Here is a 272,626-nt window from a genome sequence, read left to right on the forward strand (position 1 = left end):
AAATATATAAGATACTTTTAAGTTATCTAAAATACTTGAAAATATATATAAATAGTCAAAAGTAAATATCTAAAATAGCTAAAATATACTCAAAACACCAAAAATACTTGAAATATCTATTGATTCTCTATAAAAATATTCAAACCAAACTAATTTATATGTTAAGTTTAGGTATTCTGACATATGTTATTCAAATTTATATGTAATATAATATTTTATTTATAGATTTTGAAAAATTTAAAGTATATATTAAATTTTAAAAATTTTAAAATCATTTAAATGGATTATCCGAACCAGCAAAGATCCGAACCAAACCCGAACCAAAATTTAGAAATACCCGAATGAAGCTGAAATCTTTAACTCTGAAAACCCGAAACCCGAATAAACCCAAACCAAACCTGAATGGGTACCCGAACGCCCATCCCTAGAAGAAACCATACTAGCGTATATAAAATCAATCAAATCTATAATTTTGTAGTATCTGGTTAATAGAAGTCATTAGACTGCTAAAAACATCACTACAGGAAAACATACAATCTATATGAAAATCAAGCTTATTTGGTGGGAGGTTTTATAAAATCGCAGGAATAATTAATTGTAGTAAATACATTAGAAAAAGGAAAGAGATACAAGTGGAGATTAAAAAGTTTAAAGAAGATGAAATGAGAAGAACAAGTTGTCCGAGCATTGGTTCAACTCTCTTTTTTGCTTTCATCCTTTCTGGTAGGTATAGTTGTGCTTCAGTTCTTTTCTTTCATCTCATTTGCTTCTTTTACCCTTGTCATTTTGCACATATATATCAAGCATTGATAAAAAGAGGATTAAATTCAGCAGAAACGTACGATTTGTTTGGATTTTGTTCAAGATGTTCACCGCATTATTACTATTTGGGTCGACAGTTAACCACATGTTCACTCTTTTTGTTATAATCCATGATTTTTCTCTCATGGTTGAACTGGTATCTTACAATACGTGAAGATAAAAATCAAAGATAACATGAAAAATTATATATTGATTTTTTATACTTTTTTTTGTTAAATGATTTTGGAAAATACTTGCTTCGCTATATATATTGAAACCGTCTCTTTTTACACACCCGTAATAATTATAACATTTTGAATATATAAACATACGAACATTTGATGCACAAAAAACATACGGACATGTAATATATATATAATTGTTTACAAATCTTAATTATGTGAGATTTAGTAAATAATTTATTTTAGAAAAAACTTTGGACCTTCTATGAGATTGTAGGTACACCTGAACAAAGGTTAATAACAGTCCACAGAAAATCGAATATCGATACTACATATGTACTGACTTATAACAGTGGTGTCTCATATAATGATAATGTATAAATGCAAATAACTATATTGTTTGAATCAGTCCGTGACAACGGTCCATAACCCTTTTTAACAGTCGTCAGAAAACACGGTCGCGACATGTACATACACGCACATACCTAAAGCCATACGTAACACACACCATATTACAAATAAGATATTATTATATATTTATTAAAATATAGATTTCTGACACACATTTACGTACGTGTATCTATAATACGCAAATGCACCGCATAGTCTTTCTCCTCCTTTGATGGTCTAAATCTGACGTGACATTTCCCTCTCTTGTTTCATTTCCTCTCTCTCGAAACAGAAACGTCATGTTTATCTCGGAAAAGCAACGGTGGACGGATGAGGTCGCCGCCGCGAGGAGAGAAGCTTCTTCTTGGGACTTCCCTTTCAACGACATTAACGTTCAACATCATCGTCGCTGCAACACAAGTCATGAGTTTGATATCTTGAAGAGTCCTCTTGGAGATAACGTAGAAGGGAGTAATAATCATAACCCTAATTATAGTAACAATGAGAGCGGTAAGAAGGAGACGACAGATAGTGGACAGTCTTGGTCTTCCTCGTCTTCAAAACCGTCGGTCTTGGGGAGAGGACACTGGAGACCAGCTGAGGATGTTAAACTCAAAGAGCTTGTCGCCATTTACGGTCCACAAAATTGGAACCTCATAGCTGAAAAGCTTCAAGGAAGATCAGGTAATTTATCAAATCAAATATTTTATAATGATTTTTTCAAAATTTCTTTAAAATCAATATGTTTGATACATCTGGGTCAATCAAAGATATGAGCTTTATTTAAGATCTGGTAACGAAATCAAATCTTAAAAGAAAAAAATATATTTTAATGGGACTTCTTGGTAAGGAAGTAAGGATGTGATCTTTAGTAACTTGATTTTGATATTTTTGGTTAAAAAGGGAAGAGCTGTAGACTTCGGTGGTTTAATCAATTGGACCCGAGGATAAACAGAAGAGCTTTCACGGAGGATGAAGAAGAGAGACTTATGCAAGCGCATAGGCTTTATGGTAACAAGTGGGCAATGATTGCGAGGCTATTTCCTGGTAGGACTGATAACTCTGTCAAGAACCATTGGCATGTTATCATGGCTCGTAAGTATAGAGAACACTCCTCTGCTTACCGTAGGAGGAAGCTCATGATTAATAATCCACTTAAACCTCAGCTTTCTAATCATCCTAGCCCTAACCCTAATCACCACTCTTTTATCTCCACTCATCATTACTTTACTCAGCCTTTCCACGAGTTTAATTTGACTCATCATTTGGTTAATAATGCGTCTATCACGCCTGACCATAACCAGCTTGTGTTGCCTATCCACTGTTTTCAAGGTTCCCAATTGCTCTCTTTTCTCCCATCAATTTGTTTCATTATCTTTCTCCCTTGCATATTTTGATATTTTAGTGTGGTTTTTGTTTTTGGTGTGTTAACATTCAGGTTATGAGAGCAATGAGACTCCAATGGTTGTGAGTATGTTTGGCAACCAAATAATGGGCGGGGATAATGTTGATGTCATGTCAGAAGGGTTGTATGAATATCCTTACATTGACTCTACGAGCCACGAGAAAGGAGTGCCAAATGAGCCAATGAGTTGGATCGGAATGGAAGGTGAAGATGAGGAGGTGGTGGAGAAGGCGAAGCAGCAACCACATTTTTTCGATTTTCTTGGCTTGGGGACGGCATGAAACTTGAACAAAGTGGTGTAATAATGAGTTAATGACAGTTATTAATTTGGTTAGTGAAAAGCAAGAAGTTATCTTTATCTGTTTAGAAAGCAAAATGCCTTGTGTTTGCGTTTATTGGTAAAATGTAGATTGTTGTTGTGGCCTTGTGGGGCGTCTAATTAATGTATAACATTTGATAAAATCTCGGTATTATAGTAACTCTTTGCTATATTTCTCAACTTAGGAGATTGTGTTAAGAAAAAGTAAAAAGAAAAGGGGATAAGAGACGTAAAATATACTAAAGATGTGATCAGAAAAAACAACTAAAGAGAGAGAGAATCGAAATTAAAAGAGTGTAGTTGTGAAGAGTTGGAGAAAGAGACGAAGATGAGGAACTGTCAAAGATTGAGGCAGAGATTGTGCAACAGAAAGGCCAAACATGAAACATGCTAACCAAATCACACACACACATTGCATTTGTTTCTTCCCTCCAAACCGTTTTCCTACTCTTCAAGCTTCTTATCTATTTGTCTCTCTCTCATATCACGCGGAGCCACATACCTACTATTTTCTTATATTTATATTTTTTTCATGTTTTTGATATAAAAGAATACTTGCATGTTTCTTGTAGTAAACTTATTTTTGGTTTTGAATATTTGTTATTTTAGTATCATATTAGTAAATGTAGGTTTTCATAGTTTTTAAAAGGTGTACTCAAAGTGGTTATTTATTTTTGACTTTTTAAGTAGAAAACTTATATTTGAAGATTATGTTAATTTATCACATCATTATATATTAAAAACTTAACAGAAATTTTGATCTATTTCAACCAAAAACGTCAAAGTTAATAGAGGCGATTAAAAATATTATTTCCATTGACCTATACATTTTTGAAGTTCTACTTCAAAAAACATCGTCTTCGTTTAGAAATCTGTCATCCACCAATGTAATTTCGCCATTCTCACTAATAATCATGCTGTGATCATTTATAAATTGTGCTCACGTACGTGCAACACTGCCTATTTGAACTTTTTATTCCACATAGTATATATTTTTTTATGGTGTGGACGTTCATAACGTACAAATTAAGGTGTTAGGCATTTCATTGTCCACTGTAGTGATGCATTAGTTTAATTGTCAATTTGTCATAACATGAGTAATTCCTAATTCCCTATTGTTGCCATGTTTTAGAATTCCCCTTGATACTTAGCACAGTAAAGATTAGAGTACGTAGGTTGTGAAATGCCAACATATTTCTTTATCTTTTGGAAGTCTGCTCAACAAGACCGGGAGGGAGCGAACACAATATGCTTGCAAAAGACCCTCCCAAAACAAAACGGTTTGCAATTCGTAATTTACGTAAGCCGTTCTGGAGTTCCGACAGGCCCATTGGGCTTAAACCCTTCTGGAGCTATTCCTTTCGGAGACTTCGGGTGAACAATGAACGAATGATGGAAATAATGCATTCTCTAATGTTCATAAAAAAAATCATCATTCACAAAAAATAATTTTCTTTTTCATTTCCTCTTATTTCTTTTCTCGTAGAGAAATAAAGAACAAAACTATTCCTTATTAAACTTGAGAATGAACAACTATCTATTTTCATATTATTTTATTTTTTACGTTTTTTTTTATTAGTTCTTTTTGTTTCCAGAATGGTCACCCGTTCGGATCTTTTTTGTTAGCTTTTTTTTTTTTAGCCAAATCCAACAATATTTCATGCTAAAAAAGAAACATGTATAGTTGACAAAAAAAAAAGAGAGAGACGTGTATATATTTAAAAAAAAAAATGTATGTGTTTAATCTGATTCCGGGACAGAAGTACAAAAACAATATTTCATGCTAACTGAGAAACATGTATATTTATAAAATTGAAATACGGATTGTGTTTAATCTAATAATTTCATGTAAATGTTTCTTGCTAACAATAAAAACATTTTCCTAGCAATGCATCACTCTCTTTATATTCATAAACAAAGGAAAAAGGTATATTTCTCCGTTGATATGAAGAGTGGAATGTTTGCATGGATTGAAAGTTAGAAGTAGTGGAGATACAAAATCATTAGAAAGAAAAATGATTTGAAGTGTATTTACTTTTTTTCCTTTACATACTTTTCTTTTGCAAATAAAGAGACTATATGCTCCCCTCTTAGCTTTTATTCTATGACAACTAGATGGATTATATTAGGCGCCTAGATTATATGACCAAAAGAAAGTTAAGATGCTCTGCTTTTTTTCTCCTTTACATAAACTACATACTCATCTTTTCTGTACTCCTTCTCTCGAATTATTCTATACACTAGGAAAAATAATGAAATAAAGGTTATCTAATCTTAGAACCACATTTACCAAAGAAGAGACCATAACTTCAGCATATCCATCCGTTAGGGTAATGCACAAAAGGATTACTGTGCCATATAAATATATAAGATGGATATTAATAGTTATCTTCAGCTTTTTCACACAAACAAAAAGTATCTACATTTTCTCTTCTTCTACAAGGTAGCAAAACAATACACTACTGAATCTCTCTTCTTCTTAGTGTATGTTTGACGTTACATGCTCTCCCTGTTGTTGCTCTTTGCTGAGTTGCTCTGTCTTCTACGCTCACGTCATCATTAATACTCTCAGAGGGTGAATCCAATCTTGCTCTCACAGAAGTGTCTTTGCTCTCTAACATTTTCGTGTGAAGCTCGTCTCTTGTCCTTTTTCCTAGACATGTGGAAGTCTCTAGAGTAGACGAAACTGGCACCGTGTAGCCCCAGTAGACGGGTATGTGGTAGAAACTAGGGTTTAGAGGGTACTGATGATAAGGCCAAGGAGGCGAAACAGAGGATGTTACTTGCACAGGAAGAAACCCGTGGAACTTCTTGAAATCTTGAGAAACAGAATATTTGGTTATGTTTGAATCGCTTGGTTGATGCTTACCTTTCTCACTAATACAAGAGTCCGAAGATTCAAAGCTGAGAATCTTAGTCGAGGAGCTATTATAATCGTTATTCTCGGAACTGATGTGCTTGTAATTGTCTGTGGAAACCCATCCTTTGTTCTTGCGGCGGCCTGAACCGACCGGGACGCTCCTCATGGATCCACCGGAAGTCCAATACCTCTGGCAGTGTCTGCAGAAGTGACGTGGCTGGCTAACGTTGTAGTTGTTGTAGTAACAGAACTTGGTGTCTCCGCTGTTGCATCTAGGACACGGAAGAATCTTGTCTGGTTTCTTCAGTTCAGTTGTTTTCTCTTCCGACGTAGTTGTTGTTGTGATCTCGCTGTGTTGGTCGTAGCTGTTCTCAGATGTTTCTTTTGACTCTTTGTTAAGATCAGATGATATGTTAAGACTTGTAATGTCTTGTTCACTGTTATCAGTAGCTGATTGGTTGTTCATCTGAAAATTTTGAGGAATTTGGATTAGAACTAACATCATTAAACTATGTTAAATCTGATAAAGATTAGAAAAGATATTCATTTTTCTAGCATTTGCTTAGAATTTAGATGAGCTTTTAAAGAGCCTCAAACAAAGAAGAATTAATACATTTTTTTCTCTACGGTTTCCTCTTCCTTTTAATTTTGTGAATGAATAAATACAAATCTTTATATATATTCGGCTCATTCTACAAGCAAAAGCTTTAACAGTACATATGATATTAAGTCACCTTAAACACATTTCTCAGGTTCTAAAAACAATATAAAACGTGTTAATATTCAACTCGGAAACATACCATGTGTAGTCCAAGTGAGGGAAAAGAAGACGAGGAAGAATACTCCATGCTGTGATCTGAAGAATCTTTAAGAACAGGAGACAGAGAAGATGTAATTGTCCACCCAAACAATTTTATCGGAGTATCTCTAAGTTCAGACATACTAATCTTTGCAAGTGAAGCAGAAATTGATTTGATGGTATGTGTGTTATTCTTTAACAGAAGATGTGAGACAAGAGTATATATATATGTATAAGAAGTATGGGGTTGGTATTAATGGATCGCACAGAGCCACACAGGGAGAAAAAAGTGTGGGGACATGTAGAGATGGGAGAGCCACATGTTGTTGGCATAAAAGTGAGCTTTTTGCAATCTTTTTCAGCTCTTTTTGATATCTCTTTCTGTGCCATTCACAAGATTTCATTCATTTGCCACGTCAAAATTGTTTGGTTATTAAAACTATATACACTTGATTAATAGGAGATAATAAAGTATAGAGTTAGACCTTAGAAGACCTCATAATTTATACTTAGAAGGGACACAAATAAAATCAATTCTCACTAACCTCTCTCTAACTCTCGTTTCTAGCTTCTCCGGCGCCACAGTGTCCTCTTGGGCGGTTACCGGAGCGCCACCGAAGCACCATTATACCATACTCAACGATCCATAATCTATTTCATGTATTGACATTGCGTAAACGCAACTTTATAGATGCAATTTGGTATACACTAATGGGAATGCAAAAAGCAAAATTAAATCATGCTTTTTGCTGTCAAAACAAAAGATTTATATTTATTGAAAAACTACGTAAAACTAAAATAAGAGAATGCATGGGGGATCAATCAAAGTGTGACAACAGCAGAATGTAGAAAGAAGTCATAACCACAATCACATCCATCAACGGTAAACACACTCTTAGACCATTCCACAACTCCCCAAAGCTCATCAAGCTGTAATCCCGGAGGAAGCAAGCAAGGTCGCATCTCAAACGAAATCTCAGCACACCAAATATCAGTTTTGCATTGGTTAGTATAATGCCGACCTTGGCGACCAAACTCCACCTTCTTCCACCAAACCGCCACTCTTCCTCCTCTGCCCAAACTCGCCACCGAAACAAGATTATTTGGAAAACATGAATTTGAAGACAACCCTTCAAGCCCCCTGACCAAACTCCAACCGTCATTGCACCAAACTAGTTTCCCTTTCTCAACCGATATTACACACTTCACGTTATTATCTCCCTCTACTGTACAAATATTCAAGGGGGCACACTTTTTCAATCCATATAGATCCACACTCGGCGATAACGGCTCCTACGTTTGGATCTTTGGATTGTAAATCTCTCCATAGTCCTTAATAGCCCTGCTGCCTCCAACCACATAGATGTTACCGTGGACTACATCCGTGTAGACTTCTGGAGTTCTTCGAGGTACACGCAGTTTAGGGAGTCTACGACACTGATGAGTTAACGTTCCACAGTCGAGGATCGACACGTTTCTGCTTCTCTTTCCCTTTCTCTTGTGGAAGCCTCCGATCATGTAAATCGCTGAACCAACTGAAAAAACCGATATGAACTTTATAGTGAGTCAGAGAGATTGGTATGAGTTTCTGTTGTTCGGGGATCTGTGAAAGTGTGAACCAGCGAGGATTAGGGTTATTATTGTCAAGGTCTAAGCAGACGTAGAGGCAATCCTCTGTTTTCCCGATTAGGGTTCGTGTTGCGTGGAGCTCAGGTGAGGTCATGAGTGTTCTGAAACTCTTGGAGACGAGAGATAAGATTGGACTATAGCTTCTTGAGACGCGAGCCAAACAGTTGAGGACTACATCGTGAGGTAACGATGAAAACGACGTCGGAGGAGGTGGCGGGAGATTGAGAAGGTTTCGTCTTCTCTACTGCCGTCGTCATTGTGTTCTTATGATTCCCTAGTGGTGTGATTAAGGGTTTACGTGTTTCTGTTTTATAGTTTTTAATACTTGCTATTTTTTTATATTGAAGACGTTTTACAATTTTATTGAAACAAACAGCATGAGGCAATTTGGTGAATAACCAAAAAAAAGCCATAAAGTTTTTTTTTAAACCATTGGACAATAAAATATTGAAGACGTTTTACAATTTTATTCCCAATACATGTTGAACCCCCTCCCCCCCCCCTCTAAAAAAAAAGTGAACGTAGAATTATTTTTTTTCTTTAAATGGCCATAGTTATTTACTAAAATAGGTTTTTTGTCATAATGCAATTTCTCTTTAAATATCACATTTTAAAAAGAAAAAAAAAAGGAAGGAAAAGTGGTGTGGTGTAAATATTTTTAGTTGTCGTGAGTCGTGACCTTGATTGAAACCTAAAAAGCTCCTTGGGGATCAAGTTGCTGCGCTTTGCAACCTATGTTAATCTTGTCTGTTCAAGAAAACGAATTCTCAGAATGGAAGGAGCCTTGTTACAACACTCTCCCGACAGCGACCAGCCTTGAGCTCAGAGAAATAAATATGTTGATTAGCCATTCTCGATAGTATCTGTATGCGATTTTTGCTAAAAGGAATTCATGGGCGAACCAACATAGGTCAGCATGGGTGCAGCTGCCCCCACTAAAAGTTAAAAATAAATTTATTTATACTGAAAATCAGTAGATGTCTTGCAGCTAGGTTGGTTAAAAGCCCACTAGTTGCCCCCAATTAATCATGGGTCGATTCTTCCCCTGTCTTTTTTACACTTTATTTATATTATTTTTCTACTTTTTTTTCCATTCTAGATCCGCCTAAGGATAATTAACCAACAAATGGATTTGCATGCACGCTGTGACTCCGTCTGTATATACACTCAATGAGAGTTCCTGAATAGGAATTAAAATTGCATCGAATCTCATGTAGTGGAGGTCGATGATTGAATGCCAGGAACGCATATGTGTTTTAAAGCATCTTTAATGTACATTTCTGTATTTTTTTTCTAAAATAAATAACTCTATTATAGAGCCTTTATAGAAATGATTTTATTTCAATATGTTTATATAATACTCTATATGTTTTATATTAAATATCACTTTAATATTTTTTTCTTGTTACATAAAAAATGTCGTTTTATAATTTCAATACAATTTATTTTTATTTTTAGTTTAATATTAATTATAAAATGTATTGATCTTATAAATAAATTTATTTATTTAAAATGCTATTGGTTAAGTAGATGACATTAATGAAAACATGAATGCATTTATTGAGTTTTTTAATGTATGAAAAATGTATAGGTGACACTCTTTGTAAAACGGAGAGAATAAAGTTTTATGAGAAAATATTTTTACCTCTATGTTTAATAACTCACAGATTTCGCATACTTTCCTATAAATGACAGATTTCTTATTCTCATTAAAAGCTAAAAGAAAACAATGAAAACAAAGTTATTAAAGAAAGTAATAAATGTTTTCATTTATAAATACTACTACCACACAAAAAAAAACTATATTCCAAACCAGTAAAAGGCATCCATGGTATTCTTAACAAACCGTCACCTCATTTTCGTGTTAATAACATATCTAATTATTTTAAGAACTTCTTTATCACTTGAACACTCTGTCAATGGAGATGTGCCATTCTTACCTAAACATGTTATGATCACTAACAAATTGGTCACACGTGAAGGAATGGTCTTGCACTGCAGGAACAAAGGGAAAGATTTAGGCTTTAAAGCGATATTAGCTGATGAAAGTTTCGATTTCAGGTTTCATCTTAATATACGCAGAACAGCCGTGTATACTTGCACTTTCTCGTGGCATGGAAACGTAAAGAGATTTGACATTTTTAGAGCTGATAGAGACGATAATCCAAGAAGTACGTGTGGTATATGCAGAGAATGTATTTGGCATATATCTGAGTCAGGTCCATGTCGTATGAAACGCGATGGAGGCTCTCCTTACTGTTTTCCATGGGCTTCTTAGTCATATCAAAATATTTATTGTATCTTTCTTTCATATCAAGAAAAGAAATATTTCTTTCGTATTGTTGTGTTATAAATGAAATAAATAAATCGGTTTGCAATTTGAAATCATTTCTTTTGTAACTGTTTTGACATTGTTGTTACATATTTATCACTTTTCTCTTTTAATAATTGTTATATTTTCATATAAACATGAAATTTCATTATATTGTTTATGTTCTCTCTAAATCCGAAACGAGATTTGATAATATTTGTGGTGGATCTAAAAAGCTCTCTTCAATAGAAATCAAGAATGGTTCAAAGATAAAAGAACAAAAAAAATTATAGACTTTTGTAGATCCACAACAAATATTGGTACGAATCACACGGCAAAGGAATTTTAACCGAGATGGAGTTATGAGCTTCATCCAAAAATGAATGTTTTGTATACAGATGAATTATTAGCACCCATAATTTCATTTCTAACGCAAAATAACTTGGGGAAATTACATGTTTACCACTTTCATGGTACCACTTTTCATTTTTACCACCACTAATGAGACATTTTCAAAAATACCTTCTTCATTAAGTGGCAAAAGACTCTTATGCCCTTCTTATTTATATATATAATAAATTATTATTTAAATAAAAAAATAAAAAATAATAAAAAAATAAAAAAAAAATAAAAAAATAAAAAAATAAAAAAAAATAAAAAAATATTTTTTTATGTTTTCGAATTATACTTTTTCAAATTCGAACTTTTTTATAAAAATTTTTTTTTGAATTTTTTCGAATTTTTTTTATTTTTTTTTCAAATTTCTTTTTGAAAAACGAAAATTATGTTTGAAACTATTTTTTATATATTTTTTAAGTATTTATATATTTATTAGAATCATAAATTTCACATTCCAAAACCCTACCCCACCCTTCAACTCTAAACCCTAAGTCTAGATTAGTTAACCCTAAGGGTATAATTGTATTTTACCCTTCATTAAAAGGGAATGTAAAAGTGGTTAGTGTAAACATGAAAAGTGGTACTATGAATGTGGTATTTGTGGCAATTTCCCAAATAACTTCGAAAACATTCAACAATAAAGTGCACAAATCACCTAGGAGATCATTTTCAAAGTGGATAAAACTTTAGCAGTGTTTGGGTGCCTCTTTCCATGTCATATGGATCATCGTAGTGGTCATTTATAGACCATGCATATATACTTTAAAATACATTATTTTATAAATGGTTTCCTTTAGCAGTTGTATGGTATATGATCGGTTCACTTTCTTTGCGTGGATGCCTTTAAAGAAAAACAAGGTAGAGGGTGTTTCTTCTTTTAAAAGTTTTTTATGAAGCTTTTTATCGTGTAAAGTTATTTCATCGTTACATTCTTTGATTCTCCTTCCCTTACAAGTACTGCAAAAACTCCTCCAATCATAATTAACGTTATTATTATGTTCTTCTGATCAGTGAGAAACATCGATCATGATTTCAAAATTTGCTTAAATTAACCATTTTAATTATTAAAAGGTATTTTTTGTTTTTGCTTAAAATCACAGAGAACAATGTAGAGTATTTCAAAGATCTAACCATTTTTAAAAATAATTAATTAAAGAACATTAAATCTAGCTTTCAATTCGATTATTACTAGATTAACTAGTTAATAAAGAACATGTCTAGATTTTACACATTTATTGATTAAAAAAACGTACACAGTGACTTGTGATTACGTAGATATATAATCAACAGTTCTTTTACTAAAGCATGTTATTACATCAATAATTACTTTCGAAATAAAGACGAATATGATCATTTCACAAACTATCTCTTTAATCCCATCAATGGCTTCATCTACAAATAACCAATTCATATTAGTGCTATTCTCATTCTTACTTGTCCTCAAAACATCATCATCTTTCGGAAACCACTCGTCCACCGATGGGATTTTACCATTCGCACCTAAACATGTCGTAGTTGTTAACAAACTGACCTCACAAGCAAAGTTGATCGCGCATTGCACGAATAAAGAGAAAGATCTGGGGGTAAAAGAGCTGTTACCTGGATCTAGCTTTGATTTTAGGTTTCGTGTCAATCTCCGTAAAACGACGAGATACACTTGCACTTTCGAGTGGCCCGGAAATAAGGTAACATTTGATATTTTCAGGGTAGATAGAGATGATACTCCAAAAAGTGAATTTGGAGTTTGTAGAGAATGTATTTGGTACATTTATGAACCAGCCCCTTGTCGTCTTGACCGCGATGCAGGCATTCCTTATTGCTTTGATTGGAATTCTTAGGCCATTCATATTAAGGATTCTCAAGAAGAATCTTTTATTAGAAATAATAATATTTTAATAAAAAGGTTTTCAAAGAGTTTGAGAGATTAATGATAAAATCTCTCATAATGTGAGTGCCTTTGTTGTCTGAAAAAATTTACTGTATCTTTTTCTCATTTTCTTGTGATTTATAATGGCAAAAAAAAATAATAGCAACAAAATAAACATAAAGTGGCTGTTATTAGTGATGCATATTATATACTAGCTTATATTCTTATAACCATGAAATTTCGAATCTTTTTATTAAGATATCTCGGAAATCAAGTAATATGATTCCATACAATGAAAAATATTATACATCCACTTCGAAAAAGATCTTAGATCACCTTGAGCAGAATCAGTCTTGAGGAAGAAACAAATTACAGCCAAATCTCAGATCCTGATCTAACACCAGAGGCTGGAGGAGGCTAACCTCACCAGTCAAAGCGACAGTTCACTTTATCAAATAAGCAGTTTGGTGTAATCCTTAGCCCATTCTCAAATAGTATTCATTTAAAATTATTTGGTTGAAATGACCTATAAAGAAGTGTGATACACGTTAATTAAGTGTCCATTACGATAGATGTCGTGTAAAGACCATAACCTAACAAGTGTACAAACTTTATTCTTATCTGACCTCGGGGTATCATAGATTCTGTCCAAACACTTCAAGTCAAAGAAGAAAAAGTTACACAAAATTAGTTACAATTTTTTTTAAAAATAGTATATAAAAAACGGTGTAAAATCCGGAGGTATTCAAGGAAAGGGAAACAAATAGTCAAATACTAAAACGTAAAATGCGAAAAAGGTAAAAAATAAAATAAAACAAAAAAGAAAAAAAGAAAGAAGAAAGGGTCAAGAGAGCATATATTCCCTTCTCCAAGAGAACCCCACTCAGGTTTCCAGATATGGTGTTAGAATCAATACTATTAAAAGAGAATGAGTTTTAATAAATCTACTTAAAAAAGTTGTTTGGACTCTTTTATTAACTAATAATATTCTGGTCTTACTTTGATTTGGACAAATAATATGTTACCTTTAATTTTACTAACAATCATTTAGTCAAACCTTTTATTTATTGGACCCATATCTTTTTGTAAACGAAAAGATTATATCATATATATACTACCACATAAATTTGGTTAACGAAAATATAATATCACATACACTTTATTATACTTTTCTCTAAATATGTCTCATTAACTTCATAATTAAGATAAATTTAAAAATTATATATTATCTTAATTTTATTTTATTGATAAATAACAATTTAATATTTAAGATAAGCTTAAATAATCAAAAACCAAACAAATCTTTTTTTTACTACTCAACAAAAAACCTACAAATCTATACTATTAAATTAGTCAAAAACCTCTCAAATAAATCTTAAGTTTCATCAACTTAACAAATGTAACTTTTATAAAATGCACAAAAATATAGTGAAATGTTAGATTTGGTCATTCGGATCTTCTGGTCAAATATAAATCGGTTTCTTTCAGATCCAAGTTCTTTGGGTCTTGGGCATTTATATCCAACTAGGTATTTGAATGATTTTTGTTCAGATCGGTTCCTTTTAGTTCCAGGTCAGTTTGAGTCAATAATTCAAGTATCTATAAAATTTATTATGTAATTTGGCTACGTAATGAGTCTAGCTCGGTTCGAGTATTTCACACAAAAAGATTTAAAGAATCCGAAAAGTCAAAAAATCAAAACATGAAAATACCCAAAATAAAAAAAAAATACCAGAAATAACTAAATATCTAAAAGACCAAAATCTTACCCACAAACCAAAAATATCCAATATTTTAAATATATTTTGAAATTTTACCCAAAACTTGAAATTATAACAGAAAATGCGAATCCAAATTTTACAATATTATTTTTATACTGAAAACATATATGAATTACTCAAATATACATAATATGAACAAAACATTCAGGGTACTTTAGGTACCCGACAGAGACCCACATATCCAAAAAAATCTAATAGGTAACTTTTTCCCAATCTCGAACTTCAACCTGTATTTCGTATTGGTTTGGTTCGTTTATCAAATTTAGGTAAAATGTTCATACTTAAGAAAGATTTACATAAGAGTGTATATAAAAAATCCCGAATATACTTATACATAAGTTATATAATTTTAAACAAATTTATGTATTCGATATAATACGACTTTATAACATAATAATACACAATATACTCAAAATACTATCACATTTTCAACTTCGTATATAACCTATAAAACCCGCGCTTTCGAAGCGCGGGTCAAAATCTAGTAAGATTATAAAGACCAAGAAGAAGAAAAAAAGAGAAGACTACAACAACTACTTGTAAAGTATAATCTCCATATCTGAGCCAACAAACCCAATCTTCTTGAACCATTCTTGATTGTTATTACAGAAGATGGATAATGATAAGAATCACAAGACAGAGGAACCTAAACCGAGATTGAGATGGAGTTATGAGCTTCATCACAGATTCATCGACGCCGTTAATCAACTTGGGGGACCAAACAGTTCTGTTTCAGTTCCCTTTGTCCTTTTGGAACCTTATCAAGTTTGGGTGGTTAGGTCTTATTTCTTAGTTAGTTTTTCATTTTTGTTTTGTTATGTGGTTGTTTTAGAGGCGACGCCTAAGGGTTTGATGAGGGTTCTCGAGATTCCTGAGCTTACTTTGTACCATCTCAAGAGTCATTTACAGGTTTTTGGACAAACTTCCATTGATTCGAATTTATTTTTTACCTCAGTTTCTTGAGATTTACATACTCTAAATTGGCCGATTCTTGTTCTATTTCTTTTAACTCTTCAGAAATATCGGCTCGGGATAAGCGAGAGATTCATTGGCAACAAGCAAGATGGTTAATATTACTCATTTTGTTTCATATTTTGACTATCATTTTAACTTTTGAAATTTGTTTCATTACGAGTGTCATTTTATATTCTTAAGGTTAATATTAAATATTTTAATTTTTCAGTTTAATTTTTACACTTACTTTTAGTTCATTAATTAACAAAATAAAACAATATAATGCATTAAATAAAAATGACATAAAATTTAATCCTTTTTTTTTTAATTCGTGTGTAAAAACTTTAAATGACAATTATAATAAAACGAGAGAATATTTAATTATGATCAATGATGATGTTATACGTTTGTATTTTCAATGCATTTTTATAAATTAATAATAGTTTATTGTAAATTTTTTAAAATTAATTATATTTATTAAATTCTTACTGGTTTAGAGTTATGAAAATAGATAATTACAAGTGAGTTTAATCTATCTTGATTGGTTGTTGATGATGTTTTCTTCTTCAGCGGGAAGATCCCAAGAATGTCAGAGTCAAGAAGATCTTGGAGATCAACTAGACATTATTGTCCCCGAAGAAAAACATGACGAACCTAACAAGTAATGATTTTCATAAAACAAATAGTATTAATATTTTCATAGCAATAGTTCCAGCCTCTTTGAATTCATTTTCTTCGTTTCCATAAAAGCAGAAACTTGCAAATCAAGGAAGCGGTAGAAATACAAATGGAAGTCCAGAAGAAGCTCCACGAACAAATCGAAGTAATAACATTATGCTTCTGAATGAACCACGGTGTTTACAATGAGAGGTTTCTTGCTTTAGAAGTTTGAACGTTTCTGCTTTTGTTTTAGATGCAGCAGCAGTTACAAGTGAGAATAGAGGCACAAGGGAAATATTTACAGTCAGTGTTACTGAAAGCTCAAGAAACTCTCTCCGGTTACAAATCTTCTAATCTCTATGCAGTAGCATCGATGGCGAATAGAAACTGCCTCAGTTCTTCTATCTCAGCACTGACACAAGCAGATGAAGATAACGAGGTTGAGGAAGAATACGATTTCTTGTGTACCAAGAAACCAGAAAACAGAGGAAATGAGTCGACGAGAAGTTCAGTTGACTGCTCGTTGGCATCATCAGAAAGCTCAGAAGCAAAACTGGATCATCGTTCTCAGACCATTATGAGGAGATCAGACGAGCTTCAGTTTATGGAGATCAAACCAGAGGAAGTGATGGATCGGAAGAAGAGAAGGTGGGACGATGATGTCCTTTGCGTAGAACAATCTATCCGGAAGAAAGCATTTGGAGGCCTAGACGGTGAGGACTTGGGTCTGAATTTAAATAGTTTCAAGGTCATGGAAACAAGTTACAAGTCCAACTACAAGTCCAACAAATAGGACTAGTCTATTAGGTTACAAGAAACCTGAGTCTCTTAATAATATATGTTAAAATTATATAGATTCTTGTGTGTGAGAATGCAGTCCAAAACTAAAAAAAAGTTCTTGAAAATCCCTAACTTAAATACATGAAATTCAAGAAACAAGAACCGTAACTCTTCATGGAAGAAATGAAAAAAAAAAGTCACAAGGCTTTCTACAAAAGTTTATTATTATTATTTTTTTGATCAAAACAAAAGTTTATTCAAAACCTTAATTCTAGGAATCAAGAACACATCATGTGCCACCAGATCCAGCAGTGTTACCATCACTGTTTCCACCATCATGACCAGAAGAACTTCTACCAAACATAACCCAAATCTCTCCCCCGTCACTTCTTTTCCTTTCAACCTCATCTCCCTCAATAGGCATCTCGTACCTACAAACAGGACACGACCCATGTAACCCTAACCATTTCTCTATGCATCCTCCATGAAACCTATGCTTACACGGCATCTCCTTCACCGTCTCGTCCGCCTTCCATTCCTCTAAACATATCACACACTCTCCTCCCCAGCCGTCGGTATCAACGACCCTCATCGCATCGATGGAAGCCTTTGACGCTGGAGGATGACCTTCCTCGCGTGACTCAAGTAAGTCTCGTAGCAGAGGATTTAACCCTGATGACTCCTCGAGTACGATCATTCCTTGTGTAAAAGGGTTGACAAGAATGATTCTCTCGCGCCACGAAGCAACGTTGTGGTCTCCATCTGATGATTCTTGATCAGAGAAGAGGAAAGGCAAGAAGAGATATAAATCTCTGTTCCTTGAAAATCTTCGTGAAGCAGATGAGGTCTCCCTTCCAACTTCAGCTTGTTGTTCTGTCGCCATCAGAAACAAAAGAACAGATCTAAGTCTTTTTTTTCCCTCAAATAATTATGAACTGCACCTAAATGATATAAGTTGTGAGACAATGATTGATCTTATCGTCATGTTTATCCATTAGCACATTAGCAGATACCTATGTCACACTTTCTCTGACTTTTTGCTTTGTCGGAAGAATATCAATGTCTTAATTCTCCTTATACCGGAGAGTATATTTAAAAGACGACGAAGGGTCTTTTTGGTATTTGGAGATCAACATTCGATGTGTTGGACGTATTTGAGTATAATCAATATATGCAAGGTGGATAGCCTTAACAAAAGGTTTCACTAGTTTCGAATCTTTTACTTGATGCGACACGAGTCACTCTGAAATATAGAGTGGAGTATGGTGACCATACTATGGTCCTATGACTCCATACCACATGTCAATAAAAAGACATCAAATGATATTTTAGATATACAACTAAACTACATATATAATCTAACATTATGCTAACAAACCAAATCATAACCATATTATCTTTATGTACCTGTGAACACAGACGCAAACCAAAACGCAAGCTGAACAGAAACATGTGCCTTTACGTTTCTGAGTTTTATCAACCGCGGCAGCAGAGAGAGCGTTTGGTCTTGACAAGTCATCTCGGCAAGGCTTTGGTAATGAGCAACCACATAACCATCTTTGCATCCATCACTAATGATCATTTAATTCTATCATTCTCGTAATGAGGCTCCAGTCCATGATTCCTCATGTCAGCAAACCAAAATCAATATGATAAAGACCCAAGTGTTAGAGAAAACAAACAAAGCTTACGGATAATCCCAATCATAAAAGAGCTTTCTACGGTTCACTAGACCATTTATATAAGTAATGGTTTGTAATAGACATCCCTGCATGCCAATCGCCATCAAACTTCTATATCAACATATAGCTGAAAGTAGATCTGTGCATTTTTCACGTTCATTTGTCACACCTTTTTATATATCAATTCCACAAGTGAGACACAGAAGCAGAATAAGCAATGAGTTACCAATTGGTGGGTTGTTCAACCAAACCATTACTATACTTTGATTTCCAGGCTATTGATGTCTGCTAATAAGACTTCATGTGGCTCACACAGCTGAAATGGTGTGGAACATAAGAAAATAAATGTCGCTGCTTGTTTTCCAGCGTGTCATCTTTGAACAGAACCTCCACCTTCAAAGCTTCAAGTCTCCAATATATTTTAACATCTATCTGTATATGCTTGAATGCTTCTCTTTTAATCTTATTTTTCATTCTGTAATTTTAGACTATCCCTAATTCTATCACCTGATGTTTATCAACGTTGTAATTTTCATATTGTCTTCTCCATTTTAATTGTTTGTAGTTGCTTTGAAATTTATAGATTGGTTTGAATGATTTGTGATCCCTTCTAGTTTTTAGTTGTTTGGTCGGATTCAGGTCTGATCTATACAGACACAAACATATTAATACATCAACATTTGATTTGACACAAAAAACATTTATTTCAAACCTCAGATGTTCCTTTACAATCCACTCAAATAGTCAATTTGTAATTAATAAGAAAATGCTATTCTCCCTGTACACTTAACATTTGATATAATAGGAAAACAAATTAAATGGCTAGAAGAGAGATTTCGTTATGAAAATGATCGATCATTAAATTCTCTAAGATAATTACACTAAACCATCTTTAATATGTTTATATTTTTTTAAAAATAAATTAAAAAGATATGATGTACAAATTAAATGGCTAGAAGAGAGATTTTATTATGAAAATAAACGATCACTAAATTTTGTAAGATAATTACATTAAAACCATCGTTAACATGTTTATACCGTTTTATATTAAATGTTTTTCGACTTTCAATGCAAAATTTAGTAATTTTATTTAACAATTTATTTTTTATTTTTTGAAATATGATTAGTATTTTTAAAGGTAATTATGTTTTTATATAGAAAATATACAAAATGAATTGTTTTTTTAATTTGTATGTACAAATTCAAAACAACACTTAAATTGAAACAAGAGTATTTTCTTAAAAAGTACATGAACTCTATGATAGATATGAAGTTTATTCCTTCATAATATCATTTAAAATTAAAATATCAGTGGGTAAGGTTTGTTTTAACCAAACGTGTCAAAACACAAAACCATACAAAAAATGTCAATTATAGTTATAAACTTATAATAATAATATATACTATATGGTCCGGAAACCCACGAGCAACGGAGAGTCCGCTTCTATTGATTTTGCTTCCGCCCCATCCTTCCTATCAATCTTCAACAAAACCTCCACCTTAAAATCTCTTTCTTCTATATGATCCTTACCAAAAAAAAAAAATATATCTCTTCTTTGTCCTTCAACTTTTCGTTATTCTAATATTTTCCCCCAAATCTCTTCGCGGACGCCAAGAACACATCCCAAACCCTAATCCGATCGTCTCCCCTTCCCCGATTCTCTCAGGTCAGTCTCCGATCTCCTCGATCTATCGCTCGATTTGATTATTGTGATCGCTCGGATTCAGGTCCGTCTTCGTCTCCAGCCGCTATGAGTAACCAGAAGAAGAGGAATTTCCAGATTGAGGCGTTCAAGCACCGCGTCGTCGTGGATCCCAAGTACGCCGACAAAACCTGGCAGATTCTCGAGCGCGCGATCCACCAGATTTACAATCAAGACGCCAGCGGTCTCAGCTTCGAGGAGCTTTACAGGTCTCCTCTCTCTCTTATCTCTCAGCGTTTCGTATCGTAGATTTGGATTGATTTTGAATCTTTGGCTCTCCAGAAACGCGTACAACATGGTTCTCCACAAGTTCGGCGAGAAGCTCTACACGGGGTTCATCGCCACCATGACTGGTCATCTCAAGGAGAAGGCGAGGCTCATCGAGGCGGCTCAGGGAGGAGCATTTCTCGAGGAGCTCAACAAGAAGTGGAACGAGCACAACAAGGCGTTGGAGATGATACGTGATATCCTCATGTATATGGATAGGACTTACATCGAGAGCACTAAGAAGCCTCATGTTCATCCCATGGGGCTTAGTTTGTGGAGGGATAATGTAGTGCATTCGCCTAAGATACACGCGAGGCTTCTAAACACGCTTCTTGATCTTGTTTACAAGGAGAGGACTGGCGAGGTTATTGACAGGGGGTTGGTGAGGAATGTGACTAAGATGTTTATGGACTTGGGTGAGTCTGTGTATCAGGATGATTTCGAGAAGCCTTTCTTGGAGGCTTCTTCTGAGTTTTACAAGGTTGAGTCTCAGGAGTTTATTGAGAGTTGTGATTGTGGGGATTATTTGAAGAAGGCTGAGAAGCGTCTGACTGAGGAGATAGATAGGGTGGGACACTACTTGGATGCTAAGAGTGAAGACAAGATTACTAGTGTGGTTGAGAGAGAGATGATTGCTAACCACATGCAGAGGCTGGTTCACATGGAGAATTCTGGTCTTGTTAATATGCTGTTGAACGATAAGTATGAGGATTTGGGTAGGATGTACAACTTGTTCCGCAGGGTGACCAATGGTCTTGCTACTGTTAGGGATGTTATGACCTCGCATCTAAGGGAGATGGGGAAGCAACTGGTTACTGATCCGGAGAAGTCAAAGGATCCGGTGGAGTTCGTGCAGCGTTTATTGGATGAGAGGGATAAGTATGATAAGATCATCAGCACTGCGTTTGGCAATGATAAGACGTTTCAGAACGCGTCTAACTCTTCGTTCGAGTATTTCATCAACTTGAATACTCGTTCTCCTGAGTTCATCTCCTTGTTCGTTGATGACAAGCTAAGGAAAGGACTCAAGGGTATCGCAGATGTGGATGTGGAGGTCATCCTTGATAAAGTGATGATGCTGTTCCGCTACTTGCAAGAGAAAGACGTGTTTGAGAAGTACTACAAGCAGCATTTGGCTAAAAGGCTTCTCTCTGGCAAAACCGTGTCGGATGACGCAGAGAAAAGTCTGATAGTGAAACTGAAGACCGAGTGTGGATATCAGTTCACTTCAAAGTTAGAAGGCATGTTCACTGACATGAAGACTTCAGAGGACACAATGCGAGGCTTTTACGGCAGCCACCCTGAGCTTTCAGAAGGACCATCACTTACCGTTCAGGTTCTCACAACTGGTTCTTGGCCCACACAGCCTGCAGTACCTTGTAATCTACCAGCTGAAGTCTCGGTTCTCTGTGAGAAGTTCCGTTCTTATTACCTTGGAACCCATACCGGTAGAAGACTGTCCTGGCAGACTAACATGGGCACAGCAGACATCAAAGCCGTATTTGGAAAGGGTCAGAAACATGAACTGAACGTGTCTACTTTCCAGATGTGTGTCCTCATGCTGTTCAACAACTCAGACCGGCTCAGCTACAAGGAGATCGAACAGGCTACTGAAATCCCCGCACCAGAGCTTAAACGTTGCTTGCAGTCGCTCGCGTGTGTGAAAGGCAAAAACGTGATAAAGAAAGAACCCATGAGCAAAGACATAGGAGAGGATGATTTGTTTGTTGTGAACGACAAGTTCACGAGCAAGTTTTACAAAGTGAAGATTGGAACGGTGGTGGCGCAGAAGGAGACAGAACCGGAGAAGCAAGAGACGAGACAGAGAGTAGAGGAAGACAGGAAGCCTCAGATTGAAGCAGCTATAGTGAGGATCATGAAGTCGAGGAAGATACTGGACCACAACAACATAATAGCGGAAGTGACGAAACAGTTGCAGCCACGGTTCCTGGCTAACCCGACGGAGATAAAGAAGAGGATCGAGTCTCTCATTGAACGTGATTTCTTGGAAAGGGATAATACGGACCGGAAACTTTACCGCTATTTAGCTTGATCAGTTGTATACAACAACAACCAAAAAGACTTCGTCTTTGTTTTATTCTGCTTTGTTTTTTTTTCTGTTGATGTAAAAGCGAACAAACACTGTGTTGATGGCGTTAGTCAAATATACATTCGTTTCCTTTGCTGTGTTTTATTTTGGATATTGATTTATTTACGACATGTTTACTAAGCTCTAAAGTCATGTTTCTTATAAAAACAGGATGTTATATTGGCCGAACCAAGGCTTTTTGGAACCCCATTTACAAGAAGCTTGAGGCATTATTCCTCAAAAAATTTAAATCTGAATTTATTCAAAATTATTAGTAACTTTTTCAGCTAGCTATTTGATGATTGATTTTTAGTCCTGTACTTTATAACCAACTATAAAGTATTATTCTGCTAATAATTGAAACATAAACATATAATCCGCATATAAGTTATAAATAAATTAAAAACTAAATACCTATTTTCTTCATTTTTCTACAATTTTTATTCAGATGACTTTAGTTTAGTCACGTTGATCATAATATGGATGTTATATGGGCCAAACCAAGACCTTCTTAAAGCCCATTTAGGAAAGGCTTGAGCGAAGACAAATTTTCAAGCGCGGCTAAATTTTAGTTAGTCCCGCCAAACATTAGCAACCTTTTTTATCTTTATTTTAAGCTGCAGTTCTCAATTCTCATAAGCTTTATTACCATTGACATCTCTTGAAAATATCTCACTCGGATCTTGTCTTTTTTCTTTTTTTTTATCTCAACAATCACCGGCAATAAAGATATGGATATCTCCAACATAGCTAGAAAGCTTGATCTCTCTAACAACAACCTTGTGGTCCGAAAAGCTGCAGAGATTCGCCGTCTCTGCGACGCTCAGTTCGATTCATCCATCATCGGCGTTGTAAGACAGTTCGATGCTGAATCTACAACTTGATCGATCTCTAATTTTGATTCATTAAATTGGTTTACTTTTATTTGCTTGTATCGATCGCAGGGTGAGATCTGTAAAGCTGTGATATGTCTCGAAATCGCAGCGTCTCGGTAATGTTCGCTAATTGATCATTTTCAATTCATTTTGGGTAACTGTGAAGTAGCTTGCTTTTGCTTAACTCGCACGGAATCTATTACAGGTTGCAGGTTATTTTCGACAGACAAGCGGCGGTTAAGTTGAGTGGCATGTCGGAAAAGGCGTACACCAGATCATTCAATAGCCTCCAAAACGTTATTGGGTTCAAGTGGGTTTCCTTTTCCAGTTTTTCTTTCCACTTTAAGTATAAATATTTCATTGGTTGAGTTGTCTTAATTGATGTGTATTTCAGGATTAAGCTCAATATTAAAGAATTGGCAATTCAATTTGGCTGCGTTAGGATTATCAAATCCGTGCAAACTATACTATCTTCGTAAGATCTCTTCATTATCATCCGATGTCATCATACCATAGATGTTTTGCATGCTATGTGTTTGATCAAATGCCTCATAGAAACTCTTTTTCATGTTCGCTTTTGGTTTGCTCTCTCTTTCTAGTTATAAGGAGAGGTTTCTTGCATCACTACCAGCATCAAGACGAGCTAATGCTGACTTCACTAGACCTGTGTTTACCGCTGCTGCTTTCTATCTTTGTGCTAAGAAGCAGAAGGTAATTTAATACCTCGGTTTTTTTCCTTTTTGGTGGATGTTCTGAGTTACCTTTTTGGGTTGTGTAATGTATCTGAATATCAATCTTTTGTTTTTCTATGTTGCAGCTCAAGGTTGATAAGCTTAGGCTGATCGAGGTTTGTGGAACATCAGAATCTGAGTTCTCTTGTGTGAGTGACATTGTTTTTTTTTCATTCAGACACAATAATGCTTGACTTGATTGCACATGTACTGATTTAGAGCTACATGGATTGATCAAACAGGTCTCAACCTCTATGACAGACCTTTGCTTTGACTGTGTTGGGGTCTCCAAGGAAAAGAAAGATGCAAAGGATGTTAAAGGAAACCGAGGTATGGTTTAATCAACTTATCTTGTCTGGAGATATATATCAATCGATTAAAATAATATGATTATGTGCAACATTCTTCTCAGAGTTGCTTGATGTGTTACCTGGAAAGAGGAGACTAGACGATGGTGGATATTCATCTGATGATGAGGTACTTTTATGGCTATTAACTTCTTTCATGTAATCTATTTGTTCCAAACTTCTGACCGTTTGCTGGTACTTACATTTGAATTGGTGCTTCTGCAGTCTTCTTGTTACAAAAGACACAAGAAGATGGAGGAGGCTAAGTACGAAGATTGGAAATCAACAGTTGTTGATTCCATCAAGAAGAATCCAGAGAAAGGTGCTTTATACATTCCCTTACAAGAATTGATTTCATTCTATGTTATTATCTTTGTTCCTTATAGGTCTTTGTGTTCCTTTCAGGAGCTAAGAAAGTTATACAGACCAGTCTCAGTTTCTCAATGAAGGATGAAACCAAAGAGTTGCAAGTTGAGTCATAGCCTTTCATAGACAAGACTCAACATCCAGTTCAATTTCTTGATGTTCACACTTTACACTTTACAAGACTCAATTGCTCAATAACAATTTTGTCTAAGCAAATTATAATACATAAATACAAAAAATGTATTAACAATTTATACATTGTGTTCCTTAAACCAACTGCTAAGCATCGGTCAGGTTCGGTTTATTGGTTTCTAGCTAGCAAGTGAATGACCGCCATGATAGTCCTCTTCCTCTACACATGGCAATACTTCATTCAACGGTATATACATCACAGCAAGTTCTTATGCAAACCCATCCACTTTCAGCACCACAAGCTCGTTGTCCCTGCGCTAATGGAGCTTTATACAATAGGTGGTTGAGTCGAAGCTCGTCCATCTAACTGGAGTTGAGAGCCTTGTGTTTAACATGTCTGTATATAGGGAATGCATTATACATTTTAAAGTTCTTAGAGCATAACTCGGTGATGATAAAGTTGAGAATTCAATGATAATACACCAGTTCCAAGTTTTTGGATTGGGAAACAAATATAAACTATTACATTAATAAATAGAGAATACTTAAGAAAAGTGTAACAAAGACGAGAAGTGTAGCTCGAAAGCTCTATCATAAGATCAAAATGTCAGCTCACACCATGAGTGAAAATACTTCAATGAGACGCAGTGGAGTTGGTGACCCAGTACTGCTTCACAGCAATCAAAACCTTCTCATTAACTAAAGGACCATCCTCATGATCAACCAGCTTCGAGTCCCATCTCATTCCGGAGATGATCCTCTTCACCTTGATCAATGTATCAACATCGTCCCGGATTATAACCGCTCCTTCTGGACGGAGAATCCTATCCATCTCCAGGAGAATGTCATCCGCATTGCACCTAAAAAGATACACGTTTCAGTCATTACCAGTCTCAAAAACCGACAAGTGTTTAAAAAAAAAGACAAACACTTACTTGTTCTTGTAAAGACTAAAGAGGTGGTTCGCATGGATCAAATCATACGTCCTTGGATACGTAGAGAAAGCCTCGCACCTAACAAAACCATCAAGACAAGAAACAATAAGCTTAAGTTGTAAGAAGAAGAGTCTATGTATATCTTCCACCCACCAGTCATGGTAGATTCCAATGAGTCCACGTTCATACACAACACCAAGCCTATTCTTCTCAGCAATGGTCGGGACAACATTCATAACCCAAAGCTTTTGCGATTCGATAGCAGCAGCAAACCCACCAAACCCTGCATTCATATCCATAATATTACGGTACCTTCCCGTATCAAGCAAACCGTTGATTCTCTTATAAGCCTTCACATGTTTCTTCCACTGTCTGTTATCATCCTCATAAGCATCAGCCGTGACGCCAGAGACCGAACCGCTAGAGATCCTAGGAGGCACCGCGTTGAGCCTATCAGGGAAAACCTGAAGCTCACCTCCAGCCACTTCGTCCGAGCTACTTGTCTCAGGGTAAGGCGTAATGCACGCCTCCATTTTCTTGTACCAGACGTCATCGGTATCATCGGTTTTGCAGAAGTTGGCTCTAGGGTCGTCTTGTCTTGAGCGGCACGCCTCGTCGTTGACTCTCTTCTGCCAGATGGCGATCTCGCCGTGTTCGTACTTCTTCTCCCAACAGAGAAGCTTGGCGGCTTCCTCGATCTTTCTTTGCTCCTCTTCGAGATCCTCCCTGGGACGTTGCCAAGCCTTGTAGTTGATTTTCCAGTTGATTGGGGGACCGGATAGGATCCAGTAGCCGCCGGGTCTGAGCACACGGTCAACTTCCATCAAGTACATCCCATCTGTTAAAACACACCAAAACATTATTAAGAAACTGATCATTTTAGGCATGTTAGTTCAGTTCATTATAGGCATGTTAGTTCGGTTTTCGGTTAGTTCAGTTCAAAAAACATTTTACCGAATTAACCCAAAATAAAATTTGGTTCGATATACAGTTAGTTCGGTTTTTGAAAATCTTATCAAATTTTTTTTATTTCGTTTAGAATTTAGTTGAATTTTGTTAAAATTTCGGATAAATTCAAATAAATTCGGAAAAATACGGTTAATTCGGTTTTTGAAAATCTTATCGAAGTTTTTGATTTCGTTTAGACTTTAGTTGAATTTTGTTAAAATTCCAAATAAATTCAGTTAAGTTCAGATAAATACGGTTGGTTCGGTTTATTTGGTTCAAAATTTGGTTAGTTCGGATTATTGGTATGGACTAGGTATAATATTTAGAAAATTTACCGAATCGAACCAAACTAACCAAATGAAATATTGGTTTGGCGGTTCGGTTCGGTTTCAAAATCCCAGGCCTAATCATTTGGTAAAGAAGTAGAAACTTGTCTTACCATTAGCTCCCCATGGAATCAAACACCTTGAGCAGTGAGCCATGTCGAAAGCCCGTGTTGGGTACGGCAACTTTATGGAGCCAAGAACACCAATAACAGCTGGAACACCTCTCTCTAACGCAAACTGAACCTGAGCCTCGTGTGAATCTCTCGGTGCAAAAGACATTGCACGCACATTCCTACTCCACAAGTACGCTCCCCAACTCGCAACCTACCAAAAAAAACATCTCAACTCAGTTCCAAAAACTAACGAAAAAACATCAAAAGCCTCAAACATAAAGACATTATTATTACCCCACAACCAGTGTCCAAAGCAGTCCTAACAGTCCCATTCTCCATCGGTATAACCGAAGCAAGCTGGTCAATATACTTATCAGCGCCCTGAGGGAACTGAGTCCCACCTCCAGGGAACCTAAACACCTCGCCTTCATACTGAATCCAGTTCTGAATCGCCTTCTCAACAGTCAAGGCCTTATACGGCGCGTTAGCATAAGGAACATAATCTCTACTCTTAGGCCAAGAGAAAGGCGTAACATATCCCTTAGGCGCAGGCACAAGGCAGCGAAGCTTCTCGTTCTCGGGTACACAATGCCTCTCGCGGTAGATCATGCTCTCTCTAGGGAACGTCATCGCGCGCTTCTGGTCGTGGCAGGGCGTGTAGTCGGTGTAACGCGCCGCGCAAGGCTCGAAGGCCTTGGCCTTTGATGAGGAGATGCTTGATTCTCCTGCGTGGTGAGTCTCGAAGTTTAGGCTCGGGACGATGTTGCAGTCGGCTGCGCTGGCGGAGTTGGTCATCTCGAGGGCGATGCTGTCTCCTTTGCCGAACCCGCTACGTTGCCATGCTCCGAGGATGTAGAAGAAGCAGCAGAGGCTGAAGACGATGAAGATCTGAACGGAGCTTCTTGTTTTGTTATCAGACTTGATCGCCATTATTTTGATCTGATTAAACATATAAAGTACATAAAGACCAGATCCAAATCAAGACAATGATACTAAAGTGATGTCTTCAGGTGGAAGCAAGATGAATCCTTCCTTAATAACGTAATTAAATAAAGATCTGTAAGAATAACGAAAGCATTTAAGAGATCTAGGAGACCGAACAGTAACTCTTTAACTAGGATATTTATTGTTAGGGGAATATTAACAGATTATTAAGTAACACCCGATCTGGCGAAAACAAAGAAGACAGGGAACTAGAAGTAGATTTTGTCGGAATGAACAAAAGCAAAAACGTACAGATATAGAATGAATCTGGAGAGATCTGCTGGCTACAATTGGTTAATCAGATGCAAGACTTCCTGAGATTGTTGTCGGTGCGAATGAAACGTGTAAGATAGATAGCTTGTGGAGAAGCCTAGTTTATGAGATATTCAGCATCATCTTCTTTGCCGTGGGATGTGTGTTAAAGCTGGCGAGTTTGTGAATGGAGGAGAAATCTATTTACCCTTTTTAAAACAGAGAGAGAGAAGGGGAAAAGAGTGCAGATCAAAATCGACGACTCGTGTTTTTTCTTTATATATAAATCATTTTAACTTAAAATCGGTGGGATGAATTGTAAAAGCCGGATATAAAAAATTAAATAAAACAAGAAAATAAAAGCTGATATTTTCTTTTTTTTTTGTCGGTTAAATTGAAAGAGGTTACTTTGTTTAATGTATACAAAAAAATGTATGAAATTATGAAAAAGAAAAAAAAAGGAATGAAGGTAATTTTATTAGTATTGAGTAGCCGACGATTAGGGAAGAACATACCTCTCTGAACATGGGACCCACCGTCAGGTTATGTTGCAGAAACGCGTCGTAATCCTACCGCCTGGGATGATTAGTGTTCAGATCCTACGGCTAAAGATGAATCTTAAGACTGTTCTTCCCATGTAATTTAATTATGGTATTCGATATTAGTAGAATGACTTAGTGTTAAATTAATTAATGGAAAATGTTGATTAGTAATAATGATTAATCAGATGCCTATCTTCATTTTCGAACCTCCGAATTAAAAGTCCTATGTAGGATGCGGATGTAACGTTTGGGCGATGATAAGAGCCGTTGTTGTGGACCTGTGGTTACTCCGATTTTTCAAACAATGGTGGATGTAACTTTCATAATTAACCTCATCAAATGAACAAACACTTGTTTATACGTCTTCAGCAACTATCACGAGTTTACCTTGCTGCGAGACCGGCTAGTTGACTCTTGACTGTAGACCCAAGGGCATAAACCTCACCAGCACGACTCGTGACGAACTCTAGCAGTTAACATATAAGACGCCTTTGGCAGTCAACATCGATCCACCATGGTGAATAACTACAATCCAAACATTAGTGCAAGTTTTTCCTTAGAATCCAGAAAACAAAAAATGCGATACGTACGTGCATCTAAATGTATTAGATAGGACATTTATTCATGTTGGTTGTTTCTAATCAATAATCAAATCGTGTTTGACTTCTAGTGACAAATAGCACTACTAGTCTTCAAGTTGGATTAGAGACCCACTATTATATCTTCTTTCGAGAGTACCGACATCAAGTTAATGTGTATTGGTGGTTGAATGCTCATTTTCATGAGACCAAAACTTGTGGGATTTTGAGAAAAAAAATAATGAATGGAAAACAATAAAATAGTCGGTGTAGGTCACCCATCATGCCTCACTCCTTTGTCAGAAATTTACTTATCATCAATAGTTCAGCTTTTTAAATATAATTATGCTTGTTAGTATTATTAGCGATTTAAGTAAGATCCAGACCCAATCTAGATTCAGTATGCTCAATCCAAATCTGAAAAGTGAAAACTAATGTACATGATCCAAAGTATACATCGGTGTTGTTACAGCACTCTCAATACGATTGCGTTGATAAGGTTTTGCATTGAAATTAATTAAAAAAATTAGAAGAGAGAATGTGGTTTCAACCAAATTAATAAAATTAGAAAAATTAAAATCAATCAATGCTGTTACTTTTAGAAATATCATCGAACATGGTTGGAACCGATTGAAACAATAAAAGCTGACGAAACTGACAAGTCTGGCTGGACTCATGTTGCTGACTCGTGACTAAACATAGTGAAGGCCCAATACCGGTCTTTAGAAGAACTCATAACTTTTACTTTCTGTTGGGCATGATGAATCACAACTTATAGGCCCAAGAGACTGAACATATGCTCTTATCGTGAAAATGGCACACATCCGAACGTCTTACAAAAGGCGGTTAGATGAAACATAGTGGAAACATATTTTCGAATGAAGAAACATCTTACATATACGATAACTTTTTCCTTTAATTAAGTACCTTAAACTGACACTTTAATCTAAACCAAGATAAGATAGGAGACAATCAATAATGTTCAAGTGGATATTCTAATAAAATTGAGACTATATATGATATGATGACATACTATTTCTCTCATTTGATCATCCGTGCGTGAACCCTAGTTAGACAATTATGATATAAACATTACGTAATGACCGAAATTAACGAATTTGGTCATATATAAAAATTAGAAGGCGAGAGACATGATTAACCTTAGAAAAAATACTTATAATACAAACATTACGTACGATTTTTTTGTCAGATATAAAATTACAAGGCAAGAGACATGATTAATTAACTGTGGTGAAGAGGGTTAATTATGTTCACGAAGACAGATGTATGGATGCTTGGGCTTGAAGACTTTGAAGTTTTGACTAATATTTTTTTTTATATAAATAACTAAACTATACATTTTCTTTAAAAGTTAAGAGAAAATATATCTCTAATAACAAGTGCACACGCTTGGGAAGTAAAAACCAAAAAGAGTCAAACCTAAAAGAGAGACAAAACGGGTATAAACCGAGGAAACTTCGCTTTTTGGAATTTCATTGGAGTTGACGCATATAGCCTACCTATGAATTTTTTTCCTACCTATGAATTTAGACTTGTGCCTATAGTGCGATCTGGTTTTGGAGGTACCAAAAATTAAACCCAGGTGAAGCAGGACCATCGAGATACATTCTATTTTCCAGTTTTTCACAAGTTAATATTTGTATCTTTTGTCTTGTTGATGCCGTAGTTTGTTGAGGTCAAAACGCATTGTTGGAACTCCTAAACGTATTTTTTTATGCGCGTAAGATATGTTTATCAATCTAGTATCCGTTTTCAAACTTTGAATGTAAACACTCCAGTATGAGACACTTCACAAAATGCATCTGACGTTCCAAATTAATTGTGATGAGCTTAGTCAGTAACATGTTTGAATAATCGGATCACTTCTTGAAAAGTATTCATACAAAGTTAAATGATTTAAGAAAAGGTACCTATAAAGTTCGACAAATAAAACTAAAGACTTGAATGTACTAGTTTAATGGAAAAGTCTGTAAGCAGTATGTATAACAATACGAAAATCCAATATTTAACTTCATATATGGATCGACTATGTAGTTATTTCATCTATGGTTGCGAAAAAACCTATATATGTTTCATTAGTGAAAAATACATCTAGTAGGGACTTAAGTTACAAAAAAAAAAATACAACTAGTAGGGACAGAACAGAAAATATCATATCTACGTTATATCTCCATAAATCAAACTCATTCTCATTCGTGAAGTCTTCGTTTAGTATTTTCTCCCTTCTGTTAGTAATCACCACTTTACTGGTAGACTGGTAGTGATATTAATTATAAATATGTGCCATTCTAGGTAATCAACATCAGTTTCATATAAATTCTATTTGCCTTGTCAACTAGCAGCTAATAAATTATATGACCAGACTTCCGGAAACCGATAAATTACTACTCCATTTGACGGTGTAGTAAAAAAAATAATTGACGGTACTTGTACATACACAAGAATGATTAAATAAATTAAGATTTGAATTTTACCAAAAGCAAGAAAAGGTTGAGAAATTCTATACTTTGGTATTCGGTATTTCAAAAACCAACAAGAAATTCGAGTAAATTTGACTTTTGTTATATAAATGCTACACACATCTAGTTAATGTTACCGGTTTAATTAACCGCGTACCCGGTAATATTATAACATATTTTGCATTTACTATAGTACTTCAGAACTAAGATTTATTACTCCTATAGTCCTTTACGATTTTAGTTTCCACTTCGAACTTTGGAGATGCTTATCGTTTCTTGAAGACACGTTTATATGGAGGCAGCACCTCAGCATACGTATAAATATACATAATTAAGGATTGCGCGTGTGTTTACTTTAACCACATAAATTTTAAACCCAAACTGAATTCACTTCTTGAAGCAATTTTAATTTACTAAAAGGATTGCTACGTGCAGAAAACTATAAAAAAAGGAGGTGATTGTGTAGTTTTTAGGTAGTTAATTTGGTCAAATGAGTGGATGTAGAGGATTAGTTACACCTTACTGCCGATATTAGTAGATGTAAGCCTTGGGATTAGTGTAAACTAGCTTAATAAAATCTAGTTCAAGAAAAAAATCGGATGTCGTAAAATTATTCATTCAGTTTTGTGAAACGTCTTCGAGATATATAAAATTAGAAATAATACAAATTTTAATTTCAACTACATTTTTTTATAAACCCTATCATCTATCCGATCGGCACACCGCATGCAATTAGAAATAGAGAGTGGACTAACTTCATATTCTTATACAATGTTATTCTTATTTTGTTTGTGAAATTGTAGTCTCGTATAGATATCAGTAGGGACTTAAAAGTACAATGTTTTTACTCTTTTGGAAAGAATTCATTTTGCCCATCATATCACAACATTTCATTGATTTCAATCAAAAGTGCACAATATCTTATATGGTTAAAGGCTGAGTAAATCATATATATAAATAGATTAAGTGTTATTCTTTGCGCTTCATCAAAGTCTCCGTCAACTAGAAGCTATTGGAGTAAGCCGATAAGTATACACATATGTCGGAGCTACCCATATTACAGGATGGCATAGTTGTTTTTTTTTTTTGCTAAACTCAGGATGACAGGATGACAGGATGACACACGGTTGAAGTTTAGATTCAGTTAAAACTTTACCTCAAAGATAACTTGCTTATGAAAAGGTATGTCAAACATTATAATCAAAAGAATAACACTTAACTTACAGGTCAATGAATAAACCAATGTATTTGATTTATTCTTCTAAATAACTCCAATGTGAGAGCATTCTTAATTTGATAATCCTTTATATATATATATTTAGCTGAATATATGTATAGTTGCAAACGGGATGGTACTCTGCGTCCAGCTAATTACTACTGTGAACATAGAAATATCATATAATATCTTAATATATGCAAGTATTTTTTTTGACTGAATAATATATGCAAATATTGCGATAATGAACTTTGTGAAGTTAGATTCCTGAATAAAAATAGACGTAAAAGTCGAACCCTTCAATTAATTTCATAAAGTCTTTCCACAAGAGGATTTGAGTCAAAACATAAGAGTTGTCGGTTGGACAAAATCCTAAACGCAGAATCTTTCAGACATTTAGTCAAATCGAACGAAAGGGTGAAGCTGTAAATTAAAGTAATGTCATTGATCCCATTGGCCACTTAAGCCCATTAAGCTATCTTTTTAAGTTTAACTAAAAGCTTGTATTTGTAATCTTCTGACACTGGTCAGTGGGAATAGAAACTGTGATCTGGAATGGAATAGAAACTGTGAAGATTTTTTTTTAAAATTCGTAGTTTAGTCTTAATTAGAAACCTGAAGGCAGTTGATTAGTAGTAATATTTTTATGAGTACGATTGAATTTAATTTCGAATCTTTTTGTAGTGGCAGCTGGCCTCGATCGGCCCTTGTTTCCTTTTATTAATTAAAAGACTTCAAACCGAAGCGACAATATTAAAGCGGTTCTTAATTGGTCTTTAATAATTTCTCATCTTCATTCATAACTAGTAGTCCAGTACTGATAAATTACATACATTCAAACACACACAAGTTTAAATACGGGCTGACGAAAATTTCATGAACTTCATGACGTCGTGGTCCATGTGTGTCTACGTTACATGTACGCGTGTGTATATGCGTACATGAGATGCTGATTATTCTTGAAGTAATGACAATGGTTCATTTGTACGTATAGATATATACGTTTGTACGTAATAATATTGTAAGAAATACAGATTGTATACTTTTTTAATTTATTTTTCTTGCGCTTGCTCGTGTTTATAACCTTTTCCCTCAGCTCCTTTTTTAAAATATTGTCTTGAAGTAAAACCAAAGAAGTATTCAAACAAACTTTCTTGGGAGATTAATTCAAAAAGAAAAAATGGAATTAAAAAACTCAGCTGAAATGGCGGCTGATCCTTCGGGTTCAGACCCCTCGCAAGGAAGCATAAATTGATTTCAACTTTAGCTAAACCACTTCACTTCCACTTCTCTACCAGAGTCAATATTTTTCCAGTTAGGGTTTCTTTCTTTAACTCCTTTAGTTTATAGGGTTTTAAGGAAAAATGGAAGAGAGAAACAACGATGGTGATCATAAAATGGAGGAAGTATTGTTGCCCGGGTTTAGGTTTCATCCAACCGACGAAGAGCTTGTAAGCTTCTACCTGAAGCGGAAGATTCAACACAATCCTCTCTCCATTGAACTCATACGACAACTCGATATCTACAAATACGACCCCTGGGATCTTCCAAGTATATAATTTTTATTTTTCATACTATATCTCATATTCTTTGTTTACGTATAATATAATGGAATAATTTCTAAGCAAATCTGTTTGTTATTTTTGTTGTTGTGAATCAATATTGTAGAGTTTGCGACGGGTGAAAAGGAATGGTACTTTTATTGTCCGAGGGACAGGAAGTATAGGAACAGTTCGAGGCCGAACCGAGTGACTGGAGCCGGTTTCTGGAAAGCCACGGGAACGGACAGGCCTATATACTCGTCGGAAGGAAACAAATGCATAGGTTTAAAGAAGTCACTAGTGTTCTACAAAGGAAGAGCTGCAAAAGGAGTTAAGACTGATTGGATGATGCATGAGTTTCGTATGCCTTCGCTCTCGGAGCCATCTCCTTCTTCTAAGAGGTTCTTTGATTCGCCTGTCTCTCCAAACGTAAGCTCACGTTAACTTCATCTATACATGCTGACATTAACACAATGTTTTGTCTAGATTTGATTTATTTGGAAAGAGAAATATGGTTGAAAAGTTATGGGGACGACTAACAGTACTATATTTAATTATTAAGATTGAAAGATTTGGTTAGAAGTCTTTTGAGAATAATTTTTCAATGTGTAAATAATATATTATGTCTTGAATCTGGTGCATTTGTTTCGCAAAGTAACTAGTGAGTTGAACTAAACTATGTATTTAGGTATTACATTGAGAAAGCAAATGAAGTTATAAGTTTGTTTCATAGACAAATAAGAGAGATGTGAATATATGGATTTTATATTTTTCTGGAGTCACTCTTTTTCTAACTTTTCCCTTTGATGTAAAACTCATTTTTTTCATGCCTACTAAAATCCATTTTAATAACAATGAGGTTTTTACCAAACATCTTCTTAAAATTTCAACTCAAACGCAAAACATTAAAAGTGCAATTATTATCTTTTCTTATAAATATGAAAACACATCTGTTGCAAAAGTATATATATGAAAAAAACCATTTAACCTAAGAACATATTACATGCCGCAAATGTTTTTGCCTGAAATGATTTTGACTTTTTTTTTTTAAATGATTTGACTTATTTTGTTATAAGATTAAACAACTTTACTTATATACAAAATAATGTGGATTTCTGCAGGATTCGTGGGCTATATGCAGAATCTTCAAAAAGACAAACACAACGACCCTAAGAGCTATGCCTCACTCATTTGTTTCCTCGTTGCCATCAGAGACAAGCATAGACACAATGTCGTTATCAAACACATCACACTTTTCTTCGGAGAAGATCCTCAAAACTAGCTCTCACTTCCAGGTTCATCATGAGAATATGAGCAGTACTACCAAACCTAGTAGTAGTCCAACTTCTCATGTGGCCACTATAAATCCATTCTCTTACTTGGATTTCACTTCCTACGAGAAAACCACCAACGTTTTCAATCCGGTTTCATCTTTAGACCAGCAATACCTCACTAATCTCTTTCTTGCCACACAAGAAACACAACCTCAGTTTCCAAGGCTCGCCTCATCTAATGAATTCCCCTCATTTCTCCTAAACACGTCATCGTCAGATTCTGCCTTCTTAGGAGAATGCACAAGCCAAATCGACCTAAGCGTTATGTTGGCTCAAGAGCAGTGTCCAGCGCTTGTAAGCCTACCACAAGAGTATCAAGAGAAAGGAAATGGGGAAATAAAGAGCATGGGTGGTTGCAATGAAGATCATCATAATCACTGTGGCACACTAATGTTTGGTGATACTGGTCCAACCGTTGAAGAGAACCATCGTCATCATTATCAAGACATAAAACATAACATGACATTGTTGGAGAGTTATTATTCCTCTTTGTCGTCAAGTAATGGCGATTTGCCAGTTTGTTTCTCCACAACTTGATTGATGTGGGTAAATTTCCTGTTTTTGCCTTGTGGCCTTCTTGCCTTGGCTTTCCCTTTGTAGGTTTTCTCTTTGACTAGCTGATGCAATGAAATTAAACCATTATTAATTATGCTTCGTTGAGTGTTTTATTTCACACAATTTAGTGTAAGATTGACTCGAGTGGAGGATATAAACAAAAAAATTAAATTAAACGAAAGAAAACCTTTAACAGATTTACGAAGCCCAAAAACAAATCTTTTCTAGAGCTGAGAAGTAAGAATGACCACAATAAAATACAGAATTGTTACTGAAATATTGCAACAAAATTGGAATTCAAAATGACACTAAGTGTATACAAAAATGGTTCGGCAATTCAGAAGAAACGTTGGGGCGTAATTTTCATGAACTATTTACTTTTGGTAATATATTCAAATTTTATCAAAAAAAATAATTTTTCATGAACTGCTGAACGAATGGCCGTCCATGAACTTGAGCCTGATCCAATAGAACTTTCACGACCATGTCCAAAGTTGCAGTCAAATATAAAGGCATTGCTGGCCTTACTTCAAAGCTTTTTCCGGTGCTATGGAAAGTAAACATAATCCTGTACCAGTTGCCCAAAACTAAGTGGAAACAGCTAAAGATCACTCCGTTAGGAAGTTGATATCTAGCTGATTCTGGTTATGCCCGGTTTATCATCATACTGTGTGATGTTCGAGTTCAATATAATACTTAAGCGATGGCACTACGTATGTAATAAAACTAAATTGTAAAAGACACTCCGGACAGCCGGACAAGTAAAAATGTGTGTAATTCATAATGTCAGAGAGAAGATAGTGAAAAAGATGTATCCTTTCAAGGCCAAAATAAAAAAAAAACGTAAAACCCTCAAGCCTTGTTAGCTACTTTCTCCTTAGCCTTTTGGAGTTTCAAAACTTTCTTCACGATCTTCTGCTCTTCAACAAGAAATGCTCGCACGATCCTGTAAAAATCCAGAAACACACACACCACTTAGTTTAGCAAACTCTCAAGTTATGTAATACAACAATATGACTTATAGGTTAAACAAACAAACAAACCTTTCCCTGACAGCTAAAGCAGACAAAACTCCACCATAAGCACGGTTAACAGTCCTTCTGTTTCTTGATAACCTAGACCTCTTATATTCCGTGGGCCTCAAGTGAGGAATCTGAAATAAAAATGTAAAACCCATTACAAACATCGTTACACTCACATCGAAATTACAGTAAAATATATTGAAAAGATTAAAAAATTTCTGCCACGGGTGGATAGTAATCCCTTATGTTATTACAAGGGACAACTTGAAAGACAAAGTGGCACGAACACTTTAGCTTATGATTATGTTATGTACTGATGGAGATTTATCTAACCAGCACAAGACCGTCAATAAGCACGACACTATTTCAACAACCAGAAACTCTCAAAAAAAAAACATTCAAATCTAATTGATTAACTACTCAAACTTGCACGAATCAAAATCCAGAGCACTAGAGAACACTTACTCCATGGATACGCTTGCCTGTAACAGGGCATTTGGGACCACTGGCTCTCTTCTTGGTGGTTTGATACACCAATTTACCTCCTGGAGTTTTGACGATACGGTGCTGGTTCGATTTGGTGGCGTAGCTGTGACGCGACCGGTATACAAGACGCTGCACCATTTTCTTGGCCGCTCCCTAGGGCTTTACTCTGAGACGGAGATAATATACGAGGGAGACGACAAAGCCTATAACCTAGACTCATTTGGGCCTTGTGAGTCACATAATGGGCCTATTCATCTTTATCACTACTACGTTACAAATTACAGGCCCAAGTAGTAAACCATCGATTTATTTATATACGGGTTTTCTTATTCAAACTCAAATACACCGCGGTGAATGTTTATTATACTGTTTGATGTTTACTCTTGTACCTTATTATAGAATGTAAATTAATCGGGAAAATTTTATGTTAATGTGAGAAAAAGACAAGCAAATTGTCATGTCTAATCTTATGCAAACTTCCTTGCAAAAACTACATTGCCAACCAAGATTGGTTTACTGAACAAAGGTAAATACAGCATATTTTCTTCTTTTTTTTTTGTTTGCAAATGGATGGTATGATTGTGTTGATACTATTTAGCTTCATTTTGGCTTTGCAAAAGGCTTTTTGTTGATGTTTGAGTTTGTAAAATTTTTAGGGGATTTGCCAAGTTTAACCGTGCTGATTACCCACTAAGCTAAGGCAAGGGAAGAGGATTGTTCCTGATGGCTTGAATGCCAAGTTTATGTGTTGCCATGGTCCGCTGGCTAACCGTCAGCCTGGAAATGCGTTCTTGTTGGTGCACAATGATGACTTGTGTATTTGGCTTCGATAAGTTTTGCATATATGTTTTTTTTTTGTTTTGTTTTGAGCCATCAGTTTCGAAGTTTACTCTTGGAATTTTATTGTTCATATGGAGGAGTGCTATGGTAGACTTTTGATTTCTTTTTCTTCAAAATCGTTGTTCCGATTTTTTTAATGTGTACTTATATTTCTCCAAAAGTACTACTTGGATACTTTTTAATATCACTAGTATTTTTAATGTTAAATTGCAATATTGGTGTAGTGACTAAGAGCATCATTATCCTACATCCTTGAAATTGGTCTCTTAATTATATTCTAAATAACAAAATATTATTATTTTAGTTGATTATGTTTAAGCAATTAAATTTAAATGTAAATAAAATGTCTAAGCTATACATACATTGACATTAGAGACGTTTCCTATCCTAGCAAAATAAAAAAAAAAATCATTTCTCTTTCTAACTTTTTTTATGTTTTTGATTTTTCTTTAATTACAATTATCTTAACAATCCACTTAAGAACCCATCAATAAAGATGCTCTAAGAACATGAGCAGTGGGTGTCTCTCATCCCATTTCTCATCGTCAAAATAATATTAAAAAAAATTAGAAAAGAAAAAAAGAAGCAAGAAAAAGGAGAAAGACGTAACTCCAAGAAGAAACTTCCAACAGTAGTTTGAGATCATTTTTTCAAACATCATCTCAATGGTCCAATTTTAAGAAACTTAAACTTCATTTAAATTACTTAATAATAATAATATAATATGTGTAAAATAGTTAAGGTAGATACTCTACCACTAAAAGATGTTCTAATGGAGAAAAGAGGACATTACATGATCGTTTTCCTTTGGTTGTCATTTTCTGTTTATTCATCATAAACATCCCCACAAAAAATAAAACAAAAAAATCGTAAGCATTTTCATGTTTATAAATTAGGCTCAGCTTTAATCATTCAAACATAATCAGGCTGTCTTAATCATGACTTGTTGTTATCATCCCCTCGTTTGTATATTACCCACTTGATATTCTTTTATTTTAACACAACAATGTCGGGAGGAAAAAAAATCTTGAGTTGGTCGTGTTCATATATATAAGAATGAATAAATACATAAATCATATAACTTTATGCATATACAGCAAAACTCATGACATTATTCAGTTTACCGACTTTGTTTTATTATTTTTGGTTATCATGTCCTATTCGAAAAGGTAAGAAGTCTAATGAGAATGTTAAAGTTATACAAGCTATTTGATAACGTGAATGCCTTTTATCATATATAATTGAATTTCCCGAATAAGTTTGTCGTGAATTGATTTGAAGATGTCATGTGAGTTTCAAAACTGATAAATACCCTTCATTTTTTACGCAAACTAAAATAGTAATTGAAATGTATTTATGTTCATAATAATTACATCTACTTAACTAAAAAAATTTAAGATAAATAAAATTATTTATAAAATAATGTATTTTATAATTAATATTTAATTTAGAATAAGTATAAATTGCATTGGAAATTTCAAAATAATATTTTTGTGTAATAAAAAAAATGTCAAAATATATTTGTGAAAATAATAAATCTAATGAAAAATGATCTCCGATATTGACTATTACTTAACTGCACAACCATTCTGTTAACTAGACAGAATTAATTAGAAACCGATTTCTGTTAACGGTGGAAGTTGGATTGATTCGAAACTTGTCGACTCCACCATAACATTTTACAATACTATTAATTATTCCCTCCGTTCCTAAAAGATGTATGTTTTGGAAAAAAAATTGTTTCAAAATGATACATTTTTTATCTTTTCAATATATGATTTTATGAAAAATTGTAAGTTTCAAAAAAATTAATATTATTTATTGAATTTCTATTGGCTAAAAGTTATGGAAAATTGTTATTCACAAAAAACAATATATATTTAATGAGTTTTCTTAATATATGTGAAAAATCTAGAATATGCATCTTTTAAAAACAGAGGGAGTAGTAAACAGAAGTATTTATTAGATCTTTTCAAGGGATATGACTAACAAATCATGTGTATTATTTTTTTTCAAAAAAAAAACAAATGTGTATAATCAATTTCACGAACAGGTGGAACATCGCATGAGTGGACTGTGGACCGACCACTTCAATAATTTTAGATCGACGGTGGGTACTATAATAATGCATAACAAAAATGCCATATATTAGTTCAAAAAAAAAATTCCATATGATTATGATAATGGCGTATTATGACAATTCCACCACTTTGCACATGCCACCTCCCACCATGGTCGAGCAAAGAAATGGCCCCAACATTGATCTGGTTATTTAGCCATCGAAGTTTTGTAGGACCCAAGTTTTGTTTCCAATTAGCTATAGATGTGTTAAGCAAAAAAGGAAGAAGTTATAGATGCTTTAGACGTTTTAGTATAATTTCATTATAGCATGTAGTATTTTAGTTTTAGTAATATTATAGTATATAGAAAGTGTACGAAAACGAGTTGACAAAAAAAAAAGTGTACGACAAGTCGAAAACGCACTTATGGTTTAGTTTAAAAGCTGGCTATGAAAATGTTAGAGTTTGATGGTAAATGGTAATTAAGTATATCCAAATACATATCTTTACTTAAGAAATTGACATTTTCAGATGCTTTCTTCATATAATATTTTCAGCTGCGAGCCTGCGACACATTAGTTCAAAAAGAACGTAGGCACATTGCATTTGCATATCGTACGTACGCACGGATTGTGTATTCGTACATCTCACTTTTTCAGTTTAGCAGCCGACAATTATTTATTCTTTTATTATTATTATTTTGAGGTAAGTCTGAATATATAATATATAATAGAGGAATTTTAGGAGTAAAATAATATTCTTTTCCAAACTTTTATTATTTTTGTATATTGACTAGTGCTATATTCCAATCACTACTTGGAAAAATTGAATCAGATACCAAAGCAGAAATGAAAAAAAAAAAAATCTATTCGTTTGTTAATTTGATGAATACAGTTTATCAAATTAACGCATCTTTTTTCTGCGTTCCCCACGTTCCCCACGGCACATGCAGTTTATTTCTTTTCATTAATTAACGGATGCAGAATTGCAGATGCAATTTCGATTATATTTAGCGAACACGCAACTCCCGTATGCATGGGTAAAACCGTAAAATGTAATCTATCTTTCTATAAACTATAGGCACTACTAAGATATGTTGGCCAACTCCAAGCACATATTCATTTGTTTCCAATGAGATATGCATCTCAAGGAATGCGAGTTACGTCATGCTCCTTGAATTACAAGTCCCAACACTGGATCGCATATACGTTTTGTTAAAATAAGCATATGTACATGATTTTTTGGTCCAAGTGTATCCTAATCGATTAACTTGTTGGTTAACTCCAATTAAGAGAGGCATGGTAAATCTCTGGTTGTGACTCGGTAACAACTTAATGGAAACCACTTGGGCTAGTTTCTCCTACCAACTAATATGTATATTGGTTTTTAAGTTTTGGTAAACCAAACCAAAATGGTTTATCTTTCAAAATATCTCTCTGTCCCAACCAGATTCGTGAATCAGTACCGCTGGTCCAGTACCGCGCATTCTCCTCTTGAATAATGGTATTTTCAAAACTATATTTTTGGCTATAGTAAACATATGCAACTTTAAAATGCTTAGAAATAAACCTAAAAGCAACCTCTTATTGCATAGAAGCTTAGCAGAGTTCTTAAACAAAAAAAATACTAATATGTTTGTTTAAGAAAATTAAGATTACACCCCCCCCCCCCCCTACAATAATACAAATGTCCTCGGACAGTTTTCAAAAGATTCTTAAAAGTTTAATATACTCATTTTAATTTCTTTCTTCATTTTCGATTACTTTTTTTATATATTCACAAGAACCTCATGTGAGATATTTCTACTGGAAGTTAGGAATCCAGATAATCTAGTCATTAATTCTCATTTATATTTTACCTCAAAAAGAAAATCTTATTTATACCCTTCACGTAGCTCGAAGGAGACTTGGATAGAGAAATGAAAACCCACTATTCAAATTATTTAAAAATTGTAATTTTAGAATCAGTTCAAAAAATATATATTTAATTTAATTCATTAAAGGAAACGTTAAGAAAACAAAAGCATTTGTCGTTTTTCTAAATCATCCATGTTCCACATGTTGGGAACCGTAAATAAATAGTTTTAACTGGGTGGAATTTTTTAAAAAAATTTGGCAAGCAGGCCAACAAAGTAAAGTAAAAGAAAGAAAAAATGAAAAGTAAAGTTTAGCAGAAGTTCTCCGAAAGAAAGAGAAATAAATCCCACTTGCGTAAATAATCATACCTCGAACAATGTATTCATCACCTTACTTCATTTCGAATCTGATTATTCTTTCCGTTTTAATTTAGATGTTGTTATAAGGCAAACTTTTATTAACTTATTTGTTACCTTTATCTAAATTAAAAATAATCAATGTAATAAATTTTAAAATTAAATAAACATTTACCTATTTTTAATTTGTGTAAAAAAATAAATATTATTTTTTAAAAGAGAAAACCTTAAAATAAACAGTTGGATTTTATGAATTTTTTTTCTAAAACATGTTAGTTTTTTTTTCTCCATGTATACTTGAACGTTCAAGTCAAATTCATTTCTCTGTTTTTCTTCTTTTTTCTTAACTTTTTTGTCAGCAAAAATAAAATTGTTTTCCTGGCTCTTAATTTTTTTTCTCTCTCTCTCTCCTTTGCCTTTGTCTTTTTATTAACGTGTGTTCTGTCTTTTTTTTTTGTCAACACGTGTGTTCAGTCTTTTCACTTGTATTATATTTTTATTAATTCATTTAACTTTTTTTTTTTTGAAAAATTTTCATTTAATATTTTCACTTGTATTATATTTTGTAACCGCGTAATTTCAAAATATAACGTCTTCCTGATTACCAACTAGAGGAATGCATAAGACAAATAATTGAAACGGTCATTCTAACTATAAAATACCCAATGTTTCATACCTATTTTTCAGAGAAAGAAAAACCATAGGAAGCATTTTATACTTAGATTTCTTTTTTTTTTCTTTTTGAAGAGGTAGTAATAGAACTTAAAACGTGTCAATAACTAATGGAAATACTGTACCTGGTAAAAACAAAGAAATGGTACTAGTGTTGCTTTACTAATGCTAACACCTAAAATGGTTTGAGTATTTGTACTCCCTACACACAACTTCTCACCTATTTGCATTCTATACCCTATTTCCCTTCAATTTTTTTCCCCCCAATACTACCATTTTCCCCCAATTCAATGGTATCCCACTCTTTTTAGGGTATTGAGCTAATTTGCTCAAATGGTTTATACACACAATAAAAGCGATATAAACACACATACATAAAATTCAACAAGAAAACACTGAAAACTTGTATAACAAAAGGTTATTATGGTAATCAACTTATAATTTGGATGTCCTCAAAAGCCGTGAGTTAAAACTAAAATAGTCTCGCTAAAGTCGGTGAAAATGATAATTTGTTTTCAAGCCTCAGTGACATGTTTAATGTTTTGATTAACTAATGGAAAATCATGACGAGGTTATCTCGATGAATATGTTGGCTGTGACCTGTGAGATGTGTGATCTGTGATTAGTTTAAGCCTTTAAGGTATGGCCAGGTAATAAGAAGCAGTCTCTTTCCATGTGAAATCAAAAGATGTGAAACGACCGCCGGATCTGATTATCTCCCGTAATCTACAAGCTCGTTTTGGAAGGCTAATCCTAAGGTCAATACAACACCAAGATACTGTCAAATCTCTATGACAACAACAACTAGTTTTTTTCCTTTTCTCCCTCTCTCTTGCAATATTTATAAAATAAAGATGAAGGGAGCATCCTTAACCTCATTGATAATCGAGTCCAAGAAGGCAAGAAACGTTACTTTTATTTCAAAGATAAAAATATATGCTTACATATCTTCTTAAGAATCTAGATATATTTTGGACACGCAATTCATATTCCAGAATTTTGTGAATATATATTTTGAAATTATTATAAATTTATTTGTAAAATAAAATCATCGGCATAATTTATTAATTGTTGGCTGTTATTCATGGGTTATATAGCAACTATCAAAGCTTGCATGCATAATTCACTCTGCAAATCAGAATTTCAAAATATTAAGCAAATAAGATTTCTTTCCGGATAATGCGAAAACTTGAAAAAGCATTCACATGTTTCTCCCTTCTGACATGCACAAAGCAAAAGAAATTTTGCTTTTTAAAATAATATTTGATACTAAATCACATAATAATTAAAATACTAAAAAAATAGATATCTTGACCAAATAATCTCTATATATACATTTCAGAGTCTCCATTTCGCTTATCACCCTCACTATCGTCTCTCTCTCTCTAACGATATAACAGCTTCTCTCTCTCTCTTTCTCTTTCTTGAATACAATGGCTGAAACAACTCCATTAAAGCGCCACCGAGAAGAAGAAACCCTAGCCGAAGAAGAAACCAATAAACGACAAAAGCCATCTTCTTCCTCATACAATGACCAGATTCTCTGTCTCCTCGACGATTCAGACGAACTTAACCTACCCAACAACGATCTAGCTTCTTTTATACACACTCTTCAGCAAGATATCTCATCAGATGACCAAAACGGTGTCGTCTCTAGAGTCTCCAACGTGGAAGATTCGTCGACTTCGTGTGTTTCCTCGAAGGAAGACGATGTTGACGAAGAGAGCAAGGAGAAAGTGATGCAGCATCTTTTGGAAGCTTCTGACGACGAACTAGGGCTTCCTAGCAACGAATTTGGCGAGAGCAATTATGAGATGATTAAGAATGATGTTAGTCAGGATTATATTTATGGAGATAGTTTGTTAGATGGGTTTGGTGATGCGTTTTGGGAGCTTGAAGATGAAGCTGCTAATTATTACACGTTGCTCCAGTCTCAGCTGTTCTTGTAGAAATCTTAAGGATAAATCTGGGGGAAAACTTAATATGAAAGAAAAGGCCAATTAAAAATTTTAAATAAGTGGGTCGGTTTTCTATATGAAAAATCAAATCATTTTTAAGGCACACTTTGGTTTCGGCGGAGCTACAAAATAGTTTCATTTTAATTATTTGATTAATATGTAGTGGACAAATGATAATGGTATTATTATTATTTTTTATTAATTGTTTCTTTACTCCTACTACTCGCTAGTGCGTCGAGAGATCGCAAAGACTACAGCATGGGATTTTATTTATATTCTTCAATATATTGTGAATGAAAAAAAAAAACAATATATTGTGAATGAATAAGAAATGTGACATATTTTTTTTTTTTTGCCAACTGATATTATTATATAAGGAAAAAGCCCAACTGGACCAAATCCAACCATAACAACTAAAGCCCAAGCAGTGGCGGAGCCACCTTAGAAGCATGGTGGTCAAATGACCCATGTGAAATTAATAAAAATAAACTTGTAAGGCTATTTTTCATGTTGCTATTGTGGTAATTTGGTCAAGATCTCTCCTATTGACCCACATGTTCCTAGGTTCAAACCACATAGATGTATATTTTTGTCTCTAATAAATGAGTTATGACCCATATAAACGTGAGATCTAGCTCCGCCACTGAGCCCAAGAGAGGCCTAAAACCTAAATTTCAACAAAAAGAAACGAAAATCCTAAAACCGGCCCAACAACAAGCCCAAAAACACGAGACCACCGCCCCAAACGCCAACGCACGGCGCACGTGTTGAGACCTCAACTGCGAGGCACACGTGTCACCAGATCCCTTCTCCAGCCTCCATTGCCGGAGGAAACATGCAACCCAACACCGGAAACCGTACCCGATCTCACCACCACCACCTACGGCCGAGCTCCTTTCACGGAGAGCTTCCGTCGAACCATGTCGAGATCTCTTCCTGAGCCTCCAAGCTGTTAATCACGGGATTAAAGAAATCCCACATTTCATCTTGTTTGTCGTCAACACCATCGAAGATAATTACTCGATTATTCGAGATTTCTTCAGAGGGGACCAAACCAAGAACAGGTGAATCAAGAACAAAGCTAAAGTCACACCCTTAAGAAAAGGGGCGACAATCAAAACCGACGGTGCAAGACACAGAGCCTTCACACCTCGGACTCATAAGCCGGCGAGGAACAAAGCCATAGAAGCCTCTTTCTCCCGGAAACAGAGCCGGCGAAGCCTGCCTAAGAAGCAGCGTTTCCCAGAATCAAAACCAAGAACCAGAAACCGTCGATAGAGCCCCGTGAAAGCTTCATCTCATCTCACAGAGGAGAGAGAGAAGTCTCGGTCTCCAGATGCAACCTAATCAACAATATTCTTTAAGAAATGTGACATATTGATGGAAGTAATGCATAAGTATAATAATTTAACTAAGAAAGTATAATTTAAGTACCGAATAAACTTGATTTAAGAGTCAAAAATCGTTTCTCGTGAAATGAATCCAAGCGAAACAAAAGGAGGTTTCACGTTGCCCAAACTTATAGTGTTATATATGTTTTGGAGCTTTCGATTGATCTTTTATATTTCGTATAGTTTTTAACTTTTTATTTTGCATGCTATGATAACATGTTTGGCTTGTCCCATAGAACACTTATCCTTAGGAATTAGTCTGATCTTTCTATAGGTTCGAGATACTTCTTTTTTTTTTTGAACAATTTCGAGATACTTCTAAATTAGTAAAAAAAAAATGTTTCGGAATTATCTGAGAAAACCAAACTGAGTTGTACTATCATGAGTTGTACTACTTATGAGCTGACGAGGACGAAGAAAAATCTAGTCTTTAAAGTAGGATTTTCCCTAGAGCTGCGGGCTGCCGATAAGGAGTTGGGCCATTGAAAAATATCAGTGTCCGATCCTACAACAAAGATACATGAAGAAAGATAGTGGAAGACAAGCCCAAAACAAAAGCAGAATCAGCTTTGATTAAATCAACCCGAGACTATTATTGTTTACCAACATATTTATCCAGGCAGCAAAAACTGAGAAAACAACAATTTCCAGCAAAATTAGCTTGAGACTTGATCAGTTTATTCTGGTTTATCACGCATCTTAATCTAATGTATAGTTCATACTCAATAAAAATGCTTTTTAAAACCATACTTTTAATCTGTTTTCTGAATTGGTAAGTGCTAATACACATTATTACTATGATGATGTTTCATTAAACTATTTTTCACAACTACAAACTGTTTGACGTACATCAATAAAACTTTTATTTGACACGATACTTTGTGAGAGTATATCTTTTCTGTTATAAACATAATTATTAATCAATAAGATTGTGGTGGACAAACTGTTAAATCAGTTTATGACAATAACAACTAAAAATAAATAGAACGCCGTGGCCAAAAAAATTTGGAAGTTCTCAGTAAAATAATGTGATAAACATACATACTTAAAATTATTTTAAAACACCGAATTTATATATTTTCAAAATTCAGAACCATTAATTAGAAAATATCCTTTCTTCAAACAAAAAATAGAAAATATCCAAAACAGAAGGTGCATCGATAAAGTTGAAAAAGGCAAATACGAAGTGCCGATCAAAAGAATGCGAATTTTGAAGGAGCTAAACAAGTAGAGCCAATTAAATTTGCGAGAATATATATGCATATTGGCCGTACTATTTGAATTATATATCTTATATCAAGTGATACGAGTTAGTGATATCAAGTGATCACGAGTAAGTGCCATCTCTCACGGTCGCCCAAGGGCTGATATGTTCACAAAGACTGATCTGACCAGTTTCATGTCTATGAATGATTGTTTTTTCAAGCACATATAATTTTTTTTTCCGTAGAGCCTATTCTCGTGGAGAACCATCATCATATATTGCAAAACTGCGGCTTCAAAGAGCGGTTATGTAATCACAACAACAATTGACAACATCGCTCTTGTTCTTGTATTCTTTTTTTTTTCTTTGTAGCCGATAAATTCTGAATCTTGAACAATCACTTACGATCTGTAAATTTGTAACTAAGCCCATCATTATATCATATAGTTTTTCTTTTAATAAAGCATATTCCAGTGGATTACCATATTGCAAAACTATGGTTTCGAAGAGCGGTTATATAATCTCAAAACAATACACTACTGCTCTTGTTCCTGTATTTTTTTTATTTTGTTTTTCTAAATCGATGAATTCTGAACTTTAAACTAATAAGCTTTTGAACCAAAGAACAGAACAATGTAAATTAGTATCATTTCCAAAATTAACTAATTATCTTGTATTTGATCAAAGTTATTTTTGTAAACAATTATATTGGAACTCATAATTAGTATTCATTTTAAGTTCCGAATCTGGAAATGGTGTTTTGCTTTAGAGTAGTGGTCAGTGGAGGCAATGGCATTAGCAATAATACTAACTAGATTTTGACCCGCGCAGGCGCGCGGATGTATATTTTGAAAAATATGTTGATATTTGTTTTTCATGTAATTATTAGGATTTGGAAAAATGAATCCGAGGAACATAACCGATACCGATCCAAAGATATAGTACCAAACCCAAACATAAATTGATTAAATATTCTAATTATTCAAAATTTTGTTATTTAGAGAACCGAATCTGATCCGAACCGAAGTATTTGGGTATCCGAATTTATCTAAAAATAGATTTATATACTTATATATATTAATTATTTTTAGATTTAACGTATATAAAACATCAAAAATGATACTTTTAAATTGGTTTAAATACTTGAATATATATATAGATAGTCAAAAGTAAATATCTGAAATAGTTAAAGTATACTCAAATCACCAAAAATACTTAAAATAATTATTGATTTCGTATCCAAAATTTTAAATCAAGCCAATTGATATGTTAAGCTTAAGTATTATGACATATGTTATTCAAATTTATACGTAATATATTATTTTATTTATACATTTTGAAAAATTTAAAATATATAATGATTTAAGACTTTAAAAATAATTTAAATTAGTTATCCAAACTCAAACCAAACCCGCAAAGATCCAAATCGAACTCAAACCAAAATTTAGAAACATTCTAATAAGGCTGAAATCTTTGACCCCGAAAACTCAAAATACAAACCGATCAGAACTAAACCCGTATGGGTATCCAAAAGCCCATCCCTAGTCATTATTATATATTGTATTTTATCATCATATAATTAATCGTATTTTATATGTACCATCATATAAGTAATCATATAATTAATAGTATTTTATACATACCATCATATAAATAATTACATATATTATATTTTTAAAACTTAATATGAAATATGAAAACCATAATTTGAGTTGGTATTTCAAATTGGGCTTTGTATTATATTTTTCTTATATATATTGACAATATTTTTTTATAATGGTTATTGAAAAATAGTTTAGTAAAAATCAATTTTTGAATATATGTATATTTTTGAATCAATTTTTGATATAAATCAAATTTGAATTATTATTTTGATTTGAAATATGTATATAAAGTTTAAATTTTGTTTTATGGTTAGTTTAGAAAAAAAATTTTTAGGGAATTAGATTGACCCATTTTGGTATATTTTAAAAGTGGCCTAGATAACTTTCAATTTTTTAAAAAAACATAAGCCCATTACTTTTTTTTCTTAATACTACTATCCTTGTTTTCAAACAAAAATATTTTTTTTTAAAAGACTGCAATCCATGTTTCCAAACACTCCAAATTTTTAAAAGTCCTATTCAAGTCTCCAAACAATCCAATTTTGTACTTGAGTTTTAATAAGATAGATAGTATAAACAATAAGCAAATCAATATTATTTGCTAATTACCTCACTTTTGAAAGCTGATGTTGCATTAGTGGAGGAAACATTAGGGAATCAGCAAAAGTATCTCATTTTATTAGATTTTACAGTTGTATTAGACGACAAATTAACAGATTTAAGTATGTTATAAAAATGATAATTCCAAAATGGGCTACTATACTAGCATAAGCCTCCACCAACACTAACCTTGCTTTACCTTTTTATGCCTCAATCATGGGCTCATTTTCTACTGCACCAAAAGAAAAACTTGCAGTGGTCATTTAAAAATGTCATTTAAATAAAATTAAAGTTCTACTCGAATATGATACTCCTGTCAAAACATTTCTTCACATAAAAATTGAAAGATAATATATTAATATTAAATAAAAAGGAAAATTCATCTTTATATACATTGGTACTTTAGCATAATCAAATAGTTGAAGATTCGACCCACATAAATATGCTTTTAGAGTTGATGCAGGTGCTACTGAATGTGAATAAATACTTCACAGACTTGGACTTAAAGTACTCGACTGAATCAATAACTTTTAGGTCACAAAACGACAAAAACAACTAGCAATCTTTAGTGATATCTACTCTGTTTTACAGTGAAGTAAGATGTAATCACACTTAAATCAATTTAAAAGCTGTAACTGAGTATAAGGTTCAAGACTTTGGAATCTCTAGAGCATGAGAAAGATCTAAGAGCTAAAACCGTAATAAATGAAAAGATGAACCATACATTGAAGTGTAAGATCAATAGAACTCAGCAAGAAACATGAAACTACACATTAACAATAAGAAACAGAACAACCCTCAAATTTCATATTTTAATCATAACTAATAGGCCTCTCAGCAACGGCTAAACCAACATTCTTTTTTCACTTCTTCAGCAGCTCATCACGGCGCAATTGTAAACGAAATTAACCGACTGTTTCTTGCCAAGTAAATGCCACTGCGGTGCACCATCACTTGGAACCCATGAGTTAAGCTCAATGAACCCTTCACCTGGAGCCTTCGGTCCACCAATCACTATAACCTGATCCCCACAAGCTCTAAACGCTAACCCCCAACCGTTCATCGAACCCGCTTGCTCAGGCAAACTCCCAACTTGAACCCAAACCCGACTCTCCTTATCATATCTCCTAACCGCCATACCGGCATGATCAGCCGCGTAAAGCTGATCATTCACAACCGCTACAAGCGGTGGAGCCATCGCAGCCGCAGACATTCCATTCCCCTGGTTTATCAACCTCGGTGGCGACATATCAGGAATCTCTCTCCACGCCCTCGTCTTCATATCGAACTCTTCACCACAAGTCAGAACCTTAGGCTCGTTCCCTTCCCCAACACCAATCCCACCAATCACATAAAACTTCCCATCCATAAACACACCGGAACACATCTTCCTCCGCTTGTTCATCGCCGGCAACACCGACCAAGTCTGGTCCTCGGAGTTATACATCTCAGCCGTATCAAGAATCCTACCGTTCGAATCGCAACCGCCGGCTAAAACCGCGATCTCGCCGTAACTAGCGGAGCCAAACAAGCATCTAGGCATGTTCATACTCTTCCCGGTAGACCAAGAGTTAGTCAAAAGACTGTATCGATAAATTACATAAGAGCTCACTTCCCAACCGAACACAAGCAAATCAGTTCCGACAGCGAGAGACTCCTTGTCCGCGTACCTGAAACACTCGTTCTGCGGCATACTCGGCAAACGCATCCACCGTTTCGACCTCGGATCAAACGCTTCCCACTCGTTGAGATGGCACGAGAAGTAAACCCAGTGCTCGAGCGTCCCTTGCAGCCTCCGGAGCCTATAAATCTCGCCGCTCCGGATCAAAGCGCGTAGGCTCCGGCTCACCGAAGCAATGGAGCAGTAATCAGCTCGTGAGCAACGGAGCAAACAGCTGATTGAGTCGTCTTTGTTCATCCCCGGGATTAACGAACCCGAATCTGAAGAACCGTTCTCTCCATCTCCTCCTCCGTCGAGATTCAAGAACTTGTGAATCTTCTTGCGGTGGCGACGATCGGTCTCGTGGCTCTCGTCGTCGTTGAGAAAGGGGCGTTTGGTGGAAATCGAGAAGCTCCATTTGGTTTCTTGATGAGTTGGCATGGTGAAGAGAGTTGAAACCAGACAAGAATCTCGTGGTCGACCTTCGAACATCTTGTCGGAAAGAGAAATAATCAAATTCGCAAGAAAAATCAAGTTCTTGCTTCAGATTGGATCCAAGCTTTTAACCAAGAAGAAGCACAAAGTCAACTCCATGTTGCGGAACTATATAAGCTCGGAGTTCTAACTTTACCTGCAACTACAATATAACATTTCTTGTAAGAACAACAACAACAGAAGATGGATAATTGTAATAGAAGATGAATGAGACTTTGCTGATTAAAAAACTTAATATTTAATTAACTAATGTTATCTCTCTCTCTCTCTCTCTCTATGTTTTCATTTGTATATCTTTCTTCGTAAACCTTAAGCTCATCTGCAAATCAGAAGAAGCAAATGGCCTTTGTAGACAAGTGTTGTGCACATTTATTAAATTAAACATTTATCTAATTATTCTGTACTGTTTTACTGTTATCGTCGTTTAGCTACAAATCGAATAAATATTTAGTAATTAAATTTTTCATTACAGAACACATGCGTGTAATCCAACACCTTGAATCTAACCAATGCTATATTGCTTCAATCGTACAATATTGTTCTATAAATTTTTAAGTACAATACTTTATCATCAAAATAACAGTTTATAAATTGTGTAATCGTACTCTTTCCTTTCTTGGGACATGGGTGGTGCCAAGAATGTGGATGATTTTTTATTCAATTAATTACTGTAAAAAAAGTTGGATAAGGACGAATAAAACGTAATCATCGGAAGTTTGTTGTTTTCCCCGGCGGATCTACGACGGGGCCGCCGAGTTTTGCGGTGATAATGAGACCCGGTTCGAACACGTGTCGTCGCCCCCTCCACAACTTGTCAGATTTTAGCTTCTTTTTTTTACTTTTGACTCAATAGTTTAAAAGCCGCCTAGGGACAGACTGGAATAGCCTACGGGTGTGAGTACGATACACCTGATGCTTCTGGGCCCCAAATAAACTCGAGGGGAGTTTGGTATTTGAATACAGCAAGATGTCATGTATGATGGTCCCTATTAATTAACGTTTGGTCATGAGTCATGACGATGATCGTTTTACACCTAACCATTGACTTTTTGTTCGAAACGCAGTACATAGATCAACGACATTGTAATTTAATAAAAGTACAACACTGTTTTCATGTTGAAATCTTCCGATGATTTGACTCATTTGAATAAGTACTCATGCTTATGAAGTTTTATTTCCTAATTAGTGGTAAAACTTCGTCCAGACATATCGTTACATGTTCCATCAACTAAAGTTTCAACAATTTGAACTACATTATTCACGTTCTACTTTTCTAAATTATGTTTTAATATCAAGAGTTCAGATATAATGTCATATTCTCTAATAGAGTGATTTTAGCTATAATTTTGTCGTGACAAAAAAAAACCTATATTTTTGTAAATGTGAAACTTTTTTATTTAGAGTTACAATGACAATCTATCATTGTACGATCGAACCAACTACTTTTTGTAAGAGTTTTTGAGTTAAATGTAGTTGATGATCTTTCTACAATTATAAATTTCAGAGTGTAAGTAGTCAAGTATGAGGTTAAGGATGAGGATCACAGCATTTCATTAAATCAAATTTGGATGTTGGCAAAAGTTCTTTGACATATCGAACAAAATATGTCTTTTTTTAAGTTGTTATATTACATTTTTTATTTTTTAAAAAAAACATAGGAACAGGTGCAAATATTAAAGGCAGAAAAGAAAAATAAAAGAACAAAATATGTTTTAGGTAAGTCATGTCAGGAACTTCTCTACAATATTGCTTTTAAAACCGAATTTTCATTCAATCTCAGTTTAAAAACTCTAATAAAACGGAGTTTAGAAACGATGCTAAATACTCAATGATATTATCATTATTTTTTACTATGGTAAAATTATTTAACCAAATGACAAAGTTGATTGTGTTTTGTTTTCTTTTCAGATTTAACATTATTAGTTTCTAAAAAAAATAGATTTGATTCGTTCGAATTTACCCCTCAATAAATCAGATGTTTAAGAGGTACTTGATATAACCATATAGACTAAATTCTTCTTATGCGATTTTCCCATTTCCTATAAGAGTTGGAATTTGAACTTTCTATTATTTTAGAATCTTTCCTAACCACTAATATGAGAATTATATTTATATATGATGTTGGCTATGCTATATTCAACATGCATGTAAGATGTTTTTATGACTTTTGTGTCTTTGTCTAGTACTTTCGACTTTAACCTTGAAATATATTAATTTTAAATAAGTTACAACTATGATCTAGACAGAAAAAAAAAAAGAATTTATCTTGGACAAGCAAAGACTTGCTTTATAGGCTATTAGAAATAAAAAGTGTGTTCACCACTCTACTTTAAATCGTTGAATAGATAATAATGGATGTCATTTTATACATAAATAGGATTCAACGTTTTCTTACAAAATTAGAATTTGCTTACTCGTTTCAGCACGCATGGGAGTGCGAAGATATAATGATAAATTTGAGAAAAATTAATGGTATTAGCAGCCTATTAGGAAGCAGGAAACAGAGAAAAAGAATACGAAGTTAAAGAAAATTTGTCCAAAAATGAAGAAAAAGTCAAAAATTTAAAAATGAGACTCTAGGTTTTAGTCACATGTCTGACTCAGCATCTGACTAGATTAGACTCGACGCTTAAGTTGGAGATGGCCCCCATCTCATTCTACCCATTTAAGTTTGGGAAAATGCCACGAAAGAAATCCTTAACATTTCTTACAAAAATAGAAAAGGTAGTACAAATAGATAAATGACAAAAAAAATGGTAGATGATAGATAAATGGTCATATTTGTTTCCGTATATATGTTGTGTATAAAAAATGTGGTATGTGATGGACTGTATGTTTAATTAATATTTGATTTCTTATGTATTATATAGATTTGATTGAATATATTATGGTTTGCTCAAAAAAAAAAAAGATTGAATATATTATGGTAGAGTTGTTGAATATGGCTTTTGTATGTTATGTAGATTTTTATAAGGTACAATATGGTAGAGTTTTTTTTCGAAGGGCTATCACATCTAGAGTTTGAGTATCCAGCTATAACTATCTTGACGGAAAAGCATTTTTGCAACTCATAAGTATGATGACTAGCTACTCTGTTTTCTCCAACACTATGATATTTGAAGATGTCAGAGGTATGATGTGTGATAACTATTAGATTCTTTTCTGGGTGTCGTTGCGTAGCCCGTTCATTATCTGCTAATCGTCACTTGAATACATTTTAAAATTATGAAATATGGATTTTGGTTGATAACTATCAACTAATTAGGTTTATATAGTGTGAGTTTGATGCGATCACAAATATAACTACCGAGCCGTATGCGGTATGAATTTGGTGACTAAGATTGTTCATAGTGAACCTCAAACAGCGTCTGATCGAGTGGGTCTTCAAATTCATATATATTTGCTGATTCGAATACCTTATTCTTATATACATGTTACCAATATACACACATCCTAGGCTCACAGCCTACTATATGTATGTATATGTTCTCTCGGATGCTGAACACAGAAAATCACAAACAGCAAATCATTGTTACCACACAGTGACTGTGACACACATAATAAACACACGTACATATATCATATGCATAGAAAATAATAAGAATGATTTTTTATCAAATAAAAAAAAATAAGAAGAAAATGTAAAAAGCATAACGTAATGTTCAACAACAACAAAAAAAAAAGCATCATGTAGATGTAATACCTGCTTTTTAAAAATCAGAATACTTTGAGGATTATGTGGGCAACCCCATTGCGGAGAAGAAAGGGAGTGGGCATCTCTTTATAGACAAATTTAACTGATTTATAACTCTTTGCTCATTAACAAAATTAATTATTTATTTTCATTTATGCTCGGGGAGTTTCAAGATCAAAACAATATAACTTGCAGAAATGTACAGTCACCATGACTATTTGTACGTTAAAACAAGAAAACTAATTAAGTATGATACAAAATGTTTAAACTAAGAAGAGTAATAAAACTATGTCTTTTTTTATCAGATATAATATAAAACTATGTCTCAGTATTGCATTTTAAACTAAGAAGAGTATAAATTATAAAACCATGTCTCGGTATTGATATTTTAAAATTCTTAAGTTGGATCTAGACTCGTTAAGGATTCATAGTCGTAGTAACTATACCACGTACGCACAAGGCCATATATATAAGTAACGAAGGGATATAATATGCACGGATCTTCCTTTTCTTCCATACATCAAATGATTTTTGTGTTGAGGGTCCATATCTAATACTATCAGGGGCGGTCCTGGAAAAAGTGGGGCTCTAAACAAATGAAAAAATGGGGGCCCTTCTAACATAACTGAAATTTTAAAATTCGTGAGCAAGAATTTTTTTTTTAAGCAAAACAGAAAAAAAAAACTAATTCTCAAACAAAAAGCTAAGAAAACTGTAAATGTGGGAAGAGAAAAGATTTATTTTATGTAAGTCCCACTAAATTCTGTTGTTCGATTTTATTATTAATACATATAAATATTTTTTTAATGTTTCAAAAAAAACAAAATATTTTTTTTTTAAAATAGGGGCCTTTTAATAATGGGGGCCCCAGGCCCATGTTTCAAATGGCTCTCCTCAGGGACGCCCCTGAATACTATGTCATCGATATGAGTTTACTATTTTTGAAACAAAGGAAATTTTTTTATTCATTTTAAATTATTTAATATGTGTGCAAGATTATTTGATATTGTATAGTTAGTTTATCTAATGACGCATATCAACTATCAAGGGCATGCAAAGTTACAAAAAAAAAACTATCAAGGGCATGCATGCTGACTAATAAGTAATATGTAAAATATATTAATATTCGAAAAAAACAAATGTAGATAAAAACAGGTCTCAGTATTAATTTAATGTCACTTTCACAAAACCACGTTTGATATCATGATTTACACGTAACTGGAAATACTCAGATGCTAAATAGGATTTCTTTTAAAAATTCTGTTTTAGAAAGACGTGTTGCAGTGGATGGTACTCGTGTGGTTAAAAGCATATCTTCCATAATGGAAGCATCCTTTATTTTAGCATGATTCATTCGTGTGCATGCATGTATGCATCTTAAAACTGAAAGATAAGGTTGCGTCGAGTTAAATAAATAAAGAAAACAACTGGATATTTCTCCTAACTTCCTGAAAACAACTTGCATTCTTTTTTTTGTTAGCTTTTCGAAATCGATATGTTTCCGCTGGACCGTGGATATGTTAGGAATCGTGTTCTTCGAGGGAGCATTAACTCTAGATGTTGATTGATGTAACTGAAACCTAAAATCATAACATGAATCTGGCCAAACCCAAACTCCAAACACTCACACAGAAAAAAGTAGAAGACGAACAAATGCTTTTGTTCAAAATTCAACTCTTCCAACTCCCACACGCCGTTATATTGAAGCTTTGCTCATTGTTTTTAACACCCAAGTACGAATAATTGCCGAGAAAGGGTAAAACAAATAGAAACTTAAAAACATATTACTACTTTTAATAAATTATTATTTTCCAACTACAGTTTTTCAAAAGTTATAATAATGTTGCGTAATTTTTTTTTTAAAATCATTAAAGCACAATAGTGGGGATAAACAGAAACATGTACCCAATTAAATTCAATCATAGTTGTTCATTTTTAATAACTCTGACTTGATCATAGTTGCCTAGTTGGTTGTTTAAAACGGGGTCACATGATTCTTTCGGGATGGCTATGCAGCAGAACATATCATGAGCTAAAGTTTACGAAGCATCAGTTTTAGATGGAAAGTTTATGTAAGATCTTAATGGCATCAAAATTTCGTAGTGTAATGTTTAACAACTAGTAATTTTTATGTTCATGTTTTAGGCATCCAACTAGATAGAACTGGGTCTACTTACTTTGGATCAGTCATGCTTTAGAAAATGAATAGCTAATAATATTTTATTAACGGATTCTTGGATCCAGATGAGGCTAATTAAACCTCATATCGTGGACAAATACAGAGCCACATGGATCATATAGTTTAGCAAATACACTTTCTGCTAATTTGTAAACAACAAAGCTACATTGACAAATGATAATGGGCCGTACCCAAAGCTAACTAAAGGGCCTTTAGCTAAACAAACAATAGGCCCAACTCAATAAAATAATATCTTTCACTACGAACTCCGGTCATCGTCCCCGACGAACATAGTTTCCACTCCCGGTATTGACTTTGATCAGATCGTCGCCGGAAATGGGAAACGCGAGAATCTTGATCTTCACTTTGGCGTGTGTATCATTACACTCCGTAGTCAAATCTCTCTCTCACGAACCAGAACTTGGCTCAGCTCGTGTCGTCTTCCAGGTTCAGTCTTCGTCTCCTCTTCTCTGTATTTTTCTCGCTTTTTCTTATGAATATTAGCATCCTCGGTTCTGGGTTTCTAGATTTTAGGATAAAAATCTCATCTTTGATGTTGCAGACTAGTTATGGAGATATCGAATTTGGATTCTATCCCACGGTGGCGCCAGTAACGGTGGAGCACATCTTCAAGCTAGTTCGTTTAGGTGGATACAACACTAATCATTTCTTCAGGGTACTTTAAAAGGCTCAACCTTTGAATCTGATTTAAACATTCTCTTGACCAAGACTGTGAGGTGATGCTAAGTGTTGAAGTGATTTTTGCAGGTTGATAAAGGTTTCGTTGCTCAAGTTGCGGATGTGCCAAACGGAAGATCAGCCCCGATGAATGAGGAGCAAAAGAAAGTAGCTTACAAGACTATTCCTGGAGAGTTCAGTGATGTTAAACATGTCAGAGGCATTCTTTCCATGGGAAGGTACTAATGAATGTTGTGTGTTAATGAAGACATGTTAATAGCAAGTTGTGATTTGTTTTTTTTTTTGTTTGGTGTAGACATGATGATCCAAACAGTGGTGGATCTTCATTCTCGATGCTTCTTGGTGATGCTCCTCATCTTGATGGCAAGGTCAGCTAGCTTTATTCAACTTTTTAGCTATTTCATTTGTCTAGTAATGAGATTAGTTGTGTTCAAACAGTACGCTGTGTTTGGTAAAGTGACTAGAGGAGATGAAACATTGAGGAAGCTTGAAGAAGTTCCCACTCGCCGTGAAGGGATCTTTGTTATGGTACTACTACTACTAGCCTCTCGAGAAAACGGTTTTGTTATTTGTTGGTCTGCTTAGTAACTAGTTTGGCTTTTTTTTACCTTCCCCTTTTGCAGCCGACGGAGAGGATCACCATTTTGTCGACATACTATTACGGTAAACACAATCAGATCCAATTAGTATCTTAGCTGATAAACGTGACGTTTGATGCTGACATGTGACACTTCAATAATGAGATGTGACTGTAGCCTGCATCGCTTTTGAATGAGGTCGTTCATGTGTCCTAGTAGATAAGACTCGGGCTATCTAGATAGCCTTTCGAGCGATTGGTACTGTTTTGGAACATAATAAAATGATGCTGAACTCTTTTATAATCTTGTTGTTAGACACTAAGATGGAGAGCTGTGAAGAGGAGAGAACTGTCCTGAAAAGAAGGCTTGAAGCATCTTTTCTTGAGGTGGAAAGACAGGTGATTTGAAATGTCCTAGAGATCACATTTTTTATTAGAAAACTCGACATTTTTAATGAAACCGTAACAGTTTATGGTCCCTTGTGTTTTTTTTTTAACAGAGAATGAAGTGCTTCCCGTGAAGACCTTTGTTAAGTTAAAAGAACTGTTCAACAAAGAAACGCCGACATGTATGTTTCTTTTTTTGCTGTTAAAAAACTCAGGATGCTAAGACAGATTCATTGGTCTTAGAGTGTAACAAGTGTAAAAAAACTGGTTGAGAAACATTTGATCATGGTTTGTTTCCTTCTTGGTCTGCAAAATCTGATTTCAACCGGGACAACATCCCAGGTTCTGAGCACCAAATAGCTCCGGAGAAAAATTGCAACAGCACATGTGCTCTGCTTTTGTAGCTCTTCTTCTCTCTCTCTTGAAAAACAAGCCATGTCTCTGAGTTCACACAAAGTCTTTTCACTTTCGTTGACTTTTGTCTCTTCCTTTCTCCTTCTTTGTCACTTTCCTCTTAATTTTAAATCAACTATGTATTTGTTTTTGGTCTAAAAATCCAAACATCACCACTTCTCTTGCATTAAAGGAGATGGCTAGTTGTGTCTGTTGTTTAGGGTTCTTATAAAACAAATTAGACCCCAAAAACTTAGGAGGGTTATATGATATGAACCCATGGCTTAAAACAAGTGTTGCATTAGGGCTTTGTAGTGGTGTGACAACTTCAGGTGACCCACCACAGTACTTGTTTAGCTCATTGGTTGCAATTTGCAATAGTATAATAGTCTATTTACCAAAAATAAAAATAATCTGACACGTGATTTGATTAAGATATCCACTTTATAGATCAGAATCACATCGATTTGATTCCATTGACAATGCATTTGCAGTCCCGAGTTCTATGAGTGAAGTTGTTTTTGTTCACATGATAGGAGAAAGTAAATTAACCACGTCAGTTGATATAGCAAACGTTAAATTTCTTTTCTTTTACAAAAACAAAACATCAAAGATCCTTTCTTTTTTCTGTTCCGAAATACAAACATTCTAAGAGCATGATTAATGGAAAGTTCTTAAGATGAAGTTATTACCGGAATATAAAAAACCGTCTGTTAACTTTTAACTAAAAAAACTATATCCTAAGAACTTCCCATTAATCATGCTCTAATAAATACCATTCTAAAATATATTTTTCCTAAACTACTGGAATTTTGATAAAGGTGATAATATGTCTCATCATTCATTGACATCTTCCTAAGGTTCATCTTCTTTTCCATTTTATTACTCTACATGTTATGGTGCTTTGCTGACAAGAAAGCAAAGAGAAATAGTTGTGCGCAAAACATGCTATTTTCCTATCATGTTATTTCTTTCTGATTTTTAATTATTTTACTCTACACCTTATTGTGTTGTATACTTGTATTTCTTATGTCAAACCCGAAGCAGAATATTTTATCTTTATTTTTTGCAGTATCATTTGTTTGGGGATTGAATGTATTGTCTTGATTTTGTTTTGTGTCTGTTTTGTGGGGCAATGCAAGTCAAAGTTATAAGATGAATATTACTCGCTTACTCGTATCAATGTCTTAAAATTATCTTGTTTCTTTCCAAGTGTTTTGAATAACAAAAATTTTATAATTACTATAATATTTCTGTTTTCAAACGCATTTTGTGATGTACTGCCAAATAGTTATGGTTGAGCCCAAAATGAATACATTAATTGTTATACCTTCAGATATTATCTGGCCAGTTTTCTAAATTTTATTTATTAGTTTTATATTTGATAAATCCCAACAATTCATTTTACATTGCAATGTGTACACATCAACGTATCGAGAAATTTGTCAGAAATTGGATTTTATGAGAAGACAACAGTGGCAGAACATCACATGAGGCCTCACACCCAACCTTTTCTATTTCATTTTTTTCCACAGAAAACTGTAAGTCTTGTGGGTTTTGGACACATGTTTCATGTTTGGATCGGTCAGATAAATTTGTGGACATGTTAATTATTGGACATATCACCGAATGTTAAAATTTGGTATGTGAGTAACTGTTTTGGGTCAGGTTCAAATGTACTCTTCAGTTCAAATGCTTCTCTGCATCACGTACGTTTATCACAGTAATACATATATTTGACCGATTAAGCTTTATTCTTCCTTTTAACGAAAAACTTCCAACACGTTGATTTCTTTGCTTACTTATAATTAGTGTCACTGTTATAAGATCATTTAGTAACGTGCAGGCTGATAAGATACAGACTAATTTCCATACAATAGCTTTTTTCTTGTTCTCCCCCCTTTATTTCTTATATTATAAATTTTAAGTTTCGATCATTTAATAATATTTTCGGGGATACTTGTACAAGGATCCAAAAGTTTCAAGAATATATCAAAAACATCGTAAATATTCTATTATAATTTTGACTGATTTGTATATGTTTATTGTAATAGCATTAGTCCAAAAGAGGTTACATAATTGTAGGTATTGTAACCATTGCTCTTATGATAGTAAATAGAGATCTTTCTAATATAATCCTCTCATGTAATTGAAGTGGGCCTCTACATGCGGACAAAATACCTATGTAACCTCTCAAACTAATTGTATTTTAGTAGTACGTATGTGATTTCATGAATCTATGTTAAAAATGCTCCTTCTTTTTCTTTATATCTATGTGGTTGGCGTAGAGTCAAGCTCGTGGAAAATCATTTCATTCTGAGAGATCAGCTATATTTAGATTTCTCTAAGCTAATCCTACTAACAGAACGCAATCGGATTCGATCTCGAGGGATCCTTATCCTACCTACATCCAAACTAGTTGTATGTAGGCCAGGAAGATGCCACTTACAAACACACGTATTCGTACAATAATTAATGAGTTTATTAATGATATTTAAACAACATTAGGGAGATTCTCTGCGTCATACGAACTCCAAGAACGTTGTTTAGTAATAATAATCAGAAAATCTCTAGAATATCGTCCTTGCACTGTTCAACAAGTAATTGAATATATGTAAATATATGCTTCCATCAATGTATCTATATAATTAAATAATGAAATGTATTATAAATATTGTTTTGTAAATGAAAGAAAAACAGAGATTGCGAGACAACACATGACATGTTTTACAATCTGGGGTATGGGTTGGTTTTATCGTTATATGTCTTGACCGTCAACAATGTGTGGCTCCTCCAATCGTTTTTAACCTTTTAACCCATACTATGAAATGTCCGCAACTAATTTACTTGTGACGTGATAAGCATCTTCTCATTTAAAACGGTCTAGGGTTCGGCTTTGCCACAAACAGAGAGCCAGTATAGAAACACTACACACGTTTTGAGAAAAAAGTACTATAGCTCAGTACTACCTAGCTAGTAGTCATCAGTTAATTAACTTCATTAGTTCATATTCGAGGCATGGTTTTTTGGAAATAGTATAGAAAACGGTTACAATTTTGTGGTTTTTTATGACGTAATTAAAGTCAGAAAATGCAGCATAAAATTAAGAGGTGGAGTGGTTCCTAATTAATAGGAAAGCTACTGATCTCGGACTGTGTGTAAGGGTAGGTTTAGGTCTCATTAATAGATATGCATGTTGTATTCACTCCGCCGGAATTAACCGTATTATACTTTCAGATTCCTATTCTAATCAAATCCTCAAGTCTCGCTTCCATTTAGATAGTCGATTCTGTATCCAATTTCTATATGGGTTTTAGAGCTTTAAATGTGTGTTTCAACAATGTCTTTTTAGGTTATATGTGTATATCAACGTATATTGAACCTGAACCAAAATTGTCGCTTCCAAGTGGATGTTCTTTTCATAGTAATCCAAGATGTTCATTTAGTTTTTGGTACAAGTAATCTGTCCTGTAGCTTTGGGGGTTATTGTCAAACAAACATGTATACATACTAATTTTTTCAAACTGTATGGATACCAAACAAAAATTAAATTAAGCTAATACAAGTCTAATTAATAAGACAAAATACATATTTTCATTGTTTAGCTAAAAGTATGATATATATATATATATATATATTAATTTATTTTTGTGTGATTAATAGAAAAAATCCGGTCTTGACAGAAAATAAAATAAAACCGTGATAAACAGAAACATCTACCTGCTGATCAACCGAAAAAATCATCAAGCTGAACCCAAATGATAATCAAACACTTTACCTCTACATCTACCTGATCATGATACATGAAATTAGATTTTTATGGACAGTAGTTTTAAATATCAGAGTTGCAAGTGTATCCCCCAACATGATCCGTATTTTGGCTTCAACATCTTTTGGTATTTTCTTGTACCATATGTCCTACACTCTTTTGATGATATCGACCTCCATAAAGAAATGTTACAAAAAAAAAAAAAAAAAAAAAAAAAAAGACCTCCATAAAGAAAACTAAAGAATATATATTAATTAATCTCATAAATTACCATAAATATTTTTTGCTTTCTTCGGTTTAGTCTTCACCAATATACAAAAAATCACATTTTCATCTGATATGTGGATATGAAAACCTGCATGTATGAAGAATACAGTTATATGTGATCCAAACCCATACACATATTACATTCACATAGATAAATGCAAGAGTTTGAAATGAGAAAGAATGGTAGAAAGAGAAGAAGAGAGAATAGTGGATAAAAAGAGAGACAAGGAAGTAATACATATAACGTGGGGATGCAATGGTGAGACTGACAGAGAGAGAAGGCAAAGAGGGACAGTTTAGTTTGGCGATAAACACATATTTTACCATTTTAAACCCCACTTGAGCCCTCTTCTCATTTCCATGGCCCTCTCTCCTTTTCTACGTCACTTTCTCTTCGTATTTTATTTCTTTGTTTTTTCTCATTTGTTTATACTAGCTAGTCGGATGTGTAGATCCAAAATGTTGCAACGAGTTAATTCTACTTGGCCCTGTTCTGGAAGGCTATATATGTAGCAGTGTGGAACTTTGATTGTATTTGCTTTTAGTTTTAGATCGAGTGCGGATTAGTCCATGGTTAAACGTTAACCACAAAGAAAAATGGCCTGCAGCGGTTTGAACTGTCTCCATCTTGACTTATTTGGTCCTATATGGATTGGATAAAAGATGGCTTTTATACAGTATATAAGATGGCTTCAATTTTTTTTCTTTCTAAAACATAGAAAACCCATATTATTTGAAGTTACTAACACATCATGAATTGTGAAATTTTGTTACATACAAACATCTCTATATAGCTCATATGTACTAGATATCTGGTTAGCCGGCAGAACCAACATCATATGGGTTCCTAAACAAAAAGAAAATTGGGCTATCTTAGAGCATCATTATCCCTAAACCCCTTAAAGGGTCTTTTAATTAATTTTTAATAGTTTTTAAAGTGTAAAAGTGACTTAAGAGACTTAGAAAGAGATTTGAACATTTAGGTGGTTTATTGCAAGTCTCTTAATTATGGTTTTAAAAAAAAATTATAAAACATTCTCAACACAAGTTTGTTATTATATATGTAAACACACAGATAATCAAATATGCATTTCAACAAGAAGTATCTATTTACAAAAGGCAGCTAAAAAGAAATCTACTCAAGGCTAAATCTGTAAAGAGTATCCACACTCACAAAGGTTAAGAAGGACGAGTTACTCTTGAGGTATCGGATGACAGACACTTTGCTTCATATATATTTTCTCTCATCATATCAACAAGCTAAGATCCTTCACCTGCAAGTTCATGAAAACAAAACTAAGCCTTGAGACTTAAAAGACAACGCCTTTTACTTATCACAGAGACACGTACCTGCAAGAAACCACATCTCAAGCATCATAAAAAATAACGGTTCGAGAAAGCTCAATGGAAGGCCACTTCCGTGATGTAAGCACCTTACTACAGGCACCAAGAAAAATAAAACCAAGAAAAAAACAGTCTGGATTCTAGTTGCAGCCCAATCCTCGCTACAAACAACTAGTGATGAAGCATGAGTACCCTTCTTCTTGGAAGTTTTTGACTTTATAGCAGTAGAAAGTCCCTGTCATAAGGAAGGCCAAGTCAACACTAGTATAAAACAGAACTTCATCTGCATTGATGATCACACCAAATGTGAAACGTACCTTTGTTTGTTTCCCTTTCTTTGAACCAATTATTGCCTTGAAAAAATTCTCAGAACCCATCTCAAATTCTTGTCACTTTGTCACCAAAACACCTTGAATCTATACAAAACGCTGAGAATAAGATTTTGCTTAAAAACGGCTGAATGATGAAGGGTCTCATAAAAGATAACTACCAGTATTCTTGTAATTAGATATATGTACAACTACAAAGTACAAACAACAAAAATTGCATCTTGCATCTGTCTCTCAAATAATCAACTACTCATGAGAAACTCTTGTGTGCATACACAAAATTGAATCTTTACTGCAACTATTGCGACTAGTCACTACTCATACACAACCCAGCATCAACTAACCAAGTACACAATAAAAACTCAGATTCAGCTAGAGAAGGAGGCTAACTGAAGTAAGTTGAAAGCAAATGACAAAGCCTGAATTAGCGTGTGGTGCTTCCAGCTTAGCGATACCATCCTCGCAGACAAAAAAAAAAGACAATTAATCCATAAATTGGAATCCATTTCCTCTGATTGTTACATGATTACAGAGAAGAATTGAGATGAAAAGGATAAAACTTTGAACAAACGAAACCTTAACAATGGAAGGAGACAGGGAGTGTAGAGAGACAGAGTGGAAGAGAGAGAGAGGAAGAGAGGAAGAGAAGAGACGTCTCTTCCAGTGCTTAATCAAGAGACGTCTCCTGTGGTTATTACATTTTTTCTTTTTTTTTAAAGCCCAATTACACTAAGAAACCTATCTAAGAGACAGGGATAAAGATGCTCTTAGTAACAAATTTATCACAACCACATATTCAGATAGATCACTCAATAATACTGGTGGCCTGAATAATAAATGTTTGCACATAAAATGGAACCACATCTAAGTGCATTAACCCTTATCCGTATATTGGGTACTCATATGTTCAATACTGAGAAAAAGGAAACATGTAGCTTTGAAATACCGCTAATGGTGTTAAGTTGAAGTTGATACTGCACCATGTGAATAGCTCGTTAGAAAGAAGGTTAAGTGGAACAAGAATAAAAGAAATTCAGAGAAAATAATAAAACCCGACGTGGTTGAGTTTCACACATGTAACAATCAAGACGTTGGTCTCGCAAGAAAGTTGGTTTAGAAGCTTACCCAAAATAAACAGTATCTTTTTGTACTAAGCGATGATGCAAAAAAAAAAACGGAGAACAAACAATAATAAATAGTTGAAAGCTAATTAAGGACGCTCTTAAAGAAACATAACCCACACCCTCGCTCCATGCACTTGTCTCTCTTGTCTATCTTCTTCTCTCTCTTCATAATTTTGCATTATAAAAACACGTCCACTTTGCTCCTCCATCTTCAAAACAATCTTCTTCGTCTTCTTCACTCTTATTCTCTTTCTCTCTCTGACACATCAACTACTTATCCTTGCTGCATTCCTCTCTCTCTCTCTCCACACACACACACACACACACACAAACAAGGACACTTACTAAAGATATGTCGAGCAGAAGATCATCACGTTCACGACAGTCAGGAAGCTCAAGAATCTCTGACGATCAGATTTCCGATCTTGTTACTAAGCTCCAACATCTCATCCCTGAGCTCCGCCGCCGCCGTTCTGACAAGGTATATACACTGCAAAAATCCATTATGTAAATCTATCTTTCTTGCAAATACAAACAAACAGATGTTCCATGTTTGTATGGATATATGTTTACGTTAGCACATGAACTTGGAAAGTTCAAATGAATTTGAACCGTATAGTAGTATGAATGGTGAAACCCAATGGCGTCTTGTGTAAATTCATGTGGTCTACAATTAACTATCCATAGATAAAATAACATTAATTCACAGCCTCATTTATGCATATATACACTATCTCTTTTGTTCCTTGAATGTTTTTTATGCATTTAATTTCACAAGTTGGTGGTGTGGGGTTCAGTTTGTTCCCTTCTTACTTCCACGTACATTAACTCCATGTCTCCTCATTACTCTTCTCTACCAAATACTCACCATAACTCACCATAATCTATATATAGATGAAAAATAGAATTTATTAAATAGTGGCCGTTTATACCGTTGTGAACATTGAAATACTAGTAATAGTGAATTTTTTTATTTCTGCTTGCTAAATTTTGAAGATAAATATGAACTGGTTATATAGGATAAAAAGCAGTCGCACATGTTGTCATGTACTCTTTGTAAGAATCTAAATTATCGTTATTTTGTACTCTAATTTTATATTTTGTAAATATAAATGGACAGGTGTCAGCATCTAAAGTACTACAAGAGACTTGCAACTACATCAGGAACTTACACAGAGAGGTTGATGATCTCAGTGACCGTTTGTCGGAACTCTTGGCTTCAACGGACGACGACAGTGCCGAGGCAGCCATCATTAGGAGCTTGCTTAATTATTAAAATTCTCACTAATTAATCATGAGAACTAAAAATCATCGATTTCCGCCACGGAAATGTATCTTTATTATGATTATGAGTATTTGTTTCCTTCTACTTCCGATATTATGTTATAGCTAGGGTTTCGGGTCATTGTTAGGCCAACTCATATATTATATATGGTTTATGTATGTATGCAACTTAATTGTATGTGAGGGTCCAGATATGGCTGTATAGTAGCCTGTGTATCATGAGATCCTCTAATATTATGATTAATGACACAGTCCGTTTTCCTTGAATTACTAATGAGATCAACCAGTACAAGTTTTATGTCTAAGCTTTTACGCAAATAAATATAGTTCTGCAGCTTCTGCTCGGAAGTATGTATATACAATATAAAAACGTTGAGAAGCTGTTACTGAATTTAAATTGTTCAAAATATGAGAAACAAACGAAGACCTTGATGTTTTCGAGGTCGTTTAGTTTGGACTGTCTGATTATAAATATTATCTATGGTGTATGCTATGGTCGTGCCACTTTATTTAAATCTTCTTGCATGTGATCATTAATGCGTGATATTCGTCGTGTATCATACCACGTATTGACTCGATAATTACGGTAATAGCGTGATGTATTTAATACTACTAGATAACTTATTTTTAAACTTTATTGGCAATCTAATATCGCGTGAATAATAAGAAAAGCAGCTTCTCGTATTATACGGTATATATATCTGTACTCGAAGAAAAAAGAATGGAATGAAAAGGTTCATTACAAATGCAAGAAGTTAGGTCTGTGTCTTTAATAGACCCGGGTTTAACCCTTTTCTTTTACAAAAAAAATACAAGAAGTTCACATGCAGAAAGTATCACGCCTGATCTCCAATAGTAGTTGTTAGAATTTAAAGAAAAAAAAAATAGGAGAGAAAATAAACAAAAAAAATTTAGTAATTTTAAAAAACTATGAAATGCTAAAAAGACACATGTCATTTAAATAGATGATTAATTAGTTTAAAAAATATAAATAAATAATTTTAATACAATTTTTTTTTAGAAACCTTCATTGGATATAATTATGTATTACAAAGTTAGTATATATAATTATGTATTACAAATTTATATCACTGATTATTTTAATTTCTATTTATGAGCACAAAAGACTACGTGCTGGTCAGTTCGAATTCATGTCTTTTCTAAGAAGAATCTGAAGAAACATTAAATTTAACTTGAACTTGAAGTAGAGCCGGCCTTGAATCTAAGCAAATGAAGCTTATGTTTTTGGTCACTATTTTATTAAGTATTAAACCGGTCACAATTTTCTAAAAACCATCAGTGGTCTAGTGGTTAGTGATGCACCAGAGTTAGGTAAGATGCCCAGAGTCTGAATCTCATAGGGTGCAAATTTTTTTTTTCATTTTTTCAGCTATTTTTCTATTTTGGGTTTGTGACCTTATAAAATCTAGGACCGGCTCTGACTTGGAAACATGATATGAGATAATGTGATACACGTTCATGAAATGGTATAACACGTTTTTAATGATAATCTCTCAATTTTTCTTTACTGAAAATATAAAAGACATGTAAATTTTCTTTATGATCAGCCCTAATATAATCGATTATTGAGTTTGGACCAAAGTACTGAAAAGAGAATTGGCCCAATTGCTGGCTAAATTTCCTTTCATACAGCCTATATAAACATATTTTATCATCAATCCAACTAAAATGGGCTTTGTATCAAATTACAATCCGCTGAGATGGACAACTCTTGTTTCCCGGAAAGTCTATACCTACCTACGAAAGGGAAAAGGCCATGTTCGTTTTATAAAAGGCTTTAATAATGGAAGAAGTCTAATATACTAGCGAGAATTACCATGTAAAACTGAGGAAATTTGTATTAATATTTAGTGTTTTTAATACTAATTAATTATGATATTATGAATATGAAAAATATAAATAGACTATACTATAGCCAAAATTTCTTATAAGATTTTTTTCTTTTTTTATATTTTACATAGTTTATATTTTTGAAAATTAAAATTCGCCTATTTCTTTGTGTAAAAGTAATAAGGAATTTTTCGAATAAAAGGGAGGAACCTGGTTCTTCCAGGGATTCCAACAACTAATATTTAGTTAGATATTTTTTTTAATTTATCTGTAATTTTTATATGGGTTTATGAGTTATTTGAGAAAGATTCACTAAATTAAATACAAATATTTTTCTAATTTTATATATTTAAATGAGAGATCTTAATTGATAAAGGTAATCTAATAAAGGTCTGAATATACTTTTTGACGACAAAATCGCAAGTTTTTAATATTATAACTAAACCATATGTTTAATTTTAAATATATCATAGAAACTGATAGTTCTACTGTTTTAGCTTTTACTAGATTGCTTGGTATATTCTATCTAAAAAATAATTTTTTTTTTTTACAACTGTTGTGTAGTAAATAAATTGGTTTCCACCAACCGTTTGGAAACCAACTATACATACAAAAGCATATAGTATTATATTTTTATATGTGATTATATGGATAGAGGTAGAAAACTAAGACCATGTAGGTTTGACATACATACTCGAATATTATAGAAATATTACAAAATTTATACTAATAATATTAGATTTAGATGTAATATTAAAAGTTTAAAATATATTAAAATATGATAATTCTTATATATATAACGTGTTATTATCTGAAAGTAATATTGTAACAACATGATAATTCTTATATATATATATATATTATTTTTCTATATAATTTATTCTTGCTTCTGAAAATATTTTTATCTTATAAAATTTAAAAATTAATATATAAAATAAATCAATATTAAATATTAATCAAGCAAAAAAATTTGTATAAAAATATTTTCTAAAATATTTCTAATACATGAGTGTTTTTAAAATTTCAACACGATAGTGATTCTATATATTTTAATGAAAAATATTTTTAAATATAAATAATTTGATGTTTGATTTAAAATTTTTGAAAACATAAATAATAATTTACTATGCTTGTTTTTGAATTATTAAGGCATACACTAATAAGTATTCATAAAAAAATGATGTCCATGTGTGCAGTCAAAACTTTTAGTATATATACATAATAACATATATGATTCGGTAAACTACTCAAATTACCTTATCGAACTATTCATATATACTACATAAAATATATTTTGTTATAAAAATCATATACATTATAAAATATATGTAGTAGTTGAAGGATTTATAATTTATTTTAGATTTTGAAGATAATGATTCAAGTTATTCTACGATTGACCATTATAAACTCTTTAATGAAAAAAAACACTTCATGATTTGGTACTGGAAACTATATAATACACGCAGTGTTAGACGTCTGATACAAATAGTAAAATTACCGAATAGAAATGATGGATTCTACAAAATACAATGCCATATTCATCCTAAAGATATATATATATATATATATATTAGAATAAATCGTTTATCACTGTCTTATTCTCTCTACAGCTTCGAGGCTTGACTCATATACTATAATAAAGAAATTAAAACCATATGTCTAGCCTATAAGTGGTGTGTTGTCTAGCCGATTCATTTCACCACCATATCAGACTCAATATTTCTTTTGCCCTCCTTCTCTAATCTTACCAAAATCGATTCAGAGAGGAGACATGTCTTGTAATAATGGCTTAGCTTTCTTCCCTGCAAATTTCAGTCTCCAAAACCATCACCAAGAAGAAGAAGATCATCCCCAGTATCTTCTTCCTTCTTGCACTCCACCTCAAGACTTCCATGGTACATCGCATTAATACCATCCAAATTCTCATTCCCCTGTATTTTTTTTTACTTCTCTTAACTTCTCATCATCTGCTCTGTTTTTAGGGTTTCTTGGTAAGAGATCTCCAATGCAGAACGTAGAAGGGTTTTGTAACTTGGAGATGAACGGAGAGGAAGATTTTTCAGACGATGGATCTAAGATGGGAGAGAAGAAGAGGAGATTGAACATGGAGCAACTCAAGACGCTAGAGAAGAACTTCGAGCTTGGTAATAAACTCGACTCAGATCGAAAACTAGAGCTGGCTCGTGCCTTGGGGTTACAACCAAGACAAATCGCGATTTGGTTCCAAAACAGAAGGGCACGATCCAAAACAAAGCAGCTCGAGAGAGACTACGATGCCCTCAAGCGTCAGTTCGAGAGTCTCAAAGACGAGAATGATCTCCTTCAAACTCAAAATCAGAAGCTTCAGGCTCAGGTAATAAAACTCTTTTCTATCTTTTTCCATAATAATGGAACTAATTAATTATTTAAAAATGTTTATTAATTTATGTATGCAGGTAATAGCATTAAAAAGCAAAGAACCAATAGAATCAATCAATCTGAACAAAGAAGAAGGTTCATGTAGTAACAGAAGTGAGAACATCTCCGGTGACATCAGACCGGGCCATCCACCGCCTTCACCGACAGCTACAACGATGCAGTTTTTTCACAACTCGTCGCCAGAGCAGAGAATGGTGAAAGAAGAGAACAGTATCAGCAACATGTTCTGCGGAATGGATGACCAAACTGGATTTTGGCCATGGCTTGACCAGCAACATTACAATTGAATGTGGTCGACTTTATTTTGGTTACCTAATTTCAAATTTTACGTTTATTAAAGTGGTCAGAGGAACCCATTCATGTTTCAAGAATCTATATGCACCAAACAAGCAAAGTGTCACACTACTTGTTTGGTAATAAGATGTAAAAAATGGGGCAATATTCATATATTCTATAGTAATTGATTAATCATATGGGGCCAATGATTAGACACTAAAAAGTCTGAACCATGTGGCTGTATATCGTACAGCTCATATCCAGAAACGCTCAGAATATTTTAAAAACACCACCAAGAAAGACTTTTCCATGAACTGATATAATCATTTACACTGTGTATACGTTGTGATTATAAATCACTTGGGTAAAAATAGTGAAGGTAACGTAGATAATGTACATTCCAAGAAATTACTGTAATGTTTTTTTTTTGACAAAATTTACTGAATGTTTTTTTTTTTAACACATTTTTGAGAACTGTTTTGTAGCTATCAAAACACCCTAGGTCCCTAGCTAAACATGGTTTTCCATTTCACAAAAAGAGTCATTTGAAAATTTTCACACATATTAGAAAATTATTTCTTACAAAATTATTTTACTTTCTATTCATACACTCTATTTTCTCTCAAGTTAAATTTTATGTGGAAACACAAATGAAACTGCATAATAGTATATAAAATGGTACGGTTACGTGTGGAAAAAAGGGAAGGAAAGAGCATCAAATTACAGATTTCGAGGAGAGGATGCAGACAAATATGGTTGGAAAACGTCCATTCTCTTTCTGAAACTGGACCCAAACACTGACATTAATCGACGACTCTAAGGTGAATAGAGTTTCATTGCTATCAAAACAAAGCGATTAAATCGAGTTTCATTACTATAAAAACGAAGCGATTAATTAGAGTTTGGTTGATTATTAGTTTACGGGATGAGTTAAAATATTGATTGGGGAACAAGAAAGCGACAGAATCTGAAAGCCTAGAAGATTATCTTTGTATTAAAACGTTGACAACCTAATGCGGAGGGAGATCAAGCTTGTAAACTGCGCTATACCAGATTATTTAAATGCAAGAATCTTCATGGGATCATGTGCATTTTCTTAATCTATGTTTTGAGCTTTGCTGCAAAGATCTTAAAATATTCTCTCATACGTATGAATATGAAAGTTTTGGCATTTTAGTGATAATTCTGCATATGCCAACACGTATTTCCACTCCTCTACTAACAAAATTATATAATTAAAGACATTAACCAAATTAAGAATTGCCTGTAAAGAAGAACTAGGTATGTGGCCATGTGCATGAAGGTTTTATTTCCCTAGTTAAGTACTCATTTTCAAATGGACAGGTAGATCAGAAAAAAAACATAAAAGTAGAACTAGATAAGAGTACAGTTCATTTGTTTTTATCGTATGTTGTAAGTTTTTAATTAGTTGTTTAATTCATTCGTTAACTACAATCTGCAGTAACAATTTGCACACAGTTTTTGTTTTGATCAATCAAATTGCACATAGTTGATATTAATGCCTAGATATCTATAAACAATGTATATTATTTGGTGAGTTGAGAGAGTATTACTTGAATATACAGTTTATAGTTGTTTGACTTGTGTCATAATATTTTCTTTTATAATATAGGATTTCTGAATGAAACCTAGATTTATATTTAAGATATGCAACAGTTATAAAGCTTTGTAGTGTCTAAGAAAGAGTCGGTTAAGTGAATAGTAATATTTGTAAAAAGTAAGAGAGGAAGTGTGTGACATAATTAGAAAACAACGACTAGGTGACTCTTATCGTATTATAGAAAATTTTGGAATGTTTAGAAAAGAACAAGACAGTTACTGGGACATCATATATGTATGCACTATGATATAATTGATTAATATAATAAATATATTCACTTAGTCTGCTTTTTTCATCCCAAAGGATTTCTTGTAAATTTTCCCTAGTTGGAGAATAATTAATATAGCATTTCAAAACAAAAACACAAAGAGAAAGAAAAAAAAGAATAAAGAGAGATGGTGGGATTGGGATGCATGTGACTGGCAATGACACGAGGATAGTGGTTCGATGTTTTGGACTTTGTTTAAAGAGTTGGCAAATGAACACTCGTTGCCATTTCCCATTGCAATGCACTTTAATAGTATATTTCCTTAGTAACCACAGAAAAAAACATAGTAATTCCCTTTTTGTCAACGGCCGAAACCAAGTTGGACTTTAGAAACCGACTTCCGCGAGGACTCCTCGCTTGGCGAGAGAACTAATCAGTATGTACTATTTGTCATAATAAATCTCCACAAACTACTTCGAGTGAAATATTTTAGATAGCCAGATGCTCTTGCATACGGTAAACAGTTGAAAATACTATTTGCATTAAATACTTTATAGTGATAAATATTTTATTCGTGAACTGATGAACCGATAATTAGATAGCAATAGAACAGACCAATCATAATTTGATTAATCACTTACGAAAGTGCACTAGTGAGCGTGTCGGAAATCAGCTACACTGGGCCAATCGAAGACTAAAAGCATTTTTAGGAACATAATACTTTTGTGATTTATTGACTTCTAGGTTTAAGTGGTTATGGTCTTTATGGATCGTGAATCTGGACGCCTTTATTAGGGGTGGGCAAAAAATCCGAACCGAACCGATCGAACCGAACCGACTGAACCGAAACCGATTTGAACCAAACCAAAGTCCATTTCAAATCATTCGGTTGAAGAGTTTTCCAACCCGAATGGTTCAGTTCAGTTCGGTTTAAACTGAACCGAACCGATAAACCGAAGTGTTTTTATAGTTATTTAAATTAAAAATATTAGTGATATCAAGATATTAAAATCCTAAGACTTAGCCCAAGTAATTTCCTTTTGCACGAAAGAAATCCTAATATAATTTGATTTCCATGACACTTCGTCTAACTTTTGTAATATTTTGTCATTAAGCCCACATAATTTCCATGTTAATTGTTATAAAGTTATAAACTATATTTGTAACTTTTAAAAAGATTTTTATTTGGTTTAATATTGAATTTAATTTACATACTTAATTTTTTATTATGACCAAAGCGATTATTTCATGACAATCATACATTTATGTATTAAAACATGATTTCTTGTACAATAAATAAACTTAAAGAAATCTGATTAAACCGAATCGAACCGAAATACAAACTGAATCGAATACAAACCGAACCGAATATAAACCGAACCGAACATAACTGAACCGATATCAATCCAAACCAAACTAACTATGGTTTACTTCAGCTGGAAAAATTCTAGAACCGAACTAACCAAACCGAACCGAACTCGAACCGAACCGATAAAATAACCGAAGTGTCCACCCCTAGCCTTTATCATAATGGACTCTCTGGATTGTAATGTTAATATGGCTTATAAAAATCTCAAAATTAATAGAGTTTCAGTCCAATAATAGCTAACATTTGAAAATTTTAATCACGAAGAAGAATACAGATATTATAATTTCACAGTGATTGAACCACGGCAGGTAAGAATAAAATAATGGGCTGGGCTGGTCTGGGCATCTTATAGACAGGGATAAACTAGTTTGGGCATTAAAAAGAAGGTTTAGTTCATACGAGTTTGAAACCGAAGTCGGAGACGCTCCCAGACACAGTAATCGAGACACCCTTTATGGCTTTCTTTTCTGGCGCCGGTGAAGGCGTTTCTCGCCGGCGCCGGGACTTACCGGCTCACCTATGCCTCCTTTTCGTAGCTATGTTCTTTTCATACCTTTTGCTCTGTGTTTCACCGTTCATAAAGCTGTTATTATGCGGTGGAGTGAAGATCCGAAGCTCTACGCGACGGAGACAGATAAAAAGATTCATAGAACCACCTCTATCGGCGTCACTTGCCCTCTGGTTGGTCTTCTCATCAGCGTCGAGTCCGGAAGCTTCCTCCGTTGCTGCTGTTCAATGCGTTTCGGGTAAAAGCCCCGACGTTTTCTTTGCGGGTGACTGTCGTACATCCTTGGGCGTCAGCGCTTCCTCTGTTCAAATTTCGGTGAGGACTCCATATTCTCAAAGAAGCCCTCTCTTCCTGTCTCCGGGAACCGACGAGCTCTTCCATCCACCGTTTGAGACGCCCCTTACTCCATCCGACACCAGATCTGGAAACAGCTCTTGGCTTGATCTGAAGAGTTTCAGAAGCTTCTTATCCCTCTCGTTTCCCACGATGATGATGCCTGCGTTTAGTCTCCTCCGTAGCCTGGTTGGCCGTCGACAGAGCAGTCTCGGTGATAGCTCCTTCAACGGCGGCGGCAAGTTCAGCCTAGGTTACGAGTGCATCTTGGGTCTTTCAGCTGACTTTGGGCCTCATCTACCTTTCTTTGGGGCTTGGCCCACTAAACTTATGGTAAAGGTCAGCCTTTTTACTAGTCAATTAAAAAACAGAGTCGTGGTGAGAGACACGATTATAGTATGTACGGCCTTAAACTGTTTGACTAGATTTGTAAAGATTTTCGGTGGGTTCACCGACGTCTATGATTTATGCGCATTGCCATATATCTACTTCATGAAGAAATTATTGGTGGGTTCACCAAGTCATGTTCCATGTTCGATTCCGTTCCCATACCTCCTTTCTATGAAAGGAGAAGACTTCTCGGTTTCTACGGGTAAGTGTTCCAGCTTTTACACCGTCTTGTTATCTTGTGTAGCGGTCTGTACGGGGCCTGAAGATGCAAGCGAGACTACTTCGGTTTATCTCGTTGGTGAAAACTGGGTTTCAACGTCACTTGTGACTAATTTTCGGCTGTCCGACTTTGTCGTGAAGCTCTTATCGACGCATTCAAGCTTTGCTTTGAATTCGCTGTCATCTTCTCATGAAGACCTATCTATTTTAGCTTTGTTTGCTTATGTAGTTTATGCTTTTAATCAAAGAGGATGTTTGATTCCCTCTGGTTGTACGGTTGTACCCAAAAACATTGAAGTTTAATGAAAGTAAGTCGTGTTCAAAAAAAAAAAAGTTCATACGAGTTTGACGTATGCACTAAAAAGAGTGAAAGAGGGCAACGTCCGGTTCCCCTCGCACTCTCGCAGACACATGTTTCCATTTCAATTCAAGCCCCAAAAACTGCATGTATCACGTGTTAGTTTTTCATCATGCAAATTTATTTGGCTGCTACAAATACATGATAAAATTTACAACGTCAAGAGACGAGAGATAAAGTTGCACAACATATTGTTCTGGTAAAGCTTCGATAAAGTTGCACAACATACAATGTTGTGCAACTTTTGCAACGCTATTGTCAACAATTACACCCACAACAATGTTCAAAAACTTTATCCATTATTAGTAATATGTGAGATTTGTAACATGTCCCTTCCACATTATTTTTCCAACCTATTTTGACCCGTATACCCTACTTAGACAACCTTAGTGAGAAAAATAAACTTTGATACGAAGTCTGTTGAATTGTATTATGTTTCAAAGATGTATATATAATTACAAGAACACAAACGGAGGTTTTCTACTTCACCTCTAATAATCTAATATATCCATTAACAATATCCAGACCAGTCTTCGTCAAACACCATGCCATTATACAAAATCAAACTTTAGGAACTAAAGTTTAGTAAAATGTAAAATATATATATTAGATAAGTTGTAGTAGACCAAACCAGCAATGGGTGGTGCACACGTTTGTTTCTGTTTGACCAAACATCAATTACAAAGACCATCTCAATTCCTTTCCCTTTTCTTGCACATTACCCTGTCCCTATCCTCTGTTTCTTCTTCCCATTTTCCCTTTGTTATTTTTCTTATCTATTTGTTTTGTTTCTCTCCTCATCAAGATTTATAGTCTCACATCGTTGCTTCATCAAAAACATTGTATACCTTGATTTCAGTTTGTCGTATGATTTCTTTCTCTATCGCTGATTCTTTCTAATGGGTAATTGCTTTGGTTCATCTGCAAAAGTAGATAGCAGAGAAAGTCCATATTGTGGTATGTAAAAATACACTTCTTCTCTCTTGTATATTTGTAATATGTTATACTTATTTATAACTCTTGATCAAACGAGTTGAGACGACTATGATTAGATAAAGTGTTTATTATCATCAGGATCCTCAAGAATCTATGCCAAACCGAGCCAATCGTCTCGCCTCTCAAGCCTAACCATAGCACCACCATCTTACAGCGATGACAGGAGTTCCACCTCTCTTCCCACTCCAAAGAGTGAAGGAGTTCTCTTAGCATCTCCCACGCTAAAGGCCTTTACGTTTAACGATCTAAAGACAGCCACTAGGAACTTCAGACCTGATAGTGTTATCGGTGAAGGCGGTTTTGGTTATGTTTACAAAGGATGGATTAACGAGCGGACGTTAACGCCTTCAAAACCAGGATCAGGCATCGTTGTTGCTGTCAAAAAGCTTAAAGACGATACGCCTCAAGGACACAAGGAGTGGTTGGTACGTAGGCTCATCAGCTCTGTGTTCAAGAATCAGATTTAGCCCTAGAGTTAAAAATTAAAATTTATAAGGAGTTGCTGATTTTTATTACAGGCTGAGGTTGACTATCTGGGGAGGCTTCACCATATGAATCTTGTGAAATTAATTGGATACTGCTTGAAGGGTGATTACATTAGGCTTTTGGTATACGAGTACATGCCCAAAGGAAGCTTAGAAAGTCATCTCTTTAGACGTAAGTAAACTTGTCCTTAAGTAAGATCTATAATCTATTGTCTCGTAATTATCTTGGAGTCCCTTGGAAAAAATCATATTAAATTTATATTTGATGTGTTGTAAAACATATTTATAAAATTTAGGGTCTCAAATATAAAAACTCACAATTTACACTTATTAAAAACATAAATGTTGGTTTAATTTTAATATGTGTATATTCAAAAGTATATATTTGAGGGTATATTATGTAGGTGGGGCAGAGCCGATTCCGTGGAAAACAAGGATGAAAGTGGCAATTGGTGCCGCGAGAGGGCTTGCTTTCCTTCACGATGCACAAGTCATATATAGAGACTTCAAGGCCTCCAATATTCTACTAGATTCGGTACGAGTGAATTAACAACATTTTACATGTTTGTTTGCCAAAATTTTATCTTTTAAATTTTGTGGTTCAGTGATAAATGCATAGGACTAGGCCTGGGATTTTTATCCATAACCGAATACCCGAACCGGAACCGATCCGAAATGGACCGGTTCGGTTCGGTTTCGGTCCTAGACAATTTATCCGATGGATATTAGTGTTAATTATCCATGGGTATCGGTTCGGTTTCGGTTTTTACCCGAAACCGAACGGGTACCCGTTTAACCCGAATTCTATGTTTAAAAAACATAGATTTGTATCTTCTGAGGGTCGAACCCGGGTTGGATAGGCAAAGCAACAACTGTTATACCACTAGACTAGTTCAACTTTGTTGTATTTAATACATGTTACTAATATATATACGATTTCTATTTACTTTTCCTTAAAAAAATAAAATAAAAAAATAAAAAACTGGTATATAATTATTTTATTTTGCAAATATTTATATAATTCACATAAGAAACGGGTATCCGGAACCGACCCGAAACCGGTAGTACCCGATCCGAAATCCGAACCGAAATCTACTAAGTACTCATTGGGTATAGAATTCATTTATCCGAAAAACCCGGACCCGATCGGTTCCTATCCGAACCCGAACCGAATATCCGAAATCCCAGCCCTACATAGGACAGTCTTGTTTACAATTTGGTTTTAGCACATTTTTTTTGTTTGCTTTTTTCTATTAATGTAGAAGTTATTTGAAACCAATAAAAATATTTTTACTTTTTTTTTTAATGTTTGGATAATAATAAATATTTCAATATACTATTTAATATAAACATATTTAATTAAACTTTAAATATTAGTTGGTTCGAATACTATAAAATTTGTTTAAAAAATCAAAAACTGATCGGTTATAACTTATAAGCATATATATTTTGATGGACAGTTCTCTTAAATAACTCTTTTAAGTTTTTGTCACCAAAAATAATCTTCAAAAAATAATTGACCAAAATAGTTCATTTTTATTTTTATTTTGAAAGTTTAAATATTTTTTTTACTTTTAAAAATTTGAAACCTCAGCATCAAAGCTTCAGTCTAGATTAGTTAAACCTCAGCATCAAAGCTTCAGTCTAAATTTATAAATGTATATTTATCTTTTCATAAAACTTCTTATAGAGAGATTTATTGGTTTTCATCCATGTGCAGGACTTCAATGCAAAGCTTTCTGATTTTGGTTTGGCGAGAGAAGGACCGAAAGGAGACAAAACACACGTATCAACTCAGGTGATGGGAACTCATGGATATGCAGCACCTGAATATGTCTCCACGGGTCGAATAACCACAAAAAGCGACGTCTACAGCTTCGGTGTGGTCTTGCTCGAGTTACTCTCAGGACGTCCAACTGTAGACCAATCGAAAGTCGGAGTGGAACGAAATCTAGTGGATTGGGCAATACCTTACTTAGGAGCTGATAGAAGGAAAGTGTTTAGGATAATGGACACAAAACTTGAAGGACAGTATCCTCACAAAGGGGCTTGTTTGGCTGCTAATATTGCGTTGCAGTGCCTCAACCAAGAGGCTAAGTTGAGGCCAAATATGTCGGATGTATTATCTACTCTTGAAGAGCTTCAGATGAAGAGTTCTACTTCAAAGACGGTCATGAAAATGACATCTTCTTCCTCTCCGCTGGCGGAGAAACGGAGAGTTAAAGCTCCGGGTGCTTCTTCGGTGGTGACTCGTGGGAGAGGTCCACGTGACAGGTGAAGCACCAGCCGAAGATAGTTTAGGTCTTAATTATGAGTGTATGTAATTTTGTTTTCGGAAAGGGTCCGTCTTTAACATCACATTCTACATATTACATTTTTTGTATTATTCTCTCTCTTTTCTTTTGAACTTAGATTTCGTGGACCGAAATTAAGACTAGTTCTGAAAGTATGCTAGCTGCTGCTAGATTAATGCACGCTGGCATAAAATGTGAGTTTTGTACTTGTCCATTTGAGTTGTTAGTTTATCATAAAACGTTTGACTTTTGTAACTGGAATTGAATTTGTACTTTTCATACATATGATTGTATACTATGTATATATATCGTGTAGACATAATAAACATGCACTATATTTATGTGTATTATATATACTATTAAATAGAAATGTACAACGTACTATACTCAAATGTAAAATGAAAATTAGGAAAAGTATATAAGATATAATCCGTTCCAAAATGATATTTCCAATTATATATTCGTCTGAATTTGATAAACATTTGCATAAGACTAATATAGTTATAACGAATTTGAAAATAAATATAATAATAGTTATTAGCAAAAGAGGAAAAAAAGTGTTAGCATCAATTGAGAATACCTTATTTTCTGGATGTATTATATTTGAAACCGTAGAATGGGTCCAGGAGTTCCCCCAAACACTTCAGTGGGTAATCTTCATAAGAAATTGTATACCCAATGAAGTGCTCAGAGGAACTCTAGGAGACATCCGACCAAGAATATTGATACTTAGTTTATATGTTACAGGTTAGCATTGCATTATATATGGGTGGAAATATGAACACAAGAGGTTGATATAAGGTTTGAGAAGATGGAAGTAGTTATGTTCTATATATAGTTAGAGTCTTAGAGGATAAACCCTAATGTTCTATGAGACCAGAGATGGAGTGAAATCGTCCATGATAGAAGTCATGACCAAGGAAAGCATTTTGAATGTAGACGCTAATTGGGGTAAAAGGAAAGAGTAAGGAGAATAAGAATTTTGCCAAAAGTCCTTACGGCTTTTCACAAGATAGAAAGGATCTAAACACGTAACGTACGTAGAGATTCTGTTATATTTTATGTGCTAGAAGTGCCCATACCGGTTCTTGCTACATTTTGAAAAGGAGATACTCTTCAATAGTTAATTTTGTATTTTTACTTATTTGTATTATAATTTGGAGAAAAGCTTAGTAACATCTTGTTCCTGATCAGCTGATTAAAAAAAATGATGATCATCAACAAAAAATAGTCTTACAACATAATATATATATATATACACACTAATAAATGATGTAATGAATTGTTGTTCTTATAGCTGAAATCGACTGTTCTTTGAAACTAACTAGTTAACAAAAGAAAAAAACAACTCTTTAGCCCCATACGTGGTGCATCGTATGATTGTATCAAATTTATATATTGAATTGGAAAATTCAAAGTCAAATTAATGATGTAAGAAACGATTAACTGATAGTTATGGAGAATATATGGTATACACATTAATTTGATGAGTGATCATAAACAAAAGAAGAAGAAAAGGCATAGAGTATCAGTGAAAAGAATACTTCTGTCGTTTCAAAATATTTCCAAGCAAACGGAGGGACAAAATAAAAATATTCTGTCAAATTCCTAACGAAGCCCAACATTTCGACTCGATTCATCTTTCACATAATCGAATTTCCACACGTTCTTTAATTGATTTATTCGAATATATGATTATTGGCCCCATTATGAAAATTTTGATTGGAGACCTTTGTAAATTGCAGTGATATATAAATAGGCATGCAATTAGTATTATTTTATCAGGCCAAGCTAGAAGAGAGTCAAATGCCTCCATGAGTTCCCTTTAACGCTTCATTGTGATTACTCCAGTCACATTTATTTTTCTTAAATGTTTGGTCGATTTTTGTATACAACACTGAAGTGTTTGGGGGGACTCGTGGTGCCATTCTGGCGTTGAAGTGGTGATTGTTGTGCCAGTTTTTATGGTTTCTTTTAAATTAGTAAGTTTTCATAGTATTCCACATGTTTCATGAATTGTCTTTCTATCTTATAAATTTAAGGTTCAATGATAAATGCATAGGACAATCTTGTTTCAAGTTTGGTTTTGGTACATTTCTTCTTTTGGTTTTATGATCTGTTGTAGCAAGTGAAATCAAATTTGTAGGTTTTATTCTTGCGACGTCCAACTATAGACCAAGCAAAAGTCGGAGTGGAACTAAATCTGGTGGATTACGCAATACCTTACTTAGGAGATTGAAGGAAAGTTTTTTAGGATAACAAACACAAAACTTGAAGGACAGTCCTCACAAAGGGGCTTCTTTGACTGCCAATATGTTGCAATGTCTGAGGCTAAGCTGAGGCCAAATATGTCTGATGTATTATGTACTCTTAAAAGAGTTCTACTTTGGTCATGACATTGACATCTTCCTCTCTGCTGCCAGAGAAACATATAGTAAGTGTTCCGGAAGTACTTGTACATTCTAGTTGTTAGTTTAACATAAAACGTTCACTTGGAGACACAATAATAGACATGCAGTATACTCATTCTGTTCGTAATAAATGTGATTATAACATTTTCTTGTTAAATAAAAAATATCATTTTAGAATTTAATGTAAATTATATTTATTTCCAGCTAAAAGTAATTGTAAATTGCATTGATTTTATAAACAATTTTATTTATCTTAAATACTATCGGTCAAATAGATGTAACTAATAATAATTTAAATATATTTCAATTATTTTTTTAATCTGTTCGAAATGTCAAAATGACACGAAAATGAGAAAGTATGTATTTGTATTAAATATACTAATAAATAGAAATGTTGAACGTGGCATTAAATTTGTTTTATTTATAGGTTTAAATTTTAAGTTTTGGTAAATGTGGAATAAATCGAAAGAAGATACCGCTTTTTTAATTTGTTACTTATTTTCTTGATTCTGAATACATTATAAGATCAATATAATTTAACCCCAGTGTTGACTTGAACTTGGCCCGGCTTCGATTATTTCTTAATTTTGGTTCGATTTGTCACGTGCCACGTAGCAGCAAATATGTAGGTGAAAACTGAAAAAGTTGAAGGCAAGGCAACTACGACACTACGGTTTTTACCGCCGCGAGTTACGGCAGTTGAATTTGACCTTGATACGGCGTCGTTCACTAGCAAACTCGTAGCAAGCAAGCACGTACGTTACGTAACTCTAAAAAAAACAAAAAATTGAAACCTAAATTAAATTCTTCGATCCGAGACGGAGAAGCTCGACGAGTCGGCGGCGGAGTAAAAAACAGCCGGAGCTATGGCGATGCAAACCGGAATCGGCTTATCAAGGATCTTTCTCTTAGCCGGAGCAGGTACTGTTTCTCATTTTCTCTCAGCTCATCTCTCTCTCTCTCTTTGTGCTTCACTACTAAATGGATCTTCCTTTTTTTGTTGGATCGTAAGGTTATACCGGTACGATCATTATGAAGAACGGTAAATTATCTGATATATTAGGTGAATTGCAGGTAACTTTACATCAATTTTGCTTTTTTTTTTTTTTAAATTTTAAAAATTTAACCTTTTTGATTTGGAATTGGATTAGTCTCTGGTGAAGGGTATGGAGAGATCTGGAGAGGAAGGAGACTCTGATGTCTCCGATGCTATAGCTGCACAGGTTCGTCGTTTGGCTATGGAGGTTCGTCAGCTAGCTTCGGCTCGGCAGATAACGGTTATGAATGGAGTTTCTGGTGGTGTGTAAAGATTGAAACTTTCTACTTGTTCTGTCCGAGAATCTTGTTGTTCATCATTTGTCTCTCTTTTGTGTGTCAGCGAACTTGCAAGCACTTGCTGTTCCTGCTGCGGCGTTGGGAGCTTTAGGATATGGTTATATGTGGTGGAAGGTGAGATGGTTGTGTTTTAGATGTGAATGTGTCATGTTAGGGGAACTAAACAAAATGGTTGTGTTTGGTTTATTGGTTAGGGACTCTCGTTCACTGACCTTATGTATGTGACGAAAGCCAACATGGCTACTGCCGTGGCTAACTTGACTAAGAATCTGGAGCAAGTTTCTGCGACCCTTGCGGTGAGTCTTTGGTGTTTCTGGTGATTTATTAAAGTTTGGATCATAATCGTTTGGGTTTTGCAGGCTGCAAAAAGGCATTTAACGCAGAAGATTCAGAATATGGATGATAAGGTAGAGAAGCAGATTGATCTCTCCAAGGAAATCAAGAACCAGGTATGACTTACGATATAGTTTTTTTTTTCTACTGGAAATGATTTATTAGGTTTCATTGTAATGTACAGTATTGGACCAACGAAATGTGATTTTGGTTATGCTGAACAGGTCACCTTGGCTCGTGGAGATATCAACTCGCTTGAGAATGAGTTGCAGTCTTTGAATGATTTGATTAGTGGTCTGGTGAGTCCTTTTAAGTTTTATGAGCAATGCTGACGATATGCGATGTAAAAATGATTGGTAGTTGTCAAATACTTAGTCTTTGAGTTCATATCAGGAATTAGAATTCTCCTTTCTAGCATTTCATTTTCCTTTGGTATCTCTCCTAATGAATTATTGCCCTGTATATATTATTTGTTTTGCAGGATGGGAAGTTGGACACGCTGGAATACAAGCAGGTAAATTACCTTTTCTGTTCGAATCTTTTAGCTGGGAACCACATGAATTCTTATTAGCAGGCATCATTAGCCTTTGAATAATCAAATTATAATCATGGTTTGTTAATTGAATCACCCACAAATTGGTAGCTCAGAGCTGATTCTGTTTTTGTTTCTGGTGGCAGGATGTCACAAATGTTTGCATGCTACACTTGTATAACTATTTTGGAGGCAAGAGCACCAAACTGCCTGACATGGTAGGGCTTCTCTTATATCGGATTGATCCCTCTATATGTCTATATTAACATCCTTTTTTGCGTTAATGTGATATATTTTGCGAACTTCAATCTTACAGGAGCAGCTTCAACTGCCTGTAAACCAGAAAGCTCGTAATTTGCTTGGGGATGTTGGAACTAAGGTGTCTTTTCTTATTTATGCCAGATTGAATTTACTGTGCTTATTCAAGTTAAAAGGTCTTTGTTTGCTGATTGACAATATTTCGTCCACTATGTTGCAGGGGCTGAAAAACTTTGCGGAACAACTGCTTATAAGCAATGACACAGAGGGAGGAGCAACCACGGTGAGAAGAATTGGTATAAGCAGGGCCAATGACAAGTCGGGGCCGCTGTTATCAAGGTCTGGTGATTTTGCATAGCTCCTGTATATCTCTAGAGTAAGTTTTGGTGTAAATATATATAGAGGCGTGACAGAGAGGAAATGTGAATGCAGGGTTGCTTCAGCTGGGTGTTGATGTGGAAGTTTCCTGATGGTGGTTGGCTTGCGGGATGTATATAAACAACAAAACTCTTATACAAAATTGTCTCGTGAGCTCACGGTAGAAAGGCTCTCTTATATTTATATTCGTTGGCTTGGTTTGTCTCTCCTTCCCCTAAACTATATTGGGTTTGTACTTTGGGAATGTATTTTCTTGAACTTTTTGTTTATTGACATGGACATGTGTTGGTGTCCGCTTTTTGGACTTTTGAAGCAAATAAAATAAAGTTGATGTGGGGGATTACAAGGAGGGCAATACAAGCCAAATTAAGATAAGATTCGTGAAGGACTGTAGTTTTATATTTTTTTACGGTAGAATTTGATCTATAGATATATTTGATATAATTTTTTTTGTTGTAGTTTTCTAAATTACTAATTTTTTTCTCTAAAAATAAAGTTTTCTATAGTCTTGTTTTTAATTTTTTAGAATTTTTTTTGTTATAGATTTTTTAAAGAAAGAAAAGCTTGATTGGTTAACATATATGATTTTGAACTAAATTGTGCCTTTCTAAAGCATCTACGGTCAAGTCACGGTTTCTATTGAAGGTGGTCAAAAGTAAGTGAAAGAAGATTGATCCGGTTTGCTGCATAGATTTCGTCAGATACTACTTTTACAGGTTTCAACCCAGGTTCTAAAACGCGGCTGCACCGTCCGATTAAGCGGCAGGAAAACGCTAGACGGAGGTTGAGCGAGGCGATTTCGTCTTATTCGGCTAATAATTCGGAGTCGTTAAAAAAAAAATTCAAGTTTTTGAGGTTTTGAGCTTATAATTGAGTTCTAGATGTTAAATCTATAAGTATTAAGTATAAACATCAAGAAAAATGCAAAAGAAACGGATGAAATCGGTGGAACAAAGCTGTGGCGGTTCTGCAATTAAGTTTGCGAAACCCTAAAACATATTGGGGAAAAAAATGATTAAATTTACAACTATGCTATTAATGAAAAAAACAAAAAAAAAATAGCAAAAAACAGACACTGGAATCGAACTCGCGAACGGTCCCTTTTATTTAAGCTTCAGAAACCACTTTGCCATAGATAATATCATTACCCAAAACGGAAATCACCTATTCATATCTATAATATATCAGAAAATTGAATAATCATTAAAAATTAATCCCCGATTAATCGGCGATTAATCTCTGATTTTTCTCTAACTCGCTAGGCCCAAACCGACCGTCTGGTTCGCGCCTAGCGCGATTCCGAACATGGGTTTCAACATTTAGGCTTCGAATGGTGACCATCGTCCCGCCCCGCTCTGCAGTTAACAATAACAAAAATCTCTACATATATTATATATCTATATATTTTTATAACTGTTAAAACCACATTGCAGTTGAATCGCTTGTCCCGCACCGCTTAAACCGCAGTCAACCATTCAGAACCTTAATTGATTCACTTTTAAATAAATGGCAAAAAATATTTATTACCCACTAAAACCATGATAAAACATGAACATTAATTTTTGATATACTTTTGTCGGTATCAACTCCCAATAATGATGCTCTAATATATCTGTTCGTCTCGTGTCCCTGATGTGAATAGATACGGTTACTGCACGCCGTACACGTGTTGACTTCGTGGCTTGTGTTGACTTCGTGGCTTTAACTGAGCTACCACTATCCCATCAAATATTCGTTCGATAATTTATTGGTTTTATACGATTGTCTTCCACTATCCCTATAAAATTCAGTTTAATTACTGTCGGCTAGCAATTGGTATTTTTCGACGCTCTTTTTCAAATAATAATAGTTAATTACACTAAACATTTTTAACATGATTACGTACGAATCTACTATATGATATAAGATTAACAACAATCAAGCAAAGTTGTATTTCTCATACTCACAGAGCTCAAAGATCTTACAACATGGGTACTCTCGACTTGCCTCACGCTTCATCATTCAAGGTTCTTTCTCTAATATTTTTTCTAATTCTTACAAAATTCAGATCAGTTAATCAGCGTGATAATAAATGCATGTTTATATTGTGTAATCAGGGAGGAAGTGAAACATTTCTTCGTGATGTGCTTGAAAGTATACTTAAAACGTACTTGAGGAAGAATCCGATGGCCAAGACGGTATGGGAACTAGTTCAGTCTGTGGACAACGAAAAGATCTCCTACGACCACTTCTTTTTCAGGACATTCAAGGTACTAACTTACAATTCAAGAATTGGTTTAACTAACTTTGCGCATGCCCGGCTCTGTCTTAAGCCCAACAAGTTGGTTTTTTACACATCAAAAGTTTAAGAATGTTTTCAAGAAAAAAGAAGATATAAGAGTTTAAGTGCATCATTTTTGAAATTATGGTTATGAGTTATGAGTTATGACTAAGAAAAAATGGCTTCAAAACTTCCATGGAGTATTAACTTTCATGGAGGGTCCATTGTGCTTGTTAGTAGGCTACAATTTTTTTTTTCTCCTTGTTATGCTTTTAACTACAATATGGAGCGTTCTCTCACTGATTTTGTTTATTTATTTGGGTGTGTTTTAGGTTGATGGTTATGGGATAGAATCTTTGTCGAGCTTTTTCATGGATTATGGATATAAAATTGGAGGCAGACTTGAATTTCCAAAAAACAAAGTACAACTTGTGTGGCTTTCTCCTCCGGATATTCACGTCTCGGGTGATGGTCACGGTCTAGGCAATGGCCCTTTGCCACGGCTTGTTATAGCTGAGCTTCTTGTGGACGAATTAAGCCTTGAATCACAGGTATGGATAACAACGAACATAATGTTGTCATTATGAGAGTCTTCGACGTATCTAATTTGTGGTTATACATGATTTTTTTGACATTTTCCAAATGTATGGTTAATTAGGAGATAATAAGGAAGTATTTGAAACCAGAAGGTGGTAAGCAAGCGATTCTTTCAAGTACTTTGGGGTCTTTAATTTGGGAAAAGCCAACATCCGCCGAATTTAATCAACTTGTCAAGTATATATATCAGATAACTTCTTAAACATTAATAATATATAACTTTTACTTAATACATTTGGTGGTTATAGAGCTGATCAACGTTTTAATTATATGTATGAATGGTAAAGAGAGAGTGAGTATGCGGCATGGGCGCTTATCCACGGCTACACATTGAACCATCTTGCTGTTGCGGTTCATCGACTTAAACATCGTTTCAGTGACATTAACTACGTCCAAGAGTACTTCCAAGAAAATGGATTCAAACTGAACAAAGTCGGAGGAGATATTCTTAACGGTTTAATTTTCTTCTCTTATTAAAAATTTTCATTTGAATTGTTCTATTCTGTAACCTTTATTGAAATGTAAGAAAATATCTTTCAGAGAGTGAAGACGGTCTACTCTTACAAGTGACGTTGGCGTCGGAGAAAGTTGCGATTGAATTTGCAGACGGGGTAACTGAACCCATCACAGCTTCATTCATTGAGTTTGTTCAACGTCTAGTTCTTCCACAGTTCAAAGATGTACCGATTGATGAGGTACAAAGCGATTACATTCATTACATATTATGATACATATTGTTCGACATTTTTTTTTTCATTTTCGTTGTGATGCAGATCAAAGAATTTCATAGACGTGAGGGACTCGAGCAAGCTAACGCCAACCGCATTATGCAAAGCACCCTTTCACAGCACAAGAATGAAACCAACTGACTTGTCTTGTTCAGCTCACTGTATGTCAAATTTGTGTGTGTTTAATTGTTCGTATGGGATTTGGATCATTTGCAAGCAAGATCAAATTATTTGTATGTGTTTAACCTACATAACCTCTCATGATGGCTGATGAATAACGGAGAACACAATGTCATGGTGTGGTATTTGTTGTGTTTTTCCTTTTCCAAATATAATAATTTGTGTGAGTGGAGATAACCCGCTAAGTGATTTGATTACCTTTGTAGCACAATAAAATCAGATTTATTGGAGTTCCCTTTTAGTAATAGTGATATGTGAAAAAAGACAACCTGTCGAAATTTTTATATGCCGCCTACTAAGTAGTACTCCCTCTGTTCCTTAATATTACATATTCTAAATTTTTTTTTTTTTTAAAATGATTCATTTTTTATATTTTCAAAACATGTTTTATTAATTAATTTCAAATTTCAAAAAACTTAATTGCACTTACTGAATTTTTATTGGCTTAAAATTATGGAATAAAGATAAACACAAAAAAATTATGCAAATTTAATATGTTTTATTAAAATATGTGAAAAAACTAGAATATGTAATATTAAGAAACAGAGGGAGTAAGATATTACAACTTAAATGTAATTGAGAATCACACAGGAAAGAAAACAAATAAAATAGTAATCCTATATATATTAATTGAGAAACATTACAATTTATTTTTGTAATCACGTGTCATCACTAGGTTGATTATTTGAATCATTAGAAAAAATAAGTTGGTTCATCCAATTATATAATAAAATTTTGACTAAACTAACCATAAATAAATGTTACGGAATTTTCTAATATGGCTAAAGTATATATGACAATGAATGATTTTGAATATTAAAAAATTTGATAAATTTTTTTTTTTTTTTTTTTTAAAAAAAATTTGATAAAAATTAGTGTATCTTCTATCATATTTGTTTAATTTTAAAATATTAAAATAAATTAAACAATCACAATAACCATATAATAAAAATTTAGATTTTAATATATATGTTATATTTTGAATTTTTAAAAACGACTATAAATTACTAAAACTGTTAAAAGTTTCACATTCAAATTTTGTGATCCATGGTTTAAAATTTTTGTTATGACAAAATACAAATGATTACAAAATCATAAAAGTAAAAAGTCTAATTTAATTAATTATTAAGATTAAAAAATATATATATTTATCGTTTTAAATTAAACTATAAACTCTATAAAATACATAAATATTTTAGTTTCAAAAATTACTTTGAACAATTTTTTGATAAAAGCTTTGAACGAACACTGACAACTTTACTTTATTTAAAAATTATAAATTACTAAGACTATTAATTTCACAATGAAAATTTTGTTATCAGTAATTTAAAGTTTTAGCTATTAAAGATACAAATGATCAAAAACACCATATGAGTAGAAAATATCATATAATAGACATTAATATTAAAAATATACTTTGTATGTTAATATCATTTAAATTTAATTACATATCCTATCAAATAAAAAAAATATTGTTTAGATTAATAAAATTGATTTATATGTTCGTACCAATTTAATTGTATATATAATAGTTACTGAATTTTTATTATTCAATATATATTTATTATTTTATAATATGTAAAAAGATATAATACATAAAATAATTTTAATATATAATGTTCATCTTAACCTAGTCTCCTAAAAATGATACAAGATATACAAGAGGCAATAGATTTTCTGAAAAATATATAAGGAAAATATTTGTCTTAGAGATCACTTAGATTTGGAGGCCATGGTTTAAAACCGGTTAGTTGCAATATAAAAAGCATCTTGACTATCAACAATCTAAAATCATAGGACTCTCATGTGTAACTCCAAAATCAGCTAACGAAATTTAAAATCATTTTATTTCTTCAACGATCACGAAATATTATAGGCAAATTTTAAACCCGATTAAAATCAATTTATTTCATAAGAACTAAAACCATAATAACACTCACAGCCGGTTTGGTCGTTAAGACAAAAGTACGCAACGACCAAACCATCAAATTCAAAGAAACCTAATTTCAACCGTCAGATAAATGTCCGAACTCAACGAGGCTCCATCTCCAGCTGATGAAGAAGAAGTATGGAGCTGGGGCGCAGGCACGGACGGCCAGTTAGGGACTTCCAAGCTGCAAGACGAGCATCTCCCGCAGCTTCTCTCGCTGACCTCACTTCCTTCCATCTCGATGCTCGCATGCGGCGGCGCTCACGTCATCGCCTTGACTTCTGGTAGGTGAACTAAACACCCAAATCTTCGTTCAAGTTTGCTGCTTAAAGTATGCTCTTTTATTTCTTTTGCAGGTGGCAAAGTGTTCACATGGGGAAGAGGAAACTCTGGTCAATTAGGACATGGGGACAACCTCAACACTTCATTGCCAAAGTTACTATCTTTCTTTGACGACGACTATTTTATATCTCAAGCTTCAGCCGGATGGAGTCACTCTGCTTTTGTTTCAGGTCAACTTAAAATGAAAATGTTTTGTAATTTCACAAAGAGAGAGATTGATCTCACTTGTCTGTTTGTATGTGTAGATTCTGGCTCCCTTTTTACATGTGGGAATGGCTCGTTTGGTCAGCTTGGTCATGGTGATAACATCTCACTCACCTCTCCAGCTAAAGTCTCTTACTTTGTTGATAAGAGTGTGAAGATGGTAGCTTGTGGTATGCGCCACTCGCTTGTCTTGTTCTCAGGTAAGTAAACATCTTATTCAAACGGTTTTGCGAGAAAAAAAAACTGTTTCTCCATTTGATTTGATCTTTGTGGTCTTCAGGGAATCAAGTGTGCGGATTCGGATCTGGAAAACGTGGACAGCTAGGTGTGTCATCAGAGAGAACAAAATCAGTAAACCTTCCATGTACTGTCTCTGGACTAGAAGATGTTGAGGTTGTTCGTATAGCAGCTAATGGAGATCACAGTGCAGCGTTATCTGGTTTGATTAATCCTTTAACTCTCTTCATTCTCAGATTCATTGATTGATTCGAATTAATGTAATTGTTAAACCTTGTCTTCTGATGTGCTTGACCAGCTAATGGAGAGTTGTTCACTTGGGGAAGAGGCTTCTGCGGCAGCCCTGATGTTCAAACCCCTCAGTGTTTGCCTTCATCTCAATCTTTCAGAGAAGTTGCTTTGGGATGGAATCATGCTTTACTGCTAACCGGTAATTTCCATTGTGGATGCATCAGTAACTTCCGTTAGCTCTCACTGAACTCATTCCTCTGTTGATGGACTTGTTGAAACAGTTGATGGCAAAGTGTTCAAGCTTGGTAACACACTTAATAAACAAAACGAGAAGCAACAACTGCAAGAGGATTCATCTGAAACTCTCTTGGAGGAAGTCCCTGGTTTTGATGGAGTTAAAGTTTTGCAAATTGCTGCAGGAGCTGAGCATTCTGCTGTTGTAACAGGTAAAATGGTGGAGGGAGGGGAGATTTCATCTCTTTTTCAGACTTTCTCAGTTTATAAACAAACAAAACAACCTGTGTATATTGCCTTGCAGAGAGTGGAGAAGTTCAGACATGGGGTTGGGGTGAACATGGCCAGCTAGGTCTTGGAGATACCAATGATCAGACCAATCCTCAACTGGTGAGCTTAGGAAGTGGAGACCTGCAGACTAAAGAGACCAGCGTATATTGCGGAAGTGGATTTACCTATGTTGTAAGGCGAAAACAATAGCTTTCTTCTTCACCAACTTCATCATAGAATTGGATGTATTATAGTTTTAACTTGTGTAACATTTATACAGTGCAAGAACTCCATTGTTTGCATGATTCTCGTCAGAGGAACATAATGGGTTTTGTATCATTACAGTGATGGAAAATTTGAGATACACAACAGATTTTTGTTACTTGATGCCCCCCTCTTCTGCATACATGGACAATCTACAAGCCACGTTTCATACGCTAATTGTTACTGCTTTTTGGATGAATATGTAATGGCTCTCATGAAAGAGAAAAAGAAGAACGGATCATTTTGATGGCCACAAAAGACGAACAAAAGTTCATACATAACAAAAGAGCGCCATTTGATTAAAGTTCCAAACCCGAGATCGGCTTATATATGAGTTATAGCGGAAAACATAGAGAGACGCACTCAAAAGCCACAAAGAGACAGTAAAGCTAAGACGCAACACTAACATTAGAGTCTTGGTGGTTGTTGTTGTACGAATGGCCATTTCCTCCACCACCACCACCACGTCCCCTTCCTCTGTTGTTGTAGTGGCTCCTTTGGTAACCGTTTCCACCTGAATTATCATAAGATTCATACCGCCCGTTTGAGTATCCACCACCACCACCTCGACCTCCCCGGGGGGCATTGGAATAACCTCTTCTAGCACCTCTATGACCTCTCTGGTTCTGGTGGGATCCTCGTGGCACATACTGTTGCTGCTGGTAATCTCTCTTTGACCTCCCTCCTTCCACCTGAGTATAGCCTTGTTCCTGCTGTCCTTGAACCACCTCTCCTTCCGTCACTACTGACTCATCCTTCAAACCCAAAAATAAGATACAATAAAATAAATCATCAGATTCAGCCTCGAGCAATCGATTTAAAGATACTTTCGCATTTCACAAGATTACCTTTGGTTGCTCAGATTGATCATTAACATACGATTCTTGTTCTTTAAAGTTTGATGCGTCTTCTTCCTGCAAACAACAGAGAACATCAGTCTTGCTCAAGAGACCACAAAGGAATGGATTTGTATGTTCTCAAACATCACATAACTAGACACTCAGAAACATGTCTCAAATCCATATAGTGAATACAAATATTGTAACGATTTGTAATTCACCACCACTCGCATGAATAAACAAGAAGCATATAGTAGAACACAACAAAACTTATTCTAACACCGAAAGAACACTTCTAACAACCAAACAAGCAACTTAAGATATGTACTTCTCTATCCTATCCAAACAACTTAGCTTACTGATGTTCTCATTCCACATTTCACTCTTACGATTGAATCCATACAAACTGACTCCTTCACAAATGAAACTTCATCTCACCCCAACTAAAGAAAGGAGATCACTAGTCTCCTCATTCAGATCAAGTTAGAGCTTTCCATCTCACAAAGCCATGAATCATATACACTAAAAAAGTGAATACCTTTTGCTCACTGTCAGCAGCTACTTGGAAAGAACCGTAGCTACCAGCTTCAGCCGCTGCTTCAACCGGTGCCACTACCATCTCCGGTGTAATCGTAAAGTAATTAGACCCCATAATCTTCTTCACTTTCTCTCTCAACACAGCATCTGCATCACACAAAAACCTCAATAACTAAAAACCAAAACTCAAAAACTCAAAAACAAAGTTGGTATTTTTCTTACAGGAAACATCACAGTTAGACGCAATCGGCTGATCCGAGTTAGCCAACCACAGCTTCGCATGCTCAACGCAACGCTCCAACGCATTCTTATGAGACAAACTCGAATCAGCAGGCCTAGAGACCATCATCCCCCAAAGCCGCGAGATCAAGTCCAGATCTTTATCACACAACAGATCCGTGGACTCATCCGTAACAGTATCGTACACCAAACAGCACCCTCTCTCGTGCGTCCTCGTCATCATAATCGACGCCAGCTCGCTCTGCGACTTCACCTCGAAGAGCGAGCCAAAGTACAACAGATTCACCAAATCCTCCAGCTTTTGGACTTCCTTCTCCTCCGCCGGAGCCACGGCGGTTGTTTGATCGGAGGAAGTGTGGTGAGTGGCGAGGACGATTTCTTCGGAGACGGCGGCGGAGAGGGGAGCGCGGAGCTTGTCGAGCTCCTCGATGAGGACGACGACGGAGGGTTTGGAGCGGAGGACTTCTTGCTGCTCCTTGTTTAGGGTTTTGCCCTGTGAGATCGATTCTTCCATTTGGGAGATACGGTTGAGTTTCTTGCGGAGGGCGCGGAGGCGTTTGTTGATGAGGGCCATCACTGGTCCTTCGCCGGCGTCTGAGGTAGCGGTAGTAGTAGCCATGGTGTTGGAGATCGGTACCACCGTTGAACAGCGGCGGTGGAGAAATGAGACGGTTAGGGTTTTTGTTGAGAGAGAGAGAGAGAGAGATGGGGATAAGCTGAAGCGTCTGGTTATTGAGTTCTTTATTTATAGATTGGATAATTTTGATAGATTAGATTACTCCTAATTTCTAGATTAATATTTAATACTAGTGTTATTTGTCGAAGCAAATCTCATTTTCAATTATTCGGTTACACTTTGAGATTTTTTGTAAACTATTTGTCGCGGGTTAGATATTTTTAATGTTTTTTTTTTTTTAAATCAAGTCCTGGAAATAACAAACGAAAGTACACACAAATTATGCAAAATTATTTCTTACAGATGAAGACAGAACGTTATACAACTGGACAAAAAAAAAGAGAATATGTTTCCAAAGGGATGAGTTTGACGACCCACTTTAAGGTGCACTGATGCTGAAACATTTGCTTACATGGGTCGCCTTGTAGAGATGCATAGTGAATACTGAATAAGGTCATTAGTAATGTGCAATTTGATTTTTCAGGTTAGTGATGCTCGCATATGACTTCATTTGTGAATATTTGTATTTATTTACTGTATTTGTTATATCAACTCTTACTAAAGAGCAAGCAATGCTCAAGTACCACGAGTCTTGTATACCAGCTAAGTCTGATTATCTTCTAGACTTCCTACAAGGTTCATATCATAATGCTTCCACTACACAAGAAGACAATCACTCATTTCTAATGTCATAACTGAATATAGTGAGAGAGCTTCAAGCAGATAATGAGAATAAAAATGATTGCAACTGCTTACTAGGAAAACATTACATTTACAACAATATGGGATACCAATACAGTGGCGGAGCCAATGAAGGATCACATGGGTCAGCTGACCCCTGTGAAATTTTGAATTTGATATAATATATGCATATTTTGATTAATTGTTTAAATTCTCATGGTCTGACCACCTTCATTAGTTGAGTAATTTTGCATATGTAAATTTTGACCCTGGTAGAGATTCTTTTTCTACTTCACGTCTAGATGACAGAAGGGTACTAAAACGACATGCAACGTTCCAATGCTGGGAGGAAGTTGCAAACGAAGGGGAAACAGCTTGCCATCTAACGGACTGCGAGTGCACACCACAGCATCCTCCAAGCACGTTTCTTCTCGCAGCGTCTGAGTTAGCTCCGCCACACTATTTCCTTTAAACGTGCAAGCATATCCAACGGTTGATTCATCTCCCACGTGTCCTTCATCATCAACTATATGGTAGTAAATCGTTCTCCCATCCGATTTCGGAGGAGACACAACCGACTGATAAAAATCAAAACTCGTGTCAAGATTGTAATTTTAAACAAATTCTGAGGGTGTTTTTATAATTATAAAAAGTACTCACATTTTGAAGAGAGGACGGTGTTCTCGAATGTGATGCATACTCGGTCTCCAACGTGACTTGAGGATTATTCAAGATCTCAACAACATCAACATACCACGAGATGGAATCATAAGTAGCCGACAAATGAATATTATCGTGCGTGACTGAGTTTCTCCACGGAGGAAGACCACCGTTAGCTTTTAGATAGTTACCGTATCTCGTCTTGAGCTTGATCTTGGATCCGTCTCTCACCGGTTCCCACTCAACAGACGAGTCGAGTCGACTCGGTTTTAACTGAACCACCTTCTTCCCTGTACCTCCGAGCAAGAACCGTTCGTTCGAAGCGGTTAGGTATTTACCGTAACAGCTTTTAAGACGGATTACATTGTATGAATCGCTAACCGGTTCGATGGTCCATTGAGCGTTTTTGGTTGAACCGTTTCTGTCTTGTGTAACCGTTTCTTCGTTGTCGTCTGCTGATAGATACTTGTTGTGGCTGTTACGCATTCGAATAGCTTTAGCTTTCTGGAAAATCTCCATTGCTGATGATGTTTCGTTTTGGTCGAAGCTACTTGTCTTTCTCCTTTTGGTCGAAGCTGCTCGTCTTCTGTTAAAAAAAAATATTAATGAGTGGGGAATATGTAAGAAGAAGTGAAGATGTGGTCTGTGTATTTATACGTGTATCGGCTTTTGTGGTTAAGCGGACACGAACACGGGACTGGTTAGTGTTGTAAAGTAAAACTGGAAATGTCAGACTTTGCCGACTGGATATTACCGCGTTTTAGTTTCGACGTCAGCACAATATGATAGCATGTTCTGTTAGCGTTTAGAACGTGTTGGTTGCTTCACGTGTTTGTAACGAGTCTCACGATTTCAAAGTAGCACACATGCATGCACAATGTTACATTTTCTGGATTTGCAAACTTCCAATCATGACAAAGAGTCAGTGGCGAGAATTCCAAGACACCAGCTATATTTTAACACGTGTTCTAGACCAAAATCAGAATATTAACATTTCTTTTACTTTCCAAGATTAAAATTTATAAATTATATTCTAATGTTTTATAACTTTTGAACCTGGGAGTTAAATCTGAGAAGAACCAAAATAGAGTTAATAGGTAGTTGATAAAAATCATATATAACATATAATATAAATAAATTTTCAGTAAGGTTATAATTTTTTTTTGAAAGAATGTTAAATTTATTCAAATAAAAAATTTATAAGTATATGTGGTATTTTTTGTGCAATATATTAAAAAAAAATTAATTTGAATAAACTTAGCATTATTAAAAAAATATTCAAATCAAAAATTTCTCAAATGAAATGAAGAAACATGTCCAGTGACAGTTATTTTAAAATTACTAACAAGTCTTAGATTTGTTTTTCTATTAATCACAAACTAATGACATTTGGAAGTTCTTAGTGATGCATCATACTGAAAAAATGATCATCTTCGGCATATTCCCAGGATTGATAATACAAAGGCGGGACACTTTTGCAAGCGGTGTACGAAGTCAATCGTCCTATTTTGTCCATAAAGACATGGAGTTCCTCTATTTAGTTAGCAGATCCTTGAGTCTGTTTATGTTGCTGCAAAAAAAGTAATACAAAACTTACATATTGACAATTTGAATCTGTAATCTTACGAGAACGTCTATTAGTCTTTTATGAACCAAATTTACATAGAATGTTTAAGGTCAATTTTTACATTGACCTATATGACCATAACGAGTTAAATTATTGTAACAGAGTGCAAAAGCATGTCAAAAGGATGACAGGACGATGCTGTTTTTTCTTTTGGTTCAATCAATCAAACTTGAAATATGAAGCTTCCAACGCCTTGGCTTTCTCACACGCAGTTATGACAGCTTCTGTATTCCCTTCCATAGCGTAACTCTTCTCCTGTTACAGCACATCAACGTTTCATAAACCGTAAAAACAAATCATTCCATGTAAACGTATAAAAGTATCCTGAATCAATAATTATGCACATATAAAGTGACTTAAAGAATACCAGCAAACGCCACAAGAAAGGAGCACCATCTCTCTGTCTGATCCTCCTCTCCAGTACTTTAATCGCTGCAATGTGTTTAAAACGCAGAGTTAGCTGTGTAAAGGAAAAAACAAGCTGAAGAATAGTGTTTTCGTGAGTGTACCACTAGAAGATTTGCCGTTGAGTAACAACAGTTTGTACCATATTTCATTAAATACATCCATCTGTAAATCCGATGCTCCAATCACCTATTTTGAACACGAAAGAGGTGAGATCATTTTGCTGTATTTTCTTCCATAAGTGCAAGAACATGCATTACCTTATAGTCAGCAGCGTCAAAGTCTGGACCGAGCAGTTCTAGAGCTTTTTTGTAGTTGCCTTTCCCATATTCATAAACAGCTTCAGCAACCTGATTTAAATTAAGAAAAACGATCTTATTGTTTGATAAAAGAATTCAAGTAGTGTCATATATATAGTTATAAGTCAGTATCAATAAGAACTGACCTGGATGGCTTTCTGCATCAACTGTTGTTTCTTCTTGCTCATTTTAGATGTTCTGTTAGAATTAAATGAGTTAAGAAACAAAACTTTCACTTGAAAAATGTCACAAAAGAGAAAGAAGTAATACTAACCGGGACTTGAGGCCCTCGAGCAATACATGTGCCTGTGAAGTGTTTCCAACTTTACTCAATGCCCAAATTATTGTAATATCAAAAAGCCACTCCTGATACCACATTCCCTGAACAATTAAAATTGCGAAAAGTCTTAGAAGAAGTGCAAATAAATGCAAGGCAAAACAGATGAATTACTTACTTGATCAGTCAAGCAGTTTGCAAGGATCTTCAGCCTGTCTAAAAACTCATCTAGTTGATCGCGTGTGTCCAAGCGTAACAACAAACCAAGAGCATCCATATAAACCTGAAATTCAATAATACAAACAAGTATAAGAAATGAGTTTGCTAATGGAAGTCTTATGTTCCATTTTTTAAAAGGGGAAGAAGCATGATAAGGGATATTTACATCTGTAGCAACAGCATCTTCTTTCTCCAGTTCTTTACACATTTGATGATCATATATTTCTTGTACCTTACTTAGAGGTGACCCTCCTTCCAAGTAACAAACAGCTACATGCCACCAATTATGCGAATACCTATTCAAACATTTGTTTTTTTTTTTTATATATTTAGTAGATGATCAGAAGATGTTTCTAAGTAATTAGTAAATGATTTTTATACCTTAAGGAAGAGCAAGAATCCCATGAAGCTGAGCAACCTTCCATGAACTCTACTGCTTCCTTGAAACGACATTCAGTTTGAAGAACATGACACAACTGTCCAAAACACACACAAATGTAAGCTTGCATATGGATAAAAGGAAATATTACCAAAAGATTAGGGTAACAAACGTGGAACTCACGCAATGATGAGCCCAAGTGTCGTTTTTGTTGATCTCATATGCTTTCCTAGCAGCTTTCTCAGCTTCTGCTAAATGTCCAAGCTCCAATAAGGGAAAGGCAAGCATACCATAAACATAGTCTTGGTCTCGATTCTCCGGTATAATCTAAACAACAGATAATGATGACAAAGTAATTAATTTTTAACCATGCATTAACCATCAATTTGATCAACATGTGAGGTACCTTCTTGAACAGAGGCAAAGAGAGATCAGGTCGACCCATGTAGAAACACATAATCTCTACTCTCTTCCAAGATAGCAAATCTTTGGGAAACTTTTTCAATAACTGAAAAACATAAAGAGTTTACATGAGAGTTAGAATAACGGCTAGGAGATCAAGCAGAACTATGAAGAACCAAAAGCCAAGAAACATCCTAACCTTAAAGTGTAACTCCAACGCCACGTCTTCGTCCATGTTATCAGAGATCAAGTAATTAACAGCCTTGAAAACTGCTTTCTCATACGGTGTTGCTTTCCCCTAAGAGTAAAACCAATGAATTTTAGACAAGTGATAGATGCAGAGCATCTTTCCTTCACTTAGAATGAATACATAGACACTAGAAAAAAAAACAAGGTAGAGCTTACAAGATGAGATTCTGCAGCTTTAACATAGGTTTTGGCTCTGGAAAGGTCAGAAGAGATAAGGTAATGGGCAGCCAAAACGTTGCCCAAAACACAATCTTTATCATACAATGGAGCTTCTAGAATCACCTTCTTCTCTCTTCCATAGCCAAGAACCTTCATCAGACATACAACAATGTCAAAAAACCAAAACGGGATTGACACAAAAGAGAAACGGTAGGGAAGTACAGCCCTACTGTAGAAAAGATAGATGAACCTGGTGAGAATAGGAGTTAATGGCAGCGATGCAATCATCTGAAGAGGTGTTGACCTCATAACCCCACCAAACATATCTGCTTCCTTTTCTGTACTTATGAATCTGACTTTCATCTTCCTTCTGTTGTACCGGAGATACGAAACAGAGTTCACGCATGAGGCTAACCGACACATAACAGATTGGTAAAGCAAAAAAAAACAGAATTCTCTAAACAGAGTGATAATATGTTCCAAGGGTTTTGTTTTCTTGTGTGACAAGTTACGTGACTCCGTCAAATAAATTATTTCCGATTGGTGATTTTAAACGGTAAAAATATTTAAACAGTAAAAAAGAGCTATATAAGGTTACATATAATGAAAAATGTAAGAGATAAAACGGTTAGTGTTCATTTCAATAAAGGGTTACTAATCACACCTATATTTATTTCCACCGTTATTACCGTTATAAATGTCTGATTAGCGATTAATCCCATAATTAAAATAGCCTAAAGCCCTTGTTTCATGAATTTTAAGCAAGGGCTGGTCGTGCATATGTTATGCATGCATCTGTTAATTTCGTATAACCAAACGTTAAAAGAACAAATAAGAAGGCAGATGAATTTTCCAAAAGGCAGAACGACATCGCAATCGAAGAAAGATCACTTACCATGCATTTCAAAGACATGGACAAGTTCTGACTAACACAATATGAAGCCTTCATTTTGATCAATCAACAGGATAAAACAAAAACTGGATTTTGCAGAAACTTCAGAAGATCCGGCAGGTATTTATTGACTTAGAATATGGGCATGGCATAACTTGTGGATAGACACGAAGGAAATTGTATTTATTTTTATTTTTTTGAAAAAAGGAAATTGTATTTTCTTTTGAAAATTTCTTTTAAGTAGTGTATAAAAAGTTTTATATTAATAAAACTTGGGAATAAGGAGGACTATTACAAAAAAGCAATTACTTGCGAAACGATACCATGAATCCGTACACTATCCAAATTCTAAAGCAACCCAATCTCCAGCACAGCATGTGTATACATGGAAGTATTCCTTTTATCCATATTATCTAGTTTATTCTGTAAACAAGTTAGCTTTATTGAATTATCTATATTATATACAATATTATTACTCTTGTAGCACTATAAAGGGTTAGTTTTTTTGTGTTCCAGATTCAAATTAATTTTGGACGAAAATTTATATTAAATCAATTAAAAAAAATATTTTGGATATATGAAAGTTTTTTTTTTTGAAATAGTTATATATGAAAAGTTATGGACATTTTTTCAGACTTTTCAGGATAATATATATGCAGCGTTCGAACGCTAATAGCCTAATACTTATTAAATTAGCACGAGGTCATGTTCTATCTGCTCAAACCCGTTTGGATAATAGTGTAACGTCAGCTATATAGTTACCTTAATGTTATGGCCGCCAGACCAAAAGATCTTTATAGTTTTTTGGGAAAACTGTTTTTTTAGAGCAAAAAAATAGTAACTATGTCCCTTTAGACTAATCTATATTTTGTGTCATATTTTCCTATAATACCCTTTAATATTTATGAAAATAATTTTAATAAATAGTTTTACAAACAAAAAAAATTTGGAAAAATAGTAACATTTGTTAAAATACCTATATGAACTTAATGGTATATTTTCCAGTTATAAAAAAGTTAAAATTATAAATTTCAGATTATGTTCTAAAAAAAGTAGAAATGACATTCTACGAAGTAGAAAACGAAATCTACTTTTTTCATTGAATCTACAATGTTTAGAATACGTGATCTACGTAAATAGGAGTATTCTACAAATATGTAGAATACACATTCCGCGCTTAACCTACCATTCTAAAGTTCTTAGAAATCAAAATCTACACATTAATCTAATTCTAAAACATGTAGAAACCGACTTCTACAGATTTACTATAAATCTAAAACATGTAGAAATCAAATTCTAAAAATTACTATAATTCTACAAAACTGTAGAAATTGATTTCTACATATTAGTTGTATTCTACGGATAAGAAATCAATTCCTAAAAATATGGAAACAAAATATTTGAGAATATTCACTTTTATATTTTTTTAAAAAATCGATTTTTTTTAAAAAAAAAAAAAAAAAAACGAAAAAGAACAAAAAAAAACGACAAATCGAGTTTGGGTGAGAATTTGATTTTCTCCCCCTTTGTTCATGAATGGGAAATTAAGGATTTCGTCCCAGAGAAATCGAGTTTAAAGAGTTGAAATCATGCTTAGTCGGTTCAAATCAAGTGGGAATCAACCCGGATATAATCATACAAAACCAAAAAAATCGATTTGGGATTCTTTCCTGGGCACGGGATCGATCGATCTATCCTTAGTGGATCGGTCGATCTGTAAAGAATCGACCTTCGCCGATCGAGTGAAATGGACCAGGTCGATCAGTATATATTTCGCGTTTTTTTGTTCTGAATAATTATCGGGATCGATCGATCCACTGTAACTTGTAAAGCTGGATCGATCGATCCCGCTTGTCGAACTCATTATTTATCTTTTTAAAAAAATTACAATTTTAAGGGCATTATTGCCATTTTTGAAAAAATTAGTCTAATAGGACATAAAGTAGTACAGATTAGTCTAAAGGGACATAGTTACCTTTTTTTTGCTCTAAAAAAACAGATTTCCCTAGTTTTTTTAAGTTACGTCTCCTTATCTTTATTAAAATATACATCCTTTAATTTTTAATTTCTACACCTTCGACAGTAGAAGAAAACACATTATTTTCTTTCAATTTGGTTATCATGAGATGTCAGATTTACTCGATCGTTCTTATCGTATTGTTAGCCTGCTGCGTCAGATCTCTGCCTTCACTTTGTGTAGGAGTATTTATAAACGACAAGATAGTGACAATCTCTAAGTTAGTAATTTGATCATTCTTTTGCTTTCTTTTAAGGTAGAAAGCTTCCTGAATTATTATCCTAATACAGTTAAATTCTCGGCTGACTTTTCCACGTAAACTAGTGCGTTTAACCTGCGGTTCAAGAAGATCTTAATTGATAAGTTGTTTCTAATTTTGAATAAACAACTTGATCGACTATCAAACGTAGTTATGCAAAAAGTGTCTATAACTTTTGTCTAGTGTTAATCTCGAACCCGAAGTCATATATATAAGATAAGATAATGCTGCGCACTTAATGATGTTGATTTGCTTGAACACTAGACAGGCATTACTACTTATGTCTAGTGTTCATCTCGGGACGGCCACCAAAGAAGCAAAACTTCACAGAACAGCATCCTCATGAAGCTAAAGGAGATCAACACAACACAGCTATATATACTACCGAAGTAATTATGCATCTATCTCACCCTCAATTAGGTTCAATTAGGTTCAAGAGGTATTCGTGATCTGATCAGTTTCGTCCGAATAATCAATTAATAAAAATCCAAAATAAATAAAAAAAAACTAAAATTAATAAAAATCCAAAATTATGTAAAATAATAATATTTTTTTACAAAAATAAAATTTAATTTAACTTAAAATAACTATTATACAAAATTTAATAAATAAAAATATTGTAAAATTTATATAACATATAATATTTATATAATTAGATATATAATTCTGTAGATATATGTATATATATGTATATGTATATACTGATCGGATATCCATTCCTATAAATATTAGTATTTTTGATTTGCTTCATTTTTTACAGATATTGAATATTAGTATTTGATTTGTTCCCTGGACTGAAATTCTAGAAATTTTGATTAATAGCTTGGAGTTGAACCTTGTTTAACCAAGTGTTTAATATCTGAAGAAGATGTAATCTATTGTTTGATCTTGGCCAAAAAGAGCCGAAGGAAATATGTTCACAGATTCTGATTTTATGTGGTTAAGAATGAAACTCAGGTTGACTTCAAAACATATTATGGGACAACTATCTCGCTAAAAATAAGTAACAGCAGTATTTTCATAAGTTTCAAAGAAGTAAAACCCATTACATCTGGTCAGGTATAAGGACTACCATATAACTTGGCTAGATAGGCCTATTTTTTTTTTGTGCACCCATTTTAGGAGCCCGTTTACAGTGGTCCTATACGATCTCCTCGCTGCTCCTGGTGTACTATCTTTTCATGGGAGATTATGTAGGTCCGCTTCTTTGGAGATCCATCATCCATTTGTTAATGATATATTGCATTAAGCTTACTTTGTTCTCGAAATGAATAGCTTTTGATTCCAAACTGTTATCTAGATTGTTTTTAGCTTTAAAGAAAATGGTTACAAGAATCTACATTATCTGTTTCAAATTGGAAACCTCTAGATTCCATTTTGACACATGATTTCTGTATGTATCAATTGCCTAGTGCCAAGTTTGCTTTTGGCTCCTTTAGCTTATTAACATTGTATGTTTCAGAGATCATGGGTACTATTCTGTGGAGACAGCACACTTTTGGTCGTCTTGAAAATTCGTTAGAGAGTAGAATTACAATCTTGAGAGGAATTCTTGAAGTCTGGAAAATCACTCATGAAAACCACTTGGCCGCGTTCTCTTTATCAAGGTCACCACTTAAGGCCTCACATCCCCGTGAAAACAGGATAACCTTATTGTTCCATTGCCCTAGTCTGCACCTGGAACCACGATTTTTGCTCGGTGGCACACAAACGAAGCTCCAAGAATTCTTCTCTGGATCAAACACTCCCATTCCCGCCTTGTACCAGTCGAAGAAATACACTTTGTCCCTAATAACAGTATACCAACAATGATTGCCCCGAGTCTAACTCTTCCCACCCGATTCATTGTCTGAAAAAATGATGATCATCATCAAATTGTGTAAGAAAGTATAACTCGGAACTATAATATTTTTGCAGCTCTTATTATTCCCACCTACAACGAAGAGTTTGGAATTGAAGGAGACTGCGAAGCCACGAACGCCGAGGCGGTGTGGACAATCCATGAGGCTCCATTGGTTAGTTTTAGGGTTGTATACTTCCGCGTTGAGAATGCTTACATAATGTGAGGAAAGACCTCTGATGCAGCGTGGATCTTACTTTCCTTTTCGGTTTTGGCTTTCTTTTCCTTTTCCGTTTTAACCTTAAGATAAACGTTAGTTTTCCTTTTTATGTTAGGTCTTAAACCCTAAAGACTTAGGACTTTACATTAGCTATATATAGTCATCTCTTGGCTTTGTAAGAGGGACACATTATTATTGATTTATAAAAAACAGAGCTTTGGCTTTAAACTCTTGATTACGGCTAGTTCATTGGTTGAACTCAACGGATTCAAGTCATAGGTACTTTTGGGGATTCTCAGACTAAACAATCGTTCCTATTCTATCGGTTACTCTATCAGTTGGTATCAGAATCCAGGCGTTTGATTTCTTAATCAAACAAATCGATCATGGCACCACGCAAGACTATGACGGAAGAACAGCAGGAGGAAGTACGCCTTATGTTCGAAGCATTAACCACAAACCTTACGGGAGCATTACAAACAGCTGTCCAAAACGCCCTCACCACCGTTCTTCAGGATCAACGCGCTCAACGCGATGCTCCAGATAATCAGCAGGGTCTGCGGCCTCGCCATCGCGGTGCTCACCTTGACGCATCAGACGATGAAGAGCTCGTCGACAATGTTTTTGCTGACCACCGAGACGACCAATATCAACGACGCGATGCTCAGCGACAACCTCAATACCGGCGTGAAGAACAGGACCACCGAGTTAATCAACCTCGATGGGAAGCTAGTTTCCGTTCAGAGATTCCTGAGTTTCTGGGAACGTTAAATCCTGAGGATTTCATCGATTGGTTAAACACGGCAGAAGAGATTCTTGAGTTTCGACAAGTGCCCGATGATATGCGAGTTCCTCTTGTTGTTACCCGCTTCAAAGGAAGGGCTATGGCTTGGTGGCAACAGCTCAAAGAGTCTCGTCGTCAAGACAATAAACCACGCATTAATTCATGGAATGGATTGACCAAACACATGCGTCGCGCCTTCCTACCCTACAATTACGAGCGTACGCTCTATAACAAATTGCAAACTCTGCGTCAGGGTTCGCGTACTGTTGAAGAATATGCAACTGAGTTCTTCTATATGACAGCACGGATGACTGCAGGCGAAACTGAGAAACAACTAATCTCACGTTTCATCGGAGGATTACGTTCTCAACTCCAGCTTGCCTTGGCACAGTTCAATCCAGTGACAGTTTCCGAGGCTTATCAACGCTCACTCTCTATGGAGTTACAGCAGCGATCGTCTTGGTCGTCCTCGTCACGTTCCCGCCCCCAAACTACCCCTGCAACCGAGAATACAACACCTGCTACGGAAGGAGCAACACAGCGGTCCGATACGAGCAAAACAGGCCTCAACACTGACACTATTGCTTCATCCAGACCGCCTCGTACCAACGCTCTACGTTGTTACACATGTGGAGAACGCGGCCACATTCAGACTGCTTGTCCTCAAAAGGCAAAACGCGGTTTGATTATCCAAGAAACAGAGGAAGCCGAACCCCGTTATGATGATTATGATGCTACGGACGATGATGACCCTGAGATTATTCAAGGCGACACAGGTCTCAACCTCGTCCTCCGCAGGAACTGCCTACTACCTAAAGCGTCACAAGAATCATGGCTTCGCACGAACTTGTTTCGTTCGACCTGCACCATCAACGGTCGAATCTGCAAACTCATCATAGATTCGGGAAGCTGCACTAATGTTATGTCTTATGCGGCATCTCAGAAACTTGGTCTCACCGTTACACCCCACCCTTCTCCTTACCCGCTTGCCTGGCTTAACAACGGTACCGAGATTAACGCCTCAAAGCAAGTTCAAGTCTCTTTTTCCATCGGCAATTACAAAGACTCGGTGACTTGCGATGTTATTCCCATGGATGCTTGTCACTTGTTATTAGGACGACCGTGGCAATATGATCGTGACGCGATTCATCGTGGTAAGGCTAATACTTACAGTTTCGTTTTTGATAACCGCACGGTTACCCTTGTTCCATCTAAGGAACAGCCCGAAGCAAACCCTTGTACTACGGATGTTGCAAACAAAGTTGCTTCACCTTCAGCAAAATCACTTTTGACTCTTCCCAAAAACGACTTCGAGAAGCAGTTGCATGACATGGATATTCTTTGGGCTCTAGTCGCTACACCAACAACACCACCGGTAGCTAGCAAGACATCTGAATCGTTCGTCCCGTTGCTCCAGGAATTCAGCGACGTCTTTCCAGCTGAGCTTCCAAGCGACTTACCACCATTAAGGGATATCCAGCATCATATTGATTTGGTCCCTAATGCAGTTCTTCCCAACAGACCTCATTATCGAATGAGCCCACAAGAACTTGACGAGCTCCGCCGTCAAGTTGAAGAACTCCTTCAGAAGGGCCATGTTCGTGAAAGTCTCAGCCCTGCTGCTGTACCCGCCTTGCTCATTCCCAAGAAAGATGGATCGTGGAGAATGTGTGTTGATAGTCGTGCAATCAACAAAATCACAGTTCGTTATAGATTTCCGATTCCTCGGTTAGATGATCTACTTGATCAGATCGGGCAGGCCACAATGTTCACTAAACTAGACTTAAAGAGTGGCTATCATCAGATTCGTATACGTCCAGGTGATGAATGGAAGACCGCTTTCAAAACGCGGGAGGGTCTTTTTGAGTGGACAGTCATGCCTTTTGGACTCTCTAATGCACCTAACACGTTTATGAGAGTCATGAATCAGGCGCTTCGCCCTTTCATTGGCAAGTATGTGGTCGTTTACTTTGACGACATCTTGATCTTTAGCAAAGATTTGTCAAGCCACTTATCGCACTTACGAAGCGTCCTCGAAGTTCTACGACGTGAGAAGCTCTATGCCGCGGTTCACAAATGTGTTTTTGGGGTGGATCACGTACTCTTCTTGGGGTATATCGTTTCCGACAAAGGTTTACAAGTCGACCCTAGCAAGGTGGAAGCTATTCAATCTTGGCCTACGCCTCGTTCTATCACGGAGATAAGAAGTTTTCACGGTCTCGTTTCATTCTATAGACGATTCGTACACCACTTTAGTAATATTGCAGCGCCTCTTACGGATTGTATGAAAGGCTCTTCGTTTGTTTGGACGACAGAGGCTAATAAAGCCTTTGAGGATCTTAAGCAACGACTTGTCTCTGCTCAGATATTGGCCTTGCCAGACTTCACTCAAGTGTTCGAGCTACACTGTGATGCGTGTAAGTTCGGGATTGGTGCAGTCCTTAGCCAGTTAGGACGCCCCATTGCTTTCTTTAGCGAGAAGATAGCAGGCTCCCGCGCTAGTTATAGTACATACGACGTGGAATTTTATGCTATTGTCCAGGCCATTAAACATTGGAGACATTATCTTTTCTATCAAGAATTCATTCTTTATACTGATCATGATGCCCTCAAGCACTTGGGGAGTCAAGATAAAATTTCTTCACGTCATGCCTCATGGATAGCGTTCCTTCAGCAATTCACGTTTGTGATAAAACACATGGCGGGCAAGTCCAATAAGGTCGCGGACGCGTTAAGCCGCAGGCATTCCTTGGTGGCAACGTTACAGGTTTCGGTGCCGGGCTTTGCTATCTTGCCGGATCTGTATGCATCGGACCCATATTTTGGTCCTATTTGGTTGACTTTACAAGATGGTATTCACTCCGAGTATGTTTTACAAGATGGCTTTCTGTTTAGGGGAAATTGTTTGTGCATTCCGGAGAGCAGTTTACGACTTAAGATCATCAAAGAGTTGCATGAGGAAGGGCACGTCGGTCGGGATCGAACACTACAGTTGGTTGTTGATGCATATTTTTGGCCGTCGCTACGCAGGGACGTCTATCGCTTTGTGGCGCGTTGTGTTATTTGTCAGCGATCTAAAGGTCACGCATCTAACTCTGGTCTATACTTACCACTTCCTATCCCAACTCAGCCGTGGACCGATGTTAGTATGGATTTCGTTTTGGGTCTTCCTCGCACTCAACGTGGTCATGATTCTATCTTTGTGGTGGTTGATCGTTTTTCAAAGATGGCTCATTTTATTCCTTGTAAAAAGACTACTGATGCAGTGCAAGTGGCTGGGCTCTTCTTCCGAGAGATCTATCGACTTCATGGTTTGCCATTGTCAATTGTGTCGGACAGGGACTCTCGGTTTCTAAGTCATTTTTGGCGTTCCCTTTGGCGACTTCTTCGTACAAGCCTTGATATGAGCTCCGCCTATCACCCACAATCTGATGGTCAGACAGAGGTCACTAACCGAACGTTGGGAGATATGCTTCGTTGTCTGGTCGTCGACAACATAAGGACTTGGGATTCAGTCTTATGCCAGGTCGAATTCGCTCACAACCATGATATCAACAAGAGTACACGTTTCAGTCCTTTCCGCGTCGTATATGGTGTCATTCCGCGTGGTCCCCTGGCTCTAGGCGTGGCTCCGGATATGTCCCGGGATCATGGTCAAGCTTTGGATTTTGTGGCTACTGTATCGTCTATACATGCTCAAGTCCACGACAATCTACAGCTCTCTTCGGCAAAATATAAAGCCAGTGCTGATCGCCATAAACGAGATGTGCAGTTCAAGGTTGGAGATCGTGTGTGGGCAGTCCTCACGCGTGAGCGTTTTGCGGCTGGAGAGTATAACAAGTTGAAATCACGGAAGATAGGTCCTTTGGAAGTAGTCGAGAAGATTAATGCTAATGCTTATCGTCTTCTATTGCCCCCGGATGCAAGGTTCTCTGACGTTTTTAACGTTAAACACCTCATCCCATTTGTTGCTCAAGACGACCCTGAAGATCCGAGGTCGGATCTTTCCTCACCCCGGGTGACCTGATGCAGCGTGGATCTTACTTTCCTTTTCGGTTTTGGCTTTCTTTTCCTTTTCCGTTTTAACCTTAAGATAAACGTTAGTTTTCCTTTTTATGTTAGGTCTTAAACCCTAAAGACTTAGGACTTTACATTAGCTATATATAGTCATCTCTTGGCTTTGTAAGAGGGACACATTATTATTGATTTATAAAAAACAGAGCTTTGGCTTTAAACTCTTGATTACGGCTAGTTCATTGGTTGAACTCAACGGATTCAAGTCATAGGTACTTTTGGGGATTCTCAACTAAACAATCGTTCCTATTCTATCGGTTACTCTATCAACCTCGGATCACATACAAAAGGCCGTCCACTACAGCACATGTAAAGTAGTACCGGGGTATGTTCATGTCCGCCAGTTTTCTCCACCTGTTTTTATCAAAGAAAGAAAAATACTGAGAAACCCGATATACCTACTGTCACAAATTGAACAGAGAGATTCAGACTTGTTAATAGTAGGATTGAACTCGTAAACATCCGCCTAAGCAGCGCTATCATATCTTCCACCAATGAACACGATCTTTCCGCCATCGAGCACCGCGAGGCCGAAACCGCCCTTCAAAGGCCCAGGGACGGGAGGGATCCGTCCCAGTTTGTTAGCGGAGCATTCGAAAACTTCCCAGTACCCGTCATCAACTAGAACACACATTAACTCTTCCACCGATCCCGTCAACTTTCGAACGGCCGCGTAATGCTCGCTCCTGAGGAATCTTCTCCATCGCCAGCACACCTGAGATATGATCTGAAAGATAGAGCGCGAGTTTCGCGAGAAGCACAGCTCTGCTACGTCATCCTCCAAGCCTGGTATTAACGATGACTCCGCCATTGTTACTTGTCCTTCACGTATTGCATCTTTAGCTTAGTTTTCTCGGTTATTCGATATTTTGGCTAATAAAATTAGCTACCACATTAAAATTTAAAACTATATCTACTTTGATTTTGGTTTATATACTACCAGTATTTAGTTTATTAATATCTTTATCTTTTATAATATCATAGGTTATATGATTAAAAATTAGATTTAACAAAACATAAAATATTTCAGTACCCTAACTTTTAGAAATAGAATATTTCTGTTTTATTTAACTATTAATAAAATAATTACTTAAAATAAAAAATTATTATTATAATTTTCACAAAATAAAAATAAGAAAAGTCAAATAACTAATTTTCAGCGCAAATACTTGTCAATGAAAACTTTTACTTAAATTAGAATAACAAATTATTCAAATTAACATCTCAAATATCAAGATCATATTAATAAATAAACTAATATATATCATCAATTATATTATATAATTTACATGTAATTATACTAATATATTGTAATTAATAGGTTTATCCGATATGATCAGTTTATATCTTGAATTACATCTATTTATTGCGATTTCTTAAAAGGAACATGCATTTGATTTATATGGTATTTCCAATTAGAAAAAGAGTTACAAAATGGTTAAATTAAGTACATAATATTTCTATTTTACATAACATTATTTTATAGTAATTTTAACATTTTAATGTATTTGAATATTTAATAGAAATATATTTATAACGATTAAATGATACAAATTTTAATATTAGTATAATTATATGTAAATTACATAATTATAATGACTAAAATAAAAAGTAAATAGTGTTTTGAAATTTTGAATAGTGATTAGCGAATTATTTATATTCTTAAAATTTGAAAGTTTGAAAACTAGAAAAAAAAACAAAAACAAAAATCCCAAAATTCGAAAGCTTAAAGGCATCTCGTAGATGCCTATGGCATTAGACCAAATGCTAAAGTAGAAGAGCTAGAACATTTTAGCTTTGTACATACAATTATTAGAATACCATAGTTTTCGCTTTTTCGGTGTTCAAATGGGAAAGTGTGTGACGTTTCAGTTTTGTCCCGTACCTAAAAGTCAATGCGATGACTTTATCCGGCATGAGCTGAAAATAGATAGTGGGCATTCCTTCTTCTTCAACTGCTGGAAGCGGATCCGACTCAAAGGCCCATTCATGTTTCCTTCGCCACTCCCGTTCCACATATGAAGTCACGTCATCCTTGAGGTTAAAGGATGCACGCATCTCCCAAACCGTTTTATTGTTGATCATGGCCGCTAGAGTCTGTGATACCAAGTCAACAAGAATCCTTATTTTCATCTCCATAGCACCCTGAAAAAGAGATTCATCACTTCAGTAATAACTCTCTTGACAAATTGAAATAGAACATAAGTCGGGAACAACAAACCTTATCGAGATTGAATATAGTGTTGGCATTATCTTTTTTAGTAAGTTAGCATCCCAACTCCTCAACCAGACGGCAGAGACATTGGTTTTGGTGTGTTTCAGACAATTATCATTTGAGAGTTTCTCACATATATTGAAAAAAATCATTCAAATTTTTTTATTTACTTTATTTTCTCTCTCTCTAATTAATATAACAGAGGTGAAACCGAATATATTCTGCACTAAAAATGTAAAGTGATTTCTTATGAAACAAAAGAAAATTTTAAAACAGCATTTTTTAAGAAATGGAGGGAATGTTATATAATTAATTATTTGAATCCCATATTTAGTGGTTTACATTTGATAGATCCTTATAACTCATTTGATTTAGAAGAGTTTCAGTGAAATTGAATCTAATTTACTATATAAACTGTGGAATTTTTAATTAAAGTATCCATTTTACTACTACTATTAAAGCCATCTTTGCATCTCTCCTGAAAACGAGATCTTTTCACTCTTTAACCAATTTTTTTTCAATAATTTGGATCTTTCTGATCAAACTAACCAAATCCATATTTATCTTAAAATAAAATATTTTAGTCATTAAATGATAAATAATTTGTCATATGTCATTAGTACATTGATTTTGAAAGAAAAATAATAAAATATGACATAATTCTCACTTTATTATGACATGTACACTTTCATTTATAAAGTTTGAAAGGTCTAACAATAGTTTCCGGAGTTCAAATGGGAAGTGTGTGACGGTTTCAGAATTGTCCCGTAGCTAAAAGTCAATGCGATGACTTTATCTGGCATGAGCTGAAAATATTTTATCTTAAAATAAAGTGAGATATTTTAGTCATTAAATGATAAATAATTTGTCATATGTCATTAGTACATTGATTTTGAAAAAAAAAATGACATAATTCTCACTTTATTATGATATGTACTCTTTCATTTATAAAGTTTACATTTCGGTAAGATTCTTAAAACAGAATAAAATTTTAAATATTATTTGAAAGGTTTAACAATAGTTTCCGGAGTTCAAATGGGAAGTGTGGACGGTTTCAGAATTGGTCCCGTAGCTAAAAGTCAATGAGTAGGGGGCATTTATTTAATGAATTTAATTTTAAAAAAAAAATCCAAAAAATGCAATTTTGTCGCCGTCTTCCCAAAATCATCAAAAGGTGCTTTGTCGTCGTCTTCATCTTGTAGTCAATCAAGCAAGATCAAATCCAAATTTCTGGAGACTCTCTCTCGATCCTGTGGAAAAACTGATCATGAGACTCTCCACATAGTTGCGTGAGCTCCTCTTTTCACAACCGTCGATTCAGAGCACGAAATCGAACCCCATGGAGTAGTGATTGCAGAGAGATCTGATCTTTTACAGTTTTTGACTTGGAGGAAGAGATCGGAGATGGAGGCTTCCGTTCTTTCGAAGCCGCCGCATAGGTACAAGCACGACGTCTTCCTCAGTTTCCGATCCGAAGAAGACGACTTCTCAGAGCGTCTCCACAACGCGCTGAGAAAAGAGGTCCGTGTCTTCCGAAACGAAGGTATGGAGCAAGGAGGAGGGACTGATGAGAACAACAAACGCCTCTTCAAAGCCATGGAGGACTCAGCTGCCTCCGTCGTCGTCTTCACCCAACACTACGCAGACTCTCGATCGTGCCTAGATGAGCTAGCTACGCTCTGCGATCTCGGAACGTCTCTGGATCGTCCCATTTTGCCGATCTTTTACAAGGTCGATCCCTCTCATGTACGCAAACAGAACGATCATTTCAAGAAAGATTTTGATGAACACAAGAAAATATTTAGCAAGGAAGAGGTACAGAGATGGAGAAAAGCTATGGAATTAGTTGGAAATCTAGCTGGATATGTTTACAAACACAGGTATACCATATAACGACAACAGGTTTTCGATGTTCATAGGACTCTGTTTTATTCTCATACTATTATTTGCAAAGTGATTTTTTATTTATTTAAGCTCTAATTTTTAAAGTTAGACAGGTTAATGTCGTTGTTACCAATAACTGTAAAGTTATGTTTAATTTGGAGCAGTTATATATCGGGACCTTGGAGACAAATAAGCAATGTTGCATCTCCATGTAGACATAGAAGATTAACTGAAGTTTTAAGATGTTTGAATTTTTGTTTCTTTTTTTTTTTTGCAGAGAAGGGACGGTTGATCAGGTTAAGGATGAGGATGACATGATAAAGCTTGTGGTGAAGAAGGTTTTAGCTCAAGTGAGCAACACACCTGAGAAAGTTGGAGAGTACACGGTCGGGCTGGAAACACGTGTGGAGGATTTGATGGATCTTGTGGACGTGAAATCCACTGGTGACGTTCAAGTCCTTGGACTTCACGGTATGGGTGGTATTGGGAAGACTACACTTGCTAAACGCTTCTATAACCTGATCCTCGAGAACTTTGAGGACCACCGATGTTTCATCTCTAACGTTAGACAAGAATCATCAGACGGCTTGCTCAATCTACAGAAGACTTTCATCAAGTCACTATTCGGTTCGGTACCTGAAATAGAAGATGTTAACAGTGGCCGGGACAAGATAAGAGGGAGAGTTCGTGAGAAGAAGATTCTTGCGGTTTTAGATGATGTTGATAACGTAGACCAGGTTGATGCGCTGGTTGGTGAAAGAAGTTGGTATGGTAAAGGAAGTGTTATCATCATTACAACCAGAGATGAAGAGATTCTGAGTAGGCTCTCTGTGAGCCAAAAGTATGAGGTTAACTGCTTGACTGAGGTGCAGGCCTTGAAGCTGTTTAGTTTCCATTCACTACGGAAAGAAAAACCAACAGAGAAGCTGTTGGAGTTGTCAAAGAAGATTGTCAAGATAACGGGGAAGTTGCCACTTGCTGTTGAAGTGTTTGGTTCGCATATGTACGACAAGAAGGAAGATGAGTGGCTAACTGAACTAGAGAAGCTGGAAAATACCCAACCAGGCGATCTCCAAAGTGTTCTCGCGCTGAGTTTCAAATCTTTAGACGATGAAATGAAGACAGTCTTCCTCGACATTGCGTGTCTCTTCCTTAAAATGGAGATGGCCAAAGAGGAAGTCATGGACGTACTGAAAGGTTGTGGGCTTAACGCTGAGGCTGCTCTCACTGTCCTCAGACAGAAGTCTCTTGTTAAGGTATTGTCAGACAAAGACAATACTCTTTGGATGCATGATCAGATCAGAGACATGGGAATGCAGATGGTCCTTAATGAAAGCCGTGAGGATCCTGAAATGAGAAGTAGACTCTGGGATCGTGGTGAAATCATGAATGTATTAAACTACATGAAGGTATTTTTCTAATCTACAGCAATTATAGTATTTGTAAATTTGGCTTCTATTAACATGATAATGGTATGACAGGGAACAACATCCATCCGAGGAATTGTATTAGACTTCAAAAAGAAGTTTGTGAGGCATGCAACTGCAGTTGAAATAGCATCGAGCAATCTACAAAACAATCCAGGCATCAGCTCTGCGGTTAGCTACGTGAAGAATATGTTTGTAAAGTTTCCAGAAGAGGAAAAGACTAAAACTTCTGAAATCACCATCCCCATAGAGCCTTTTGCACCAATGAAGAAGCTGAGACTTCTTCAGATCAATCATGTGGAGCTTGAAGGAGATCTTAAGCTTCTCCCATCTGAACTCAAGTGGATACAATGGAGAGATTGCCCATTGAAAGACGTTCCATCTGTTTTTCTTTCTGGGCAACTAGCTGTTCTTGATCTTTCAGAGAGTGGAATAAGAAGAGTCCAGACTTTATGGTTCAAGAAGGTAAAGTTTTCTTAATTTCCTCTACCATGGTTTTGAGTTAAAAAGTGTTACTGGTGCTAAAACCCTCTCTACTTTGGACAGGAGGATGAGAACTTGAAGGTTGTAAATATGCGCGGCTGCCACAGCTTAGAAGCCATTCCTGATTTGTCAAACCATAAGGCCTTAGAGAAGCTTGTTTTCGAGGGATGCAAGCTTCTGGTGAAGGTTCCTAGTTCAGTTGGCAATCTGAGTAAATTGCTTCACCTGGACTTCAGTTACTGTTCAAATCTTACTGAGATTCTTGCGGATGTTTCTAGACTGAAGCATCTTGAAAAACTCTTCCTCTCTGGCTGTTCAAATCTGAGTGTGTTGCCAGAAAACATCGGTGCCATGACATGCTTGAAAGAGCTTCTTCTTGATGGAACTGCGATAAAGAACTTACCAGAATCTATTGGTGGTCTTGAAAATCTTGAAAAGCTTAGTCTATTTGGCTGCAGATCTATTCAAGAGCTACCTGATGACCTGGATGCATTGACATCACTGGAGGAGCTAGATCTTAGTGATACTGCACTGAAAACCCTTCCAAGCTCTATTGGAGGACTAATAAATCTCAAGAAGCTGCATTTGATGCACTGCACATCCCTTACTAAGATTCCTGACACTATCAACAAGCTAATATCATTGAAGGAGTTTTTCATCAATGGAAGTGGAGTGGAGGAGCTGCCTCTAAACCTTGGACCACTACAATCTTTGACTGAATTTTCAGCTGGAGGATGCAAATCACTGAAGCAGGTTCCGAGTTCCATTGGTATGTTAAATAATCTCTTCCAACTTGAGTTGGATCACACTCCAATAGTAACTCTACCAGAAGAGACCGGTGACCTGCGCTTTATTCAGAAACTTGAACTGAGGAACTGCAAGTCCCTCAAGTTTCTGCCTAAATCAATAGGAGGTATGGACACACTCCAAAGCTTATACCTTACAGGCTCTGACATTGAAGAACTGCCTGAAGAATTCGGAAAACTCGAAAAACTAGTACTACTCCAAATGAACAAGTGTAAGAAGCTCAAGAGGCTTCCTAACTCATTTGGAGACTTGAAGTCTCTTTATCATCTGTACATGGAGGAAACTTCGGTGGTGGAGTTGCCAGAAAGTTTTGGAAACCTCTCTAAACTAATGACGTTGAAAATGCTGAAGAGACCTCTCTTTAGAAGTGATACTCAAGGTAGTACAAAGAGTTTTGTAATACCAGACTCTTTCTCAAATCTCGAGTCCCTTGAGGAAGTTGATGCTCGTAGTTGGGGAATCACTGGTAAAATCCCTGATGTTTTTGAGAAGCTTACATCTGTGAAGATACTCAACCTTGGGAATAATTATTTCCACAGTCTTCCTTCTAGCCTCAAGAAGTTAACAAATCTCAAAGAGCTTATATTGTATGACTGCCAAGAGCTCACCTGTCTTCCTCCTCTTCCTTGTAACTTGGAGAAGCTTAACTTAGCAGACTGCTTGTCATTGGAGAGTGTATCCAACCTTTCGAAGCTGACGCTGTTGCAAGAACTCAACCTCACAAACTGTAAGAACGTGAATGATATTCCGGGACTAGAGCACTTGAAGGCTCTAAAACGGTTATACATGAGCGGCTGTAACTCCGATTGCTCCGCTTATGTAAAGGAAAGACTCTCCGACTCCAAGGTGATGATTCCCACACACTCCCTCAGAATCTCAACTACCTTAAACTAACAACTTGCTTCTCTTTCTCATTACAGGCTTCTTTGAAAATGCTGAGGAACTTGAGCGTGCCTGGAGACAAAATCCCACACTGGTTCTCGCAAGGACCAGTCAGGTATATAGCTCAGCCGAACCGAGAGCTGAAAGGCGTAATCATTGCTGTTGTTGTGTCTGTTAGCCAACAAAGCAAAGATGACTTCCATGTCCCTGATGTGTTGGGGATTCAAGCCCAAATTCTCCAACTTGATAAAGTCTTGGTCAACCACACGTTGAACCTCACTGGAGGGCCGAGGACAAGTGATGATCAGCTTCACATCTGCCGGTACTCGCAGCACTACCCAATGGTTTCGATGTTGAAAGAAGGGTACACCATACAGGTGATCAAACAGAAGATGTTGATCAAACAAGACGCTGACCTAAAGATGCATGGGATCCATCTGGTTTACGAGGGGGATGATGATTTGGGAGCCGAAGAAAGTGACTGTGTGACGGATCAGACAATGCAAACCGTTTCTCAGAAACTTGCCAACTTTTTCGGGCCTTGCAAAGACGGTGAAGCCAGCTCACAAGGTGGTTCTACTGTTACATGATATGCTACCACTGAGAAGTTAAGAAACTGCACTCAAACAGGTGCTAATACAAAAACAAAAAAAAGACAAAAGAAAAGTGTTGTTCGTATTTGGAGACATTGTGTGTTTTATTTGTACGTTTTTTTTTTCAATTTCCTCCTTGAAAAACTATTCTCAAGCTTGTTTGCTTCTTTAACTTTCCTTTACAATCAATATAAAAAAAACAAAAAGAGGAGACTCTTTGTTTCCCATGATTTCCTGAGCATTCTTTTAGAACTGAACGTAAGTAGCAGGCTGTTAAGTTAATAATCTTGCCAAGTGATGTCAAGACTGAAGGGATTTTAGTTTCAAAGTCTTGAATCAACTTAATAACAAATAGTTGACTTTCACAGCTTGTTGTCACAGTATCAAAGAAGAGAGACCAGCATGTTATCAAAAGGAAATGGTGAAAGGCGATGGCATTATTCAAAGATAAGTGACAGTAACATAACGTTTCCTTATAACCCCACAATTCATCCAAAATATATCATCACAACACAAGACCAAATGCCATCCAATGCATAACTTTAAAATTTAATATTGACAGTCGAATCAAAAGCTTATTCAATTATTAACTCCAAGATCAAATGCCAAGAACTTGTTAGCTTTGTTGCATCCAATTAAGAAACAAGGCACAATCAATCTTTCTCATTTCATACATTCCAAAGATTAAATTAATGACCTAAACGAATGTACAGAACTTTACAGCAAGCAGGACAGAAGAAAAACAAGAACACTAAAAAATAAGAAAAGTGGTATAACTAACAAAGAACCCCCAAAAAACAACTTAAATTTTCAGTGTCACCAAGATTTACAGATGTGGTAAAAAAACTCTTAAGAAACAAAACATTAGTAACCATTTCAACTCCCCCAAAAAAGAACCAATTAAATAACTAATAAGTAAACTATTAATGTCGTGTTGGCATGTATACTCGTCAAATGTACACCTGAAGTTAACCTCAGAACCCAACTAAAAAAGAATTAAAGTCATCATTCTTGTAGTTGCCTCTGCCAAGGCAAATAGCCAGTCACTTGATCAGCAAAACTCGACAAAACCAAATCCTTCAAACCAGTATCCCAAACCTCACAGAACCGTCTCTTCCAATCCACCGGCTCAACCGCCTCCGTCCCTAGCCCCGGAGCTCGGTCTTTAGACCCTTGGTTCTGATTCTCTCGCCAGTCCACAACATAAGTCGCCACTCTCCTCTCAAACTTCGCTTTAAAAGTCTCCCACACTTGGTACTTGTAATGGTTCACAACCGCAACGCTCTCCACCAAACTCACATGCCCCACACCTTCCCTCATCTGAAAATGATGTACTTCGTTTAGCAACGAGCTCGTCAGCAGTTCTGGTCGGATTATAGACTTATGTCTCTCCGGGTTCGCTTGTCTACAAGTGTACCCCACCGTCACGCCTTGTGACGGAACCGAGGTTAAACCGGACGGACCGTAGCTATGACATTCGGTTCTAATCTCTCCAACCAAACCCCACGAAGTGTAGTTAGACACAAGAGAGGATAAAGCGTTTTTGCTAGGTAAGCCTTGAGAGCGATGCGTAGGGAAGTAGTAGAACTCGTCCACGTCGAAGAACCCGACCCAGTTGCATTCACTTTTAGCTCTAACCGCGCAATGAGAGAAACCAGCTTCTTGCGTCTTGATCCACGGCCAAACGTGTCGGCTCACGTTGTAACTCTCCGAGTTAAGCAATTTAATCTCCTCTTGAATATCGTCGTCGCTGTTGTTGTCGTATATAAACCAACGCTCGACGCCTAACCACGAGTGGTACATTATCCATTCGCGCAAGAAGGGAGCTTGGTTCCATAGCATCGTGCAAACGCAAAGCTCATGCTTCTTCTTCACCTTCACGATGGAATCTGAACCGTAGATTCTCGCGACGGATGGTAAAGCAGGCGTGGATCTTCCTCTTACTCTTACACTCACACTCACACGAAACGGCTCCGGATTTAGCTTCAAGCTCTCTGGCAAAACACACCTCACTACCTCTTGCGCCGCAGCGAGAGCTTGCGTGAGTAAAACTTCGACACGTGTCTCGAAATGGCATTTGTAGTTAGAAGGATCTGACTCCTTGTGGGGTCTTCGAGTCAACCCTTTGACAAACACAACCACCGTGTCTCCGTCGCCGTCGGCGTCAACCACCGCGTCGTAAACAACTTTTGACCAATCATGAACCTTCTCACTCTCTCTCGTATCTCCACGGGATTGGATATTAACAGAGGAAGAGTAGTTCAAAGGAGCATTTGGGCATCGAACTATCGATCTGAACTCGTCGAGTTCGTCGCTAGAGATCGACGGCAAAGCCAAAGTCTCTTCCTTTCTTCCTCCGTGGTAAACACAGACTAAGTCTTTCTTCACGCCTTTCTCGATTTTGGTCGAGAGAATGAGAAGGAGGTGGTCTGGGAACTGGACTCTGTCTTCGACTCTCAATGGAGGGAATAATCTAGCGTGAAGGGAACGGTCCATTGAAGATGAGACGGAGAGAGCAGGGAGACGAAGAGAGGGTCTCAGAGAATCGGAACGGACGGAGATTCGGTTGGAGGATAAGAAGAAGAGCAAGACGAAGAAAGAACAGAGGCTTATTGTTAGATACCTTGGAGACAAGAACTGTGGTTTTAATTGTTGCTGTCTGTTTCGAACTTTCCTCTTCTTCCCATTCTCGTACTCCATCTTCTTCGTTCTCCACTAAAGTTTTATAAAAATCGAAACTTTTTCTTCCGGGTTGGTTAGAACAGAACAGGTTGCTTTAATAACTGGTGTTTAACTCGGGAGGAGAGATCTGGTGTTTGCGCCGGCAGACAAAAGTACTTTGTAAGAGTAGAAGTAAAGTAGGGAATATATATTTTTTGAAATAATCGGTTTGTGATGAGTTGCGTTAAGCGGCGTCGTTTTGAATAATATTGGAAGCCACCGATTAGTCCTAATCATTTTCCTACATTTGGGGTTGGTTAATTAATTAATTAAGGAGTGTTTACGTCATTTTCTAATGGCTTAATGATTTTTGCTAGTTTAATAATGAATGTGAGAAAGATGATGATGCTATAACAACGTGGACTACTCTAGAAACTTTTTTAATTTGTTAAATGTTTTGGGTTTGAAAAAAAAGAAGAGGAGAGATGTATGATTCTTCTCTGATAGTTGTGTTGCGTGGTCTTTTAGATTTTTACGGAAATCAATATCAATTGTTTTCAAAGATTCGCCGGAGGAGAGGACCAAACTTGTTGGCACAATGCATGATTGAGATTGAATTATCAAGGCTGCTTATGTGTGTAGCTAAACAATAGGTCGGTGTGGAAAAGTATGGTTGATGAGTTTGAATGTTTGACATCCGAATTAAAAAAACATAATTACATATTTCAGTATAATTCTTTGATCGATCTAATTCCTTCATATAATATACTACTATCTTTAATTTCTTCTTCAGAAGTTAAACATGTTCTGGTAAAACAAAACTTGGTGAAGATCACGTTTTGTCACTAATAAGTATGTTCGACAACAAACTCATCACTATTTCGAAATTTAAAATAATATTTTTTTATTGCCGTTTTTTGGATTGTTAGCTAATTTAGTAGTTTACAATGCAAAGTAGAAAATCTATTAAGTGATGTCTCTTAGTTAAATAAATAATATCAGCTTCTTTCGTCCTATTACAAGGTAGGTCTTGATGAATGTGACGCTGAGGGTGATTGCTATTCATCCATCTCGTGTTGCCGACCTCAGTAGCAACGTTCATTCGATCGGTGAGTTTCAAGAAGAACATAAAATTTTGCTTAGGGTATAGTAAACTGTTTTGTGTCGTTTGGTATATGAGATATTTTGTTGTTAAGTTTGTCGTATATAACCGACTCCCAGTATTTCATTTCATCTTTTAATGTATCATTGACTTTGATACGTGTTTACGTGTGTTTTGTGAGATTAGTATTGTATTCCTATGCAATATATACTAGGAAGAAAGTGGGATGAATTAGGTATATAAATCGAACTGATTATCAATTATGCAAAGCAAACATAGTTTGTTTAATCGGAGTGCTGATCTTTTTAATCGTATATTGATTGATTCTGTAATGAGTCATAATTAAAAGAAGAAAGGTTCGATCAAAAAAAAAATTAAAAGAAGAAAGGTTACCAGATTTGGGAATGAGGAACGTGGAGATTAGGTAGAGGGTTTAAGATAGTGAGAAGTTGCTTAGAATAGCTGGAATCATGTTCCTTTGTTCTCTCCCTTATTTTCTTTTATATATATATATATAACTTATAAGATTATAACTAATGATTGATGTACAAGAAAAACGATAAGAGAGGAATGTGTCTTCCATTACAATTATACATTCATCATTTTATTCCTCTTCTTGTATGTTATTCTTGTTGGGCTCTTCTTTTCCGAATGATTACATTAAAACCAATAAATCCAGCAACATTCTTCATTCCGTTCTCCCAGCTTTTGTTTTTTCTTGTTTATCACTTCTTATATCTTCAATCATAGCGCCCATAATTTGTTCATCCACCACATGCACATGTTATTATCCATACTGAGTCAAACAACTCAGAGACAAAATCAAAATATAGTAGCTAGCCCACGGTGTATGCAGAGAGTAATGATGATCTGATGATCAAACGTATGCACACAAAACGTCTGATGATCAAATGAATGGTGGGATATGGTAGCTTCTCATTTCTCAACTAAAGAAATGGGAACCATCAAGCACTAAGATCACCCACGCCCTTCCAAAGGCAAGAGTGGGATCAACCCTGATAAGAGACATGTAAACCTGAGTTGCGTTTATTGAGAGAGTTGGGATTAACTTACACATCTGAACAATCTTCATTGCCTGTTTGTTTATTGTCTATTTTATAGTTGATTATTGTTCCCAAACATTTGCCGCTACGAGTTTGGAACCAATGTGTTTTGGTTATTTTCCTTTTTATGTCCGTACCACAATGGCAAAACTCAATAAATTTTATTCACGCTTGAAATTCAAATATCACAATATTCCACAATGCGTGGTCCACAAGTTACAACCAAACCAAAGTTAATCTCCGAACATGGGCCCAACTGGGGCGGCCCGAAAAGAGACCTCAAAACACGTTTGGGATATAATACAGTAGCTGATCACTTAATTTTTGACTTGGCAAATGGATTGAAGTGAAGTATGTGTATTGTCCCAATTCTTCATATAGCAACCACTAAATTCTTGTCTTCCCGGAAGATCTTAGTATTAGATAAGACAGAGTAAACACAAATCTAGACATTCTCTCTGTCCATGGTTTTGAGATAACTCTAATGAGTAATGACACATTACAATAAAAATCATTTTTATTCACATGCATTTAATCCTTGAAGCTCTATTGATTCACTCGCTGATTAAATTATTAGATTATTTCTTCTTCTTTTTTACAAGAGAAAGCTTACTATGACGTGTGTGAGAGTAGACAAGTCAAACATGCGGTTGAAGCAAAGCATCGAATATGAGATTTGGATTTTTCATTGTCACCGTCTGTGTCAGTCTGGTCAGCTTCTATTTTACTTCAATCTCCGCATCACTCTCTTCCCCTATTAATACAAATAATCAATTACTTATGTGCACTCTCTCTCCTTTACTTCAAGTAGACAATCTGAATATACAAACAAGCTAACCACCGAGGAAAGCAACTAAAAAATGGTTTTACCTGGTTGTTGGTTTCTGTAGTGTTGTATGCATAGAGTCTTGAAACTGGTTTCTTCCTGAACTCTTTTGAAAAACAGAACCTCTCTTTTGCATCCCCTGGTCCAAACTGTTCTCATGCGCAGCCGTTTCACTGGCTGTGCTTCTGGTTTGCATTGGTCTCTCCTCTGCTTTTCTCCAGTACTTGTGACTTAAAAACTCTGCACCAGGTAGTTTTGAACAACTCTCCCCTCCACAGCTACTAGTCTTAGGTACTCTCCCGTTTGAAACCGCAAGATCGCATGATATTTCATCCAAAGCCATCTCTAGACCGCTTACTCGAGACTCCAGAGACTGGATCCCACTCTGTGAGCTTCCCATAAATTTCTACATCCAAAAGTATTTCAGTGAGGTTTGACCCATCTATAACATTCCTAAACCAAACATTTTATCTAACATTTAAAGACCAATTATGTATACCTGAAGTAGCTCTAAGAGACTGGACTGCTGGTTCTCAATCATAGCAAGCTGCTCACGTATCAAAGAGAGTTCCTCACTATCTTTTCTGATCTCATCAACACCATCTTTACCATTCTTGACAACAGAATCACAAGAATCATCACCATCCTCACTGCATGGTGCCACCCTAGAGCCAGACCTCAAACCACAACCAAAGACATGCACTTTCTTATCTTCCTTGCTTTTCTCAGAGATTGTATGTTTGATTATTGTATCTGCTCCCCCTGACTTCACCTTCTCCTCCTCCCTAGAAGCTACTGACACGGTCACATTCCTTCTTGGAAGATTCTCTTTTTGTTGTCTAGTTGCTACATATGATCTATGCGTTGACCTCTTGATCATAGGCGTTGACTTCTTTAATCTTGAAGACTTGAAACCAACGTCAATGTTGGAAGATGTACATGGAGACAACAAGGCTTCGTCTACATCATTGGCCACTTCTTTCCACTGACTCAACGCTCTGTTCATAGTCTCTCTCACACTCTTCACCTTATCAAACCTTCTGCTCTCCAGAGCCGCCGTGCAAGCTTTCTTGTATTCCCACGCCAACTCCTCCTCCGCCGCCGAGACTCTACTCAACCCCTCCGCCGCGGCTTTCCTCGCCGCCCAATCTTCGCTGCTCAGAAACTCAACCAAAACCGGAACTAACCAATCCAAAACCGGTTTACTTCCAGCGCCACCGGCGGTGATGATACTACCCACGGCGCTTAAAAGCGCCGCCTTCGCCTTGAAAGCCTCGCTCTTTAGCAGCTTCCCGATCTTCGGGAGAGACTTCCTCAACTGCTCCGGTTCAGGGTCCGTCGCGGCTTCCACCGACGCCGCCAAGCACACCGCCGCTCCGGTCTGCACGTTCGAGTCGCCTTCTTGGATCAGCGTCTCTATAAGCGGTTTCGCGACGGAGGCGAACAGCTGCGTCGTGACGTGAGCGGATATGTCGGCGGTAGCGGCGGCGCAGGCGGAGCGAACGGAGGAGTCGGGGTCTCTGAGACGGCGGATGACGGTGGAGACCATCTTGGAGAGGTGAGGAGAGAGAGACTCGCCGTGGTGGCGAGACATGAGCGACAAGACGGCGACGGAGTGTTTTCTCACCGGAGATTTAGATGAGGAGTCGGTGTTGTGGATGCAGTTGAGGAAAGAAGCGAAGGAGTCGTGAGTGAGGTTTCTGGCGATGGAGTCGAGCTCCGCCGCGGCGAGAGATAAGGTGTCGCGGTCGGCGAGCTTGTTGAGGCAAGCGATGACTCGTTGCTTCAGGTCAGGGGGAGACTGGGAGTGAGAACTCGGGGAAGAGGAAGACGCCGGAGATAAAGAAACCGGCGGACTCGCCGGGAATCGTCCGTTAACAGACATGTTTACTCTGTTTTTGAGTCTCTGGTTTGAGATTTCTGAAGGACGTGTTAATATGGCGGCAGATAAAACTCTGGTTGGGTAATGTGTTTTTTTTAAATACTAACTTAGAGAGAGATGTCGATAAATAATTAAATAATATTTTATTATCAGATTATTATTACTAACAAAAAATAATAATCTTTATAAATCTAAGGCTTCGAATCCAATGGTAACCCGCTTCCTGCCCCGCAGTTATACAAAAATCTTTATATATATCTTATATATATATATATTTATAACTGTTAGAACCGCATCACAATTAAATCGTTTATTGCGCACCGCTCAACTCATACTCACCATTCTGAACCTAAATTGGATTTGAAGAAATCGTCATTGGTGTGTTTTGTTTTTCTTACAGATAATAGTGTAGGTCAGAAAGATTCTGTCCTTTTTGATGTCGTGTTAAATCCTTACAAAAAGTAAACTATAATATATATATATATATGTGATATTTACAAATTCGAATGAAATGTTGGCGAAAACAAAATCAATGATTTTGATTCAACAATAGCAAATGCATTACTACCAATACCTAATAATTATTTTAGATTACGACAAGAAATTTAAATTAAATTAAAAAAAACTGACAGGCAATGGAACATATCCTAACTGGCGAACCTTTGAACAGTTCCAAGATTACAGAAATATTAGTAATTAATTAAGTGATTAAGACAAATTGAATATGATATGCTGTGCTCTATAATTCTGTTTGACATTTGACTTGTTCAGAGTATCAATGATGCTCTCTTATCAGAGATATTAATCATCATATTTCTGTTTTTTCAACTAATGGCCATGATTATTTAATTTAACATATGATATAAAAACGACAAAGCGCATTTATTTTCGTAATGTGTAATGGATTAATGATCTAATTACGTTATTATATTATTTTGAATAATCAATTTGGTAAAAAAAATGGTAAGAAACAAGAGTGGGAATAAAAGTAAATACGAAGAGAAAGATGGAGAGAAACATTAAGGGAAATCATGTGAAGGGAGATGGAGAGAACAGGCAGCTTGGGCAGACGAGCACGTGACTTGATTACACTGAGAGAGTATGGAGGAACAAAGGAATGATCACTTTCATTACGTTTTAATATGTTGGGAAAATACACGTCCCATGTGACTTTTTTTCGTCCGACCATTGTTTAATTCGTTATGGCTTCACTCTTTCTGGCCTTTTCTCGCCCCTCGACGTGTTCTTTTCATTTTTGATTTTGTTGATATTTGGTAGAGCTAAACCGAACTGATATAAGATCGTACTTGGTAGTATCAAACCGGTTCGTGGGGCATCAAGTTCAATATTTTATAATATTAAACATCAAATCATCCAAATACTTGAGCAATGATGGCTCAGCTAATTAAGGTGGCAGGGGGTATAACACACTTTTGTTTCTATTACGACGACATGTAATTAAGTTAAAAGGTCAAAAGCATCCATCAGTGCTCCAATGTCTTTTTCTTCCTGGACTCTTTTGAAATGTCGAACCATTCAAGCTTGTTCACTTACAGATAAATCAAACATATAATACACATGGCTTGTAACAAAAATTGAGCTATTGTAAAATTTTGTTATAGATCTAAAGCCACGTTACTTACGTCATTTCAATTACATTCTTATAAATATCATCAAATTACGTTTATTATTTGTCATATAAAAATGTTATGCTTGCCAATATATATGAAATTGATGATAAGACTATACTTTTTTTTGTAACATGATGATAAGACTACATAAGTACATAACTAATGATCAGACTGTAAAGGTTCCAGAAACTCCGAGTATGCACCATTCGAAAGAAACGAAACAGCTATGGTATTTTAATTGTTGCAACGTTTCATACATTTTTGAAACACTAATTAAATAATTATAATCATCTATCCTCAAAAGTAATTTATCTTGCAAACTTATAAGATGCGGGAACAGAAAAATGGGCAGAGGGCAAAAGAGGAGTTTCGTTTTGATCGACGATGGTTGATGTTGATGTTAGTAATGTTATTTGACTAAGTTGCAAAGCTAAACTACAAATAAAAATACAAGCTGGGAAAGATAAGAGAAGAGCTTTCACATGGACATAGCTCAAATATGGACAACAGACTCCCACAATTTTATACTTATTTCTCATAACTTTGCATCTATGTTTTCCTTGCTAGGGAACACTTGCACATGTCCATATTTCTTCTTGCATTAAAAAAAAATTGAGAAATTATCTTTTTTTGGATGAGATGATGCATGCATCTACCAATGGAATTGTGTTGTGGACGATTTAATAGAGTTTGGTTCATGTACAAGGAATCGTCCATGTGTTGATTGTGTTGTCCCATTATGACCCCAAAGACCAAATCTGTATAGCGTGTGCCCCAATAAGCTTCTCTACTTGATGCAAATACGTAAGAGGAACTACACAAATGTTATGTACTTTTCATCGGAAATCAATAAAATAAAAAGAAAAATATAACCAAAGTTTGATCATTGGAATATAAACATTTTAAATTATGTAAGTACTCGTAGAGAGTTATAATTAGATATATTAATATTATTATTATGAAGTAATTATTTATGTAACCTATGCAGTTTCTTAATATGCAGACATCTATAAATCTATGGCAGGCGACACATTCAATTACTTTGTCTTAGTGATTAGTTCAATCATATGGAGACTGGATGCCATGTTCGATTGTATGTGTTCATAATTTATGTTCTCAAGATTATTATTACCGTCAGATCACATGTATTTATGCAACAATTCAATTCTTTGTTTTCCACAACCCTTATATATGGTACACATTTGTATTATTTTTACCTTTTGAAGGAAATGTTCAAAGGTGCTGTAACGAGGTTGAAGGAAGTGTTCAAAGGTCATCAAGAGTTAATTTTGGGGTTTGGTACATTCTTATCCTCTGACTATAATAAAACCACACTCCAGCGTAAGAAGGAGAAACCTGTTACCATCATAAAAGCACATAGTTTTGCCAAGGTTAAGGTGAAAATATATACAACATTTAGTTATGTGCTAATTAACACTTGCTTTTGTTCCACTTTTATTTTCTTTTACGTGTCTCTCTTAAAAAAAAATTATTTTTATTTGCAAGGCAAGGTTTAAGGGCAATGATGTTCATGTACATAAAGCATTTCTACACAATTTAAACATGTTCACAAGTAGAAGCAAGTCCATCATTGATGTTTACCATCGAGTAAGTCTTCATTGTGTTATACAATTTTGTATTTTTCTTCTCTTTTAAAAGTTTTCCCAATGTTGCAATTATTTTCTTAGTCTTTATTTTATTATATTATGTGGTATCTCAGTTTGGCATACTGTTTTGGGATCATCCCGATTTGCTTGTGGAGCTGAATTGCTTTCTGCCAGCTTCGTCAAATGGTCCAATTCGTGAAGGAGGGATTGCTATGTTATTTCAATCGCTTCAGTTTATATAAATAGGTGGAATACTATGATAGTACTATAGTTTTTGTTTCTTTTTTTTGCTGATTAAAAAAAAAATCTTATATTTTGGAAAGAAAAAAAAAATATATATATATATATATATAGGAGATCCACAAAATCGAAAGATCTACAAAAATGTGTTATACAACAATATCTTATGATATGTTTATCGCTATCTATAATATACTACTAGATTTTGACCCGCGCAGGCGCGCGGGTATATATTTTGAAAAATATGTTTATATTTGTTTTTCATGTAAATATTAGAGTTTTACAAAATGAATCCAAGGAACAGAACCGATACCGATCCGAAAATATAGTACCAAACCCGAACATAAATTAATTAAATATTCGAATTATTCAAAAATTTGTTATTTAGAGAACCAAATCTGATCCGAACCGAAGTATTTGAGTACCCGAATTTATCTAAAAAATAGATTTATATACTTATATATATATATATATTAATTATTTTTAGATTTAACGTATATAAAACATTAAAAATGATATTTTTAAATTGGTTTAAAACTTGAAAATATATATATATATATATAGTCAAAAGTAAATATCTGCAATAGTTAAAGTATACTCAAATCACCAAAAATACTTAAAATAATTATTGATTCCGTATCCCAAATTTTAAATCAAGCCAATTGATATGTTAAGGTAAGGTATTCTGACATATGTTATTCAAATTTATAGGTAATATATTATTTTATTTAAAGATTTTGAGAAATTTAAAATAGATAATGATTTAAAACTTTAAAAATAATTTAAATGGGTTATCCAAACGCGAACCAACCCCGCAAAGATCCGAATCAAACTCAAATCAAAATTTAGAAACATCCTAACAGGGCTTAAATCTTTGATCCCGAAAACCCGAAACACAAACCGATCAGAACCAAACCCGTATGGGTGCCTGAAATCCCATCCCTATTCATTATTATATATCGTATACTGTTATCATATAATTAATCGTATTTTATACGTACCATCATATAAGTAATCATATAACTAATAGTATTTTATCCGTACCATCATATAAATAATTACATATATTATATTTTTAAAACTTAATATGAAATATAAAAACCATAATTTGAGTTGGTATTTCAAATTGGGCTTTGTATTGTATTTTTATTATATATATTGACAACATTTTTTTATAATAGTTATTGAAAAATAGTTTAGTAAAAATCCATTTTTGAATATATGTATTATTTTTTAATCAATTTTTGATATAAATCAACTTTAAATTATTATTTTGATTTGAAATATGTGTATAAAGTTTAAATTTTGTTTTATGGTTAGTTTAGAAAAGAAAAAGTTTTAGGCAATTAGATTGACCCGTTTTCGTATATTTTAAATCTGGCCCAGATAGATAGTTTCTTATAATATGATGGACTTTTAATTTTTCTTAATTACATAAGCCCATTACTTTTTTTTTAATACTACTATCCTTGTTTCCAAACAAAATTAATTTTTTTTAAAAGACTACAATTCATGTTTCCAAACACTCCAAATTTTTTTAATAATCCTATTCAAGTCTCCAAACACTCCAATTTTGTACTTGAGTTTTAATAAGATAGATTTATGATAATTAAAATATAAATTTAAACCTGTTATATTTTAATTATCATAAGAGTCAATAATACACCTTTCAGTGATTATTCTCGTTAACTTGTCAATATATCAAGAAATTGCTTGAGCATTTCTCTGTGATAACCAAAGAGTAGATGAGATGCTTCATTCTTTTTTTTTTTTTGAGCAACGAGATGCTTCATTCAAAAGACTTGCAAACTGGAAGATCATACCAAAACAAAGCAAACTTGTTCATTCACCAACTTGACAGAGACAACAACAACAGAGAGAGAAAAAACAACAACAGATAGAATGAAATTGAGTTTTTTTCTCGGGATTTGGCTCTTATTGTCTCGACCAAAAAAAAAAGAAACAAAGACTATTTGATGAAGATCTTTTTGTTACACGTGTTGTAAAAGCCAAGTCCTTTTCACTCACTCATGTACTGTTCTGCAACATTTAACACAAAAAAAGTTGACTCCTTTTTGTTATGTTCTGTCGGAATAACCATAAAGAGTTTGATGATGTAGATGGAATGGGAACGGCTACATGGAGGTCGGCTAAGTCTCCAGCGTATTTCAAGCGTGGAGACTATGTTCCTGGCTTGAAGGTGAGAGACTAAATTGTCTAATGTTATGATCTTGGGTGTTAGCGATGTTGTTGCTTCCACTGAAATTTGATATGTGGTTGCCTTGAGCATCGTAGACTATAATTGAGTGAGAAAGCACGGACCCTTATGTGATATTTGTATAAACTACGAGGACTATGTTGCAAGTCCTGCAGTTTCTTTTAAAGATGAGTCGAGAGTTACCATCTTGGGTTTGATCATCTTATATGTCTTGAAAGACATAACGATTTCATAAAGGTGGATGGTTGGTTTATATGGTCAATACCAAAACGATTCTATTATATACAAACCTGACCAATGGCTTAAAAGTGTGTTATTAAAGTCGTTCGGTGAATATAATGAAATTTTATGAAAAGAAAGGTTACAAAGGGCATGCTGAAGAATTAGAACAGATATTATAGGAAATACAAGGATCTAGTTTCTTACACTTGCAAACAAATGAATAATAAGCACAGAATTATATACTAAGCACGTGTGTGTGCCTTAGGATTAGGAACGAATATTGTTGGAAGAGCTTGGAGGCTGAGCTGTACTTGAACGGTGACATCGGTAGCGAGAGGTGCATGGTACTTGTGGTCTTTTAAGGGCTGTAAACAATTATGATAAGAAACATATGATTGCCTACGGTCATAATCCAATATAATTCAGTATAAACCCACTATTTTCGATCAATTTGCTATTATTTATAAATATATTAAAGTCATAATCATTTTGTCTATATTTTTAGTATAATAAGAACATTTAGTGGTATCGGTACCTTCGTAACTTATGCGTGACTTCAACTGATCAGGACGAGTTTTGGACGGTTTATGTTGAATGTTTTTCTGTCCGGAGTGCCGTGACGTGCTCCCCGGAGTTGCAATTTTGGAATTGGCGTGCCCACTTCCTTCCAAGTTCCTCCTCATGGTCATCGTCTCTTTTGTACCACCTACATTACACATGACATATAGAGCGCCAAGTCAATGCACGTTGGATGATAATTTGTCTCTAAGCTATATATGAAGTTATGAATTAACTAATAAAGTAAACAGAAAATGATTCAAAACTAGTCTATTATCTTATAGATGTATTATGTATAGACTCACTTAATTTACGGTGTTCCATATGAGCATCAACAAAAAGTGAAGGTATGATAAAAAGAAGGAAGAAAATGATGGACGAGAGTATAGAAGCCGCCATCTTAATACCGGTGAGTAATGATCACTTTGGTTACATTTCAAGCATTTATATAGATTAGAGAAGAGAGGAATGGGGTTGACGCTATGGACGACTTGTGTTCTGTTTGTCTTAGCTTGACAAGTCTTATGGTTGACTCGGTCTTGCATTGTGTTACTACTTAGAGAAGAGAGGAATGGGGTTGACGCTATGGACGACTTTGGTTACATTTCAAGCATTTAATTAGCATACTTAACGGGTAGAACTCCACTTTCAATATGTAGTCTATAAAATATTATTATCTTAGTGTTTTTTTAGTTAAATAATGACAATTTAATTTTAACAAAAGTTGAACTATTAAAAATTAGACATGTGGCTAGAACCTGTATTTTACAGTATGTTAAAAGTTTTTTTTAGATATTTCTTCTGTCGTATTTTTTTCTTCTTCTTTACTTTTTTTATGTTACTTTTTGAGGAAAATTGTTTTTAGGCAAAAAAAATTGGTGATTATATCCCATTAGACTGATCTCATATTTACATTAGGTTAATTATTTTTAAAATAACAATAATGCTTTTAATTTCCATTATAAATTTAAAATTACAACTAACAAAACAATTGTTATGTATTAAAATATAATAAATAATTAAAATAATTAAAATAGAAGAAAACATTAAAAATTCTCAGATCAGGAAGAAAAAAAAACTAAACGGTGAAGGTGCTCGATCCAGTGGGACCGATCGATTCGTTATCACTCGGTCGATCTGCCCAGTCGATTCTCATCAATGGAATATAAAAGATGGCGTGAGAAAAAAAAAGTCCTACGACTGTTTTTTTTAATTTTTTTTTTCTGAAAAAAATCGAAAAACAAAATACTTTTGGGGATAAATTTTTTTTTTTTTCATTTTGGTGATCTTGTTCGCTAATAAACCTGGTGAAGGATCATATAAATGCTTTTGTTATCAAACCATGAGCACAACATGACGATAAACACAAAGCGTTGTTTTGTGATTAGTAATGGGCTTGGCTGTGAAAGCCCAAATACGTTTTTTCTGTGTCCACAACTTGTTGGCGTTGAAGTTAACCGATGACTTGAGAAGATTGTGGTACTGGTCCCCCGCACGTTCAAAGACGGTGGTTTTTTAATTAATTCGATGAATAATAAAGAAGCAAACTCTCGTGTTAGTAGAGATTAGTATAGTACTTAAGTAGTAGCACAGTGTTTATTTTTGTCTATGATCTCTATCTTGAAAGTTATCACTTCCACACTTGTACTACTACTACTTTTATTTCAATAACTGGTCCCACCGACTTTTTTGTCTTCATTGCATGATCTGAGTCTGATCTCATCTCTTCTTCTTCTTCTTCTTCTTATTTTTGCTTTTCATCTTTCTCTGTCTTCCACTTGCTAAATCCGCATTTAATACCTGGAAGGTCTTCCTGTTTTCTCGTCAAAGTCTACATTGGTGTTTTACTTTTAGACAAAACTGTGTTTCAACTTTTGTGTGTTGTGTGTGTCCACCCGAAGCAGAAATCTAAACTCTGAAAAAGGTTGGATCATCATTTGTTTGTTGGTTATCTTCACTTATTTTTTCTGGTAAAATTTGTAGTAGATCCTCATTTCTCTTTCTCTTTAGATTCTCTCTCCTTCAAGAGTGTTCAATCATTCAAGAAGATTTTTTGAGGGTCTTTCCTTTTTAACTTCAATTATTTGAATGCTTTATCCATTTTAAAGTACACTTCCCGACAAGAATCTGAGTTTGCTTACAATTAAGGGTTTTGTCTTGTGTTAAAAACACTTACAAAAGTGAAAGTAGCAATTAGATCCTTCTTTAATTAAGATGGAAGTGGCTTATGGTTGATACAAATTTTGTGGATTTTGTTTGTGAATTTTAAGGTTTTCTTCTGCTGAGCATTAATGGGGGAGATGCAAGTTGGTGTTGCCACTATTGACGATAAGGTACTATTGTCTTTATTCTCTTGTAGAGATCTTCCAAGTTCTTGACAAGATTGTCTTTTTGATGGAGGGTTCTTGATTTTGTGTCCATGGTTTTTTTAAGGGGCTTTATGGTTTGATGGAAGATAAACCGGTGGCTTCATTGAACCCGAGCTTGCAAGTGTCGGTGTCATTTGGTAGGTTTGAGAATGATATACTTTCATGGGAGAAGTTCTCTGCTTTCTCACCAAACAAGTACTTGGAGGAAGTTGGTAAGTTTGCAACTCCAGGTTCCGTAGCGCAAAAGAAAGCCTATTTTGAAGCTCATTACAAGAAGATCGCTGAGAAGAAAGCTGAGATCATTGATCATGAGAAACAAATGGACAAGAATGCTTCTTTTAGATCGGTCGTTACAAATCAGGGGAGCATGGAAGGCGAAATTGATGAAGAATGTAATGGGCAGTTCACTTGTGAAGAAGATAAGCATGTGACTGATATTGCTAGTGAGGTGAAGGAGGTTAATGAAGAAACTATCATTGTCAAGGAATGTCAAAGCTCGGTTGATCAGGTGAAGGAAGAAGTTGACAACAGTCTTGATAGTCCTAAGCTGGAGATAGTAGAAGAGGTTGCCCTCATGGAGGAGAAACCAGAAGAGGTTTTACAAATTGGAGAGAAAGTTGTATCAAATGAAACGAATGAAACGCCAATGAAGAAGATGGAAATAGAGAAACCCTCAAAACTAACCAAGAAGGATGTTAATGTGGTGATCAACCTTACAAGAAACTCTCCTAAGGTAAGCTTTCTTGTGGTTCTTGAGATATGTTGAAACAGAGAGCTTAGTTCATGTGTCTTCATTACTCTACAGCCTAATCAGGTGAGGACAAAACAGACAACTAACAAGATTGCAACAAGTAAGAAAACTCCACCGAGCAAGGAGTTCAAAAACATGATGAAACTAACAAAGAAACCACCAGCAACTATCTCAAATGCCTCAACTCCAAGAGTGTACAAGCCAGCTTCAAACACCACTCCATTGTCTACGGTGAAGAAAGAAAACGTCTCTTCTTCTTTACTAAGAAACAAACAAACCGCTTCAAAGTCGTTGCATATGTCTATGAGTCTTGGTCCATCTACATCTGATCCCAGTTCTCTTACAAGCACTAGAAAGTCATTGATTATGGAGCGAATGGGAGATAAAGACATTGTGAAACGTGCCTTTAAAACATTCCAAAAGAGTTATGTCTTCACAAGTTCTGTCGACGAGCAAAAGCAGGTATATTGGTAATATTCATTTATGTTTTTTGTTTTCACCGATTGTGAATGATTATCCACTGATCAGCTACTTCAACATCAGAGTCCTGCAAAGGCAACTAGTATTCCATCATGTCAGAAGGAAAATGGCAGGTATATATATAACTCATGTGACCTGGTTTACGGAAACTCATCGCCTCATGTTAAGTCTTAAAGTTCGATTCTTTTCCTAAACAATAGGCCTACAAAATCAAGTTGCCTGGAGAAGAGAAGTGGTTCTAGTGCTATTCGTTCTTCATCTTATGGACTCAAAAGCAACAACACTGCTGAGAACAAACAAAAGGAGGTAACATCTCTCTCTCTCTCTCTCTCTCTCTCTCTCTCTCTCACATGACCAAACCAAACATGTAGATGTAGTTAATGTGTGTAAACTCTTGCTAATGCATTTTCACGTTGTTCAGCTTTTCAAATCTGATGCAAGACCTGTAGAGAAGACACGCTTGCTGAAGAACTCGAAGGTTTACAAAAGTTCTTTTTTACTTTTTTTACTTAGGAAGGTAGATATATATATATATATATATATATATATATATATTCTGGTCTCATTACTTTCTATGTTTTAGCAGGCTGGAGTGATTGATGCCAAAACACGGAGGGACTCTCTTAAACCGAAAGCAAAACCCATGCAGGTTTCTCTTCCTGTACGTTCTTTACCAAAAGGCTCTTCAAAAAAAGTGTTATGATTAGTTTCATCCGTCCCGTTTTGGTGTGATCTTTGTTATCAATGTTGTTAGTTGTTACATTAGTCTTGAGGTGAAGAGCCAATGGTCTTTTTGTTATATAGAGAAGTTTGTAGTTGCCTGTATGTAATAATACTAGTTGCCATTACAAAATGTATTTTCTAGAAAACTCGAACCACCGCGCTATAGTTGCATTCATGAACATCAAGAGTGACGCTGATGAGAGATAGGAAAGATTGAACAAAAGAAAAACTAAGTAAATATTTATCTTTGCCGTGCTACAACTTGCACACTTTCTCATGTTAATCTCCGGATTTCGACACAGCTAATACACAAATACAGGAGAACTATATCTTGTAATATACGATCTATATATATGTATTGCTTGTGTTTGTGTACAACAGATGGAAATTGTTTGATCAAACAGAAGGTTTACAAGATTTATAATGAAGAACTACGAGGGATTTGATAGAATGAATATCTTATCTCCTAAAGACCACCGCCGCTTAATCTTTTCGTTTTTCCGGCGGTTGGCGCTCCTCGCCACCGCCGGGAGTGTCGCTCTCTCCCTCCCTTTTGATCTACAATCTCGGTTATGTGTTTTTGAGATGTAGAGATAGAGGTTGCGAGTTTGGAGCTGATTTGTTGTAGATTGGTGCAATCATTTTGTCTTGCCGACGTCGTCCCCACTCTCTTGGTTTCAGACTCATCTGAACGGGATGGAGTCTCGAAGTTTGTATCTTCCTTGTGGGGACTGGTGAAGCTCTTCAGATCTCTATCCTTGCTTCCTCATATCTCGTAGTTTGTGTTCTAGTCTTTCCGGCTTTGATTTTCTTTTTGCAATAGCGGGTTTGTTCGCTGCTGGTGTTCGTCATTGTTGCGTACCATGGTGAACCTGGTCATGGCTGTGGTGATTCGTCGTCTCTTTGGTTAGGGCTTTATATTTATGGTTTTGCATGTGTTTAATCGAGTCTTCTGACGGGTTCACTAAAATGATGCTAGTCTTCGTTGATGTGTTCTATCCGGGTTGTGCTCATGTTCGTTTCATCTCGGGTATTCCCTCTACTTTCGTTTGAAAGATTGTTTGGTGGTTCTTCTTGGTTCAAGCTTGTTCGACAGGCTGGGGGTGCTCTCGTTCTGCTCCGTGCTAGGTCCAGTCTCTTATTGGTTCAAGCTTGTTCGATGTTATACGTCAACTGTTTGTTGTTGTAGGTTAAATGAATTGCACTTGTGGCTTCACCGAGATCTATGATTATCTTGGGATGAGGGTTAAGCAAGAGATTCATATTTACCTTTTCTCCCATCAGTTTGTGCTGACTGGATAGCAACTCTTTACTTCATGAAATATTCTCAGAGACCTTTGAAATTGTCTCAGTAATCTGGTAGTGTACTCTGCTATGGAGATAACAAGTAATGTCTCCTTTGGTTACAGCTTTGAGCAAGCTGGATTTGAGACGAGATGCCATGGAATTGGTCCACAAAAACCAGTATGTTGGTTGGATCTTTTTTTAATATGGATTGTTGTTTTTTGCTTGGTTGAGCTTTACTTATATCACCTACTGGTGAGTGTCTGTTACTCCTGTTTTGAGTTTGTACTCTCGGAACTTTGTTCCTCTGATGTTTGAATTAAACAGTGTTAAAAAAAAAAAAAAGAATATCTTATCTAGTTTCCAAGAATTGCTTATTCCATCAGTAAAAAGACAGTTAATAATGAAACACAACGGAAATAGAAAGCTCATAACAACGTACAAACCAAAGTAATAACCAAGTTCATTGACTAGTCCGGGGTGTGCCTTAGCTAGGGCCTTACTTCACGCTTACATCTTTCGTAAATGGTGCATTTGCTTGTCGTCGTCTGATTTTTAAGGCCTGGCAAATTCAAATTAAAGAAAAAAACTTAAAACTGCATAAAAACCAAGATTTATAGATTAAGAAGAATCTTTAAAAGGTAAGCTTAGAACTGGGAATCATGTGCGGATGCACCACAACCATGCCCACATAGACAGTCCTAGTTATGGTAGTTCCAAGAACTCCCTGGACGACCATTATCTAAGACTTTTCTCAAGCAATTCTTATTGTGACTCCGTAGCAAACTTGTTTTAGAGCACCCACGTTCTAGTTATTTATTAGAACCTTTTTATTGGATGGGTCTTTCCACTAAGTTTCTCACATATGTAATAATATTATAATAATATAGGAGTATTTTAGTTTTGTTTAAATTTTTTGAAATAAAACAAATTAAGCCAGTAGAAAAAGAACACATGTACCCAGTGAATATATCAGTTTTTATTTCGAATCTCATGCCACATAGACGTTCTTGACATTTCTATCACTCTTTCTTCCTTTTTACATTTTTCAAATATTATAATCTAATCACTAGGAATTTGATGATATATTCCCTATAATCATGTCCTTGAAAGAGTATTTAGACAAAAATTAAAAGAACTGAAAAGAATGGAGAACGAAAAGAAGAGTTCTGGTTTGAAAGAAACTCAATCCACAGGTGTACTTGGTGATTGGTTATATTAAAATATTATATAATGTCTTTTTTAAAAAGTTGTCCTATTATAATATTAAACTATTGTACCTTTTTGTGATAAAAAATTTAACTATTAACTATATTATATTATATTGTAACTATTAATATTAAAACAGGAAAATTTCATAAAAAATACTTAAACTAAATTTCATTAAATTATTTAATATCCAAACTTTTTGCTATACATTTAAATATCTCAACTAATTATTTTGTTCAGTTTAATACACTTTTGGCAAATAAATATATTTGTGAAAAAAATATTTTGTGGAAAATTTATTGTTCTACTATTTGGTGAAAACTGTTGGTTTCAATTTTATGAAAAAAAAATATTTTTTATGATGAGAAAACAAAATATTATATATGATTTTTGCATATGAAAAACAAGTCCACTATATATTTGACGTCAAAATAAAATTCTGTAATTTGTGTATTGAAATAACTCAAGTTAAAAATATACACGATTCTGCAACTTCAGCACAATGTTGCTTTTTTGAAGAAAAAAAAACAAGTATATAGATTATAATTAGTTTAAGTTATAATTGTGAATGAGGATATTTTAGACTTTTTAGTAATTTAGATGCATATTCAAACTAGTTTCAAATGAATTCAAAATATCAAAGCCTTTTTAATACATTTTAGATATGCATCCAATAATTAACTGTTTCTACTTTATATGTTTAATTGTAACCAAATAAGCAATATCTATATTGCATGTGGATGCAGTACTTAAGCTTGGATGAGCAAATAGCAGTACCCGCATAAGATATATAATTTCCTCGCCCTTGGTGCGTCGCTTGATCAGGACGGGTTTTGGACGGCTCATGTTGAGTGTTTTTTTGTCCACTGCGTCGCGACCAGCTCGGTGAAGCTTTAATTTTGGAGCCCCCATTTCCTTCCAAGTTCCTCCTCATGGATATTGTGTCTTTTGCTCCACCTAGCCATGCGACATATATATCCATTCTGAAGTAAGTTTTTTTTGGTAAAAATGTTAAAATTTCATACCAAGCTTTTTCAGTTTACAAGAGTTGTGGAAACCCACTTATTTGGAGAAGAGATTACAGAGGAAACAAGAGAAGACAACAAGACATAGAACAGTAAATGCTTCAAAACTAGTCTACATCTAATAGAGTAGAGGAACTCACTTAATTTACGGTGTTCCATATGAGCATCAACAAAATGTGAAAGTCCGATAAAAAGAAGGAAGAAAATGATGGAGGAGAGTATAGAGCCCGTCATCTTAATACTATTGAGTGATGATCACTTTGATATTCAAAGCATTTATATAGATTGGAGTTGACGCTATGGACGACTTGTGTTTGTATTATCTTGACGCGTCTTAAGGTTTACTCGGTCAAATGGGTTGGCATTGCGTTCTATTTGTGGGGTAACTTTGTATTTTCTTTATTTTCCAGTTTTGTTAATTTCAATAACAACAAAATATTACTACAAAAAACTCACAATAGCGACTGCTAAAAAGTAAGTAAAATATGGGCAGTCCACCTATATTCGTTAACGGACTTGCTACGTTTAACGATGTTGAGAAGTTAAGAAGCCAGCAAGAGACTACGGAACACATGGAGTCCCTGAATAACATGTTTAGAGTTTTTGAATAAGATATTAATTACAGCTGTTGTAGACAATTTATTTAATTTTCTTCCAAAATAACTAAATTTTTTAATTCAGATTTATCACTCTACATTTTCTTTTTCATTTTTAGCAATCTCTACTTATTAAGAAGATTGTTCTTCCTGTCCCCAACTTAACAAAGAAAAGTAATCTGCCAAATATATTAACTTAATGATTGAGACTTGCCACTCGCTCCATTCTTTCTAGAGAAATTTTTAATTTTATATATCACATATTAGATGCTACATTTCAAATTTACTGTAAAAATAATCATTTCCATAAATATCTTAAGTCTGTGATGAAAAATAACTAAACTAACATTTATTAATGTTAATAATAATTTATAAAACATTAATAGAAGGTTATAAATTCTACCTTACCCCCTAAATATTAAACCCTAAATAATAATCACTAAATAATAAAATTTTAAAATTCAGTGTTTTAAAAAAATATGGTAGTATGGTATTGTAATTTCTCTTTCTTTCTGTGATCAGTGTCTACTTAAATAAAAATGTTCTCATCATGTCCTCAACTTAGTAAAGGAATTTATTTTACCAAAATAATATATGTAAGGAATTTGTTTTTATCTACTGAACCCACCGTTTGGAATCCGCGTGAAAGGCTATTTCTATAAAAAGAAGCATTTTATGTACTCCCTCCGTTTTTTAATATAAGTCGTTTTACAGCTATGCACGTAGATTAAGAAAACCATTAATTTCTTATATTTTCTAAACAAAAACATCATTAATTATTTACCTAACCACAATTCAACCAATAGAAAAATATAAGATATATTACCATTGGTCATACAACATTAATTATTAATAAATTTTACATAGAAAACCGAAAACGACATATAATTTGGCACAAAAAAATTTCTCTAAAACGATTTATAATAAAAAACGGAGGGAGTATAATTTTCTTTTGTGAACACAACAGTGCCTATTCTGGGAACACTCATATAAAATATTTGTTTTTGGTTCCAAAATTTTAAATGATCAATAGACATACGAAATATCTACCTTTTGAAAGGTCATATATATATATATGGAACATTTGGTATTTGAACTATAATTGTTTTAAGCTTTATATATTTTAGGATCAGCTAACACAATCTATAAGTTTTGGACAAGTTTCTGTTCTTCACCTATTTAAGTTTTGAACTCCTTGCTTAACTTTGTATCTACAGCCTGATCAGGTGAGAACAAAACCGACAACTAACAAGATTGCAACAAGTAAGACACCAAGCAAGGAGATCAAAAACATGATGAAACCAACGAAGAAACCAGCAGCACCTATCTCAAAACCCTCACCAGGGCTTTTAACTCCAAGAGTGTACAAGCCAGCTTCAAAAACAACTTCTTTGTCTACATCACAATCTTTGGTAAAGAAGGAAAACGTCTCGTCTTCTTTACTGAGAAACAAATTAACCGCCCCAAAGTCATTGCATTATGCATATGTCTATGAGTCTTGGACCATCTGCATCTGATCCTACAAGCATTAGAAAATCATTGATTATGGAGCGAATGGGAGATAAATACATTTTCAAACGTGCTTTTAAAACATTTCAAAAGAGTTATGACTTCACAAGTTGTGTCCACGACCAAAAGCAGGTGTATTAGTATTCTTTTATGTTTTTTTTTGTTTTCACCGATTGTGAATGATTATCCACTGATCAGCTACTTCAACATCAGAGTCCTGCAAAGGCAACTAGTATTCCATCATGTCAGAAGGAAAATGGCAGGTATATATATAACTCATGTGACCTGGTTTACGGAAACTCATCGCCTCATGTTAAGTCTTAAAGTTCGATTCTTTTCCTAAACAATAGGCCTACAAAATCAAGTTGCCTGGAGAAGAGAAGTGGTTCTAGTGCTATTCGTTCTTCATCTTATGGACTCAAAAGCAACAACACTGCTGAGAACAAACAAACAAAAGGAGGTAACATCTCTCTCTCTCAAGAAGCCGATGGAGGATTGAGCTTAGCCATGCAGGTATCTCTTTCATATATCAACGGAACCAATGTGATAGTACATGTAATAATATAAGGGATACTCTGAATCACTGGTGGATACAGGAGGATAGTAGAAGAAGTGGCAAGATAACATGTGCTGGAATGTACTTCCTCGGTTTCCCTGTCTACTCTTTGGATCACACAATTACTTCGGTAGGCTTATGGGGATGCCTAGGTTTATGTTATGTCACACTGAGTTTCTTTTCTTTTTTTTTCCCCAACGTGACTTGATTTTTATTGCTGTAGATGGCTCAGGAAAAGAATCCAGAAACTGCCTTGTTTAAAAGTCTTGATGGGTTTCAGCAGTGTGAAGTTACTGAGCTAAAGGCTGGCACTCATATATTTGCTGTCTATGGTCAGTTTTTTCGGCTTGTTTTGTGATTACAAAATTCACTTCTCTTCTTCCCTCTTGTATCTATAGCAATAGGTTGATGTCAGTGACATGTTACTTTGTTCAGGTGATAATTTTTTCAAAAGTGTGAGCTACACAATCCAAGTCCTTTGTGCTGCCTCTTTTACTCAAGAGAAGGAAGATCTTAGATCTGTAGAAGCTCAGATACTGAATAAAAGAGCAGAGCTTGCAAAGTTTGAGACAGAGTACAGGGAAGTACTTGTGCAGTTCACGGATATGACAAATAGATACGCTCAAGAAATGCTATTGGTTAGTCTTCATTTGGCCTTAAGCAATGTAACATAGTTGATTTTCATGTGCTTTTTTTTTACAGATTGATGAGCTTCTGAAGCAGAGAAATGAAATTCACTCAGCTTATACAACGGTTCCATTGATAGAACGGAGTTCAAACAAGAACAGACTGAGAAAGAGCTTGTTCAAAAAGGCAGTGGCTGAGGCACCTGCACCAATTGTTCAGGAAGAAGAAGAGGAAGAGGAAGAGGAAGAAAGCAGCAGACAGAGGAACAAGAAACCAAATACTTGTGATGATGAGTCTGAGACACTTAAGAAGAAAACCAGATGGTACAATTTACATTTGAAGTTGGACAAGAAGAAACCTTGTTAAGTCTTTTGTAAATCATTTGATATTTTCTCATTTAACTCTATCATTATAGTATTGTAAATCTAACTATTTGTTTTTATAATTATTATTTGAGAAAAATTATCTTGATCAAATCTTGTCAACTGACCACGGCATATTATCCTCTATGGTTTGTACTTTGTATGCATACATACACTAAAACGTTGTTTTCTTCTCCAAGTTCAACTACATCTTGAAAACCACCGTCTCAAAGAAGATGCGGCCTTTGATTGTTATGATCCATCACGAATTCAATTAGGTAACAAATAAATAGGCCCAGCTTTAGCTACAGCCCACAAGACCTTCTGATAAAGAGCTTTAAGAAGTATCCCACATCGAAAAGCTGAGAAGTTTGGGTACTGGAGTTGTTAGTATAAATACACTTCACACTCTTCCTCAAAAAATAACGCAGCCATGTGGTGAGCACAAAGCGAACTATTCTTTCGCCTTTTACTAAAGAATACCGTGTGTTCTCCATGCTTAAGTGGCATACGCCTATTTTTGGAGGGTTCTACTTTCGAGTGGATCCCTAACATTTTTATAGTCTAAAATTTATGTGCAAAGTTATGTTGGAAGGATTTTACTCAAGAAAATATAACTGTTCTTTTGTACAATATGACTTTAGCAATAAGCAAAAACCTTACTTTATAAGTAGCTTTGGAAACTAAATAAAAGCAATTAAAAAGCCTATGTTACTTGCTCAACACTAAATGATCGGATATTCTGTTCTGTTTAGCGTTAGTGTTGTATTTTTAGTGGGGCGATTTGGCCGTGTAGGAAATGAGTGAAGGAGTAAGCTCTGCTTAACGAGTTTGTGGAAGAAAAATGTTGAGGTAAAATTTTGATTCTTTCCAAATTACAGGAATGTATCTACTTTGTTTAAGAGATTTTTTCGTGGATGATTTTGTAACAACAAGCCAACTGTGACTGAAAAAGTAAGTCAAAGAAATTAATATCTAAGTATCTATAGCCTCTTGGAGTTGATTGATATGAAACCATGGTGAATTCATTCAGGTGCTTCAAGGAGCCTTTTGTCGTCGAGTTAACTCGTAAGCAATTGATCGAGTTAACTCGTAAGCAATTGATCTACTCACAGGAAAATAAGTGTTTTAAACATCAAACAGATATATGGAACTATATTGTTTACGGTGTTAAAACTTAAAGTCGCCAAAAAAACATGTTCAATACTAGTATATGATTATTTTACATATATCATATGCATCATATGATGTATACATAACAGAATGCAGAGAGTCACCTTTCAGTTTTCATTTAATTAATGAGCAGTTAATAGAAGATAACTCTAATGTGACCATAATTCACTCAAAGCATTTTGACGGTCACATACACAGTTACGATGCATGGCACAGCCATATAAAAAGACCATTCATGACGATTGTCCTTACAACTTTCTATCAAATCTAGTTATATCATTGAAGTAGAGAGAAAATGTTTTGGAGAAATTTGCTTACGAGGGTTTCAAAATGGTTCGATTCTGCAAAAAAGATGGTCAAAGAGTCACTCTCCTCTGCATATGCCAAGCTTCGGGCTTTTGTCGCTGCCATCATTGCTAAGCTTCGATATTTTTTTGTCTCGGCATTTCTTAAGCTTCGTGGTTTTGTCGCTGCGATAGTTGCTCGAGTTCACAATTTCTTTGTTACAACTATTGCTAATATCCGTAACTTCTTCTCTGTTGTGGGTAAATTATATAACCTCGTTCCGAAGCTGTTCAGCCTAATAGTGGACTTCAAGAATATCTTCGATAGTGGGGTGGCGCTTCGTCTAAAGTTACTTCTTGTCCTCAAAATATTTGATAAATTGTTTGATCTTGGACATATCTTTGGTGTAATGCTTCATCAACACTGAATATGTTCTTATTTTAGTCCACATGATTTTTATTGTCATATGTTTTCCTTTCTTAAAATAATTATTTAAGAAATAAATTAGACATTAAAGCAGCTATAGTTCTTTTATGCACTTACGTAATAAAATATTCATGGCTTTTAAAGAAAAAAATCATTCAACTAGTCTGTCTTTCAACTATTCTTCTTCTGTTCACCTATATTTATACTAACTTGTTTTCGACTTGATTTCTCTTTTCTTTCACACAAAGATTGAAATATATATATTGATTAAATTAGTCAGGAGAGCCAAACCAAACCAGGTAAAGATATTGGTCAGTTAGTCTGACTGAGACGAACACGTTAATACTAGTAAATACAATTGTATAAATGTTTTAATCGTTTTTTAAAAAAATATTAGAAATTTAGAAGTTTAAGCAACTAAGCTAGTATGGTGGACAGTATTTGACAAACTTAGAAAGAAAGAAAAAAACCGAGATCTGTTAATATTTATCCACTAGGTAGTAACCCGCGTTTTGTGCGGAGTGAGATAGATAGTTAAATTTAATGTTTTATATTATACTAAGGGATTAATGTAGGAATGTTGAATTTGTAATCCGGTCTGGTTTCAGTTTATTCTCTTAAGTGTGGAGTAAAAAAATTAAAATTTCTTCATATTGCTTTGTGTTACCATTCATTCATACCAAAAATATAGTTTTTGAATACATAACATCAGTTGGTTTTGTATAGATGTATGATTATTCGGTATGAATCGCATGAGTGGTTGAGTGAGAAAATGATAAGAATCTTCTAACTTCCCTTGTGAAAGGAATGAATCAAACTGATTCGCCAGATCTTAACATAGCAGATTCGTCATTTAATAAAATAAATAATCAAAAATTTTCTACAATTTTAATAAAATAAACTAACCGCATGAGTGGTTATGTTCTTACAATTTTCTAATTAACTCTATATACTCAATTTGTTTATATGATACCTCACACTCGTAAAAAAATAGATAGTTTAAGATGCAAAAAAATATTTACTTAGTGAATATAATATGATCAAATATTTAAAATATATCATTTAATAAAATAAATAATCAAAAATCAAAAATTCATCTTTGCGCTGGTGCGCGGATCAGGGTCTAGTCTTATCTTTATTATACGTACATTATTATATATAATAGTTAGAATTATGTTCCGGTTATATGCATGGAAAAAAGTAAAAAGTAACATATAAAACATATACAATATAAAATAACGTAACGGCCTAAAATTATATGATATAACTAATTTTAGCACAATCTTATAACTAACTTATACTATATAGAGTTGATTATTAAGATACCCAAGAAGCCGTGTCATCCACTTCCCTGTCTCCACTGTCCCTGCCAATGCATGCACACGTCGTGTATAAATCACGATCCATCCCTAGAAACTTTGAAGATTGACACAAAAGAAAATAGCTAAGCTTCCTCTCACACTCCTTACACAAACACATATGCTTACATGACAACAACAAAATACATTCCTCTCTCACTCCATAAAACTGCACATCATCGTCGTCGTTGTACTGTTTCCCCCATTGAACCAAGCGTGTCATCCACTTTCCTGGCTCCACTTCGTTCGATGCTATCTCTTGGTCGAGCGTGAGTTCCCTCCGGATTTTAGTTGAGAGCAGTGATCATGTACTCGCTGCACTTTGCACGTTGTTGCCCTAGCTCAACTTCCATTGCTATTTGTTCGATACGCACCTCAAGTAAAGCTTCTCTTTTTTTTATATCATCTCGAGTTCCTCGTCTTTCTCAGGGAGTTTCTGAACAACTATTTTCTCTATGAGGGATAATGTCTTCTATTGATTCTATTGACTCATCTGGATCTTCTCGAGCATCGCATGAGTAGCTAGTCTCCATGTTAAAGAGAACCTGTTAAAAAGAAAACAAACCAATAGATCTAAGAAGCTAACACAATAGATGAATCATCCAAGGATAATGTTCATTACGCAAAAATTGTTTTGTTAACCAACTTCAAAACGTGATAACTCACAACAGAACTGAGTTGTAATAACTCGCAAGAGAACCGAGTTGTGATAACTCACAACAGAACCGAGTTGTGATAACTCGCAACAGTACTATAAGATGAAGGTGAAGGTGATAACTCGCAACAGAACCGAGTTGTGCCTCTACACGAAACTGATCGAGGAAGATGGAAGCTCAAGTACTCTTCGAGCAGCAACATTTCTCGTCTTTATATTATATTTAGCATGATGAAGGTGAAAAAGCTATGAGTCCATAGACATGAAAAAGCCATGAGTCTATAGACATGAAAAAGCCATTTAATATAAACCGAAAAAGAGTCAAAAAAGGAAATAAATTATGGTATTAAAGTCAACGCTTTTGTGAGAAGTCCTCACAGCGCGACACGTATGCAAAATTGAGAATAAAGCCTTCTCATGCATCCATGTCAAAATAACCAAGAGAGAATTAAGGAAAGTCTTAAAAAATGCTTCTTCTTTAATATATAGGGGATTATCTTAATAAATGGGCCTAGTAATAATAAACCCACTCAGTGAAACCGTTATTACCCTACATCGGAGAACTGAGAGAGTTTCACTGTGAAATGTTATGTATAAATACATTTCACCCTACAGAGTTCAAAATCACGCTGCCACTTGGGGAACACAGAATCCAACTGTTCTAGAGTTTCTCAGAAAAGTTGGAAGATTGTAAGAAAATTTTTCAAATTAAATTTAATTTGAGATATTTTCTTACAAATCCTCCAACTTTTCTTAGAAACTATCGACCAATAAGTTCATCTTGATCTCTAAACCGGTCCAGCAACTATAGTTCTGGAGGAGAAGCATGTTGATAATGAAACCCAAATTACACAGGAACAACCACGACACAAGCAGTCAGTACGCAAGCACAAGACAAGAACTCATGAGCATACCATCATAGGACATGAACTCAAGAACAGTCCCACAGAGATAATATCAGTTAATTCTTTCGAAACTCTTATGACCCGAGACCTTCAAGAAAGAGATCGTTTCTGAACATCTTCCTTCGTGACTTCACTCATTGTAAGAATGATGGCAACAGTCAACAGAACTTTACTGAAAAATTCAGTTTAAGTAAATAGCCAAGAACTCAGATTCTTCTTACAAATGTCAGAAAAGTCATTTACAAATTTTCCTTTCCCAAGGTTTCAAAATTTCTATCAATGTGACTAAGAAAAATTACAGAAACTTCATATCATCTTCTTTCCTCAATAATAATTCCAATTCAGGTTAACCAATACGATTCTTAAGGAGAACAATCTCCGAATCTCAGTGTAAAGCTGAAATAATGAGAATAAATAATCATTTTTGTTCTGGTTCTTCTCTGGGAGATTCTGCATTGTTTTGCCATTCACTTTATGAAGAAAATCTCTATGGCACATCCTGGCTCTTCTAAGGGCCGGCTTAATACGGGAAGCCAAGTTTGCTTTGTTCATCTGCAGCAGAGTTAAGATTCTATACAATAAATATTCCCACAATACCAATAACTTGCATTAGAAAACTTCATGTAGTGATCTTTCCCTCAAGCACATAGAAACATACCCTTAGAACATGACTGATCTCGAAGGAGATCATACATTTGTTGGTCATGAGTTGTTTTGCTTGGAAAAGACAAAGGCAAAAGAGAGCCAAACATACCCTCACTCTTAAGTATGAGTTCTTCATCCCAAAAAAAGAGAGATATTCTTCGGCGTACGTCCTTAGGCAATGAGGAACCTTTATAAAACTTAACAGTTTCTTCTTCTGTGCGTGTTCCCAAAGAAAGAATAGACATAACAAAAGAGATTGTTAAGGCAAAAAAGTTGTATTCACCTGATGACCCAACTTGAGCCTGACACTCACTAAGATCCCTTTATAAATTCCAATAACATCACCCTTACGGCAACAAAGAAGGCGTATTTCTCTTTATCAGCAACAGGAACAACGGTTGACATATATTTGATTTAGCAGTCTGTATTTGATCTCGAGGAATAGCTATGAGCCATATAGAGTCTAAGTGGACTCACCACCACACTTGCTTGGTTTAGACGGGTTTTGAAGGCATGTAGAAGCATTGACTCCATGGGGATTTTGGAACTGACGTAGCTAGATGTAATCCAATGAAATGTAAGAACGCGCATGAGAGAGAGGTAGTTCATTATAGTTTGTTAGTGACTCCCACACACTGAGATGTAAGTGCACGCAACTTTAGTTAATAACTCAAAGAGAGATGAGATATAAAACGATTATTTATGAAAATCAACAGTTCCTTTCGGGTATTCACCAGTTTACTGTCTACAGTTAAAAATGATAAAAAGAATTGTTTTCTATTTGTGCATGCAAATGTGCATAAGGTTTCGTGGTGTAGTTGGTTATCACGTCAGTCTAACACACTGAAGGTCTCCGGTTCGAACTCGGGCGAAGCCATTTATTTATTTTTTCCTATCCCAAAAGACTTAATGGGCCTATATTGGGCTCATTGACATACTGCAAATCCATTAGGCCCTTACGTTATCAGCCCCCTCCTGCTTTTAAACAACGATGGATTCCATGTCAATATTATATTAATTAACTAGGGTCGGCCCGCCCTACGGGCGGGATCTCATATTTAATTTTTGATATTTTCAAATATATATATATAATATTTTATCTTGTTCAAGACAACCAAATTTGAATGAGAAAGTTTGGAATGAGTTTGTTTGACGTTTTATGTAAAATTTGTTTCGATGAATTCTATCTAAGCCCCAAGTTTAGTGTATATTGTGTTATCATATATTTGAACACCATGAACACGCAAGACTTAGTATGTTTTTGATATTTTTTGTGTTTGTTGATAATCTATGGTGCACACTATCTTAATGTATCATAATGACAGTTAAGTATTTTTGTTGCGTCACAAGTTATATATATGATTCATATCTTTAAGTGTTTGTTTAATCTTTATAAGGCTCTAATAAGTTTATGATAATCTATATGTGCCCCCATATTCAACCGGTTTACAGTGGATATAATGACTAAGGGTATGACTGGTTTTTCCGCTACCACCCGCAAACGCAGCTTTTGCGGTTGGTAGCGGTTGTTGGCGTTTTGCAACAATCGCTCAAACCGCTTCAAACCGCTCTAAATCGCTCTGAACCTCATAAATTCAAAAGCTGGTTTCAGCTAGCGTTTGCGGTTGCGGGCGGTTGCGGGAGGATAAAAAAAATTTCTTTTTTTTTCCAAAACAATATAAATACAAAAATAAAAATATTCAATAAAAAAATTAAATTAGAATTATAAAAATGCTAAAATATATCTATTATATTTTAATTAATATTATAAAACTTTAAAATAAAAATATTTTCTATAATTTTTAAAAAATTTAAAGTATAACTTTCTAAATATAACTTTTATATTTATTATCATATTATTATTTTTGATATTTTTATAATTGCATAAAATGTAAATACTGTTAATTTATTATTTAACCGCTGCTGCATTTGGTAGTTAACCAGTCATAAGTATCCCGCAAACGCACCAATTTCTAACCGCAGAACCAGTCGTACAAATCTCTTAAAACCGCTAGAAACTGCAACCACCCGCAGCCGCAAACTCCCGCAACCGCAACCACAACCGCTGCGGTTGAACCAGTCAGACCCTAAATTATTAGGCCTTAATGTGCCTTAAGATATATGTTAAATGATTGTCCGAAGTAAGTTCATTCAGATGATGATCTCAATAGGTTGCTTAAGTTTATATATTTTTGTCAAGTTTTTATATGGCGGTTTTCGTTCCTACTATAAAAATATAGATTTTATTCCATAATAATTTATATATAGGATAATGCTATAGTTTTTATTTTGGAATTTGGTAGCATGCATATATTTTTGAGACTGTTTTTTGAACAACTGTATTTCCGAGACTATGGCCTTGAATGAGAACTGCGGGTAAACAAGACGCACCCTACGGTCAAAAATTATGTCACCATTCACCTTGTTTTGTTTGATATTAATTGTTGCATATAAAAATAATTAAAATAAGAAATGTGACTGTAGCGGGATTGTTTTATGTCTGTACCGCACGTTGAGACAAAACTTGAGTAATAACGTGTGGTTTGTGATACTGTTGTCAACCAGTATATTAAAATTATTGTTTATTGTTATTAGTTAATTAAAAATGTAAAGAAAATATATGCAATAAACCTTTCTTATTTTCTATTTCACCTTTTAGACAATATTTAAAAAGTTAATAAATGATTGTGTTTTGCAACTTCACCAGTTTAATGTTTAAGAATAAAATAATTCATTACGGATTAAGGATGTATATTTCTATGTGTGTTTTAGTTTATAACTTTTTATAATTTATATCTTAAAAATCTCTCTTAAGAAATTAAAATACAATAAATTATTGGCTATAAAACTCAGAAATAACATATTTATATTTTAGATATATAAACTATTTTTTAAAAATAATATATATATATATATTAAAAATTATATTAGTATTACTCATTTTGTTGTTTATAAAATATAAATATATTATGTATCCCGCAGTTACACTATTCATTACACAAGTCGCCATTCACATTTTGTTTTAAACCGCTTCTTTTAGACGAACCGCACTTGTCCCGCAATATACGTTTTTCTAACACAAACCGCACACAAACCGCACCGCACTAGCTAATCCGCTTGTCCCGCCCCGCTCAACCCGCTGTTACCATTCGGAGCCTATATTATGGTTTACCAGTCTTATGGGCGGATAACTAAATGAGTGAATAATATAAAGACATCCTAAATTTTTTTTATGATGATCCAAGACATCCTAAATTTACTATCATTTAAAAGCAATATTAGCTTTCATTGTTATTATTTTATTCTTGCCAGATATCAAACATTTATCTCATCACTAAAAATATTTTTCATGTGAATTTTGGTTGTTTTACATTTATTCAAAATTTGTTTTATATTGATTATGATATTAAGTAGACTGATATTGATTGGGTGTAGCACACAAACCATGGATTAGTGTTGATTGAGTTGCAAAACATGTATTATTTCTTGAATTTTTGTTTTCAAGATTCGTACAACTTTTATTTCTAACTTGTTTATTTTTCCGAAAAGGGTAGTTTAAACAATGTGTAAATGAATTTATTTTAAAACTAAAATTATTGTTATTCGTTTCTTTGTAATAGAAAAATATCTAAAATTAAGTAAACACCACAAAAACCTTATATTGAGTGGTACATTTTCTTTTGCCAGCTGAGTGTTATCATGTAAAATGTACACCACTAATATTTTATATGTTATTATATTTAATAATAAATGAACATGTTATCCGAATAGCCCATTAAGATTTTAAATAGTACTGATTATTAGACTATATATTTCACATTAGTTTTCTTATATTTAGTTAATTATATATTTAACAAAGTGTATAATATTTTTCGTTGACCTTGTTATACGTTAAAAATCATAAGTAGATATCATTATTTTTGTGATTATGATTTTTAACTGTTTATAAAATATATATATTATGAGTTATATTATTCCATGAATTTAATTTTCCTTCAGTCAAAAAGTCAGCTTACATTATCGCTCTTTTCATCAGACAAAATGCTCTTCTCTCTTATTTACATTTACAGTCTTGAACTCAAATTCCAACCCGGGATGACTCTGTGGAACAACTCACACCACCCACCTTTTAACCGCCATCTCCTTCTCCATTCGTAGCCTCGTGTCTATTTCGACTCAGTGAGGTATTTCGCCAGCTGATTCAAACCCACCAAAATATTTTAATATTATAAAATTAACACCACACAAATTGGTCTAAAATTTGTCTTATTCCTTCGTATAGAGATCAAACTCGTTCCGAGTCAAACCTAGGCAGAAAGCATCCGAGCCAAAACTCTTCACCGTCGATCATATAAATATCACCAGACAGCTTTCTTGATCCACCGTGAAGCAACAACTTTAGGTCTTTCCACGCTTTAAGTGACCTTCGTAACGGGCTACACGGTTTGAAGAAATGAAACGCTGGACAACATAACCATGTAGTAGAATAGTTTGAGTAAGCGAAATTGAATATTAACGAACACAAATCTCGTTACAGAGAAAATTGAATACCTGTTCATCTATATGAAGCAGATCCAGTCCAATTAGGAAGCCACCTTTCCTTTTATTCCTTGCTTCCCATAACATATTTCAATCAAAAGTGTAGCTCATACGGTCCCAAACCAGCATAACATCACCGAAGAACAGAGATTTAAGTACATTTCTAGTTGATTTTGCCAATCTGGTTTCCACCGTTTCCTCCGATAATTTGCTTACCCTGATTCGGTAAGGTGAGAAGCAACAATGAATGATATATATATAGGGTGGATGTGATGTCATTGAAATAAATTCATGTCGTTTGGATTGTTGCAGTAAATAGATAAATTTTATGACTCTTTAGAGGTTGTAGAGGAGAATCGGAATCAGAGAATCCATTAACCGTTTCGAAGTTCGTAATGGGTTAGAGAAGAAGAAACTCATACGAAACATCACAAAATCTGCTCGATCCAGAGAGTCACCATAAAGATTCATTTCACATAACTCTTCTGGGTACTCCAATGGCGGTTTAGATACAGAAGAGGGAAGAATACAGTGAACCCTAAAATTCTATGCGACCTGGATTGAGAGAGAGGCTTAGGTTTCTTTCTATCAGACTGGATTGTGGAGCAACAAATGAAGCCCACAAACCAAATTAAGCCCAATTATATCGTGCATCAATTAATGAAACGCAGCGAATTTAGGAGAGGGACAGGTGTCGTGCCCAGAGTAATCGACTTAGTGACGTGGCGCAACAGGAGGGAGGCAGACATTTTTTTATATATATAGATTTCATCATTCATGCGATCATACAAACTGAATTTTCATCTTCAAATACGAAGGATTAATTTAGATAGGATTAATTTTGTCTTCAACATGATCTTTGTTACTCTTAAAACACACATCAATTCCACAAAATTCATATCACATATAAACATATGCTTGCAGTTTTTCTATAGCAGAGTTTGTTTCTAAAAGAAGTTGGGTTTTGAGTTCAGCATTCTGAATAGTTTACATGTTCCAGTCGATAATTAACCTGAGAGACCTGGTAAAAAGCGGCAAGACCGCACTGTCTTGCCAATAACAGGGTGTCTGCCTGAATTTCAGATCCATGGAAGTCAAGAAATCTCTAATCTGCTTATAAAGAAAAGCAGATTCTAGGCGCATACAACAATTAGTTTATGTTTGACAATTTTAACATATATTTTGAAAGTTAAATAACAGATATTTATTTAGTAATGGGACTTAATTCAATTTGCTATTTGTAATGTTTGGAATTGTGTTAAAGAAATTATCGGTTTTTAATTTCCGGTTGGTAAATTGAGTGTCGTGAGCAGTTGATGACATTTCAGTCACAATCACTTTCTATTGGTAATCAAATTTGCATGTGTTTACATGATCATTTCAAGCAACATAATGCAATCAGTTACGTATGGTAGGGTTTCGATTAGTTGCTACATTAAGGAGATCTATCAATTATGTGTGAAAACTGTATACACACTTTCAAGTTTCAACGTAAGAAACTGAAACTGATCCATCTTGAACACCACCAAACTTTTGGTGGATCATGAACGATTCAGCAAAAGTTCATGTATATAAAAAGAGGTTCATGTATATAACTATTTATGGCAAAAATATATGGGACTCATCTTGAGAAAATTGAATAACTAACCAAAAACCCATGTGAAAATCTTAGGAATGTCTTACGAGGAACTTTCCTGCGACTGGATCTCAAACCAAAAATGGGTCCTATCTAAGATTCTTTTTTTTAAATGTCTAGAATCTTCCCCAAGGAAAAAACTAAAACTAGTTAGCTCACAAAAATTTCTGGTGTGTTTTAAATTTATAGTCATTTAATGGTAATTAAATCTATATGTATTCTTTGATCAAAAAATAACAATCTATCTGTATTCTTCTAGTTACAGTGTTACTACTTACTACTTTCTATATTTTAATATATGTAGTGATAAAATCTAATTTTAGATATTATTTCAATACCTATTTCAATTCAGTTTAATTTATATGGTGACTTCATTATTTTGTTATTTGAAAAAGTAAGAAACAGTGTTAAATAATGGATATTCATATAAGTGCCTAAACTTAGTAGGTTGATTGATCTGAATATTTTGATATAATTTATTTCATGATACACATTCGTCAAAACTTTTCTCCGTTCATTGAATTTGTAACAACTATTAAGTATGGTTCCAATTAATTGCTATGTTAAGCAGAAGAAAAGAGTTAACACTCTTTCTATATTCTTCATTTTTAAGAAAAAACTATTTTCCGAGTCTCATGAAGTTGTGATATGAACAAATCCGTTTTATTGTTATTGTCATTTCTAGTTAAGAGACAAATTAATGAGCACAAATTCTCATCTCCGGTGGAACATCGCTTTCACTGACGACACATACAAAAGCATATGATACATACATCCCATTACAAATGTTATTTTCGTCAAAAGTAAGTAACAGACTTATCTTGATTAGAAATCAAACAAAACAAACTAAAACCCTAACTTTTTTAGAAAAAATGTCTGTTACCATACCACAAGATATGTAGTAACAAGTGCCTACTTCATAATATTTAAAAGTTATATTATTTTGTGAAAGAATATATTATATAATTTTAAGAATCGATCCAAATATATAAATTTATAGGATATTTATATATTGAAATCAAAAATTGTAATGTAGGAGTGGTTAGTAAATAAATAAATAAAAATATTCTGTAATTTAACTATTGCTAAATTGTATCCTAGTCTATTTAGCAGCTATTATCAAGTATATATACCATAAATAAATAAATAAATAAAAATATTCTGTAATTTAACTATTGCTAAATTGTTTTGATAAAATAATAGATCCCTGGTTAGAAATAGTCAATTAACCATGACGCTAATGACTTGGAGTGGTTAGTAAAAACTTTTAAATTTTTTTCACACTGACATCAGTTAGTCGTTCTTATATTGTAATGTAGTAAAAGAGAATCAATTACAGCGTAAATTACTTCGCTTGGTTAGATTTAATTTGACCTGTCTAGTTACCTTATTTTCCATGTGCCAAATGAATATTAACTGAATGTCAGTAAATAAAAAATGATGAAGCCTTTGTTTATAAATAGAAAGATTCGATATGGTGAAAAAAGTTATATGAGTGGGCATAGGTTAAAAAACTAGATGAAGCAATTTGCATCGAACGATCTCACATATTCATCGAGAGTGAATTATAAATTTATAATCAAACCCACAAAACATTTACTTCATAGTTTCTTCTTAAAGAGAGAGAGAGATAATGGCAACGTACAAATCTTCTGGGAAGCTTGACCTAGAATCTCCGGCAGTCGAATTCATTGAACACTTAACCAGAAAGAAAAATCATGTTTCATTCTTTTTTGCTGCTGGTAAAATGATCAACTCTTCCAACTTTCATTTCATGTCTCTTGATCATCGATCAAAACCCTTAATTAATTGATATGTTTCACTGCAGTGGACTTGAGGTTCGAAGTCGAGCCGAAGGATTCGGAGACAAGAGCAGTGACCATTAGCATACATGGGAACCTCACGGAAAGCTACAAAACGGCCAAAGCAACATTCACCGTCGCTCCTGTGGACGACTTGACAGCTAGCTGCCTGGCGTACACCTTTGAGTTCGAGAAGATTAGCCAAAACATCGAAGATAAAAAGATCGTTGAATCTCTGCTCACGTACATCAGTTTAAGCGATGTCAGCTACAAGAGGAAATTTAAGCACAACTCCATTGACACTGGGTATCCGGCTGAAAAATACTTTAAAGATTTCGTCAACGCATTTGAAAATGATGGTAAACTTTTCTACTTTGAGTTATGTCATTTAATTCATATTTACAGTTCCAAACCCTAAATTTTTTATGTTCACCAAAAAGATGAGGTGGATTTGGGTGGTGTCGATTGGCAGAAAAGGACATTTACGATGAGTTTCATCAGCGCTCCTTCCATGATGGAAAATTTCGAGACGATCAAAGTAACCATCACTATTATTCAGAAGAAAGAAGGTAGCCGCGTGAAATGGAGCATCGAGGTCGAGAAGATCGATGATGACACCCAAGAACCAGACTCGTTCCTCTTCATAGCCTGTTCTATCCGTGAGACTATCCAGAGCAAGTTTCGTAACTAAATGTAGAAATCGAAAGGTTCATCTACATATAGGACCGTCTAAATAAAGTGGCACGTATATTTCTATTTATATGTCTACGTTTGCAGTATACGCATGAATTTCTTATAACAGTTGGTATTGGGAATGTATGGACCTCGTAGTCGTAATTCTCTATGAATAATATATCTATTTGCATATTTGTCCCCAAAAAAAAAAAAATCTATTTGCATATTATTGTTGAATTGATTATTATAATATATCGAAAAGGCTAACTTAACAATCCACATTTCGTCACTGAGATATATGCTACTCACACATTAATTAAGATTCTGAAAATTATGTAGAAAGAAATTCTTAAACTAAACTGGCAAATTATCGTATACTGGCAAATTAAATTATACATACTTTTTAACCAAAGAGACATTGATAATTGGTAGTAGCTATTATCCGTAATCTTTTCATGATAAATTAACAAATAATTTTAAAGTTAAGTAATAGATAGTTAGTAACAAGTCTTTTAATTAAAATTTTTATTGCTTAATGTATGGAATGGTGTTCAGGGCATTGGATATATATTAGGATTGGCAAGTTGAGTGGCGTTAGCAGTTACTGATATTTCCCATTAGTCACTTTCAATATATCATCAAATTCGCATGTCTTTACAATATCATTTTTAGTAACAAAATGCAACCAGTTACGTAAGGTTCTAATTTTGCTACATTAAGGAGATGTAATCAATTAAGTCTTGAAACTCTATACATATTTTTCAACGTATGAACCTGCAACTATTCCATCTTCAAGAAAAAGAAACTTTTGGTGAATCATAAAGTGGAATAGTTGCAGGTTCAACTCTAAATTTCCATTATATTAACCTGTAATTTAGACAAAGGATCTCCAACACCTGAACATTCACTAGTCAAACCATTTAAAGTTCATATCTAACTTTCCTTGGGATAAACTTTGGTTACGTTCATATTCACCGGCCATATTTTCAAATGATGTAATTAAGTAAATTAATTACGTAAAACAACTTCTTGATTGGAGTTAATAGATACAGTAGGCAATTAAATCAGTTTGGAGTTATATGAATGGGTAAAACAAAATGCTTATCTTTTGGTTAAATTTAGAAAATGTACACATACAGAATAAAAAAAGTTAGATGTGTGAAGATTAGATAAAATTAGTTATGTAATTGTTTGTAAATTTCTTTCTATACACAACCACATTCATCTAGAATGGTGGGTGGGCATTAGGCAAATTAATTAATTTAATAGTTTATAAAATAACAAAAATGGAAATTTTTGATGCAGTCTCTTGTGATTATTATTAATAAAATAAATTAGAAAAAGATGAAACCGTTTCTTTTTTGAGAAACTATCTTATTTTTCTTTATTTTACTAGTTACAAAACAAAATCTATCAATATTATATTTGTGAAATATCTTTGAGTGTGTATCTAGTATCTACCAATGCTATTGCTTTTACAAGAGCATCATTAACCCAACACCCCATTTGGAGTGTTTATTTTTTTATTTTTTTATTCTTTTCTTTCTTTTCTCTGTTTAAATTTTTTTTTAAAAAAATCTACGAACCGCGGGCTGTCACGTGTCAGTGGAGTCCGCAAACAGTTGAAAAATCTCCCCAAAATCGCTGCTTATTTAAGCAAGAATAAGCCACCCAACTTTTAAAAATGATGAGACCCACCCACCATTTTATTTTTATTTTTTAAGCTCTCATGATTTTTTTTTTTTTAACGTCAAGATCTCATGGTTAACGATGGTTTAAACCCACACAACATAAACTTAACTAAAAATATTAGCGGGAGGATGTCACAACATTAAACTACCGTTGATTTGACGTTTAGTGTCAGGTAACGAATTGTATGGAAACATAAAAACGTGATGGTAACGTTTCACATTACATACAACTAACTGATTTATCACTCAATTCATATTTCTCAATCAAATTTAAACCCCTAAAAGGATCAAACCCCTGATATCTTGAGTAACTCCTTGGTTAACCACGTGAATGGACCGCTGAGTTTGGGATAAATTACCGATGACAACCACGAAGCACACATATCATCAACAGATTCAACACCGCTGTTAATCTCTTAAAGAAGATCGACGACAAGCTTCAATTCTTAGATAAACATGTTCTAATTAATTTTAAGGTTCATCTATATGCATATTAAAATGTATACATAAATTGGCATACTATATATTTATATTTATATTACAGTATATATGCACATAGCTCTTATAAACGTTTGCCATCAGGGGATGTAAATATTCATATATAATACTATGAATTAAATATCGACTGGCATATACTTATTGTTGGATCGATGGTTATAATATTTCACAAAATAGCGGAACTAATCCACAATTCAATAGATTGTTTATTGAGATATGCAGAGTAGCAATTTACACGTTGCTTAGTTACAGTTCACATGTATTTGTACCTTTAAAATCATTGAGAATTCGTTATTTTGTTGGGAAGCTACAGATTTATTGTTAACCCTAAGAAACTAAAGTAATTGACCAATAACTCGAGAGTGTCAAATAAAGATATTTACAAGCTTTTCTTTTTCTGGCAAAAGGACTTGTAGTATGGAAATACTGAAACTGTGTGCGCACTTAATCTTTAATTTGGATAAATTAAAGCACATATTATATTGTTTTCCAATTAAAAGTTGGTTTTAAAAGTCTGGAATATTTTCATGTAACAATTAAATTAAAATGTACAATAATCACCATTTTGGTCTACATAAAAATATACTTTCATAAAAATAGAAACTAAGTGAGTAAAATGTACAATAATCACCATTTTGGTCTACATAAAAATGTACGAGATCATTATTTTAATTTCATCATATTCACTTTGGTCTACATAAAAATATACTTTCATAAAAATATATTTCACATTATTATTTAAATTTTCTATTTCAAAAAATATATTGATATTATAATTAAAATAAACTATGTAATATATAATTAAAACATTTTATGAAAACTTACTTTATATAATTATCACCATTTTTGTTTCAATTTAATATCATAAAATTATTTTAAAAGTTATAACTGTTTATTTAATTGTTATAGCAAGCAAATAGAATATAACATTTATAAATTCAAATATCACAATAAGAAAAAATATATGTGGATCCTGCATTTCAAACACGGGTCAAACTTTATTCAATTAGTTGTGATGTTAATGAGACTTGGCATGGTTTGTCAAAACTATTTTAATATCGTCATATTGATATCAGTTTTACTTTACATAGTTAAAATGTAGTAAAAGAGAATCTTACAGCGAAATTAAATTAATTCGCTTGGTTTGAGTTGATACTCTTAGAGTCTTAGGCAGTTGATATCAATTTGGCCTGCACAGCTAATTTATTTTCCCATATGCCAAATAAATTAACTTAACTGAGTGTCAGTAAATAGTAAATACTTTGAAGCTTTGTTTATAGATAGAAAGATTCGGTATGGTGAAAAAAGTAATACGAGTGGGGTTAGGTAAAACTAGTTTAAGCAATTTGCACTGAACTCTCTCTATATAAACACATATTCATCCAGAGATGACTATAATCAAACCCACAAAAACATATACCTACAGAAAAAGAGAGAATGGCAGAGTTAGAATTTTTAGATCATTTCCCGTCAATGCTACACGGTTCTTATTATGGGGTTCTTGACATAGAATCTCCAGCAGACGAGTTCATTCAATATTTTACAAGAAAGAGAGAATGGAAGTGCTACAATCATGATTCATTCTCATTTTCTGCTGGTAAATGCCCTTAACTTATTCATTCTTGTTTCTTGCTCATCGATGAAAACGCTTCTATGTTTCATTGTAGTGGAGTTGATGTTCCAAATAGAGTCGACGGATTTAGAGAAAAGAACAGTGAAGATGAGCATATTTTGGAATCACATCTCGACCTTCTTCAAGAAGATCGAAGCAACAGTCACCGTCACTCCTACGGTACCTAGCTGCCTGGCGTGGTCCGTCGATTTCGAGAAGATTAGCTATGACATAGTAGATCCAATGTGGATCGTCAGCACTCTACTTGAATACATCAGGTCCACCGATGTCTATAATCTTTATGAACTAAATCATAAGGTCAACTTCATTGACACTGAGTATACGGCGGACGAATGCTTTAAAGCTTTCATCGGAGCAGTTAAAGATGATGGTAAACGTTTCTACTTTGATTGGTCATTTAGTTCATATTTTTAGATTAAAACCCTGTTTAAAAAAAATATATATATGTTCACAAAAAGCTGTGGTGGAGATCGAGGCTGAAGACTGGGATAATAGGACAACTACGATAAGTGTGAGGAGCTCTAATTTGTTGTTAACTAAGTACAAGAAGCTCAAAGTAACCACCACTATTACTCCTAAGGAAGACTATAACAAGGGTAGCCACGTGAAATGGACCATCGACGCCGAGAAGATTTCTGGTCACATCCAAGATCCAGACTTATTCATCGACACAGCTTTTTCTATCTTTGAGGATATCCGGTACAAGCTTCCAAATAAATATGTTAAAAGTCAAGAGCTTCAACTAGGTATAGGACCGGCTACATTCGCTCTCGAGATCGAGCTTCGGAAAAAAACATTCGAAAGGTTCATCTACATATAGGAATATGATCCCATCTATTTATATGTCTATATTCATTGCAGTATATGTATGAATTTCTTATAACGGTTGGTATTTGGGGATGTATGGACCTCGTTATGCTATATGAATAATATATCGATTTGCATTTTATTGTTGGACCGATGATCATAATATATCAAAATGACTACTTTTTTAATAAAAGGCAAACGAAACAAAATAAATCATTAATATCCGCATTTCTTAATTAGATGTATGCCACTCACTTATTAATTAAAATTTTTGTGATGTATGGAATTGTGTTAAATATTTTCGTAAAATTGAATGACGTGAACAGTTAATGACATTTTCCATTAGTCACAATCACGTTAATATCATCAACTTCGCATGTATTTACATAATCATTTTAAGTAACAAAATAAAATCAGTTAAATAGGGTTCCAGTTCGTTGTTACATAATAATAAGTCTGAAAACTTTATACATATTCTTCAACGTAAGAACCTGCAACTAATCCATCTTGAATAGAACCAAACTAATGATGTAAGTCATTAAACTACACGTACATTTTAAACCGAAGAGACATTGTAATTTTGGTAGCTATTATCCGTAATTTAGATTTGAAAATTAACTTCTTTTTTTGGTCGAAGATTTGAAAATTAACTTATCATTTAAAAATTCAGTAATAGCTATTTAGTAAGGAAGCTTAATTAAAATTTTATTTTGTGATGTATGGAATGGTGTTCAAGGCGTAGGATATATAGTCGCTATCATTATTTAAATTACAATTAGTAAGTAGTACGTGAGCAGTTACTAATATTTTTTGTCACAATGATCACTTTCATTAAATGATCAAATTCGGATGTGTTTACATAATCATTTTAGTAACAAAATGCAATCAGTTACGTATGGTATGGTTCCAATTAGTTGCTACATTAAGGAGATCTAATCAATTAAGTTTGAAGACTTTGTACATATATAATTCTAAAGGTGAGGAACCGAAACTAGTCCATCTTACAGAAAACCAAAATTTTGGTGCCTGAAGTGAGGCAGTTAAATGTCGTCATCAATAGTTCATGTATAAATCCACTTATAGTAAAGAGCTAGATGAAACATCTCTGTTGGAGAACGAAGAATAATCACTTTAACGACTCAAAAGTCGCAACCTATGTTATATATGGGACCCTATTATATATATCTATACCTACAGCCCTTTAGCAATGTATAACTAGTCATCTATACACCCTATTTTCCACCGAAATTAAGAGCATGATTAATGGATGATTCTTAAGATGATTATTAGCGTAATATAATAATCTCTCTTAACTTTTAACTAAAAAAAATATGAAACTATTCTTAAAAAAAAAATCTCATCCTAAGAATTTTTCATTAATCATGGTCTAAGAGCAATTCATTCGATAAGCTGAGGTGGGTATCTGACAGAAAACAAATTAAAAAAAAAAATGGGAAGTGATAGGGTGATACCGTTTCGGTGCAGAGAACTAATTTGAACACTTTTACATACTTTACAAATGGCAGCTTCTTATTATTTATTTTATTATGAAAAAAGAAAATTTTAATTATTTACTAAAATTGTAGTAAATAACAATATTAAAAAACAAAGATGAGAACCTTTAAGTAAATCTAACCAATAAATCTGCTCTGATGGATTCGTCTTGAAAAAATAATACTTATCAGAAAAATTTGTTTGGTTTAGTAAATTAAAACACAAATCTGTTCGAATATATCAAACACTACAAGAAAACACAAGTTTTACGAGGGCAGTTTTCCTCGTTACTTCGTCGTAAAAGCAGTGTTACGACGAATTAGCGAGGAAACGCGTTTCGTCGTTATACGTTTGTCGTAACGCATATATCCTCGCTAATTCGTCGTAAGTTAGCGAGGAAATAATTTCGTCGTAAAAGCGAAGGAGGATATTTCGTCGTAAAGACCACGTAAAGATTCCACGTAAGGACGTCGCTAAGTTTCCTCGTAAATACCACGAAAAGCTTTCCTCGTAAAACCCACGTAAATAAATACTCGTAAAATTAACGTAAATACCTTGAGAGCTTTCTACGTAAAGAAAACGTAAAAACCTTGATAGATTTCCACGTTATTTCCATGTAAATGTTTCCTCGTAAAAACCACGTTAAGCTTCCACGTAAAGAAGCCGCAAAATTAGCTACGAATTTACTTCGTTTCATTATTTTATAGAAATATAAAAAATTATAATTATAAATATAATTATAAATATAATTTAAATTATTAATAAAATTAAAATTCTAAAAAAATCAAAACCAAAATATTTTATATAGAAATAAGTTTTGAATTCATAATACAATAACCGAAATTAAAAAGAACTAAGGGTGGTCGTTAATTAATCGCCTCGTAGAATTCATCACTCCTCGCCTGAACATCCGCCTCGGCATGTGAGTCGTCGGTCGGTGACTGGCCTGGGATAGGATTTCGTTGTCGCATGGTCCTCAACAAAGTCGCCCATTCCGGATTTGTGGCCGCTACAACGTCCAAGAAGCCCTCGAGTCCACCCATACGAGATCGGAGCTGAGTAGACTCTATACGCAGCTGAGTAGACTCTCTACGCAGCTCTTCGGACTCCCTACGCAGCTGAGAGACTTCCTCATCCCGTCGCTGAACATAAGACGATGTCGCTCTCGGAACATCGTTGACGGAACCAATCCCCAACGTCCGTCCCTTTTTTTTAGGGACAACCTTAAAAACAAAAAATAAATTTTGTTAGTAAAAATTTAAAGTTAAATTAAATGAATATTTAAAAAAATTAAAATTTTAGAAAATTTACCTCCTCGTAAAGCTTATCCACTTCAGGTGTGGATAAGGTGACGGGTAATCCATCGGTGGACTGTTGGGTCAGCTGGGTCTGGCGTTCTTCAACCCGAGCAGCCAAATCGTTGTAGATTTGCTCGGACTTGCCATCTATAAATCGGCCCGCCTTGTTCTTGTGGGTCCTCTCGTAAAGTTGCATAAGAGACGGGAATTCTCCCGTCTCTTTGGCCTAAAAAAACATTTAAGAAAGTTGTTAATTAGAATATATATAAAAATATACTAAAAATTTAATATAATTAAATTTTTAATTACCATTTCCAAACGGACACCGGCGTGGGGTTTTTGGCCCGTAGTGTGAAGCATCGGCCCGTTCCCGTGCTCATCGACTGTGTTACGGGAGTTAGAGCAAGACTGGGCGATTCTAATGGAATCAGGAAGACGCCAATATCGGATGAGGCCATCCCAGACATCCGTGGTGAGCTCAGCGGGTTTGCCACGCTCATACCCCTTCACGATCCAGTCACCCTTCCAGTTGGAGACCGTGTCCAACAAGCGAACTTTCGCCTTCGCTTCAAACTTCTTTCTCACCCTCTCAGTGATCCCCAAGGCCCAATTATATTTTTGCTGTTGGAAAAAATAATTTATAATTAGTTTTTTAGAAAAAAATATATATATAAATAATAAAAAAATTTAAAGATATATATTTAATTAATAGAACTTACAGCGTAAATTTTGAACCACGTCTTTCTGACGTAGTGGGGCGTCATTTTCCAGTTCGGATGTGCCATGGAGAAGTAACCTTTTATCGTATCGGTTACGTCCGATGCAAGACATCCGTCAATCCCCCACCTGAAAAATACAAATTTAAAATATAAATTATTTTTTAAAGTTATAAAAGAATTTAAAAAGAATAAAAAAATAATGAAACATACCATAAAGTTCCGTCCGGTCGGTCGGGGTCGATGACTGGTAAACCTTCTCTGCCTGGCAGACGGAGAATGTCCTCTACGGTGTACTGCGAGTAAGGAGCACTCGGAGGCACCATCAAATCGGGATGAATCTCGCCCGCGGGCATCGGAGGTGCCGGCATCGTAGGAGGCACAGGAGGAGGAGGAGGCATCTGGGGAGGCACGTGAAGAACCGATGGTGCACTAGAAGAAGGAGATCCAATGACTCTCTGAGTGTACTGAGTCTCGGGGACAGTCTCCTGACCCGAAGAACCGGGAGCTGAAGAAGACGACGGGTCTAAACGACTACCCGGCTCACCGAACATCTCTCTGTAATGGGCAGTAAGTCTACCTTTTCGAACCTGAGAAAAAAATTTAATTTTTTAAATTTTCGTGAACATATACTTCCCAACATTATCCACCTAATCAACACTAAATAACATAAGATCCGTAAACCTATCTAAATTCCCTATACTAACCACCTAATCTATCCTAAACTAATCAAACTAGAGAGGAATTAGAGAGACTTACCATTGCTACGAATTAGGGAGGAAGTGGAGAGGAAGTAGAGAGGAAAGACGGAGCGAGCTCGCTCGGGATATATATAAGATTACTTGTCCTCGTAAATTCCTCGTAAACTTACGAGGAATTACAGAGGCCCGCGTTTTCAGTTACGACGAAATAGCGACGAAATACAAAGGCCCGCGTTTTCGTTAACGACGTTTTTACGACGAAAAGGGTTACGTGGAATTAACGAGTTAACCAGTTACGAGGAATTAGCGAGCCTTTATTTTCTATAAATACCCACAACTTTCCTTCTCAAACCACACACACAAACTCACAAAACACACCCTATCTCAAATCACACTCCTCACCAAAATACTTTTCAAATTAGAAATATTTGAAAAAAAAAAGAAGAAAAGAAGATATTAGAATTTATGTGGGTGAGACTTAAGTCTCGCCACATATAATTCCAGTATCTTTCTTTTTTTCTTTTTTTCTAGTTTTTATACTATGAGGAAGTAGCAAGTCCCGCTTTTCACCAATTTAGAAAATTTGGAAAAAAAAAGAAGAGAAGAAGATATTTGGAACTCATGTGGTCGAGACTTACGTAAGTCTCGCCAAATGTGATTCAAGCATCTTTCTTCTCTTCTTTTTTTTAGTATTTTTAATATTTTCGTCGTAATATCGTCGTTAGTTTACGACTCTTTTACGACGATTTTGGCTTACGTGGAATTAGCGTGCCCCGCTTTTTTAATTTCGTCGTAAAGTCCTCGTGGCCTTACGAGGTGTTTACGACGAAATCATCCTACGTGGAATTAAAGAGTGCCTTCTTCGTCATTTACTTTACGTGGTATTTACGTCAATTTACCTTACGAGGTGTTTACGACGATTCTTTCCTACGTGGAATAAACGAGTGCCTCCTTCGTCATTTACTTTACGTGGCATTTACGTCAATTTACATTACGAGGTCTTTACGACGATTCTGTCCTACGTGGAATAAACGAGGATTACGTCGTACATTCGACGTCAGGTTACGAGGAATTAACGAGCAGTACCTTTAATTCCCTAAAATCCGAAACCCCAAACCCCAAAACCCATATTCCTTATCTTCTACTTCATATATTCCAAACCCCATCTTTATTTTCATTCCAAACCACAATTCCCACATTTACTTATTTATAAAACAAACTCCCACAATTTCTTATTCATAAAACAAACTCCCACATTACCTTATTCATAAAACAAACTCTCACATTACCTTATTCATAAAACAAACTACACAAAATCAAATACATCAATCGGATACATCGACATTCTCGTCATCACTAGAAATATCATCATTTTCATTAAACTCGTCTTCTACAGCTTCGTCTGTGGCATCATCGGTAAGATCTTCGTATTCGTGATTATGCGGATCAATGAGAAGGATGTCATCAACTTCTTGTTCAGGTTCCTCGACTTCATTTATCTGTTCTTCTTGCAATGGTGGTTCTTCTCCACTGATGATTCGTCCTCGAGGTGTAACTTTGATCACTGCTAACCAATTTATACCCGAATCTCTCATCCGAGGGTATGGAAGGAAGCTAACTTGGTCTGCTTGTGAAGCTAAGATGAAAGGCTCGAATTTGTTGTACCGACGTCCACCGTTGACATCAACTACACCAAATTTGTTAGACCGAACACCTCTGTTGACGACGGGGTCGAACCATTCACATTTGAAGATGACGCATTTCAGCTTCAGTATCCCTGGAAATTCGACTTCAATAATCTCCGTCAAGATCCCGTAGAAATCTGTTTCCCCTTTCACACATATTCCATAGTTACTGGTCGCCCGCTGTCTACCATACTCATATGTGTGAAAAGTGTAGCCTCGTGTGAAATACATCTGTGATGTGGTGACCTTTACAAGTGGAGATTGAATTACTTCGTGTAACCACTTAGGATAATCTGCATCGTCGTCATAATCAACCTGCAAAAATAAAGAGAACATTAAAATACAAATCATGTATGAAAAAATAGTTTGAGTTATAATACCTGATTCCGCAACCACTTAATGAAGTGCTGATCTTTCCTTTTGTCTACGTCACTTGTGGATATACCAGGAAATGTTTCTTCGACTTGAGAAACAAATAGGCTGTAAAATTAATCACATTTCATAGGAATGAATCTCTTGCAATTATATAATTAATTATATGTGTTTTGAAGTGTCCATATATGTTACCTTTCAAAATAACGCATCAATGGATCCTCGCAATTGAGTAGAATATAGGTGTGTGCACTATGAGCGTCTTGTTCACTCGACCACCAAACCTCTTTAGACTTCCCACCGAGTCGTCCAATCTGGCTAAAGATGTCTGGAACACCAGCAACTGCATATGTTGGCGCAACTCCACCATCATCATATCTTCTTGGAGCTCTTCTACGGGTACGTACTTTTGACGCAAAGTAGTACGATGTGAAGTGAGAAACTTCTTCCGTCAAACTTCCAGCAATTATAGAACCTTCAACTTTGGCGAGGTTCTTTGCTTTTCCCTTCAAATATTTCATGGCTCGCTCATACTGATACATCCATCCGTAATGTACAGGTCCACGAAGCAATGCTTCATATGGGAGGTGGACAGCTAGATGCTCCATGACGTCAAAAAATCCAGGAGGAAATATCTTCTCCAAGTTGCACAATAAGATGGGAATGTTCTCCTGAAGCTGTTCTACAACTTCTTCTTTAAGAGTGCGTGTGCTCAGATCCCTGAAAAATGCTCCAATGCCTTTTATATTCCAAAAACAATTAAACACATTGTTAGTCGTATATTATTTTGCAAACTAGACCGTTATAAAATTATTGTGATATAAAACACTACGAACCTGCAAGTGCTTCATGTACGTTTGTTGGAAGTAGCTCCGCAAATGCAAAGGGCAGTAGTCGTTGCATAAAGACATGACAATCATGACTCTTCATCCCAGAGAACTTTTGACCCTTTTCAACACATCTAGAGAGATTTGAAACATACCCATCGGGGAACTTCACTTCTGATGCCACCCAGTTGAACAACACCGACTTTTTTTCTGAAGACAGTCTGAATATCGGAACAGGAACTTGTCCATTGCTTTTAATATGTAACTCGCTTCTTGAGCAAATATCCGGCAAGTCCAACCTCGATTTTATGTTGTCTTTTGTCTTCCCTGGGACATTCAATATTGTATTCATGATGTTCTCAAAGAAATTCTTCTCTATATGCATCACATCGAGGTTGTGGCGCAGAAGAAGATCCTTCCAATATGGCAACTCCCAAAATATACTCTTCTTGTGCCAGTTGTGATGAACACCGTAAGAATCAGGCATATTACGAGGGACATGCCAATTACCACCCCAACGAACTGTTTCGTTAGCTCCGTAGTAGTCGATTTGTGCTTCAATTTGTTCTCCAGTTAGATATGGTGGAGAAGTGTCTCTCACAACCCTTTTGTGCCTAAACAAATTCTTGTTTCTTCGGTAAGGATGGCCAATGGGAAGAAATCGACGATGACAATCAAACCAACTTGTCTTCCTACCATTCTTCAGTTGAAACGCATCTGTCGTTCCATTACAATATGGACAAGCTAATCTCCCATGTGTAGTCCATCCAGACAACATCCCATATGCAGGAAAGTCACTTATGGTCCACAAAAGCATAGCTCGCATCGTAAAATTCGTCTTCGTTGAACAGTCATACGTCCTCACCCCTGTTGACCACAAATCCTTCAACTCTTTTATCAGTGGTTGTAGGAAAACATCCAGGGACCTTTTTGGATGGTTCGGACCAGGTATCAATATCGTCAAGAATAGCAACTCCCGTTGCATGCACATCTCCGGTGGCAGGTTGTATGGCGTAAGAAAGACTGGCCACAATGAATATTGTCTCCCTGACATTCCGAACGGACTAAATCCATCTGTGCATAATCCGAGATACACATTCCGGCTATTGCTAGCAAAATCCGGATGTACTTTGTTGAAATGTTTCCAGGCTCTTGCATCTGATGGATGAGTCATCTCACCATCCGTCTGAGTATGCTCGGCATGCCATCTCATCTTTGCAGCAGTCTGCTCTGATTGATACAATCTTTTCAATCTGTCTGTAATTGGTAGGTACCACATCCTTTGGTACGGTACCCTATTACGTCCCCGTCCTTGCGGCTTGAATCGTGGCTTCTTGCAGAATCGACATACTTCTAGCTTCTCATCATCTCCCCAATAGATCATGCAGTTGTCGATGCAGACATCTATCATCTCCGAAGGCAACCCAAGACTATAAACTAATTTCTGAATCTCATAATAAGAATCAGCAGACACATTGTCTTCCGGCAAATACTCTTTAAACAAGTCCGCCCATTCGTTCATGCAACTTTCAGGTAGATTGTGATCAGTTTTAATATTCATCATTCTAGCAGCCAACGACAATTTAGAGAGACCTTCTCTACAACCACTGTAAAGTGGTTGATTCGCCGCGTTTAACATTCCGTAAAACTTTTTTGCATCTATATTAGGTTCTTCATCTTCATCATGAGCTACGAATGCATCAGCTACCATATCATGAACCCTATCATAATCTACCATCTCCTCCTGATGGTAACTATGTTCATTATGCAAATGATGATTAACCGGTTCTTCCTGAAAATTGCTATTACTACTACTAGCTTCATTCTGATCATAATTATAACCTTCCCCATGTTGAAACCAGATATAGTAATTTGGCGTGAAACCTCTATTTATTAAATGCTTCCAAACATTTTCACGGTTTGCCAATTTCGAATTGTTGCATTTCCGACAAGGACAGAACATCTTACCACTTTCTTGGGCGAGCGGTGTTGAATCTGCTTGGTGCATAAATGTCTCCAGCCCCGCAAGGTATTCTTTCGTCACTCTCCCGTTAGCATCTCTATGCATATACATCCAATTCCGCAACTCGTAAATAGTCCCAGAGCCAGCCATTTTTTTTTCTTTCACGTTTTTTGTTGTTGGTGTGTTTAAAATGATGTTCCAACATCCATATTTATAGAAAATTTCGAATCTGGTAGTTGTAATTTTACTATGAAATTACGACGAAAATTAATTGTATGGCCAAAAAAAAACGTGAGCCACCTACCAAGTTGGTGGATTCAAAATTTCCTCGTTAAGTACACGTAAAATATTTCGTCGTAAAGCACTCGCGAAATTTACGTGGATTTTACGAGGAAAAACTATTTCCTCGTAAAAGCCACGTCAATTTACATCGTCTTTACGACGAATATTTTTTGTCGTTAACTTACGACGAAATAACGATGCTTTTCTTTCTCAACGTACTTTCCTCGCAAAATCAACGTTTTTTTACGAGGATTATTTTTCCTCGTTAAACTTCCTCGGTAAAGATACGTTTTCTTGTAGCAGTGAAAGTTCACCTTTAAAAGTTCTGATTCGTATCAGAAAAACTAACTCAGTCAAGGAGAGATCAATCATACAAATTTTCTCTGTTAAGGAGAGATTACTTTCCTCTATTATTATTAATTGCTTCACACAACTAAGGGTGTTTGTATTAAAATTTATTCAATATAATCCGAGTTAGCCGCTATAACATGAAATAATTAGATATACCATATTGGAGTTGCTGAATTATATGTTTTTTTTTTGAAAAAGAAAGTCTATTTTACCCATTGCTTTCGCTGAATTATATGTTGATCAGTGTGTGCATATATCCCTTAATATTTTTATTTCATAATATTCATTTGTTAAAACAATTTTAAATGTATCGTTTATAATCACTTTATTCTGTTTAAGTTGAGAGGAAAATATATTCTGCCTTATCGATCCAGTATGAAAATTAAGCGCATTTTTAAAAAAGGAAAAAAAAATCTTCAATTTGTTTAAATTAAGTCATTCCTTAAAAAAACAAATCACAATGACGTTCGCTCTTAAATATTTTGTTGATTTTCTTTCCATCTTCTCTGCGGTCAGTCAAGGAGTGTGCCTCTGCCGTTTCCGTGAGATCCAGATCGGTACTGTGAGGACTAGGAGAGAATTCGCCGGCCAACCGTTGTGGAAAGTGATAGTGATCAACACGGGCACCTGTCGTCACAAGCACGTGACTCTGTCTTGTAGTGGGTTTAATTTCTCCTGTGAAACATGTCAAGTCATGATGCTGCACCCGCAAAGAAACACGTGCCTTCTGATTAAAAGAAAGGCTTCCCAACAAGAGCCACCGCTCACTTCATCTACGCCGGCCAGTCTTACATTTCCAGGCCCAACGGTTCCACGGTCCACACAGAATTTGCTACAATTATTTTTCCTTATAAAACTTTTAACCAAAAAAATTTAAAATAACAATTTATGAAAAATTTGTATGTGAACAAGGTTATTAGTTTTCTTGCGTGTCAAGCAAAACTGTGTTTTCTTATTAATAAACATGATTTTGTGAAACATATATGACTAGAGCATTTCTTAATAACTAGTTATTTCATGATATTCCTTAGCCATAACTATTTTAACGTCATCACATACACATATATAGTCTTTTACAGCAAAAGTATAATCAGTTACGACTTAAATTAAAATACGCTTATGTAGAGTTAATTTACACGTTAGGAACCTAATATCATTTTGGTCTGTAGAATTTATTTATTGTCCCATCCGCCACGTGAATTAACTGGGTCTGGTGTGAAGTAAAATTGTAAATGCTGGAGCATTTGGCTATATATAGAAAGATTCGATATTGTCCAATAAACTGATGCATGCATATTTTTGTGAAACGTGAGTTACAGGCAGAAAAATATGACTACACCGTTTACTACCTACTCACTATTTCATGATATACACATCGGTTTATGTCTATACTTACTATATATGATGACAAAAGGGAAATGTGTGGGGTTAAGTAAAAAAACGTTAACGCAAATTTCATCTCTATATATAAACATCATCATAGAAAGAAGTATACTTTTTACCTCATAGAAAATATACTTGTAAAAGTATCGAGAGAGAGAGAGAGAAAGAGAATGGAAGCACTACATGGAGTTTCTTCTGGAAAGTTTGACATCAAGTCACCGGCGGACAAGTTCTTTACATCTTTCACCGACGACATAGATAGCACTTTTGACATAATATGTAAATCTTTTTAACTCTTCCACATTTCATTCAAAATTCTTGCATATCATCGAACAAAATGTTGAAATACATGTTGTTTCTTTTACTGTAGCGAAGGAGAAGATCACTGAGTCTGTGGGTTGGGAGAAAAGAACAGTGACGTTGAATATGTGTGGAAATCTAGTCTCGGATAGCTACAATACTTTCAAAGCAACCATCACGGTCACTCCCAAGGAAGATGAGACCGATGGTAGCCGTGTGGTGTGGACCGTCGAGTACGAGAAGGTCCGTCATGACATTGGAGATCCAATGTGGATCATCGACATTCTTATCAATTACTTAAAGGAGACTGATGAATATCTTTGTATGTAGTTTTTTTTAAATCACAAGGTGCGTATTTAGTTAGGATATAACCTAACATCTTAGGTGAAATGGGATTTAAATATGTTTCTACGTTAATTGCATTATATTTTGTTACGTTTGGCATATTGGGCTGTACAAACTCGCAAGACTTTCAAGATGAAATATATCGATTTTCATATTATTGTTTTCCATACATATTATTTTGCATAGTTTTCTTGGACCGAGGATTCTGAAAGATTCTCAGAAGGTAAGTTAATCTTCATTTGGTTAAATGGGTAACTGATACACGGTGGATTGTGCACCTCACTGCTTATTATCGCTAATTAGGAATCTCATTACATAAGAAAAACCATGGACAACTAGTCAAATGGTAAGCTTAAGACATTATCCTTGACATTATTCTTATTTCCGAACAGGAAAATGGAAGATTAAAACTTGAGATCTATATTAGCACCAAAACTATTAAATTGTATTAACTACAAGTAAACTATTATGTTTAGTTATGTTAAAATTTCCGAGTTACATGAGCGTTGGTTAACGCAAAAATTCATCACATAAATACATATATATATATGTATCTACATATGATTGTGAATTAATATTTTTAAAATTCAAGTTATGTAGTTTACAAAAGTGAATTTGATCGGCTAGACCATGATTTTCTTGGCCCCCTAAAAAAAGTAAAAAGCAGTAGAAATTTTTTTTTGCAGTATATATTGATGAGTTGGCATTTTCTACTTTTGCCTCTGGCCAGAAACGCGTCAATATACAAGCGGTCAATTTCATCAACTCTCTTTTATGCAAGAAATTAAAAGCACAATTTCCAGTTTGTGAAAACTAATTGAGTAAAAGTGAATACGAGAATAGTACAGCTCTCTCTCTTCTAACTAAAAATTTCATAGAGAGAGATATGGAGATCAGGATTTTAGCTCAGGCAGAATTTCGTGCGGCGACGGTGGTGGTGCCTATCGGCGATTCTATCTGCTTCAATCATCTTATTCACATGTGTCTCAAATTCTCATTCCTCGTCCGCATGTGTCTTTTAGTTAATAGTTCATTTCACATGGCTTCGAAAACTAATTGTAATGGCCTAGTGTTAGACTGTGTGTGGCCCATTAAGTTACTAGATGCTAGAGACTTTATTAATTATTTTATGATGTCAATTACGCAAACTATATTAACATCATCACATTTGATTTTTACATTTACGAAAAACCATGGACAACTAGTCAACTCTAGATACCAGAGAGACTATGGTAAGCTATATTATCCTTTATTTCCCGAATAGGAAAACTGAAGAGTAAAACTTGAGATTTTTATCAGCAATTCAGCACCAAAACTATTTAATTTTTATTAACTTCAAGTCAACTATTAAGTTTGGTATGTTAAAGTTGTTGAGCTACATGAGCATTGGTTGACGCAAAATTTCATCACATACATTTTATATATGATTGTGAATTCATTTCTAAAAAGGAAAGTTATGTAAAAGTGCATATGATCGGCTAGACCATGATCTTCTTGGCCCCCAAAATAAAATATAAAAAGCAGTAAAAACATAAGAATTTGATTTGCAGTTTATATTGATGAGTTGGCATTTACTTCTTTGGCCTCTGGCCAGCAACGTGCAATAACAAGGGGTCACTTTCTTCAACTCTTTTCTTGCAAGAAATTAAAAGCACAATTTATAGTTTGTGTAAATTAAACTGATTAAAAGTGACAACGAGAATAGTGGGAGGTCATGATTTAGCTCAGGCAAAGCTTTGTGCGGCGGGGATGGTGCCTGTCGGCGATTATATCTACTTCAGTCCTCTAATTCACATCATGTGTCTCAAATTCTCAATCCTTGTCCTCATTTGTCTTTTAGTTAACAGTTTGTATTTTGATTGTATATGGGCTTTGAAGACTATTATAATGGTCACGTCTTAGACTTTGTGTGGCCCATTAAGTGACTAGAGGCTAGAGCATTTATTAATATTTTAAGATGACAACAGTTACGCAAAACTATATTAAAATCATCACATTTAATTTTTATCAGTATATAGTCATATGGTTGTTTGAATTCTTTGTGAATGAAAGTCGGTTTCTCTAACTTGGCTTTGTATGCGTATGCCTTTTGGGAGTAAGTTTGGAGTTAGTGTTTTTTGTAATCTCAGGGGTCTGTCCTGTGTGAGTCTTGGTAGCCGTATGGTTGTGTGTGTGTACTAGTGATGGATTTGTTTCTCTGTTTTATCAATTATATACATAATCTTTGAAGGAAAAAAAAAAATATAGTCATATGGTTTTGAAGTACAAATCCATATATAGTAAAAGCGAACAAATCACGACGTAATAACTTTCGGTGGTTACAATTCATTTATTTTCCCATGTGCCACAAGAATTAGGTGACTAGTGAGTAAATTGTAAAAATTGTAGAGCTTATTGCTATACTTATAAAAAATTACATATGGTGAAAAATAGGTAGATGGGTGGAGTTAAGTGAAAATAGTTAATGCAGTGTTCATGGTGAACTCTGTATATATAAAAACTATCATAGCATCAAAAGGATCATACACTAAACCCACAAAACTTATACTTACAAAAAAAAAAACAAATAGAGAAATGGAAGTCTCTTCTGGTGACCTTGAAGTTAAGTCTCCAGCTGTCAAGTTCTTTAGATCTGTCACCGACGACATAAACGGCCCTTTTGACAACATAGGTAAATAATGAACTCTTCCACATCCCATTCATACTTTTTGATCACAGATCAAAACATCCAACTGATTATAATGTCTCACCGTATGTGGCAGAGGATAAGATGGAGACGATGAATTTGGAGGATAGAACATTGACGATGAGAATGAGTGGCTGTCTAATCTCGGAAAGTTACAAGACGGTCAAAGCAACCATCACGGTCAGTCCTAAGGAAGATGGGGAAGGTAGCCGCGTGGCGTGGAGGGTTGAGTTCGAGAAGATTCGTCATGACATCGAAGATCCACTCTTGATAATCGACACTCTTATCGACGTTCTTGTCAATTACTTAAAGGAGACCGATGGAAATCTCCTTCAATAAGCGTTTCTAAACCAAAAGGTTCAGTTTTATATATGGAATGATGAATAATCTAGTTAACAAATTTAAAAGTGAATTTAAACGGAACATATGTGTCATGTGTCTTTGCGCGTGTGTCTACGTTTATCGCAGTATCTTTAGTTACGTTTGGCACTTTGGTGTATAAGCTCGTATGACTTTCAAATTGCAATAAATCTTCGATTTTCAAATTATTGTTCGACCGATGATTCTAACAAATTTGACTAGCAACTATCATGCAACTCATCTCTTATAGTTAATTAAAAACAGTGGATATACAAAAAAATTGGTTTGCAGTTTTGAATGATGTTGAAACCAAACTGAAAAGTGAAACTTTGCATTTTATTCTCTCGCACGCACAAAGAGACTACTATCCAAGAACCAAGATTGTGATCTCATAAAGAACAATTTTTCAGGAATCAAACCGCACCCTTTGTTATCTCCTCTTGATCTTACTCTAGCATTTTTTTTGGTGGACTTTTCTTTTTAATTTAAATCATTGGTCTTAATTAGGCCTATGGGTTCCAATTAAAAAAAATTAGCTGGCCCATTATATTTATATGTCTCTATAATTCGGATCTCATAGGCCTATTTGGATGGAACACATGCAAGTTACGGGGTTTTTTAAGCGACGTGCCACGATTATGGTGCATATTAAGAGCCACGGTGTATGAGTTGGCGAAACACATGCAAGTTATGGGTTGCACTTTGCATGCCTTTCCGATGATTTGACTAAACAAATAAACAACTGTCTGCAACAAATCACGACTGATGTACTACCGTATAGATTCTTGTACTAGAGTCGTATACTCGTATTTGTTAGCACCATGTAACTGTTCCATATTTAAATTATCCATCAGTGTTCTTATTGATGTGAGTGTGTCCTATATAGTTGCACGTTCGTTTATGATAAAATAGGAAACAAAATGCAAAAAATTATGAGAGATATCAAAGAATATATATATATATATGCAAATTAATTCGGAAGTGAGTATACAAATATTTTTTAAGTACACTCTTACATGCAACCCATATATATTGAAGTTTGCAACATGTTGCAAATAGTTGTTGCAACAAAACATATTGCAAATAGTCTGATCACACATAAAACTGCCAGATTCGGTTGTGTAATTTCTTTATTTTGATGATTGGGACCCATACAGATTCAGATGTAGTGAAAATAATTTATCAGTACAGTACAGTCAGTACTTCGACCATAACTATGAATCTATGATCTTTATCACTCGATTATATTTTTTCAATATATATTATTATATTAGTAATGTCTTGAATCAAATGTTTTGAGACGTATGGAGTGAAATATTGGGCAATGATCGAAGCAGAGGCTAAATGGTTCCACGTGGGGCCACTACATTCGATAACGTCAGCCATGACATAACAAACGAAATGGTTCTTGCCTTATTGGCCTCATCATTCTCACATTTTGTAACATGTCTCCCCTCTCTATTAAACCCAATATTCAAGGAATTCAAGTTGGTCCGATCATGCACACACTACTAGCTTGTAATGGACGGACTCTATTGACATTTACTAGATAAAATAAATAAATATATATATGGTTTAATTCTGAAAGGAGCTAAAAATTATCGCATATGTGTTTTGTTTGTCCATTAAAATAGTGAATCTAACATGTAACTTCATGCTTAAAAATATAAACGAATAAACAGAACTTATTACTCTCGTATTTTTTTTATCATTGTTTTATAACAGTTTATCTTTTCTCGCAGCAAAACAACAACACAGATTGAGACTTAAGAGAGTGGATGTGATATATATCATTGACACAAAAGAACCTTTTATTATAAAAAAAAAGAAAAAACTAGAAAAGAGCAGAAATTTTAAATAAAACAAAAAGACAATGAAGAAGACTTGGGACTATATATACATGGACCACAACCACGTCCATTACATATTATCAGTCACAAAATCAGCTGTCATAAGCAAAAAAAAAAAAACAATGGAAGAGTCGAGATCGTACAGAAGGGAGAGGAAGCAGGCGAAGAAGAAGAAAACGGGCCGTGGATCAGGTTCTGGATTCGGGTCAATCCAGATGGAAATGAGGAGGCTCCGAGTTCTAATACCGGGCGGGCGAAGGTTGAACCAACCCGATCTGCTTCTATCAAAGACTACTGATTACGTTGTGCATTTGGAGTTGAGGATTAGGTTTCTCAAAACCCTACTCTCAAAACTGATAGTTTAGTTTGTTTGCTAGTTTTCTTATTCTTCATCTTCTTCATTTTTTGTTATTCTAAAATAAAATTTCCTTTTTATATTTGTATGTTTTTCACAAACTATTTGCGTTTGAAATTTGTTACTTCGCAACTCATGGAATTTGTTTTTCCATGATTTAGATGAAATTTATTAGTTGGGCTTCTAGTAGCAGATGTTATCGTAATTGAGTCCTTATGGCCCATGAATATGTCTTGCAGCTTTTCTAAAAAGTGGTAATGACAGGCTTTTTCTTTATTTTACCAATTCCAAATTCCAATGTTCACTGCTCGAGTTTTTGTTTAAACCATTTGTGGACACTACCATGTGGGTAATGGTTTACTCCACATGTTCAAAAATTCTACTACTACTAGTTACCTTTTTGTGTTCAGTTTATTTATACGAGTCCCTAGATATTGAAAAATCGACTTGCACAAAATATATAGTACTACTCCTTATTTTAGCTGTACCTTACTTTGATTATTGGCAACGATAAACGATTATTGCGGATTGTTCCCTTATTATTGATGACTTGATACCTACCATTGGATAATTAAATATGGCATTAGGCTTTTAGCTATCTAGCCATAACTTAATTCGATAATGCTTTTCTAAATTATTCGAAACTGCTCGGCACTAGATCCCTGAATCAAGCATTGGTCTCCACACCAAAATTGTTATTTTCCAGTTAGACTTTTACTAGTAGATGACCTAATAAAAGTCCTCTACTTCATAACTCTAATATTAAAAGTGATTAATCATTTAAATTAAAATATATTGTTCACTTGTAGTATGTTTTAAATTAATGATGGCAGCTAGCTAGCTCCCTTTGGTTCTGCCAAATCTGTTTATCAATCATTTCAAATTCCAAAAAATCCTGCAACAATTTGACTGTGAATAGATTGAGTTTCATGGATTTATAAATCATAAAATGAGAGGGTTTATGATTTAAATCTGAGAGAGTATTATAGCTTTAATAGTGTCTCTGTTCTTCACTCACTATGTCTCAAAAGATTCATCAAATCTCACCTTCTCCTTCTCCTATCACCGCTAATCGAATAGCCCCGACCGTTCTGTTCATCATCGTTCTCGTCTCCGTCGTCTTCTTCCTCTGCAGCATTCTACATTTAGCGTTCAGACACTACTTAAAGAAGAAAAGGTCGAGCCTTTCTTCCTCAACGCCAGATTCCGACAACCAAAACCCAGAGCTTTCAGATTCCGACACTTACCGGAGACAGCTCCGACAGCTGTTCCATCTCCACGACTCAGGTCTAGACCAAGCTCTGATCGACGCCCTTCCGGTCTTCCTCTACAAAGACATCGTCAAAGGCTCCAAAGAGCCGTTCGATTGCGCCGTCTGTCTCTGCGAATTCTCCGAGGACGACAAGCTCCGGTTGCTTCCGGTTTGCAGCCACGCCTTCCACATCGACTGTATCGACACGTGGCTCCTCTCGAACTCCACGTGTCCGCTCTGCAGAGGAACCCTTTACCCCCCAGGGCACCAGGAGTTCAGTTTCGAGTTTTTCGCCGCCGGAGACGACGGAGAGAGGGAGCCGGCGGAGAATGATATTAGGTGTGGGAAGAGAGTGTTCTCGGTGAGGCTTGGGAAGTTTAGGAGCAGTAATAATATTAATGCTAGTGAAGGAGGAGAGACAAGTGGGTGTGTGAGTGTGAACAGTAGTCTTGATAGCAGAAGATGTTTCTCAATGGGGTCTTATCAGTACATTGTGGCTGAATCTGATCTGGTGGTGGCTTTGTGTCCTAATAGTGAGACTCTGAAGAGTAGTAATGTTGAAGGGAAGAAGATTAACATGAGAAGTAAAGGTGAGAGCTTTTCTGTGTCAAAGATTTGGCAGTGGTCTAATAAAAGATCAAAGTTTGCTAATCAAGGAGAAACCAATCTGGTGGTGGGTGCTTCCTCTTATGCTTGTTCTGCATCTGGTACTGGTAGTAGAGTTGTTGATGGTTTGTCATTGAATGGAAGGAGATTTCAAGGGCCATGAGATTAGAAAGGGTAGCTAATTTTCTGCCATTGATTTATTGATTTTGAGTTTTTTTTTTTTAATTCATTTTGTTAACACTATACTGTAGTGGTGGTCTTTTGTGTCTCTGTAGCTGAACTGATTGTGTTTTCTTGAGGGCAATAAGCTTGTTCTGTGATTTATGTTATATGTGATGGTTCTTTTAATCCCATGTTCTAATCAAACTTTGTTCATACAATCACAAATTTTGGGATATCTAATTAGTTCGTTAGTTTGAAGTAGACGAAGTCCCATTTTTGAAGCTCCATGTTTTTAAGTTTAATGGTTTCATTATCTCAAAGTTTCCAAATATTGTTTTCTAGGGGGAAAATATTTAATAAATGAATTTCATTTATATATAAAAAGAAGAAGAGAAGTCAAATATTATTTCTTTGGTGGGGTTTTAGACTAGTAGAAAATATCCAAAAATGGGATGAAATCATTATTGGTAGGGATAAATAATGATGACCCATAATTTGCTATTATGCTCCAAAAGAGCATTAGAGTAAGAAAGTAGGTAAGAAACTCTCACGTTTATCTTGGAATTCACCTTCATAATAATTTCGTCACGATGATCACCCAAGTCAGACATTGTCTTCAAAATCATATCGAAGGAAGTCACATGAAATTCCACTATTTGATGAGTACCATGGGCTGAACATTTGCTTAAAAATCTTTAAGCAAGTGCTCATAATGAGTGTGGGGATCAGGCATGGCTCTGACGCAGCTGTTGCATATTTTCTCTGTCTTTAGTTAGACATTAAAGGATAAGTTAGTGCGGTTCTCGGCTTCGATGAGAGTTGGTTCATCTTTGTCTGTGTATCACAAAGCTCTCTTGAATTGGCCACGGAGTGCGCTAAAACCAGAATGATTTGTTTCTTGGTGACTGAATCTGAAACTGCCTCTATTTAAGACAAGGAAACATTCTCCGCTAAGAAAACAACCAAACATCCCAAAGGATTATCCGTAACCGCACGAATAAGCTTTCTTCTTGTTGCTCTAGCTCGTCTCCGGTAGGAATCAGAGGTGGTCTGACTGGTTTCAAATGCTTTTGATCAGGAACGGCTTTGTACATTTCTTGATCCTATGTAAACACACACAACAGCCAAAAATGTTGGTTACAGCAAACATATAGTAACAGACTGCAGAAGATGTGAGGATGCGACTGGAACTTACAGTATGATATGAAACGATAGTTATATTGCCATAGAGCCAGAGTATAACCAAGTTTTATAACGCCAAAGATACCATTAATGGTTTGGTGATCACTTTACGATTTTAATGCCAACTTATCCATTTGGTTACTCCGTTTCCGTGTTAAATACAAACCACCATAGAGACTTTCAAAAGATATTCTATACAAAGAGAATGAACACTCCAATTCTAAAAAAACAAACAAAACAGAAAACAGCAGGGAGGGGGAGGTAGAAAGAAAACACCTTCCCCTAGCCTTCATATACACAACAACCCCAAACCCAAAATATTTCCCAAGTCAATATGTTGGTTTTGGTCACTCACACTAACACACTTCTTCAGTACCATTATCAGATGATGCTCTCAAACGCCACATGTGTTTGTGAGGATGAGGATGAGGAAGATTCTTGTCCATACTCTGGCTTCGAGCTGCTCGATGCAGCACCTAGTCCTTCCAGGAGCTTCAATACGTCAGAGACATCATCCAAGAAGTACTTGGCTTTGCTTGGCTTTCTCCCCACCGTGCAGGCAAAGATCTCCGGCCGCATTGGGAGGTCCGGGTTCGTCACTGTGTTCAATATGCTCTCGAACATGTCCTCGTCTGATCTGTCATCTCCTATACACATCACCATGTCGGGTGAGTTTCCATTCTCCACCATTCGGTGTATGACTTTCTCCACAGCCAAACCTTTACTTACTCCCTGCATCAATAAGAACATAAGTACTTGTTTGCAAGCAAAGAAAAGGATCTCTTTGACTTACCTGTGGTTTGACCTCTACTATGTGTTGACCTCTCTTGACGACCACAGGCTCGTTTGCAAGTACGCTCTCTAAATGATCAAGAAGCTCCTTCGCTTGGCAGGATCCAAAGTCTGGATCCGCGTCTTGATGATGCCAAACCAAAGCACTCTCTTTAAACTCTATAGTGGAACCATCGGTTGCATCCATGTAGGATCTCATAACCGGTTCTACAATATTCTTCCACTCCGCTTCAGCTGACGTGTAACAAGTCTCCCATTCCTTCTTGCTACCCCACCTGAATCCAAATACAAATGAGTCTTAGCAGGGCCGTCTAATAGAATGTGCTAGTGGAGCATATGTTCTAAAAATAGGCACCTAAACGAAACGATTTTTCTAAAACAGTTTTTTCAAAAAGTCGGATAAAACACTATAAATTATTTGTTTAGCCGACCACCTAATCAATAATCTCATATAAAGCGCCTAATTACCCCCTACCGATTTTTTTAACATTGTTTTTTCTTTACCAGAGAGAAACATTTTATGTTTAAAAACTTTGAGCATGCATATATATACCTTATGAAGTATCCATGTTCAGCTGCTATTCCAAGATTCTCACACGGAGATAACCACTCGCTCAGAGACTCCCAGCCTCTGCCACTGACGATAAACACAGTGTTTTTAGGATCTTCACACAGAGATTTCAGAACAGAGAGGACTTCAGCAGTAGGGGTCTTGACAAGCGAGCTCTCAGGAACAAGAGTGCCATCATAATCCAAAAATATCGCCCTTCTCTCTGTCTTTCTATACGTGGAGACAATGTGGTCGATAGACAGCTTCCTAAAACTCGGAGACAGTGACAAAACCCTGAAACTCAAGCCGAAACCAATACCCCAACAACGTTTGTTGTAATGATCCTGACTCGCCCTCTCTAGATCCTGCAAAAAGCTCTTCGCCCAATAGCCCACATCGTGAGTACTAACGTAATGATAGTGTTTCTCATGCCGTAACCGCTTCTCGGCCTCGCTCATCTTGAGGGCTAAGTTAACCGCTTCCGCAACAGCATCCACATCCCATGGATTCACCCTTATCGCGCCGCTCAAAGAAGGCGAGCAACCTATAAACTCAGAGACAACAAGCATGCTTGTGCGCGGCGAGTCACGGCTAGTCCCCATGGCTTTATCTATACCCGGAGTCCCTTGCCTGCAGATGATATATTTGTACGGAACCAAGTTCATGCCGTCTCTTACCGCGTTCACCAAGCAGCAGTCCGCCATAGCGTAATAAGCAGTCTTCTCGTAACGCGGCACGAGACGATCAATCAAGATAACTGGCTCATAACCAGGGGAGCCGTACCGCTCGTTGATTCTTTTAGCAGTTACATATATCTCCCTCTTCGCCTCTTCCACATCCTTACCCGAGGCACGCGCCGGGTTCACTATCTGAATCAGTACACATTTGCCTCTCATATTCCAATACGTCTCGAAAAGATGCTCCATGGCTATAAGTTTAAGGCTTATGCCTTTGAAAATGTCCATATCGTCGATGCCGAGGATCAGCTTCTTCCCTTTGAACTGTTCTTGAATCTCTTTCATTTTCGCCGCGGTGGAGGGGAGGTTCAGAACAGACTCAAGCCTACCTATATGGATGCCTATAGGAAGAATCTTGATAAACACGGTTCGACCAAAGTAATCTAGCCCGATGTGACCGCGCTTGGACTCGTAATCGAGTCCAAGCATTCTACTGCAGCAGGATAAGAAATGCCGCGCGTAATCGAACGTGTGGAAACCGATGAGATCACAGTTCAACAGCCCTCTCAGAATGTCGTCCCGGACGGGTAAAGTCCGGTAGATTTCTGAAGAGGGGAAGGGGCTGTGGAGGAAGAATCCGAGCTTGATTCTGTTGAACCGTTTCCTCAAGAACGTGGGGAGAACCATCAGATGATAATCTTGAATCCAGACGTAGTCGTCCTCCGGGTTGATGACTTCCATCACCCTGTCGGAGAATATCTTGTTTGCCGAGACGTACGCCTGCCAGAGACGGCGATCGAAACGGTCGCCGTGGTCAGGGAACATGGGGAGCATATAGTGGAAGAGCGGCCAGAGGTGGTGTTTACAGAAGCCGCGGTAGTACTTTTCTTGAATCTCCTTCGGTAGAAACGTGGGAACGCAGTTGAATTCCGACAGAAGCTTCTGCGAAACAGCTTCTTGCTCGTTTATAGCAATATCAGCGTTGAGTGAGCCTATGTAAACGAACTCTGTGTCTGAAGGAAACCCGTCTCTGAGCTGGATGAGGAGAGAGTCTTCGTCCCAGGTGAAGCACCACTGTCCTGTTTCCGCGTCTTTTTTAGCTTGTAGAGGCAACATGTTAGCGACGATAATCTTCCGCTCGTGGGAGCCGGTGGAGGAGTTAACGTCGGAGGATCCGTCTCCTTCTAACTCGGAGACGATGCCGGGAACAGTCATGACGCGAGGAAGAGATCTCTGAGTTTGAGTTTGAGGGAAGTCCAGCAAGTCCCAAGATGATAAGTCGAGAAAGTTTGCGCAAGATCTCGACACCATGGAGAAGCTAAGCAACAAGAGAGTTTGTGTGCTGACGGAGCAAACACGCGTCTAAACACTTATGGTTAAGTACCTGAGAATAAAAGCAAAACCCATCTTAACGTCACCAAAACAATGATCTTACAACACGACCGAGTCAATGAGTAATACATCAGAAAGAAGAAACCGATAATATCTTTGGAACACGACGAGAACTGATTGCTAAATTTTCTCTCCGCAACTGCTAAGACTCGAACCTAACACCTCCACCTTTATCTTCAGGACATAAAGCTTTACCAATATAGCTAATAACAGCTAGTGGTAAAAAAGAGAAACTATTATTTACATCCATAACAACATAAGATGATTCAGAAACATAGAAACGCCAAATCAAACAGCTAGAGAACACGTTTTTACAGTGATTTTGAACAAAAGTCAAGCAACCCAGAGCAAAAAAAAAGGTGGTTCACTGCTGCTTGCTCACCTTCTAATCGCCGTTGATTGTCTTCTTCGTGGAACCGACGAAAGAGAACGATAAGGACTTATTACAACTCTTTGGGACATTCGATGCAGAGTCGGAGCATCGAAGAAGATTGATGCGAAAGAAAAAATGAATAAACCGAGATGCACATATACACGTTTTCTAACGATCTATTTTTTTCTTTATTTTTTATTTATTTATAATATTGTGGAAATGACGTTAGTACCCTTAATCCTCTTATCATCTTCGTACAATAGGGTTGGTAGATGACTAGATAATGCGGTGGACCTCTCTTTTTTCTTCGGCCGAAACAAATAAAATAATATCCTTAATCCAATCCAAATGTTAATGGACGTTTGTATTAAATTATGCGATCTCATCAAACCTACTGTCTAGGTCGTATATTGTGTTCTGGGTCCACCTTTATAAACTTTTTTAAAAATTGACATTTTTTTGGCTGTTTTATATTGACCTATCGTTTACGAGTTTATCCGAATTGGAGGAGAACCACGGCATATTCAAAATCAAGTAGTTTTGGTTGACATGACTCCAAGCATATATTCAAATTTTTATTTGACCTCAAAAAATAATACTCTCAGCTAAACTAATTCCAGTTTTCTTTCGAGAAATGCAAATACCATAAACATTCATCAAAAAAAAGTAATATTATATATGAGTAATTATTTTATATTTTCACACTCCAGATTATATAAAATATCCTACAAAACAAATACTTACAACTTTTTCTGAAAACAAATAAATACAAAGTTAACAACGAAAAGACAAATCATACAAACACAGGATGGAGAGATTCATATGTGTTGCATCACTACATCTTTGTTGGTCATATATTAATTGAAATATTAAAATTATGTTTAAAGTTTTATATCAGATTTGAAATTTGTTTAAATGAAAAAATATCTATTTAAAGTTTATAATTTGAAAAAGACAGAAATGAACATATTGGATATTGTGAAAAAAAATCCGACTAATTATGTTCAGATTAATATAAATGATGACCTTAGACATTCTGGAGAGATGTAATTTTTATTAAACTAAATCAAGTTAAGATGGATTCAGACTAATTATGTTCAGATTTAGGTGTTAAGTCTGGACCTTGATCTTAATAACTTATATTTTTATCATAAAATTATATATATATATATATATACACATATACATATAACTGATAATTCCATAAACTTGAGTTTAAAAGATATAAATTTTTCTTTCAAAAAAAAACAAAAGATATAAATTTCTTTTGAAGAATTAATATTGTTCAAAATAAACTATTATTTTATAAACGTATTCTTGATTAAGATAAAAAACTTTCTTTAATTTCGTAATTAATTGCAATTAATGTGATAATTAATACAATATTCATCCCCACTGCAAATTGATTTTAGTTGGCATTACTCAAACCATTTTTCTATTTTAAAAATTAAACGCTCATAAACATTCTCTCTATCACTCGTATTTTCTTTTATTGTTTTCAAAAGTGCACATTTCATTGTAATTATCACATATACATATACTCCCTATGGTTCAGTTCTGTCATGAACCAACCCGCTTGCTGTGGCGGGTGGCTTTTTTGTTTCACAAAATTGTTTCGGGGTATGAATAAACTTTAGATATATTATTATATAATGATTTGGTAAAATTGAAGTCAGAATTATATTATGCTGGCGGTGTAGCTTCATTTTCTTTCTTGTATAGAATTAATTTTGTTGACAAGTCGTGTCATGGTGGTAACATAGAATAGTCATAACTCTACAAAGTGCAAGTAACGTTTGAAGGAAAAAAATTGTAATCTATTAGTCAGTAACCAAACTTCCACACACGATCTCTAAGACTAGATCCATATAGATAAGATGATTTGAATCAATCTTCCTGCTTTGACAAGAAGGAAAATATCATTTAGAAATACAATTATCTTCTCGTTTCTAGAAAGTCTATAGAAAAAGAAATACAATGGAACAAACCAAAAAATGCAACATGCATGTACATAGTAGATAAAGTAAATTTATACTAGTTAAAGAAGAAGTCATTATTAAATTTTATAACCTGACCAAACAAAAATAATTAAAACATGTACGCACACACATTATCGTATTGAGATTAGTTTTTAATTTTTGTTAATATTATAAAGGCACCACGCTGTTCGGGGTGGCCTCTCAAATCTCCCAAGGGCCAAAAGCTTAGGCAGCATTAGGAATATCACTAAACATGCTAACCATGTAGTAAATTACGGTAATGCCCTCGATTAGTTTTAGTGGTTGGAATGTAATAACGTCGACAACTAAGCCGTGTTATGTTTTCACGTCGTCTAACGAGGATTGGGTTGATTGGATCCAAATCAGATAAACACTTCCTTTTTTCTTCTTCTTTTGCTGCTTTTTTCTTGTTGATATCTTCGCCTTTTTATTTTAATATAAAACAATTTATTTTACAGCGACCTTCCACTCGACAGGGGCCAAGCGCGTAGGTGTGACGACACGTGTAAATCAGAGCTGTGAGTTCAGACATTTGTGTTCGAAAAATATCTAAACTTTTGTAAAGGTGGGCACGTGGAAGATGAGTGGGATCTACATGGATGTCTGTAAATAAGCGAGTAAGAATTCGACATGTCATCAGACAGTGTCTTAGAGAGTGTGGGACCCGAAGCGACTTTATCTTGGTTCCTTGGTTCAGAATGTTTCCTGAATGGATAAGTTTTTCGGGGGAGAGATGCTATTTTATCATTACTGCTATTCCATTTACGTCGGTACAATCTAACCAATGATCTATCGACACGTTTTGGGAAGACAACACCTGTTTATAGATTTAATGATGTTTTCGATCCACAATAGGTTTATGAAAAATTAGAAAACAATAAACTAAAAAACGGAAAACCAGAAAAAACCAAAAATGAAGAAAAAAAGTTTATTAATTCGATGCATCAGATAGACAAATGGTTTGGTGAGATACAATGTGTTGAGTCTTTCACATAATTAAAGAGTCTCGACCAAACCCAATATATGTTGCTCGTTGTTGATATTTCATATATCTATTGTATTTGGTATGATTCCTTAGCATATACTTCATCCTAGTGAAAATATGATTTTATAGAATTTATTATTGTTTCACAAAAATAAAATTTTTATATTTTTTAAATACTTTTATATATTTTTGAGAAACATTAATTATGAATATTTAAACTGATTAAAATTTTTTAGTAGATAGTTATTGAAAAGTGTATTACAAAATAAATTGTAAATTAAATTGTATACATTTATTAATAAACAGAAAATTTAAAAAAAAATTATTTTCAAAAATATAAAGAGTAGTAGATAGGGATTTTATTATTAGATCAACGAGTTTTTTTTTTTTTTTTTAGATCAACGAGTTATGAAATATAAAAGGACGATGTCACCTTAGTCTATTATTTTTGTATCGTTTACTTTTATAACATCTATTATCCTTTTCCGCATTATTTTTTCATTGCAACATTTTCCAAACACCGTGAAAAAAAAACATTTTCTCGACGCGTTTATTACGTTTGTGAGAGTTAAAATTGTACTATTAGTTGTGGAAATCTATCTGGTTGACATAGCATTGAACTACGTTAGTTAGGAACTGAAAGCTGAATAATACCAAGACACTGCATTAATCCGGACCAGCTCACGTGGGACATTGAGCATTGATCGACACGCTACATCTACGCTGAAGCAATTGATGATATAGCATCTTGCTTTTCCATGTTCTTAAGAAACAAACCAATCTTCAAGAAGGATAATGTAGCTGTCCACTATCCAGTCACTGATTACATGATTCAAGTCAACTTACTCAATCATCATATGCAATGATGACAACAAAGAAGAAATCATTTGCCTATCCAGGTTAAGCTTTGACATTTAACTTCATGAAAGTCGAGAGGATTTTAACTGTCTGCGTATGATATAAAATGCTAGCTTGACCAAACTTCCGAGTTTTAAATAAATGTGTGAGGCAGAAAGCTTATAAAATTTCTCAGCTTCAATGAAAAAGCAAAGGGAACTTGTTGATAGGGTGCAATGCCATTATGCTAAGATAAGACATACTCTTGCATTAGTGTCACAGGTACACATGCTTGAAACAAATATAGGTGATGATTGGTTCGACTGTGGCTTAAAAAATTTAACTGTAGATGTTTAGCTGTAGATAAATTGGTTGTAGCTGTAAAGTTGTTACTGTAGACTTTTTCTGCAGAGACTTTTACTGTAGTTAAATTTGTTGTAGCTGTAAGTTATAGGCTGTAGATATTTTAAAATAAAATATATGAAATATGTGTTGTATATATATAATTATTATTTTATATGAATTAAAATAATTTATATTAATATTTTTGTTTATAAATTATCAAAATTTGTTGTAATTTTAAAAGTGATATGTAAATAATATTTATATTATTTAAATATCTTAATAATTAAAAAAACACTCAAATTCAAAATTAAAATATTTATAAAAGTTTTTATTATGATTATATAATTTATTTGATATTATAGATATCTTTTTTTACATTTTACAGATTCTACAGCTTATAAAAATATGATGTAGCATTTTTGCCTAAAATACATAATAAAAAGTTTTGCTTTATTTTTTTTGCTGTAGCTTTAAAAATAAAGCTAAAGCATGATTGGTAAAATTAAATAAAAACTTGATGTAGACATTAATTTTTAAAAGTAAAGCTAAAGCATGATTGGTAAAATTTAGTGATTTAAAAATAAATAAAGCTAAAGTATGGAGATAAAACCCAACCAATCACCCCCATAGCATTCTAAAAATTGTTAAAAAAAAAGAGTTTTTATTCTGATAAATGCAACCATCCTCCAGACTACTTCTTCCCCCTTTTCAATTGGTTTTTGACTCGATCACCTTCTTGGCGAAAGAAGGCAAACAGAAGGCAGCTGAATGAATCTGAAACCCATAAGAAGAAAGAGCAGATAAGGATCTGAATGCCAAGATGCATGAAGTGACATATCAAAGAGTTTCTTTTGTTCTCACCTCAGCGTTATAAAACTTCAACGGTCCACTTGATTTGCTGTCATCAATTGGGTTCACAGGGTGTTTGAAGTCAACGTCAGGTCCCTCAGTTGAACATAGCATGAATCCAATAACCCCACTGCAAAAAGAAAGAAGTTAAATGACACAAAATCACAAAAACATGAGAGATTGGATGTTAAAAGGGTTACAAAACATGCCTCGGGTATGTTGGAACACTGGTCCACGCGTAGTTCACAGAGCCCTTGAAGATCTCACGACAATTGGAAACAATGTCTTCGATTATGTCCATGTGAAGCCACAAGCTTTCGGCCTGAGTGCACACAACTCCACCAGGACGAAGCGCTCTCGCCACAGATTGGAAGAAAGGTTTCTCAAACAGCTCCTTAGCAGGACCTGACACACACACACCAGCAACAAGTAGTTAATAATCGAAGTCTGCTTCTCAACATAACAGCAAGGGTTAACTCTGATGGTACCAATTGGATCCGAGGAGTCAACAATGACGGCATCATATGAACCTTCAGCAGCATTCTTCAAGTAAGCAACACCATCGCCAATGACGAGGTTGACACGAGGATCCTCGAATCCAATTGCTACGTTAGGGAAAAACTGCTTAGAGACCTGTAGATTCAACGAACGTGGCAACGAAACGCATATGAACATTCCCATTTACTCATACAGAGATGGAGGAGAAGGTGAAAAGTATGTGAGAACTCACATCAACCACCATTTTATCAATCTCACACATGTCAATCTGCTCAACAGAGGAATGGCGTGCAACTTCCCGCAGGACACCTCCATCTCCTCCTCCAATGACCAACACCTATGAAAAAAAAACAAGAAAGTCACTGATCAGATACAAGAAGCTATAAATGTTCATCTGTTTCACTAAACCATAATCTTCAACTAGTTAAATTGGATGTTAGAAGCTTTGACTATCTACTTTTATTCAAGCAAGTCCTAAATAATCATTTGACGCAGTTAAAAACATTTGCCTCTATTTTATTATTACTACCCAATAAAGTAACTTGAGTTCTCTGAACGTGGGACAATATACCCTTTTTTTTTGACAATAAAAAAGCTAAAAAGAATGTTCATCATCAACCTTTTTCTCTAGTGGACATTCTTATCACCACTCTGTGAGTCTAATCATTTATGCCAGCTACAAAATTCACATCTGATAAAGGACGTCTGGTTACTACATTTCTTCACAAGTAATTATTTAACTCATCATACTTCACCGGAGAAGAAAAAAAAAAGTAATAAATAGTCTTTTGAGTATTTTTTTTACCTTCTTTGGGTTAGGGATAGAGCACAAAGGCAGATGAGTGATCATCTCCTGATAAGCGCACTCGTCTCTCTCCGTAAGTTGTATGACTCCATCCAAAACCAAAACTTTCCCATACGTCGCAGACTAAATAAACAAACCAAACATAAAAAAACAGAGATATGATTGCAGATTCAACCAAAAGTCATTGTCTTTTTAATGTTTGTGTTAACCTGGAAAACAATGACATCTTGGTAATCTGATTTGCCTTGAAACAAAACCTTCTCAACCTTCAAAGAGTGTGCCTCTCCTGCATCCCCAAAAAGACATCATCAGGTTTTGTAATAAAAAAAGGAGATACCTTTATGAAAAAAAAAAAAGACAAGAACGAGAATTGACCTGGCCACATGGGACTCATCTCGGAGAACCACCCGGGAATCACGGAGGAGAAACAAGCCGGCTCCTTTGTCTCCATGGAGGCGACGGCGGCGGTGTTGTTGTTATCATCCTCTTCTCTCGGTCGCTTCAAATCGGTGACAGAGGCTTCTTTGGTGGCATCCATTGCTACTGCCGATAGAAGACGAGAGAGAGGGGATTAGGGTTTTTTTTTTGCAGGATTTGTTTGGATGTGAAGTGAAGCGGAATATATAAGAATTAAGAAGTAAAAGATTCGATAGTAAGACTGTAAAATATCAATTTCATTTATGTTATTTTATTTTGTGGGTTATAATTCCGACGAGTTAATTGCGAAATTATTATGTGATGATAAATAATACGGACGAAACTGCTTTTGCCTCGAATATATCGTTGTCTTGGCTTTTTGGTCTGTCTGTTTTTCTTATTCGCTTCTTGATGATACTCACTTGCCAGACACCACGTTTACGCCACGCGCTATTTCACGTGCAACGTATGCTTGGGTTCGAAGCTCGGCCAAATCACACAACATAGAGAGGATTAGCAAGTGTCAGATATATTCTTGTAGAGGAGGCTCTAATCATAAAACAAAACAGTTTTATGCTGTTAATTGTAAGTGTTTATGTTGATGTGTATGTGATATATTTACCAGTGATAACACAACCATTGAACTATTACATAGGGAAGTATATAAGATAAATTAGTTACCGAATAACAAGTTTCATTTACAATTTTTTTATATAGTTTTCTACTGTATTTAATTTGATGTCCTTGAATCGTTTTGTAATATGGCTCTCATAAGTCTCCCAGGTAACACAGATACTGTCCAAAGATAATTGGATAGCAGGACTTGGGTCGCTTAGGCTATCATATTATTAGGCCCACTAATACTATAGAACCCAGCTTTTGCAAAATCAAATATCATGCAAAGGAGCCCCTTTTCACGAATACACAATAATTTTTGTAGATGTGTTTTTTTTTTTTTTTTGAACATTCGTAGAGGTGTATATTACGCAGATATATTTCGTCTGATAACAAGTACCGACCCTGAATACTGCTGTTTCAGTTTCGTACGTCTCTTCCTAGTTGAAGCCAAGCATTTCAGTTTGAACGGTCCACTAAATTTGGTTTTAGTTGAGCCGAAATCTTTTACGAAAACGATATAAGACCATCTCCAATGTTACACTATAATTTTCTTTATATTTTACTCTAAAATAGAGTAATTCTATTATAGAGTTGGATTTGCTCCAATGGTTCACTCTATAATAGAGTTATAGAGTGAAATATAGAGTATTTTGGTTTTTTCACTCTATATTTGGAGTAAAAAAATAAGATTACTCTATATTTCACTCTGTTATAGAGTAACTCTATTATAGAGTGAACTATTGGAGTAAATTCAATTCTATAATAGAGTTACTCTATTTTAATGTAAATTATAGAGGAAAAAATAGAGTTCTTTTGGAGATGCTCTAAGAAACGAAAAACACTAATGGAAAAACCGAGTTCTTTATTACTAAAAAAGATAGTGAAAGGAATGTTACAAATCCTTGTGGGTCTAATGTGGCTAAGATTGTGTCAGTGACCGGATCTAAACCAATCATGATTAGCCGTGGTGGGCCTAGTGGCGAAGATTGAGAGCCAGTTTTAGCATAAACACATGTCATAGCAATTGATACCAAAATCCCAAATTTCTCCAAGTTTATCTTAATTTTAATTCAAACACAGACGCTGACTAAACTATATTATAATGATATAATATATAACTAATATACTTTCACATGTTCACATAATCACATTTGATATAATGACCTATTTTTAGTGCGGTAGGTGAACCACTCAAATCCACTCTTATAGGAGTTATATATACTTAAGATTTTCAAAATTGGAAAAGAATCGGGAAATAATATTATTTTCTCTTTCATTCTTGTTTAGTGAATGCTTTTTTCGACGACATTGAATGCTAAATAAACTAATAAGGTATGATTTGTCCGAATGAACCAACCAAGTGAGTCAGTGACACCATATTTCTTGCTTATGAATTTCTGATAATTAATTTCACGATTTTTCTTCATAATTTATTAACCTAAATATATCAAGTTTTTTTAACTAAATTTTCCAAATGATATAATGTTTATTTATTTTTTGCAAAAACTAATAAAATAAGAAATGATTTTTTGTCAAAATAATCTTCATATATATGATTTTCAAACATTATAGTTCGTATTAAAATTAGAATAATATATTATATACATTAGCTCTGAGAAAAAAACTTATTTCATTCTAATGCGTTGTTTATATATATATATAAATATTAAATATTTTTGTTTTTTTTGGTCAAAAAATATGTTTGTTTATTTTCAATATTATGTGAACATAATATTGATATATATGATATTAAAACTTACAATAATTCCAAACATTATTTGCACCACATAAAATATATTATTTTATGCAAGTGGTCGCGAATAATGTTCCGACAACTGTTCTCTTTTGGTCTAACTGGCCTGTGTGAACGGATAATATCAGATACTGTATGTCTTAAAAGCGGTTCTTCCTACGTTTGCTATATAACGAAACCATACTAAGTCCTCCTTCAGAGCATACCCGATACAAAGAAGAGAGAAAGTCTTCACCGCGACTACTGTACTTAGTTTCCATGGCGTCAAGAAGAGTGTCCTCGCTTCTATCTCGCTCCCTCATCTCCTCCTCTTCTCTCTTCTCCCTTAGAGGTATACACCTATCCGATGCGATGATTCATTTTCTTAGGTTAATCGCAGATCCACTTTTTTTTTTATATATATCTTATCGGCTGATCCGGTCGGACTCAGAGGAACAGTCTAGATCCTCTCGAAGAATATCTATCTTTCTGTTTGTATTTTATATTTCCTGATTAATTGATTCGGTGATCTCCAAGATTTTTGGATTCTCTATCGATGTGATTTGAATGATTCTCTTCAGGTAAAGATCCTCTCCTGAACAGAGGAGCTCGCAGGTACAGCAACCTCGCTGCTTCTCTCGAAGACACCATCACTCCACCAGTGAAAGTCGAGCACACTCAGCTCCTAATCAACGGAAAGTTCGTTGATTCAGCCTCAGGTCAGAGATTCTTGGAATTGTAATGAAACTCAGTGAATATTATTATTGATGATTGTTACACTAATATTGAATAATGTATTACAGGAAAGACTTTCCCCACGTTGGATCCAAGAACTGGGGAAGTGATAGCTCAGGTGGCTGAGGGTGACGTGGAAGACGTGAACCGTGCGGTTGTAGCCGCGCGCAAGGCCTTTGACCAGGGTCCATGGCCTAGAATGACTGCTTATGTAATAAAAACGTTTCTTTTTCAACATCTATGCTTGTTGAGAGTGACTCTCACATGTTTGGATTCGTTTTCTTCAGGAGAGGTCGAAGATACTGTTTCGTTTCGCTGACTTGATTGAGAAACACAACGACGAGATTGCTGCTCTTGAGACTTGGGACAACGGGAAGCCTTATGAGCAGTCTGCCAATATTGAAGTTCCTATGCTTGCTAGAGTGTTCCGTTACTATGCTGGTGAGTTGAACAAAATCACTAATCTAATATTGTATGATTCTTTTTCTTGATCTCTTTAATGATTATGTCTTTTTGTTGTGAGTTTCTCAGGTTGGGCAGACAAGATCCATGGAATGACGGTTCCTGGAGACGGTTCCCACCACGTGCAGACGCTCCACGAGCCGATTGGAGTCGCTGGACAGATCATCCCATGGAACTTCCCTCTTCTCATGCTCTCGTGGAAGCTTGGACCAGCTTTAGCTTGCGGGAACACCGTTGTGCTCAAGACCGCTGAGCAGACTCCTCTCTCTGCTCTTCTTGTTGGAAGACTACTTCATGAGGCTGGACTTCCTGAAGGAGTTGTGAATATAGTTTCTGGATTTGGTCCTACCGCTGGTGCAGCCATTGCTAGTCACATGGACATTGATAAGGTTTAAAACACACACACCTTGAATAGACAGACATTCAATAGTTTTAAAGATTCGATAGAATTTTCAGATAAATACTCTCTACTCTACAGGTTGCTTTCACCGGGTCTACTGATGTTGGAAAGATTATTCTTGAGTTGGCTTCAAAAAGTAACCTCAAGGCAGTGACCCTTGAGCTTGGAGGCAAGTCACCTTTCATTGTATGTGAAGATGCTGATGTGGATCAGGCCGTTGAGATGGCTCATTTCGCTCTCTTCTTTAACCAGGTAACAATGAATGTACACTCGTAAGAAGCAATAGCTTCCTGATAATAACCTCTTCTGGCTAACTCTTAGGGACAATGCTGCTGTGCTGGCTCGCGTACATTTGTACATGAACGCGTGTATGATGAGTTTGTAGAGAAAGCCAAAGCTCGTGCAATCAACCGCGCTGTTGGAGATCCCTTCAAGTCAGGCATTGAGCAAGGTCCCCAGGTAGAGAAACAGTAACCATACTCTCAGTGAAAGACAAAAGAGCATTTCCACATTCCTAACTTGGTTTGGAAATAAAAAAACAGGTGGACTCAGAGCAGTTCGAGAAAATCCTGAAGTACATTAGACATGGAGTCGATAGTGGAGCCACCTTACAAGCTGGAGGTGACCGTCATGGCTCCAAGGGTTACTACATTCAACCCACTGTCTTCTCTGACGTCAAGGTAAGTAGAACATAATATTACCCTTAAACAACAATTCCTTTAAATTTATTTATATGGTTCTGTATTGAACATGGCAGGATGACATGCTCATAGCAAAAGACGAGATCTTCGGACCAGTTCAGACCATACTTAAGTTCAAGTACAGACCCAATGCTAAAACCAAATATGTCCTCTCTTTTTTTCTGTTTAAATTTACTGATGGCAATTGATGTTTCAATAGGAATCTGGATGAGGTTATTGCAAGGGCGAACAACTCAAGATACGGTCTAGCTGCAGGAGTGTTCACACAGAATCTGGACACAGCGAATAGGCTGATGCGAGCGCTGAGGGTTGGAAGCGTTTGGATAAACTGTTTCGATGTGTTTGATGCCACAATTCCATTTGGAGGGTATAAGATGAGTGGCATTGGAAGAGAGAAAGGTATCTACAGTCTCAACAATTACTTGCAAGTCAAGGCTGTTGTCACTGCCATCAAGAACCCCGCTTGGCTCTAAACCGAACCTATCCCTCGAGGTTGGTTGGTTAATAATGGTTTTGCTTTGGGAAACCTGGAGTTGGTTTTCTAGATTATGATGATAAATTTTATCTTCAGCACATTTTACACATAAAGCTATGTATGAATGAATCATTTCTTGATATTGGGGAATAACCACTTTATGAATAAAACAATAATATTTCTATAAGCAGTGGAAACTAAAAAAGCTTTTTTCACAGTAGATGTGGGAACAATAATAAAAAAATCTTATTATCTTCACTTTTATGATTCAAGGATTCTTCATTTTGATTCTGAGCTTTCTAGTGATCTGTGATGCTCTTGGATGTAGTTGCCGTCTAGTGTTATTATCAGCAGACTGTTCTGCTTCCACCCAGTTTACAACTTGGAGAATCAGAGACTGTGGAACCTTCTTAACATCTGCATCTCCTGTGTCTTTACACTTCTTCATCCCTTTCTCTAGAGCCTTGTCTATAAACTCCATGAACCAGTTTGCAGCTTCTTTCTCTGTCTCTTTAGCCAACCTCGCTGTGTTTCCTAACCCGGAAGAAGGAGGAGGAGGAGCTGATGGGTTCTTGTTCTCATCGTTTGACCTCAGTTGCTTGTGGTTTTGCTGCTGCTTCAGGGAAGTAGTAGTTCTTCTCTTCGTTGCAGTTTTCTCCTGATCAATAGAGTTGTGCTGGATCTCGTTAAGTATCAAAGACGTTGATCTATCTTCAGACTTGTTGTTCTCGCTGGCTGATAAAACAGCTGCTTCAATGGAAGAGATCTCTCTCATGGTTTCAGATATCTGCTTGTGAAACTCCAAGAACTTCTCGAAGCAGACTGCAGGGCAATCAGGTTTTGCTGATTTGCTCAGACTGGCTAATGTTCTGCATTTCCGCAAGAAACTTGATCACATTTTCAAACTCATAAATCACAGAATCAAAACAACAAAAGGGAGATTGAGTTGTATACTTGAGATGACGAACAACTGTTTCAGCGACTGTAGCTTCTCTCAAAGCCTGAAGAGCTATCTTCTGAGCCGTCTCCCTCTGCTGCATAGCTTCCTGTGCCACATCAAAAGACATCTCTCAGCATCACCAAACAAAAGTCTTAATAAGGTACTAACAAACTCAATCACCTTGCTCAGTGTGCTGAGTCTTCCTGTTAGACTCCAACTCTTCTCTAGTTTCTCCACCTTACTATTCTTTGGAGAAGCCAATTTCGAAATAGACTTGGGAGCTTCTCTCTCCTCTTCCATCAAAGCAGCTGCAGCCGTTGCTCGTCTAGTACGTACACTCGGAGGCGGCGAGTTACTCTTCTTTGCCTGCAAAATCTCCATTGTCAAAACAACCCTCACGCTCAAGCCAACAAAGCACACACTCAATAATACAAATGTACCTACAGAGGATTTAAAAGGACTAAGAAGAGCAGAAGAAACAGAGATCATCTTCGCCGTCGTCTCTCTGTCGCAAACACTCCTACTCCTCGGAAACTTGGAGCTCCGAGGCACAACGCAGCTCTTCCTCATCACCGAACCAGGACTCTCCCCTCTCAAATCCCCCATCTTTCCTCCATATGAACACCTTACACCACCCCTCGTCATCGGAGACGCCGCCCCAAACCCAAACCTCCTCTGTTTCGCCACCGGAGTACACTGATCAAAATCCAAAGTCCCGGACTTTAACACAAAAGGAGACGCAACGTCACCGTTTTGACCCCAAGTCCCAGACTTTAACACAAAAGGAGACGCGACGTCGCCGTTTTGACCCCAAGACCCTCTCCTAGGCCTCTCATTCTCATTCTTCCCCCTCGCGCTGACCTCGGGAGTCCCGAGCAGAGGATGCCTCCCCGGGATGGGCCTCGCGCCTTGCACGATAGGAACTGGGGTACCCGGATCGAGCCTGTCGACGTAGATGAACTGGCCGAGCTGCATCTTGTTGCTCAAAACGACGTCGTCTTGGTCGGAGGGGAGGGTGACGTAGATGGAGTGGGAAGAGTCGGAGAGTTTGATGAAGAAGCCCTGTTTCGGCAACAGATTCTTCTCGTCGAGGTCGATGGGGACGATGTCCGTGACTTGGAGGAGAGAGCTTCTGTGTTCTCCCGTGGGTTTGACTCCGGTCTTCATGCCGTCGATTAGCTTCTGGAGGATCCCGGGTGCTAGAGCCGCCATTGAAGGGATTCAAGAAGGGTCTAGATTTTGGAAAGATTTGGATTTGATTTTTGATAAGGGAGATTGAATTTGATGTGATTGAGAAAGTTAGGTTTTTTTTTTTAACTAGGCGCGGAGAGCTAACGGCTACGATAATAAAAGCAAGTTTTTTTGAATGATAAAAAGGAAAAAGAGATTTGATGGGGTTGGAACGTTGTGAGTAACGGTCGAATTTGGTGTGGTAGGGACTGTCGTATGTGTATGTGTATTCGTTGATTATTTTATTTGGTTTGTACTATAGTCTATAGTTTTGATTATTGGAAGGATCTTTTTGGGGGTTTATACGCCTTCTTTTCTGATGCATTTGTTTAAATAATTACTAAATCAATACTTAATAACAATGGGTTACTGACTATGGTTTTCTCCAGAAGATTGGTACATATTTAGTTTGGATATGTATGGAAAAGATTTCACCATGATTTTTTTTTGTTTACAGATTTCACCATGATTATCTTTCTACATTTCTTTAACCACATTATTTGCATTAAATATTATAAATCGAATTAGTATTCAAAAGTACTAGTTTGCAATTATTAAAACTTCTCTCTCTAATAAACTAAACAATATGTTAACTTTTGAGCTGGTCTAGCATGCGTTAAATTTCTAATTTTTCTAGCTAAACTAGCACTTTTGAATAATAATTCTGAAAACAAGAAATTAGATGAATTATTATTCTAAAAAGGACTAATAATTCATCTAATTTCTTGTTTTCAGAATTTAAATATTACAAATCACTATGAATTATATTCTAGTTCTGTGTATTTAAATGTGAAACTGTGTTGTTTTATTTTATTTATGGACCCCAAACACGGCCGATATATATATCTAACCGCCATTGTGTCTGGTCCGTATTAACCGCCATAATATCATCTTAGTTGTTGACCCTCGGAATCAGGAACCATTATCTGATTCGAACTTATCCTTCTTGTTTATTTGATTCATTCTTCTGTCTCTCTCCGATCTTAGCTTACCTTAGTTCCAAAATGAAGCTGCCGCTGAAAAGCCCCGAGACTAGAGAAACCCCAATACGTGAAGTATACGATACAACCACTATCCCTGAACTCCTCCAACTGATCGATTCAATACTTGAGGAACTTCACCGATCACTCGGCATAACATCCGTTGAGGCAAACCAATCAGAGAAGAACCAGACGAGTACGGATGGTCCAGATCCGGTGGATAGCAAAAGGTTAAGCGAACCATTCTTCTTGAAAAAGATTTTACTTGAGAACTCATCTGGTGATAGTACCAACAGAGCTTAAGGTGAAGATAGTGGAGTCCCTTCCGGGAGCGAGTCTCGCGAAGATAGCTTGCATTTGCAGAGAGAGTCAGTGTATGGCATCGGGTAACGACTTGTGGAAACAGAAAATCTGGGAAGAAGCTAGGCATCTTCTTCTTGTTGGGAATGGAGGCAGGGGCTCGGTTAATTGGAAGGCACTACCAACAGAAACTGTCCCCTGTTGTACAACGCGGACGAGAAACCTTAACGGGCATTGACGTGGCCATACGTATACACCAACGCGGACGAGAAACCTTAACGGGCATTGACGTGGCCATACGTATACACCAACGCTGTCGTTTTCCTCAGATCGTTAGGGACCCTGACCCTTTGGGATTGTCTAATGGTGATGATCACTTGCATGGTTCCGTCGGTATACACCGGCGACAACAGAGGCTTGCCCGACGTCGTTTTAGTCCCGAAGGCAACTAGCTATTAAGTTCACAAATGTTAAAAGCTCATGTTTGGGATGTTGCATTTAGATTTTATATGTTTTGAGAACTTATTGCCTCGTCTTCCTGATGTAAAACAATGTTGGGATTCATTGGCTTAGAACAGCTTGCGCTCAAGTTAAACTTATTTTTTTGTTTTAAAGGTTTTTTGGTAACTTTTGCGACCAACAGATGAATGTTCTTGTAACTAGATTTCCTGCGTCATAAAGTACAATTTTCAGATGTGCTTTTTTTTTTGTAGAGACTCACGAGAACTATGAGAAACTGTGTTACCAGCGTAGCTTTATTAATCATGGTCATAAATATATAGACAATCCAGATAGCATAATAGTGGTAACATATAGCATAGATATTACAAATAATAAGGTAAAGAACACAATTTATAGAATTATAACAGGTTACATATGAATGAAAGGCAGCCCTCCCATAGGAATTACAAATGGAAACATGAATTTAAATGAAATTTCAATAGCCAAAGAATTCATATGAACCTTGAAAATTTAAAAAGAACGAGGAACAGAATAATAAAAAACATAGGACATCATATGAGACTTGATGTCTTATTTATGAGTTACATATACCAGGTTAATAATATGAAGGTGGGGGAGGAGATTTGTATTCAACTTTTGGTGAAGGAGAATATGTTAGTGGTGGTGGAGATGTGTAGCCATATGGTGGTGGAGGAGATTTGTATTCAACCTTTGGGGAAGGAGAGTAATAAGGAGGTGGAGGTGAAGAACTGTAGACATATGGTGGTGGAGGAGATTTGTATTGAACCTTCGGCGAAGGAGAGTAATATGGTGGTGGAGGTGGAGAACTGTAAACATATGGTGGTGGAGGAGATTTGTATTCAACCTTCGGAGAAGGAGAGTAATATGGTGGTGGAGGTGGAGAACTGTAGACATACGGTGGTGGAGGAGATTTGTATTCAACCTTCGGCGAAGGAGAGTAATAAGGTGGTGGAGGTGGAGAGCTGTAGACATACGGTGGTGGAGGAGATTTGTATTCAACCTTCGGCGAAGGAGAATAATAAGGTGGTGGAGGTGGAGAGCTGTAGACATACGGTGGTGGAGGAGATTTGTATTCAACCTTCGGCGAAGGAGAGTAATAAGGTGGTGGAGGTGGAGAGCTGTAGACATACGGTGGTGGAGGAGATTTGTATTCAACCTTCGGCGAAGGAGAGTAATAAGGTGGTGGAGGTGGAGAGCTGTAGACATACGGTGGTGGAGGAGATTTGTATTCAACCTTCGGCGAAGGAGAGTAATAAGGTGGTGGAGGTGGAGAGCTGTAGACATACGGTGGTGGAGGAGATTTGTATTCAACCTTCGGCGAAGGAGAGTAATAAGGTGGTGGAGGTGGAGAGCTGTATACATACGGGGGCGGAGGAGATTTGTAATCAACCTTCGGAGAAGGAGAATAATATGGTGGTGGAGGTGGAGAGCTGTATACATATGGTGGTGGTGGAGATTTGTATTCAACCTTTGGAGAAGGTGAATAATATGGTGGTGGAGGGGGAGAGCTGTATACATATGGTGGTGGTGGAGACTTGTACTCTACTTTTGGAGAAGGAGAATAATATGGTGGTGGTGGAGAGTTGTAGACATATGGTGGTGGTGGAGATTTGTATGTTGTCTTAGGGGAAGGTGAGTAGTATGGTGGTGGGGGAGAGCTGTAGATATATGGTGGTGGTGGAGATTTGTAGGCGGGTTTAGGTGAAGGCGAGTAGTATGGTGGTGGTGGAGAGCTGTAGACATATGGTGGTGGTGGAGATTTATATGCGGGTTTAGGTGAAGGCGAGTAATAAGATGGGGGAGGTGGAGAATGGTAAACATATGGTGTTGGTGGAGATTTGTACTCAATCTTTGGAGAAGGAGAGTAGCATGGAGGAGGAGGTGGACAAACACATACATGTGGGTGTGGTGGAGATTTGTACACAACCTTAGGTGATGGAGAATAGTATGGTGGTGGTGGAGAGTTGTAAACATATGGCGGTGGGGGAGATTTGTATGCATGTTTAGGTGGAGGAGAATAGTAAGGTGGAGGTGGGGAGCTGTAGACATATGGTGGTGGTGGGGATTTGTATGCAGGCTTAGGAGAAGGCGAGTAATATGGTGGTGGTGGAGAACTGTAGACATATGGTGGTGGTGGAGATTTATATGTAGTTTTAGGAGAAGGAGAATAGTAAGGTGGAGGTGGGGAGCTGTAGACATATGGTGGTGGTGGGGATTTGTAAACATGCTTAGGCGAAGGCAAGTAGTACGGTGGTGGGGAAGAGTTGTAGACATATGGTGGTGGTGGAGATTTGTATGCATGTTTAGGTAAAGGCGTGTAGTACGGTGGTGGTGGAGAGCTGTAGACATATGGTGGGGGTGGAGATTTGTATGCGGGTTTAGGAGAAGGAGAGTAGTATGGTGGTGGTGGAGAACTGTAGACATATGGTGGTGGTGGAGATTTGTATGTGGGTTTGGGTGAAGGTGAGTAGTATGGTGGTGGAGGAGAGTTGTAAACATATGGAGGTGGTGGGGACTTGTATGTTGGTTTAGGTGAAGGCGAGTAATATGGTGGTGGAGGAGATTTGTAAACATAAGGAGGTGGTGGAGATTTGTAGTCAACCTTTGGAGAAGGTGAGTAATATGGTGGTGGTGGAGAATTATAAATGTATGAAGGTGGTGGAGATTTGTATGTGGGCTTTGGAGAAGGTGAATAGTATGGTGGTGGTGGTGAATTGTATACATACGGTGGTGGAGGAGACTTGTAATTTACTTTTGGAGAAGGAGAGTAGTACGGTGGTGGTGAGTTGTAAACATATGGGGGTGGTGGTGGAGAGCTATAGACGTAAGGAGGTGGTGGAGATTTGTAGTCTACTTTGGGAGAAGGTGAATAGTATGGTGGTGGTGGAGAGTTGTAAACATAAGGAGGTGGAGGAGATTTGTAATCCACTTTCGGAGAAGGTGAGTAATACGGCGGTGGTGGTGGTGAGTTGTAGAGGTATGGGGGTGGTGGTGGAGAGCTATAGACATAAGGAGGTGGTGGAGATTTATAATCAACTTTAGGAGAAGGTGAATAAGATGGTGGTGGTGGAGAGTTGTATACATAAGAAGGTGGTGGAGATTTGTAGTCTACCTTAGGAGAAGGTGCATAGTATGGTGGTGGTGGTGGAGAACTGTAGACATAAGGTGGTGGTAGAGACTTATAATCTACTTTAGGAGATGGCGAATAATGCGGTGGAAGTGGTGGAGAGGTGTATACATAAGGTGGTGGTGGTGATTTATAATCAACCTTTGGTGCAGGAGAATTGTACACTGGTGACGGTGGTGGTGGAGAGCTATATGTGTAGGGCTCATAAGAAGCAGCAACCATTGTTGCCATGATAACAAAACCAAGAGCATAAACGAGATGGGCTGAATGCCCCATCCCTGGAGAAGATGTCATTCGTATTTTGCTTGCTTCTTGAACGTTTTTTTTTTCTTTTTGTTTTGGTTTATGATTCTTCGTAACATGCGCATGCCTTTATATAGAGTATGGGTTATTACCATATTTTCTATATGTTTCGCTTGCAGCTCAGACTCAGTAATCATAGAGGCATGTCTGCGCCAATCTATCGCAATCGTGTAAGAACGTGCATCAAATGTCAACGATTCATTTTCTTATTTTTTACCTCAAGTTTTCGTGAAGAAAGATGCATATCATTGTTCAATTATTATGTCAACGACCCAACTAATTTGTTTCTTGGTCTTCTTAAGTTTTTTCTTTTCAGCTTTTCTTATCCTTCCTGGTTGGAGAAACTAGTGGAAATATTCAAATCGGAACCAGTGTCATACATTCGATGTTAGTATTTATGTATTCCCATTGGATCTCAATGATTGATACTGACGTAGTTTGGTAACGTTTTGGAAAGTTTTTTTGGTAACTTTTGCGACCAACAGATGAATGTTATTGTAACTAGATTTCAGGCGTCGTTAATTTTATTACACAAATTTCGATGCATTAGCTGATGCTAGATGCATATCAGAATATATTTTACGTGAGTACGTAATATAATTTAGATATTAACAGGTGTGTAAATTTTTGTAAAAAATATATTTGAACTGTCATGATAATTTTAATAAAAAATCAAATTTTTCTATTTCTCTACTTTTTTTTTAAGATTTGTTATAAAGTACATCGAAGTTGAATTTTAGTAATCTAAATGTTTATTGTTTGGAAATCTTTTTTTCATGGTTTATTGTTTGGACATCTTATATCATTTATGTTGAAAAGCGTTTCCTATTTTATTTTTGTAAAAATCTTAGAATTTTGTTATTTAACTTTGTAAATTAAGTAGAGCGTCTCTTCGGAAGGACTCAGACCCGACTACCACTTGATCTTAGAAGATAGACGTCGTAAAAAAAAAAAACTTTGTAAATTAAGTTGAAAAGCGTTTATTTTAGATTTTGCAAAAGTCTCGGATATCTGTTTTTCTCAAACTATATACTGTTTAAAATATTCATAATCTGAAGTACGAAAAAGGGGAAATTAAAATTGATAAAATAAATTAATAACTAAACGATTATAAAATAGACATTACCAAGGAAGAAAAATAGTAGATTTATAATATTGTGGGGTTAATTTGATTTTCAGCAAAAACATAATATGGTCAACAAGCTTATTTTACAATATTTTATCAGATTTTTTTTTTTTTAAAATACAAGCGAAAATTTGTTTTCTAAAAATTTATAGAAGTCACTTGACCCCTCTCTCCTAAACCTAACTCCGTCTTGAATTTACGTAAGACGAGATTTCTATATTGCTATAGGTATTTTTCTTTCTGTGTGCCCTAATATTTTTTGTATATGCAAATTGTATTAAAAACGATCTACACTTTCAATTAAGGTATTGAACTATTTAACCTTACAATCAATTGTAATTATATATATGTTAGATTGTTAGATCATCTGCTTAGTCATGGGGAGGAGGGCATGAAGGTAAGAACAGAGAAGAACCATAAGGTAAGAACAGAGAAGAAGTCTTTGAAAAGAAGACAAGAAATATAATTAAGTGTTGGTGGTCTAGGAATGGAGTGGTATATTGGAAAACATTTCCTTGGAATTGTCATGAGAATAGTCCCTTTGGGGACATCCTATAAATTTTCATGAAAATATTTGACACTGAAATAAAAAACAATGAAAAAGAAAGAAGGATGAGACGGGATAATTAGATGATTTTTTTTAAAAAAAATCTCACGAGAATTCTTTGACACATTTTGTCATTTATAGATTTGTTCAATTTTTTAAATTAAAATTAATTAAAATTATTAGCTAAAGAAAATAAATTAAATAATTATATTTTGTTGTCTTGAGATACTTGTAGGAAAGTGAGAAAGATTAGATCGTTTTTTACTATAGAGTTTTTTTCAAGTTATATATTAGATATTTTCTTAATTAAATAATAACTATATATATATATATATATTCCCTATATATTAAAGAAAAACATTGTTATTTAATTTGTTCACACTATGTTCGCCATGTGGCCTCTCGAATACACTAACGTGTCATGTACAAAAAACTTCTTAACCAAATTCTATATAAATGTGTTCATAATATATATTATTTTACGTTTTTTTGGATATAAACTCACATACATGATTTTATGGGTTATACAAATGTTCTACATAAAAAGATAATTTGCAACAAATATCACTAATGAATATACCTATTTTATTTTTACTTAATTTCTATTTTAAGAATTTTATCTTTCATGTGTTATTTTGAACAAAAATGTATTTTAATGTTAATTAACGGTATCTTTATATATTTATCAACTATTTTTATATATTTTTACATACACATACATGTAGATGTGAGCAAGAATAGGATATTCGGGGTTTTAGAGATATTGTGATCCGATTTGTTTCGTCCAAATAATCAATTATCCGATTCGATTCGATTCGTAGCTATCCAAATATTCGGTGCCCTGAATATCCGAAAAATTTTAGATGTTAACTGGTATATGATTCGATAAAAATAAATTAAAAATCTAAATAATATAAAATAATAAAATTTTATTACAAAAATAAAAAAGCCTATTTACTTTTTGAATACTAATAAGTAATTTCATAAATTTAATAAATAAAAATATTGTAAGACTTATATAAAATCTAATATTTATATAACCTATATATATTTAATTTATTAAATATATGTATATATATATTCATATAACGGATCAGATCAGATATCCATTTTAAAAAATATTAGTATTTGTGATTTGCTTCGTTTTTTTACGAATATTGCATATTAGTATTTTCTTTGCTTCGTAGAGCTACGGATATCCATATTTTTTTGTTCGAATCAAGAAGGATAACAAGCGATGATTCTAATTCTCTTGGAAGTTGGAGTATTTTTTGTTGTTGTTTCCTTTCACTATCGATCAAATTATAATGAAATGATTTATCTTAATAATTTTTTTTTTCAATTATTTTCTAAATTTGATTTGATTTTTCATGCATTTATAAGTTCTAATATGAAACCATTGGTTCGACATCAGAAATGTCTAAAATTTATATAACATGAAACCAAAAAAATAATAATTATTTTTGGTTATCATCAAAAAACCAAAAACCTCAAGTATTTTAACCGAATAAACAAAATACATATTGATTTAGAATGGTAGTTATATTTTAGTAGATTACGATAACAGTAGAACATGTTTTTAATTTTAAAATAACACACAGACATAAAATAACAATCCAATCAAAGATAGAAAAATACATATATCCCTAATAGTAAATAGGTTAGAAATATATTACTCACTAAAGATATTTTTACTACTATATATTTTTGTCATTTTCCTATTGTGTATTATTTTTATCATACAAACTTTATTTGAATTGACTTTTAAGAACTAACTATTATTTAATATCTAACTGAAACATTTTAACTGATAACAAAAACACATTGCCTAGTATTAGTGGTCTTACCATATTAAATAAATATTAAATATACATTAAAACTTGAAAATCAAATAAAATGGAACAAAAAATTAAAATTGTATAACATTTTATGAAGTCTTAAAAATGTAAGTGCCAAGCACTGCCAAAATATCCACTGTCGACTTGTTTTTAATAATAAGAGTCAAACGGTTCTTTCTTTCTTTCTTTCTACGCAAGGAACGATAAAAGGACTCATCAGTTATCATCTAATTTGTTGTTTTTTGGCTGAGTTCAGTCCAATAGAACCTAAAATGTTGAATCTAATTGTGTAAGAGATAAAATGTTAAAACTGAAAGATGCATGGTGAGAATTGTTGATATTGAAATCTTTTTGCTCCATTATCTGATGATGTATTTGAATAAGAATTTATTAATTATGATAATTAGCGGTAAATCAACAAATCACAATGGAAATATATGAAATGAAAGTCCGCTTAAACCAAGATTAAAGGGAAGTTGATAAATAATTAGAAGTCCGCATCATCGAGTAACAAACTTTTTGGGGGTCCTATAAAGTCCGCGAGTCTAACTAACTTTTTCACTCTCTTCACAAAGTCCCAAAGAGAGATACTCTCTTCGACGGCGATTCATCTTCCTCCGCCTTCTTCCACTTCACTCTCCGCCGCGCTCGCTCACCGCTCCAGGCTTTTTCTCCGACTGTTCGCTCGGCGGTTTCGTTGTTTCTCACGTGAACTAACGGTTCGATTTTCTTTAATTTACGATCGCTCTCGTACTTTCGTCTTCTTTCTCGTCGTATCGCTGATCGTAACTACTCGCTGGATTCGTTTGCTTTAGAGATGTTCTCGTAGTTGTTGATCTTGCATCGTTTACAATCGCTAGAAAGATTTAGGAACGCAGTGAAGTTTCGTTTTCTTTTGGAATCGGATAGTCTCGTAACGTTGTCGTCTCTCGTCTTGTGTTGTTATGAGTAGAGATTACTGTAGATGAACTTCATTGCGTTGTTAATTAAGGTTATTGTATATGAAGTTTGATTAGCGTTTTGATCTGATTAAGCTCTTGATTCTATGCATGGATTAGGCAAAATGTGTTCATCAGGAACGGGATCGCCTCCGGTTGCGAAAGATGACGAGCTTCCTGAGAATCCAATCGGTGAAGAAGAAGAGTCAACCGAAGAGTCAATCGATGAACTCAACTCAACCGAAGAAAACGACTCGGTAAATCTAAAGATTACTCCAACTTTTACTTTCGTTAATTGCAATAGTGACTGTGGATTAATTAGTGTTTGTTTCTTCAGGGCGATGAAGCTGCTAGTGCTGTGAATCCTTTGTCCAGCGATGCTGCTCAGATACTCCCATTGCTACAGAATCTCCTACTCAACAATGACATCCAGAGGGTATAATCTCCATTCATATATGTTGTTTCTAGATTATTCTTTCTGGTTGTTGTACGTTTGTACACTATCTTCTTTCATATGTGCTTTGGCAGGAGAGGTTAACCGGATTGTTTCAACTCTATGCTCCAGCTGCTGGTAAATTTTCATGTTCATACTCTCTTGCATCTGCTCTGGTTTACATGTTGATTGATTATGATCTTCATTTTTAACGGAAGACACAAACGCAAACGTGAATGCCGAAGCCCAGCAGGTTGAGTTTTGCTTCTCATTTTGCTAATGACGTTATATATAGAGAGGACAGAGTATTAAGAGTCTTTTAAGTTTGTGGAAATTCACAGACGGAATGGGAGGCAGCTCTATCTTCTCAGCTTCAGTTCTTGGAGCAGAGGTAGTAGTAAAGATAAACACTCCAATTTTGATATTTTTTTGTTTACGGTACTTTCAAAATTTGGGAAACTTTGATTTGATTGTTCCAATGGTTTCAAATGATGCAGTGTGCAGATGCTTGAAGAGGAGCTTGAGAATCAGAAGAAACTAAACGCTCAGGTATTGTGATGTGCACATACGTATAGCCACACTCACCCACCATTGATCTTCATTTTTTCAGATTACCATTAGCGTTTATGTATGAATATGGTTCATGTAATGGTTGCAGCTAGAAGAACAGATCAAGCGCTTGACGACGACGAGCAGTGATCCAGAAAGGCAGGATTGACTTTGCGCTCCATCTTGAAGGAGGAGGCATATGCACCACTCTCTTTGCATTCTTTTCTTTTTACTCTCTTAGAAAACGTTATGGACTGATAAAGCGCTGTAGTTGATGATCCATTCTTTGATTGAACAGTTTACAAGTTTACTCTAGTCATATAGAATGACTCTCTCTTTTGTATATAAATAATACTGAAACTTTACTAGCTCTTGAAACAAAGGGGAAGAAGAAGTGATTTTAATCGTTCATTTTTGGTTTAACTGTTCAGTTAAGAAAATTGTGACTAGAGAATGTGATTTATTACTATTAGGTTGTTTATTATACAGTTCAAACAAACATATAATACATATCTCTCGATACCAAGCTGCAGCTTGCAGCCTTGCACACAGCATTTTTCCTTTGGTTACATAAACATATACACACACTCTTCCTCCACCCACCCTCGCCATTCTTTCATACTCAATTTAATTTTATATCTGAATCAGTCTTTCATCTATCTTAAGATTCCTCAAGCCATGCATAACATGCATGTTAGTAACCGGAAGCATACCCCTTTTGTCCCCACAGTTGTTGGTTTATAGTTTCTAAGAGCACTAGAGACTTTCCCGGGCTACGCCCGGGTTCAGACAAATATATTTACATTTAACATATATAATACATATAAATTACGGTTAATTTAAAAAAAGTAAACTGTACCTTTAGTTTAAAATGCTTGAAACTTAAAGTTCAAGTTGTTGATGATACAAAAATATATCTGAGATGATGAATATGTGAATGAATAAAAAGTTAATTAAACTGTATTTATAATCTAAATGCTTATTTATCTGACATATTTGAATTCTTATGAAAATATTTTTTTTAATCACTACTGATCCAAACTTATGCACATCTCATAGTTTCAAATAGAAAATCCAACACATATATAGTATTTTTACATTTTCTCTTTTCTAATTGGATCACAATTCGCTGACAAAAAGAAAATTGGATCACAACTCTTAGTGTTACAAAAAAAAAAGAAAAAAAGATCACAACTCCGAATTATCAAAATTTCAGTCATTACCTTCTGTTAGCGTTTCTCAAACTGTTACTTATGTAAATACTTTACATAAGAAATATATAGTAAGTTGAAATATGAATGACAAATAGAAAATGTTCGTTACAATTAAGAAAACACTAATAACTTATATTTTAATAAAGATTTTGAATGACAGTACAAAATTACATGACCATGAGTAGTTAAATTATTTTTGGTTAAACTTCTAAGATTTATGGGTGGGTCATATTAGAAGATTAAACTAAATTATTGGAGATTCTCATGAAGATTGCTAAATTGTAAGATTCTGTAAATTTTGTTGGGTTAGTTTATAGTATTCTCGAGCCAAGTAGCATGCCAAAATTAAGATGAAATACCTCTCTATGTTGCCCAAAACAGGATATTTGCTTATTCTTTTTTTGAATAGTTTTCTGTGCTTTAAGTTTCTCTTTCGTGCTGACATTGTTTTGGCTTTCAACATTTACTAACTTAGTTTGGCTTAGCTTTGTATTCAATGCCATTATGAACTTACACCACTATCTATGATCAAAAGTATTATTACTGTAACGTTCTTTTAACTCTTCTATAGAGATGGTCACACAAATATTTCAAAACATGTGGCCAATTTTATGGCAATGAGAAAGTCAAACCATTCGTTACATACTTTATGTAAAAGTAACTTTTTATAACTGTATTTCCTCATATTTCCATAGTTGATCTGATTTCTTAATTTATGTGTATGAGTCTATGCTTCAAGATCACAATGATAAGCAACCAAAATATCGCTAAGGACCACACTCACTCTGTAAGTGTCTAATATATTTGTTACTTACAGGAGGACATAAAGGTTGATGATTAGCCTATAATATCAATGATAAAGAGATTTTGCTAAAATATCTGTTGAGAATTACATGAACCCAGGATAAGTGAAATGATTCCTTAAAGAAGATTGGTTTAGCCTCGTATATCTTATATGCTCCGTACTTACTTTCTGTTTTTACTGACTCTAGTGATGGGTTCTTTAGCTTCAAGAGATCATCTTTCAGCTTCAAGGAGAGACCATTCGTTACCCAAGAGCATACAATGTTTAAGGTGATGTACCTCTCTATCTGCCTCTCTCTTACTTCAAACTGAACAGACCAGTCCTCTGGTCTGGCTTGATCAACAGGTTGATACAGCCAATTATCTCTGTTTTTGTATCTTCTCACCATCCAAAAGCAGAATCTAAGACACAGCATTATCCAAGCTATTTAAACACGCACAAAATAAACAGAACACAAACACAATTTCAAACACAAACTCAAACACATAGCAAAAACTAAATACTATTTAAAAAACTTCACATTCCACGAACTTGAGCACTCACTTGCTTATCGAAAGAGCTATTGTTAAACCATTGATAAGAATCCGGTAAAAGGCCTTGTTAAAACTAACACAGACTGTTAAGACGAAGGCACAGATGGAAGCGTTTGATAAATTGTATGTGGTCTGCGGCTGTGGCTGCTGTTGGATATACATGTAATTTATTGCGCATGTCCCTGTAAAATCGCTTATAGACAGAAGTTATAGACATAGCAATTCTATAAGAGGACACTAAGAGACTTTGAAAATGGACGTGATTAAACCTAATAGCTCACCACATTATCTCCAGCATGCCTTTTCGTGCCTCTACTCCAATGATCACGCGAATCCAATCCCTCGTCTTGAAGTTCACAGCCAATGGCAGTGAGATAAAACAGTATTCAGTACCATAGCTCGAGCTTCCTCGGGAAACCGTTGATCCTAACATATAGCAGACTAAGACATTGCACCAATACTTCAATTATGATTTCATCAACTAATAGATCATACGAAAAATACACAGGAAAATCTTGATTAACTTACCTACTTCAGTTTTTTAAACTTCGCCTGAAAAACCTTTTGAAAACCAGAGAAATGTTGAAACATGTTTAACCAAATAGCATGATTAAGTAAAAAAAAGTTTAATTTGGAAAATTTCAACTCAAAACTATCTTAAAGCCAGTTGTTACCAGGATTAAAATAATTATTTTCTTAACAACCTGAATTCAATAAAAGGTATCAGCAAAAGAAAGTTGAGCTCAGTACAACTCCAAACTTAATTGACTCACCTGACCCATCAGGATGCAACTTCCTATAAATACCGAGGTCACTTCATCAACGTATCCAATGGAAACTGAGTTGTAGTGTGCATTATTTGCCTCCTCAAAGAAGCTAACTTGTATCTCTACACTCAGCTCCTTTGTCAGCTTATGTATCCTCTATTTGTAAACCATATCGAGCACAACTGTATAACAAATACATCTCGAAATGAAATCCACCGTGTTGATAAAAGTATCAAAGGTGCATCAAGATGAAAAATGTCCTTTTAAGGCTTGGATTGCAGAAAAGTCCTCTCTTTGTGCTTGACAGAAGTAATATACCTAAAAAGTCTCCTATATGGAGATACTTGCATTCATCTTTTATACAAATCATTTTGTAATACTGCAACAGTAAGGAGAAGGCAATATATATCACTACAGAACATGACCCTACTTGACTCCTGAGTCCGAGGATAGAGCATCACGTCAATACTTAAGGAAAGTGATGATAATCTAAATGGAAACACTATAGCAGAGATGTGGCTTTCTGAGAAAACAAAAACTGAGAAATGTTTAAGAGCAAGAATGACCTGAATAAGAACGATGTTTGCTTCCTTTGCGTGTACTTCTCTGACCAGAAACCAAAACTAAACAAAAGCTCCACCACATTCTCTCCATCGCTTGTACCTGGCTCATTCGCTCTCTCTCTCTCTTTTTAATAAGAAACGTTATCTCGACTCCACAATGTTTTGTGGCACTTCTCATCCATAAGAAACGCTATCTCGATTCCACAACGTATTGCAGCCCTTCTCATCCCTGATTCTACCATATTTCCCTTAAAAGAAAGCACAACCAAAATGGATTCAGAATATATTAATTCCAATTAATCGATTTCAGTTCCCATATCAATAGCCATGTTCTTGAGTTCGCCGAGTAGATCACTTAGATCTGCAAGCCCATCGTCCTGCTTTGCTTTCTCCATCTGTTAATACAGCAGACTCACCATGATTCTTAAATATACTGGCAAACAAAAACAGAACATTTGAGATCACAGATCCACACCTCTATTTTCTGATAAGCATCAGCGGATTCAGGGAGAGGTTCATTGGCTCTTGAATCTGGTTTAGGTAGATGGTTCAGCCCCAGCTTTTCTCTAGTCTCTAAGTTGTTAACTCTTCTCTTACGGGATTCACCTTCTCAGAAGAACAAAAAATGAAGGAGTTAGGTGAAGTAACAAAGCAAAAGAGATTCATTTCTTAAGAAGAGGCATACCTCTAGTTATGACAGGACCGGTTATAGACCGAGTCTTTTTAGGCTTCCAGGTCCTTGAGAAAATGCCTCCGAGGCTTCCTAGAAGTTTCTCACCCTGAAACCAAAACACAAAACATAACAATAAGTTTCTCATAATTTATAAAAATCTCAATCTCATCTCTTTTTACCCGAGTGAGATCATGATCGATGTCAACAGCCTTGTGGTGAGTCCTCGTGATTTTCTCTCCTTGTTTTGATGATAAGGAAATCTTATCCCTTGCACTACTTATCCCTGGCACGGTCTTGGTGGTCTCCTCGGACTTGTACACAGCATAGCTCTCAAGTTCTTGAACCGTCTGGTTCTCCACGCCTCCTGATTCACGGAAATGATTCTTGAAAGAAGGTTTCAATCTCTTCTCAACCACCTCCTCATCGTCAACATCGTCAAAAGGGTTGAAGCCGTGATTCTTCTTAGTAGTAGGTAGGGAAGGTTGAGGGGAGATCTTGTTTGATGGCTTCAAGGTGTGCTTTTTATTGCCATCTGATTCATCAACTGAATCAAAAGGATTCGACTTGGAGGCAGAAGCAGAAGAAGAAGGCTTATGATGCTTGGAAAGTCTTTCCAGAGGCTTCTTCAACCCAAACATTGCAATCCAAACCTGAAAAAAAAAACTCTCGAACTGGATCAATCGAACTGAATCACTGTGGTATCAACCGAAGAAGACGAAGAGGTAGAGCTCGAGACTTCCGTCTAGGGTTTCATCACCATTACTTTAGCTTAGGAGAGTTTCAGATTTATTTGAGATAAGTGTAGATGAAGCAGTTTATAAAGGAGTAGAAAGAAAGGGAAGTGAAACGAATTCTTTAAGAGGGGAGTGAAGAACATAATTGATTGTTGAAGAGACTAATGGAGATTTACTGGTGTAGGAAACGGAGAAGACGGAGTCCGTATGAAAGAAACGATCAACATTTCATTTGAGAGGTGGGCTCGATCTGGGCCAATCCTTAATATTATAAACCCACATGAAGAAGCCTGTTTTTATGCATTTCGATTTGAACTGATATGACGTGGCAAAATAATTATTTTTTATTGGCTGATTTAATTGTCCTACGTGGATAGCTTCACTGATGCTCATATAACACTTTTAGTATAGGTTAGATTAGACCATCAGCATTGGTAAACCTCACTTCTCTATTCCCAATGCTCCTATTATTACTATTTTAATTTCGTTTTTCGTTTTATTTTAAAAAAAAAATTAATATTCATCCAATTGCGGGCCACCGCGTGGCGTAGGACCCGCATAACAGTTATGATACGGGGTCTTCTCAGCGACCTCGCACGACACGGATTCAACACTATTGAAATATTTTAATATTTTTTTTTGTGGAAAACTGTGTAAACTTTTGCTATAATCCTTCAATGCTGATGCTCTTAGCAGCAACATAATCTCTCATCCAAGTACCTAATGTATATAATATTAGTAAAATTTATTGTTTCAACAAAAAATTTAAATATTATGAAACCAAACTAATCAGATAATAATTACAAGTGTAGAAGTAGTACCTAAACTTAGTGGAAGAGTCTCCTTATAACGAGACGTCTCTCTTTTTTTCCCTTCTTCTCTTCTCTCATACTTTTCTATTTTATTTAGTATTTTAACTTGGAAAACTTTTATCCATTTTTGCTCAATTTTATAAGATATTTTCACTAAAACTTAGAAAGAGAGAAATATTTTAAGATAACAGTAAAACATGTTTTTATTTTTAAAATAATACACAAAAATATAAAATAGCAATTCATTAATATGACACTTAATATGAAACATAGAGAATATCATCTAATTTATTCTTTTTTTGCTGAGTCCAATAGACTGTTAAATCTAATTGTATCAGAGATATATACTACAAATAATTATTATAAATTTAAATGTGATACGAGTGATTATAATTTAGAACTGAAAGATGCCAGGCCAGGATTAATGTTGATATTTGAAATCTTATTGTAATTATTTTTCCCTCCATTATCTAATGATGTATTTGAAGAATACTTTAGCAGTTATGATATATAATTAGAGGTAAATCCACAACAGATGTATCGGATTTCAAAGTCCGCTAAAACCAGATTAAAGGTTAATTAGAAGTCCGCGCAACGAGTAACAAACTTTTTGCGGGTCCTATAAAGTCCGCGACTCTAACTAACTTTTTCACTCTCTTCACAAAGTCCCAGAGAGAGAGAGATTCTCTTCGACGGCGATTCGCTTACGGACTTCATCCTCCTCCGCCTTCTTCCACTTCACTCTCCGCCGCGCTCGCTCACCGCTCCAGGCTCTTTCTCCGACTGTTCGCTCCGCGGCTTCGTTGTTTCTCAAGTGAAGAAGCTAACGGTTCGATTTTCTTTAATTTACGATCGCTCTCGTACTTTCGTCTTCTAAAGATTAGTCGAACTTTTACTTTCGTTAATTGCAATAGTGGCTGTGGATTAATTAGAGTTTGTTTCTTCAGGGCGATGAAGCTGCTAGTGCTGCGAATCCTATGACTAGCGATGCTGCTCAGATCCTCCCATTGCTACAGAATCTCCTGATCAACAATGACATCCAGAGGGTATAATAATTTTTCCACTCCATAAAATGTTGTTTCTATATTCTTCTTTCTGGTTGTTGTACGTTTGTACACTATCTTCTTTCATGTGTTTTGGCAGGAGAGGTTAACCGGACTGTTTCAACTCTATGCTCCAGCTGCTGGTAATCTTTCATGTTCATATATTTCTTGCATCTGCTCTGGTTTACAAGTTGATTTTGATTGTGATCTTCATTTTTAACAGAAGACACAAACGCAAACGTGAATACCGAAGACGAGCAGGTTGAGTTTTGCTTCTCATTTTGCTAATGACATTATGTATAGAGAGGAAGTTGGTGTGAGGACAGAGTATTAAGAGTCTTTTTAAGTTCACAGACAGCAAGGGAGGCAGCTCTATCTTCTCAGGTTCATTTCTTGGAGCAGAGGTAGTACTAAAGATAAAACTCCACTTTTGATTTTTTTTTTTTTTTTACGGTACTTCCAAAATTAATTTGGGAAACTTTGATTTGATTGTTCCAATGGTTTCAAATGATGCAGGGTGCAGATGCTTGAAGAGGAGCTTGAGAATCAGAAGAAACTAAACGCTCAGGTATTGTGATTGTGCACATACGTATAGCCACACTCACCCACCATTGATCTTCATTTTTACAGATTACCATTAGCGTTTATATATGATGATGGTTCATGAAATGGTTGCAGCTAGAAGAACAGATCAAGCGCTTGACGACGACGAGCAGTGATCCAGAAAGGCAGGATTGACTTTGGGCTCCATCTTGACGGAGGCATATGCACCACTCTCTTTGCACTCTTTTTTTTACTCTCTTAAAAAACGTTATGGAGAGATAAACCGCTTTGGTTGATGATCCATTCTTTGATTGATCAGTTTACAAGTTTCCTCTAGTCATATAGAATGACTCCCTCTTTTTGTATATAAATAATACTGAAACTTTACTAGCTTTTGAAACAAAGTGGAAGAAGAAATGATTTTAATCCTTCATTTTTTGCTTGACATGTCTACGTAAATGATTAGAGAATGTGATTTCTTGTTAGGCAATCAACACCAACATATTAATACCTCTCGATACCTACTCCACATTCATGTAACTAATGAAAATCAAGCTTTCTTAATCATGGGCATATTCAATTCATTCTGTATTTGAATCAATTTGTCATCTATCTTAAGCTTCTCCAAACCATGCATAACATGCATCTTAGTAACCGGAAGCATCCCCAAACCAAAATAACCAGACCGACTCTATTTAAAGTAATAACCAACCACTAATTATAATCGGCTCATAGGCCCATTAATTACAGATCTAATAAGTCCATGATGCTTGGCCGTCACGTCGCTCTCCTACCTACACCTTTTAAATAACAAAACGTTTAATCTTTTATTCAACAAAGGCATCTATACATTTTTGGACTCTTTTGCGCACTTAATTTTTTAGTTAATGAAAAAATTAAAAAAAAAAAAAAAATCAATGACTGAGTTTGAGTTGCAAACTTGCAAACCAGAGTCGAATTTTGATCGTCTTGCAGTGGATACTGGTTAAGGGCTTCACCTTCACGGGATCGGTTGCGGCAAGCGAGAGACACGACTCGAAAGCAATGTCCGGCCGATTTTGCGCACATGCTTTAACGTCGAAAGAGGAGCTCACGAGAAGAGAACTTGCTCCAGTTCTTTAACTAGTTCCCGACCCGTATGGTACACTCAACCTCCACACAACTAATCCGTATTATTAATATTAATCACCTTTCTTAATTAACTTAACCTTCTGTATAGGCTGTCTCCCTCAGACCATATCGTTGACTTTCTATTACCCTTGATCTGTCATTTTTCACCTTGCTCTGTTTTGGGGGGCTCTGAAGTTTCAAGATCAGATAAGAAGACCGGCGTTAGTGTTATTCAATATGTTTGAAAATAAGGATGTGTTTCCTGGATTTGTGCTCTGGATTAATCAGACTATTCAAGAGCCTCTCAAGGTTAAACTTCCATTTATATCTCAAGAAGCTTAATCAAATAGAGAACTTAGTTGGATCATGCTTTATGTGCTATTGTTATTGTTGATATAGGCTGAGTTCAAGAGGTTAAGGAATATCAAAGAGCAAAGCTTGGTCAAGAGTCTTAACAAGATAGAGGCAGAGACTACTTATGATAAGCACAGAGATGAGGAGAAGTTAGAAAGGCAATTACAATCTTGGAGAAATAATCCTTCATGGATTGATCAACCTCCTAAGGTTCAGGTATGATCATAACCAAAAAAAAAAATCTCAAAACATAGAGTAGCTGGTATTCAAAGAAATATTGTCTTTGCAGGTGAAAACACAAAACGGTTCGTTTTGCCATTTGAATGTATATTTTAACGTGGGATTGCCTCCTGAATCAGTCTACAACATTTTTACTCATCCAGACAACAAACGATACTTCAAGAACATCAAGGTGCTTGCTGGTCTCTGCTGTCTTGTATGATTCAAAAAGTAGTGATTATTAAGATAATTTTCTTAATCTCTAAACCAGGAATGCATATCAAGAAAAGTTTTGATGGAGGAAGGACCAATGCAGACAGTGGAGGTGAAGCAAGCCGCGGCTTGGAAGTTTCTTTGGTGGGCTGGTACTTTCCCTGTACATCTAATTGTCCAAGAAAATCGAAAAAATCTCACCGTAAGATATAATTATATTCTTCACAAAAATCATTATTCTTGTTCTGTACTCACCACTTCAAATTTGTTTTTCTCTCTTTATTTTCAAGCACAGTCAAAATATAAGCAAGAGAAAACAATGTTCATGAAAGTGTTTGAGGGTTGTTGGAGAGTAGAGCCATTGTTTATAGATGAACATTTGTGTGACCGCATGAAACCAAAAACTCTACAAGATTACGATAGTTGTAGCAATGGACGAGGAAGGGTAGGGTCGAAGGTGACAATGGATCAGATGTTTCAGCCTTCTGCTATACTTACTCCACCTCCACTTTCTTGGTACATTCGCGGGATCACCATTAAAACCACAGAGAGTATGATTGAAGATCTCCTCGCTGAAGCTGCTAGGCTCCGAGGAGGAGGAGGAGGAGGCCATGATGATGATGGTCAAGGAGAAAACGGCGTTGTATTGGAGAAGAGCAAAGATGAGCACATAAAGGAGAGATGGAGATCACGTAGGAGAAGTAACGGGATGAGATATACGAATCGGAGAATGATGTAATTAATGTAATTATAATTAATGTAATTGTAACCCTAAAATATCTGACTACCTATTGTTGATTCAAGCAGTGCCAATTCATGGCACAACCGGATAAAACCTTTTTTTTTAAAGAAAAAAGTTTAAAGAGTTTATACATAAATCGCATAGCCCCAAAATTTTCAAAATTTGTTTATTAATAACTTTTAAATGTTTATGGTATTTTAAATTTCAGATCCGACCATTGATAAACATTAAAAAAAATTGGACTACCAAAAAAAAAGGAACATGCACTTTGGTGGGTTTTGATTCATTTTACTGAGAACTTGGGTCTTCTCTTTCCTCAGAAAGATCTCGCTTGTACGTCATGTAATCACGAGAATTGAGCTGCCAGCCTGCCACTTCATTGTTTCACCATGCATAAAACTTAACGTACACCATTCTCTCAAAATGCAGAATATACTTTAACTAACTTTCCACAAACCATAATATATATATATACACGCAAGTTTTAGATCGTCATTTACTCTTGCTCTCATCAGGTAAGTATTAGTTTTGGTAGGCTAAACTTTCGAATATAAAATGGGTATATTCCCTGGATTTGGTAGCTGGATAAGTAAGAACAGTCAACAGCCTCTTAAGGTCAGCTTATATCATCAATCAGAGGACCTGAGGAAGTCAAATGGATATATAAGCACATTTTTATTCCATTTGTTGATGTAGGCCGAGTCCAAGAGATCTGAAAATGTCGAATCTAAGTCGGTGTCAGAGAAAGACATCAATAATAATGCTCCTGCTAACAAGAAGAAGAAAGAATATGTGTATGATGAAAAAGAGGAGATGAGACAACATATACTTTGGTATGAAGAAGAGAAGAAGCATCCTTGGCATAATCCCCCTCCCAAGGTCAAGGTACGAAAAAAAATCTCTAAACAAAATATAATACCCAAAATCTTTTTGCCTTGGTAGAATCAATAACAAGATCTTTAAAATTTCTTGATATTTTGATCTTTGAAGGTGACAACTAAGAAGGGTGTTTACCATATGAACTTAGAAGTAACCATAGGAGCGGCGCCTAATATGACCTTCTTTTGGTTGACTGACCCAGGGAGCAGTTCGTTTTTTGATATGAAGAATTGGCGCGTCCTTATGGTTTTCTTTTCTCATCATATTATATGATTCCAATGTGGTATTAAATATATAGAAATACATGAGAATGTGATGTCTTTTTTTTTTTGTTATCAAGAAAAACATAAAAAGAAAGGTTTTGACGGAGGATGGTCCGAGGCGGGTCATCAAGGTGGAGAAAGCTGTGGTTCATGACTTCTTTTCGCTGACTACTATTCCTATCCCGTTACATCTAATTGTGGAAGAAAACGAAAAAGATCTTACGGTAAGAAGCTTCTCTCACAAGAATCAACACCTTTTTTTGTACCTAACTCAGCTTACTGACAGGGAAAATATAAGAAAGAGAAAGTAATGTTCATGAAAGTGTTCGAGGGCAACTTTAAAGTGGAGCCTGTATATGTAGATCAAGAACGGTTGTGCAAAAAGAAGTTACCAAAAGATCAAGAAGAATATAAAAAATGTAGTGGTGGCGAAGGAAAGACTGCGTCAAAATTGACAATAAATCAATACTTTGAGCCATATCCTCCATTTAATCTACCGCCGCTTTCTTGGTACATCCGTGGGAGCACCATCAAAGCCTCCAAAAATCTGCTCATTGCACTTCAGAACACATCTAAGATTATAAGAATAGCTAAGCTGCCCGAAGATTATGAAGAATTTAGAGCAAAGATGAATTCCAGGAGTAACGCAAATTCAATATTTTATTAGAAAAGCTTTAAAACAAATTACAACGAATCTGTTTAATCAGAATAATATGACTTCGCAGCTTGTGAATCAACATTGATCATTTTCTAACCTATCAAATTAAGCAACACAACTCTCGTTGCACACTTGATTATGCTTGATAAGAAACTCTCACACCCAGCTCTCTGATCTCTCAAAACCGTGACTAGCTAAAAACCTCTCCAGCTCCTTTTTATTACCACCTAGATGATCCTAACGACTCCTTTGGATAAACCCAAATCTCGTCACATAATCCTTGAATATCTCATTTCGAGTAGATCTTCTTTTAACACAGACTTCTTTGCCACGTCATCTATTGTTACAAAAAGAATACTCCTGCACCTTTGGTCAGACTTGGTAAACATTCTCTAATAAGACGAGAATTCCAAGTCTCAACAGAATATACCAGTACAGGTTGGTCCGTCCCGTCCTGTACTACAGCGGGCTCATATTTACGGGTCACGGCGGGTCAGTTCCGCGTGGACTGCGGTCTCCAAAAGGGCTGCCCAATCCCGCCCTGCCAAGTGCACAATCCTTTACGGGACGGCCTGCGGGACAGACGCTAATGGAGTGCATCAGTACGCTTTTTGACGCTGCAGGCCGCTCCAGGAGGCTTCTTGACGCTGCAGGCTGCTCCAGGATGCTTTTTGATGCTGAATGCTGTTCCAGGACGCTTCAGGCTGCTCCACTACATACCTAAGTGCACATAATGAAGATACATGAAGCATCTGCTATTAAAGATGTATCAAATTTGCTATATATTGTTCTTGTAGTCCATTACAACTTGCTCCAAGTGCACAAAACTAATTTGTTATATAACGTCAGCTGGTGGTAATGACCGGACACCCCGGTGTGCTATATCGTAGCCTACACCGGCATTCACAGTCATCACCAGCCACCTCTTTGTTCACCTACAAAAACAAAATACATATCCGAGACTTAATACAAAAATAGAGATAGAATACACCCACAATTTCAAACAACAGTTAACTGAGCTACCTAGCAAACCGAGACAGAGACATAACACATTCACATAACATCAAACTAAGCTAAAAAGCAAGCATCACAAGCAATAAAATTATATCAGTGACAAAACAAGTAACTAAAGAGGATAAATGGAGAAAAAGACGACCATGCATGCAGCGAAGGCGAAGTGACGGTGGTGGATTTTAGAAGAATAGAAGCTCTGGCAGTGGATCTAAGAAGAATAGAAGCTCCGGTGGTGGATCGAAGCAAAGGAGCTCCAGAAGAAGAAGATAACCCACCTGAAATAATGAGTTAGAGTGTTAGACCCGAGAAAATATAAATCGACAACAAACCATGTTTGATCTTTCTTTGCATGTGACATGCATGTAGTCACCGTCGCTGAAGAACCCATCGCCGGAGCTGGATCTCGTCTTCGGTGGAAAGTGAGTTCGAATACTTCTCCCGGTGGCTTAAAGAAGCTCCACTCTTGGAGATAGAAGACACATGGGAGTAGTCTGGAAGTATCATCAACCTTCAAATATCCGTCATCGGAGCTCCATTTGTCGTCGGCGAACATCTAAGACCGAATCGCCTCCTCTCTCTCTCTCTCTCTCTCTCTCTCTCTCTCTCTCTCTCTCTCTCTCTCTCTCTCTCTCTCTCTCTCTCTCTCTCTCTCTCACGTTGTTTCAGGTGAAGGCAAAAATGGAGACTATTTGCGGGTCTTCAATATCCCGCAGGTTAACCTGTGGTCCATCCCGCTTTCGGCCCGATCGCACAGTACTATCTCGCGAGGCCCGAAAGTTTATGGGCTTACTAAATAAAGGCCCAATTTTGCCACAACAAGCCTTAACGGTTCAGATCCTTGGTTGACATTCCTATATGCCACCAAAACCGTTGATTAGACTTTTTTAGTTTTAAATTTACATTAGTGTTTATAATAAATAAAGTTGATGAAGTTTTCTATGGTTAAAATAATATATGTTAGTCATTTTCGGTTATAATACTTTCAGGACATCATGTATGAATTTGTAAACTTAAAAAAAAAAAAATAGGATACATTCAGACACAACTGGTGATAATTTGTTTATTATAACTAAAGATTTTTCGACAATCAAATACGACAACAAATAGAAAATTCATCGAAATCCTTAAATTGTTATCAAACATACATAAAATTGTTATCACATACTATTATTGACTAGTATTAACTGCCGCAGCTTAAAAGTTTTTTAAATTGAGATGAAATAGGTTAGTATACCTCTTCTGGAGCTTGCGATCTATTCATCTCTCTGCTACTCATCTATTTTAAACTCGATTCTTATACCCATCTCTCTCAATGGCTAACTCAAGGGTGTTTTTCTGATTTGAAGTCCGGTAGGTGTTCATCGGTTGTGGAGGCGAGTCTGCTGCGGTACTGGGAGGCTAGGAACGTCAAGCCTGGTGAATCTGAAACTATTATTTAGCATTGAGATCGATTTCCAGTCAATTAGCATTGGTTCTGTATTTTTGTGTTTTGTCCCCCTTTTATATATAAAGATGGACTGTTATTTATTAAAGTAGGTGTTACGGTTGGCATCAAGTGCCACACTGGATTTACGAAGATATCAAAATGGATCAAAGCTGTCCTTCATTGAGCTTCAGTTAATTTATTTGTTTATAATTTCCATTCTTATGCTTTTTGCGTTACTGTTGATTTCTTATAACTGGATCTGGATTGTTATTGATTTTGCAGAATCTTCCAACTCTGTGCTAGAAGATACAGTTTTGGATGTTCTCAAAATTCTTATTTGGTAAGGAATCCAACAATCAATATGGTCTTTTTGATTTCTATGGGCTCTTCGTATATGTAGTTTCATGATGTCTTAAAGTAAATATTACTTTTTCTGTATAGGTAAAAAACCATCTGATTCTCATACATTGCAAAGCCGGAAACGTAATATACTCCTTATTGCTTTTCATCTCTTGAGAACCAACAGAAGAATTTGGAGAAGAAGATTGTGACCGAGATCTTACCGGCAAAGAAATTCCACAAAGCTGAAGAATACCATCAGCATTACCTCTCCAAAGGTGGGAAGAGTGGCCATGCACAATCCCCTTCAAAGAGCTGTAAGGACCCTATCAGCTGCTTTGGCTGAGGAAAAGCTTTTGTTCCTCTTCCACCAAAACAGAGGATTCTCAGAGAATATGTATATGTTTGTGTGTGTGTGTGTTGATTTGTAAGTCTCAGTTAGTAATAAAGATGCATGTGTGATCATCTCAAGTGTGTGTGTTCCAAAAAAAAAAGTGTTCCAAAACAAAATGATCATCTCAAGTGTGTAACTGAATCTGATGTATGTTGGAATAATTAATAAGTACCATCATTAGAACCTAAACCTCTTATTTACTTATGTTTTTGTGTTAGGATTCTCTAATTTTCTTGAACGGATGCATGGCCTCTAACCACTTTTGCCACTCATACACCAACATGTCCAATTTTGTTTTAAGAAATTACGATGTTGCTGAGGTGATTTTAGCAGGAGACAACCATCCATTGACTGGCATGTGTTCTATCAGCTGCATGTAACACTTTTTGAGATATGGGTTGGAAGAAGAAAAGGCTGCAATTGGATTAAAGGACACGTGACATTCACACAACTTGAATTGTAACGTAAATAAAATTGAAGTTTAAACTCTCTGATAGTCTGATGGCAGAGTCTGCTGTTGCCACTATCATCTGTTATGAGAATTCAGAGAGTTAATTTCGTAGTTAATGTTATGTTTTCATTGTACTTCTCTAGTTTTTCACAAGAACAAATAATTTCAAACTATTTTGTTCTGTATTCACCACTTCAAATTGTTTTTTTCTCCCTTTATTGTCGAGAGCAGTCAAAATATAATGAAGAGAAAACAATGTTCATGAAAATGTTTGAGGGTTCTTGGAGATTAGAGCCATTGTTTATAGACGAACATTTGTGTGACCGCTTAAAACCAAAAACACAAGAAGATTCTATACTTGTAGCAATGGACGAGGGAGGATAATCGCATAGATCCTACAATTGATTATACATTGAAAAAAATATTGGACTCTACCAAAAACCGAACATGCACATTGGTGGGTTTTCATTTTTCTGAGAACTTGGGTCTTCTCTTTCCCCAGAAAGGTCTCGCTTGTACGTCATGTAATCACGAGAATTGAGCTGCCCACTTCATTTTTTCGCCATGCATAAAACTTAACGTACACCATTCTCTCAAAGTGCAGAATATACTTTAACTGGCATTCCACAAACCATAATATATATACTCAAGTTTTAGATCGTCATTTACTCTTCCTCTCATCAGGTAAGTATTAGTTTTGGTGGGCTAAACTTTCGAATAGAAAATGGGTGTATTCCCTGGATTTGGTAGCTGGATCAGTAAGAACAGTCAACAGTCTCTTAAGGTCAGCTTATATCATCAATCAGAGGACCTGAGGAAGTCAAATAGATATAAACGCACATTTTATTCTGTTTGTTGATGTAGGCCAAGTCAAAAGGATCTGAAAATGTCGAATCTAAGTTGGTGTCAGAGAAAGACACTAATAGTAATGCTCCTGCTAACAAGAAGAAGAATAGGAAAGAACACTATGATGAAAAAGAGGAGAGGATACAACATATACTTTGGCATGAAGAAGAGAAGAAGCATCCTTGGCAAAATCCCCCTCCCAAGGTCAAGGTAAAGAAAAAAATATCCAAACAAAATATAATACCCAAAAATCCTTTTGCCTTGGTAGAATCAAGAACAAGATCTTTAAAATTTCTTTAATTTTTTGATCTTTGAAGGTAACAACTAAGAAGGGTGTTTACCATATGAACTTAGAAATGACCATAGGAGCTGCGCCTGAATTAACCTACTTATGGTTGATTGATTCATGGGGCAGTCATTTTTATGATGAGAAGAAGCGGCGAGACCTTATGGTTTTCTTTTCTGATCATTATATGATTCCAATTTGGTATTAAATATACATGAGATTGTGATTTTCTTTTGTTTATTATCAAGAAAAACATATCAATAAAGGTTTTGACGGAGGATGGTCCGAGGCGGGTCATCAAGGTCGAGAAAGCTGTGGTTTATGACTTCTTTTCGCTGACTTCTATTCCTATCCCGTTACATCTAATTGTGGAAGAAAACGAACAAGATCTTACGGTAAGAAGCTTCTCCCACAAGAATCAACACCTTTTTTGTACTTAACTCAGCTTACTGACAGGGAAAATATAAGAAAGAGAAAGTAATGTTGATGAAAGTGTTCGAGGGCAACTATAAACTGGAGCCTGTATATGTAGATCAGGAACGGTTGTGTAAAAAGAGGTTACCAAAAAGTCAAGAAGAATATAAAAAATGCAGTGGTGGCCAAGGAAAGATTGCGACAAAATTGATCATAAACCAATACTTTGAGCCATATCCTCCATTTAATCTACCGCCGCTTTCTTGGTACATCCGAGGGAACACCATCAAAACCTCCAAAAATTTGCTCAATGCACTTCAGGACACGGCTAAGATTATACGAAGTACGAAAGGTTGAGTTGAGCTGCCCGAAGAATATGCCAGATTGAGACGTCAAATGAGACTTTCTTAGTTTTATATTTTATTAGTGTTTATAAACAAAATATAGATGAAGTTTTTATAGTTAAAATAAAATTTGTTAGTAATTTTCAGTTATAACACTTTTTTGAAAAAGTCAGTTATAATACTTTCAGGACATTATGTTTGAATTTGAAAACTTCTTTACAAGATCGTACATTCGTATGTATTCAAACACAATTAGTGATAATTTGTTTATCTAGCTAAAGATTTTTCGACGAATAATAAGACAAAAAATATAAAGTTTATTGAAATCCTTAATTTTTGAAAAATAGAAAATTGTCATCAAACATACAAAAATTGTTTATCACGTATTATTGACTATAGGTAACCGCAGCTGATTTTTTTTTTTAACTGAGATTACTTAAAATTATTTACAATCTAACATGTCGCCAGAAAGATTAATAAGTGTGTTGGATTTGTTATCAGTTGATACAACAATAGTTCAAATTTGATTACATAAGTTTATTGAATAATTGTGGAAGAACAAAATACAAGAAAATATATATTTTATTGTTTTAAATTTAATGTCCTTTATAACCGTTGATGAGATTGGATTATTTGAAAAAAAATATATGTTTAATAATTCTAGAAAAAAATATATAAAAAGGTATAGTTTGTAAATTCCCTTAGGTAATGTAAACCGATAGATCGACACTAACGAACTACGGAATAAACCTACGTGAAGACATGAAAGAAACAAACATGGAAAACACTAGTTTTTTTTTCAAAAAAAAAACACTAGTTTTGTTCAGTGAACATCCACAAATAAACTATTCTTAAACACATGAATGAAAATTACGGGCTTAATTATTAATCGACTTTTAAAATGTGTCTGGTCCATTAATATTCCAAAATTTTAAAAGGGACGCTAAAGATATTTTTTGAAAAATGTTAAATTATCATTAAAAAGAGAATTTTCTACAACTTTTTTTTTATAATGCTCTATCGACTGATCCGGTCAGCTTTCAGAAAAACGTACTTTATACTATATATCTATCACACCATATGATCTAAGTTTGAAGTACTTTCCGACTAAAGTCAAAGAGGGACCGATCATCTGTTACAGCCAACCATATTAATCACTTGGATTCAAAATTAAATTAGTTCTGAGAGGAATCGAGCTCATGGTACACACTTGTGTGATCTCATTTCTCAAATTGTGTGACTCTGTTCCCGTGTGACTTTGTTTCTCAACTTGTGTGATTCTATTTCTCTACTCGTGTCTATTCCCGCAAATCTTCTACTTCAACCATATTTAATGATCGAAATACGGTTACGGACGCCTTTGTCAATGAACATTAGGAGAGTTGCACAGTTCTTATTACTATTCTTTTTGTTCCATTTACTTTAGTTCGACGTTACCGGGTCGGGTTGGGTTGGATCGAAGAATCCAAAAAATAACATTTGAAATCTCCGGTGTCAAACCCAGGAATCAAGGAAGGAAGAACTAAAATTTTGTAAGCTTTGGCGATTTGTAAAATTTTAGGTTTATATAAAAAGAAATGTGGATCATATATTTTTGGGTTTTAAATGAAAAAACCTTTCATTTAAATAAAATGCAAGAATAAAAAATTTCACCTGGGTCGGATCGAAGAATCTAAAAAATATCATTTGAAACTCGGGTCAGATTGTGCGGTAACCGGGAATCAGGGAAGGAGTGACATTCACAATAAATAATATCAAAGGAGGGAGGGCACAGGAGACGTGCCTACGCTCACTCACAGTAATTGCCACACCCTAACTTCTCTGTCAAGTCAGGTTTAGAAAATCTCTGCTTTAATCTCTCTGTTCATCTCTATGCTCTGCTATGTAACTTATCAGAGCCGGGCCTGGATACAAGCCCATCAAGCATTTGCTTGGGGGCCGATCAGTATTTAAAATAACTTGGGGCCAATTTTTCAATTGCTTAGGCAGCAGAGATGGTGAAGTTTCTGATATTTGAGTTAAACTGATTTGCGTCCCGGATTCGAAGGGCGACTATTGCGTTTTTTGTACCATATTTTAATACGAAAATAAAACTGACTTTTTTATTTTTTCCAAAAATAAAACTTTACTTATAAAAAAAGGAAATTTTATACAATAAATGAGAGTTTTCTCTCTTCTTAGGCCTCCACATCATCAAGAAGGAGAGGACAATTAAGGACACGTGTCCATCTTTTATTTCCGCAAGCCAGTTTTCTTGACTTCAATTTGGGCCATTTATGTTTCTGTAGAAATGACAAGGCCCAATCTCTCATTTGACCAAAAAAGTCCTAACACGTCTCCTTCACTTTGTTTGTTCGTTTCGATCTGAGGAACCCTGTCTGTTTCGATTCCTTTCCCCAGCTGAGAAATGGCAATCGTTATGGAATTGGAACCTCAATACCCACTAATCTGGTTATGGTCAAGAAAGGTGGAGCGTCGATGGGTAGTGATCTGGTCCTGGCTTGATGGAAAGGTACTGAGACATTTCCTTTTCTCAATTATCGATCCCTATATTGCTATCCCATTATCCCGTTCTTTTTTTTTTTTTTGCGCAACTCCTTCCTTTTTCTATGATCATACTTCTTTCTCAGTGTTTATATTGTTGATTTTGCTAGAGATTTCGATGTCATGTTGTTGTGGAGCTCTATTTCTCTGAGCTTAAGGCTAGCCGTTGTAGGAAGGTTGTGGTGACGAGGCTTCTTATGTTTTTGGAAACTTGAATTATTAAGAAATTCTGTTCTCGGAAGCTGGAAATAATAAGAGATTGGAGAGTTGATGGGCGTGGATCTGCTAATGGTCAATCGAAAGGTAATTATTCTTACTGTCTACTTCGATTTAAAAACCTATACACTTTCTGGATTATTCTTCTTACAAGTGTTCTTATTTGGCCGCAGTCAACAAAGCAACATAGCTTCTGCTCAGGCTCTGAGCCACCGATACCATCGCTATGTACATCATGTACCTTATGGCCGTCACGACCCTTCGGTATTTGAACTGAAATACTGATGATATGGGTCAGATGTACGAGCTATACTTCGAGCTTACTATTCAGCTTCATGCAATTTGATGGGGTTAGTTCTTTCTTTTCTTTTGTGTGTATTCACATGCCGATCCTGAAGCTGGATTTAAATCTCTAGATCAGATTTAAATTTCTATGTCTTAACTAAGAAAGTTCTATTTGGAAAAATTCATGATTTTGTAAATACCATGCTTTCTGAAATTTTGTTACTATTTATTAGCTCCTAGACTCTCCTTATACCATTACATAAACGATGCGATGATGTGTGTACGCCCATGTGTTTTCGGTTTTCTCTTTCGGATTCTCAATGATGATTCATGAAGATTACGCGTGACTTCAAATATGTGTTTTTTGAATTGGTAATTATTGTGAAAACCTTTGGTCGGAACATGAATTTATGAATTTTGTTGCGTTCTATTAGCTCTTTGACTCGCTCTCTATAGCATCCCATAAATGATGAGATGATGTGTGTTTACACTCCCCTATGTTCTTGATGCTCTCTTTTTGATTCCCGATGGATAGTTCATCAAGATATATGTGTTTGATTTCATGTATATGTTTATAGGATTGCAACATTTAGATTGCCACTGATGGGAACATGAAAGTATAATATTTTTAGTAGCGTTATATTAGCTCTTTGACTATACTTTTCAGATGCAATACTTACTGTTGTGGATCAGTGTGGAGAAGCAGACTCTTATTTCTCAAATCTGCTAAACTTTTTCCCAACGTACCTGTAAGTATTATTTCCCCGCATACTCTACTATCAATTTGTTTTTTCTTCTTAAACTTGATCAGCTTAGTTGATGACAACCAACAATCTGTCTGGCCCTTTTATCTAGGATTGTTCGGCCTTGAATCTGCTTGCATCAAAAGCCTTTGACCTTCCTCATCCTACCAAGGGCCGATCATCTTCGCAGGTATCTTATTTACGCGTTACTGCTCTCCGATGAGGCGATGACCATACAGCACACTGGAAACAAAAATATCAAGCCTCTAAATGTGTCCCAAATCTCACTACCGGCCTACCCTCTACAGATATAGCACGGTATTCAACTGTACTGCTCTCAACTCTCTTAATTTGTGCTTACAGTCATCTTTCATGGTTTTGATCTTTGGTTATAGACTCAAGTCGGAGCGTCTTAGAGACCATGGAGAAGAAGGAACAAATGCAGTTTCTTATGAACCTGCTGCAGACAAGACAAGACACCAAGGAGAAACGCTTCGTTGAACCCCTTTTGATATGCAAGAGCCCGCACAATACTCACTCATTTCTGTTTTCAATGATTATTCCAATAGAGGAGAAACAATTAACACAAAACGTGTGTTGGTTGTTTAGTCTTCATGCGAGATATTCATGTGAAATACTAGCTTCTCTTTCACTTTTTTGGTGCGACGAGTATGCTGTGATTAAATTATTTGATTGTGTTGATTACTTGATTTTGTTGAGCATGAAATTTACTTGCATAATTGTAATATGATGCTTGATTTGTCGTGATTCCTTTTCTTTTCTGTAAGGTAGCCAATAGGAAAATTCAAAACCTCAATCTTTAAGACAATGACCACTGTCGGGCATGTAATATTTGTTACAAATTTTCCAACAATCAAGGTTGCACCAAAACAAGTCCAGGTGGCCACAAATTTTGAAAACCAAAAATTAAATACCATTCATCTCTTTTTATTTTTATTATGTTTATTTTACTCCAAGTTAGATTGCAGCTTAGATTTTATCGGTCTTTAGACAAGGAACATGGCTGGATATATGCGAAGTAATTGTGTGAATATATCAAATGATCTTATATAATAACTGACCAATTTGGCTACTATACTTTCTAAACTAAATTATTTAATTATTGAACAATTTCCAAAATATAAAAGTTAAAAACATCATATATGCTACCAATATAATAAAACAATATCACAAAATAACAAAAGAATAAAAACAAATATAATTACTAACACAAATCATTCTATTAAATAATTTAAAATAATAACAATAATAGAAAATCCGGCGCGTAGCGCCGGCCAACCCCTAGTATAGCATAAAAAGGAAATAAGATAATGATCACGATTAATTATATAAATTCCTAAAAAAAAATCAGTTTTCAAAACCTAATCGTTTGTTTTTTTTTGGTAAACATGTTAAGATTGCATTACCAATTTTTTGAGTTTGAGACAGACGGTACAAAGAGATACTAGTAGCGGAAAATACAAACACCGAAATGAAACTACTAACACAACAACAAAAAACAGTAATGAAAAACACGATTGAGAACCGAAACCGAAAGGCAGAGGAGAGAACACTCGAGAGAACTTGAGAGGGTCGCCAAGAGCACGCAAAACCTAATCGTTTGTTTTCTAACTATTCTCTTAATTCTCAATTAACAAAGTCACGAAGTCTTTTGTTTTGCCTACAGGCTACAGGCTACGAACCATTGTCCATTGGTAAAGCTTTGGTTGATTATACATACTTGATAGATGAGTTTGCAAGTAAAACTGCAAGAAGAGCTATATTTCAAAAATAATGTAATATTATGTTTGTTTTTTGATATTGTTTGACATTATTATTTTAAGTTATTTTTACATTGAGTTGCAGGGCCAATTTTTTTTTAGGACAACAGGGGCCAATTTTTTTCCTTCGCTTCTAGTCTTGTAAATGTCAGGCACGGCCCTGTAACTTATGCTTGAAAATGTGGATGGGTTATTATAAGCACAAGATCCTAGTAAAGGTTACTCTGGTCCCGGTGGTTCAACTTTCATCTATGGTCATCACATGAAATCTAGTGAATCTGCTATCATCCGTATGTAAAGCCTCTTGAGAAAGTAACCCTAATAAATTACGTATTGTTGATTCAAGGACTGTACTTAAAAAGGAACATGCTTTTTGATGGGTCTCCTCTTTCCTCAGAAAGGTCTCGCTTGTACGTCATGTAATTCATGAGAGTTGAGCTGCCATGCATAAAACTTAACGTACACTATTCTCTCAAGATGCAGAATATACTATTCCACAAACCATATAATATACACAAGCTTTAGATCGTCATTTACTTTTGCTCTAATCAGTTCTGCTAGGCTAAACTTTCGAACAGAAAATGGGTGTATTCCCTGGATTTGGTAGCTGGATCAATCAGAACAGTCAACAGCCTCTTAAGGTCAGCCTTATATCACCAATCATAGGAGCTGATCGATGAAGCCAAATAAATATAAAACACATTTTTATTGTTTGTTCATGTAGGCCGAGTCCAAGAGATCTGAAAATGGCGAATCTAAGTCGGCGTCAGAGAAAGACACTAATAATGCTCCTGCTAAGAAGAAGGAGGAGGTGGTATATTATGATGAAAAAGAGGACACGAGACAAGAAGGACTTTGGCATGAAGCAGAGAAGAAGCATCCATGGCATAATCCACCTCCCAAGATCAAGGTAAGAAAAAAATCACTCTAACACAATACAATACCCAAAAAAAAATTGCCTTGGTAAAATCAATAACAAGATCCTTAAGTTTTCTTATATTTTTGATCTTTGAAGGTGACAAATAAGAAGGGTCTTTACCATATGAACATAGAATTGACCGTGGGAACGACTCCTAATATTGTCTACTACGTGTTGACTGAAAGCAATCCGTTTTTCGATAGGAAGAAGTGGCGCCACCTAATGGTTGTCTTTGCTGATCATTATATGATTCGAATGTGGTATTAAATATAGTCAATACTTGATATGTTTATCTTTTTGTTATCAAGAAAAACACATCAAGAAAGGTTTTGAAGGAGAATGGTCCGAGGCGGATCGTCATGGTAGAGAAAGCTGTGGCTTATGACTTCCTTTCGCTGACGACTATATCTATCCCGATACACCTTACTATGGAAGAAAACAGAAAAGATCTTACGGTAACAAGCTTTCTCTCACAAGAATCAACAACACCTTTGTGTTTGTATTGATGAAACCTAACTAATTCAGCTTATTGGACAGACAAAATATAAGAAAGAGAAAGTATTGTTCATGAAAGAGTTCCACGGCAACTATAAAGTGGAGCCTATATATGTAGATCAAGAACGGTTGTGCAAAAAGAGGCTACCAAAGAGTCCAGAAGAATATAAAAAATGTAGCGGTGGCCAAGGAAGGATTGGGTCAAAATTAACAATAAACCATTACTTCCAACCATATCCTCCATTTAGTCTACCTCCGCTTTCTTGGTTCATCCGTGGGATCACCATCAAAACCTCCAAAAAATTGCTCAACTTGCTTCAGGACATGGCTTTTTCTTTACGACAAGCAGGGCCACCCTCAGAATAAGCCATCAAAGCGAGAGGAAACGATGTTGTTGAACTACATAATTTTTAGAAAATCAGAAGATTATTAGTAAACATATATACAAAAACTGTTTATCGCGTATGATTATTTTGGTATCGACTACCGCAGCTGAAAATTGTTTTTTTTTTATAAGTTGAAACTACTAAAAGTTATTTGTGTTTTTAACATATCATAAGAAAGATTAGATGGACTGGATTTGTTATCAATTGATGGTTCAAATATTTAATTGCACTCGAATGATCATGCAAGAAAAAGAATACAAAAAAACTATATTTTACTGTTTTAAATTTAGATTTTTTTGTAAACAGTTGATGAGATTCGATAATTTTATGAAAAATTATTTTTTTTTCTATTTTTATTGTTAATAATTTTATATAAATATATATATAACAACAGTTTTTAAATTGGTTTAGCCGTTTAAGCAATGTAAAATGTTAGACGATACTTACGAAGGGCTACGCAATATACCTAGGGAAGACATAAAGACACAAACATGGAAAACACTAGCTTTTGTTCAAGGAACATACGCAAATACATGTTTGAAAAACGATATATTCTTATACAAATATAAGAATACAAACAATGTAGTGGTAATACTGGAGGAAACAATTGAAAGAACAAATACATGATTAATTTAAAAGGCCCACCAAAGAATTATCAACATTATTTAGAGCATGATTATCGGGATTGCTTAACTGGGTTGCTTAAATTAATTTTGATTTAAAAAAAAAATTGCATTTTAAATGAAGCAGCTTTGCTTAATTAGGAAGAAGTAGAAGAACCAGCGCTTATGAAACACGCGTCAGACACAGAAATATCCTCCTCTCTCTCATCTCTATCTCTCTCCCGTGAAATCAGATGGCTTTGATTCCAAAACGTGTGATTGATCTCGAACGGGAGATTTGATCTGATACACTCCATGTTTAGAACAACAAGGAGTCTTTTGGAATCACTCCAACATCTTCACTTGTAATCTCCTCGTGAAAGCTTTGTGTAAGAAGAACGATGTGGAGAGTGCCTACAAGATGCTCGACGAAATTCCCGAGATGGGTCTGGTGCCAAATCTGGTGACGTACACGACTATTCTTCTTTAAGGTTGTAGCTTTGTTGGTTCTTGTTTTCTTTAAGGTTGTAGTTTGTACTTATCTTCTTGGTTTTAAAAGGAATGTTATATGTTCTTGTTATGGTTCTGCGCATATGCCTGTGTCTTATGCTTATTTCTTTTGGGATCAATTATGCTTGTGTCTATGTCTATTCTGTATCTTCTTCTTATGTTTATATAATATTCACTCTCCACTTGTAGCAACACAAAACTCATCTTCTCTCTCGACTTGTAACAACACCAAAGTCATCTACTCCCGTTTTCTCTCTTTAATCACTTTGTCAAACTCATATTTTAAGAACCCCAAAATTAAAATTTTGCATTGGAGGCAAAAAATTAAAAAGCTCTTAAATAAAGTGCTTAACACATATTTATTACTAAAAATGTGATTAAGATATTCATTAGGGTTGCTAGGGATAATGGTGCTCTTAGGGTGAGTGTTTGAATACCTATTCGAAGTCGAATCAAATATTTCAATATTTTTAATGTTTTGGTTTAAATTTTGTTTCCTCATTTAAATATTTTTTATATTTAGATCAGATTTGATTCGGTAAAATTTAGTGTTCGAGTATTTTTGGTTATGTCTGAGCTTTGTATTAAATATTAAAAATATATATACAATCTTTTCATTTGAACTCTTTTATTTGTACCAAAATAAAATTCAAAACATTATTTGAAAAATAAGTTTTAAAAATTTGTTTACATGTCATCACCACATTCATTTTCACAAAAAATAACATGGCTTAGTTAAAAATATGATACAGCATTTTCTTATTATACATGTATAATCTTAAAAATATGAAATCCAATGACTGCTATCATCCGTATGTAAAGCCTCTTGAGAAAGTAACCCTAATAAATTTCGTATTGTTGATTCAAGGACTGTACTTAAAAAGGAACATGCTTTTTGATGGGTCTCCTCTTTCCTCAGAAAGATGTACGTCATGTAATTCACGAGAATTGAGCTGCCATACATAAAACATAACGTACACTATTCTCTCAAGATGCAGAATATACTATTCCACAAACCATATATTATACACAAGTTTTGGATCGTCATTTACTTTTGCTCTAATCAGTTTTGGTAGGCTAAACTTTCGAATAGAAAATGGGTGTATTCACTGGATTTGGTAGCTGGATCAATCAGAACAGTCAAGAGCCTCTTAAGGTCAGTTTATATCACCAATCATATATAGGAGCTGATCGTTGAAGTCAAATAGATATATAAACACATTCTTTATTGTCTGTTAATGTAGGCAGAGTCCACGAGATCTGAAAATGGCGAATCTAAGTCGGCGTCAGAGAAAGACACTAATAATGCTCCTGCTAAAAAGAAGAAGAAGGTGGTGATATATTATGATGAAAAAGAGGACATGAGACAAGAAAGACTTTGGCATAAAGCAGAGAAGAAGCATCCATGGCGTAATCCACCTCCCAAGATCAAGGTACGAAAAAAATATCACCCAAACACAATACAATACCCAAAATCTTTTTGCCTTGGTAAAATCAAAAAAACAAGATCCTAAATTTTTTTATATTTTTTTATATCTTTGAAGGTGACAAATAAGAAGGGTCTTTACCATATGAACATAGAATTAACCGTGGGAACGACTCCTAATGTTGTCTACTACGTGTTGACTGATCCAAAAGGCGGTCCGTTTTTCGATTATAAGAAGTGGCGCGACATAATGGTTTTCTTTGCTGATCATTATATGATTCGAATGTGGTATTAAATATAGCCAATGGTTGATATATATATATTTTTTGTTATCAAGAAAAACACATCAAGAAAGGTTTTGAAGGAGAATGGTCCGAAGCGGGTCATCATGGTGGAGAAAGCTTTGGCTTATAACATCCTTTCGCTGACGACTATATCTATCCCGATACATCTAACTATGGAAGAAAACAGAAAAGATCTTACGGTAAGAAGCCTTCTCTCACAAGAATCAACACCTTTGTGTTCGTATTGATGAAACCTAGCTAACTCAGCTTATTTACAGACAAATTATAAGAAAGGGAAAGTAATATTGATGAAAGAGTTCCACGGCAACTATAAAGTCGAGCCTATATATGTAGATCAAGAACGGTTGTGCAAAAAGAGACTACCAAAGAGTCCAGAAGAATATAAAAAATGTAGCGGTGGCCAAGGAAGGATTGGGTCAAAATTGACAATAAACCACTACTTCCAGCCATATCCTCCCTTTAATATACCGCCGCTTTCTTGGTTCATCCGTGGGAACACCATCAAAACCTCCAAAAAATTGCTCAACGGGATTCAGGAGCTGACTTCGTCTTTTCGACGGGCAGGGCCACCCTCAGAAGAAGACATGGAAGCGAGTGAGATAGAGACTGTTGAAGTACATAATTTTTTGAAAATATAGAAGATTGTTAGCAAACATACAAAAACTGTTTATCGCGTACTATTGATTATTTTGGTATCGACTACCACAGCTGAAAATTGTTTTTTTTTTGAAGTTGAAACTACTAAAAGTTATTTGTGTTTTTAACATATCATAATAAAAAAAAGAGATTAGATGGACTTGATTTGTTATCATTTGAAACAATAATCGTTCAACTATTTAATTGCACTCGAATGATTATGCAAGAAAAAAAAATACAAAAACTATAATTTTGTGTTTTAAATTTAGAGTTTTTTGTAAACAGTTGATGAGATTCGATTGTTTTATAAAAACAATTTTATTTTTCTATTTTTATTGTTTAATAATTTTATATAAATATATAAAACAACAGTTTTTAAATTGGTTTAGCCGTTTACGCAATGTAAAATGTTAGACAGCTACACTTACGAAGGGCTACGTAGCATTACCTTGGGGAAGACATGAAGAAACAAACATGGAAAATACTAGCTTTGTTCAAATATTGGAGGAAACAATTGAAAGAACAAACACATGATTAATTTAAAAGGCCCGCTAAAGAATTATCCACACTTCTTCCACTTGCTCTAATTTGACATCACCATCATGCCAAACGGATGAGTGTTCGGATACCTATCGAAGTAGAGTCAAGATATTTCAAACTTTTTAATATTTTGGTTTAAAATTTATTTACCCATTTAAATATTTTTTTGATATTTGGATCAGAGTCGATTCAGTAAACTTAGGATTCGAATATGTTTGGTTATGTCTGAACTTTGTATTAAAATATTAAAAATATATAAACAATTTTTTTTTTTAATTTGAACTCTGGTCCCCGTGGTTTAATGTACAACTCACAGGAGCAACATTCCTCTATGGGAAACAGCTACGAGAGCCAAATTAAGGGGTCATCAAATGCAATCTAATGACTCTGCTATCCGTATGTAAAGCTTCTTGAGAAGGTAACCCTTATAACTTATGTATTGCTGATTCAAGGATTGTACAAAAACAAAGGGAAAACTTTGATGGGACTCCTCTTTCCTCAGAAAACTCTCGCTTGTACGTCCTGTAATTCACGAGAATTGAGCTGCCATGCATAAAACTTAACGTACAACATTCTCTCAAGATGCAGAATAATACTTTAACTAACATTACAGAAACCATAACATATATACACAAGCTTTAGATCGTCATTTACTCTTTGCTCTCATCAGTTTTGGTAGGCTAAACTTTCCAATAGAAATGGGTGTATTCCCTGGATTTGGTGCCTGGATCAATCAGAACAATCAAGAGCCTCCTAATGTCAGCTTATATCATCAATCAAATATAGGACCCGATGAAGCCAAATAAATATAAACACATTTTTACTGTTTGTTCATGTAGGCCGGGTTCATGAGATCTGAAAATGTCGAATCCAAGTCGGTGTCAGAGAAAGATACTAATAATGATCATGCTAAGAAGAAGAAGAAGAAGGACGTGGTATATTATGATTATAAAGAGTTGATGAGACAACGAGAGCTTTGGTATGAAGCAGAGAAGAAGCATCCGTGGTATGTTCCCCCTCCCAAGATCAGGGTAAGATAAAAATCACCAAACAAAATACAATAGCCAGATGTTTTGGCCAAAGTAGAATCAAGAACAAGATCCTTAAAATTTCTTATATTTTTTATATCTTTGAAGGTGACAAATAAAAAGGGTCTTTACCATATGAACATAGAATTGACCGTGGGAACAGCTCCTGATACAGTCTACGACTTGATGATTAATCCAAAAGGCGGTCCGTTTTTCAATAGGGAGAAGTGGCGCGATCTAATGGTTTTATTTTCTGATCATTATATGATTCTATTGTGGTATTAAATATAGCCAATACTTGATATATATATATATATATATATATGTATTTTTTTTTTGTTATCAAGAAAAACACATCAAGAAAGGTTTTGAAGGAGAATGGTCCGAAGCGGGTCATCATGGTAGAGAAAGCTGTGGCTTATAACGTGCTTTCGCTGACGACTATATCTATCCCGCTACATCTAACTATGGAAGAAAACAGAAAAGATCTTACGGTAAGATGCTTTCTCTCACAAGAATCAACAACACCTTTGTGTTTGTATTTGATGAAACCTAGCTAACTCAGCTTATTGACAGACAAAATATAAGAAAGGGAAAGTAATGTTGATGAAAGAGTTCCACGGCGACTATAAAGTGGAGCCTATATATGTAGATCAAAAACGGTTGTGCAAAAAGAGGCTACCAAAGACTCCAGAAGAATATAAAAAATGTAGCGGTGGCCAAGGAAGGATTGGGTCAAAATTGACAATAAACCACTACTTCCAGCCATATCCTCCATTTAATATACCGCCGCTTTCTTGGTTCATCCATGGGATCACAATCAAAACATCCAAAAATCTGCTCAACGCGCTTCAGGAAATGGCTTTGATTGTACGAGAGGCAGGGCCACCCTCAGAAGAAGCCATCAAAGCGAGAGAGAAAAATATTATTGAAGTACATAATTTTTGAAAAATATAGAACTATAGAAGATTGTCATCAAACATACAAAAGCCGTTTATCGCGTATTAGCGATTATCTTGGTATCGACTACTCCAGCTAAAAATTGTTTTTCTGAAGTTGAAACTACTAAAATTCATTTGGAATTTAACATATCACAAGATGAAGTGCTACGTGATATACCTAAGTGATGAAGACATGAAGAAACAAACATGGAAAATACTAGCTTCGTTCAATGAACATACGCAAATACATGTTTGAATAAAAAAAATATTCTTATACAAATATAAGAACACAGACATATGTCGTGGTAGTATCGGAGAAAACAATTGAAAGAACAAATACGTGATTAATATGGGAGTTTGTTGGTGAGTAGCTGGCTCGTCTCTAAGATATGGGAGTTTTGGAAGCAAAGGTTTAGAGGACAGACCCATCGTTTCCCCCTAGATCTAAAGGGTGAGCTGTAGCCACCGTGGACTTGCCTGTTTTGAGGAGTCGTTTTGCTCCTCCTGCATCTCACCTCCATTTCAAAGCTTCCGTTGAGTTCTTTGAGACCTCTGTGGACGTATGTGCTTATCTTATTGATCGCGTGGCCGGTTTGGAGAGCGTATTGTACCGCCTGCGCTTGATCAGAATTGTGCTTCAAGCAAGTGTGTGCGTCTGTTTGTTTGGTCATGAAGTCCTATCTCTGAGTGGTCGCCAGGCAATTGTTTTCAACACGGTCCTCCTCGACTAGCACCGGAGCGCGTCTTGCCAGCCGTCCGTTGTCGTTAAACGAGAGACCTCCATCATAGCCCTTTGGACCTTCTCCTCTATCCTTCTCGGGTTTAGGAAGTGCTTAGATTTGGACCAATATTGCTGATGTTTGTTGCTGAATTGTGTTTCATTGCTTGGCCTTGTTGGACAAACATTGAATTCGTGATGCTTAGGGTTCTTTTTAAACTTTTTTGGGGTTCTAAGCATCGGTTTGGCCCTCGAGCAAACTGGATTGCAGGCTCAAATTTGTAATCAAACCATCATTAATGATTTAATGACATTTACAATTTAGCAAAAGAAAATACGCGATTAATTATTAATGGGCTTTAGAAAACTGTCTGGTCCATTTTTGATTCGACGTTACCGGGTTCGAGTCGGGTGAAAGAGTCCTGAGAAATAACATTTGAAAACTCAGTTGAATTTGCGCGGTAAACCCGGGAATCAAGGAAGGAGTGACATTCCCAAAAGAAACAAAGGGCCAATACGAAGAACAAATAGAGTTTTTTTTTTAATCGATGAAAGGAGTGAGGGAGGGCACAGGAGACGTGCCAACAACTTATCATCGCATCATGTCAACTTGTTAGATTATTCCTTTTAAAAAAAAATATTTTCTTATTTCTCTTTTTTTTAGATTATTTCTCTCTTCTTCTTCTTCTTTTTCATTTTTTTTTTCTGGGAAAAGAAACTGAGGGAGGGAGATATACAGGTTCTCCTTCCATTAATGGCTTGCATTTTCTCTACCTGATGTAAAAGGTCCTGCATTAATAAACCCTAGTTTTTTTTTCTCTCAAGGGAGGGAAAATTAAACATTTTTAATCAGCGTTTATTGTGCTTTTCTGAGTTTGGTTTATTTTCTTTGATCATTTAATTTGAAAATCAATTGTTTCCATCAATTGATTAACCAAATAGTTTTTGGAGGTTAGATCATTATGTTCTGAAATGTTGTTTCTGCAAATAATTATATAAAAATATAAATGTCAGACTCCGGCGGTTCCCCGGCTTCTTCACCGCCAGCACCACCAGCCGATTCAGCTCCCCCGCCGGAGACTTCTCCTCCTCCACCGTCTGACTCATCACCGCCGCCACCCTCTGATCCACAACCGTCACCTCCTCCTCCAGATTCACTTCTTCCTCCGCTACCTTCGCTTCTACCACCATTAACCGCCACTCCGCCTCCAGCTTCAAATCCTCCACCGGCAGACTCAACCAACTCTCCGCCGCCAACATCAACTGAAACCCCTTCTCCTCCTCCTCCTGCGAATTCAGATGCTCCACCAAACGAATCCAACAACCCACCTCCATCTCCAGACGTTCAATCTCCTCCTCCTCCACCGTCATCTCCTTCAACAAACCCTGAAACCCCACCGCCGGAATCTCCTCCTGCTCCACCGTCAGACCCCACCAACTCTCCCCCAATCCAACCATCACCACCAGCTTATTCCCCACCGCCTAGCTCCCTCCTTGCACCACACAAACCTAACGGTGGCTCCGGTAGGCCCGTCGGGTCTCCATCAGTCCCCAGCAGAGAAACGCCTCCCACAAACAGTAGCAATGGAAACCAGACTATGGTCGGTATGGCTGTGGCCGGTGTCGCCATCATGGCCCTTATAGCCATTGTGTTCTTTGTAAGAAGAAAGAAAAAGAAAAACATTGATGCCTACGCTCACTCACAGTACTTACCACAACCTAACTTCTCCGTCAAGTCAGGTTTAAAAAAAAAATCTTTACTTTAATCTCTCTGTTCATCTCTACGCTTAGCTTTGATAATTTTACTTGAAAATGTAGATGGATTCTTATACGGACAAGACCCTAGTAAAGTATACTCTGGTCCTGGCGGTTCAATGTACAACTCCCAGCAGCAATATTCCTCTATGGGGAACAGCTACGGTAGCCAAAGAGGTCAATCCAATGACTCTGCTATCCTCGGAACTGGCCAGACTCATTTCAGTTACGAAGAGCTTGCGGAGATAACTCAAGGCTTTTCTCGGCACAACATTCTTGGAGAAGGCGGGTTTGGTTGCGTCTACAAAGGTACGTTGCATGATGGTAAAGTTGTTGCGGTGAAGCAGCTTAAAGCTGGAAGCGGACAAGGTGACCGTGAGTTTAAGGCAGAGGTTGAGATCATCAGCCGTGTTCACCATCGGCATTTGGTTTCTCTGGTCGGTTACTGTATTTCGGACCAACATAGATTGCTTATCTATGAGTATGTTTCTAATCAGACGTTGGAGCATCATTTGCACGGTAAATGGGTTTAGTCATTTCTGCTAAAAGTGTTGAGCTTTATGTGTTAGACTCACTCACTAAACACGTTTTTATCATTACAGGTAGGGGAAGGCCGGTGTTAGAGTGGTCTAAGAGAGTCCGGATAGCTATAGGATCAGCCAAAGGGTTGGCGTATCTGCATGAAGACTGTAAGTAGTTACTCATCCATTAGTTGAGAAACATGGCCTTCACAAATTTTTGGTTGTGTGTTTTTTGACTTTAGTTCAAAACATAAGCTAGAATTACATCCTTGTTATGTTCTACAGGTCATCCAAAAATTATTCACAGGGACATTAAGTCAGCAAACATTCTGCTAGATGATGAATATGAAGCTCAGGTGATGAAAAAGCTTCTCTGTTTTTTTTTTTTTTTTTTTTAATATGTATTATATGACTTTGTAAAGCTTTAGTTGATGAGACTTGTTTTTGGTTTCTTATTGTTTAGGTTGCTGATTTTGGACTTGCTAGACTCAATGATACAACACAAACTCATGTATCAACTAGGGTTATGGGGACATTTGGGTAAGCATTCTTCACAAGAGAAATCTAGAAAGTTGCACTTGATCGATGTACCAAGTTTTTAATTGAATAAATTTTACATTCATTCTGAAAAAATGCATTCTTTACAAACTCTACTCCAAAGCTCAATCTATTATGGATCCAATGCTTGAAGACAAGTTTGTTTTATCTTGCATGAAACAATACTTTTTCATAATGACTTATGGTATCGTCAAAAGGATCAAAGATTTAACATGTTTTATGTTCAGGTACCTAGCGCCAGAATATGCATCAAGTGGAAAACTGACAGATAGATCCGATGTCTTCTCGTTTGGGGTTGTTCTCTTAGAACTTGTAACGGGACGGAAACCAGTTGACCAGAATCAGCCTCTTGGAGAAGAGAGTTTGGTCGAATGGGTAAAAAAAAACATTCTTCAATTACAGTAAAAGATTGGCTCTAGTTTACTCATGCAGTACTACTTATAAATGACTTGACAGGCACGTCCGCTGCTTCTGAAAGCCATTGAGACTGGAGATTTCAGCGAATTGATCGATAGACGACTCGAAAAACATTATGTGGAACATGAAGTCTTCAGAATGATTGAGACAGCCGCTGCATGTGTTAGACATTCTGGTCCTAAACGTCCACGCATGGTTCAGGTAAACATATTTAGCTAAACAATTATTGCTTGCTCTACACGAAACTCAATTCATTTGGTAAAAAAAAAGGTTGTGAGAGCGTTGGACTGTGATGAGGACTCTGGAGATATTAGCAACGGAATCAAAGTTGGGCAAAGCACAACTTATAACTCAGGGCAGTACAACCAAGACATCACGAAGTTCAGGAAAATGGCGTTTGGTTCTGGTGATAGCGGAGAGGCAGGGATGTATAGTGGAGATCACTCTGTCATAAGCTCTTCTGATTTCTCAGGGAATGAATCCGAGACTCGACCTTTCAATAACAGACGTTTCTAAACTGGTGAAAGTAATACGTATATTTGCCTCTTTTTCTTGAGCTATGTAAAACCATTCTTTTTGTGTATTGTGTTGAGATGCATTTCTTGTTAGGTGCCTTTAGGATTTGTTTTGAGAGAGGCTGAATAGTGAAGAACTATGTAGTCTGATGAAAACGTTCTTCCAGAAATTTGTTGATTTTTTTTTTAATTTTGCCAAAATTCCTTACAGAATTTACATAGAAAATTATACATATATATGATTTATTATTTTGAGACTAAGAAGTTTGATAGCTTCAGCTCTAAGTTCCATACCCACAAGATCAAGCCAGAAAGGAAAAAAAAAAACACAAAAGAAGAAAAAAAGAGAAGCAGTAAGAAATAAAAAGCATAAGTGGTTTGTTTTTGGACAAAACAAGATCATTAGTGCCTTGGTCGTAACTCAAAGTCAGGACCTCCACGTCTGACTTCGCCTTTAGCATGATGGTTTCCATTTTCCGGTAACTTGAACCTCACTCCATGTTTGATAACCGGAGGAGGAGGTGGTCCTCCTCTTCCTCTTTCTTCTCTCTTGTTATCAAATCCCAATTCTATATCCTCTCCGTAATCTCTTCCAGAGGGTTTCTCAACATGCTCAGGCCGTTTCATATCCAACCCAAACTCCAAATCACCTCTCTCCCTCGGCTCACGGTCCACAGGACGTATCTCACGGCTCTTCTTAGACGACCCTTTCTCATGCTTTGGTTGCTTGCTGTGGTCCTGCTTAGCGGCACGGCTTTCACGGTTGCATAGCCTCCCGAAGACACAAGCCAGAACTGACAAGACAAGGATTACGGCTAGGACTATGAAGACTGTACCAAAAGAACCGCGAGAGCCAGAGGAAGATGAAGACGAAGAGGATTGATATGGATACTGTTTAGTATATGCGGTTGGATACACTACAACAGGTTGCTGCATCTGTTGCACTCCTTGGTCTCCCATTTTCTCTCCTAGGTTTTGGGTTATGTTTGGTTCTTAGAGATAAATCAAGAAGTGGTATAAGAAGATGATGAAGTTGTCAGGGATTACTTTGAAGTTCCTTGAGTAGAGATCAAGGAAGGTTATGGTAAAGGTACTTGTGGAACAAGAAATGTGAATATGCTTCATTCCATGTGAGATAAGGGGTAATGAATTAATATAAACATACTGCGGTTTGAAATAAATTTGTCATACCAAAAGTGATAGATAATAAAAGGAATAAGACTAATGGGTCTGAAACCAAAGTTTTAAATTGAGATAACATTCTCTGTTGTTTTTCTTTCTTTTCTTTTCATAAAGAGAGACTACTAAAGAGATTCTTTGTGATGTGTAAGTGCAAGGAGAGAGATGTACTTTGGAACAAATCTGATTTCTTTGTGAGAAGATAAAGTGAGATTTTGTACAATTTCATCTTTTCCAATAAAAGAAATCAAAAGATTTATGGAGTCCACTTAACCAATTATCGACTCATCAGTATTTTGTGAGAATTCACTTCTTTACACACAATAGTTTCAAGTTTCTTAAAATAGGAGCATGTGTAATAGAATTCACTAAAATAAAATAAAAAAAAACTAACAAAACACAAAAAAACAAATGAAAAATGAAAATGAAAATACAATAATATAGAAAATATGATTAGTAGCTAGAAGAATAATACACCACTACATGACCACAAATCCGGATAAAAATAATTTATTAAAAATTACACAAACTATATATATGTGAATCATATGACGCCAATAACATAATTTTGATAGCCAAAATCCAACATATTTTTTTATATCAAAATTATATTTATGGTGTTACCAATATAACATATATTAGTTTGTCATGTGATACTGTATTTGGTTTCTTAATACATTATTTTGTCTAAATGTGTGATTATGTAATTGTGTATTGTATATGTAGGCAATCCTTTTTTAACAATATACATAAATTATATATTACTGAGGACCCATTGTAGCTATTGTGACTGGTTGAAAATGGTTTAAAGTTGTGGGGCTCTGCTAGAGAAAATGGTTTAAAGTTATTATACACAACATAGGGATTAGCGTAAAGCATGCTTTTGTATTCCTTCATACCATTCTTTTGTTTTTTTCCCACTACATTAATGTCTCTAAATAATTGAATGTTACTTGCGTTTGTGTATAATGGGGTCACCTTTTGATTTTGCTTACATCTTTATTTCCTTTCTGTTAATGAAGAAAAGATATTCCTTACTCAATAGTTCTAGCCGCAAAGTGTTTGCTTAAGAAAATATACCACCTATGGAACTTCCATGCCAAAAATTTGTCCCCATATACAGCTGCAAGAGGTCAAAATGTAGCTCTAAGGCCTGTTAGTTTACAGATGAAACTTAGTAGCTTTGTGATTCAATGAGTTTTTTTATCTTTTTTGCGACTCCTTGAATCGGAAATGCTTTCGAGCAGATCAGATTACAAGATCCTTGTAATCAAACTTTCATTATGTTTTTAATGATATTTACATCTTTAGCAAAAAAAAAAAAAAATTTGTCCCCATAGGTGGTCAAGAACTATCCCAATACGTGTACATACCGTCGACCCAAGAAAAATTTATGTAAGAAAGGTCTCTCTCTATTTCTCAGGAGAAACAATGTTTTTTGTTCAACTCTTGGTATTGCGCTTATTGTTGGCAGGTACATTATAAGATAGAGAAAACGACATGAGGTGGCATTGAAGACGGGTCTCAGCAACATATGCACGACCACATGATCTCAATTATAAACGTAGCCGCGGTTCCAACTTATAAATTGAATATCAAAAATGAAACGTGAAGCAGAAAGAAGTAGAGTAAATCTTCGATTACAAACTATATAAAAAGGTAGTTTCTATGTTCTACGTGCAAGAGACTCCTCCTTGCACAATCAGAACAACGATCACAAAATCAAATCCACATACCCGAAACCAAAAAGGAAAAAAAAAAGAACAGAACAATAAAGAAAAAATCAGATAATGTTTGCCCCTGCATCCAGATTTGCCCAGCAAAATCAGCTCAACCACAAGCTTTCCCTCTACGCCTGCAACAATCAAGCAACAAGAACACAGAAGAAAGTATTACAACTTGCACATATATAAGAAAAAAATAAATAAAACAAATTGCGGTTTGGAACTATTCTACCTTGCCGGCGATGTTGTTGGACAACCAGTCAAGACCTTCGTAAAGCCCCTCGCCTGAAGTGGCACATGTGCTCTGGATGTACCTGAACAGAGAGATAAATTGATCAGAGAAACGTTATAAGCAAAAGAACAAATCAACATGAAGATTGAGATGTTTCATCTATACCAGTGACGCTGACGGAGAGAGTGGAGACCAAGCTTATCGGTGATCTCAGCTGCGTTCATGGCATTTGGAAGATCCTGTTTGTTAGCAAACACGAGCAGAACAGCATCACGCAGCTCATCCTGTATAACCCCATCAAGTGTTTCAGTATGTTAACTTGCATTGCATGGATGATGAAATCAAGAAAAAAAAAATAACAGTGGAACCATACCTCATTGAGCATCCTGTGCAATTCATCTCTAGCCTCAACAACACGGTCTCTGTCATTGCTGTCCACCACAAAGATGAGACCTTGAGTGTTCTGGAAGTAGTGCCTCCACAAGGGACGAATCTGATAAGAAGTACAGCAGATTATATTACACCACGTCAGTTAATATGGTGCACAGTTACATTATACACAGGATGAAAAAGATCCACAGGTTGCGAGGCAAAACCAAAACTTGTCAATCACAATCACAATACCTTGTCTTGACCCCCGACATCCCAGACTGTGAAGCTGATGTTCTTGTACTCAACAGTTTCAACATTGAACCCTGAAAGCAAAACCATTTTTCATGAACATGTCTCACTGAAAATACACAACACCTATGGCCAAGATAGTCCATATCAACATACCAATAGTGGGAATGGTGGTGACAATCTCTCCGAGCTTGAGCTTGTACAAGATGGTGGTCTTACCAGCAGCATCAAGACCAACCATCAGAATCCTCATCTCCTTCTTGGCAAATAGCCTGCTGAAAAGCTTCCCGAATGACAACCCCATCCTTCTTCACTGTATCATACCACAAAGCCACACACAGAATCAGAGCAGCGTTTCACAAAGCAATCACGAAAGCTCTTGTTTATCGCTCTAAACATATATAAACACAATCAGATCCAATTCCCAAAACCTAATGCTCATCACATCTTATAGATCGTCGCCAATTTCAGAATCTAAGGTGAAAATTCGAAAATGATTTTCATAGATCCAGATTAGACGATGCATTGGCGGATCGAAACGATTCAATTTCGAACCAAAACATCGAAATCTCAGAGAATCGAGCAACACAAGACCTAGATCAAAGCAATAGATCCAATTCCTAAGAGCACAATGAAGAATTTGCAAATAGAGAATGCATATAAGCATCACAGATCCAGATCAAGCTTACCTCTGCGGAATAGTTTTTCGGAATCGAGAGAGAGAGATAGAGAGATCCGCGACGCCTCCGTTATGTTGAACGGAGAAGATCTATATAGAGGCGAAGGACTAAAACGTCAATTCAAGTTATTAAGTCGTTAAATTACCCGAAATACCCTTGGAAGACCCATTTTGCAGAATGTTTTTTCGTGGAGGTGGTTTGCCTGAGCTTACGCGGTTTACATGCGATGATGGGTGGGTGATTGGCCGTTCGATCGCATCTGACCATTCATAACTCGACACGTCATTACGAATGTTTCCATTTGATGTTGACTTTTCTTTGAACAGTATATGTTTCTCCTGATTTTGGTTTGGTTTTTACTTCTGAAGATTATACCTGGGATACTTCACTGTTAACGTATTTAAATTTCATCCTTGATACTTTAAATGTTGAAAAAACGTGTACATGACTTGTAGTTGTATAATACAAAAGGTGGAGAAATGCTATGAAGAACAATCTTATGGTTGACTATGAAAAAATATAAATATAAATCTTTTTGTTACTGTATCATATGCTTCATAAAACTATATTACACATACAATCATCCCTCACTACAACACTTAGAAACATCACCACCATAATCAAAGCTCGTCGTGGCCAGTCTCAGCTTCCTCGGTTACCAATACAGGTTCTGACTTGTGACTCTGGTCCAAGCCCTTGTTGTCGTGCGAGTACAGACAATCAGCAGATGGATGAATCACTCCATACCCAAAACCTTCAGCTGAGTTACAGTAAGCTTCGACTTGACCGTCTCTGCCTTCAAGATTCACATTGTTGAGGACAATGTGGCTGCAAGGGACAGTGTCGCTGCATGCAAACTTGATGGCTTTTTCGCTTTTGGTTGTCCCGGTTATGTTACGGTACATTATCTGGCTGATTTTAACCGCCGAGGTCTACATTATAGAGAAAAAGTAAACATATCTGAGTTACTTTCATCTTTGAGTTTGTATTGTGATTGTAAAGCTTACCTGGTTTTGACATGAAGTTGGATTATCACAGTAGAACTGATCAATTAGTATAGGGTTAGAGACATCTTGCATCTGAACGTTAGTGAATCTAACATCTTGAACATAACCAGAACCTCCCTGTTCCAAGTACACAGTGAATAAAAATTAATGTGGTTAGAACTTTAAGTTTATAGGAGTTATTTTGTTACCTGATATGTTTTGATTCTGAGTCCATTAGTTGTCTCTTTCAAGAAGGCAGTGTCCAACACAACGTTTGTTACAATGCCTGTTGAGTTATTATTCCCAAGACTTCCAATGCTGCACAAAAAGAAAAAAAAAAGAATTATGATTTTGATGTGGGAAAGATGTTACCTAGTGATTTGATGATGTACCTGATACCATGTCCAGGTCCACAATAGATCTTCTTCATCTTAATATTCGAGCTTGCATTCACAATAGAGACACAATCATCCCCTGTTTAAATTCAATCTTATTATTACATCTGTAGTTGGAGTTCGAAGATCTTTCATTTGTAGTTTAAGAAAGAAAAAAAGCAAACCTGTGCCGATTTTACAGTCTTGAAGGACAACATTGGTAGAACCAGTGATATGGATACCATCAGTGTTGGGACTATCTCCTGGAGAAGAGACCATAACTTTGGAGACTCGAACTGAGTTTGACCTTGCAATGATGAAATTCATCTGTTGGCTGTTCTGGATCGTCAAGCCAGTTACTTTCACACCTGAACTAGATTCTATAGTTAGTGCCTGCATGGTAAAAACAAAGAAGCTAGTTGAAACAAACTAAACAATAAGCCATTAGTAAAAATAAAATAAAAACTGGTCAAGGCCATTGTTTCTTACCGTTGGTGCACTTTTGCAAGGCTGCAAGAGAGAAAGAAAGATGTAAGATTCTGATAGAACAAACTACGTTTACATTTTTGAGTTAAAGAAAGGTATAGAAGATATTTTTACATTAGACTTGTTTTTCTTGCAAGAAGCAGCCCACCATTTGCTGCCAGAACCATCTATAACTCCATTCCCTTGGAACACCACCCCTTTGAGCTTCGAAAACTCTAGCCATATTCTTTGGAACTTTGGGTCCCAGTTGCTAGGCTCATCTGGTGCCACTATTTTTCCATCAATCTGTAAAAAAAAAGGTTTCTGAATTAGTATATGATCTTTGTCTTGTTGAATATAAGAAAATGTTATACGTTAAACTGACCTGAATGACCAACTTAGTTTCACATGGACCATTAAACTTTGTTGCATTTACTAAATAAGTCCGTCCTTGTGGTACTAGCAACACTGATTTCGGCATACCACAGGCCTTGTTCCATGCACTCACAAATGCCTGATTTGAGAAAAAAAAAAATCATTGCACAACAACAGATTAGTTACGGTTCATGTTTTTTCATGGAGTAAGCAAAATGATTTAAAACGCACCTGGGTATCATCAGAAACACCATCTCCAGCAGCACCAAATGTATCCACATTCACTAGATTCTTACCAGAACTTCGGCTTGTGAAAGACGGCCAATCAAAGAGCTTTGTATCATAATCATCAGCATCATCTTCAGGTATGTCAAAGTTCTCAAGCTTCTCAAGGATGTCGAGATCGGTGTACACCATTTTTGCTGCAGCTCCATAAGCAGTTACCATTAGTATACCAATAAGGGAAAGAATGAAGAGCTTGTCCATCATATGCCTCTATCAAAACACCAAGAGAAGATTCTGGTTTTAATTATATTCTGAGAGTTCTTTGCAGAGATTAATGGTTTGAGGTTGAATTTATATGAATACTAATTAATGGGGGTTTATTGGCTTGGCTTAAAAGTACATGAAGAAGAGGACTTGTTTGTCTACAATATCTATGCTTAAAGCACAAGTCATGTGCTTTTTTCACTTCTTTGCTTTACTCCAAAACCTCTACAGCACAAAAACGTTAGTGGTCAACTTGTTCTTGAGGAATGATGGTCCCATGAGATCTGAGATAAGAAAAAAAAAACAAAACGAGAAAGAAGGCCCTGAGAATCTATCAACTCTTTGTTACCTCAAGATGCTATTTTAAGATCTTGAGACGTAGCATGGTTCCGGAGAATGAAAAACAGACTTTCTTTAGTATATTTTATGACAGAAAATTTAATGAGTTTGTTGCACCAACCTGGCAAATAAAAGAATCTTATCCTCTTGTGTTGTCCTTGTAGAGTGTCAATCATGTGTGATGGCTTCAAAGTATTAGAATCCATCCAGATTTTGTTCCTTGCTCAACAAGTATCAATCAATCAATGTCTTCACAAAGAAACCGTTTTTCACTTATTTTCTTTTATGCATATTAGGGTTCCATGAAACATACAAATCCAACGTTTGACATTTTGAATAAGATAACTTTAGTTCTGATTACAGAGCAGGCTCTTTCTTACCAAATCATACTTTACAACATGAGCCAAAAAGCTTCAGAGCCAAAAACAATCGTCTTTATATCACAAGCTACAACCCCTTCCCAACAAAAGAACACTTAGCAAGTAGTTTCAATTTGCCTCCAAGAGAGAGACCACGAACTGCATCTGAGTGTCTTCACTGATTTTGGAAAACAAAGGAACGTGAACGAACAGAGACTTGTGTCCTTTTTGCTCCGCGAACCTCAGCGAATGATAGTACACATAGTCGCACACAACTAGTAAGAGTCTCTCTCTCTCTCACCCAAACAACAGTTCCATTGACGTTCCACACTTCCCACAGCGAATGATAGTACACATACTAACGATAAGCATCACTCTTACTTGAAGACATAAGTGGTTCCACACTTCCCACAGTAATGCCTATCGAAATGACTAGCCATGAAAGTTCCAGGACCACAACTAACCGAAGGACACTCTTTCCTCAGCCTCTGAACCTTCCCTGTTCCATCGACCTTGTAAAACTGCAAAACCGCGAGCTTCACCTTCTTGTGCCTGTGCTTGATCTTATAACGCTTATTGTTGGATGATTCAACCTCCAGGATTATCATCTTCCCCGTTAGGGTTTTCACAAAGATCTGCATGTTCTTCTCTTTTTTGCTCGGAGAACGACGGAGAAGAGTTAAGCAATAGCTTTGATGCCAAGAGAAGAGTGGTTACGAACTTACGATCTCAAGGATTTACACTTTTCTTAGACTAATGGCCTTTAGGCCCATATTAAATTATAGGCCCGTAACAACTAATAAACGATGTCGTTGAACAACTGAAATATTATTTTCACATTTTTATAATAAAACTTATAAAAGACCAACCCGTGGAAATGCGGAAGTATCAAAAGTAGAATTGTATTCTTCGCAAAATAATGAATGAACTAAGATGCGTACATGTGTATCTGGTTACTAGATTGATTATTTATACAATAATCCAACACTGGAGACTGGAGAGTGAGTGAGCCAAAGATACACATAATCCAATTTAAATTAGATACGAAATCATTATAGTCCTCCTCGGTTCCTCTAAAGTTAATGAACTGATTCTTGTTTCTAGAAAAAAGGGTCATGTAATCATGTTCACTGGAATGTTTTGAAACTACACTTTTTCTTGAATTTTAGTCTTCAAATAAAACGCATTTTCCTTCAGATAAGAAAAAGAATGATATTTTTGTCGAAAATGGAAAATGGAATATTTTCTGCTTTTAAGCCATCGCTTTTGACATGGTAACAAAGTTGGTTGATTAAGAAATGATTAAAAACAACTAAGTATTGTAATTATATGGACCCTTTCCAGCCCATCCATCTTTGGCATTCTTAAACACCAAAAAGAATCTGAAAAAAATTATTTACACAAGGTATCCTTTTTTTTCAACCTTACACAAGGTATCCAATCAAATGATTATATATATACTGGCTCCAACGGGTGGTGAGGTGACGATTGAAAAATAAGAATAAAAAGGAAAAAAAAGAAAAGAGAAAGAACAAGAGGATAAAAATGAAGAGAAATCTATGTTACTTTTTCTAATTTGATTAAGAATATATTTGTTTTATAATTCTTTTAAAATACATGAATGAATAGGAATTATGTGTTATTTTTTATAAATATAAATAATATAATTTTAGAAAATGAAAAGGAATTGGTTATTTTATTCATTTTTTGGTCGCTATTTAGAAACTTTATAAATCAATACTCGATAAATTAATAAACATTATAAATTAATAGATTTCTACGATTCCAAATTGGATTGGTTCAAAATATAAACAAATCGATAAAATAATAGGATAATAACTTTTTAGAATATTCTATGTAAATATATGGTTTCATTAAAATTATAAATTAATAATTTATATGTATATACCATTTATATTTCTTAACATTTAATATATTTTGATGAGATTTAGTAAAATTTTATCTAAAACTACATTTTAATTCTATGAAACATATTTTTATATATACTAAATAATATGATAAAACTAATATAAATGTCAAGATTCAAAAATTTAATTAATCTGTATACACTAAAATAAAAAAAAAATTAGAAAAGAAATATATTATGTATAGAAAAATCTAAAAAAACTTTTTGTAAACTAATAACTCTATAAATTAATTAAATATTAAAATCTCAACACTATTAATTTATAGAGTTCTTACCATATATTAATTATAAATTTGCTTGACAAGTCAAGAAAAATAGAGCACTCAGTCGCCGGTTTGTTAGGGAATTGACTTGAGGGATGGTGAGACCAAAAGAGACGCTAGTTAGAATACTCGCAATGGTGTTACCCTTAGGAAAATTCTTAGAAAAAGTGTATTTTGATTTTTTAAATATTATTTTTTTTCAGATAAAAAAATATCAACCAATCGCGGATCGCCATATATCGTGGAGATCCCCGCAAATAGTGCAAGGATTCACTAAAAAAAATCTTTATTTAGAGATATTAAAGATTGAATCCTTAGTTTTTGATGGAGTTTATTTATTATTTAATTTTTTTTTTCTAAGGGCTCCTTGAGGACTTCCATATGCTATAATAGATTACATTTGGAAAGATGTTTGACTATTTAATTAGTTTCCATTAATGCATCTAACAATACTAAAAGGAAGATATCAAGACTTCTAAGCGCGTCCACGTCACCAAAAAAAATCAGCCAATAATATTGCAACAATCATCCATGTCATCCGTCATCTTCGATTTATTTTGTTTTGGGCTTCGTTTGTTTTGGCCTGTTTGTTCTGTATCTTATAGCCCACTTCGTACTGCAACTGATTACATCGTAACTCTAACTTCGTTCTTCTTTTACCTTTCGACTTCCACATCTTCTATTACTCTTCTCTCCAAACCGTTTCAACGAGTAACTTCACATTTCTCTAATCAAACCTTTGATGTTGATTTAGAAACCACTTCCTGATTCCAACACACGAAGGAGGTGGTTCAGCCCTTCAGCTATCAACACGTGTTTACTGCTCTCCACCGTTGAGATTCTTGAAATCACGGCTACAACCTTCTCCTTCATGCTCAAACTACACGAATCGAGCAACCGAACCTGAACGAGAACAACACCTTGAACTATGGATATCATCACGTTCTTATCATCTTCCCGAAGCAAAGATTCAATCGCCGAGTTCTTCGACTTCGGTTCACCGATCTGTAATCGGATAACTAGATTCCTCGCCGCAGCTTCCTTCTTTGACGAAATCGAAACGATTTCGTTGAGAAGACTGCTTTTTCGATTTCGTTGAGAAGACTGCTTTTGATCAGAACATCAGCGTCCTTCACGTGGCGATCGAGTCGAGCCATGACCGAGTCGACGTCGCTCTGCGTATTGAGATTTCTCTCAGATAAACTCGGACCCTCGCACCTAGCCGCGACGGAGGAGGCGTTGTGGAGCGTCTCTCGAGCGGAGAGGAGGAGATCCAGAGCTAGCTGGTTGGAAGAAGAAGAGGCGGGAATATCAGAGAGGTGAGTGTTGAGATCGGCGAGTTTGACGCGGATCGAGGACCATTTGGATTTGAAGCTGAGAAGGTTTGGGATGCGGTCGAGGATAGAGGAGATGAGCTCCGTTAAGCTACAGTCACCATCGTTATCCAACGGCATTGGAGAGAGAGAGAGAGAGAGAGAGAGCTGAATTTGGCCTGACAGGTAAAAGTAAAACCAACATCATGCCTTTTATGTTTTTTCTCTTTACAGATTCTGAATTTTGTTTGTGTATGTTTCCATTTACAGTTTATGTTCTCTCTTCGGGTTTCATTTGCCATAATGGCGACTCATTGATTTCTCTTGCTAGAAACATCAAGGGAAAGCCCTTTTAGATTCTTATGTTCATATCATATTTACCTCTCTTTCTCAGATATCATCAGCAAAATATTAGAGACATTGGACTACTTGGACAACCTCAGCAAAAGGGAGCTTCTGACAGGACAAGGTGACACAACAACCTTTGAATCTGAGTTGAGGATCATGCAAACATTGATGGTGAAGAACAAGTATTGTCGGTTAATTCATATAAAAATGTTACTTTTGATTTCAGATGGACCAGACTTACCTTGGAAGTAGTTCTTAACGATGGACAACAAAAAACATATGTTATTGGAAAAGAAGGACTTCCAGATACGGTAAAGAATCATACAACGTTTTGTTTCTTTTCATTAGTAAGATATAAGTTTGTTTGATAATACAATTGTTTCTTATTAATTTCGAACCTGGTTGGTTGGTTACAAGCGATTAGTTTTGTATATATGTGTTTGGTTGAGGTTCCATTGTTTATTTTGATGGAGAGCTTTTGGCAAAGTTTGTATTTTTAATTCATGAATTTGTTTTTAGTTTATGATCTTATTTATGGTTGATACAGACTACGGGTTTCTTTCTTTTTGGTAAAACAGCTTCCCAGACTTGAGATCAATGTATTGTTTTACTATATCCATGTATGTATTTTGGAGATTTCCTTTAGATCATTCACTATGGTTTTAAACTGTGTTTACATGTTATTTTTTTGGATCAGAAAGAATTTGCTCAAAGGTTTGAGAGAGTAAGGTCTCTGGATCTACATCATACAGAACCATGGTAATTTAAGCATTTCACTTTTCTCTCATGCAGCTTAGTTGTAGTGACTGAAAGAAAAAAATATGACCATTTGGTATCCTTAATTTTGTGGAGTAGCACCACTTTCATTGTTTTATAACTTTACCTTTAGTTTCTGCTACTCAGGATGGAAACTGCTATCACATTATTTTGCAGGTTTCTAACTAGCAAGTTTCTTCTGGAATTTTGTGTATTTGGAACTACGGACATATGTGGGTGAATAATTTTATTTTGTTTATCTGTTTTCATATGCACATGGTAACCAAACGTGCAATTGAAAGATTATTTTCTTTATGTATTCTATGAGGTTCACAGACTTCTCATAGATTTGTAGGATGCTTTTTATGTTTTATGGACCTTAGTATAATTTGGATCTTGCTTGATAATCCTCAGGTGATTGCTAAGTCTTTTGAGGTGGCCGAATTACTAAGTATCTGATCTTTCTTTCTTCTGTTTTAGTAAAAATGTTTTAGTTTTATTACCTTTTTGCTGTATGTTTTATTTTTTCATTAATATCACATGCTAATAGAGTTTCAACATACAGAAGTAATGGCCACATTTTCAAATTTTGTAGGAATCTGATAAATAGTAAATTATTAACGATACAAGATTTTGTTTGTGTCACTGTGATACTTCTTTTGTCTGAACCAACGACATGAAAATGGCTTCAAGAACAAAAAAAACACCAGCCAAAAGGTGTTAATTGTCCAACCAATAAAAAACAGAAAATCAGTTAAGTTAATGGTAAAACAAGTGGATATTTGTTGCTACCGTTTAGGATATTTCTCAATCCCAACTACATACCACAAAAGAATCATTCCCAAAAACCTAAGATGAAGACGTGATTTAGTCATCGATGGTTCTAAAGTGTTACTCGGTGCAAGATGATTTAAGATATCTAATATTCTTAAGATTTATATGTTCATATAAATCTATCTCACTTCCTTTTTGTCCTCAGAAACCGTGCTCTAAGAACCCGTTCGAATATTTTTACATATCGGGTCAAATTATGGTATTTTTTATTTTAGTTTTGTTATTTTGGAATGGGTTCAGATATTTAGAATTAGACAAAAAAAATTAAATTCTTCATTCCTCAAATTTTTGTACTAAAATTTTTACCATTAACTTAACTGATTTGCTGTTTTTTATTGGTTGGACAATTAACAGATTTGGAGATAAAATTTTAAAATTGAAAAATGCTTGACATGCATTTCAAGTGAGAAGTAAATCATTTTGTCCGTAATTATATTCATATTATCTTTTTTTTGTCAACTTTTTTTTTGTCAACAATATTCATATTATCTAATTTCTGAACCATATACAACATAAATATAAATATTTTGAATAATATAAGAGAACTAAATTAGAAGGGTTAAGTATACATAATCTTCGAATATCTATTCGGGTTTGAATATTATCTATTCAGATACGGATATCCAGTCTCTCCTAACTTAATATCCATTTGGGTATTTTGCCACTTCAGTCGGATTTTCGGTTTGAATTTTTCGAATCAGATTCAGGTATGAATTCAGATATTAGATAAAATGTCCATGCCTAATCCGCGCGTAGCGCGGAAAAACGATCTAGTCTACATAAAATAAACTACAAATCAACTACCGTGGCAAGAACTGATTTAGTTTCGAGTTTGACTTATTTACTGTGTTTATTTGTATGTAAACTATACATCTACGCGACCTTTTTGTTACACAAATGATGAACTATGAGAAAAACGTAACTTTTATTCCAAAAATATAAAATAATATTTGACTTTGGGTACCGGCCTACCGGGGGCGGGAAGCTCATAAAGCACGATAACAGTTAGGCGCGTTTAAAAGGAGATGTAGACAACACACAAAAGTCTAAGTAAAACATAAATCAAATTGTTCAAAAAAAAAACATAAACCAAATAATTTTTTTTTGTGAAAACTTATACAAATTCTTTATTTAACAAATACTATTTATTCTGTAGCATTAAATGTGTTATTACCTGGACTGGACTGACTTTAATAAGCCAATAGATCATATCTAAAAGAACTTAAAATAGAATATAAAGTAGAAAAAATGCTAGAAATAAAATATTTTACATTTTCTCTCTGTTCGAAAACGCAGTCGCTTAATCGCAATCTGGACATTAGCCGCAGTGATTTTAGCATAATCGGCCAACAAAATCGAGAATCAATTACTTGGCCCATTTAACCAATTAGTCGCCCTATCTGACCAACTAATCGGTCTATTTAACCAGCTGATCGGTCCAATTAAAATTACATAGGCCTAAATTTTAAATTATGAAAGTATTTATTAGGTTTTTAGAAATCATGAAGCTCAATTACATTACCATTTCCTGCACATTTATACTCTATATATAGAGTGAGATTTGGCATTTCTTTTCGTATGTAAGCGATATGGAACTTTTGTTCAATACGAAATAGTTAATATGTAGATAGGAGGCATCAAATCCATGTTATTGAGAATAAGCGCAAATGCCTTGGCCATTAGGAAACAATGAATTCTTTGTTCAATTATGCATATGATAATATATACACACACACATATATATATATAATTCAAAAAAAAGTCTAAATTAATTTGTCTTTTAATTGTACTGCTAACAATTAACTTTTAAAAAAAAATCAATACTAAATTTCAATAATAATATACATAAAACAATTAAATTCTAAAATATTTATATTTTATATTTAATATAAATATTATAATAAAATAAAATAATAATTAAACTAGTTTCCACGTATACTTCACTTAATCTGTAATTTTTGGTAATTCGTTAGATCTGGAACTATCATCGCCTAGCATAGTTCCGAATAAAGATTTTTTCCATGAAGAAAACTACGCGTTAACTAAAAACATGATCATGGCTTTATATAAACCATAGAAACTTAATTAGTTTGAGTATATATAACAAATAATTTTGTGTAGAAACAAAAAAGCTAGCTATAGTTTTAGTTTATTTTGTATCGCAATCGTTATCCAAACTAATATAATTAATCTTCTATTGGAATCATAACCGGTACATAGTTTTCCTTTGTTCTTTGTATTTTATTATTATATGTCAATTTCATATTAATATTACAGGATATATTCAATTATGGAATCATCGAGTTGAAGCTCTGAACCGGCTCAGGCCCACATGAAATATGGTTTCCTTCTCTTGTTTCTTTTATCTTTGTTGTTTACTTTATGGTAAGAGCAAGTATACAGAGGAAACAAAACATGAATCGAAGGACCACAATGAAATAAGTAACGTGAGAGAATGATTCAGAGACAACTTTTCCGGTTTCTGGTGGATCAAAACCTTAATAAGTTAACTTTAGTGACATTTTAAGATTAGGAAACAGAATTAAAGACAAAGTTTGTGAACGTTTGTTGGACCACAGACACAAAACTAAGGACCACTTCCAACAAAAGAGAATAACTCAACAACCAATTAACACTTTGCTACATCATATGATATGGTGACGATGATGTTTCTCTTCTTTCTGTATCAAATGCATCCCCACAACATCACCAGATTTTGGGTTTATACTTTAACACATAAACACGCACGTGCCAGTTTCGTCTGTAACAAAATGAAACCTAATAGAATAGTTTTTTTTTTGTTAGTGATATACAACATAAGAAAACTTGGTTATTAAAGTATGAGCAGTGATTATGGAAGTAAGTGAAATTAAGCCAATACTGACTGCAAATATGGGACGCATATATTCTCCGACCGGAGTGGACATAATAGTGCTGCCGATGGATTATTATATAATGAAAGGCACCTTTGGGTGTTTGTTACATTATTTTAAAAAGAAGATTTCCTTTTGTGTCCTCATTTGTTTATATATGATCTAGATTTAGACCGGATCTCTACCACACATTTCACAAAACTTGATATCTTGAAAGAGTGTTATCTTTAGACTCTTACAAGTGGTTGATCAATCTAACTCTAACTAAAACAATTTACTACTTATTATTTTTCTGATGAAATTTCGTAGATACTATTTAAACCATAATTAATATCGAATAATATTAGTTAGTAACTTTGTATACCTTGACATTAGCTTTGATAACTTCATAATCGAAACTAGATATGTATTGATCTTTTGCATCTTAGATGGTAGTTGCAGATCTTGCGTGTGTGTGTGTGTTACGGTATATACAAAAAAGAAATAAACTACGCTTATAGATAAAGAAATAAACTACGCTTACTAGATAGAGTAGAATGAATAAATGGAAATTTTGACCTCAGAAGATAATATAGTAAGAGGTACAACAACCAATAGTTGCTAATTCAGTAAGCACATAACAATATGGTTCGTACTATTGTTTTTTTTATCGTCAGTTCGTGCTAATATAGTAAGCTGCATTTTGTTATATTTTTATTCTCCCGTGTAGTATTATAAAGAGACTGTTTATATTTTCCAGCTAATAAAATAACAGTGAAAAATGTATACAGATTGTTTATCAGACTCTGTCCGCGTAGTTTGGATTGGCTTAAGTTGATGTTTTATATTTGGTTGAAAGGTTGAGCCAAAAAAAAATTGGTTGAAAATGAATTAAATATAAAACAAAATCTGGTTTACGTCCATCAAGATGTGATTGTGCATAAAAAAAGTCTAGATTTGCAACGTCAAAGACCGAAATATTAGGTGTTCTATAATTGATTTACTCTGAACGATTAATGAATTTTTCGATTTGGACTTGATTTGTCCGAAACTAGTATTTCTTACTTCCTATTTCTTACTTCCTAGCACGTATGTTCATATCTAACTTTGTTGAATACTTTTTTCTTTCTGAGAAACAACTTTGTTGTATACTTTCTTTTATTTTTTTGTTACATAAATGAGACCAATAATCTGTTACGCTCAATCATGATCAAGTGGTAGTACGAAATTCTTTAAAATACACTCGCAAATCTCTTTATATAATAAAAAAATTATTTACTTAAAGAGAATTATTTACTTTAACATCGATCCTATTAACACTGATTCCAAATGTTTATACACTGCGACTACAAATGATTCCTATTAGCTAGGAATGGGCATACACACTTCCCCCATTGATCGAATCATATCAATCATTTAACTCGAATCATATCAATTATTTGTTCTGCATCATATTCCATATGAAGATATCCAGAGATTTTAAATTATGCATGGAGCATTCACATATAAATCTATATATATGCAATTAGCAATATGCTATTCTTTGCTCTAAGATAACTTTAAAATTCAGCCTAAGATATATGAAAAGCAATAATATTTATAAATATTCAATTCTAAGAATGGTAGCTTAAAATATCAACATAATAACCTTAATTACCCCGTTATTTGATTTTAACCATTTGTATCCTCGGCTATATTATATATAAGCCTATAATTATTGCTATATTAAGACCAGATATAACTATCAATTCAAATCTGATGTATGGTTCGAGGAATCGAGGTCATAATTAATTCATATGGAGCTAAACTAGTAACCCAAAACATCAGTAAATTTGGGTGAGAATCAACGGTCGAGATCCAAAAGAGTGATATGGAGGCACCAAAGCAAGCTTGATTTTTACATGGATTCATACGAAACCGTAGCTTTGTGTCAGGTAATTTTCGAACAAACCTGGCCCGGAAATGCATGGGTCAATCAAATGTCCATCAACGAGAAGACACTTTAGCACATCTTATATTTTTAGAAAAAATAAATAAGCACACACCATAAATTGTAATCTGTAGTCAAATATGATTTTTGTGTTTCAAAAAACAAAAAAAAAACAAATATGATTTTAAAATCCTACTATTTAATTTTGTGTTGACGGTTACATTATTTATGCAAATTATAGATATACTGAAGTCATTAAATATGGGTTTAATGTTATTAGTTCGCTAATTATAGATTTAGAAACATTAACAAGTCATTAAACATGTTTTTTTATGTAAAAAAAACATGGTTTAAAACCAAAGTTTGTGAAATTTATTTAAATATGCGGAACTAGAGATGGCAAAATTTGAACCTGCCCGCGGGCCTAGCCCGTTTGGACCTGTTGCGGGGCGGGATTGGTTACTAAGATCCAGGCCCGAATTTTTAGCGGGCTTCGCGGGATGAGCTTATGCGGGATCGGGCCAGAAGCGGGATGGGTTCGGTGTACCCCGCGGGACGCGCGGGTATCCGCAGCTTATTGTTCGTTTTTGTCCAGTGTTAATGGTAGTTGTAGTGCAGCGATATGTAAACTAAAATAGCCAGTTCATGACAAAATAGTTTTATGTATAATGCACTAATGCACTGGAAGAATAAGAAACATGAGGTAGCAAAAGAAAAGTTGAGAAATGGTTTATGATAAAAGGGCAACTGTAATATATGGAAGTTTGCACATAATCACCAATTCACAATTACACAAAAGCAGAAGTAGAAAAAAACAGAAGATTTATTTAAGTAGGGAAAGCTCAAAAGTTGAAGACACAAGTTCCATCAGTCACTTCAAGCCATTGGATCAAAGTTTTTGGCCGCAGGATCAGTAACATCCTTAAGGAACCGGCAAATTCACTTACTGTGCACTTTTACCTGCAACGCAAGTTACACAGTGAAGCTGGACTCTCTTGACGTTCTCTCCCAACGCAGCCTCGTTAAGGTATTGGTCAGCAAGCTGGACTCTCTTGACGTTCTCTTGCTCCATCACAAGCATGTTACCATACTCCATAAGCTTCTCAAGAGTCATCTAAGGCTGCTCGAACACTGGAGGACCTTCCCTCGAGTTCACCAGTTTCTTTCTTTCTATGTTTCTATGTTACATTGAGTTTCTATGTGCGCTTTCGATATGATTCTCAATCCTTTGGCTGAGCATCATTGTGTTCAACTGATTCATAGGACATGTTGTGTTCTCATCTCTATTGGTCTCTTTTTCTTGCAGGTGCTATGCTCAGGATAGAGATGGCAGGACGGGAAAGGCGGGTCAGTACATCCCAATTGCCATCAGTAGCGCATGTATTGATGAGGATCGGAGTCCCGCGGGCCTGTACCGCCAAGGCTTGTGCAAATCGCGGGTCGGGATTGGGCAGCTCTTCTAGGAACCGCATCCCGCGCGGGCCTGTACCGCGAAGACCCGCATTGACCGTGTACCGCGGCGGGGCGGGACAAGGCGGGTCGGTACAACCCAATTGCCATCTCTATGCGGAACTTAAAATTACTACTAAACGTAGCTGTAATATGCAAAACTCACACCATGTAAAATTGTTCTGTTTTACATTTTATGTACTTATATCTCCCCTACCATCCATGTAGTAACTAATTATCTACAACTCTGAAAAGCACAAACCGGTTAAATCAATAAGTATATATCGTTAATAAATATTAATAGCAAATTATGCCAACCAACGTACTAGTATTTTTGATGATAAATCATACTAATATTTTTGAGAAGCTATATACTAATATTTTGTCTAAGAACACCTTTAACAGCAAATTCTTATAAAGAGTTTCAACTAAAAAGTATAATTAAATTTTTTTTTAAGTTAGTGCAAAAAAGTTTGACCAAAAAAAAAATTAAAGTAGGAGAGAAAATTTTAAAACACCACAATAGTTTCCTGCAGATAATGGTTTAGTATACTATCATCCAAAACTTTAGAAACTACAAAACCAAGTGTCATTTTCTGATTAACACTTTTTTAAGAAAAAAATAACATTTAATTATCTATAAGATTTTTCAGTAAATATTGATATATTATTATTTAGATACCCAATTTAACAACTCTACCTTTAACAATGCTCTAAGCTGTTCTACAAATGATAGAAAATATATACTTGATCTGTTTTGCTGTTGCACCAAAAAAAAAAATATGTAGAGCATCTCCAACCCATAACACTATTTTAGTGTCAAAACCATACAATTCTAGTGTAGTTTTAACACTAAAAACGAATTCATCTCCGACCACAACACTAAAACTTCACACTAAAAACTATTTTATAATATTATATTTATTTAATTTTTTAATTTTCGTTTTCAATAATATAATTTATTAATAAAATAAGTAAATAATGTTTTAATATGGTGAACAGTGTCACAACAAATTTGATGTGAACTTATAGTGTTACACTAAAATGATGTGATTTTTATTGTTGGATTGAAGAATGTTTTGGTGTAAAATTAACACTAAAATATTATTTTGCAGTTGAGTTAAAGATACTAAAATAATGTTTTGCAGTTGGGTTGGAGATGTCATTAGGTAAATAGCTACTGGCTGACACGGATACTAAATAAGTTCAGCACGTAAGCTGCATATTAGACAGTAGTAGGTATAGACAAATTTTAAAATAAAACCATGTATGTATATATATCCGGTTGCATTATTTGGTGATAAAATTATTGTATTAGATGGATAGGTAGGGAAATAGGTACAGAAATATGAAAAGAATCTATCAAATCACAAAGCCTATGGATGCTGATGGGGAGTTAATAGAAGAAACCTAGCTATGCGAGCAACCAATCATAAGAGCTCTAAGAAAAATTGCATTCTGAGATCAAATTCAACATGCAGCATCCAAGTGGCAAATTGCATGGATGATGGGTATTTTAACATTTTGAATAATAGGCCAATTATATACCTCCTATTAGCCCTTGGTAAAATCGCAATTTACATTCATTCATTCATTTCATGTAGTAATGTATCTTATACTTTATTTGGATCAATCAAACTAAACCCTGAGTATCACGAACAAAGTTTCCAAAAACAGTGAAGTGTGTGAGTGTTTCGTCAACTACACATAAGTAATCAAATCTTATATTAAAAATCAATTTTTATATATATATATATATTTTTTTGTAAACTAAAATCAATTTATATGCATTGCTTTTGTTGGCATTTTGGATATTTTTTACCCCTGCACTCGTTTATTATGACGTTTTCATCAGAAACCAAAACACTATAATAATGTCACCATTTGTTTTTATCTAGATTAAGCAGAATCAGAAGTAGGTATGTAGAAAGTAGAAGCGATTAACTTTCTTAAAAATCGTTTTCACCCATTTTTTATTGATTATACGCTTAACACACACTGACTTATACAGTTTAGAATTCTTTCTTTTCTTCTATGAACTTATCCTAAAACTATCATAGGCATCCTTATTTTCACAATACTTAATTAGAAGGGAAAAGAGGTTGTTAGTTTGTTATTTTATTGCAATAGTTCACAATTACCTTTAAAGTGAAAATGACTCGAGTCTCTCGTCTTTAAAAGAGAGGAGAAAAATATATATAAACAAATTTTATATCAAAAGTAGTATAATTGAAGATGCCACCTTCCTAATAAAAAAGTAAACGATAGACTTCTAAAGCTGTCGACAAAACTAAAAGAATTTTTTCAGTCGATATATTATTAGATGCTCTTCTGTTCTCTTTTTGTTAAAGTGCTGTTTTTCTCTTCTTGATACTATCTCTTGAAATTAGGAACAATTTCGAAGTTGATGAATTAATAAATAAAAATCAGCAAATTTTACCCCCCAAGAAAATCAAGAAAATTTCCAAATTGCCTTTGTCTATTTTGCATAAACAAGTTTCGTTCATTTTCACTAACTAAATCATCAGGTATATATCAACATTATCAGTATTGGCATAAACATTCTTACTAACCATAATGTACATAGTATCTAGCAATATATATCGGGTGTGATTGGTTATATAACAGATGAAAAATGTGAAAAAGGTGAAAATGAGCTGAAACTGCAAGAAAAATAACATCGCTGGAATAAACATTTTTACTTCATCCGAGGTGAAAGAAATTTTACTCTACTTTATTCTCATTTTTGGAACAAAATGGCAGAAATGATTTCTGTATTTATTATTTTGATTGGTTTAAACGAGAGCAAACCAGCTAAAATTTTCCACCTTTACTATTTTACTCTAATTATGTTATACAGCCAGACTTATCAGAATATAACCTAAAATATTTAAATCTGCTAAGAGCGCTGATTTTGCAACATCATCAATGTTTGGCATAAACCATTTATTTTATTCGTATTTTTATCCACAAACTTGCTTTACTCAGAAATTAACTATTTTTAATTAGAACAAAATTTTGATTAAAAAAAAGGAACAATTTTCGCTTCTCCAGACCCGGTTTTCCGTACAATCGAAATATCCAGTTGTGGAGGTGGTGCAGTGTACATTTATCCCTATCCACTCTAGGTCTCTAGCTAAAGCATATCTCTATATATTCACAGCCATATGCTCTTCACATTTGGTATCAATTACTCATCAATAAAATCTCTTTAGAGTTTATTGTCTTGTATCTAGCAACAAATTTACAGAACTAAACTATTAGCACTAAAACAAAAAAAACTATTAAATCTTTAACCTCTTTATCTTGTGCTAGCTACTGTATATGTTATTAACTATGAGATTTCAGACCGAGT

General features: G+C 35.4%; 51 protein-coding genes, 3 long non-coding RNA genes, 2 other non-coding genes and 2 pseudogenes across 77 annotated transcripts; 34 read left to right on the forward strand and 24 right to left on the reverse strand.

Annotated features, from left to right (window-relative positions):
* The first annotated feature begins 1,166 nt into the window (after window positions 1-1,166).
* LOC125577135 (transcription factor MYB117-like) lies at window positions 1,167-3,269 on the forward strand. The gene is made up of 3 exons (XM_048738002.1): window positions 1,167-2,057; window positions 2,277-2,705; window positions 2,812-3,269. Exons 1-3 carry the CDS (start codon window positions 1,673-1,675, stop codon window positions 3,057-3,059), a joined length of 1,062 nt encoding a protein of 353 aa, XP_048593959.1. The 5' UTR covers window positions 1,167-1,672; the 3' UTR covers window positions 3,060-3,269.
* A 2,125-nt stretch (window positions 3,270-5,394) lies between these two features.
* On the reverse strand, window positions 5,395-7,045 carry LOC106379526 (dof zinc finger protein DOF1.3-like). The gene is made up of 2 exons (XM_048738003.1): window positions 6,758-7,045; window positions 5,395-6,423 (listed from the first exon to the last, which is right to left on the reverse strand). Exons 1-2 carry the CDS (start codon window positions 6,896-6,898, stop codon window positions 5,557-5,559), a joined length of 1,008 nt encoding a protein of 335 aa, XP_048593960.1. The 5' UTR covers window positions 6,899-7,045; the 3' UTR covers window positions 5,395-5,556.
* A 533-nt stretch (window positions 7,046-7,578) lies between these two features.
* LOC125576962 lies at window positions 7,579-8,642 on the reverse strand (annotated as a pseudogene).
* A 1,145-nt stretch (window positions 8,643-9,787) lies between these two features.
* On the forward strand, window positions 9,788-10,773 carry LOC125577136 (S-protein homolog 5-like). The gene has a single exon (XM_048738004.1). The coding sequence runs from the start codon at window positions 10,214-10,216 to the stop codon at window positions 10,661-10,663; it is 450 nt and encodes a 149-aa protein (XP_048593961.1). The 5' UTR covers window positions 9,788-10,213; the 3' UTR covers window positions 10,664-10,773.
* A 1,007-nt stretch (window positions 10,774-11,780) lies between these two features.
* On the forward strand, window positions 11,781-13,007 carry LOC111211914 (S-protein homolog 5-like). The gene has a single exon (XM_022713261.2). It carries the CDS (start codon window positions 12,442-12,444, stop codon window positions 12,931-12,933), a length of 492 nt encoding a protein of 163 aa, XP_022568982.2. The 5' UTR covers window positions 11,781-12,441; the 3' UTR covers window positions 12,934-13,007.
* A 2,002-nt stretch (window positions 13,008-15,009) lies between these two features.
* On the forward strand, window positions 15,010-17,264 carry LOC125577137 (myb family transcription factor PHL8-like). Of its 2 annotated transcripts, XM_048738006.1 has the most exons (6): window positions 15,013-15,467; window positions 15,576-15,652; window positions 15,761-15,809; window positions 16,268-16,358; window positions 16,451-16,520; window positions 16,611-17,264. In XM_048738006.1, the coding sequence occupies exons 1-6, from the start codon at window positions 15,356-15,358 to the stop codon at window positions 17,148-17,150; spliced, it is 939 nt and encodes a 312-aa protein (XP_048593963.1). In that variant the 5' UTR covers window positions 15,013-15,355; the 3' UTR covers window positions 17,151-17,264. The 2 variants fall into 2 exon arrangements, with proteins under 2 accessions (XP_048593962.1, XP_048593963.1); XM_048738005.1 differs by having other exon boundaries at window positions 15,010-15,652.
* Window positions 17,265-17,284: 20 nt separating this feature from the next.
* On the reverse strand, window positions 17,285-18,123 carry LOC106381478 (E3 ubiquitin-protein ligase MPSR1-like). Its single transcript, XM_048738007.1, has 2 exons — window positions 17,390-18,123; window positions 17,285-17,355 (listed from the first exon to the last, which is right to left on the reverse strand). Exon 1 carries the CDS (start codon window positions 18,018-18,020, stop codon window positions 17,427-17,429), a length of 594 nt encoding a protein of 197 aa, XP_048593964.1. The 5' UTR covers window positions 18,021-18,123; the 3' UTR covers window positions 17,285-17,355; window positions 17,390-17,426.
* A 2,108-nt stretch (window positions 18,124-20,231) lies between these two features.
* Window positions 20,232-22,971, forward strand: LOC125577138 (cullin-3A-like). 4 transcript variants are annotated; one of them, XM_048738010.1, is made up of 3 exons: window positions 20,233-20,486; window positions 20,566-20,731; window positions 20,805-22,971. In XM_048738010.1, the coding sequence occupies exons 2-3, from the start codon at window positions 20,571-20,573 to the stop codon at window positions 22,840-22,842; spliced, it is 2,199 nt and encodes a 732-aa protein (XP_048593967.1). In that variant the 5' UTR covers window positions 20,233-20,486; window positions 20,566-20,570; the 3' UTR covers window positions 22,843-22,971. The 4 variants fall into 4 exon arrangements, with proteins under 4 accessions (XP_048593965.1, XP_048593967.1, XP_048593966.1 ...); XM_048738009.1 differs by having other exon boundaries at window positions 20,237-20,486; window positions 20,548-20,731; XM_048738011.1 differs by having other exon boundaries at window positions 20,238-20,490; window positions 20,548-20,731.
* A 537-nt stretch (window positions 22,972-23,508) lies between these two features.
* Window positions 23,509-25,494, forward strand: LOC106379529 (origin of replication complex subunit 6). The gene is made up of 10 exons (XM_013819458.3): window positions 23,509-23,729; window positions 23,823-23,869; window positions 23,959-24,063; window positions 24,148-24,228; window positions 24,353-24,464; window positions 24,571-24,633; window positions 24,727-24,814; window positions 24,897-24,961; window positions 25,057-25,153; window positions 25,237-25,494. The coding sequence occupies exons 1-10, from the start codon at window positions 23,610-23,612 to the stop codon at window positions 25,311-25,313; spliced, it is 855 nt and encodes a 284-aa protein (XP_013674912.2). The 5' UTR covers window positions 23,509-23,609; the 3' UTR covers window positions 25,314-25,494.
* Window positions 25,495-25,778: 284 nt separating this feature from the next.
* On the reverse strand, window positions 25,779-29,166 carry LOC125577139 (probable methyltransferase PMT2). The gene is made up of 6 exons (XM_048738012.1): window positions 28,888-29,166; window positions 27,946-28,590; window positions 27,652-27,862; window positions 26,418-27,102; window positions 26,265-26,342; window positions 25,779-26,189 (listed from the first exon to the last, which is right to left on the reverse strand). Exons 2-6 carry the CDS (start codon window positions 28,579-28,581, stop codon window positions 25,964-25,966), a joined length of 1,836 nt encoding a protein of 611 aa, XP_048593969.1. The 5' UTR covers window positions 28,582-28,590; window positions 28,888-29,166; the 3' UTR covers window positions 25,779-25,963.
* A 4,431-nt stretch (window positions 29,167-33,597) lies between these two features.
* Window positions 33,598-37,588, forward strand: LOC106380233 (protein FEZ-like). The gene is made up of 3 exons (XM_022690782.2): window positions 33,598-35,254; window positions 35,372-35,673; window positions 36,366-37,588. Exons 1-3 carry the CDS (start codon window positions 35,068-35,070, stop codon window positions 37,113-37,115), a joined length of 1,239 nt encoding a protein of 412 aa, XP_022546503.2. The 5' UTR covers window positions 33,598-35,067; the 3' UTR covers window positions 37,116-37,588.
* Window positions 37,589-37,829: 241 nt separating this feature from the next.
* LOC106379530 (60S ribosomal protein L34-1) lies at window positions 37,830-38,828 on the reverse strand. Its single transcript, XM_013819459.3, has 3 exons — window positions 38,621-38,828; window positions 38,177-38,286; window positions 37,830-38,079 (listed from the first exon to the last, which is right to left on the reverse strand). Exons 1-3 carry the CDS (start codon window positions 38,777-38,779, stop codon window positions 37,986-37,988), a joined length of 363 nt encoding a protein of 120 aa, XP_013674913.2. The 5' UTR covers window positions 38,780-38,828; the 3' UTR covers window positions 37,830-37,985.
* Window positions 38,829-45,663: 6,835 nt separating this feature from the next.
* BNAC08G48520D lies at window positions 45,664-46,585 on the forward strand. Its single transcript, XM_013871241.3, has one exon. The coding sequence runs from the start codon at window positions 45,859-45,861 to the stop codon at window positions 46,372-46,374; it is 516 nt and encodes a 171-aa protein (XP_013726695.2). The 5' UTR covers window positions 45,664-45,858; the 3' UTR covers window positions 46,375-46,585.
* Window positions 46,586-51,866: 5,281 nt separating this feature from the next.
* Window positions 51,867-53,695, reverse strand: LOC125577140 (F-box/kelch-repeat protein At1g26930-like). Its single transcript, XM_048738013.1, has one exon. It carries the CDS (start codon window positions 53,332-53,334, stop codon window positions 52,054-52,056), a length of 1,281 nt encoding a protein of 426 aa, XP_048593970.1. The 5' UTR covers window positions 53,335-53,695; the 3' UTR covers window positions 51,867-52,053.
* Window positions 53,696-59,398: 5,703 nt separating this feature from the next.
* On the forward strand, window positions 59,399-61,170 carry LOC125577141 (peptidyl-prolyl cis-trans isomerase CYP23-like). Its single transcript, XM_048738014.1, has 8 exons — window positions 59,399-59,657; window positions 59,773-59,886; window positions 59,979-60,127; window positions 60,205-60,277; window positions 60,348-60,437; window positions 60,533-60,572; window positions 60,803-60,885; window positions 60,987-61,170. Exons 1-8 carry the CDS (start codon window positions 59,547-59,549, stop codon window positions 61,005-61,007), a joined length of 681 nt encoding a protein of 226 aa, XP_048593971.1. The 5' UTR covers window positions 59,399-59,546; the 3' UTR covers window positions 61,008-61,170.
* A 5,208-nt stretch (window positions 61,171-66,378) lies between these two features.
* On the reverse strand, window positions 66,379-67,732 carry LOC125577142. Its single transcript, XR_007315450.1, has 4 exons — window positions 67,366-67,732; window positions 66,964-67,062; window positions 66,653-66,881; window positions 66,379-66,576 (listed from the first exon to the last, which is right to left on the reverse strand). It is a non-coding gene; the product is annotated as an uncharacterized LOC125577142 (long non-coding RNA).
* A 472-nt stretch (window positions 67,733-68,204) lies between these two features.
* LOC106430434 (transcription factor PRE6) lies at window positions 68,205-69,650 on the forward strand. Its single transcript, XM_013871222.3, has 2 exons — window positions 68,205-68,580; window positions 69,220-69,650. Exons 1-2 carry the CDS (start codon window positions 68,452-68,454, stop codon window positions 69,373-69,375), a joined length of 285 nt encoding a protein of 94 aa, XP_013726676.2. The 5' UTR covers window positions 68,205-68,451; the 3' UTR covers window positions 69,376-69,650.
* A 3,192-nt stretch (window positions 69,651-72,842) lies between these two features.
* Window positions 72,843-74,123, forward strand: LOC106436751 (homeobox-leucine zipper protein ATHB-23). Its single transcript, XM_048738015.1, has 3 exons — window positions 72,843-73,129; window positions 73,217-73,587; window positions 73,670-74,123. The coding sequence occupies exons 1-3, from the start codon at window positions 73,006-73,008 to the stop codon at window positions 73,937-73,939; spliced, it is 765 nt and encodes a 254-aa protein (XP_048593972.1). The 5' UTR covers window positions 72,843-73,005; the 3' UTR covers window positions 73,940-74,123.
* Window positions 74,124-78,945: 4,822 nt separating this feature from the next.
* LOC111199978 (probable serine/threonine-protein kinase PBL4) lies at window positions 78,946-85,097 on the forward strand. Its single transcript, XM_048738016.1, has 5 exons — window positions 78,946-79,891; window positions 80,009-80,355; window positions 80,449-80,587; window positions 80,820-80,950; window positions 82,136-85,097. The coding sequence occupies exons 1-5, from the start codon at window positions 79,834-79,836 to the stop codon at window positions 82,691-82,693; spliced, it is 1,233 nt and encodes a 410-aa protein (XP_048593973.1). The 5' UTR covers window positions 78,946-79,833; the 3' UTR covers window positions 82,694-85,097.
* Window positions 85,098-85,849: 752 nt separating this feature from the next.
* Window positions 85,850-88,299, forward strand: LOC106436757. Its single transcript, XM_013877705.3, has 12 exons — window positions 85,850-86,041; window positions 86,133-86,194; window positions 86,272-86,419; window positions 86,499-86,569; window positions 86,650-86,751; window positions 86,815-86,904; window positions 87,013-87,087; window positions 87,270-87,302; window positions 87,467-87,538; window positions 87,637-87,699; window positions 87,799-87,917; window positions 88,011-88,299. The coding sequence occupies exons 1-12, from the start codon at window positions 85,987-85,989 to the stop codon at window positions 88,030-88,032; spliced, it is 912 nt and encodes a 303-aa protein (XP_013733159.1). The 5' UTR covers window positions 85,850-85,986; the 3' UTR covers window positions 88,033-88,299.
* A 1,461-nt stretch (window positions 88,300-89,760) lies between these two features.
* Window positions 89,761-91,885, forward strand: LOC111200115. Of its 2 annotated transcripts, none has more exons than XM_048738017.1 (7): window positions 89,761-89,963; window positions 90,048-90,205; window positions 90,549-90,767; window positions 90,875-90,990; window positions 91,101-91,267; window positions 91,354-91,508; window positions 91,587-91,885. In XM_048738017.1, the coding sequence occupies exons 1-7, from the start codon at window positions 89,924-89,926 to the stop codon at window positions 91,680-91,682; spliced, it is 951 nt and encodes a 316-aa protein (XP_048593974.1). In that variant the 5' UTR covers window positions 89,761-89,923; the 3' UTR covers window positions 91,683-91,885. The 2 variants fall into 2 exon arrangements, with proteins under 2 accessions (XP_048593974.1, XP_048593975.1); XM_048738018.1 differs by having other exon boundaries at window positions 89,763-89,962; window positions 90,053-90,205.
* Window positions 91,886-93,650: 1,765 nt separating this feature from the next.
* On the forward strand, window positions 93,651-95,551 carry LOC111212628 (ultraviolet-B receptor UVR8-like). Its single transcript, XM_022714197.2, has 7 exons — window positions 93,651-93,935; window positions 94,008-94,163; window positions 94,239-94,397; window positions 94,478-94,636; window positions 94,733-94,864; window positions 94,947-95,111; window positions 95,204-95,551. Exons 1-7 carry the CDS (start codon window positions 93,743-93,745, stop codon window positions 95,377-95,379), a joined length of 1,140 nt encoding a protein of 379 aa, XP_022569918.1. The 5' UTR covers window positions 93,651-93,742; the 3' UTR covers window positions 95,380-95,551.
* A 102-nt stretch (window positions 95,552-95,653) lies between these two features.
* Window positions 95,654-97,765, reverse strand: LOC106436755. The gene is made up of 5 exons (XM_013877702.2): window positions 97,712-97,765; window positions 97,032-97,679; window positions 96,811-96,956; window positions 96,282-96,347; window positions 95,654-96,188 (listed from the first exon to the last, which is right to left on the reverse strand). Exons 2-5 carry the CDS (start codon window positions 97,666-97,668, stop codon window positions 95,823-95,825), a joined length of 1,215 nt encoding a protein of 404 aa, XP_013733156.1. The 5' UTR covers window positions 97,669-97,679; window positions 97,712-97,765; the 3' UTR covers window positions 95,654-95,822.
* A 684-nt stretch (window positions 97,766-98,449) lies between these two features.
* LOC106436749 lies at window positions 98,450-99,704 on the reverse strand. The gene is made up of 2 exons (XM_013877695.3): window positions 99,067-99,704; window positions 98,450-98,984 (listed from the first exon to the last, which is right to left on the reverse strand). The coding sequence occupies exons 1-2, from the start codon at window positions 99,583-99,585 to the stop codon at window positions 98,694-98,696; spliced, it is 810 nt and encodes a 269-aa protein (XP_013733149.1). The 5' UTR covers window positions 99,586-99,704; the 3' UTR covers window positions 98,450-98,693.
* A 977-nt stretch (window positions 99,705-100,681) lies between these two features.
* LOC111199822 (tetratricopeptide repeat protein 38) lies at window positions 100,682-104,138 on the reverse strand. Its single transcript, XM_022690264.2, has 15 exons — window positions 103,978-104,138; window positions 103,333-103,452; window positions 103,080-103,232; window positions 102,874-102,972; window positions 102,679-102,780; window positions 102,456-102,599; window positions 102,275-102,369; window positions 102,060-102,189; window positions 101,853-101,957; window positions 101,672-101,778; window positions 101,544-101,595; window positions 101,359-101,448; window positions 101,203-101,287; window positions 101,061-101,125; window positions 100,682-100,948 (listed from the first exon to the last, which is right to left on the reverse strand). Exons 1-15 carry the CDS (start codon window positions 104,029-104,031, stop codon window positions 100,853-100,855), a joined length of 1,497 nt encoding a protein of 498 aa, XP_022545985.1. The 5' UTR covers window positions 104,032-104,138; the 3' UTR covers window positions 100,682-100,852.
* A 12,242-nt stretch (window positions 104,139-116,380) lies between these two features.
* LOC111199823 (disease resistance protein RPV1) lies at window positions 116,381-121,689 on the forward strand. Its single transcript, XM_022690265.2, has 5 exons — window positions 116,381-117,263; window positions 117,545-118,676; window positions 118,749-119,159; window positions 119,241-120,830; window positions 120,905-121,689. Exons 1-5 carry the CDS (start codon window positions 116,788-116,790, stop codon window positions 121,454-121,456), a joined length of 4,161 nt encoding a protein of 1,386 aa, XP_022545986.1. The 5' UTR covers window positions 116,381-116,787; the 3' UTR covers window positions 121,457-121,689.
* Window positions 121,690-122,094: 405 nt separating this feature from the next.
* LOC106361954 (glycosyltransferase family 92 protein At1g27200) lies at window positions 122,095-124,486 on the reverse strand. Its single transcript, XM_013801767.3, has one exon. The coding sequence runs from the start codon at window positions 124,157-124,159 to the stop codon at window positions 122,465-122,467; it is 1,695 nt and encodes a 564-aa protein (XP_013657221.2). The 5' UTR covers window positions 124,160-124,486; the 3' UTR covers window positions 122,095-122,464.
* A 2,252-nt stretch (window positions 124,487-126,738) lies between these two features.
* Window positions 126,739-129,145, reverse strand: LOC111199824 (TORTIFOLIA1-like protein 4). Its single transcript, XM_022690266.2, has 3 exons — window positions 127,612-129,145; window positions 127,157-127,518; window positions 126,739-127,040 (listed from the first exon to the last, which is right to left on the reverse strand). The coding sequence occupies exons 1-3, from the start codon at window positions 128,995-128,997 to the stop codon at window positions 127,028-127,030; spliced, it is 1,761 nt and encodes a 586-aa protein (XP_022545987.1). The 5' UTR covers window positions 128,998-129,145; the 3' UTR covers window positions 126,739-127,027.
* A 5,843-nt stretch (window positions 129,146-134,988) lies between these two features.
* LOC106407058 lies at window positions 134,989-135,884 on the reverse strand. The gene is made up of 3 exons (XM_013847840.3): window positions 135,776-135,884; window positions 135,448-135,618; window positions 134,989-135,277 (listed from the first exon to the last, which is right to left on the reverse strand). The coding sequence occupies exons 1-3, from the start codon at window positions 135,867-135,869 to the stop codon at window positions 135,180-135,182; spliced, it is 363 nt and encodes a 120-aa protein (XP_013703294.2). The 5' UTR covers window positions 135,870-135,884; the 3' UTR covers window positions 134,989-135,179.
* Window positions 135,885-137,007: 1,123 nt separating this feature from the next.
* LOC111199825 (protein WVD2-like 7) lies at window positions 137,008-139,945 on the forward strand. 7 transcript variants are annotated; one of them, XM_048738019.1, is made up of 8 exons: window positions 137,008-137,394; window positions 137,741-137,803; window positions 137,904-138,572; window positions 138,645-139,052; window positions 139,119-139,183; window positions 139,271-139,376; window positions 139,492-139,587; window positions 139,654-139,945. In XM_048738019.1, exons 2-8 carry the CDS (start codon window positions 137,762-137,764, stop codon window positions 139,771-139,773), a joined length of 1,506 nt encoding a protein of 501 aa, XP_048593976.1. In that variant the 5' UTR covers window positions 137,008-137,394; window positions 137,741-137,761; the 3' UTR covers window positions 139,774-139,945. The 7 variants fall into 7 exon arrangements, with proteins under 7 accessions (XP_048593976.1, XP_022545988.1, XP_022545989.1 ...); XM_022690267.2 differs by having other exon boundaries at window positions 137,016-137,394; window positions 139,492-139,548; XM_022690268.2 differs by having other exon boundaries at window positions 137,029-137,394; window positions 139,492-139,548; window positions 139,657-139,945.
* A 1,489-nt stretch (window positions 139,946-141,434) lies between these two features.
* On the reverse strand, window positions 141,435-143,608 carry LOC106407059. The gene is made up of 3 exons (XR_001281645.3): window positions 143,452-143,608; window positions 143,064-143,243; window positions 141,435-141,639 (listed from the first exon to the last, which is right to left on the reverse strand). It is a non-coding gene; the product is annotated as an uncharacterized LOC106407059 (long non-coding RNA).
* A 3,782-nt stretch (window positions 143,609-147,390) lies between these two features.
* Window positions 147,391-147,507, forward strand: LOC125577516. Its single transcript, XR_007315925.1, has one exon. It is a non-coding gene; the product is annotated as a U5 spliceosomal RNA (small nuclear RNA).
* Window positions 147,508-153,211: 5,704 nt separating this feature from the next.
* TRNAV-AAC lies at window positions 153,212-153,285 on the forward strand. Its single transcript has one exon. It is a non-coding gene; the product is annotated as a tRNA-Val (tRNA).
* Window positions 153,286-164,633: 11,348 nt separating this feature from the next.
* Window positions 164,634-165,831, forward strand: LOC106414724. The gene is made up of 3 exons (XM_013855327.3): window positions 164,634-164,846; window positions 164,917-165,252; window positions 165,341-165,831. The coding sequence occupies exons 1-3, from the start codon at window positions 164,687-164,689 to the stop codon at window positions 165,700-165,702; spliced, it is 858 nt and encodes a 285-aa protein (XP_013710781.2). The 5' UTR covers window positions 164,634-164,686; the 3' UTR covers window positions 165,703-165,831.
* Window positions 165,832-175,080: 9,249 nt separating this feature from the next.
* LOC125576963 lies at window positions 175,081-176,298 on the forward strand (annotated as a pseudogene).
* Window positions 176,299-176,362: 64 nt separating this feature from the next.
* Window positions 176,363-177,563, forward strand: BNAC08G06500D (uncharacterized protein At1g24000). The gene is made up of 2 exons (XM_013855338.3): window positions 176,363-177,040; window positions 177,132-177,563. Exons 1-2 carry the CDS (start codon window positions 176,932-176,934, stop codon window positions 177,389-177,391), a joined length of 369 nt encoding a protein of 122 aa, XP_013710792.2. The 5' UTR covers window positions 176,363-176,931; the 3' UTR covers window positions 177,392-177,563.
* Window positions 177,564-179,919: 2,356 nt separating this feature from the next.
* Window positions 179,920-180,640, forward strand: BNAC08G06490D (uncharacterized protein At1g24000). Its single transcript, XM_013855015.2, has 2 exons — window positions 179,920-180,077; window positions 180,169-180,640. Exons 1-2 carry the CDS (start codon window positions 179,981-179,983, stop codon window positions 180,429-180,431), a joined length of 360 nt encoding a protein of 119 aa, XP_013710469.2. The 5' UTR covers window positions 179,920-179,980; the 3' UTR covers window positions 180,432-180,640.
* A 1,130-nt stretch (window positions 180,641-181,770) lies between these two features.
* Window positions 181,771-182,942, forward strand: BNAA08G20260D (transcription factor IBH1-like 1). The gene has a single exon (XM_048738022.1). It carries the CDS (start codon window positions 182,326-182,328, stop codon window positions 182,665-182,667), a length of 342 nt encoding a protein of 113 aa, XP_048593979.1. The 5' UTR covers window positions 181,771-182,325; the 3' UTR covers window positions 182,668-182,942.
* Window positions 182,943-183,142: 200 nt separating this feature from the next.
* LOC106436216 (RING-H2 finger protein ATL47) lies at window positions 183,143-184,881 on the forward strand. Its single transcript, XM_013877173.3, has one exon. It carries the CDS (start codon window positions 183,677-183,679, stop codon window positions 184,676-184,678), a length of 1,002 nt encoding a protein of 333 aa, XP_013732627.1. The 5' UTR covers window positions 183,143-183,676; the 3' UTR covers window positions 184,679-184,881.
* A 1,130-nt stretch (window positions 184,882-186,011) lies between these two features.
* Window positions 186,012-189,877, reverse strand: LOC106436223 (probable alpha,alpha-trehalose-phosphate synthase [UDP-forming] 9). The gene is made up of 4 exons (XM_013877181.3): window positions 189,653-189,877; window positions 187,205-189,262; window positions 186,653-186,926; window positions 186,012-186,591 (listed from the first exon to the last, which is right to left on the reverse strand). Exons 2-4 carry the CDS (start codon window positions 189,187-189,189, stop codon window positions 186,241-186,243), a joined length of 2,610 nt encoding a protein of 869 aa, XP_013732635.2. The 5' UTR covers window positions 189,190-189,262; window positions 189,653-189,877; the 3' UTR covers window positions 186,012-186,240.
* A 3,723-nt stretch (window positions 189,878-193,600) lies between these two features.
* LOC106436222 (spermidine synthase 1-like) lies at window positions 193,601-196,596 on the reverse strand. Of its 2 annotated transcripts, XR_007315456.1 has the most exons (9): window positions 196,338-196,596; window positions 196,172-196,248; window positions 195,963-196,085; window positions 195,390-195,494; window positions 195,148-195,292; window positions 194,869-195,064; window positions 194,672-194,789; window positions 194,441-194,584; window positions 193,601-193,772 (listed from the first exon to the last, which is right to left on the reverse strand). XR_007315456.1 is itself a non-coding variant. In XM_013877179.3 (8 exons), exons 1-8 carry the CDS (start codon window positions 196,498-196,500, stop codon window positions 194,519-194,521), a joined length of 993 nt encoding a protein of 330 aa, XP_013732633.1. In that variant the 5' UTR covers window positions 196,501-196,596; the 3' UTR covers window positions 194,313-194,518. The 2 variants fall into 2 exon arrangements, 1 of the variants encoding a protein (XP_013732633.1); XM_013877179.3 differs by lacking the exon at window positions 193,601-193,772 and having other exon boundaries at window positions 194,313-194,584.
* A 2,151-nt stretch (window positions 196,597-198,747) lies between these two features.
* Window positions 198,748-201,689, forward strand: LOC106436221 (aldehyde dehydrogenase family 2 member B7, mitochondrial). The gene is made up of 10 exons (XM_013877178.3): window positions 198,748-199,081; window positions 199,311-199,448; window positions 199,533-199,675; window positions 199,752-199,905; window positions 199,996-200,315; window positions 200,405-200,578; window positions 200,648-200,785; window positions 200,869-201,006; window positions 201,084-201,145; window positions 201,227-201,689. The coding sequence occupies exons 1-10, from the start codon at window positions 199,009-199,011 to the stop codon at window positions 201,498-201,500; spliced, it is 1,614 nt and encodes a 537-aa protein (XP_013732632.2). The 5' UTR covers window positions 198,748-199,008; the 3' UTR covers window positions 201,501-201,689.
* Window positions 201,620-204,043, reverse strand: LOC106436225. Its single transcript, XM_013877183.3, has 4 exons — window positions 202,887-204,043; window positions 202,623-202,808; window positions 202,457-202,548; window positions 201,620-202,371 (listed from the first exon to the last, which is right to left on the reverse strand). Exons 1-4 carry the CDS (start codon window positions 203,652-203,654, stop codon window positions 201,771-201,773), a joined length of 1,647 nt encoding a protein of 548 aa, XP_013732637.2. The 5' UTR covers window positions 203,655-204,043; the 3' UTR covers window positions 201,620-201,770.
* Window positions 204,044-205,789: 1,746 nt separating this feature from the next.
* LOC106436214 (extensin-2-like) lies at window positions 205,790-208,921 on the reverse strand. Its single transcript, XM_022690650.2, has one exon. The coding sequence runs from the start codon at window positions 208,854-208,856 to the stop codon at window positions 206,010-206,012; it is 2,847 nt and encodes a 948-aa protein (XP_022546371.2). The 5' UTR covers window positions 208,857-208,921; the 3' UTR covers window positions 205,790-206,009.
* A 3,930-nt stretch (window positions 208,922-212,851) lies between these two features.
* LOC111199826 lies at window positions 212,852-222,416 on the forward strand. 3 transcript variants are annotated; one of them, XM_022690272.2, is made up of 8 exons: window positions 212,852-213,095; window positions 213,435-213,571; window positions 213,652-213,750; window positions 213,843-213,885; window positions 213,966-214,000; window positions 214,089-214,141; window positions 214,245-214,296; window positions 214,406-214,707. In XM_022690272.2, exons 2-8 carry the CDS (start codon window positions 213,440-213,442, stop codon window positions 214,463-214,465), a joined length of 474 nt encoding a protein of 157 aa, XP_022545993.1. In that variant the 5' UTR covers window positions 212,852-213,095; window positions 213,435-213,439; the 3' UTR covers window positions 214,466-214,707. The 3 variants fall into 3 exon arrangements, with proteins under 3 accessions (XP_022545993.1, XP_048593988.1, XP_022545994.1); XM_048738031.1 differs by lacking the exons at window positions 213,652-213,750; window positions 213,843-213,885; window positions 213,966-214,000; ... (1 more) ...; window positions 214,245-214,296; window positions 214,406-214,707 and adding exons at window positions 221,345-221,443; window positions 221,541-221,583; window positions 221,664-221,701; ... (1 more) ...; window positions 221,957-222,008; window positions 222,119-222,416 and having other exon boundaries at window positions 212,854-213,095; XM_022690273.2 differs by having other exon boundaries at window positions 212,878-213,095; window positions 214,089-214,138.
* On the reverse strand, window positions 216,187-221,225 carry LOC106388657 (SNAP25 homologous protein SNAP33-like). Of its 5 annotated transcripts, none has more exons than XM_048738029.1 (7): window positions 219,031-221,225; window positions 218,864-218,957; window positions 218,654-218,784; window positions 218,182-218,573; window positions 217,622-217,797; window positions 217,130-217,289; window positions 216,187-217,030 (listed from the first exon to the last, which is right to left on the reverse strand). In XM_048738029.1, exons 1-4 carry the CDS (start codon window positions 219,487-219,489, stop codon window positions 218,475-218,477), a joined length of 783 nt encoding a protein of 260 aa, XP_048593986.1. In that variant the 5' UTR covers window positions 219,490-221,225; the 3' UTR covers window positions 216,187-217,030; window positions 217,130-217,289; window positions 217,622-217,797; window positions 218,182-218,474. The 5 variants fall into 5 exon arrangements, with proteins under 5 accessions (XP_048593986.1, XP_048593983.1, XP_048593987.1 ...); XM_048738026.1 differs by having other exon boundaries at window positions 216,187-216,738; window positions 216,859-217,030; window positions 217,130-217,797; XM_048738030.1 differs by having other exon boundaries at window positions 216,187-216,716; window positions 216,859-217,030; window positions 217,622-218,573.
* A 422-nt stretch (window positions 222,417-222,838) lies between the features above and the next one.
* On the forward strand, window positions 222,839-224,757 carry LOC106436213. Of its 2 annotated transcripts, none has more exons than XM_048738024.1 (6): window positions 222,839-223,124; window positions 223,203-223,402; window positions 223,493-223,663; window positions 223,737-223,859; window positions 223,938-224,081; window positions 224,175-224,757. In XM_048738024.1, the coding sequence occupies exons 2-6, from the start codon at window positions 223,331-223,333 to the stop codon at window positions 224,616-224,618; spliced, it is 954 nt and encodes a 317-aa protein (XP_048593981.1). In that variant the 5' UTR covers window positions 222,839-223,124; window positions 223,203-223,330; the 3' UTR covers window positions 224,619-224,757. The 2 variants fall into 2 exon arrangements, with proteins under 2 accessions (XP_048593981.1, XP_048593982.1); XM_048738025.1 differs by having other exon boundaries at window positions 222,839-223,119.
* A 294-nt stretch (window positions 224,758-225,051) lies between these two features.
* On the forward strand, window positions 225,052-226,539 carry LOC106436212. Its single transcript, XM_013877169.3, has 5 exons — window positions 225,052-225,236; window positions 225,318-225,506; window positions 225,612-225,746; window positions 225,841-225,987; window positions 226,050-226,539. The coding sequence occupies exons 1-5, from the start codon at window positions 225,177-225,179 to the stop codon at window positions 226,428-226,430; spliced, it is 912 nt and encodes a 303-aa protein (XP_013732623.2). The 5' UTR covers window positions 225,052-225,176; the 3' UTR covers window positions 226,431-226,539.
* A 146-nt stretch (window positions 226,540-226,685) lies between these two features.
* LOC111199831 lies at window positions 226,686-230,465 on the reverse strand. The gene is made up of 5 exons (XR_007315460.1): window positions 229,425-230,465; window positions 228,670-228,857; window positions 227,806-228,286; window positions 227,227-227,710; window positions 226,686-227,141 (listed from the first exon to the last, which is right to left on the reverse strand). It is a non-coding gene; the product is annotated as an uncharacterized LOC111199831 (long non-coding RNA).
* A 191-nt stretch (window positions 230,466-230,656) lies between these two features.
* Window positions 230,657-232,138, forward strand: LOC111199828. 3 transcript variants are annotated; one of them, XM_022690276.2, is made up of 5 exons: window positions 230,657-230,829; window positions 230,910-231,101; window positions 231,209-231,343; window positions 231,444-231,572; window positions 231,634-232,138. In XM_022690276.2, the coding sequence occupies exons 1-5, from the start codon at window positions 230,770-230,772 to the stop codon at window positions 231,946-231,948; spliced, it is 831 nt and encodes a 276-aa protein (XP_022545997.1). In that variant the 5' UTR covers window positions 230,657-230,769; the 3' UTR covers window positions 231,949-232,138. The 3 variants fall into 3 exon arrangements, with proteins under 3 accessions (XP_022545997.1, XP_022545998.1, XP_022545996.1); XM_022690275.2 differs by having other exon boundaries at window positions 230,658-230,829; window positions 231,426-231,572; XM_022690277.2 differs by lacking the exon at window positions 231,209-231,343 and having other exon boundaries at window positions 231,426-231,572.
* Window positions 232,139-237,971: 5,833 nt separating this feature from the next.
* LOC106413038 lies at window positions 237,972-240,610 on the forward strand. The gene is made up of 5 exons (XM_022690278.2): window positions 237,972-238,145; window positions 238,229-238,414; window positions 238,520-238,648; window positions 238,732-238,878; window positions 238,961-240,610. The coding sequence occupies exons 1-5, from the start codon at window positions 238,086-238,088 to the stop codon at window positions 239,282-239,284; spliced, it is 846 nt and encodes a 281-aa protein (XP_022545999.1). The 5' UTR covers window positions 237,972-238,085; the 3' UTR covers window positions 239,285-240,610.
* An 828-nt stretch (window positions 240,611-241,438) lies between these two features.
* Window positions 241,439-242,948, forward strand: LOC111200116. The gene is made up of 5 exons (XM_022690786.2): window positions 241,439-241,572; window positions 241,661-241,849; window positions 241,961-242,095; window positions 242,180-242,326; window positions 242,405-242,948. The coding sequence occupies exons 1-5, from the start codon at window positions 241,513-241,515 to the stop codon at window positions 242,783-242,785; spliced, it is 912 nt and encodes a 303-aa protein (XP_022546507.1). The 5' UTR covers window positions 241,439-241,512; the 3' UTR covers window positions 242,786-242,948.
* Window positions 242,949-243,946: 998 nt separating this feature from the next.
* On the forward strand, window positions 243,947-245,416 carry LOC111200118. The gene is made up of 5 exons (XM_022690787.2): window positions 243,947-244,081; window positions 244,163-244,354; window positions 244,460-244,594; window positions 244,699-244,845; window positions 244,928-245,416. Exons 1-5 carry the CDS (start codon window positions 244,022-244,024, stop codon window positions 245,297-245,299), a joined length of 906 nt encoding a protein of 301 aa, XP_022546508.2. The 5' UTR covers window positions 243,947-244,021; the 3' UTR covers window positions 245,300-245,416.
* A 1,034-nt stretch (window positions 245,417-246,450) lies between these two features.
* LOC106415307 (proline-rich receptor-like protein kinase PERK12) lies at window positions 246,451-249,984 on the forward strand. Its single transcript, XM_013855967.3, has 8 exons — window positions 246,451-247,750; window positions 247,829-248,284; window positions 248,368-248,454; window positions 248,572-248,642; window positions 248,750-248,826; window positions 249,072-249,219; window positions 249,301-249,462; window positions 249,532-249,984. Exons 1-8 carry the CDS (start codon window positions 247,018-247,020, stop codon window positions 249,775-249,777), a joined length of 1,980 nt encoding a protein of 659 aa, XP_013711421.3. The 5' UTR covers window positions 246,451-247,017; the 3' UTR covers window positions 249,778-249,984.
* Window positions 249,985-250,009: 25 nt separating this feature from the next.
* On the reverse strand, window positions 250,010-250,951 carry LOC106415310. The gene has a single exon (XM_013855974.3). The coding sequence runs from the start codon at window positions 250,734-250,736 to the stop codon at window positions 250,179-250,181; it is 558 nt and encodes a 185-aa protein (XP_013711428.2). The 5' UTR covers window positions 250,737-250,951; the 3' UTR covers window positions 250,010-250,178.
* Window positions 250,952-252,527: 1,576 nt separating this feature from the next.
* On the reverse strand, window positions 252,528-254,428 carry LOC111198550 (ADP-ribosylation factor 2-B). Its single transcript, XM_022690280.2, has 7 exons — window positions 254,222-254,428; window positions 253,689-253,845; window positions 253,536-253,606; window positions 253,285-253,404; window positions 253,077-253,195; window positions 252,912-252,993; window positions 252,528-252,810 (listed from the first exon to the last, which is right to left on the reverse strand). The coding sequence occupies exons 2-7, from the start codon at window positions 253,834-253,836 to the stop codon at window positions 252,805-252,807; spliced, it is 546 nt and encodes a 181-aa protein (XP_022546001.1). The 5' UTR covers window positions 253,837-253,845; window positions 254,222-254,428; the 3' UTR covers window positions 252,528-252,804.
* Window positions 254,429-254,692: 264 nt separating this feature from the next.
* Window positions 254,693-257,175, reverse strand: LOC111199832 (probable polygalacturonase At1g80170). The gene is made up of 10 exons (XM_048738023.1): window positions 257,038-257,175; window positions 256,644-256,907; window positions 256,423-256,551; window positions 256,173-256,343; window positions 256,062-256,082; window positions 255,758-255,965; window positions 255,591-255,672; window positions 255,408-255,516; window positions 255,220-255,336; window positions 254,693-255,144 (listed from the first exon to the last, which is right to left on the reverse strand). The coding sequence occupies exons 2-10, from the start codon at window positions 256,899-256,901 to the stop codon at window positions 254,833-254,835; spliced, it is 1,407 nt and encodes a 468-aa protein (XP_048593980.1). The 5' UTR covers window positions 256,902-256,907; window positions 257,038-257,175; the 3' UTR covers window positions 254,693-254,832.
* A 3,364-nt stretch (window positions 257,176-260,539) lies between these two features.
* Window positions 260,540-261,243, reverse strand: LOC125576964. The gene is made up of 2 exons (XM_048737522.1): window positions 260,911-261,243; window positions 260,540-260,830 (listed from the first exon to the last, which is right to left on the reverse strand). The coding sequence occupies exons 1-2, from the start codon at window positions 261,241-261,243 to the stop codon at window positions 260,540-260,542; spliced, it is 624 nt and encodes a 207-aa protein (XP_048593479.1).
* Between the last annotated feature and the right edge of the window lie 11,383 nt (window positions 261,244-272,626).

The sequence above is a fragment of the Brassica napus genome, chromosome A8 (genome assembly GCF_020379485.1).
Source record: "Brassica napus cultivar Da-Ae chromosome A8, Da-Ae, whole genome shotgun sequence".
NCBI classification, from domain to species: Eukaryota; Viridiplantae; Streptophyta; class Magnoliopsida; order Brassicales; family Brassicaceae; genus Brassica; species Brassica napus.

Coding starts and splice junctions, on each gene's coding strand:
- BNAC08G06500D (XM_013855338.3), top strand. CDS start 176,932: ATGGAAGCACTACATGGAGTTTCTTCTGGAAAGTTTGACATCAAGTCA. Junction 177,041..177,131: donor TAGCACTTTTGACATAATAT/GTAAATCTTTTT, acceptor CTTTTACTGTAG/CGAAGGAGAAGATCACTGAG.
- LOC125577137 (XM_048738005.1), top strand. CDS start 15,356: ATGGATAATGATAAGAATCACAAGACAGAGGAACCTAAACCGAGATTG. Junction 15,653..15,760: donor ATCTCAAGAGTCATTTACAG/GTTTTTGGACAA, acceptor TTAACTCTTCAG/AAATATCGGCTCGGGATAAG. Junction 16,359..16,450: donor AAACATGACGAACCTAACAA/GTAATGATTTTC, acceptor CCATAAAAGCAG/AAACTTGCAAATCAAGGAAG.
- LOC106436751 (XM_048738015.1), top strand. CDS start 73,006: ATGTCTTGTAATAATGGCTTAGCTTTCTTCCCTGCAAATTTCAGTCTC. Junction 73,130..73,216: donor TCCACCTCAAGACTTCCATG/GTACATCGCATT, acceptor CTCTGTTTTTAG/GGTTTCTTGGTAAGAGATCT. Junction 73,588..73,669: donor ATCAGAAGCTTCAGGCTCAG/GTAATAAAACTC, acceptor TTATGTATGCAG/GTAATAGCATTAAAAAGCAA.
- LOC111200118 (XM_022690787.2), top strand. CDS start 244,022: ATGGGTGTATTCCCTGGATTTGGTGCCTGGATCAATCAGAACAATCAA. Junction 244,082..244,162: donor ACAATCAAGAGCCTCCTAAT/GTCAGCTTATAT, acceptor TTGTTCATGTAG/GCCGGGTTCATGAGATCTGA. Junction 244,846..244,927: donor AAAACAGAAAAGATCTTACG/GTAAGATGCTTT, acceptor GCTTATTGACAG/ACAAAATATAAGAAAGGGAA.
- LOC111211914 (XM_022713261.2), top strand. CDS start 12,442: ATGATCATTTCACAAACTATCTCTTTAATCCCATCAATGGCTTCATCT.
- LOC111199828 (XM_022690275.2), top strand. CDS start 230,770: ATGGGTGTATTCCCTGGATTTGGTAGCTGGATCAGTAAGAACAGTCAA. Junction 231,344..231,425: donor AGAAGCGGCGAGACCTTATG/GTTTTCTTTTCT, acceptor TTTATTATCAAG/AAAAACATATCAATAAAGGT. Junction 231,573..231,633: donor AAAACGAACAAGATCTTACG/GTAAGAAGCTTC, acceptor GCTTACTGACAG/GGAAAATATAAGAAAGAGAA.
- LOC111199978 (XM_048738016.1), top strand. CDS start 79,834: ATGGGTAATTGCTTTGGTTCATCTGCAAAAGTAGATAGCAGAGAAAGT. Junction 79,892..80,008: donor CAGAGAAAGTCCATATTGTG/GTATGTAAAAAT, acceptor TATTATCATCAG/GATCCTCAAGAATCTATGCC. Junction 80,588..80,819: donor AGAAAGTCATCTCTTTAGAC/GTAAGTAAACTT, acceptor TATATTATGTAG/GTGGGGCAGAGCCGATTCCG.
- LOC106379529 (XM_013819458.3), top strand. CDS start 23,610: ATGGATATCTCCAACATAGCTAGAAAGCTTGATCTCTCTAACAACAAC. Junction 23,730..23,822: donor ATTCATCCATCATCGGCGTT/GTAAGACAGTTC, acceptor TATCGATCGCAG/GGTGAGATCTGTAAAGCTGT. Junction 24,962..25,056: donor GATATTCATCTGATGATGAG/GTACTTTTATGG, acceptor GTGCTTCTGCAG/TCTTCTTGTTACAAAAGACA.
- LOC111199832 (XM_048738023.1), bottom strand. CDS start 256,901: ATGATGGACAAGCTCTTCATTCTTTCCCTTATTGGTATACTAATGGTA. Junction 256,083..256,172: donor GCAAGAAAAACAAGTCTAAT/GTAAAAATATCT, acceptor TCTCTCTTGCAG/CCTTGCAAAAGTGCACCAAC. Junction 255,966..256,061: donor CTTGCAAAAGTGCACCAACG/GTAAGAAACAAT, acceptor TTTACCATGCAG/GCACTAACTATAGAATCTAG.
- LOC125576964 (XM_048737522.1), bottom strand. CDS start 261,243: ATGCCGTTGGATAACGATGGTGACTGTAGCTTAACGGAGCTCATCTCC. Junction 260,831..260,910: donor GCCACGTGAAGGACGCTGAT/GTTCTGATCAAA, acceptor TCGTCAAAGAAG/GAAGCTGCGGCGAGGAATCT.
- LOC106407058 (XM_013847840.3), bottom strand. CDS start 135,869: ATGGCGGCTTCTATACTCTCGTCCATCATTTTCTTCCTTCTTTTTATC. Junction 135,619..135,775: donor TATGGAACACCGTAAATTAA/GTGAGTCTATAC, acceptor TGTGTAATGTAG/GTGGTACAAAAGAGACGATG. Junction 135,278..135,447: donor GTCACGCATAAGTTACGAAG/GTACCGATACCA, acceptor AATTGTTTACAG/CCCTTAAAAGACCACAAGTA.
- LOC106379530 (XM_013819459.3), bottom strand. CDS start 38,779: ATGGTGCAGCGTCTTGTATACCGGTCGCGTCACAGCTACGCCACCAAA. Junction 38,287..38,620: donor CAGGCAAGCGTATCCATGGA/GTAAGTGTTCTC, acceptor TTTTTATTTCAG/ATTCCTCACTTGAGGCCCAC. Junction 38,080..38,176: donor GCTTTAGCTGTCAGGGAAAG/GTTTGTTTGTTT, acceptor GGATTTTTACAG/GATCGTGCGAGCATTTCTTG.
- LOC106381478 (XM_048738007.1), bottom strand. CDS start 18,020: ATGGCGACAGAACAACAAGCTGAAGTTGGAAGGGAGACCTCATCTGCT.
- LOC106430434 (XM_013871222.3), top strand. CDS start 68,452: ATGTCGAGCAGAAGATCATCACGTTCACGACAGTCAGGAAGCTCAAGA. Junction 68,581..69,219: donor GCCGCCGCCGTTCTGACAAG/GTATATACACTG, acceptor ATAAATGGACAG/GTGTCAGCATCTAAAGTACT.
- LOC106436749 (XM_013877695.3), bottom strand. CDS start 99,585: ATGGAGATTTTCCAGAAAGCTAAAGCTATTCGAATGCGTAACAGCCAC. Junction 98,985..99,066: donor CACCGTCCTCTCTTCAAAAT/GTGAGTACTTTT, acceptor GATTTTTATCAG/TCGGTTGTGTCTCCTCCGAA.
- LOC106436755 (XM_013877702.2), bottom strand. CDS start 97,668: ATGGCTACTACTACCGCTACCTCAGACGCCGGCGAAGGACCAGTGATG. Junction 96,957..97,031: donor GTCTAACTGTGATGTTTCCT/GTAAGAAAAATA, acceptor TGTGTGATGCAG/ATGCTGTGTTGAGAGAGAAA. Junction 96,189..96,281: donor ATCAATCTGAGCAACCAAAG/GTAATCTTGTGA, acceptor TTGGGTTTGAAG/GATGAGTCAGTAGTGACGGA.
- LOC125577135 (XM_048738002.1), top strand. CDS start 1,673: ATGTTTATCTCGGAAAAGCAACGGTGGACGGATGAGGTCGCCGCCGCG. Junction 2,058..2,276: donor AAAGCTTCAAGGAAGATCAG/GTAATTTATCAA, acceptor TTGGTTAAAAAG/GGAAGAGCTGTAGACTTCGG. Junction 2,706..2,811: donor GCCTATCCACTGTTTTCAAG/GTTCCCAATTGC, acceptor GTTAACATTCAG/GTTATGAGAGCAATGAGACT.
- LOC106361954 (XM_013801767.3), bottom strand. CDS start 124,159: ATGGAGTACGAGAATGGGAAGAAGAGGAAAGTTCGAAACAGACAGCAA.
- LOC106436757 (XM_013877705.3), top strand. CDS start 85,987: ATGGCGATGCAAACCGGAATCGGCTTATCAAGGATCTTTCTCTTAGCC. Junction 86,570..86,649: donor ATGGTTATATGTGGTGGAAG/GTGAGATGGTTG, acceptor TTTATTGGTTAG/GGACTCTCGTTCACTGACCT. Junction 87,700..87,798: donor TTGGGGATGTTGGAACTAAG/GTGTCTTTTCTT, acceptor ACTATGTTGCAG/GGGCTGAAAAACTTTGCGGA.
- BNAC08G06490D (XM_013855015.2), top strand. CDS start 179,981: ATGGAAGTCTCTTCTGGTGACCTTGAAGTTAAGTCTCCAGCTGTCAAG. Junction 180,078..180,168: donor CGGCCCTTTTGACAACATAG/GTAAATAATGAA, acceptor CGTATGTGGCAG/AGGATAAGATGGAGACGATG.
- LOC125577136 (XM_048738004.1), top strand. CDS start 10,214: ATGGTATTCTTAACAAACCGTCACCTCATTTTCGTGTTAATAACATAT.
- LOC125577139 (XM_048738012.1), bottom strand. CDS start 28,581: ATGGCGATCAAGTCTGATAACAAAACAAGAAGCTCCGTTCAGATCTTC. Junction 27,863..27,945: donor CTTTGGACACTGGTTGTGGG/GTAATAATAATG, acceptor TTTTTTTGGTAG/GTTGCGAGTTGGGGAGCGTA. Junction 26,190..26,264: donor TTTAGTCTTTACAAGAACAA/GTAAGTGTTTGT, acceptor GTATCTTTTTAG/GTGCAATGCGGATGACATTC.
- LOC106414724 (XM_013855327.3), top strand. CDS start 164,687: ATGGCAGAGTTAGAATTTTTAGATCATTTCCCGTCAATGCTACACGGT. Junction 164,847..164,916: donor TTCATTCTCATTTTCTGCTG/GTAAATGCCCTT, acceptor GTTTCATTGTAG/TGGAGTTGATGTTCCAAATA. Junction 165,253..165,340: donor CGGAGCAGTTAAAGATGATG/GTAAACGTTTCT, acceptor GTTCACAAAAAG/CTGTGGTGGAGATCGAGGCT.
- LOC111199825 (XM_048738019.1), top strand. CDS start 137,762: ATGGGGGAGATGCAAGTTGGTGTTGCCACTATTGACGATAAG. Junction 137,804..137,903: donor TTGCCACTATTGACGATAAG/GTACTATTGTCT, acceptor GGTTTTTTTAAG/GGGCTTTATGGTTTGATGGA. Junction 139,184..139,270: donor TGTCAGAAGGAAAATGGCAG/GTATATATATAA, acceptor CCTAAACAATAG/GCCTACAAAATCAAGTTGCC.
- LOC111199823 (XM_022690265.2), top strand. CDS start 116,788: ATGGAGGCTTCCGTTCTTTCGAAGCCGCCGCATAGGTACAAGCACGAC. Junction 117,264..117,544: donor GGATATGTTTACAAACACAG/GTATACCATATA, acceptor TTTTTTTTGCAG/AGAAGGGACGGTTGATCAGG. Junction 119,160..119,240: donor AGACTTTATGGTTCAAGAAG/GTAAAGTTTTCT, acceptor TACTTTGGACAG/GAGGATGAGAACTTGAAGGT.
- LOC111199826 (XM_022690272.2), top strand. CDS start 213,440: ATGTGTTCATCAGGAACGGGATCGCCTCCGGTTGCGAAAGATGACGAG. Junction 213,572..213,651: donor CAACCGAAGAAAACGACTCG/GTAAATCTAAAG, acceptor TTGTTTCTTCAG/GGCGATGAAGCTGCTAGTGC. Junction 213,751..213,842: donor TCAACAATGACATCCAGAGG/GTATAATCTCCA, acceptor GTGCTTTGGCAG/GAGAGGTTAACCGGATTGTT.
- LOC106413038 (XM_022690278.2), top strand. CDS start 238,086: ATGGGTGTATTCCCTGGATTTGGTAGCTGGATCAATCAGAACAGTCAA. Junction 238,415..238,519: donor ATCCACCTCCCAAGATCAAG/GTAAGAAAAAAA, acceptor TGATCTTTGAAG/GTGACAAATAAGAAGGGTCT. Junction 238,879..238,960: donor AAAACAGAAAAGATCTTACG/GTAACAAGCTTT, acceptor CTTATTGGACAG/ACAAAATATAAGAAAGAGAA.
- BNAC08G48520D (XM_013871241.3), top strand. CDS start 45,859: ATGGCTGAAACAACTCCATTAAAGCGCCACCGAGAAGAAGAAACCCTA.
- LOC111198550 (XM_022690280.2), bottom strand. CDS start 253,836: ATGGGGTTGTCATTCGGGAAGCTTTTCAGCAGGCTATTTGCCAAGAAG. Junction 253,405..253,535: donor ATGTCGGGGGTCAAGACAAG/GTATTGTGATTG, acceptor ACTTCTTATCAG/ATTCGTCCCTTGTGGAGGCA. Junction 252,994..253,076: donor TCTCTCCGTCAGCGTCACTG/GTATAGATGAAA, acceptor CTCTCTGTTCAG/GTACATCCAGAGCACATGTG.
- LOC106415310 (XM_013855974.3), bottom strand. CDS start 250,736: ATGGGAGACCAAGGAGTGCAACAGATGCAGCAACCTGTTGTAGTGTAT.
- LOC111199822 (XM_022690264.2), bottom strand. CDS start 104,031: ATGAAGGCTTCATATTGTGTTAGTCAGAACTTGTCCATGTCTTTGAAA. Junction 103,233..103,332: donor TTAACTCCTATTCTCACCAG/GTTCATCTATCT, acceptor TGTCTGATGAAG/GTTCTTGGCTATGGAAGAGA. Junction 101,449..101,543: donor TGATGCAGAAAGCCATCCAG/GTCAGTTCTTAT, acceptor AATTTAAATCAG/GTTGCTGAAGCTGTTTATGA.
- LOC106436223 (XM_013877181.3), bottom strand. CDS start 189,189: ATGGTGTCGAGATCTTGCGCAAACTTTCTCGACTTATCATCTTGGGAC. Junction 186,927..187,204: donor GAACATGGATACTTCATAAG/GTATATATATGC, acceptor ATTTGGATTCAG/GTGGGGTAGCAAGAAGGAAT. Junction 186,592..186,652: donor TAGTAGAGGTCAAACCACAG/GTAAGTCAAAGA, acceptor TTATTGATGCAG/GGAGTAAGTAAAGGTTTGGC.
- LOC106436212 (XM_013877169.3), top strand. CDS start 225,177: ATGGGTATATTCCCTGGATTTGGTAGCTGGATAAGTAAGAACAGTCAA. Junction 225,237..225,317: donor ACAGTCAACAGCCTCTTAAG/GTCAGCTTATAT, acceptor TTGTTGATGTAG/GCCGAGTCCAAGAGATCTGA. Junction 225,507..225,611: donor ATCCCCCTCCCAAGGTCAAG/GTACGAAAAAAA, acceptor TGATCTTTGAAG/GTGACAACTAAGAAGGGTGT.
- LOC111199824 (XM_022690266.2), bottom strand. CDS start 128,997: ATGTCTGTTAACGGACGATTCCCGGCGAGTCCGCCGGTTTCTTTATCT. Junction 127,519..127,611: donor GTCTCTTAGAGCTACTTCAG/GTATACATAATT, acceptor TTTTGGATGTAG/AAATTTATGGGAAGCTCACA.
- LOC106436221 (XM_013877178.3), top strand. CDS start 199,009: ATGGCGTCAAGAAGAGTGTCCTCGCTTCTATCTCGCTCCCTCATCTCC. Junction 200,316..200,404: donor GTCACATGGACATTGATAAG/GTTTAAAACACA, acceptor TCTACTCTACAG/GTTGCTTTCACCGGGTCTAC. Junction 200,786..200,868: donor GCATTGAGCAAGGTCCCCAG/GTAGAGAAACAG, acceptor ATAAAAAAACAG/GTGGACTCAGAGCAGTTCGA.
- LOC106436225 (XM_013877183.3), bottom strand. CDS start 203,654: ATGGCGGCTCTAGCACCCGGGATCCTCCAGAAGCTAATCGACGGCATG. Junction 202,549..202,622: donor GACTCAGCACACTGAGCAAG/GTGATTGAGTTT, acceptor GATGTGGCACAG/GAAGCTATGCAGCAGAGGGA. Junction 202,372..202,456: donor ACAGTTGTTCGTCATCTCAA/GTATACAACTCA, acceptor GCGGAAATGCAG/AACATTAGCCAGTCTGAGCA.
- LOC125577140 (XM_048738013.1), bottom strand. CDS start 53,334: ATGTTCGAAGGTCGACCACGAGATTCTTGTCTGGTTTCAACTCTCTTC.
- BNAA08G20260D (XM_048738022.1), top strand. CDS start 182,326: ATGAAGAAGACTTGGGACTATATATACATGGACCACAACCACGTCCAT.
- LOC125577141 (XM_048738014.1), top strand. CDS start 59,547: ATGGGAAACGCGAGAATCTTGATCTTCACTTTGGCGTGTGTATCATTA. Junction 60,438..60,532: donor GTGAAGGGATCTTTGTTATG/GTACTACTACTA, acceptor CCCCTTTTGCAG/CCGACGGAGAGGATCACCAT. Junction 60,573..60,802: donor TTTGTCGACATACTATTACG/GTAAACACAATC, acceptor TCTTGTTGTTAG/ACACTAAGATGGAGAGCTGT.
- LOC106436216 (XM_013877173.3), top strand. CDS start 183,677: ATGTCTCAAAAGATTCATCAAATCTCACCTTCTCCTTCTCCTATCACC.
- LOC125577138 (XM_048738008.1), top strand. CDS start 20,571: ATGAGTAACCAGAAGAAGAGGAATTTCCAGATTGAGGCGTTCAAGCAC. Junction 20,732..20,804: donor AGCTTCGAGGAGCTTTACAG/GTCTCCTCTCTC, acceptor TTGGCTCTCCAG/AAACGCGTACAACATGGTTC.
- LOC111200116 (XM_022690786.2), top strand. CDS start 241,513: ATGGGTGTATTCACTGGATTTGGTAGCTGGATCAATCAGAACAGTCAA. Junction 241,573..241,660: donor ACAGTCAAGAGCCTCTTAAG/GTCAGTTTATAT, acceptor CTGTTAATGTAG/GCAGAGTCCACGAGATCTGA. Junction 241,850..241,960: donor ATCCACCTCCCAAGATCAAG/GTACGAAAAAAA, acceptor ATATCTTTGAAG/GTGACAAATAAGAAGGGTCT.
- LOC106388657 (XM_048738029.1), bottom strand. CDS start 219,489: ATGTTTGGGTTGAAGAAGCCTCTGGAAAGACTTTCCAAGCATCATAAG. Junction 218,785..218,863: donor CGGTCCTGTCATAACTAGAG/GTATGCCTCTTC, acceptor TCTTCTGAGAAG/GTGAATCCCGTAAGAGAAGA. Junction 218,574..218,653: donor ATGCTTATCAGAAAATAGAG/GTGTGGATCTGT, acceptor CTGTATTAACAG/ATGGAGAAAGCAAAGCAGGA.
- LOC106436214 (XM_022690650.2), bottom strand. CDS start 208,856: ATGACATCTTCTCCAGGGATGGGGCATTCAGCCCATCTCGTTTATGCT.
- LOC106436213 (XM_048738024.1), top strand. CDS start 223,331: ATGTTTGAAAATAAGGATGTGTTTCCTGGATTTGTGCTCTGGATTAAT. Junction 223,664..223,736: donor ATCAACCTCCTAAGGTTCAG/GTATGATCATAA, acceptor TTGTCTTTGCAG/GTGAAAACACAAAACGGTTC. Junction 223,860..223,937: donor GATACTTCAAGAACATCAAG/GTGCTTGCTGGT, acceptor TCTCTAAACCAG/GAATGCATATCAAGAAAAGT.
- LOC111212628 (XM_022714197.2), top strand. CDS start 93,743: ATGTCCGAACTCAACGAGGCTCCATCTCCAGCTGATGAAGAAGAAGTA. Junction 94,398..94,477: donor CTCGCTTGTCTTGTTCTCAG/GTAAGTAAACAT, acceptor TGTGGTCTTCAG/GGAATCAAGTGTGCGGATTC. Junction 94,865..94,946: donor TCATGCTTTACTGCTAACCG/GTAATTTCCATT, acceptor TTGTTGAAACAG/TTGATGGCAAAGTGTTCAAG.
- LOC106415307 (XM_013855967.3), top strand. CDS start 247,018: ATGTCAGACTCCGGCGGTTCCCCGGCTTCTTCACCGCCAGCACCACCA. Junction 247,751..247,828: donor TAACTTCTCCGTCAAGTCAG/GTTTAAAAAAAA, acceptor TTGAAAATGTAG/ATGGATTCTTATACGGACAA. Junction 248,827..249,071: donor AGGGTTATGGGGACATTTGG/GTAAGCATTCTT, acceptor TTTTATGTTCAG/GTACCTAGCGCCAGAATATG.
- LOC106436222 (XM_013877179.3), bottom strand. CDS start 196,500: ATGGATGCCACCAAAGAAGCCTCTGTCACCGATTTGAAGCGACCGAGA. Junction 196,249..196,337: donor GATGAGTCCCATGTGGCCAG/GTCAATTCTCGT, acceptor TTGGGGATGCAG/GAGAGGCACACTCTTTGAAG. Junction 195,065..195,147: donor TGACTCCTCGGATCCAATTG/GTACCATCAGAG, acceptor TGTGTGTGTCAG/GTCCTGCTAAGGAGCTGTTT.
- LOC111200115 (XM_048738017.1), top strand. CDS start 89,924: ATGGGTACTCTCGACTTGCCTCACGCTTCATCATTCAAGG. Junction 90,991..91,100: donor GAATTTAATCAACTTGTCAA/GTATATATATCA, acceptor TGAATGGTAAAG/AGAGAGTGAGTATGCGGCAT. Junction 91,268..91,353: donor CGGAGGAGATATTCTTAACG/GTTTAATTTTCT, acceptor AATATCTTTCAG/AGAGTGAAGACGGTCTACTC.
- LOC106379526 (XM_048738003.1), bottom strand. CDS start 6,898: ATGTCTGAACTTAGAGATACTCCGATAAAATTGTTTGGGTGGACAATT. Junction 6,424..6,757: donor CCTCACTTGGACTACACATG/GTATGTTTCCGA, acceptor CAAAATTTTCAG/ATGAACAACCAATCAGCTAC.
- LOC106380233 (XM_022690782.2), top strand. CDS start 35,068: ATGGAAGAGAGAAACAACGATGGTGATCATAAAATGGAGGAAGTATTG. Junction 35,255..35,371: donor CGACCCCTGGGATCTTCCAA/GTATATAATTTT, acceptor TCAATATTGTAG/AGTTTGCGACGGGTGAAAAG. Junction 35,674..36,365: donor ATTCGCCTGTCTCTCCAAAC/GTAAGCTCACGT, acceptor GGATTTCTGCAG/GATTCGTGGGCTATATGCAG.